The sequence below is a fragment of the Bubalus kerabau genome, chromosome 1 (genome assembly GCF_029407905.1).
Source record: "Bubalus kerabau isolate K-KA32 ecotype Philippines breed swamp buffalo chromosome 1, PCC_UOA_SB_1v2, whole genome shotgun sequence".
Classification (NCBI taxonomy): domain Eukaryota; kingdom Metazoa; phylum Chordata; class Mammalia; order Artiodactyla; family Bovidae; genus Bubalus; species Bubalus kerabau.
Genome location: NC_073624.1, coordinates 190,745,584 through 191,001,423, shown reverse-complemented (window position 1 = coordinate 191,001,423; position 255,840 = coordinate 190,745,584). Strand labels below are relative to the sequence as shown.

The following is a 255,840-nucleotide window of genomic DNA, read 5'->3' as shown; positions in this document are numbered from 1 at the left end:
TTGTCTCCCTCCAGCAGCCCTTGGTCCCAGGAACAGGAATCAGCTGCAGTTCTCTTACCATCTCCAGACCCCTGTGCCTGGAATGCATCCTAGTCAAACAGCTAATGTTTTTCTCCCAGTGGGATAGAACCGTCTAGTGGGAGATGGACGTGTCCTTTACTAGGGCATCCTCCTCCTCAACATTTACTCTGGGGCTTGCCTGGCTACCTTCTAGGCCTTGCATGCATGTGTGTTCAGTTCCTTCAGTCGTGTCCGACTCTTTGCAACCCTATGGACGGTAGCCCCCCCAGGCTTCTGTGTCCATGGGAGTCTCCAGGCAAGAATACTGGAGTGGGTTGCCATGCCCTTCTTCAGGGGATCCTCCTGGTCCAGGGATCGAATCCACGTCTCCTGATTCTTCTGCAATGCAGGCAGATTCTTTACCCATTGAACCACCAGGGAAGCCTTAGGGGAGCACTATCATCTGTTGGAGGACTATGAGGTCTCTGCTCTGAACTCTAACTCTATTCCCTAAGTCTGGGGAGGATCCCTCACTGTGTAGGTGCCAGCAGTGACTGTGTTCCAGGGTCTGAGAAAAGTGAGCCACTTCTTACCTCTGATTAATAGAAATACAGGTTTTAATGGACATCAGGATGGAAAGGCAGCATGAATTTCCTGAAGCTTAGAAAAGGCTCTGTGGGGCAAATATCAGCACCAGGCTAAAAGGTACTCCACACACAACCAGACATCTGTTATCATTATCCTTATCAACATCAGCATTTGAAAGATGAGCCAAGAGGATGACCATGGGTCACCCGGGAGCCAGGGGAGCTGAGAAACTAACATCAGCATAGCTGGCCTGCTCCCTCTCCCACTTAACGGATTTAGAAACTGTCTCAAAGGAAGCAGAAGAAGGGAGGGAAGCCTAGCTCCCTGGCTATGTGTCATACTTCCTCCTGCCCAGAGCCTGGGGCAGCCCCGAGTTGTCCTGGTGGAGGCCCTGGCTCCTACCCAGGCCTCTTGCGCCAGCAGGGCTGGATAAGGGTGGTGCCATTTCATGTGCTGGGAGTGGTGGCCAAGGAAACAGCAACTGTTGCTAGAGCCACAGTTGTTTCGAGTCAGAAACTACATGATAACTCATAGTTCCATCCATCCCCCTCACACCCAGGAAGGTCTCCCTGACTGACCCCCATGACTCTGAGGTCCCTTTTCCTACCAAGATCTCTCCAGGGCAGTTGCTATCAGCCCTCCCAAGTTTTCAAGTGAAACAAAAGCTCTAGCCAGAGGCAGGGCTGTGCCCAGCCTAGATTCACAGAAGACCTGTGACTCAGACCCTAACATCTCTCACAGGTACAATCCCTGGAAATGCACACCAGCCAGTTTTGGAACCCAGGAAGAAACCACAGGAAGCTGCAAGAGTCTCAGGCCATTCCCTGGGCTACATTTGCCCAGAAGGCTCCTGCGCCTTTGATGCTTTGGTCTGCTTAGGGGCAGTGATGCGTCCCTAAGCAGACCAAACTGTCCTTTGGGCTCCAGACCAAACAAAAACACTAGGCATGGCTGTGGGCCTGGGTCCTGTAGTTATCATGAACCCCTGTGGAGCTTAGGGGGTAGGAACCCCTGTAGGAAGGAGCTTCTTTCCTTAAAGAAAGCAAATAGAACAGACCCATGACGGTGAGAAAGACACAGCCTGAAGATCCTGATGGTAAGAGATGGACAGACACTAAGTCCCTGGTACTGACAGATTCAGCCAAAGCTTGGAAGGAATATATGGAAAGACCAGCTGGAGACAGTGGCAGTGACAGACTGACAGACATGGAGACAGATGGACAGACAGACTTAGGGTCCCAGCAGAGACAAAGACAGAGCTGCTGCTGCGGTCAGGGTGAGAGGTGGCAGTTTTGTCCTGCGCTCAGCCTTAGAGGCTCTTGGAGTTTCTTTCCCAGCACTGCAATCAGAGACTTCGAGGGGCTTTTTCCAGGGCCACAACTCCCCCTTCCGCATGATCCTCAGGAAGGGAGCAGGTTGCGGCTCTTACTATCCCTGGAGCTGTGACTGAGCAGGACCCTATGAGGCCTTCACAGAATAACCTCCCACCCATGTCCTCTGCCTGCCTTTTGTCCATAGAAAAACTTTAGTCAAAGAATAAGTTTAACCAGAGAAGTGAGAAAATACAGAAAGAAAGGGAAATAGGAAAATAGTCAAGCAAGACAAAATAATACTTTAGATGTTAAGTAAGGGCTTCCCCGGTGGCTCAGTGGTAGAGAATCCGCCTGCAATGCAGCAGCTGCAGGAGATGCGAGTTCGATCCCTAGGTCAAGAAGATCCCTGGAGGAGGTCATGGCAGCCCACTCCAGTATTCTTGCCTGGAGAATCCCATGGACAGAGGAGCCTGGCAGGCTACAGTCCACAGTGTCACAAAGAGTCGGACCCAACTGAAGTCACTTAGTGTGCACACACACACACAGTCATTAAACAAAGTCAAGGACCTTTTAGTTCTTTCCTAAGAATTAGAGATAATATTCTGAGCCATGTCCTTTGAGCTGTTTTGTAGATAATTCCACCAGCTGGAAGAAGTTAATTGATGCTGCCCACAAGCACGTAGACTGCAGACCAGTTGGAAACAGAAGGTTGATGATCCTGACTCCCGATTACCTCACTACCAACCAATCAGTGTCCACAAGCTGGTTGAAACCCACTCTTTGGACACTCTTAAGATTAGTCGCTACCCACTCCAGAGCACGGCACACAGTTTTGATAGGAAAAGGAGTACATCAAGGCTGTATATTGTCACCCTGCTTATTTAACTTATATCAGAGTACATCATGAGAAATGCTAGGCTGGAAGAAGCACAAGCTGGAATCAAGACTGCCAGGAGAAATATCAATAACCTCAGATACACAGATGATACCACCCTTATGGCAGAGAGTGAAGAGGAACTAAAAAGCCTCTTGATGAAAGTGAAAATGGAGAGTGAAAAAGTTGGCTTAAAGCTCAATATTCAGAAAACTAAGATCATAGCATCTGGTCCCATCACTTTATGGGAAATAGATGAGGAAACAGTGTCAGACTTTTTTGTAGGGGAGGGGGGGAGGCCTCCAAAATCACTGCAGATGGTGGTTGCAGCCATGAAATTAAAAGAAGCTTACTCCTTGGAAGGAAAGTTACGATCAACCTAGATAGCATATTAAAAAGCAGAGACATTACTTTGCCAACAAAGGTCCATCTAGTCAAGGCTATGATTTTTCCAGTAGTCATGTATGGATGTGAAAGTTGGACTGTGAAGAAAGCTGAGCGCCAAAGAATTGATACTTTTTGAACTGCGGTGTTGGAGAAGACTCTTGAGAGTCCCTTGGACTGCAAGGAGATCCAACCAATCCATTCTAAAGAAGATCAGTCCTGGGTGTTCTTTGGAAGGACTGATGCTAAAGCTGAAACACCAATACTTTGGCCACCTCATGCGAAGAGTTGACTCATTGGAAAAGACTCTGATGCTGGGAGGGATTGAGGGCAGGAGGAGAAGGGGACGACAGAGGATGAGATGGTTGGATGGCATCACCGACTCGATGGACAACAGTTTGGGTGAACTCTGGGAGTTGGTGATGGACAGGGAGGCCTGGCGTGCTGTGATTCATTGGGTCACAAAAAGTCGGACACGACTGAGAAGCTGAACTGAACTGAACAGAAGATTAGTCACTACCCACTCCAGGGCAGGGCACACAGTTTTGAGGGCATTAACCTGTTGTGGCCCACTCTGCCTGGCAAAGCAAGAAAATTATTCTTTTCTACTTCACCCAAAACTCTGTCTCCACATTTCTATTCAGCACTGGTGAACAGAGGGCAAGTTTTCAGCAACAGAGCCAGACTCAAGAATTAATTCATATCCCTGACACCACTGCTGCTTCCAAACCTTATGGGGTGGGAACAGCTCCCCCACATCTCTCCTGAGGTCTTAGGAGCCACTGTGAGCCCAGACTCTGTGGGTATAATGGACAGTACCAGGTAGAGGCTGTAGTCTAGTGCTCTCGTGGTTATCAGATAATACTTTGCTCCAACTGGCCACCTTCTTTCTTCACCTCTATGACCTCCAGGGCCCAGAGATCTGAGGAGCTAAAAGGTTCTGGCCAAAGAGAGAAACCCCAGGCCAGACAAAGATGGGAAGACTAGCTGCTTTCACAAGTAGAGACACTGAGACTGACCTGGACACACTCAGCTCTGTGTCTGTCGAGTCCAAGAATCCCTGACAAGGGGTAAGACTTTCCTACTTTGAAGGTACCTTTGTGTTGAAACCATGACCAGGTTGCCTGCCTCAGGCTGTGAGACAGAGATTAGCATGAAGGACTATTTGTGGAAGAGAAGAAAATGGGAGGGAAGGGAGCAGGATTGAACTGAGGGAGAAGCTGGATTCAATGCAGTCACAACAAAACCCTCAGCTGACCCAAAGGAGATGATCCTTCAGAGTTTTCCTAACTTAGGGGGTGGAAGCCAAGCCTTATTCCTTGATGTAGGCTGTCCCTTGGAGGACACACAACTCCATGCATAGCAATGCTTTTCAGCCAAGGAAATCCCCAAAGAGGGGAGATTCCTGCAAAGAGTTGCCTTCCAGCAGCACTCCTAAGCTAGGGGAATAAGCCCTTGACCCTTGAAGGGTGTTTTGGGCAGCACACCATCATGTCCACCACAATCCACCCCTTGAGCTGTTTAGATCCTCTTCTTCATATAACCACTTCCCACATGTTCTGGGAGCAGCTCCTCCAGGATTCTAATGCTGTATGTACGGTTACATGTTTAACAACTGGCTCTTAAAAATTAGCAATGGGCTATCTCAAGCCAGGCTGAGTGACCTCCGGCACATCGATGATTCTGATGTGCTTCTCTTCTTGGAGGAAGCTTAGTAGAGGAAGGTTAGTGAGATGAACTACAGCCCCTGCTGTTGTAGTCGATCTCAGAGCCACCCAGGACTCATCTTTTCTTCTGTCTATTTTAGATCCCCTTAGTTAGCATTGGGCTTCCTCGGTGGCTCAGTGGTAAAGAATCCGCCTGCAGTGCAGGAGACGCAGGTTTGATCCCTGGGTTGGGAAGATCCTCCAGAGAAGGGTATGGCAACCCACTCCAGTATTCTTGCCTGGAGAATCCCATGGACAGAACAGCCTGGCAGGCAACAGTCCATGGGGTCCCAAAGAGTCAGACACAACTGAGCATGCATACATGCACAGTTAGCATTGAGAACACTGAGTATATACTCATCTTGGTGGCTTCCCTGGTGGCATAACCCAGTCCCTTATCACAGAGGGATCTAATTCCTGATCTGATTTGATTTTAGCCTGGGGATGCTGCACTTGTCTCTTTTACTGTCAAAACTGGGGGTAGGAATACCAGAGAGGCACTCAAGTGGATCCCGTTGTGTAGTACTATGAAGCAGTACTCTTTCCTCCGCCTGATGATCAGGCTTTGGTACTCTTGACCAGAGTAGTTCTTTTCTGCTGGTCCCTGGACACAAGGAGGTCAAAATTCCCTGGCAACAGCTTTGGCTTACAGTTTAATGGGACACTCGCTTGTGGTCTCAGGTGGAAGTGTCCCTTTCTAAGGACCAGGATTTCTAAACCCACAGAGTCAAGAGTTGCAGGGATGGGAAGCATAAATTTCCCAAGTGGGTCACTCAGTTCAGTCGCTCAGTAGTGTCTAACTCTTTGCAACCCCATGGACTGCAGCACACCAGGATTCCCTGTGCATCACCAACTCCAGGACCTTGCTCAAACTCATTTCCATCGCGTTGGTGATGCCATCCAACCATCTCATCCTCTGTTATCCCCTTCTCCTCCTGCCTTCAATCTTTCCCAGTATCAGGGTCTTTTCCAGTAAGTCAGCTCTTCGCATCAGATGGCCAAAGTATTGAAGCTTCAGCATCAGCCCTCCAATGAATATTCAGGACTGATTTCCTTTAAGATTTACTGGTATGATCTCCTAGGAGTCCAAGGGACTCTCAGGAGTCTTCTCCAACACCACAGTTCAAAAGCATCAATTCTTCAGTAGGTGACGGTAAAAGGGGCTATTTCTACTTCTGTCTCTTGGTTCTCAGACCTTTGTATTACACCTACTGGAACATGGCTCCATATAAGGGTCTTTGACTTAGTGAGAACTGTGTTCTGGAGGACAGCTCTTTATCCTTGTAAAGTACCACTCCCAAGCTGGTGCTTCAATTATGCCTCCACCAAGCTGCTGCACAACATTTTATTGGGTCAGCAGCTCCTACATGGTACAGTATGATCAGTGAACCTTACAGTCATGAACCTTCTCCTTTGCCATAAAGTATATCTCTTGGTTTGAAATACTATATGAGATACCATGCTAGTGGGTCAAAAACTGAAAGCCCTTGGATAGTGATTTGACAGGCCCTGTAGATATGAAAGGCAAACCCATTCCTGGAATGTATATTTATTTTCGTCAAAAAGAATCACTTGCCCTTCCAGGGTTTTAGAGAGCTATGTAGTCAATTAGCAATCAAGTGGCCTGTTGATCTCCTTGATTCAGTATTGTATCTGGGCTTCCCTGATGGCTTACTGGTAAAGAATCCACCTGTAATGCAGGAGATTCGAATTTGATCCCTGGGTTGGGAAGGTCCCTTGGAGAAGGAAACAGCAACCCACTCCAGTATTCTTGCCTGGGAAATCCCATGAACAAAAGAACCTGGTGGACTACAGTCCATGGTCACAAAAAATCCGGACATGACTTAGTGAATAACTGACAACAACAAAAATAACAAATTGGATCTGGAGCTCGAAGTTGGTATGTGTTGCTGATAAGCTAGACATTTTATAGTGGCAATAGCTAGGTCAACCCCATGGTTAAGTAAGAGCTCATGGTATTGGGTTTATGCATAGCTTGCATCCCTGCCTCCATGGCTACTCCATTCATGTATCCACTGAGCTAGCACTGGGGTACAATAATGGAAGTGGGTTGATATTACCTGGAATAGTCAGTATGTATATCCGATCACTGTAGATCTTCCACTGTGGTATGCTTCCTAGCAGGCATTAACATGCAAAATGAAGCTCTCTATAGTTCACACCACTAACATCTCTCCTTGCATGCCTCTGTACTAGATTTCCTTGTCCCAGGTGTTCTAGTCTTTCTCATTCCAGGTTCCTGAGCAGCCAGTCAAGCCATTGACACTGCCTTTGTGTCCATATATGTTTTAAGTTCAGATAACTTTTCCACACAAAGCTAATGGCCAGTTTTACCACCTGAAGTTCTAGTCTGGATTTTTCATTATTATCTTTCAAGGTCAGTCCTCAGTGAAGCTGTAGTACAGTAACAAGCATTTTTGGCTTGACCCACATACTGATCTGACTTACTTGTAAACCAGATTTGGGCTTTTACCTCCTCCATCACTTGGCCCTGGGGGATCACCCATGTATCTCTAGGTGTAAGCTGGGGGAGAGGCTCTGGTGCCACAGAGGCAGATACATTAAGCCCTGGGTTAACTGTTTGTGCAGCTTTCTTGTGCCCTCCAATCCTGTTTATACTTGATACTAGTTCAGTTGATTCCCAGTGTACAACTTCCATCTCATGATGGGTTGTTGCTAAGCCTGCCTGGCTTTCTAAGTTGCTGCTGCTGCTGTTAAGTCGCTTCAGTCATGTCCGACTCTGTGCGACCCCATAGACAGCAGCCCACCAGGCTCCTCCATCCCCGGGATTCTCCAGGCAAGAATACTGGAGTGGGTTACCATTTCCTTCTCCAATGCATAAAAGTGAAAAGTGAAAGCGAAGTTGCTCAGTTGTGCCCAACTCTTAGCGACCCCATGGACTGCAGCCTACCAAGGCTCCTCCATCCATGGGATTTTCCAGGCAAGAGTACTGGAATGGGTTGCCATTGCCTTCTCCGGGCTTTCTAAGTTAGGCCCTCCAAATCCATCAGGGCTCAGCAGAATAACAGGAGTTGCTTTTCAAAAGGTATATAATTCTCCAAGGCAAATGATATGGCCTGTTTCAGAGCCATAGGGACACAATGTATTTTTCCCTCACTACTGATACCTTTAAGAAACACAGGATCTGATGATTCATATGTTCCAAATGGCAGGGCTACTTGTACTACAGCCTGAAAATGCTGTAGAGCCTTGGGACCCCACTCAAAAGTGGCAGGCTTCTATGCTACTGCCAGGTATATGGGTCAGAGCAATAGTTCCAGGTATGCAATAGGTTGCACCCATAACTCTAAGAGCCCTACCAAACATGGTGCTTCCTTCCTCATGGTGAGAAGTACAACATGTAGTCATTTGTCCTATACATTGGAGGAAATTTCCTGACATACTCTAGACCACTGAAAGAAAGTGAAAGTGAAAGTCACTCGCCCAGTCATGTCCGACTCTTTGTGACCCCATGGACTATACAGTCCATGGAATTCTCCTGGCCAGAATACTGGAGTGGATAACCTTTCCTTTCTCCAGGGGATCATCCCAACCTAGGGATTGAAGCCAGGTCTCCTGCATTGCAGGCAGATTCTTCACCAGCTTAGCCACAAGGGAAGCCCAAGAATACGGGAGTGGGTAGCCTATTCCTTCTCCAGCGGATCTTCTGGACCACTGGATCCCTAAAATTTTTACTAATGTGGCAGGTTCTGAATCTTCACAGGGGTTATCTTCTGGAGTATATGTCTTTTGTCATGGCCATCAATGTTTGTCTCTGCTTGACTACCTTGTCTGGTTGGCATACAATTATTGATAGAGTAGACCAGGGTGATGTTCTGCAGGATGTTCAGATCACTCAGACTTCTTAGGACTACGGTGTGACAGAGGGAAGGAGCGATAACCTAACCCTGGAAATTTAGAACGCTGTTTGTTCCAAGTAAATCCTAACTATTTCTGAATGAAGTAGAAAAGAATGGAGTCACCGTATCAGTGTCCACATACTATATGCCTGAGGCCATGTTAATCTACTGTAGCAAAGATAAAACATCTGGCAGGCACAGTGGCTGCCACTGTGGCTACTATTTGTTGAGCTGGTAGAAGCCCACTGACATCTTCTAGGGTCTGAGTTTTACTGGTAAATTAAAGAAGATACATGGAATTCCTTTAGATCTTTAATGGTGGCACTATTTCTGCCTTCACCTCTAGAATGTAATGCTGGATTTTTGTGATATTGTTTTTTATTTATTTTGATTTATTTTTAATACTATTTTGGCTGGAACAGAAGTTTTTAAGGCTTCCACTTGGCCTTCCTCACTATGACAGCTATTACCCTATTGGCCAAGGACCCAATATAGAAGATTATACTGGCCATGAAATATGTTTATCTGATATCATTGAGTGGGTCTGTGGACCTAGAGGGATTTCTATGAGCAGGATTCAGACCAAGAAGCTATTTATTATCTGAACTACATATGTCCCCAATTCTAACAAGAGGGTCTTGGTGCTATTTCAAGTCTCCAGGGAATAATTTCAACTCAAATTCTGTGTTTAATAGTCCTTGAAATGCTGGTCTATTCTCTTTCCCAGTATCTACAGTTATCCAAATAAATGGCCTTCCCAAAGGTTCCCTTGGGGAAGAGCTGGGGAAATCATTGTCATGTACACTTGCCATGGTACTAGGCGATCCTTCCTTCTAGAGATCTGGCTTTTTCTTCAATCAATGCATTCTGAATCTGAAAACTAGTTCTGATCTGGAAATTTGGCAAGGGACTTGTGATTGGGAGGACTAGGCTCATTATCCTTGATTGATTTCTTTTGATTGTACAAAATAAGCAGCATTGTTCTCAGTGAGTTCAGTTCTGTGACAATATCTCCTGCTATCAGTCCCGACCTATAAATGACAAACACTGTTTTACTTCTTAGTTATGCTGTTGCCCCTCTTTCCAGCATACTCCTTATCGTTTTGGTGTCTTTGGAGCCCTTCCAACCTTAGTATATTGACTCTGGCACACCCATTTCCTCCACACACTCTGTCACAGCAATTCTGGCATAGCTATCTTATTTTTCCATGCTTCTAGGAACCATTCTAATGGTTTACTTGCATATTCTCCTGGGGTTCATGCCACAGTTTTTTTTTTTAATTCTTTTTTTTCCTTTTTTTTTCCCTTTTATTTATTTATTTTTTAATTTTATTTTAACTTTACAATATTGTATTGGTTTTGCCATATATCAAAATGAATCCGCCACAGGTATACATGTGCTCCCCATCCTGAACCCTCCTCCCTCCTCCCTCCCCGTACCATCCCTCTGGGTCGTCCCAGTGCACCAGCCCCAGGCATCCAGTATTGTGCATCGAACCTGGACTGGCGACTCGTTTCATATATGATATTTTACATGTTCCAATGCCATTCTCCCAAATCTTCCCACCCTCTCCCTCTCCCACAGAGTCCAAAAGACTGTACTGTTGGGAGAATGGCATTGAAACATGTAAAATATCATGTATGAAATGAGTTGCCAGTCCAGGTTCGATGCACGATACTGGATGCTTGGGGCTGGTGCACTGGGACGACCCAGAGGGATGGAATGGGGAGGGAGGAGGGAGGAGGGTTCAGGATGGGGAGCACATGTATACCTGTGGCGGATTCATTTTGATAGTTGGCAAAACTAATACAGTTATGTAAAGTTTAAAAATAAAATAAAATTTAAAATTAAAAAAATAAAATAAAATAAAAATAAAAACAGTAGAGGAAAAAACAAAAAAACAAACAAACAAAAAAAACCAAAAGACTGTTCTATACATCAGTGTCTCTTTTCCTGTCTCATATACAGGGTTATTGTTACCATCTTTCTAAATTCCATATATATGAGTTAGTATACTATATTGGTGTTTTTCCTTCTGGCTTACTTCACTCTGTATAATAGGCTCCAGTTTCATCCACCTCATTAGAACTGATTCAAATGTATTCTTTTTAATGGCTGAGTAATACTCCATTGTGTATATGTACCATAGCTTTCTTATCCATTCATCTGCTGATGGACATCTAGGTTGCTTCCATGTCCTGGCTATTATAAACAGTGCTGCGATGAACATTGGGGTACACGTGTCTCTTTCCCTTCTGGTTTCCTCAGTGTGTATGCCCAGCAGTGGGATTGCTGGATCATAAGGCAGGTCTATTTCCAGTTTTTTAAGGAATCTCCACACTGTTTTTCATAGTGGCTGTACTAGTTTGCATTCCCACCAACAGTGTAAGAGGGTTCCCTTTTCTCCACACCCTCACAGTTTTTTAAATATTGCATTCCTTGGACAGTTCAGTTCAGTCGCTCAATGGTGCCTGGCTCCTTGCGACCCCATGGACTGCAGCATGCCAGGCTTCCCTGTCCATCACCAACTCCTGGAGCTTACTCAAACTCATGTCCATTGAGCCAGTGATGCTCTGCAACCACCTCATCCTCTGTCATCTCCTTCTCCTCCCGCCTTATTGGCCTGAGTACTGGAGCTTCAGCTTCAGCATCAGTCCTTCCAAGGAATATTCAGGACTGATTTCCTTTAGGATTGACTGGTTGGATCTCCTTGCAGTCCAAGGGACTGTCAAGAGTCTTCTCCAACACCACAGATCAAAAGCATCAATTCTTCAGTGCTCAGCTTTCTTTATAGTCGAACTCTCACATCCATATATGACTACTAGAAAAACCATAGCTTTGACTAGATGGACCTTTGTTAGCAAAGTAATGTCTCTGCGTTTTAATATGTTGTCTAGGTTGGTCATAGCTTTTCTTCCAAGGAGCAAGCATCTTTTAATTGCATGGCTGCAGTCACCCTTGGACAAGTCATTCCTTGGACAGTGATCTCAAATCAATAAACTTTTATCCAAATTTCTGTTTCATCCCCTGATTCAGAATCCAGTTTCATATATATTCTTCCAACTCCTGCTTGTTCTTACTGGTTAGCTCTTGTGTTTTATTTGAGTGTAGATCCTTTCCTCCTGGAGATCCAACTTATCTCTTGCCAGGTTACATTGTGATTTAACCCAAGTTACTGACCTAGTGGGTCAAGAGTGGGAGTGGGAATAGGTCCTGGGAGGATGAAAGAACAAGAACTGAAGGATAAAGGCCTCTGCACCATCTTTAGTTAGGCAAGAGTTAGGGTCCCTAATTCTTAATAGGGATGAATGTGCCACTTGTATAAGCCCAGAGGGTTCTAAGGAATCTGAGGAGTCAAGATTTTCAGATGCAATAGATGTCCTCATTCCACATATCAGGGTCCCCTTCTTTCCCACCCAGGGCTGTAACTTGGGCATGGGAGACCTGTCTTAGTTGGGAGTTTAACCTTCTTTGGAGCTTAGCTACTGACATTTTCCTTCTCTTTCACTAAAAGAGATGAGAGCTCGTTATATGTACCATGGGCGCCTAGGGCTTCCATACTTAGTTTTTTATCACCAATGAATTGCTCTAAGCTTTTCATTACCTTTTTGTGAGACTCAGTCAAGCTTAGCAATAGTTACCCAAACACTATTAGAGTAACTGATTCCCTCATATTTCTCAAATACCCAAACTGCACCAGCTAACGCAATCTCTTCCAATAGGAGCAGAAGTATTAACAACTGCACCACTACCTATTGCCTCACGCTAGAGGCTGTCTGTCAGCTGTGAAGGGGCGGGTCCTCACTAGCAGCCAGGTGGTGAGTGAGCCAGCTCCACAATTCCATCCAAGCGTCTCCTTTATTCCTTTTACCACTCCTCGAGCCAATATCATAGATCAGGTGCTGTGGGAAGCAGACTCTGAGTCAGAGATTAGCATGTAGAACCTTTACTTGGGATCAACATCTGCAGGAAAGAGAGGTCAGAAGGAGGATTAGACAGAGGGAGGATGAAATGCTATATAGTTTCAACAAAGGTTCCAGCTGAGCTCAGGGGTTCTCCAGGGGTTATCATTCAGAGTTTTCCCAAGATAGGGAAGGGAGCCCAAGCCTTTACACACTCACATTTATTAGTCACTAGATCTGCGGTATGACCTTATGCAAGGTAATTTTCTTTAGCAGAGGCAAGACCCAGAGGGCTGAGAGCTGAGGCAGTCATCTGGTAGCTCTTTTAGCAGCTGATGGAATAAACCCTCCATTCATAAATCAGTGTCTGGGTGTACATCACAACATCTACCACACCACTTTAAAAATGCCATGCACAAAATCAGCTCCTGGCAAATGGGTCAGAAGCCTGATGCCTACAAGTCACCCATTAAGATTCTCTTGCTTTAGCTTAAGTCTCTTTCCTATTGGGACACGGAAGCCCAGGAAATGGCCTCATGCCATTTCCTAGGCTCTAGTACCCAGCTTCTCAGGAGAAATGGCTTCAGGGTTAGGAGTGGCGGCATCATGAAGGCAGGGAAGACCAATAGGTCAGAAAATTTCCCTGTGGCTTCCCTGGTGGCTCAGTGGTAAAGAATCCACCTACCAATGCAGGAGACACGGGTTCGATCCCTGATCCAGGAAAGTCCCACACGCCATGAAGCAACCCAGTCTGTGTGCCACAACTACTGAGCCTGTGCTCTAGAGGAGGAGACACAACTACTGAGCCCACGAACCTAGAGCCCATGCTCCACAGCAAGAGAAGTCACGGCAATGAAAAGCCCGTGCACTGCAACTAGAGAATAGCCCCCACTTGCCGCAACTAGAGAAAAAGCCCACACAGCAGTGAAGATCCAGTACGGCCAAAAAATAAATAATTAAAAATAAAACCTTCCCTGATCCTGGAGAGCAGGTCAGTGCAGAGTGAAGCAGCATCTACTGGCAGGTCTTGGGGCAGCTGGGGTGGGGGATGATGGGGAATGAGGAGGGGATGTGAGTGGAAGAGGCTTCTGTAGTTCAGGCCCTTGGGGCTGGAACCTTTGGGCCAGTGGGATGTTGAGCAAGGTTCAGGTAAGAGCAGCCCTCTGCTTGTGGGTAATCCCAGCCTCCTTTCCCAAGCTTTCCCCAGAGCCTTGTTGGAGCAGGATGGACAGGAACTGTCCTCTGGTCCAGGTGCCAGCTCATGCCTGGGTTTCCCCAGGAGGCAGGTCCAACTGGTCCACCCGTCCATTCTGGCAGTTCTGAGCTCTTCTCAGGCAGAGCTATATCCAGCTGTTTTGAGGGCTTTCCAGTGAGCTATAGTGCTTCTATCCCATGGAGCCTACAGGGAAACCCCCAGCTCTGGCCCCCACCCCTTGACTAAGGCCTCCAGAATCTGGGCCAGAGGCTAGGGTGGGGCAAGCCACTGAGTCAGGACAGCGGTTTTCTGTCCACAGATTCCCCTACCACCTGCACCCCCAGAAGATGACCCTGTAGGAATGGGGAGCTGAAGTCCATACAGTCACTGGAATGAGTTACATCATTTCTTTAATGCTCACCACAATCATGTGAGACCATGACCCCACTCTTTCACATATGGCGTAACTGAAGCTGCTAGCAGAGAAATAATTTGTTCAGAGCTATAAAGCCACAGAGTGGCAAAGATAAGACTTGGACCCTAGTCTCTGAGACCCCTTGTAAGGTGCTCTTCCACTGCCCGCTCTGCCACTTGGCATAATCCAGCCAGGATAAGATACTGAGAAGGGATGGCAGATCTTGACTATGTGGCATCAGGATGCCAGCTGGACCTGGGCCCTCTAAGTGTCTCCCCCTTGCCTGCCTCAGGACCCTCTGTGTGAGCCTTCTGGCCCATCTAGCACCCCAGGCTCCCACTAATACCTCGTATCTCAGCCTTCCACAGCCTCACTCCTTGAGCCTTCAGGCCCCAGTGCCTACCGAGACCTTCCTCCCAGATGTCCCAAATTCTTCACAACCATCAGTGTGGTGGAACCATTTTACTAACAGAGAGACTAAAACACAGAGGAACCCAGGGAGCCAGGATAGTTGAAAGCACGTGGATCCAGCACATACCCTAGTGCAGGTCCCCAAGTGTCCATGAATGACAGATATGAAGGACAGCAGTCTTATGTCTCAGTCGCCTCAGTGAGGACAAGGGTGAGACACCTGGGGCAGCCCCAGCTCCAGGGCCTTCACAGGGGATCTCCTCCCCTTGTTCTCCACAGGAAGTGTGTGATGCTGGCCGGCCAGCCACAGAGGCCTGGGCATCCCCAGAGAGCAGCCTCATTTCTCTGCTCCCTGGCCCTCTCCCCACCTTTATCACACTGGCAGTCACGCTTCTTATCTCAGAGCCCAGCTTCCTGCTGCTTTTAAAGACACACATGGCCTACCACTGGCTGACTGCTACCTTGCTAAGAGGTCCTAGCCTCATCTCCCAGGGTCATAGCAGGTTTGTGCCTTGCTCATCACCAAGAAAGGCTCTCTCCTCTCCACTCAGTGCCCAGGTCACTCTAAGGACTACCGAACAGCCTAGGGACTGGAATGCAAGTTCTTTTGAAGGACAGATAAGTGGATGAATGGATTGATTCATTCATTCAACAAATAAATACTGACTGAAGCACCTATTTGCTGCATAGTCACTGTGCTGGGCACTGGGGACAAGTGGGAAATAAGAAGACAAGACTGTCCTCTCAATGCCTACATTCTAGCGGGGGAGACAGCAATAGACAAAAAGCATTCCCCAGACAATGTCAGAAGAGACAAGCAATGAAGATTAATAACACAGATGATGGTATGGAGTCTCTGGAGTGACTAATGGCAGCCTCTCTGAGGAGACATCTGGCTGAGACCTGACAAGAAGGAGCTAGATTTATACTTTTAAAGGATCACACAGGCTACTGTGCTGGCCAAAAGCATCGGAAAGGGGATCAGTGAGGAGATTGCCAGAGATGATCTGGACAGCAGGGGTATCAAGGGGGAAAAGGGGTCAGGAAAGGGGTCACAGGGAATAGGGAGCAGAAGATGGAGCATAGCTGGGAAACAGGGTGTGGTGCTCATCGGCCCGGCAGGTGGATACCACTTGCCTCAACTTTCCCACCCTCTGTTCCTCAACTGACCTGGCCTCTTGGAGGCCTCTGCTGAATGCCCCTGGACAGAGCTAGAGTATTCAGAAGAAGGTGGGGACAGACTGGGAGTGCACATGGGACCTGACCCAGTAGGCTCTGTCCTCACTCTCAGGGCATCCTAATTCTGGTCATATGAGAAATTGGGCTTGAAATGTAGTGAGTACTCTTCTTCCTGCTGTTCCAGTACTTCAAACCTCTGGAACTTTGAAGCGTGGATGCCACAGCTGCTGCCCATCAGTTGCCTGCCACTCAGCACTTGGGCCATGACCCAGGCTGACACCCAGAGAGCGATGCCCACTGAAGCTCTAGCAAGTTGGTCATCAGGCACCTAAGCTGGTATCCTTCCCACCTGGAGCAGCTTCTGATCTCCTGGTCATGGGAGAGCAGAGAAAAGTGTCAGACATAGGTGAGCAACACAGGGCCAGGGGAGGATGGCTGCCAGAGGAGGAACAGTCAGCGGTCGGCAGAGGCCTGTTGCTTGTACTGTTGCTCATTGCCAAGGGAAGGATATTTACTCAGCATCCAAGCCCCAAAGATCTCAAAGCAGGAGGGCTGAGGTGTTGAGACGAAAGGGGCAGAAACAAAGACAACTGCAGCATAAACAGCAACATCAGTCAGGTTTGAGGCAGAGGCCCCTTGAGGGCATTCAGTGTTGGGGTAAAAATAGTCATTGAAGTCACTCCCATCAGCATACCTCACTTTGGGGGGCAGTAGCGGCAGTGGCTGGGGGGAGATTGAGCATCTGTGATCTATCCAGTGATATTCTCCCTCACCAGTTTGGCACCCACCAATTTAGTGGGATGCCAAAGGTCAGAGAGTATGAGAATTGAGTCATCTTCAAGAAATGGACCACCCTGGACTCTAAGAATGAGACTTAGGGAAACTGTTAGATATGGGCTTCCAATCTAGAGCACCCCAAGGCTTCAAAGGCAGGTGCTCAAACACTCTGCTCTGCACTATTTGATAGCTTTCTTGAGAAACTACAGGGGAACTTAGCCTGTCCCTTTTTACTATTTTACAAGTCAAAGAGACCTGTATCTTAGGGATTCACTTGCAAATGCCCACAATGGCAGCTGCCCACAAACCAAATATCTAGAACTGAAAGAGAATAATATGGGATCACTGTTCTCATATATGCCAGTCCTATCAACGGCCCTCAAAGAGAACTTCTGGACGTGAAGATTTTGTTATTCTAAAGCTGTCAAAGATGTTCCCTATGTACCTGGAGTCCTCACACCATCAATCAGTGTAGAGTTGCTCATACCTTTCTGCCTGGAGCAAAGGCTCTCTCCAAGAATGTGCAGGTGAGTGAGAGCGAGCACAGCTCTGGGTCTTGGCAGTCACCAACCTCAGTGGAAGAGGGAAGTTTGGGTGCTTCTGGGGAACGTTCTCTTTCCCTAAGCTACCATCATCTCACGTGCCCTTCCTTGGCTGGTTCCACTGCATTCAGCAGGGGCAGGCTGTCCCTCAGATAAAACAGTGTCACCAGTGAAAACACCTCACGGGAAAGCCTATCCATCACATGGGCACCACATGAATCTTACTTGAACATTTCATAGACTTCTTAAAAATGACTCGACTGTCTTAACAATGATATACATTTATTGCTAAAAATCCAAACAAGTAAAGCAAAACAGCAACCCGTATCCAGAGATGGTTCTTTGGTTAGCATCCTTCATTCTTTCTTTCTCTATTCTTGACTCTATAAGTCTTATTGTACATGTTATAACTTTTTTGTTTTGTTCATTCAGCAACTGAAATGTGCCACATGCCAGCAGCTTTATTCAGGGACAAATGATTCAAAGAGTTAAGAGAAAGCTGTGACCTAATGTTATGTCAGCGAACTATCTTTTGATAATAAAAAGTATAACTCTGGAGAAACTCCTCCCTTAGTCTCTGTTTACTGTTATGAGGTCTTGCCTCTTGCTCGGCTGACATCTGCAGCGTGACTGATGTGGAAAGCATGAGCGCACAGATGAGAGGTGGCCTGGGCCCTGAGGTGCCACCGATGCAGAAACTCACCAACACGCCGGTGTGTCAACAACGCTAAGAAACCTTTGACAAATTGAAAAGACCCTGTAAGCAACAGTGAAAGTTTTTTAAGGTGTGAGAAAACCACTGGGGAGGAGACTGCTTTGGCATCTGACCGGCTCATTGTATCTACAGAAAACGAATTAGTCAAAATGACTTACAAGACCCCCAATTGCTCATGCTTCATCCACCTGTCTTAGAGAGGAAAAGAGAAAGTGACATTTACTGAGAGCTAGCTATGTGTGACAGCTAAGAACTTCCACACATTATCTTATTTAATCCTCACATATTATCTTATTTAATCATCATGAAGTGGATATCACGATCCCATTTTACATATTCAAAAGTGAACTCCTGATCTTCCGCTTCAAACCTGCCCTATTGTAGACTTCCTTATCTCAGGCAATGTCAAACCCTTCTTTCCAGCTGCTCAGGGCAAAATCCCTGGAGTCAACACTGCTCACTCTCATATTCACTTCTAATCCATTAGAAAACCCTGATGGTTTTTCTTTCAAATTATATATAATATAATATAATATATATAATAGGATATTATATAGGTGCATCTCTACTGCACCCATGATGGTTCAAGCTGGTTCATCTTCTACCTAAAATAAACCTCAGTGGATGCCTGGCTAATGTCCCTGCTTCTATCCGTGCTCTGCTTTATAGTCTAGTCTCAACTCAGCAGCCAGAGTGATCCTGTTACAATCTAGGTTAGATTATGGAACTCTTCTGTGTTTTATCAGAGCAAAAGCCAAAGTTCCCACAATGGCCTGCAAGGCCCAACGTCATCTGCCCCTTCATCTTTCCATTACCTCTCTGTCTTTTCCCCTCTGCCCCACCCCCTCACTGATGCTGCTCCAGGCCTGCCAGGCTCCCTTGCTGTTCCCGGAACACAGCAAGCTCAGGGCCTTCGCACTGGTTCTTTCCTCTGTCTGGAACAGCCAAACTTCTTCAACCACGTTCAAGTCTTTGCTCAGATATTCTTTTCTCGAAGAGATCTGCCTTGCCCACCCTATTTGAGACTGCAGTCCCTTCTATCAGCACTCCAAGCACCCCAAACCCCCCTTATCTTGCTCTATTTTTTTATCTGCAGCACTTATCACCTTCTAACATATTATCAAGCTTGTTGGTTGTTTTGTGTCTCCCATGCTATGATACACATTTCTGAAGGCAGGAATACTTCTGTTCCCTCTACTGATGACACTCAAGTTCCTAAACAAGTACCCAGTACACAGAAGACTCAAGCAATGAATGTTGAACGAATGAATAATGAACTGGGGCAAAATGAAGAGTTAGTACACTGTCTAAGACCTGCCAACTAATAGGTGGCTGAGTTAGGAGTTGCAGCCAGGTCCCATGGACTCTAAAACTCAGGCTATTTCTACCGAATGTCTCTTAGAAAGAAAGAGGCAAAGGATCCAAAAGCAAACTGACTATGGGACTTTTGCCTACAGGATAATCTGGGGACTCTTTAGGGATGGCTGCCCAATTCAGAGCCAGGCCCACCTCCAGCTGTACCTGTAACCTCACTTGGAGTCAGAGCACAGCGGCCAGCCTGAGCAGTGGCCCTGAGTCATCCCGAAAGGTATCAGTTGATTAAGGTGGAGCATGAGAAACACTGTGAAAAGGATGTCTGTGAAACGTTAGAGTAATGTCTGGGGCTGGCCCACCTATGTTATTCAAAAGAGTCACTTCCTTATGAACTTGGAGTCCTGTTTTTCTGAGGGCAGAGTGGCCACCTCTCTTCTACCCAACTGTCCTCTTGATTTGTTGTCTGTAGTTTGTACGTGAACCGCCATTTGCCTGACAAGCCTCTCGCTAAACCTGCCCTGGATGCCGCAGCTTGTTTGCTGCTTCCGCTTCCCATGTGAGGCAGGTCATCCTCCTCCTGAATTCTCTCCCTCAAGAAGATTGTCCACTCTTAAGAAGGCGGTCCAAAGCTTGGAGGCTAGATTATTTCTCATCTAATTACATCGGTATCAGGAGCATGGGCAAGGTAGGTGAGTGGGTTGTGTCACTTCATAAGCATAGAAAAGGGCCTTGGAGACTTGCAAATATCTGGGGCATTGGGCCAGTTTTTGGCCCCACCAGAATTGAGGCAGCATCCAAGACTTCAGAAAAAGAAGGGTACTTTCAAACAAGCAAGCAAACCAACAAACAAATTCCTGTTACCACATTAAGACTATTTTTGATAGAAACAAGACCAGGAAAAGATCAGTTCCTTCAGCTGCACCCCATTCTGCCTGCCTCAAAGGCAGCAACTCCTGCTTGCTTGTATTCCTGTCATGCCCTGACTGAGAGATCATCACAGAGGACAAGTTGGAGCCAGTTGTAAGCTCAGGGAGGAGAGGCCTGCCTAGAGGCCACTCCAGTCCTTTCCACTTAGGAAAATGCCACCAGTTGGCAATCCAGATGCATGACTATTCCATGGCTTTGGGGGCAAGGCTCAGGGGCTAGTTCTCAGCCCTCAGCCTAGCAGTGCTCTACCAACTCCAGGAGCAGAAATGCTCCTTAGAGGTACACAGTGGAGCCCAGGAGCTGTGATGAGACAACCCAGGAATTTAGAAGAAGAGGCTGAGTAGGTAAAACTCCCACAGAAGGGTAGCTGTGCCTAACTCAACCTCCCTGAATGAGGTCCACCCTGGGGAACCAACTGTAAACACCACACAGTCCCATCTTTCTAATAAGCAAGGAACTCTGAATACTGTATAGTTTCCTGAAAGTGCTTTATCAAAAACCTCAATTAATGTATTGTCTTAAGACCTTTTCTTTCCTTAAAATGAAAATGCCCCCAAAAGGTCATAGACTGGGCTCTCACAATTCCACAGAGCACATGGATCTTCCTTTCAGTGGATTTTCTGGGAGCTACTCTCTACCTATATACCTTCATTGAGATCATCAAGGGATTTCTTGCTCAAACTAAAAATTGCTCAAGAAGTTGTCTCTGAACAAGCTCCACAAACAAGGCAGGCACACAGAGAATTCTAACCTTAGTGCTCAGAGGACCCAGGGCTCCTGGCCTATTGCTGAGGTCTAACCTGAGGAGGCAGGACTGCCACATTGGAATGCCATCTCTGTCAGCCTGTCACAGAGGAGCAGGAGCCAGGAGCTGGGGGCAGGGATCACCTTGGTGACTAATAACCTAATCGTGGAAAATTACAACTTCCTGAGTTGGGTCTATCAGAGGTGGCCACAAAACTCTTTATGATGTGGCCAAAAATTCTTCCTTCCACCACAGCCCTCGAAAATAGGTCAAAGACACCTTCTATGGAACTCTCAAAGCAGGCCTTAGCTCATACACCATCAAACTATGTCAATATGCTGCAAACACTGGAGCTTTTGTGAGAATACTCCTATCATTTTTGGGTCTGAGCCTGGCCCTGGTTCTGAGCTGGTAATCGGTCTTTCTCCCCTTGATCCTCCTTAGGGGATTAAGTGGCTATGGAGGCCAAAGAGACGGTTTCCTGCTCTTTGCCCCCCAAAAGTCTGTCTACAGCCTCTCTGGGGCAGGAGAGTCTCCTTTTATGTATCAACCAAGACCTACAGGCCTGGTTTCACCTCTCATCTCCCAGGCTACACCTAACCCAAAAGCAGCGCAAGGGGTAGATTAGCCACTGGCAGAAACTTTAATCATCTTTCCTTCAGCTTCTGAGAGGTCCCAGGCTTGTGGCTGGGGCTCATGCCTGGCTGATACCTGGGTCAGACATGCAGAGCTCCCTCCCTGAATGTTGGACATCCCGTTGGCAGTATGGTGCAAGGGTCAGCATATAACCTGATGCCTGATGCTACCCATACTAACTCTGTAACCCTGGGCCATCTCCATTACCACAGCATATAACCTGATGGCTATATGAATGTTGGGCATCCCGTTGGCAGTATGGTGCAAGGGTCAGCATATAACCTGGCTCTGATGCCACCCACACTAACTGTGTAACCCTGGGCTATTTCCATCACCATAGTGAGGCCTGTCTTCCCTGAGAATGAGGGCACCATTCTCTGCCACAGGGGCTGCTGTGGAAGCCCTAGGGTACACAACAACAGATGAAAGTGGCTTTGCAGGTCCTTGTGGAGGCGAGCACAGGGCCCCTGTCTCCTATTTCTTGTGTTGAGGCCTTGGCAGAGATAAAAACCATTCAGCTCTGAGGGTGCCAAACAGTGGGGAATTTAGCTCTAAGAAGACAGGACTCTCTGAAAGCTCTGTGCCTATTTCTCTGCATTTGTGTCTATTGCTACTAGCAGGAGTCCCACCCTCCAGGGCCAAGCAGTGATGAAATCTCTAGGGTTTTGTGTCCTCTCTTCTAAGAGGCTCAAGAAAGGGCTGACCTGGAGAAAATGTCCCACCTAAATGCCTGCCACCCAAAATTTCACTTCTCTTGGCCGGAAAGCCTCATCTCACCACTGGCCCACACCTCAGCCCGGACGGAGGTAGATGGTCCTGTCCTGACAGGACCCTCAGAGCCTCCAGGCAGCCCTTACCAGGGATAAGAAGCCTAGAGTTGGCCTGGCCTAGAGCCAGCTGAGTCACAAGAGTCTGCCTTGAGTTCAAGGCCAAAAACAATGACTCAGGCAGGATGGAATCCAGGGAAAACCAGCCCTGGCTTTCCACCCAAGAGTGTTGACCAGCTGGGCATGAGCTCATGCAGTTAGACAATGACAATGACAGTGGGAAACTGCCAGCCCCTTGTATATGAGAAAGACTTGGGGGCTGAACCTTGAGCCTGAAACCACCCCTGAAACATTCTTTGAAAACCCCATATCATATCAACTCATCTAAAATTAGCTTTCAGCATCTAAATCACTTCCTGTTACGGAAACCACAGGTCTGATGCTTCAGTCATCACCCTGACAGCCTCTAGGGGGTGGGTGAAACAGGGGTGGTGAAACAGGGGTGCTGCACATAGAAAACTATGATAATCCAAAAGAGATACAGCAGTCAGGAGCCCCTCTCTCCATAATACAGAAATGACAGCTAAGCAGGACTTATGAGGCTACTGCTGCAGGAACCAGGACCATCATGAGCAGACACATGCAGCCAAGCACACATGTACATACCTCCCTGTGCCTTGTATACACAGGCCAGGGCCTTCACTGTTGCTACAGATAGACTAGCACATGCATAGCCCAAGCACGTCTCCGCCATGCCCCTTCTGAGCATGGGACTCTCCACCAAAGGAAGGTGGGTGTCTGGCCCGCTTTAAGCATCTGCAGCCTTGTTTCTTCTTGTCTTGTAGCCTTGGGTACTTTATGCCTAATAGGCTGCAAGCAAGACTGGCCTAGTGCTCAGGGCTTGGCCTTCATTCACTGCTTCAGCTAAGTCTTCGTATACTAGGACCACCAGGAAGCATTCTTAATAAGACCGAGGATTATACTAGAAATCTACAGCAATATATTTTAACAGTCAACCATCAGAAAAAATTCCACTGAAGTCAGGAATAAGACAACAATATCCAATACCCACGCTATTACACATACTGAAGTCCTAGTCAGTGCATTAAGATAAGAAAAACAGGTATGAGGATTAAAAAAAAAAATCCAATAAACTTATTTTAAGATAAATGATGATGACTGTTATCACTGTTTGCTTTATATTAAATGGTTTATGTATCTCGTTTAACTCACTTAATTCTAACAACCACCTTATGAGGTAGGTATTACTATAGCAGCCATTTTTATAGATGAGGAAACTAATAAAAATTCTGAGATACTTGTCTGGTAAACAGCAGAGCCAGAATTTAAACCCAGGAGCCAGTGTGACTTCAGATTCTGTACTCTTAATTGCTATTACTATATAACCTCTCGATGATGTCAGACTTCACACAGAAAACCCAGGAGCTGAACGATGTGGCCAGGTATAAATTCAGTAAGCAAAAAATTAGCAGCTTTCCCAAATATCACAAGTCAGTCCTCTTCCAATTAATCTATAAATTCTATCCAAACTATCCTAATCTATTAAAATCAAGACCCCCAGAGAACATCTATCTCCTCAATCCTGACTTATTGATTCTAAAACTCATAATGGAGAATATTGAAGATCATTCTGAAGACCTATGGTGGAAAATTTGCCATGTATAATTTCAAAGTATGTTATAAAGCAAGAGGAATTAAGACCGTGTGGTACTGGTACATAAATAAATAAACAAACCAGTAACTCAGAATGAAAAGTCCAGACAAAGCCCACATATTTAAGGGATTTATGGGGGCAAGATAAAGTTTAGATTCTGAGATGAGTGATAATACTGACTTGGACTCTTTTTAAGGTCAGTTTTATTTTGGGTTACTCCTAAAGTAGTTACTAATTAGGAACACGAAGGACATTAGTGCGATGAGGATACATGTGGGGTGGATGCATCCTCATTTCTTGCTTTCTTATAAATGAATCCCTCAAGTTCATGGTCTTGACAACCTGCAAAGACTGACATGTCTGCCAGATCAGAAGAGCACTCACTGCCTTTTGCAATCCCTCTTATGTACCAAAAACAGCTCACACTACCAAATGAAGCAATAATTCTGCTCTTCAGTAAGTCATACCACAGAGTCCTAATATGTATATTCTAGGTCTTGAAAATTCTTGTTGCTAGTTTTATGGGTAACCTATCCTTACCTAGCTATGGAGTCTTAGCGTTTTCTGGTTATGCATACTCTTTTGGTAAGCAAGCCTAAATCTACCACAAGTGCTCTTCCATGTAATTGTGAAACATATGGGGCTTCCCAGGTGGCATTAGTGGTAAAGAATTGACCTGCCAATGCAGGAGCTGCAGGAGACGTGGGTTCAATCCCTGGTCAGGAAGACACCGTGGAGTAGGAAATGGCAACCCACTCCAGTATTCTTGCTTGGAAAATTCTATGGACTGGGGAGCCTTGTGGGCTACAGTCAGTGGGGCTGCAGAGAGTTGGACATAACTAAACATGTGAAACACACTAATCTTTAAATGAAGAGTATTGAGATGATTGTGATTCAATGTTAGAAATACTTCTAGTTTTAAGTAAAACTTAACTCAAACTGGCTTAAATAATAAAGAAAAAGTAGTGGCTCAGAAGTACGCTAGATTTTGGAACAGGATTGGCCCAGTAGATCAATAACATCATCAAGAACCTCATTTCTCTTCTCTGTCTTCTACTTTATTTGTTCATCATAAGATTAGCTTCCCCTGTGGGAGTAAGATGATTGTCAGTAGCAACTGAGCCAACACTGAAAAGAAAACCTCTTTGTTAGAAGCTCATAGCAAACATTATTTCGTGTGTCTTAATCTCTAAAGGGTCATTTACCCACTTGGAACATTCGTACCCTGTAGCCAGGGTGGATGGGATGCATTGATTGGCTTAAGCTACTTTAAGGGGTTAAAGAGAAAGAAAGTAAGGTCGCTCAGTCATGTCCGACTCTTTGCGACCCCCATGGACTGTAGCCTATGAGGTTCCTCCATCCATGGAATTCTCCAGGCAAGAATACTGGAGAGGGTTGTTGTTTCCTTCTCCATTAAGGGGTGAGGGTGAGAGCAATTGCACATATACTACACATCTAGGAAATTCGGAATGCTGTTAGCAAGGGAGGAGGGAAGAAGGGGTACTGTGAAGACAATCAACAAAGCTTCTACAAAATTATCACTTAGTTGAAAAGATAAAGCTATTGATAGATTCCTCCTCATACCATTCATAAAATAAATTCAGAGATATTAAAGTCCTAAATATAAATAATAGACATAGGAGAATATATAGAAAAATACGTTTATGACCTGGAGGGAATAAGAATCCTTTTTAAATAAGATCACACAAAATATCAAGTCACTTTAAAAACTGATCATTTTACTCCATCAAAATCACACATTTTGGTATAGTAAAAGATACTGTAAAATGAAAGACAAGTGAAACAATGGGAGGAAGGATTTATAACATGTATAATAGACAAATCATTAATATCCAGAATATAAAGAGTATTAAAAAGTTAACAAGTAAAATCTAAACAACAGAAAAAGAGTATGAACCAACTAAAAAAACTAACAGAAGAAACAAAAATGTCCAATAAATATATAAAAGATGTTTAGCATCACTAAGGAACTTGAGAAATACAGTCAAATTCTGCACGTGACATTTGATAACATGAAGCCTATGATTTTAACAGGTTCTTGGCAGGTACGTGATGTTAGTGGCTTTTAGTGGATCTAACTTTTTTCTACGAACAAGCTGACAGATGTTACTAAATATGTGTGTGTGTACACACACACACACACACACACACATACACCCATGAGTCTGTAATTTATGCTTGCTTGTGAGCTTAATGAAGCATATGCAAGAATATTCATTGCATCCCATGTGTAATACTGAAATTTTAGAGACACATAAAATTTTCATCACCCAGAGGTGAATAAATAAACTGAGGTATGTTCATGCTAGATAATATCATACAGCAATTCCAAAATGCACTTGCTTTCTTTAAACCAACATAGAAAGATCTCTAACATATCACTGACTGATAACTGTAGAATGATAACATACAGTACATCATTTATGAAAAAGAAAGAGAAAGGAGGAAAGAAAAGAAGAAACCATAAAAGAATCCTATCTTTTTTTTTTTAACAGATACACAAGGTCAGTAAGTAAATATATTAAAAAAAGATCTGGAAGGATATACTGCTAGCTGAGAACTGTGGTTACTTGCAGGAACTGGGAGAGGGGATTAGGATCAGATGAGGCAATCAAAGAGCACTTTAGCTTTACAATTTTATAATCATCAGGATGAACTTTCTTGCTGTTTTTACAGGAAGATAATATTCTCACTTGTAAGATGTTACAAGAAGAGAACGTATTCATGCATCACTTGGGTAATTAAAAGATAAAACTATTCTTTATTAAATCATGAGGAGTTGGGCAAGCAAAGGCTAAAATTTGGAGCCTTATTCTTCTGCAGGAGCTCTGCGGTCCATGACTGACTAGACTCCAGATGTCTCTGCTTACCTGTCATGTACCTGCTCAGGCCTCACTGCCACGTTCATGGACCTCCCTGGCCCCTGAAGGGGGGCATGGGCCAGCTCTCTCCTGCAGCACAACTGCATGTCCCTAAATAGGGAATGGGGCGGGGGAGGCATAAAGTCCTGGATAGATAAAGGTTCCTCTTATGAAAGAAGTTCAAAAACAGAAAGGAGGGAAGGCCATGGAAGGTCCAGCCCTGGCAGGCAAATACTAGCATTCAGATCATGTGTGCCACTTCCCATGTGCTCACCTCACATCCCAAGGATTTTTGCCCAGATTTTGAGAGACTGTTTCCCTCAACTCACCTTGAGTCCAGGGCAGTGGCTAAAACAGGGGCAACAGAAGGAACAGAAAAGAAAAAAAAAAAAAAAAGGTCTAGGACAGCATCAGGGTAAGAAAAAGGCATGAGGAGAAAGTCAAAATAGTAAAGGACCTGGGAAAGGGCCAAGGGCAGGAGCAGGGTTATGCATCAGGAGGACGTTCTACTCACATCCATGGACAGTGGCAGATGAAACCACTACCTACATCTTTCTCCAACATGGAGAAAAATGTCTTTTACCCACAGGGGTAGTAATCCTAATTCCCACTTTGGTTAACCAAGTAAGAGAGGAAAGAGCCTTCCTACCAGGTCAGGGCAAAGAAAGTCATTGTTTTCACTGGAGAGGTACAAATGGAGCTCAATGCAGATGGCAGAGCCCTCCCAAGGCATGGTCCAAAGGCCTGGGTCAAGATAACTAGAGGGGCTGATGCCACGTGTGCAGGAAATGGAATCCTGGGGGTGGTGCGGTAAAGAAAAAAAACCCTCTGGTTTTAGCAGATCCACTCCTAAGGTTACTCAAAAAGTTCAGACCAAAGCATCGCCCTCACTCTACAAACCATCCACCCACTCCCCAGTGACTTCAGAGAAGAATTGTGGGAACTAAAGTGCTCCATCCCAGGAAAAAGGGCTTCCTTTGAGGTTAAGGTGTGAAATGACAAAGACTGCAGCATCCAAGAAGGCCTTCCCAATGCTGAGACTCCTGGTCTCGACCTCCAGAGCCTCGGTAGAGCCTAAGAAGGTGAGTACTTTATCAGGCTCTTAAAAGGAATGAATATGGAACGCTTCTATTACATCCTTTTAAAGTCAAGTGACCTGACATTAAAGAAGAGAGGTTCAAAAAGTGGGCTTATTTTTTCTTTATGACAGGACCAAAGGGGCACAAAGCGAAAGGACTTCATTGTATAATAACATGAGGTATTAACTATATTGTGGTTAAGAAAAATTATGGAGCAATTTGGAAAATGCTTCTCTTTTTTCTGATGGGTTTAGAATATCCAGTCTGTGAGAATTAACAAGCAATTTTGTCTATGTGTGTGTGTGTGTGTGTGTGTGTGTGTCTAATAGTTATCAGATGTCCCTGTAGACAACTAGAATAACAAAGAAGTAGGTACATCTGCTGCACATAGTGGCAACGAAGAACTTCAACCTGCCTTGGAGTACCTACATCTACCCGGACAGTCCTGTTGGTATTTTTCTATATTTTTCAAGACCAGCATTCCAGTAGAACTTTCTGTGATGATGAGAATTATCTATCTGCACTGTCTAGTACAGAAGCCAGAAACCATATGTGGCTATCAAACACCTGAAATATGGTTAAGACAATTGTGAATTTTTATATTATTTAATTTTAATTGATTAGCTATATTTAATTAAATAGCCACATATGGCTAGTAGCTATTGTACTGGACAGCACAGTTCTAGGTTGACTCTGTCCTGTTTGAGGCAGAGTCTGCCAAGGGGTATAAGATGCACCATGAAAAAAAAAAAAAAAAAAAAGATGCACCATGGAGGGTACAGAAGACACTGTGAAACACACGAGAAACAAAGCACTGGTGATGGATAAAGCTCAGAGCAAGTGCCATGACAGCACAGAACAGCTGTGGTACCTCAGATCTTCTCAAGCATCTGCTGCTCACAACAAAACAAAAAACAAAACCCTTGGCCAAGTGACATTTTCAGAAAAACCCTAGAAAAGGGCATATATTAGTGAAATGGAGAGATGTGGAACAGGTATAACAAAATTAGTAGAAGAGTGTAATCCTAATGATGATGAAATCTTCATCTTCATTCCTGTTAGTGAGAAGCCCACTTTGGCAAGCAGCCAAGGAAGCACCAGGCTGGACACAGTGTTGGGACTGGACTTCCCTATCATCCATAGGCAGTGACTCAGGAGGCAGAGCTATGGGTTGAGAAATGCCTCAACTTTCCAAATATTAGACTGTATGGTCTCCTGGGCTTTTATGCAAGGTAGCTCTTCAGATAATGAAAACCATCCCCAAGGCATGGAGTAACAATAACTACCTTCTATTTTTTAATTTCTTTTCCTAAGGCCAATTTTCATAAGCCATATGACAAGACAGTGATATTCACTTTGCATGCTCCCAGGTCAGAGTTCAGGATGCAGAACTTCCCTTTGGAGAACTCAAACATTTCTGGCATAGTACCAGAGTATCTGGCATACTACTCAGGGCCCAGACTCCAGTAGCCACCAGCAAGTAAGGAGTGTGGTACTGCCATGTTATTATTTCAGAAATGGTAGGAATCAGAAGTCATTCCAGGGAATATCCCAGGAGACTGATGCAGGTTGGAGAAAGAGAAGACACAGAGAGGAGGCAGATGAGGTGAAAGGAGGAAAAATACAAGAGGAGACATCTTACATTCTGTTCATCCCACACCAGTGGAAAACTATGAGTGGAGCTTCCTCAAGCAGTTCTAACCACAGTTCTTTTTTCCTGGCTGAGCGGCCTCTAACACCTTCCAGCCGTCACAAGGTAAAGGATAAAATCCTACGCTTAGTAACCAAGGCTCACGAACCATGTCTTGTATGTTCCAGATGAACTGATCCTTTTACTTCTCCCACACACATCATGTTGATTAGGGCCTCTACACCATCTTTATATCAGCTACTCCCACAAGCTAGTTCACTCTAACCACATCCTTCCTTTTTCCTACCACTTTACAAGCCAGCTAATATTGTCCCCTTCTGGAACACTTATCCAACTAATCAGTTCAAAAGGAGCTCTCCCTCCTTTTTAGCACACCTAGATTTACTGATAAATTTATTCCTTTGTTTGTAACTCTTCAAATGGGTAATAATTTCTACCAGATAGAGCCCACTACAGGAACAGGATTATCATCTCTGAATTTCCTACAGCACCCAGCACAGAGCCAGGTGTAAATCAATCACTTAGGGTGCTTTGGTTCATTTCAACAAACATTCTGAGTATTAACTCTGTGCCAGGAGCCATTCTAGATGTTTCTGCCAGAGTCAATATAGATAATGGACAGGCAGTAATACATTTATCTCATCTTCACATACAGCTAAACCAATTCTCAATTCCTCTGATTCTTCAAGGCTAGACAGTTTTCCTTTGACAAGAAAGACCATTCCCCATATCAGACCTGACTATTCCCTTTACCATAACTTCACTCTCCGTAATGCTCTTATTCATGTCAGTAGCCTGAAAGCACTAAAGGAGGACAGACACAATCTACAGCAAAGTCATCTCAATTCCTACTATTGGGCAAATCAGGTATCAATCCGGTCTCCCTCCATAATGAAAAGCAAACAAATAAAGAAAAATGTGAGACAAACAAAAGATTTAGCAGTTCAAAAAAAGTGACCCAACTTGCATAATTTTTCCAACAGATTCCAAAAGGACATTATAGCAATAGAAACAATAATCGAAAAAAATATGGTAAGAAAAAAATGTGATTATGGAATTGCAGATTTTTTAATCCCAATGGAAGCAGTAAATAGAAAAACTAGGTACTACAGAAAACAGAATCAGCATATTAGTAAACAAACTTAAAAAGGAATTCTGAGAAATTCAAGGGAAAACATATGAAGAAGAAAATTATGGCATTTGAAAGAACTCCAGATAAGGTACTGCTGCTGCTGCTAAGTCGCTTCAGTCGTGTCCGACTCTGTGCGACCCCACAGATGGCAGCCCACCAGGCTCCCCCGTCCCTGGGATTCTCCAGACAAGAACACTGGAGTGGGTTGCCATTTCCTTCTCCAATGCATGAAAGTGAAAAGTGAAAGTGAAGTCACTCAGTCGTGTCCGACTCTCAGCGACCCCATGGACTGCAGCCTACCAGGCTCCTCTGTCCATGGGATTTTCCAGGCAAGAGTACTGGAGTGGGGTGCCATAAGGTAAGTGAGTACAAAAAGAAATTTTAGAAGGAGAGAACTGATTAGATGAAGACCTAAAGAAATAGCTGAAGTAAATCTCCCTGAGATGTACAGGGTTACAGGTGCCAGGGATAAAACAGAAAAGAGTTCACACAAGGTACCCACTCTCACGGAGTTCCACAAATAAATGATTAGAAATATTTCAGATGCTAGTAAATGCTTTAAAGAAAAAAAAAAATGAAGCGCTATAATAGAGTAACTTGGTGACAGAACTACTGACTGACATAAACTGACATAAACCTAACTACTTTAGGTTTAGGGAGAATTCTCTGAGGTGACAAATACATTTAGTCTTGAAGGAAAAGAGGGCAATAGTCATGATACAAAGCCTTCTAGGTAGAGAAACTACTTTGTGCAAAAACCCTTAAGTAAAGGCACAGCATGATTTAGGAAAAGAAATAAAGCCAGTATGGCTAGAGCGTAGGAAGCAAAGGGGAGAGTGTGGTGAGATGAGGCTGGAGAAGTAGGCGGGGGTAGATTACATAACAAAAGCATGGGAAGAAGTGTAAGTGTGAGAGAACTCACAGGAGAGCTTTCAGCTAGAAAATTATTACTCTGGCTGCTGACTGGAGAATGGATTGTAATAAGGTAAAAGTAGAAGAAGGAGACTGATGGGAAACCTATGTCAATAGTCTAGGGAAGGGAGGACAGTAAATATGTACTTGAGTTTTCAATGGATATAGAAAACAGATTAAAAATAAAGAGATGGGCAAAAATACAAGAAACAAGAAATTAGAAGTTATCATAGAAAAAAAAAAAAAAACCCAACTGAATTAAATCAGAGGGTTACCTTGCTTGATATTCCAAAACAAAGACATTCATAAGTATTTCTGGGCTGAAAATAGCTTACAAAATTATAACTAAAATAACCAGGGAGAAAGAAAGGTATTTTTAAAAAGTGTAAAGCTACTACTATAATGGACACCTTAACATATGTTTTTCAATCTTAGATCAAGCAGACAAAGATACAGAGAATTTGTCTATTATTAATAATTAATAAACCTGGCTTCACAGAGATTAAACACATATCCTATAAATTCTGAATATACATTCTGGTCCAAAAATCGTAAGAATGACAGTGACTTTTTAAAAGTCTCTATCTAGATAACTGTATATCAGTGCTTTCTTCAGTAGCACACATACTAAAATTGGAATGATATAGAGAAGACTAGCATGGCCCCTGCATAAGGATGACTTGCAAATTTGTGAAGCGTTCTGTATTTTTGGGGGTGACCTAGAGGGGTGGGATAGGGGTGGGTGGGAGGTTCAAGAGAGAGGGGATATATGTATACATACAACTGATTTGGGCTTCCCTGGTAGCTCAGATGGTAAAGAATCTGCCTGCAATGCAGGAGACCTGGGTTTGATCTCTGGGTTGGGAAGATCCCCTGGAGAAGGGAGTGGCAACCCACTCCAGTATTCTTGCCTGGAGAATCCCATGGAGAGAGGAGCCTGGTGGACTACAGTGCATGGGGTAGCAAAGAGTCAGAAACAACTGAGCAACTAAGCACAACAACACAGCTGATTCACTTCACTGTACAGCAGAAAGTAACACAACACTGTAAAGCAATTATACACCAGTAAAAAACAGGTATGTTAAAAAATAACTGTAAGTCAAAGAGGGAATCAAAATTGCTAGTAAATGAAAGGCAACATCAATTATCATGCTACATATTAAACATATATGAAATGGATTAGATAAAAAAAAGTTCTCAAAACACAAAGAATTCTAGGATGTAGAAAGCTGGGAAGAGTATTGCTCACACCCTAACACAACAGCAATAGCCGGATAAACCATAAAATGGTAACTTTTACTGGACCCATCAGAGAACTGAGGTCACAGAGCAATCAAAGAGCTAAAATCTAAGGAAACTCAGGTGCCAACACTTAAGAGGTGGAACATGAGCACATGTTTACCTGTGACAGAACACAAAAGAATCAAACACTGGGCGCCACAGAAGAAGGTAAGAAGAATTCACACACAACTTTTCAATGAATTGCTAAAGGCAAAGTATGGGCTACATGAGAGTATGGGACTCCTGGGAGTCATGGATACGAGGGAAATTCACACCTCTCCTGCTCACAGGAGAGACTATTTCTGTCCCTGGGGCTTTCTCAATGATCCTGACCCTCCTCTCCATGACATTCAAAACTCTTCCTTGTATCTTTGGTGGGTCTTGGGCAGGAGATACTATAATGAACCTCTCACAATGGTAGAACACTTCTAAAGATTTGGGGCCAGATCATTTCCTGACCTCCCATATGGCAACAGAGTTTGCAAACTCTCTAATTGAGGCTGGACCAGGACAACACAGGATTCCCATTGGTTTCCACCACTAGACTAGTACCAGACACATGAGCACATGTTTTTCACCAAGCCTAGTACCAGACAACAGAAGATTACTGCTAGGGAAGGGGCAAGAGTGCATCAAGAAAATCCTGAGGTACAAGTACACTGGGAAGTCTCAAAGCTGCAAGTGAAGCAGGAATACTTAAAAAAAAAAAAAAACTTCTGGAAACTTAGCCTCTTCCTAAGCAAAATGTTTTGAAGCTGAAGGTACACTGAAGGCAAAATATAGCAATTAAAAATGATCTCAAACTCAAATACTAAGTAAATTGACTCAGATCTCCACACTAATGGCTTAGGAAAAAAAGAAATGTGCATACTTCCAGGAAAAGAAAATCATATTTACATAATGGTATTACATACTATCCCAATTCCCAAGAAGGGCAGTACTTTAGTACATTCAGTACATTACAACATTCAAACCACCGGACAAGTGCACTCATCTCCCATGTTAGTATAAGGTTATGCTCAAAATCGTCCAAGCTAGGCTTCAGCATTACATGAACAAAGAACTTTCAGATGTTCAAGCTGGGTTTAGAAAAGGCAGAGGAACCAGAGATCAAATTGCCAACATTCGCTGGATCATAGAGAAAGCAAGGGAATTCCAGAAAAACACCCACTTCTGCTTCAATGACTACACTAAAGTCTTTGACTGTGTGGATCATAACAAACTGTGGAAAACTCTTGGAGAGATGGATATACCAGGCCATCTTACTCGTCTCCTGAAAAACCTGTATGTGGGTCAGAACAGTTAGAACCCTTATGGAAAAACTGACTGGTTCAGGATTGAGAAAGGAGTACAACAAAGTTGTTTATTGTCACCCTGTTTATTTAACCTATACTCAGAGCACATCATGTGAAATGCCAGACTGTATGAGTTGCAAGCTAGGATCAAGATTGCTGGGAGAAATATCAACAACCTCAGATATGCAGGTGATATCACTCTAATGGCAGAAAGTGAAGAGGAACTAAAGAGGCTCTTGATGAGGGTGAAGGAGGAGAGTGAAAAAGTCAGCTTAAAACTCAATATTAAAAAAAACTAAGATCATGGCATTTGGTCCCACCATTTTATGCCTAATAGAAGGGGAAAGGGTGGAGGCAGAGGACAGATTTCCTCTTCCAGCTCTAAAATCACTGTGTATGGTGACTGCAGTCATGAAATTAGAAGACGATTTCTTCTTGGCTGGAAAGCTATGACAAACCTAGACAATGTGTTAAAAAGCAAAGATATCACTTTGCTGACAAAGGCTGGTTTAGTCAAGGCTATGGTCTTTCCAGTAGTCATGTATGGATGTGAGACCTGGACAATAAAGAGGGCAGAGTGCCAAAGAGTTGATGCTTTTTAACTGTGGTGCTGGAGAAGACTCTTGAGAGTCCCTTGGAAGGCAAGGAGATCGAACCAGTCCATCTTAAAGGAAATCAGCCCTGAATATTCATTGGAAGGACTGATGCTGAAGCTGAAACGCCAATACTTTGGCCACATGATGTGAAGAACTGACTCACTGGAAAAGACCCTGATTCTGGGGAAGACTGAAGGCAGAAGGAGAAGAAGGCGACAGAGGATGAGATGGTTGGATGACATCACTGATTCAATGGACATGAACTTGGGCAAACTTCAGGAGATGATGAAGGACAGACAGGGAAGCCTGGGGTGCTGCAGTCCATGGGAACGCAAAGAGTTGGACATGACTTGGTGACTCAACAACAAATTACACACTATATTACATACAAGTATGCAATAAAAATTATGAGACACATTAAAAAAAAAAAAAAAAACAAGAAAATAAAGCACTGTTAACAGACAAAGCAATTATCTGAAACAGAATCACGAAAAACCAGATATTAGAATGAACTGACAATTTAAATGTAAGGTAAATCAGTTAAAGTCTTGAGTAAAAAAAATGGATGGCATATATGAACAGATACGGAATTCCAGAAGAAATATAAAAATCATAAGAAAGAAGCAAATGGAAATTCTAGAAATAAAAAATACAATAAGAGAGGTGAAGAATGCCTTTGACAGACACATTATAGACTCAATACAGCCAAGAAAGAATCAAGCAACCCAGAGACAGAGTAATAGAAATTACTCAAATGTAAACACAAAGAGAAAAAGGGTGTAAAAAACCAGAACAGAGTATTCAGGAGCTGTGAAAAAATACCAAGTGGTCTAATATATATGTAATTAGAATCTCAGAAGGATGAAATATAATTAAAGGGAAAAAGAGAAACATTTAAAGATAAGTTTGCCAAGAATTTTCAGAAAACAATGAAAAATATAAACTAGAGAAACAAGAAACTCAGAAATCACAAACAGGATAAATACTACCCCCAAAAAAATCACACTTAGACACATCATTCAAACTGCTAAAAAACAGACAAAAAGATAAAAATCTTGAAGGCAGTGAGACAAAAAAAAATTACACACAGAGAAACAAAGATTAAAAATTATAGCAGACATATTCATAAACTATGTAATACAGAAAACAATGGAGTGAGATCTTTAGTGTTGAAAGTAAAAAAAGCTGTCAACCAGGACTCAACAGCTGATCAAACAACCTTTTAAACTGAAGGAAAAAAAAAACCTTCTGGAAAACAGACTTTATTTTTTTTGAGTAGTTTTAGGTTCACAGCAAAACTGACCAGAAAGTACAGAGTTCTTAGACATTCTCTGCCCTTACACATGCACAAACTCTCTCACTACTAACATATTGTACCTCAGTGGTGCAAATTTTTTTACATTGCAATTTTTTACACATGCAAAAATTGATGAGCCTAAACTGATATACATTATTATCACCTGAAGTCCACAATTTACATTATGGTTGACTCTTGGTGTTATGGGCTTCCCTGGTGCCTCAGTGGTGAGCAATTTGCCTACGAATGCAGGGGACGCAGGTTCTTTCCCTGGGACAGGAAGATTCTCTGGAAAAAGAAATGGCAACCCACTCCAGTATTCTTGCCTGGGAAACCCCATGGACAGAGGAGCCTGGTGGGCTACAGTCCATGCGGTCACAAAGAGTCGGAAAAGACTCAACAACAACTTGGTGTTGTACATTCCATGGGTTTGGACAAATATAATGACATGCATTCACGATTACAGTATCATATTAAATGGATCACTACCCTAGAAACCCTCTGTGCTCTGCCTATTCATCCCTCCTTCACCCATTCCCTAGCAACTACTGATCTTCTGTCTTCATAAGTTTTGATTTTCCCTGAATTCTATGTAGTTGCAGTCATATGTTATATAGCCTTTTCAAATTGGCTTCTTTCAGTTAGCAATACACATTTAAGGTGCCATTATGTCTTTCATGACTTGATAGCTCACTTCTTTTTGGTCCTAAGTAATAGCCCATGGTCTGGATGCACCATAGTTTATCAATTCATCTACTAAAGGACATCTTGGTTCCTTCCAAATTTTGGCAATTATGAATTAAGTTGTTATAAATGTTTATGTGCATGTTTTTGTGTGAATGTAAGGTTTAACTTATTTGGGTAAATATCAAGGAGTTGTGATTGCTGGGTGATACAGTAAGACTGTCTATTTTTTAAGAAACTGCTGAACTGTCTCCCAATGTGGCTGTAAAGTCATTACTGATGTAGTTAAGATTAATATCTACTATATTTGTTACTGCTTTCCATTTGTTGCCCTTGTTCTTTTTTCCTGATTTTTGTCTTCCCCTCTTTTCCACTTTCTGCAGTTTTACTTGAGCATTGTATATAATTCCATTTTCTCTTCTTTCTCAGAATATCAATTAAATTATTGTTCAATCACTAAGTCATGTCTGACTTTTTGTGACCCCATGAATTGCAGCATACCAGGCTTCCCTGTCCTTCACTATCTCCCCGAGTTTGCTCAAACTCAGGCCCATTGAGTCACAGTTGATGCCATCCAACCATCTCAACCTCTGTTGTCCCCTTCTCCTCCTGCCCTCAATCTTTCCCAGCATCAGGGTCTTTTCCAATGAATCGGCTCTTCCCATTAGGTAGCCAAAGTATTGGAGCTTTTGCATCACTCCTTCCAGTGAATATTCAGGGTTGATTTCCTTAAGGACTGACTGGTTTGATCTCCTTGCTGTCCAAGGGATTCTCAAGAGTCTTCTCCAGCACCACAGTTTGAAGGCATCAATTCTCTGGTGCCCTGCCTTTATGGTCCAACTTTCACATCCATACATGACTACTAGAAAAGCCATGGCTTTGACTTTACCGACCTTTGTCCGCAAAGTGATGTCTCTGCTTTTTGATATACTGTCTAGGTTCATCATTTGGTTGAGCATTAGGATTTTCCCTTTATTTTTTTTTAAATTTTATTATTATTTTTTAAATTGCTTTACAATGTTGTGTTAGTTTTTTCCATACAACAATATGAATCAGTCATCACTATATATGTATCCCCTCCTTCTTAAGCCTCTCTCCCTTGCCCTCAACTCACCCCTCTAGGTCATCACAGAGCGCTAGCCTGGGCTCCCTGTTTTATATAGCAACTTTCCAATAGCTGTCTATTTTATGCATTATCATTTATGTATGTTCCCTAGATAGCATATTCAAAAGCAGAGACATTACTTTACCAACAAAAGTCCATCTAGTCAAGGCTATGGTTTTTCCTGTGGTCATATATGGATGTGAGAGTTGGACTGTGAAGAAGGCTGAGCACCAAAGAATTGATGCTTTTGAACTGTGGTGTTGGAGAAGACTCTTGAGAGTCCCTTGGACTGCAAGGAGATCCAATCAGTCCATTCTGAAGGAGATCAGCCCTGGGATTTCTTTGGAAGGAATGATGCTAAAGCTGAAACTCCAGTACTTTGGCCACCTCATGCAAAGAGTTGACTCATTGGAAAAGACTCTGATGCTGGGAGGGATTGGGGGCAGGAAGAGAAGGGGACGACAGAGGATGAGATGGCTGGATGGCATCACCGACTCGATGGAAGTGAGTCTGAGTGAACTCCGGGAGTTGGTGATGGACAGGGAGGCCTGGCGTGCTGCGATTCATGGGGTCGCAAAGAGTCGGACACGACTGAGCGACTGATCTGAGATAATCATATGGTTTTTATCTTTCAATTTGTTAATATGGTGTATCACATTGATTGATTTGGGAATACTGAAGAATCTTTGCATCCCTGGAATAAAGCCCACTTGGTCATTATGTATGACCTTTTTAATATGTTGTTGGATTCTGTTTGCTAGAATTTTGTTGAGGATATTTGCATCTATGTTCATCAGTGATATTGGCCTGTAGTTTTCTTTTTTGTGGCATCTTTGTCTGGTTTTGGTATTAGGGTGATGGTGGCCTCATAGAATGAGTTTGGGAGTTTACCCTCCTCTGCAATTTCCTGGAAGGATTTGAGTAGGATAGGTGTTAGCTCATCTCTAAATTTTTGGTAGAATTCACCTGTGAAGCCATCTGGTCCTGGGCTTCTGCTTGTTGGAATTTTTATTACAATTTTTATTTCTGTGCTTGTGATTGGTCTGTTCAGTTTTTCTGTTTCTTCCTGGTTCAGTTTTGGAAGGTTATACTTTTCTAAGAAATTTTCCATTTCTTCCAAGTTGTCCATTTTATTGGCATATAATTGCTCATAGTGGTCTCTTACAATCTTTTATATTTCTGTGTCTGTTGTGATTTCTCCATTTTCATTTCTAATTTTATTGACTTGATTCTTCTCCCTCTTTTCTTGATGAGTCTGGCTTACAGCTTGTCTAATTTATCTTCTCAAAGAACCAGCTTTTAGTTTTGTTCATCTTTGCTATAGTCTCCTTCATTTGTTTTACATTTATTTCTGTGATTTTTATGACTTATTTCCTCTTACTGTTATTCTATTCTTCCTTTTCTAGTTGCTTTAGGTGTAAAGTTAGGTTGTTTATTTGATGTTTCTCTTGTTTCTTGAGGTAGGCTTGTATTGCTATGAACCTCCCTCTTAGCACTGCTTTTATTGAATCCCATAGGTTCTAGGTTGTTGTGTTTTCATTTTTATTTGTTTCTATGCCTATTTTTACTTCCTTTTTGGTTTCTTCTGTGATCTGTTGGTTATTCAGAAGTATGTTGTTTAGCCTCCATATGTTTGTGTTTTTAATAGGTTTTTTCCCATATTTGATATCTAGTCTTACCACATTGTGATCAGAAAAGATACTTGAACTGATTTCAATTTTTAAAAATTTTCCAAGGCTAGATTTATGGCCCAAGATGTGATCTATCCTGGAGAATATTCCGTGTGCACTTGAGAAAAAGGTGAAATCCATTGTTTTGGGGTGAAATACCCTGTAGATATCAATTAGGTCTAACTGGTCCACTGTATTATTTAAAGCTTCTATTTCCTTGCTAATTTTCTGCTTGGTTGACATATCCACAGGTGGGAGTCTGGTATTAAAGTCCCCCATTATCATTATGTTAATTTCCCCTTTCATACTTGTTATCATTTGCCTTACTCATTGAGGTGCTCCTGTGTTGAGTGCATATATATTTATAATTGCTATCTCTTCTTCTTGAATTGATCCTTTGATCATTATGTACCATCCTTCTTTGTCTCTTCTTATGGCCTTTATTGCAAAGTCTATTTGATTTCCAAATTTGCTGGCATATTGAGTGCAGCACTTTCACAGCATCATCTTTCAGGATTTGAAATAGCTCAACTGGAATTCCATCACCTCCACTAGCTTTCTTCGTAGTGATGCTTTCTAAGGCCCACTTGACTTCACATTCCAGGATGTCTGGCTCTAGGTGAGTGATCACACCATCGTGATTATCTGAGTCATGAAGATCTTTTTTGTACAGTTCTTCTGTGTATTCTTGCCACCACTTCTTAATATCTTCTGCTTCTGTTAGGTCCATAACTATCACACAATTGCACTCATCTCACACGCTAGTAAAGTAATGCTCAAAATTCTCCAAGCCAGGCTTCAGCAATACGTGAACCGTGAACTTCCAGATGTTCAAGCTGGTTTTAGAAAAAGCAGAGGAGTCGGAGATCAAATTGCCAACATCTGTTGGATGATCAAAAAAGCAAGAGAGTTCCAGAAAAACATCTATTTCTGCTTTATTGACTATGCCAAAGTCTTTGACTGTGTGGATCACAATAAACTGTGGAAAATTCTGAAAGAGATGGGAATACCAGACCACCTGACCTGCCTCTTGAGAAACCTATATACAGGTCAGGAGGCAACAGTTAGAACTGGACATGGAACAACAGACTGGTTCCAAATATGAAAAGGAGTAGGTCAAGGCTGTATATTGTCACCTTGATTATTTAACTTATATGCAGAGTACATCATGAGAAATGCTGGACTGGAAGAAACACAAGCTGGAATCAAGATTGCTGGGAGAAATATCAATAACCTCAGATATGCAGATGACACCACCCTTATGGCAGAAAGTGAAGAGGAACTAAAAAGCCTCTTGATGAAAGTGAAAAGAGGAGCATTAAAAAGTTGGCTTACTCCTTGGAAGGAAAGTTATGATCAACCTAGATAGCATATTAAAAAGCAGAGATATTACATTGCCAACAAAGGTTTGTCTAGTCAAGGCTATGGTTTTTCCAGTGGTCATGTATGGATGTGAGTGTTGGACTGTGAAGAAGGCTGAGCTCCAAAAAATTGATGCTTTTGAACTGTGGTGTTGGAGAAGACTCTTGAGAGTCCCTTGGACTGCAAGGAGATCCAACCAGTCCATCCTAAAGGAGACCAGTCCTGGGTGTTCATTGGAAGGACTGATGCTGAGGCTGAAACTCCAATACTTTGGCCTCGTCATGCGAAGAGTTGACTCACTGGAAAAGACTCTGATGCTGGGAGGAATTGGGGGCAGGAGGAGAAGGGGACGACAGAGGATGAGATGGCTGGATGGCATCACCGACTTGATGCACATGAGTTTGGGTGAACTCCAGGAGTTGGTGATAGACAGGGAGGCCTGGCGTGCTGTGATTCATGGGGTCGCAAAGAGTCGGACACGACTGAGCGACTGAACTGAACTGAATGATCCTGTTACCATTTACTTCATTGTTTTGGGTTCATTTTTATAAACCATTTCTGTGTTTCCTGTCAGATAAGATCTTTTAGCATCTGTTGAAGAGCTGGTTTGGTGGTGCTGAAAAATCTAAGTTTTTGCTTGTCTGAAAAGCTTTTAATTTCTCCTTCATATCTGAATGTGATCCTTGCTGGGTAGAGTAATCTTGATTATAGGTTTTTCTCTTTCATCACTTTAAGTATGTCCTGCTATTCCCTTCTGGCCTGAAGAGTTTCTATTGAAAGATCAGCTGTTATCCTTATGGGGATCCCCTTGTGTGTTATTTGTTGCTTTTCCCCTGCTGTTTTTAATATTTGCTTTTTGTGCTTCATTTTTGTTAGTTTGATCAATATGTATCTTGGGGCATTTCGCCTTGGGTTTATCCTGTTTGGGACTCTCTGGGTTTCTTGGGCTTGGTGGCTATTTCCTTCCCCATCTTAGGGAAGTTTTCAACTATTATCTCTTCAAGTATTTTCTAATGCCCTTTCTGTCTTCTTCTTCTGAGACACCTATGATTTGAATATTGGGGCATTTAACATTGTCTCAGAGGTCTCTGAGGTTGTCCTCATTTCTTTTAATTATTTTTTTCTTTTTCCTCTCTGCTTCATTTACTTCAATAACTTTTTAAAAATGGTTCATATGAAAAAATCTTCTAAAAAGAGTCTTATTAAGTTTTTTTGCATGATACAGCCAAAGCAGTGCTTACAAGGGAATGTTTGTCATTAAATGCTTGCATTAGAGTAGAAGAGAAGTTTCCCAATCTAGTATCATATAAGAAACTAGTAGCCAGTCCAGGTTCAATGCAGGATACAGAATGCTTAGGGCTGGGGCACTGGGATAACCCAGAGGAATGGTACGGGGAGGGAGGTGGAGTGGGGGGGGTTCAGGATGGGGAACACGTGTACACCCGTGGCAGATTCATGTTGATGTATGGCAAAACCAATACAATATAGTAAAGTAATTAGCCTCCAACTAAAATAAATAAATTTTTAAAAAAAGAGTGTGGAAAAAGGGTAAACTAAATGCAAGCAAGCAAAGGGAAGGAAAATATTTGGTAAGGGCAGAAATCAATGAAACTAGAAACAACAGAGAAAACCCATGAAATTAAAAGTTAATTCTTAAAAATATCAATAAAACACAAACTTAGACTGATACTGAAAACAAGAAGACACAAATTACCTATATCAAGGAAGAAAGAAGTGAGGTCATTATAGACCATTCTGTGTGCATGCCTGCATGTTGTTTCAGTCATGTCTGACTCTTTGTGACCCTATGAATTGTAATCCGCCAGGCTCCTCTGTCCATGGGATTCTCCAGGCAAGAATATTGGACTGGGTTGCCGTGCCTTCCTCTCGCAGATTTTCCCTACCCAGGGATAAAATCTGCGTCTCTTGTGTCTCCTGCATTGGCAGGTGGATTCTTTACATGTAGGTATTTGAAAGCTTTCAGTGTTGCAATGTCTGACACGTGAATTTTAAAAAGGATGAAAAAGTAGTTTGGGTATTTGGAAGTCTCTTTCTAGAACATTACAAATACTGAAGTTTGGTGTGGAATGATATTTGAAAAAACAGCCTTAGAGATACCTGCTATAAACGGTCTTTTTGGAAAACTGCTGTTTGCTAATAAAGAAATCAGGATTGACCAGCAGTTGTTTCCTTCTTTCTGGATGTTACCTGTGTCTCAGTCCAAAGTGGGAATCAGAGATCCCTGGCTGACTTATGTGGGGATGGGAACTCAGTCCAACCCCACATGAGTGCCACCTGGGAAGCCCCATAGACCACTCTGGTATCAATAAATTCAACTTGGATGAAGAGGAAAAATTTCTTGAAGGACATAAACTATCAAAAGCTCATGCAAGAAGAAAGTAACATCCTGAATAATCCTATACTTATTAAACTATATTCCAACATAGAAAATCCTGGGCACAAATGACTTCATTGGTGGATTCTACCAAACATTTAAGGAAGAAATACTAGCAATTCTACACAAACTCTTCTGGAAAAAAGAATAGGAGGGAACACTTTGCAATTTATTTTATGAGGTCATAATTATGCTGATAACAAAACCAGAGGAAAACATTACAGGAAAAGAAAACTACAGACCAACATTCCCCATGAACTTAAGACACAAAAATTTACAATAAAATATCAGCAAATAGAATCCATCAATATATCAAATGGACAACATCATGACTAAGCAGGGTTTATCCCAGGAATGTAAAGTGAGTTCAACATCTAAAACTCATTTAATGTAATTTATGACATCATTGGAAGGACTGATGCTAAAGCTGAAACTCCAATACTTTGGCCACCTCATGCGAAGAGTTGACTCACTGGAAAAGACTCTGATGCTAGGAGGGATTGGGGGCAGGAGGAGAAGGGGACGACAGAGGATGAGATGGCTGGATGGCATCACTGACTCGATGGACATGAGTTTGAGTAAACTCCGGGAGTTGGTGATGGACAGGGAGGCCTGGCGTGCTGCGATTCATGGGGTCTCAAAGAGTTGGACACGACTGAGTGAACTGAACTGAACTATGACATCAACAGACTACAGAAGAAAAATGTCATGTGACTGATTACATCAGTAGTTAAAGAAAAAGCATTTAACAGATTCAATCTCCATTCATAACACTGTCAGCAAACTAGGAAGAGAAAGAACTATTCATAATCTGACAAAAATCAGTTGAAAAAAACTTTTAAATATTTAATGATTAAAAACTGAATGCTTCTCCCTAAGACTGAAAGTAAGACAGAGATTTTCCTTCACCATTCCTATTCATTATCCTATTCTAGGTCATAGCAAGTACAATAAGATAAGAAAGTGAATTAAAAGTTTTATAGATTGGAAATGAAAAAATAAAACTGTCTCTATTTGTAGACTTGCTTGTCTACATAAAAAACTCTGAGGAAATTTTAACATAGCTACTAGAATCAACTAATAGCTAACCAAGGTCATAGGATAAAAAGTCAAAATTAAAAATTAACTGTATTTCTATATATTATCAAGGAACAACCAGAAATTAAAGTTCAAATAAGGGTACCATTTATAGCAGCACAAAAGATTATTTAGACATAAATGTAATAAAATATGTAAAGGTTTTATATTCTCAAAACTACAACAGTCGAAAAACCTGATAACAAAATATCAAAGATCATCTACATAATGTGTTATAGACCTGTGTTCATAGACCATGTTCATACATTACAAGGCTCAATATTGTTTGACTACACCAAAGCCTTTGACTGTGTGGATCACAACAAACGGTGCAAAATTCTTAACAAGATGGGAATACCAGATCACCTTACCTGCCTCCTGAGAAATCTGTATGCAGGTCAAGAAGCAACAGTTAGAACTGGACACGGAACAATAGGCTGGTTCCAAATTGGGAAAGGAGTACGTCAAGGCTGTTTATTGTCACCCTGCTTATTTAACTTTTATGCAGAATACATCATGCGAAATGCCAGGCCGAATGAAGCACAAGCTGGAATCAAGACTGCCAGGAGAAATATCAATAACCTCAGATACACAGATGACACCACCCTTATGGCAGAAAGCGAAGAACTAAAGAGCCTACTGAGCCTCTTGATGAAAGTGAAAGAGGAGAGTGAAAAAGCTGGCTTAGATACACAGATGACACCACCCTTATGGCAGAAAGCGAAGAACTAAAGAGCCTACTGAGCCTCTTGATGAAAGTGAAAGAGGAGAGTGAAAAAGCTGGCTTAAAACGCAATATTCAAAAAACAAAGATCATGGCATCCGGTCCCATCACTTCATGGCAAATAGTTGGGGAAACAATGGAACCAGTGAGAGACTTTAATTTTGGGGGCTCCAAAATCACTACAGATGGAGACTGTAGCAATGAAATTAAAAGACGCTTGCTCCTTTGAAGAAAAGCTATGACCAATCTAGACAGCATATTAAAAAGCAGAGACATTACTTTGCCAACAAAAGTCCGTCTAGTCAAAACTATGGTTTTTGCAGTATTCATGTATGGATGTGAGAGTTGGACTATAAAGAAAGCTGAGTGCGGAATAATTGATGCTTTTGATCTGTGGTGTTGGAGAAGACTCTTGAGAGTCCTTTGGACTGCAAGGAGATCAAACCAGTCAATCCTAAAGGAAATCAGTCCTAAATGTTCACTGGAAGTACTGATGCTAAGGCTGAAACTCCAATACTTTGGCCACCTGATGCAAAGAACTGACTCACTGCAAAAGACCCTGATGCTGGGAAAGATTGAAGGCAGGAAGAGAAGGGGACAACAAAGGATGAAATGGTTGGATGGCATCACTGACTCAACAGATATGAATTTGAGCAAGCTCCGGAAGTTGGTGATGGACAGGGAAGTCTGGTGTGCTGCAATCCATGGCGTCACAAAGAGCTGGACATGACTGAGTGACTGAACTGAATGGATGTTAATTCTCCCTCAATTGACCTAAAGATTCAATGCAACCCCAATCAAAATCCAAGCACAGACAAAAATTAGTTGTATTTCTATACATTAGCAATGAAAATCTGAAACAAAATTAAGGAAACAATGCCATTAGAAAACAGAATAAAAAAGAATAAAATACTAAGGAATAAATTTAATCACAGTAGTGCACGATTTATACACTGAAAACTACAAAACATTGCTGCAAGAAATTAAAGAAGACTTAAATAAGCTGAAAGACATCCTCTGTTCATGGACTGGAACACAATATTATTAGGAAGGCAGTACTTTCCAAAGTAATCCACAAATTCAGTTCAGCCCCAATCAAAATCCCAATGGCCTTTTTTGCATAAACTTAACAGCTGATCCTAAAATTCATATAGAATTTCAAGGTAACAGCCAAAACAATATTCAAAATTAGTTGAAGAACTCACATTTATCGATTTCAAAACTTATTACATAGCTACTTACCATTAAAGCAGTGTAAAACCAGCCTAAGAATAGGGATAATTATTCCATATCAATGGACTAGAACTGAGGGTCCAGAAATGAATTGATTTTTGACAACAGTGTGAAGGCAATTAAATGCAGAAAGAACACATAGTACTAGGATAATTAGATATCCACATGCAAAAGAAAGAACCCTTACCTTACATACAAAACCAACTCAAGATAAATCCAAAAACCTAAACGTAAGAGCTAAAACTGTAAAACTCTAAGAAGAAAACATTGAAGTAAGTCTTCACAGCCCTGGGTAGGTATGACACCTAAAGCACAAGCAACCAAAGAAAAAATCAGATAAAATGGACTTCATCAAACTTTAAAAGCATTTGGCTTCAAAGGATACCATCAAGAAAGAAAAGATAACCCACAGAATGGGAGAAAGCAAATCATATTATCTGATTGGGTCTAGTATACAGGATATATATAGAAGTCTTACAACTAAACAATAAAAAGACAAACAACACAACTAAAAAATGGGGAAAGGATTTGAATAGACATATCTCCAAGCAATATACAAATTGCTAATAAACACGAGAAGATGTTCAACACCATTATCCCTTATTGAAATACAAATCAAAACCACAATGAGATACCACTTCACAACCACTAGGAAGGCTGTATACTTTGTAAATAGGAAAATAACAAGTGTCTGCAAGAATGTGGAGAAACTGGAGTGTAAAATGGTCCAGCTATTATTATAAAAAATAGTTTGGTGTTCCCAAAAGAGTTAAACACAGACTTACCATATGACTCAGCAATTCCACACCTGGGTATATAATCAAAGAACTGAAAACACATGATTAAACAAAACTCTGCAAACAAATATTCATAACATCACTATTAACAATAATAAAAAAGGTGAGGAACAACCCAAGTGTCCATCAACTCATGAATGGATAACCTTGAATAGCCAAAGCAATTCTGAGAAAGAAAAATGGAACCAGAGAAATCAGGCTCCCTGACTTTAGACTATACAACAAAACTAGAACACTGCAGGGGGAGGCAGTCCTAAGATGGCGGAGGAATAGGATGGGGAGACCACTTTCTCCCCCACAAATTCATCAAAAGAACATTTGAATGCTGAGTAAATTCCACAAAACAACTTCTGAATGCTGGCGGAGGACATCAGGCACCAGAAAAGCAGCCCATTGTCTTCAAAAGGAGGTCGGAAAAAATATAAAAGATAAAGAGACAAAAGAGGTAGGGATGGAGATCTGTCCAGGGAAGGGAGTCTTACAAAAGAGAGAAGTTTCCAAACACCAGGAAACACTCTCACTGGCGAGTCTGTGGCGAGCCTTGGAACCTCAGAGGACAACATAACCGGGAGGAAAAATAAACAAATAATTAAAACCCACAAATTACATGCCCAACGGTAACTCCCAGCAGAGAAGCAGCACAGACGCTCGCATCTGCCACTAGCAAGTGGGAGCTGGGCAGGGAGGCGCAGGCTGCCCTGCTTAGAGTAAGGACCTGGCCTGAATGCCCCAAGGGCAACCTGAGGGAACTAACTTTGAGATAGCAAACCAGACTGTGGGATAGCTATCCTGGGAAAGGCCTTAACCTAAGACACTGCCAGGCCTGCTCACGGAACAAAGGACTGAGCAGAGCTAGCTGGCTCTGGACCGGCCCATCCCCCGCCAGAGACAGGCAGGCGAGGGCAGCCAGAGCCAGAAGGGGGCAATCGCAGCCCCAGAGAGGCATCATCTACCAAAATGCAAGCAGGCTTCATTGCTAACCGAGATTTCTTTGGATTCTGGATGGTTGACATCTGCCGGGAGGGTCGCAGCCAGAGATCAGCTCCCCAGAAGAGACACAAGGCACACCTGAGAAGATGTGCCGATTGTACACCCAGAAAACTGAGCGGCATGGACAGGGGAGGCGTAAGTCGCAGTGACTGCACTCCCCAGGCACCTGGTCACCTGAGCTGCTCGGACCTGAGAAGGGCACAAAATGCAGGCCCAACCGAGTCTGCACCTTTGTGGAGTACCCCAGTACCTGAACCTGAGCGGCTTAGACCTGGGAAGTGTATACAACCCAGGGCCAGCCTCAGACAGTTCCCAGCAGAGCAACCTAGAGCCTAAGCAGTAATCAAAACAGTATGGTACTGGCATGAAAACAGAAATACTGATCAATGGAACAACAGAAAATCCAGAGATAAACTGATGCACTTATGGTCAATTAATGTATGACAAAGGAGGCAAGGCTATAACAATGGAGAAAAGACAATCTCCTCAGCAAGTGATGCTGGGAAAACTGGACAGCTACATGTAAAAGCATGAAGTTAGAACATTCTCTAACACTGTATACAAACATAAAATCAAAATGGATCAAGGACCTGAATTTAAGACAAGATGGTACAAAACTCAAGAGGTATTATATAGACAGGACACTCTTTGACATAAATCATAGAAAGATCTTTTTGATCCACTAGAGTAATGAAAATAAAAACAAAAATAAAAAAATAGGACTTAATTGAAATCAAAAGCCTTTTCACAGCAAAGGAAATCATAAACAGAATGAAAAGACAACCCACAGAATGGGAGAAAATATTTGCAAACAAAGCAATTGACAATATTGCTCCGAAATATACAAACAGCTCATGTAGCTGAATAGCAAAAATAAATAAATAAATAAATAAATAAGCCATCAAAAAATGAGCAGAGGACTTAAAGAGACATTTCCCCAAAGAATACATACAGATGGTGGAGAACCACTTGAAAAGGTGCTCAACATCACTAATTATTAGAGAAACACAAATGAAAAACTACAAAAAGGTGTCCCTTCATGTTGGTCAGAATGGCCATCATCTAAAAGTCTACAAACAATACATGTTGAGGACAGTGTGGAAAAAGGAAACCCTCCAAGGTTGTTGGAGGAAACATGAATTGGTATAACCGCTATGGAGAACAGTATGGAGGTTCCTTAAACAACTGAAAAGAGAGCTACCATATGATCCAGCAGTCCCACTCCTGGGCATGTATTTGGAGAAAACCATAATTTTCAAAGATACATGGACCTCAAATTTCACTGCAGCAATATTTACAGCAGCCAGGGCATGAAGCAATCCAAATTTCTGCTGAAAGAGGAATGGATAAAGAAGATGTGTGTGTGTGTGTGTGTATGTGTGATGGAATACTACCCAGCCATAAAAAAGAGTGAAATAATGCCATTTGCAGCAATACGGATGAACCTAGAGACTGCCATACTAAGTGAAAGAAATCAGAGAAGACAAGTATCATATGATGTCCCTTATATATGGAATCTAAAGAAATGGTACAAATGAACCTACTTATAAAACAGAAATACAGTCACAGATATAGAAAACTAAGTCAATTCCTAGGCAGGTTGATAAGAAGTCTGGATTTTCCAAGGAGGAGAGGTCGGTCTGCGCCTCTCAAGGAGGAGATAGGGGTCTGGAATTTTCAAGGAGGAGGAAAGGACAAATATCTTTTTTCTTTTCCTCTGCATTCCTTACTCTTCAGTTCAGTCGCTCAGTCGTGTCCGACTCTTTGCGACCCCATGAATCGCAGCATGCCAGGCCTCCCTGTCCATCACCAACTCCCAGAGTTCACTCAGACTCACGTCCATCGAGTCAGTGATGCCATCCAGCCATCTCATCCTCTGTCGTCTCCTTCTCCTCCTGCCCCCAATCCCTCCCAGCATCAGAGTCTTTTCCAATGAGTCAACTCTTTGCATGAGGTGGCCAAAGTACTGGAGTTTCAGCTTTAGCATCAATCATTCCAAAAAAATCCCAGGGCTGATCTTCAGAATGGACTGGTTGGATCTCCTTGCAGTCCAAGGGACTCTCAAGAGTCTTCTCCAACACCACAGTTCAAAAGCATCAATTCTTTGGCGCTCAGCCTTCTTCACAGTTCAACTCTCACATCCATACATGACCACTGGAAAAACCATAGCCTTGACTAGACGGACCTTTGTTGGCAAAGTAATGTCTCTGCTTTTGAATATGCTATCTAGGTTGGACATAACTTTCCTTCCAAGGAGTAAGCATCTTTTAATTTCATGGCTGCAATCACCATCTGCAGTGATTTTGGAGCCCAAAAAAATAAAGTCTGACACTGTTTCCACTGTTTCCCATCTATTTCGTCACGTAAAACATTTTTTTTTTCTTTAAGCCCAGAACTGATGATTACACCACAAAACAATTCAGTTTAAACTCTGTACTAGGATTATATAACAACAATGTATCCTGCTTGAGAACAGTTTCTCCTTCCTGAAAACCTTCTGACTAATCCTGTTATTTTGGAATGTATATTATGGGAGTGAGTCTGGTAAGATCTTTCTGTTGTTAAGTTCTAATCCTGTTATCTTGAAATGTAAATTGTGGGAGTCAGTTTAGTTCAGTTGCACAGTCCTGTCTTTGCAACCCCATGGACTGCAGCATGCCAGGCTTCCCTGTCCATCACCAACTCCCGGAGCTTACTCAAACTCATGTCCATTGAGTTGGTGATACCATCCAACCATCTCATCCTCTGTTGTCCCCTTCTCCTCTTGCCTTCAACCAATTAAAAAAGTGTATAGCTCCCTTGCTAAGACTAGCGAGTGGGGCACTCTATGCCCTCTTCTGATGTCTATGTCAGAAGCTTCCTCTGTCCCTTTTCACTGTAATAAAACTTCTGCCACACAAGAGCCCTGAGTGGTCAAGCCTGGTCTCTGGGCCTGAAGCTAAATCTTTGGAGATCACGAATCCGAAGTCATTTACTGTAAGTTTTCAAAGTGAACTTACAGTTATCAAAGGGAGAAGAAGGGGAGGGATAAATTGGAAGATTGTGACTGAAATACAATCTACTATGTATAAAATAGATAACTAATAATAACCTACAATATAGCTCAGAGAACTCTACTTAATACTCTGTAATGAGAGGAACAAAGTCAAAGAATGTTCAAACTATTGTACAATTGCTCTCATTTCACATGCTAACAAGGTAATGCCCAAAACTCTTCAAGCTAGGCTTCAGCAGTATGTGAACCAAGAACTTCCATATATACAAGATGGATTTAGAAAAGGCAGAGAAACCAGAGAGCACCAACATCTGTTCAATCATACAGAAAGCAAGGGAATTCCAGAAAAACATCTACTTTTGGTTCATTGACTATGCTAAAGATTTTGACTGTGGATAATAACAAACTACAGAAAATTCTTAAAGAGATGGGACTACCAGGCCACCGGTAAGGTCTCAGGTCTCCTGATAAACTTGTATGAAAGTCAAGAAGCAACAGTTAGAACCGTATGTGGAACAATAGACTGGTTCAAAATTGGGGAAGGAGCACATCAAGGCTGTATATTGTCACCTGACTTTTTTAACTTCTGTGCAGAGTATATCATGTGAAATGCCAGCCTGGATGACTCATAAGCTGGAGTCAAAATTGCCAGAAGAAATATCAACAACCTCAGATATGCAGATGATACCACTCTAATGGCGGAAATCGAAGAGGAACTAAAGAGCCTCTTGATGCGGTTGAAAGAAGGGAGTGAAAATGCTGGCTTAAAGCTCAATGTTCAAAAAACAAAGATTAAACACACACACACACACACACACACACACACAAAGATCATGGTATCCAGTCCTATCACTTCATGGCAAATAGATGGGGGAAAAGTGGAAACGGTGACAGATTTTATTTTCTTGGACTCCAAAATCACTGTGGATGGTGAGTGCAGCCATGAAATGAAAAGATGCTTGCTCCTTGGGAGAAAAGCTATGACAAACATAGACAATGTATTATTAAAGGGCAGAGACATCACTTTGCCAACAAAGGTCCAATAGTCATGTGTAGATATGAGAGTTGGACCATAAAGAAGGCAGAGTGCTGAAGAATTGATTCTTTCGAATTGTAGTGCTGGAGAAGACTCTTGAGAATCCCTTGGACTGCAAGAAGATCAAACCAGTCAATCCTTAAGGAAATCAACCCTGAATATTCAGTGGAAGGACTGATGCTAAAAGCTGAAGCTCCAATACTTTGGATACCTGATGCAAAGAGCTGACTCACTAGAAAAGACCCTGATGCTGGGAAAGACTGAAGGCAGGAGAAGTGGGTGACAGAGGATGAGATGGCTGGATGGCATAATCGACACAATGGACATGAATCTGAGTAAACTCCAGGAGATAGTGAAGGACAGGGAAGCCTGGCGTGCTGCAGTCCATGGGGTCGCCAAAAGCCAGATATGACTTAGAGACTGAACAATAACAATGACCTATATGGAAACAGAATCTAAAAAAAAGTGTGTGTGTGTGTGTGTGTATATATATATATATATATATATAATAAAGCATAACATATAATAAAACATATGTATAATAAATATGTATATGCTATACATATAATGTATAGTATATGTATAATAAAACATGTATATGTTTTTACAACAGAAACTAATACAACATTGTAAATCAACTATACTACAATTAAAAGTATTCTTTAAAAAGAAATTAACAAGACTTTAGAATCCTACAAATTTGGAAACTAAGAAATATTCTAAATAATCTATTGGTTAAAGAACAAATCACATGAAAATAAAAATATCTTGGACTGCGTAATAATAATACAACATACTAAAATTTGAATGATATTGCTTAAAGCCTGCAGCTAAAGCCAGAGACTAATGTATCAATTAGTTTAGTGCTTAGGGTAGAAAAGTTTTCTGTTTTGCTGGACTGCCTCTTTTCCATTCCTAAGGCTGGTGGAAGCAGGCTTTTCTTTGGGCCTTTTTTGTTTGCATCTACTCACATTTCCAGGTTGCCAGCTTCTGAGATGAATGAGGTAAAAATAAAACCCAGGGAACTCACTGTAGTTTCATTCCTTCCCCGCTAGCCTGCCTTCTTCTCTCCACCATTCAGAGCATTGTTATGTTTGTTTTAAATATAAAATCCAGGGTTTTAGCTGGACTTACTAACAGAGAAAAGTATTTCTATTTTATCTTTCTAGAAACAGAAGTCTCTCACAAGAGACTTTTAAGGCACTGACTTATATTGTCCTTTTTCTTAACTTGGGTGGTGGTCACCTTATTACTCTTTAAGCTATATGATTTATGCATGCGTCTATGTATATATTTCACAATTTAAAGTAAACATATTATAACAGCATCACAATTCTCACAATTCTCTGTGAAGCAAGAAGAAACTATCTCTTCCACTTTGCAGCAGGGAAACTCATGCTTGGAAAACACAGAGAATGCTGAATCCAGGTCAAGAACCCAAGCCTAGGGCTCTTAACCACTAAGGCATTCACTGCTCAAACTTCTGAGTTTGGCTTCTACAAAGATGATGCTTAAGAAATGCTGAACTTCGTAAAATATTTCCACTCTTAAAAACACACCAAAAACAAAGCTTTTTATAGACACTTTATTTTTTGGTTAAAGGTGCAGCCAAAAAATACAGAAATGTGATATAATCAAATGTGTAAACAAGGTATCAGAACCTGGATTCATGAAAATATATGACAAAGACATCACTAGAGACTAGAAAGTTTCACTATTGCAGGCTGACCCCTGCCCCTGGTACACAGAAAGCACAGACTAACCAGAGAAGCCACCCGATCAGCATGAATCCAGTTTACTCAGGACCTGCTCCAGCCTGCCTTCCCTCTGCTCCACAAATTCACTTCTCCAAGTTCTCACCTGACTGGGGTTGGAACAAAGAAAGGTGTCCATCACACTGTATTTAAAGATGTGGGTTTAGAGTTTGGAAGTGAAAAGGCAGAAAAGGATATCATTCAACTTCTGTTGGTCCACAGGGCCTCAAGAACTCCTGTCCTCGCTCACGGAACCATCTACTGGAAACTGAACGGAAAAGAGTGTTATAGTCCTGGCTGTTCACTCAGCAGCCAAAATCAATAACCTCTTTAACCCAAATCTTGTGGTAGGTGCAGGAAGCATACACAAATAAGACAAGTTTCATGAGGTAGGACCATATATTGTTATCAACTTCTCTTTTAGAACTGCCTTTGCATCCCTAGGTTTTGGGTCATCATGTTGTTGTTTTAATTTGTTTCTAGGTGCTTTTTATTGCCTTTTTGACTTCTTTAGTGATCTCCTGTTTATATAGTAGCATATTGTTTGGCCTTAATGTGTTTGTTTTTTTACAATCTTCTTTTTTCCCCTGTAAATGATATCTAATCTCACAGCATTGTGGTTGGAAAAGATGCTTGATAAGATTTCAATTTTCTTGAATTTCTAAGGTTTTATCTGTGCCCCAAGATATGATCTACCCTGAAGAATGTTTCATGTGAACTTGAGAATAAAGTGTATCCTGCTTTGAAATGGAATGTCCTATGAATATCAACTAAGCCTATCTGGTCTAATATGTCATTTAATGCTGTGTTTCCTTAGTACCATATGATAATCTCCACAGATTCAGAAAAACCCATTTATGATGAAAACTCTCCAGAAAGTAGGTATAGAGGGATGCTACCTCAACATAATAAAGGCCATACATGGCCAACCCATGCAAACATTCTCAATGGTGAAAAACTGAAAGCATTTCCTCTAAGATGAGGAACAAGACAAGGGTGTCCACTCCTGCCACTATTACTCAACATAGTTCTATCCTAGCCATGGCAATCAGAGAAGAAAGAAAAATACGAGAATCAAAGCTGGAAAAGAAATAAAACTTTCAGTGTTTGCAGATGACACAATACTACACAGAGAAAATCCTAAAGATGCCACCAGAAAACTACTAGAGCTAATCAATGAATCTAGTAAAGTCATCAGATCAGATGAGATCAGTCGCTCAGTCGTGTCCAACTCTTTGTGACCCCATGAATCGCAGCACGCCAGGCCTCCCTGTCCATCACCAACTCCCGGAGTTCACTGAGACTCACTTCCATCGTGTCGGTGATGGCATCCAGCCATCTCATCCTCTGTCGACCCCTTCTCCTCCTGCCCCCAATCCCTCCCAGCATCAGAGTCTTTTCCAATGAGTCAACTCTTCGCATGAGGTGCCCAAAGTACTGGAGTTTCAGCTTTAGCATCATTCCTTCCAAAGAAATCCCAGGGCTGATCTTCAGAATGGACTGGTTGGATCTCCTTGCAGTCCAAGAGACTCTTCAAGAGTCTTCTCCAACACCACAGTTCAAAAGCATCAATTCTTTGGCGCTCAGCCTTCTTCACAGTCCAACTCTCACATCCATACATGACCACTGGAAAAACCATAGCCTTGACTAGACGGACCTTTGTTGGCAAAGTAATGTCTCTGCTTTTGAATATGCTATCTAGGTTGGTCATAACTTTCCTTCCAAGGAGTAAGCGTCTTTTAATTTCATGGCTGCAGTCACCATCTGTAGTGATTTTGGAGCCCAGAAAAAATAAAGTCTGACACTGTTTCCACTGTTTCCCCATCTATTTCCCATGAAGTGGTGGGACCGGATGCCATGATCTTCATTTTCTGAATATTGAGCTTTAAGCCAACTTTTTCACTCTCCACTTTCACTTTCATCAAGAGGCTTTTGAGTTCCTCTTCACTTTCTGCCATAAGGGTGGTGTCATCTGCATATCTGAGGTTATTGATATTTCTCCCAGCAATCTTGATTCCAGCTTGTGTTTCTTCCAGTCCAGCATTTCTCATGATGTACTCTGCATATAAGTTAAATAAACAGGGTGACAATATACAGCCTTGACGAACTCCTTTTACTATTTGGAACCAGTCTGTTGTTCCATGTCCAGTTCTAACTGTTGCTTCCTGACCTGCATACAAATTTCTCAAGAGGCAGATCAGGTGTTCTGGTATTCCCATCTCTTTCAGAATTTTCCACAGTTTATTGTGATCCACGTAGTCAAAGGCTTTGGCATAGTCAATAAAGCAGAAATAGATGTTTTTCTGGAACTCTCTTGCTTTGTTGATGATCCAGCGGATGTTGGCAATTTGATCTCTGGTTCCTCTGCATTTTCTAAAACCAGCTTAAACATCAGGAAGTTCACGGTTCACATATTGCTGAAGCCTGGCTTGGAGAATTTTGAGCATTACTTTACTAGCCTGTGAGATGAGTGCAATTGTGCGGTAGCCTCCCGCCTTCGCGCCAAAGCGCAGGCGGCTGCGACGGGTGCGCCAAGCGCATCCGAGAGGAGCCACCCCACATCCGAGGTCAGGGGCAGAAGCCGGGAGGACCCCATGCCCGAAGGGTGGCGGCCAAGAGGAGGTACCCCACGTCCGAGGTCAGGGGCAGCGGCCGAGAGTACCAGACTGCGACAGCGCAGGAACGGCCGAGTGGAGCTACCCCGCGTCCGAGGTTGGGGGGGTGCGGGGGGTGGGGGGTTGGGGGAGGGTGGCGGCCGAGAGGAGATACCCAGCATCCGAGGTCAGGGGCGGCAACCAGGAGGAGATACCCCATGCCCCAAGCCCGAGGCCAGGGGCGGTGGCCGGGAGGACCAACCCCACGTCCAAGGAGCCGTGGCTGCACGGGCGCAGGAGGGCCTAGAGGAGCTATCCCACGTTGAAGGTCAGGAAGGGCGGCGGTAAGGAGATACCCCTCGTCCAAGGTAAGGAGCAATGGCTACACTTTGCTGGAGCAGCGGTGAAGAGATACCCCACGCCCAAGGTAAGAGAAACCCAAGTAAGATGGTAGGTGTTGCAAGAGGGCATCAGAGGGCAAACACACTGAAACCATACTCACAGAAAACTAATCAATCTAATCACACTAGGACCACAGCCTTGTCTAACTCAGTGAAACTAAGCCATGCCCGTGGGGCAACCCAAGACGGGCGGGTCATGGTGGAGAGATCTGACAGAATGTGGTCCACTGGAGAAGGGAATGGCAAACCACTTCAGTATTCTTGCCTTGAGAACCCCCTGAACAGTATGAAAAGGCAAAATGATAGGATACTGAAAGAGAAACTCCCCAGGTCAGTAGGTGCCCAATATGCTACTGGAGATCAGTGGAGAAATAACTCCAGAAAGAATGAAGGGATGGAGCCAAAGCAAAAAGAATACCCAACTGTGGATGTGACTGGTGATAGAAGCAAGGTCAGATGCTGTAAAGAGCAATATTGCATAGGAACCTGGAATGTCAGGTCCATGAATCAAGGCAAATTGGAAGTGGTCAAACAAGAGATGGCAAGAGTGAATGTCGACATTCTAGGAATCAGCGAACTGAAATGGACTGGAATGGGTGAATTTAACTCAGATGACCATTATATCTACTACTGCGGGCAGGAATCCCTCAGGAGAAATGGAGTGGCCATCATGGTCAACAAAAGAGTCCGAAATGCAGTAAAGTCATAGGATACAACATTAATACATCAAAATCTCTTGCATTCCTATATACTAATAACAAAGTATCAGAAAGAGAAATTAAGGAAATAATCCCATTTACCATTGATCATTGCAACAAAAAGAATAAAATACATAGGGATAAACCTACCCAGGAAGAAGGCAATGGCACCCCACTCCAGTACTCTTGCCTGGCAATTACCATGGACGGAGGAGCCTGGTGCACTGCAGTCCATGGGGTCGCTAGGAGTAGGACACGACTGAGCGACTTCACTTGCACTTTTCACTTTGATCCACTGGAGAAGGAAATGGCAACCCACTCCAGTGTTCTTGCCTGGAGAATCCCAGGGACGAGGGAGCCTGGTGGGCTGTGGTCTCTGGGGTCGCACAGAGTCAGACACAACTGACGTGACTTAGCAGCAAACCTACCCAAGGAGACAAAAGACCTATATGCAGAAAACTGTAAGAATGATGAAAGAAATCATTGATGAAATGATTTAGAGTTTAGATTTAGAAACTCTTAGTTTCTAAGTTTAGTTTAGATTTGGAGTTTCCATTAGGTGGTTCCATGAGTGAGGACAGGAGTTCTTGAGGCCCTGTGGACCAACAGAAGATGAATGACATCCTTTTCTGCCTTTTCACTTCCAAACTCTAATCATTTCTTTCATTGATGAATGAAATCAAACAGATGGAGAGATATATCATGTTCTTAGACTGGAAGAATCAATACTGTGAAAATGATTATATAATCCAAAGCAATCTACAGATTCATTGTTCAGTTCAGTTCAGTCACTCAGTCATGTCTGACTCTGCAACCATATGGACTGCAGCATGCCAGGCTTCCCTGTACATCACCAACTCCTGGAGCTTACTCAAACTCATGTCTGTAGAGTTGGCGATGCCATCCAACCATCTCATCCTCTGTCTTCCCTTTCTCCTCCCGCATTCCATCTTTCCCAGCATCAGGGTCTTTACATAAGTCAGTTCTTCACATCAAGTGTCAAAAGTACTGGAGTTTCAGCTTCAGCATCAGTCCTTCCAATGAATACCCAGGACTGATTTCCTTTAGGATGGACTGGTTGGATCTCCTTGCAGTCCAAGGGACTCGCAAGAGTCTTCTCCAACACCACAGATCACAAGCATGAATTCTTCAGCGCTCAGCTTTCTTTATAGTCCAACTCTCACATCCATACATGACTATTGGAAAAACCATGGCTTTGACTAGACAGACTTTTGTTGGCAAAGTAATGTCTGTGCTTTTTAATATGCTGTATAGGCAGGTCATAGCTTTTCTTCAAAGGAGCAAGCGTCTTTTAATTTCATTGCTGCAGTCATCATCTGCAATGATTTTGGAGCCCCCCAAAATAAAGTTTTTCACTGTTTCCATTGTTTCCCCATCTATTTGCCATGAAGTGATGGCACTGGGTGCCATGATCTTAGTTTTCTGAATGTTCAGTTTTAAGCCAACTTTTTCTCTCTCCTCTTTCACCTTCATCAAGAGGCTCTTTAGTTCTTCTTCGCTTTCTGCCTAAGGGTGGTGTCATCTGCATATCTGAGATTATTGATATTTCTCCCAATAACCTTGATTCCAGCTTGTGCTTCATTCAGCCCAGCATTTCACATGATGTACTCTGCATATAAGTTAAATAAGCAGGGTGACAATATACAGCCTTGATGTACTCCTTTCCTGATTTAGAACCAGTCTGTTGTTCCATGTCTAGTTCTTACTGTTGCTTACAGTTTTCTCAGGAGGCAGGGCAGGTGGTCTGGTATTCTCATCTTTTGAGGAATTTTGCAGTTTCTTGTGATCCACACAGTCAAAGGCTCTGGCATAGTCAATAAAGCAGAAGTAGATGTTTTTCTGGAACTTTCTTGCTTTTTCAATGATCCAGCAGATGTTTGCAACTTGATCTCTGGTTCCTCTGCCTTTTCTAAATTCAGCTTGAATACTGGAAGTTCATGGTTCACTATGGAGAAGAATATGGACTAAACATAGAACTACCACATGACCCAGCAATCCCATTGCTGGGCATACACCCTGAGAAAACCATAATTCAAAAAGACAGATTTACAACAGCCAGGACATGCAAGCAACCTAACCACCCACTGACAGATGAATGGATAAAGATGTGGTACATATATACAATGGGATATTACTCAGCCATAAATAATTTAAATTGGATCATTTGCAGTGACGTGAATGGACCTAGAGTCTGTCATACAGAATGAAGTAAGTCAGAAAGAGAACCTGTCTGTCTTTTGTCAGACCCAGATCTAATGTGGTACCAATTCTCTGATTAAATGAGACCTCACTCTACTGTGCTACTCAATTAATAGGTTCTCTGTTATAAATTCAAGCACTAGGTTCTCTGTGATCAAACCTCTCAAACTTTACGTATCTATTTACAAATTGCTTCCATTATCCCAAATTATTTAAAGGTAAATGTAGTATTTATGTTTGCTACTATATCAAATCTTTATTAACTGTTGAAAGAATAATAATATAAATTACTTTTTTTAGGGCAAAGGCTTTGGGAAGCTCCAAATCAGGGTCTGATTCTCAAGCCTTTCACTAACCTGCAATGAAACCTCTGTGACCTCAGATACATTATATAACTTTTTGACCTTCAGCTTCTATATCTGTCCTAAAGAGTTGTGAGTTTGAAATAACAGACTGTAATATGCCTAGCACATCACCAAATCCATACTGAAAAGCTCAACTCTTTCGTGCCACAGTGAACATGTTAACACTAAGCTAAGCAGGTTAATAAAGATTACTAAAAATAGTGCCATATCTCTAAGGTTATCTTCTGTTTGTTTCCAGGACCACACAGATTGACAGGACGGCACCAACACATAACAGAGTCCTTAATAGCTGATTCCATGCTTAATGCAGGAAATATTTAAGATAAATGTGGGACATCTTGTTATACCAGATAACAAAGGAAGATATCAAAGGCAAGGTTTTCTGTATCTGTATTTCGTTTTACATGAAATTAAATTTCAAAAAGTAAAATGAACAAGAGACTTCTACTCCTAGCTATGATGGAATAGCTTATGGTAGAATAACTTTCATGTCAAAAATAACCATGAAAACTGGATAAATCTCTTAAAACTCTGAAGATATCAACAGACTGCTGAAGCAAAAAGGGCTTAAGCATCAGATCCTGGGGAAGGATGAATCTCAGGTGGGTGAGCCAAAAGACTGATCTCTTTTATCCTCTGACCATTTACTGACCATTTACATGCATCTAGGCATGCAGTAAGAGACTGAGGACTCAGATAGAGGACTCAGCAACAGGCAACTGCTAAAAGACAGAGAAACCAGCAGAGATCATAGTGGTCTCAAAGGGCACTAAAAGATAAAAATTAGACTGTAGTTTTTTAGAATACTGACTAGGAGGGAGGGGTGTGGAACTTAGTCAATCACTCACCCTGTTTACCCATTAGGACATTTTCTAGATTCTGAAGCTGTGCACAGTGGAAGATGAAGAAGCTAATCATAGAACCTCTGGAAAAAAATGGACTTGGGGGGGCAGTGTCAGATACTGAGTATACAAGGATTAGAACTGTAGAACTGCCACTGAGACAGATCCAGGGAACACTCTTGGCAGAGAAGTTGCAACTCTATTATTTTTCAGATTCCCTTACTAGCTGGCTTCCTGTTAGGTTCTGATGGTGGAAGGCACTAGAAGAAGATTGTATGGCATCAGATAGGTAACAGTTGCCCTAGAATCAGTGACTTTTTGCATGACAATTGGCTTTACAATTAAGCCATTGAGATTTAGGGATTATTTTACTATTCTAGCATAAACCTAGTCTATCCTAATAAAATATGCAAAAAGAATCTCTGTACTTCATACCAGATACAAAAATAAAACCTAGGTGAATTAAAGATACAGATGAAAAAAATGACTATAATGCTTTTAGAAAAGAATATAAGAAATATCTTTATGATTTTGGGATACAGAAGAACTTCGTAAACAAGACATACAAAGTGTAAATCAAAAAGGAAAAGCCTGATAAACTTGAAACAGAAATTAAGAACTTCTGTTCAAGAAAAGACAGAACTAGGAGTAAAAAGACAAACTAGAAAAAGATATTTCAAAACATGTAACCAACAAAGAGCTTGTGTCCATATTATATTAAAGACTTCTATGAATTAGTAAGAAAAAGACCTGAATACACAAATATGAAATCCAAAGGCTAAAAAAAAGCACACAAGAAAGTGTTCAACGCCATTAATAATCATGTTCAGTTCAGTTCAGTTCAGTTGCTCAGTCGTGTCGGACTCTTTGCCACCCCATGAATGGCAGCACGCCAGGCCTCCCTGTCCATCACCAACTCCCGGAGTTTACTCAAACTCACATCCATCGAGTCGGTGATGCCATCCAGCCATCTCATCCTCTGTCGTCCCCTTTTCCTCCTGCCCCCAATCCCTCCCAGCATCAGAGTCTTTTCCAATGAGTCAACTCTTTGCATGAGGTGGCCAAAGTACTGAAGTTTCAGCTTTAGCATCAAAGATGCTTCCAAAGTCCTTCCAAAGAACACCCAGGACTAATCTCCTTCAGAATGGACTGGTTGGATCTCCTTGCAGTCCAAGGGACTCTCAAGAGTCTTCTCCAACACCACAGTTCAAAAGCATCAATTCTTCGGCGCTCAGCTTTCTTCACAGTCCAACTCTCACATCCATACACGACCACAGGAAAAACCATAGCCTTGACTAGACGGACCTTTGTTGGCAAAGTAATGTCTCTGCTTTTCAATATGCTATCTAGGTTGGTCATAACTTTTCTTCCAAGGAGTAAGCGTCTTTTAATTTCATGGCTGCAATCACCATCTGCAGTGATTTTGGAGCCCAAAAAAATAAAGTCTCCCACCGTTTCCACTGTTTCCCCATCTATTTCCCATGAAGTGATGGGACCAGATGCCATGATCTTCGTTTTCTGAATGTTGAGCTTTAAGCCAACTTTTTCACTCTCCTCTTTCACTTTCATCAAGAAGCTCTTTAGTTCTTCTTCACTTTCTGCCATAAGGGTGGTGTCATCTGCATATCTGAGGCTATTGATATTTCTCCCGGCAATCTTAATTCCAGCCTGTGCTTTTTCCAGCCCAGCGTTTCTCATGATGTACTCTGCATATAAGTTAAATAAGCAGGGTGACAATAAACAGCCTTGACGTACTCCTTTTCCCTTTTGGAACCAGTCTGTTGTTCCATGTCCACTTCTAACTGTTGCTTCCTGACCTGCATATAGGTTTCTCAAGAGGCAGATAGGTAGTCTGGTATTCCCATCTCTTTCAGGATTTTCCACAGTTTATTGTGATCCACACAGTCAAAGGCTTTGGCATAGTCAATAAAGCAGAAATAGATGTTTTTCTGGAACTCTCTTGCGTTTTCCATGATCCAGCGGATGTTGGCAATTTGATCTCTGGTTCCTCTGCCTTTTCTAAAACCAGCTTGAACATCTGGAAGTTCACAGTTCACATATTGCTGAAGCCTGGCTTGGAGAATTTTGAGCATTACTTTACTAGCCTGTGAGATGAGTGCAATTGTGCGGTAGTTTGAGCATTCTTTGGCATTGCCTTTCTTTGGGACTGGAATGAAAACTGACCTTTTCCAGTCCTGTGGCCACTGCTGAGTTTTCCACATTTGCTGGCATATTGAATGCGGCACTTTCACAGTATCATCTTTCAGGATTTGAAATAGCTCAACTGGAATTCCATCACCTCCACTAGCTTTCTTCGTAGTGATGCTTTCTAAGGCCCACTTGACTTCACATTCCAGGATGTCTGGCTCTAGGTGAGTGATCATACCATCGTGATTATCTTGGTCATGAAGATCTTTTTTGTACAGTTCTGTGTATTCTTGCCACCTCTTCTTAATACCTTCTGCTTCTGTTAGGTCCATACCATTTCTGTCCTTTATCAAGCCCATCTTTGCATGAAATGTCCCCTTGGTATCTCTAATTTTCTTGAAGAGATCTCTAGTCTTCCTCATTCTGTTGTTTTCCTCTATGCGCTGCGACTGGCACACAAGCGTGGGTGGCGCTGCGACGGCGCACAAGCACGGCTGAGAGGAGCCACCCCACGTCCGAGGTCAGGGGTGGCAGCCAGAAGGAGCTACCCCCTGCCCAAGGTCAAGGCTGGCGGCAGAGAGGGCCTAGAGGAACTACTCCACGTTCAAGGTCAGGAGGGGCAGCGGTGAGGAGATACCCCTTGTCCAAGGTAAGGCGCAGTGGCTGCACCTTGCTGGAGCAGCCATGAAGAGATACCCCACATCCAAGGTAAGAGAAACCCAAGAAAGACGGTAGGTGTTGCAAGAGGCATCAGAGGGCAGACACACTGAAACCATAATCACAGAAAACCAGTCAATCTAATCACACGAGGACCACAGCCTTGTCTAACTCAATGAAACTAAGCCATGCCCTGTCAGGCCACCCAAGATGGGCAGGTCATGGTGGAGAGATCTGACAGAATGTGGTCCACTGGAGAAGGGAATGGCAAACCACTTCAGTATTCTTGCCTTGAGAACCCCCTGAACAGTATGAAAAGGCAAAATGATAGGATACTGAAAGAGGAACTCCCCAGGTCAGTAGGTGCCCAATATGCTACTGGACATCAGTAGAGAAATAACTCCAAAAAGAATGAAGGGATGGAGCCAAAGCTATAATCATGTTAACATAGATAATACTATACATATAATAAACTAGCTAAAATCCAAGTATATGACAAGACCAGATATTGGAGAAAGTTTGGATAACAGCTCTTACTCCTAGTAGCAATGTGCTCAACCACTCTATAATATATTATACTAGTAAAGTTGAAGACTCATCTACTGAGATTCAGCATTTCCACTTCTAGATATATATTCTACAGAAATGTGTTTATTTGTACCAGAAATCATGTATAAAAATGCAATGACAGCCTTATTCATTAAAGACTGAAACCTGCCTAAATGTCTATCAACAGTGTATCAGTATATTATATAGTATCCTATGATAGATGCTAACAAAAGTGAACTATAAAAATTAACATAAATTACAGCTGCACAACATGAATGAATCCTACAAATAACTATCAAATAAAATAACCCAAACACCTCCCAAGATATACTCTTGATTTCACTACAAAAAGTTCAATATCAGGGAAAGCAAAATAACTACTATTTATGTAGGCATACAGACCTTGATAGTAAAACTACAAACAAAAGCAAAGGCATGACTACCACAGATCACTAGGCAGTGGTTACCACCGAGGTACTGAGGGCAGGTCAGAGATGGGATCAGAGAGGCTCACAGGGGCTCCTGAGGTATAAGTTTGAAAATAATCTCTTCTCTAACCCAGATGGTGACATGGGTGCTCATGCTCACTTTCATAGTCTTTAAACTGTACATCTATGTATCACAAACAATTCTGGGTATATATTTCAAATTTTTAAAGTAAGAAATTTCAAATTATAACAGCATTACAACCATGGGCATACATGATCTCTATGTTCTCTGAGATGCAAGGAGATTGACTCACTCACTTCCCAGAAAGGACATTGATGCTTAGAGGAAAAATAAGTGGGAAACCTTGTCTAGAACCTAACATCAGAGTTTGCCTCTCAAGTATTCATTATCCAGATTCTCTCTGAACAGAGAGGATGCATAGGAAATGGTAAACTTGGTAAAAGCTCCACATCTTAAAATATATATAGTCTAAATAAAGCTCTTCAAGGCTTCTGGCAGGGAGGGACATTTTATTTTTTGGTCAAAGCCACAGTAATAGAAATTTCATAAAAACAAGCATGTAAACAAGATATTAGAACTTTGGTTCACTGAAACATCTCACATCTAAAACATCTGAAGTACAAAAGTAACTTGCTATGTGCCAGACCACCTGACTCTGCTCCAACCCTACCTGAGCAGCCAGAGATAGCACAGGCTGGCCAGAGAGGCTGGGACCAAGGTCACCCAGGACATTCCCCAGTCCACTCTTTACTCCACACAAATATTCATGCCTCCAAAGACCTGCCTGATGGGACTGGAACATGAGGAGGGTCTGCCACATTGAATCTGAAGACAACATGGGTTGTGGGGCCAGGAAGGCAAAGGGCAGAAAAGGATGACAGTCAACTTCTGTTGATTCACACGGCCTCAAGAATTCCTGCCCTCATTTATAGAACCACTTACTGGAGAATGGACAGAAATAAATAGATTAGTCCAGCAGCCAAAATGAATGATGCCTTCATGATGACTCCTACACTGGGCCTGGGAGTCAGAAATGAGTAAGACTTGGTTTTGGGCATCAAGTTGCTTATGAACTGGTGAGGGAAAGATATAACTGTATAAAAGTCTGTCAGTAGCACAAGACATATGTGTGTAGGCTGCTACAGAAATAGAGCTAAAGAGCATCTAACCATGTTCAGGAAGAGGAAACCCTAGAGCTGGGACAGAAAGCTGAATAGGAATTACTCAGGGAATAAAATGGACAGAGCAAGTGGTTCCTTATACCAAGGGGGGTCTGGGAAGTGGAAACAGGATGAGAAAGAGAGCAGGCATGATCCATGCTGGTGTGTGTCAAGGACCCCAACAAGCTTGATATTGCTGGGATGTGGAGGGTGGAAATTGAGAGAGAGGAGATGAAGCTGGAGGTTAAGACTGTGGAAGGCCTAGACGCCAACCTCAGGGGCTCTGGCAAGTGGACCAATCTTAGGAAGCACAGTTGGTGTTAGCATAGTCTATTACTTAAAGCTGTGCCTTAAAGGCTCATGAATCATGATTTCATTTCTCAATATAGATGCATTCATAATGAATTCTAAAAATTGATTTTAATGCATTAATGAAGTCATAATACTTTAAAATATAATTTATAATACTTAATATTTAAAGCAATACATATACGTTTTTGGAAAAGTCAAACTGTTCCACAAGAATTACAGTGTTACACAGCAATCTCCTTATCTACTTATCCCTTCTCACCACCAATTCCCACTTCCAGAGGACATTCAACTCCTTTAGCTGTTTCTTCTGATATTTATCTTTAGTTTTCTAAATAACATACTTGCAGTGCTATTTCTTTCAATTTTAGATCTTATATGTTGATAAGTCTACCATGGAAGATGGAGATTTGGAAGTTTTTTACACTACTCTTCAAATACCAATTTCACACTCCTAATCTCCCAATACAGTTAAATTACAAGTTGAGTTAAATTTAGTGTTCACATTATTATGTCATTTATGTAAATACTGCTCATACCTAAGCCATCTAATAAATAAAACAGGTGATTCTTGAACCACACAGGTCCATTTATATGTGGATTTTTTTAAAACAGTTTAAATACTATAGTACTATACAACCCCACAGTCAGTTGAATCCACTAATGTAGAATCACAGATATGAAGGAATCATGTACACAGAGGACCAACTATAAATTATATGCAGATTTCAAACTGTGCTGAGGGTCAGTACTCCTAATCCCCACTTTCTTCAATGCTCAACTATACTTCTATTTCCTTTCTTGTACAACTTTTTCTTTTTCCTGAGGTCAGCAATTGTCTCATTTTCTTTTTAATTTGCTTAATTTTCCATGAACCTATCATTACTTATCCCCATAATTCTCTAAGAGGGCTATAAATTCTTCTCTTTGTGATCACTTCCTGTCACAACCTGCTTCGAGCCTCTCCACTGCTCACCACAGCTGCTTCCAGAACAAAGCTCAAATTTCAGCCTCCATGGTTTGGTCCCAGTCTTGACCTTCATCTCTTGACCCCTGTGCTAAGGCCTCTTTTCATGCAAGAGACAAAGGCAGCCTGTCTCCACACCTACAATGCTGCTTTTAGCCTGAGCCTTGATCCATATGGGCTTTGCTTGCTTGAGACCCCTTTCCCCATCTCTGATTCCAGTTCTCCCTGACTGCAATCTCAGAACCCTTGCCAGAGCCCATTCCTCTTGACAGCCATATTCAAGAAGTCTCCACAAGCTTCCCATAGTATTCTGAGAATGTTCAAGGGAAACTCAAATCAATTGTTTTAATATTCTCAACAAACTAAGTGGGTAGAGAGCTACATGCTGAAAGAAGGCTCTAAAGTAGTTAGTGTAGAAAATTCTATACAAGGAAATTGTCTTGCCTTCATAAGAACATGGCAGCTGTTCATTCCCAGCACAGAGTCTAAGATTGACCACCAAAACCTAGTATGAGGTCACAATGGCTAACCTCACATCTTGTATCACTCACCCCACTTGCAGCCCACAAGCACAGGACAGGCAGCATGTTTTGTTAGGTGGTTGCCTTTCCCACTCCGCAGAAGGTTATACCAGAATATGGCTGTCCCCTGGAAAGAGAGGGCTTATCAGAACATATACTGTTGCTGGTTTTGAAGGAACAAATCAGAAACAGTCCTTGGAAGACACAAATTTTGAACCCCAAAAGAGATGCCACTTGTGGTAAGTACATGACTTATTTTTATTCAGAGAAAGTCGTCAGCTACCTATATAGCCACCACTCCAGTTTCACATGGTCTCTGGGACCTGACCATGGAGTACTTCTGAAACTCCAATCTGAAAGGAAACACTCTCACCAAAGTATAAGGGCACAGAGCTCTAGGACTCCACGGGCATTATGCAGGCAGTACCCACCCCTTATGATGTGGTGAACATCTGGAAACCCACCCTTCCTTGAAGGATCTCCTATACCTTTTCCCAAAGTAGGGGCCAAAAGATTGTAGTCCAGGTAGAAAGTTAGTTCCTGACACCACCACAGTCACAGTAAAGCAAGCTAAGGAATGAAGCAGGGAAATGAACAAGTCCTGTGCCCTGAAGCAACCAGTGACCTACAAAGAACAGAAATTACCTTCTTGGGTGAAATCATAGCCCCCAGGTATGGGATGACAGTGGCACCACCAGCTTCTACATCACTCATCTGTGAAAACAAAGCATAGTAGTTGGCCCTTCTCACTCAAGGCTCTTAGACTCTATATCCTGCTTGATTTGGGAAGGATCCAGAACACAACAAGCTGTTCTTTTTTCCCTATCACCCATGGTCAGGTCTCAGTAAAGATCAAATTGGGCAAACATTTCTGGTACTGTTCTCTTTCGAGAAAGGGGAACTGTTTCATAGAGCAACAAGTTTGTTTCTGTTAACACTTTCTGTGTGGGTCTTTTACCCAGTCCTGACTCCTCTATTTCTTGAACTACTCAACCAGTCAAAGGTACTCATTCTTTTCTCTGCAAGAATTCATAAGCACCTGCTACACAGTAAAAAAAAATTTTCCAACTCTGGAACAGTGATTAAAAAAAAAAATAGGTGTATACATTCCCAGCCTCACAGTTGGAGCTCCCAGTTATGTACTGTGGTTCTCAACTTTGCTTCTGCCTGACACATCCCAATGAGTCAACTCTTCCCATGAGGTGGCCAAAGTACTGGAGTTTCAGCTTCAGCATCAGTCCTTCCAATGAACACCCAGGACTGATCTCCTTTAGGATGGACTGGTTGGATCTCCTTGCAGTCCAAGGGACTCTAAAGAGTCTTCTCCAACACCACAGTTCAAAAGCATCAATTCTTCAGCGCTCAGCTTTCTTCACAGTCCAACTCTCACATCCATACATGACCACTGGAAAAACCATAGCCTTGACTAGATGGACCTTTGTTGGCAAAGTGATATCTCTGCTTTTCAATATACTATCTAGGTTGGTCATAATTTCCCTTCCAAGGAGTGTGTTTTAATTTTATGGCTGCAATCACCATCTGCAGTGATTTTGGAGCCCAAAAAAATAAAGTCTGACACTGTTTCCACTGTTTCCCCATCTATTTCCCATGAAGTGATGGGACCAGATGCTATGATCTTAGTTTTCTGAATGTTGAACTTTAAGGCCACTTTTTCACTCTCCTCTTTCACTTTCATCAAGAGGCTTTTTAGTTCCTTTTCACTTTCTGCCATAAGGGTGGTGTCATCTGCATATCTGAGGTTATTGATATTTCTCCCGGCAATCTTGATTCTAGCTTGTGCTTCTTCCAGCCCAGCGTTTCTCATGATGTACTCTGCATATAAGTTAAATAAACAGGGTGACAATATACAGCCTTGACGTACTCCTTTTCCTTTTTGGAACCAGTCTGTTGTTCCATGTCCATTTCTAACTGTTGCTTCCTGACCTGCATATAGGTTTCTCAAGAGGCAGGTCAGGTGGTCTGGTATTCCCATCTTTCAGGATTGTCCACAGTTTATTGCGATCCACACAGTCAAAGGCTTTGGCATAGTCAGTAAAGCAGAAATAGATGTTTTTCTGGAACAAGGGATTGGGGGCAGGAAGAGAAGGGGATGACAGAGGATGAGATGACTGGATGGCATCACCGACTCGATGGACATGAGTTTGAGTGAACTCCAGGAGTTGGTGATGGACAGGGAGGCCTGGTGTGCTGTGATTTATGGGGTCGCAAAGAGTCGGACACGACCGAGCGACTGAACTGAACTGACACATCCCATCGGTCAAGAAGGGCTGACTACAGTAGCCATTCACTTGGAAGGGGTCATGAGAGAAAGATGAGGCCAGAGATCAATATTGGGAGTCTCTGATGTCTATCAGTCACGTCTACTGGTGTCTGATCTCGAAAGGAGTCAGTGGCAGAGTTCAAGTGGAACATACTTAAACCAGAGCTCACTCCATACTTCTCAGCCAGCTAATCCAGCCCTTTACTTATTTAAAATGGAAGCACAGTTGTGAAAAGTCACTCAGTTGTGTCCAACTCTTTGTGACCTCATGGATTATACAGTGCATGGACTTCTCCAGGCCAGAATACTAGAGTGGGTAGCCTTTTCCTTCTCTAGGGGATCTTCCCAACCCAGGGAAAGAACCCAGGTCTCCCACCTTGCAGGCGGATTCTTTACCAGCTGAGCCACAAGGTTGTATAATATTTAAGTTACAGGTGTTCAACAGAGTGATTCACCATTTTTAAAGGTTATACTCCATTTATCAGATCAGATCAGATCAGTCGCTCAGTCATGTCCGACCCTTTGCGACCCCATGAATCGCAGCACGCCAGGCCTCCCTGTCCATCACCAATTCCCGGAGTTCACTCAGACTCATATCCATCGAGTCAGTGATGCCATCCATCCATCTCATCCTCTGTCGTCCCCTTCTCCTCTTGCCCCCAATCCCTCCCAGCATCAGGGTCTTTGGCAGTGAGTCAACTCTTCGCATGAGGTGGCCAAAGTACTGGAGTTAAAGCTTTAGTATCATTCCTTCCAAAGAAATCCCAGGGCCGATCTCCTTCAGAATGGACTGGTTGGATCTCCTTGCAGTCCAAGGGACTCTCAAGAGTCTTCTCCAACACTACAGTTCAAAAGCATCAATATTTCGGCGCTCAGCCTTCTTCACAGTCATATTATAAAATGCTGGCTATATTCCATATGTTGTAACACTTATCCCTGTAGCTTATTATATACCTAATAGCTTGTACCTCTTAATCCCTTACCCCTTTTCCCCTCTTCCCTTCCCTTTCCCCACTGGTAATCACAAGTTTGCTCTCTATATCTCTAAGTTTGCTTCTTTTCTGTCACATTGACTAGCTTATTTTTTTAGATTCCATATGTAAGTGATATCATACAGTGTTTGTCTTTGTCTGACTTATTTCACTTAGCATACTGTCCTCCAAGTTCATCCATATTGCTACAAATGGCAAAATTCTGTTCTTTTTTGAGTCTGAGTAGTAGTTTATTGTACATATATACCACATCTTCTTTATCTGTTCATCTGTTTGGGAATTTAGGTTGCTTCCATACCTTGGCAATTGTAAATAATGTTTCTATAAACTATGAACCAGGGTGTATGTATCTTTTTGAATTAGCATTTTTGCTTTTTTCAGATATATACTCAAAAGTGGAATTGCTGAGTCACAAAGGAAATAAGTCATTAAAAAAATAATGATTTTCAGACATCTCCATTCTGTTTTCCTTTTATTTATTTATTTATTTTTTATTTTTAAACTTTACAAAATTGTATTAGTTTTGCCAAATATCAAAATGAATCCGCCTCAGGTATACATGTGTTCCCCATCCTGAACCCTCCTCCCTCCTCCCTTCCCATACCATCCCTCTGGGTGGTCCCAGTGCACCAGCCCCAAGCATCCAGTATCGTGCATTGAACCTGGACTGGCAACTCATTTCATACATGATATTTTACATGTTTCAATGCCATTCTCCCAAATCTTCCCACCCTCTCCCTCTCCCACAGAGTCCATAAGACTGTTCTATACATCAGTGTCTCTTTTGCTGTCTCGTACACAGGGTTATTGTTACCATCTTTCTAAATTCCATATATATGCGTTAGTATACTGTATTGGTGTTTTTCTTTCTGGCTTACTTCACTCTGTATAATAGGCTCCAGTTTCATCCACCTCATTAGAACTGATTCAAATGTATTCTTTTTAATGGCCGAGTAATACTCCATTGTGTATATGTACCACAGCTTTCTTATCCATTCATCTGCTGATGGACATCTAGGTTGCTTCCATGTCCTGGCTGTTATAAACAGTGCTGCGATGAACATTGGGGTACACGTGTCTCTTTCCCTTCTGGTTTCCTCAGTGTGTATGCCCAGCAGTGGGATTGCTGGATCATAAGGCAGTTCTATTTCCAGTTTTTTAAGGAATCTCCACACTGTTCTCCATAGTGGCTGTACTAGTTTGCATTCCCACCAACAGTGTAAGAGGGTTCCCTTTCCTCCACACCCTCTCCAGCATTTATTACTTGTAGACTTTTGGATTGCAGCCCTTCTGACTGGTGTGAAATGGTACCTCATAGTGGTTTTGATTTGCATTTTTCTGATAATGAGTGATGTTGAGCATCTTTTCATGTGTTTGTTAGCCATCTGTATGTCTTCTTTGGAGAAATGTCTGTTTAGTTCTTTGGCCCATTTTTTGATTGGGTCATTTATTTTTCTGGAGTTGAGCTGTAGGAGTTGCTTGTATATTCTTGAGATTAGTTGTTTGTCAGTTGCTTCATTTGCTATTATCTTCTCCCATTCTGAAGGCTGTCTTTTCACCTTGCTAATAGTTTCCTTTGATGTGCAGAAGCTTTTAAGTTTAATTAGGTCCCATTTGTTTATTTTTGTTTTTATTTCCAATATTTCTGGGAGGTGGGTCATAGAGGATCCTGCTGTGATGTATGTCAGAAAGTGTTTTGCCTATGTTCTCCTCTAGGAGTTTTATAGTTTCTGGTCTTACGTTGAGATCTTTAATCCATTTTGAGTTTATTTTTGTGTATGGTGTTAGAAAGTGTTCTAGTTTCATTCTTTTACAAGTGGTTGACCAGATTTCCCAGCACCACTTGTTAAAGAGATTGTCTTTAATCCATTGTATATTCTTGCCTCCTTTGTCAAAGATAAGGTGTCCATATGTGTGTGGATTTATCTCTGGGCTTTCTATTTTGTTCCATTGATCTATATTCCTGTCTTTGTGCCAGTACCATACTGTCTTGATAACTGCGGCTTTGTAGTAGAGCCTGAAGTTAGGTAGGTTGATTCCTCCAGTTCCATTCTTCTTTCTCAAGATCGCCAAAGGCTGTGAAAAGAGACAAAGAAGGTCACTACATAATGATCAAAGGATCAATCCAAGAAGAAGATATAACAATTATAAATATATATGCACCCAACACGGGAGCACCGCAGTATGTAAGACAAATGCTAACAAGTATGAAAGGAGAAATTAACAATAACACAATAATAGTGGGAGACTTTAATACCCCACTCACACCTATGGATAGCTCAACTAAACAGAAAATTAACAAGGAAATACAAACTTTAAACGATACAATAGACCAGTTAGACCTAACTGATATCTATAGGACATTTCATCCCAAAACAATGAATTTCACCTTTTTCTCAAGTGCACATGGAACCTTCTCCAGGATAGATCACATCCTGGGCCATAAAGCTAGCCTTGGTAAATTCAAAAAAATTGAAATCATTCCAAGCATCTTTTCTGACCACAATGCAGTAAGATTAGATCTCAATTACAGGAGAAAAACTATTAAAAATTCCAACATATGGAGGCTGAACAACATGCTGCTGAATAACCAACAAATCACAGAAGAAATCAAAAAAGAAATCAAAATTTGCATAGAAACGAATGAAAATGAAAACACAACAACCCAAAACCTATGGGACACTGTAAAAGTAGCCCTAAGGGGAAAGTTCATAGCAATACAGGCATACCTCAAGAAACAAGAAAAAAGTCAAATAAATAACCTAACTCTACACCTAAAGCAACTAATAAAAGGAAGAAATGAAGAACCCCAGGGTTAGTAGAAGGAAAAAAATCTTAAAAATTAGGGCAGAAATAAATGCAAAAGAAACAAAAGAGACCACAGCAAAAATCAACAAAGCCAAAAGCTGGTTCTTTGAAAGGATAAATAAAACTGACAAACCATTAGCCAGACTCATCAAGAAACAAAGGGAGAAAAATCAAATCAATAAAATCAGAAATGAAAATGGAGAGATCACAACAAACAACACAGAAATACAAAGGATCATAAGAGACTACTATCAACAATTATATGCCAATAAAATGGACAATGTGGAAGAAATGGACAAATTCTTAGAAAAGTACAACTTTCCAAAACTGGACCAGGAAGAAATAGAAAATCTTAACAGACCCATCACAAGCACGGAAATTGAAACTGTAATCAAAAATCTTCCAGCAAACAAAAGCCCAGGTCCAGATGGCTTCACAGCTGAATTCTACCAAAAATTTAGAGAAGAGCTAACACCTATCCTGCTCAAACTCTTCCAGAAAATTGCAGAGGAAGGTAAACTTCCAAACTCATTCTATGAGCCCACCATCACCCTAATACCAAAACCTGACAAAGATCCCACAAAAAAAGAAAACTACAGGCCAATATCACTGATGAACATAGATGCAAAAATCCTTAACAAAATTCTAGCAATCAGAATCCAACAACACATTAAAAAGATCATACACCATGACCAAGTGGGCTTTATCCCAGGGATGCAAGGATTCTTCAGTATCCGCAAATCAATCAATGTAATACACCACATTAACAAATTGAAAAATAAAAACCATATGATTATCTCAATAGATGCAGAGAAAGCCTTTGACAAAATTCAACATCCATTTATGATAAAAACTCTCCAGAAAGCAGGAATAGAAGGAACATACCTCAACATAATAAAAACTATATATGACAAACCCACAGCAAACATTATCCTCAATGGTGAAAAATTGAAAGCATTTCCTCTAAAGTCAGGAACAAGACAAGGGTGCCCACTTGCACCATTACTATTCAACATAGTTTTGGAAGTTTTGGCCACAGCAATCAGAGCAGAAAAAGAAATAAAAGGAATCCAAATTGGAAAAGAAGAAGTAAAGCTCTCACTATTTGCAGATGACATGATCCTCTACATAGAAAACCCTAAAGACTCCACCAGAAAATTACTAGAACTAATCAATGACTATAGTAAAGTTGCAGGATATAAAATCAACACACAGAAATCCCTTGCATTCCTATACACTAATAATGAGAAAACAGAAAGAGAAATTAAGGAAACAATTCCATTCACCATTGCAACGGAAAGAATAAAATACTTAGGAATATATTTACCTAAAGAAACTAAAGACCTATATATAGAAAACTATAAAACACTGGTGAAAGAAACTAAAGAGGACACTAATAGATGGAGAAATATACCATGTTCATGGATTGGAAGAATCAATATAGTGAAAATGAGTATACTGCCCAAAGCAATTTATAGATTCAATGCAATCCCTATCAAGCTACCAACAGTATTCTTCACAGAGCTAGAACAAATAATTTCACAATTTGTATGGAAATACAAAAAACCTTGAATATCCATTCTGTTTTCCATAGTGGCTGCAACAATTTATATTCATACCAACAGCAGGAGGTTCCCTTTTCTCCATATCCTTGCCAACATGTGCTATTTGTGTTCTTATTGATGATGGCTGTTCTAACAGGTGTGAGATACTATCTCACTGTGGTTTTGTTTTGCATTTCCCTGAGGATTAGTCACACTGAGCATTTTTTCACGTGCCTGCTAGCCATCTTCATTTCCTCTTTGGAAAAATGTCTATTCAGTTCTTCTGCCCACTTTAAAAATATAGAACAGTCTTATGGACTCTGTGGGAGAGGGAGAGGGTGGGAAGATTTGGGAGAATGGCATTGAAACATGTAAAATATCATGTATGAAATGAGTTGCCAGTCCAGGTTCGATGCACGATACTGGATGCTTGGGGCTGGTGCACTGGGACGACCCAGAGGGATGGAATGGGGAGGGAGGAGGGAGGAGGGTTCAGGATGGGGAACACATGTAAACCTGTGGCGGATTCATTTTGATATTTGGCAAATCTAATACAGTTATGTAAAGTTTAAAAATAAAATAAAATTAAAAAAAAAAATTTATTTAAACTGGAGGCTAATTACTTTTCAATAATGTGGTGGTTTTTGCCATACATGGACATGAATCAGCCACAGGTGTATGTGTGTCCCCCATCCCGAACCCCTCCTCTCACCTCCCTTCTCATTCCATCCCTCTGGGTTGTGCCAGTGCACCAGCTTTGAGTGCCCTGTTTCATGTATCGAATGTGGACTGGTCATCTATTTCACATATGGTAATATACAGATTCCAATGCTATTCTCTCAAATCATCCCACCCTTGCCTTCTCCCACAGAATCCAAAAAGTCTTTTATATATATCTGTGTCTCTTTTGCTGTCTAGTGTATAGGGTTGTCATTACCGTCTTTCTTAATTCCATATATATGTGTTAATATATTGTATTGGTGTTCTTCTTTCTGACTTATTTCATTCTGTATAATAGGCTCCAGTTTCATCTACCTTATTAGAACTGATTCAAATGTGTTATTTTTAATAGCTGAGTCATATTCCATTGTGTATATGTACCACAGCTTTCTTATCCATTTGTCTGCCGATGGACATCTAGGTTGCTTCCATGTCCTGGCTATTGTAAACAGTGCTGTGATGAACATTGCAGTACACATGTCTCTTTCAATTCTGGTTTCCTTGGTGTGTATGCCCAACAGTGGGATTGCCGGGTCGTATGGCAGTTCTATTTCCAGTTTTTTAAGGAATCTCCACACTGTTCTCCATAGTGGCTGTACTAGTTTGCATTCACACCAACAGTGAAAGAGGCTTCCCCTTTCTCCACACCCTCTCCAGCATTCACTGTTTGTAGACTTTTTGATAGCAGCCATTCTGACTGGTGTGAGATGGTACTTCATTGTGGTTTTGATTTGCATTTCTCTGATAATGAGTGATACTGAGCATCTTGTCATGTGTTTGTTAGCCACCTGTATGTCTTCTTTGGAGAAATGTCTGTTGAGTCCTTTGGCACATTTTTTGATTGGCTCATTTACTTTTCTGGTATTGAGCTGCATGAGCTGCTTGTATATTTTTGAGATTTCAGTTGCTTCATTTGTTATTATCTTCTCCCATTCTGAAGGCTGTCTTTTCACCTTTCTTATAGTTTCCTTCGTTGTGCAAAAGCTTTTAATTATGTCCCACTGGTTTATTTTTGCTTTTAGTTCCATTACTCTGGGAGGTGGGTCATAGAGGATCCTGCTGTGATTTATGTCAGAGAGTGTTCTGCCTATGTTTTCCTCTAGGAGTTTTATAGTTTCTGGTCTTACATTTAGATCTTTAATCCATTTTGACTTTATGTTTGTGTATAGTGTTAGAAAGTGTTCTAATTTCATTCTTTTACAGGTGGTTGACCAGTTTTCCCAGCACCACTTGTTAAAGAGATTTTTTCTCCATTGTACATTTTTGCCTCCTTTGTCAAAGATAAGGTGTCCACAGGTGTGTGAATTTATCTCTGGGCTTTCTATTTTGTTCCACTGACCTATATTTCTGTCTTTCTGCCAGTACCATACTGTCTTGATGACCACAGCTTCGTAGTATAGTCTGAAGTCAGGCAGGTTGATTCCTCCAGTTCCATTCTTCTTTCTCAAGATTTCTTTGGCTATTCGAGGTTTTTGTATTTCCATACAAATTGTGAAATTATTTGTACTCAGTTCTGTGGAAAATGCCATTGGTAGCTAGATAGGGATTGCATTGAATCTATAGATTGCTTTGGGTAGTATACTCATTTTCACTATATTGATTCTTCCGATTCATGAACATGGTATATTTTTCCATCTATTTGTGTCATCTTTGATTTCTTTCATCAGTGTTTTATAGTTTTCTATATATAGGTCTTTTGTTTCTTTACCATTTATTCCTAAGTATTTTATTCTTTTCATCACAATGGTGAATGAGATTGTTTCCTAAATTTCTCTGTTTTCTCATTGTTAGTGTATAGCAATGCAAGGGATTTATGTGTGTTAATTTTATATCCTGCAACTTTACCACATTCATTGATTAGCTCTAGTAATTTTCTGGTGGTGTCTTTAGGGTTTTCTATGTACAGGATCATGTCATCTGCAAATAGTGATAGTTTTATGTCTTCTTTCCCAGTCTGGATTCTTTTTATTTCTTTTTCTTCTCTGATGGCTGTGGCTAAAACTTCCAAAACCATGTTGAATAGCAATGGTGAGAGTAGGCACCTTTGTCTTGTTCCTTTAGGGGAAATGCTTTCATTTTTCACCATTGAGGATAATGTTTGCTGTGGGTTTATCATATATGGCTTCTATTATGTTGAGGTATATTCCTTCTGTGCCTGCTTTCCAGTGAGTTTTCATAAGTGGGTGTTGAATTTTGTCAAAGGCTTTCTCTGCATCTATTGAGATAATCACATGGTTTTTATCCTTTGTTAATGTGGTGTATCACAATGACTGGTTTGCAAATATTGAAGAATCCTTGCATCTCTGGAATAAAGCCCACTTGGTCATGATGTATGATCTCTTTAATATGTTGTTGGATTCTGTTTGCTAGAATTTTGTTGAGGATTTTTGCATCTATGTTCATCAGTAATATTGGCCTGTAGTTTTCTTTTTTTGTGGTATCTTTGTCTGTGGCATTTTTGGTATTAGGGTGATGGTGGCCTCATAGAATGAGTTTGGGAATTTACCTTCCTCTGCAATTTTCTGGAAGGGTTTGAGTGGGATAGGTGTCAGCTCTTCTCTAAATTTTTGGTAAAATTTACCTGTGATGCTATCTGAACCTAGGCTTTTGTTTGTTGGAAGATTTTTGATTATAGTTTCAATTTCCATGCTTGTGATAGGTCTGTTAAGATTTTTTATTTCTTCCTGGTTCATTTTTGGAAGTTATACTTAAGAATTAGCCCATTTCTTCCAAGTTGTCCATTTTATTGACATAAAATAGTTCCTGATAGTAGTCTCTTATGAGCCTTTTTACTTCTGTGTTGTCTGTTGTGATTTCTCCAGTTTCATTTCCAATTTTGTTGATTTGATTCTTCTCCCTCTTTTTCTTGCTGAGTCTGGGTAATAGTTTGTCTATTTATCTTCTCAAAGAACCAGCTTTTAGTTTAGTTGATTTTTGCTATAGTCTCCTTTGTTTCTTTTTCATTTATTTCTGCTCTAATTTTAATGATTTCTTTCCTTCTACAAACTCTGAGTTTCTTCATTTCTTCTTTGTCTAGTTGCTTTAAGTGTAAAATTAAGGTTATTTATGTGATTTTGCTGTTGTTTCTTGAGGTAAGCTTGTATTGCTATGAACCTTCCCCTTAGCACTACTTTTACTGAATCCCATAGGTTTTGGGTTGTCATGTTTTCATTTTCATTTGTTGCTATGCCTGTTTTGATTTCCTTTTTTATTTCTTCCATTATTTGTTTTTTATTCAGAAGCATGTTGTTTAACCTCCATATGTTTATATTTTTAATAGCTTTTTTTCCCTGTAATTGACATCTGATCTTACTGCATTGTGGTCAGAAAAGATGCTTGGAATGATTTCAACTTTTTTGAATTTATCTAGGCTAGATTTATGGCCCAGGATGTGATCTATCCTGGAGAATGTTCCATGTGCACTTGAGAAAAAGGTGAAATTCATTGTTTGGGGGTGAAATATCCTATAAATATCAATTAGGTCTAACTGGTCCACTCTATCATTTAAAGTTTTGTGTTTCCTTGCTAATTATCTGTTTGGTTGATCTATCCATAGGTGTGAGTGGGGCATTAAAGTCTCCCACTATTATTATGTTACTGTTAATTTCTCCTTTCATACTTGTTAGCATTTGCCTTATGTACTGAGGCGCTCCTGTGGGGGTGTGTGTGTATATATATATATATATATATATATATATATATATTTGTTATATCTTCTTCTTGGATTGATCCTTTCATCATTATGTAGTGTCCTTCTTTGTCTCTTTCACGGTCTTTACTTCAAAGTCTATTTTATTTGCTATGAGTATTGCTACTCCTGCTTTTTTTTGGTCTCCATTTGCAAGAAATATCTTTTTCCAGCCCTTCACTTTCAGTCTGTATGTGTCCCTTGGTTTGAGGTGGGTCTCTTGTAGACAGCATATATAGAGGTCTTGTTTTTGTATCGATTCAGCCAGTCTTTGTCTATTGGTTGGGGCATTTAACCCATTTACATTTAAGGTAATTATTGACAAGTATGATTCCGTTGCCATTTTCTTTGTTGTTTTGGGTTCAAGTTTATAAACCTTTTGTGTTTCCTGTCTAAAGAAGACCCTTTAGCATTTGTTGAAGAGCTGGTCTGGTGATGCTGAATTCTCTCAGGTTTTGTGTGTAAAGCTTTTGATTTCTCCTTCATATTTGAATGAGATCCTTGCTGGATATAGTAATCTGGGTTGTAGGTTTTTCTCTTTCATCACTTTAAGTATGTCTTGCCATTCCCCTCTGGCCTGAACAGTTTCTATTGAAAGATCAGCTGTTATCCTTATGGGAATCCTCTTGTGTGTTATTTGTTGCTTTCCCCTTGCTGCTTTTAATATTTCCTCTTTGTGTCTGATCTTCATTAATTTGACTAATGTGTGTCTTGGGGTGTTTTGCCTTGGGTTTATCCTGTTTGGGACTCTCTGGATTTCTGGAACCTGGGTGGCTATTTCCTTCCCCATTTTAGGGAAGATTTCAAATATTATCTCAAGTATTTTCTCATGCCCTTTCATCTTCTTCTGGGACTCCTATGATTTGAATGTTGGGGTGCTTAACATTGTCCCAGAGGTCTCTGAGGTTGTCCTCATTTAATTCTTTTTTTTTTTCTGCTTCATATATTTCCACCATTCTATCTTCCCCCTCACTTATCCTATCTTCTGCCTCAGTTATTCTACTATTGTTTCTCTCCAGACTGTTTTTTATCTCATTTATTGCATTATTCATTATTGATTAACTCTTCTTTATTTCTTCTAGGTCCTTGTTAAACATTTCTTGCGTCTTCTTAATCCTTGTCTCTAGTCTATTTATCTGTAACTCCATTTTGTTTTCAAGATTTTGAAACATCTATACTATCATTATTCTAAATTCTTTGTCAGGTAGACTCCCTATCTCCTCCTCTTTGGTTTGGTGGGCATTTATCATGTTCTTTTACCTGCTGAGTATTTCTTTGCCTTTACATTTTGTTTAGATTGCTGTGTTTGGGGTGCCCTTTCTGTAGGCTGGAAGTTCGTGGTTCCTCTTTATTGTGGAGCCTGCTCCCTGTGGGTGGGGTTGGATTAGTGGCTTGTCAAGGTTTCCTGGTTAGGGGAGCTGGCATCTGTGTTCTGGTGGGTGAAGCTGGATCTCTTCTCTCTGAAGTGCAATGAAGTGTCCAGTAATGAGTTTTTCGGTATCTATGGGTTTGGCATGGCTTTGGGCAGCCTGTCTTTTAATGCTCAGGGCTGTGTTCCTGCTTTGCTGGAGAATTAGCATGGTGTATGTCTTGCTCTGGAACTTGTTGGCTCTTGAGTTGAGCTTGGTTTCATTGTAGATATGGAGGCTTTTGGGTGAGCTTTTGTCTATTAATGTTCCCTAGAATCAGGAGTTCTCTGATGTTCTCAAGTTCTGGAGTTAAGCCTCCTGCCTCTGGCTTTCAGTCTTATTCTTACAGTAGCCTCAAGACTTCTCCCTCCATACAGCACAGTGAAAAACATCTAGGTTAATGGTGAAACAATTCTCCAAAGTGAGGGACACCCGGAGAGGTTCACAGAGTTACATGGAGGAGGAGGAGGAGGGAGATAGAGGTGACCAGGAGGAGAAGAGGGGGAGTCAAAAGGGGAGACACCAGTCTAGCCAGTAATCAGTTCCCTAAGTGTTCCCTAAGTGTTCTTCACAGCCTGAAACACCCAGACAGATTCAGAGTTAAATAGAGAAGAGAAAGGGGAAGGGAGGAGATAGAGGTGACCTGGTGGAGAAAAGGGAGCATCAGAAGGGGAGAGAGAAATCAAGCCAGTAATCACACCCCTAAGTGAAAATGGATACTGAAGATTAGATTCTTAAAGGTACAAAGTTGATAACAAATACCAAAAAGTAAAGATTAAAAATCTAGAGTAGAGGTTAGATGCTCAAAAAAAAATTAAAAATACAAAATCTAAAAAATATATACATGAAATTTGCTTTAAAAATAGGGTCTTTTTTTGCAAGGTAATAGTAGGTTATAAAAATGAAAATTAAAGGAGCAATAAAGAACTTAAATTTCAAAAAACTTTAGTAGTGATAATAGTAAAAATATATCTAGGAATTCCTCTGGAGCGGTTGTGGGCAGTGTAGCATCAGTTCAGTTTCAGGTAGTTCCTTGTTCCAGCTTGTACTTATTCACAAGGTCTGTAAGCCCCCTCCAATGCTTAGTCAATGTTAACTACAGGGTTTTAATCTGTTGCACCTGTCACTTCCAAAGCGTTTCCCTCTTCCTTGTTTATTTTGGCTTCGTCTTCTTTCAGGTCTCTTCAGTGTCTAATCTCTACCCTGATACAAGAAGGCAAAGGTGGTCACTTATTTAGGCTCACTTGTTCAGTTGTGTTGTGGGGATTGAGGGACACTGCAAACAAATATCACTGGTGTGTGTGGGGAGTGCTCGCAATATATGGACCACACTGGGTTTGCCCCAGCTCAAGGTGGTGTTTGCTTAACGGGTCTACACTGCTCAGGCTCCAGGGTGCTCTGCAGGAGCACTGTCCAAAGCGGGCCCTGCATTTTGTGCACTTCCCTAGTCTAAACTGCTCAGGTTCTTGGGTACCCCACAAGGGCACAGACTCTGTTCGGTTTGTGTTTTGTACCTTTCCCAGGTCCAAGCAGCTCAGGCAACCAGGTGCTTGGTGAGCACACTGTTCCAGGAGGGCCATGTGTCTTAATGACCTCCCCGGTCTCAGCCGCTCATTTTCCCCGGTGTGCCATGTCTCCTCTGGAAAGCTGATCTCAGGCTCCGACCCTCCTGGCAGATGTCAACTGTTTAGGATCCCAGGAAGACATGGTTAGCAACTGGGAGCCTGCTCACAGTTTGGTGGAGGATGCCAGTCTCAGGTCGAGATTGCAACAATCCCTTGCCTTTCAGCTCCGGCTGTCACTTGCCTGCCTCTCTGCCTCTGGTGGGGAGTGGATCCTATACGCAGTCAACAAGCTCTCCCTTGGTATTCACTCAATCCTTTGTTCTGTGAGCAGGCCAGGCTGTGCGTTAGCCTTTCACAGGGAAGTTCTTTTTCTCTCTCTCTGGCAGTCCCACAGCTTGGGCTGCTGTCTCATGTTAGCTCCCTCAAATTGTCCTCAGGGCATTCAGGCCCAGTCCTTACCCTAAGCACCGATTATGCAGCCCATGCCTCCCTGTCCGGCCCCCCCATCCTCGCTGGTGGCAGAAGTGTGTGTCTGGGCTACTTCTCCACTGGTAGTTGTGGTTAGGCATGTATTCTGTGGGGTTTTTTCTTCTCCTGGCTATGTTGCCCTCTGAGATTCCAAAACTCCCCATAGACACACCTGTGAGAGGGTCTCCTACTGTTTGGAAACTTCTCTTTCACGACTCTCTCCCCAGGATGGGTTTCCATCCCTAACTCTGTTGTCTCTCTTTTTGTCTTTTATATTTTGTCCTACCTCCTTTCAAAGAGAATGGGCTGCCTTTCTGGGTGCCTGGTGTTCTCTGCCAGCTTCAGAAGTTGTTTTGTGGAAGTTGCTCAGCATTCAAGTGATCTTTTGATGAATTTGTCTGGGAGAAAGTGGTCTCCCTGTCCTATTCCTCCATTATCTTGGGACCGCTCCTTCTGCCCACTTTTTAATCAAGATTTTTTAAATGTTGAGTTGTATGAACTGCTTATATATGAATATGAATCTCTTATCACTAATATCATTTGCAAATATTTTCCCCTGCTCAGTAGGTCATCTTCTTGTTTTGTTGACAGAGTTTCCTTTGTTGTGCAAAAGCTTTTGTCCCATTTGTTTAGTTTTGCTTTTATTTCCTTTACTTTAGGAGACGGATTCAAACAAATACTGCTGTAATTTACGTCAGCGTGTTCTGACTGTATTTTCCTCTAGGAGTTTTATATATCTAGACTTTAAAAAAAATGTTTTATTTATTTGGCTGTGCCAGGTCTTATTTGTGGCACTCAGGATCATCCATCTTCACTGTGGCACCGTGGGATCTTCTAGTCGTGGCATGCAGATCTTTGGTTGTGACATGTGAACTCTCAGTTGCAGCAAGTGGAAAATAGTTTCCTGACCAAGGATTGAACTGAGGCCCACTGCATTGGGAGCTCAGAGTCTTAGTCACTGAGACACCAGGGAAGTCCCCTACATACCCAGTTCTACATTTAGTTCTTTAATCCATTTTGATATTTTTTTTGTACATCCCTTAAGAGATATCACTGGCTACTCAGTCCCCATGGACTTACCATTATCAGAATTCACATAAAATCCATGGGTTGCTGTATCACCTGGACTCTAGCTGGTAAAGCCCTGCTGCTATCCCTTTCTTGTTACCAATATCTTTGAACTACAACTCATCTCTGCAGCCTCAAGGATAGGCCTCTAGCTTTCTTCCAACTGCCCCTTCCCTTGGGGTCCATGTTCTATACAGACTACTTGGCCCAGGTTTCCCCTTCTCTGAGGCTTACAGCAGGAAACAACACCATGAGCGTCACTGGGCCATACTTTATCTGCAACTGCCCAGGAGGAGCAGATCCAACCCTGCCTTCCAAGGACTCCTTGAAAAGAAATTTTTGACACATATCAACCTGTGTTCTTTTGCCCCTTGCAATCTAATATTTTTCCCTTTCTCTGCCTCCTTTCAGCCAATCAGCCCAGGGCTCACACTGTAAAGCCTATGAGGCAGGTGAGCCACCCAGATGCTTCTTTCTGGATTGAGGTATTCATTTCTGAAGCTGTCAGGAGTGTTGCTTGCTGATAACTCACAAGTATGTCCCTCTCTAGATACTACCCTCATCTGAGAAGAACTGCCTCACCTATGTTACAAGCTCCCTACGGACAGTCTTCTTCAATGCTGGGCTGAAGCCAGAGTAGGAAGGTCTAGGCATCTTGCCTCAATTTAGGGCAATTATAAGGGGTCTTCCAAGTTCCAGACCTTCTCAGAGGATTGACTCAGGTCTGTTTTGCAGCTGAATCATAGTTCATCTTACTGCACTGCCCAACCCTGTTTCCCACAATTTCTAATATTATTCTTGAATGCAGATCTCCAGTTCAGAGTCTGTATTTAGAACTGACCTAAAAACTTAGTAAACTGAGTGGTTCTAATACATAGATTCTAGGAAGTAGATGGGGAAACAGTGGAAACAGTGTCAGACTTTATTTTTGGGGGCTCCAAAATCACTGCAGATGGTGACTGCAGTCATGAAATTAAAAGACGCTTACTCTTTGGAAGGAAAGTTATGACCAACCTAGATAGCATATTGAAAAGCAGAGACATTACTTTGCCAACAAAGGTCCATCTAGTCAAGGCTATGGTTTTTCCAATGGTCATGTATGGATGCAAGAGTTGGACTGTGAAGAAAGCTGAGCGGCAAAGAATTGATGCTTTTGAACTGTGGTGTTGGAGAAGACTCTTTCGAGTCCTTTGGACTGCAAGGAGATCCAACCAGTCCATCCTAAAGGAGATTGGTCCTGGGTGTTCACTGGAAGGAATGATGCTACAGCTGAAACTCCAGTACTTTGGCTACCTCATGTGAAGAGTTGACTCATTGGAAAAGACCCTGATGTTGGGAGGGATTGGGGGCAGGAGGAGAAGGGGACAACAGAGGATGAGATGGCTGGATGGCATCACCGACTCAATGGACAAGAGTTTGAGTGAACTCCAGGAGTTGGTGATGGACAGGGAGGCCTGTTGTGCTGTGATTCATGGGGTCGCAAAGAGTCGGACACGACTGAGCGACTGAACTGAACTGAAGATAAGATTTTGGCAGTCAGTTACCTGCTTGGTGGCTAGCAATGAGGACCCTATCATTGGTGGGAGATGTAATATTAATAGTCCCTGGAATGGTGTAGTTGTATATTTGTTCAAACCTTCAGTAACGGTAAATTGGGATAGGATATTAGTGGAAAAGAACACACTGGTGGTGCAATATCTCAGGCGACTAAAAGATACAGGGGTATGGTATACAAATTAAGGTTCCCCTAAAGATGTAGAAAAAAAAAACATATAGTTATCAGAGCATAAACTTACAGCTATCAGAAGGTAAATCAGTGCAGGCAGGAATCAATTAGGAATTTGGTATTAACAGATACACACGACTATGTATAAATATCTTGCAATAATCTATAATGGGAAAGTTTGAAAAAATATACTATATATATAAATAACTGAATTACTTCGGTGTACATGAAAAACATTATAGTGTAAAACACTATAAATCAAGTATACTACAATTTTAAAAAATCTGAACTAGAAACCACACACATGAAAAAAGAAGTGGAAGACATGCATACTGATAACTACAAAGCACTACTGAGGGAAATTAAAAAAGACCTAAATAAATAGAAAAACACCCTTCATGTTATTGAACTGGAAGACTATATTGCCTAATGGCAGTACTATCCCAACAATTTATAGGCTCAATGAAATCTCTATCAAAATTCCAACTCCCTTGTTCATATAAATGAAAAAAACCTATCCTGAAGTTCCTGTGGAAATGCAAGGGACCCAGAATAGCAAAAATCCTGGAAAAGAAAAATAAAGTTGAAGTACACATTCATTGATTTCAAAACTTACACTAAGGAAAGAACAATCTTTTCAACAAATGGTGCTGGGACAAATGGATATCTAAGTGCAAGAGAATGAAGTTGAACCCACAGCTCACACCACATGCAAAAATTAACTTGGAAAGTTCCCCAGTGGTTAAGATTCCTGGCTTTCACTGCTGTGGCCTAGGTTCAATCCCTGGTAGAGGAATTGAGATCCTACAAGCTGCATGGCACAGCCAAAAAAAAAAGTTGACTCAAAATGTATCAAACTTAAATACAACAGCCAGAATTATAAAACTATTCAACATAGTTTTGGAAGTTTTGGCCACAGCAATCAGAGCAGAAAAAGAAATAAAAGGAATCCAAATTGGAAAAGAAGAAGTAAAGCTCTCACTATTTGCAGATGACATGATCCTCTACATAGAAAACCCTAAAGACTCCACCAGAAAATTACTAGAACTAATCAATGACTATAGTAAAGTTGCAGGATATAAAATCAACACACAGAAATCCCTTGCATTCCTATACACTAATAATGAGAAAACAGAAAGAGAAATTAAGGAAACAATTCCATTCACCATTGCAACGGAAAGAATAAAATACTTAGGAATATATCTACCTAAAGAAACTAAAGACCTATATATAGAAAACTATAAAACACTGGTGAAAGAAATCAAAGAGGACACTAACAGATGGAGAAATATACCATGTTCATGGATTGGAAGAATCAATATAGTGAAAATGAGTATACTGCCCAAAGCAATTTATAGATTCAATGCAATCCCTATCAAGCTACCAACAGTATTCTTCACAGAGCTAGAACAAATAATTTCACAATTTGTATGGAAATACAAAAAACCTCGAATAGCCAAAGCGATCTTGAGAAAGAAGAATGGAACTGGAGGAATCAATCTACCTGACTTCAGGCTCTACTACAAAGCCGCAGTTATCAAGACAGTATGGTACTGGCACAAAGACAGGAATATAGATCAATGGAACAAAATAGAAAGCCCAGAGATAAATCCACACACATATGGACACCTTATCTTTGACAAAGGAGGCAAGAATATACAATGGATTAAAGACAATCTCTTTAACAAGTGGTGCTGGGAAATCTGGTCAACCACTTGTAAAAGAATGAAACTAGAACACTTTCTAACACCATACACAAAAATAAACTCAAAATGGATTAAAGATCTCAACGTAAGACCAGAAACTATAAAACTCCTAGAGGAGAACATAGGCAAAACACTTTCTGACATACATCACAGCAGGATCCTCTATGACCCACCTCCCAGAAATATTGGAAATAAAAACAAAAATAAACAAATGGGACCTAATTAAACTTAAAAGCTTCTGCACATCAAAGGAAACTATTAGCAAAGTGAAAAGACAGCCTTCAGAATGGGAGAAGATAATAGCAAATGAAGCAACTGACAAACAACTAATCTCAAGAATATACAAGCAACTCCTACAGCTCAACTCCAGAAAAATAAATGACCCAATCAAAAAATGGGCCAAAGAACTAAACAGACATTTCTCCAAAGAAGACATACAGATGGCTAACAAACACATGAAAAGATGCTCAACATCACTCATTATCAGAAAAATGCAAATCAAAACCACTATGAGGTACCATTTCACACCAGTCAGAAGGGCTGCAATCCAAAAGTCTACAAGTAATAAATGCTGGAGAGGGTGTGGAGGAAAGGGAACCCTCTTACACTGTTGGTGGGAATGCAAACTAGTACAGCCACTATGGAGAACAGTGTGGAGATTCCTTAAAAAACTGGAAATAGAACTGCCTTATGATCCAGCAATCCCACTGCTGGGCATACACACTGAGGAAACCAGAAGGGAAAGAGACACGTGAACCCCAGTGTTCATCACAGCACTGTTTATAACAGCCAGGACATGGAAGCAACCTAGATGTCCATCAGCAGATGAATGGATAAGAAAGCTGTGGTACATATACACAATGGAGTATTACTCGGCCATTAAAAAGAATACATTTGAATCAGTTCTAATGAAGTGGATGAAACTGGAGCCTATTATACAGAGTGAAATAAGCCAGAAAGAAAAACACCAATACAGTATACTAACGCATATATATGGAATTTAGAAAGATGGTAACAATAACCCTGTGTACAAGACAGCAAAAGAGACACTGATGTATAGAACAGTCTTATGGACTCTGTGGGAGAGGGAGAGGGTGGGAAGATTTGGGAGAATGGCATTGAAACATGTAAAATATCATGTATGAAACGAAAAAATAAATAAATAAATAAATAAAACTCTTAAGAGAAAATACAGGTATAATTTTTGTGACCTTGGATCAAGCAATGGTTTCTTAGGTGCGACATATAAAGTATAAGTAACCAAAGGGAAAAGAACAGATTAACTGGACTTCGTTAAATTTAAAAACTTTTGTGCATCAAAGGACACCATCAAGGAAAGTCACAGAATGGGAGAAATATTTTCAAGTTATGTATCTGATAAAGTTCTAGTATCCTGGATATAGAAAAGAATACATGAAACTCAATAAAAAGACAACCTAATTTTAAAAGGGACAATGGATTTAAATATATCTCCAATGAAGATAAAGAACTGCCCAATAGTATAGAACAGTATTTTGGACTCTGTAGGAGAGAGAGAGGGTGGAATGATTTGGGAGAATGGCATTGAAACATGTATAATATCATATAAGAAATGAATCGCCAGTCCAGCTTCGATGCAGGATACAGGATGCTTGGGGCTGGTGCACTGGGGTGACCCAGAGGGATGGTACGGGGAGGGAGGAGGGAGGGGGTTCAGTATAGGAAACACGTGTACACCCATGGCAGATTCATGTTGATGTATGGCAAAAGAATACAATATTGTAAAGTAATTAGCCTCCAATTAAAATACATAAATTTAAATTTAAAAAAAATTTTAAGAAAAGAACTGGCCAATAAAAACATTAAAAGATGATCAGTATCATTAGGCATTATGCAATGCAAATATAAGCCAAAAGAAGATAACATATCACTCACCATAGGATGGCTATAAGAATAAAAAGCAGAAAAAAATAATAAGTGTTGACAAGGGTGTGAGGAAATGGCAACGGTCATACATTGGTGGTGGGAAAGTAAAACGGTGCTGTCACTGTAGGAAGCAGTGTAACAGTTTCTATAAAAGTTAAACACAGAGTTACCATATGACCCAGTAATTCTACTCCTAGGATAACAAAGAGAATTTAAAATATCTGTTCACACGAAAATCTGTACATAAATCTTCTTAGTAGCATAATTCACAATAGTCAAAAAGTCAAATCTCAAATGGTCATCAACTGATGGATAAACAAAATGTGGCATATCCATACGATGGCATATTATTTAGCTCTAAAAAAGTATTGAAATACATGCTACAACATGGATGAACCTTGAAAATACTAAGTGAAAGAAAACAGACACAAAAGCCTGCATGTTATATGATTTTGTTTGTATGAAATGTTCAGAATAAATAAATCCACACAGGCAGAAAACAGATTAATGCTTGCCAGGGACTGAGAAGGGAAAAAGAAGGGGAGAATGTGAATTACTGTTAAAAGGACACAGGATTTGTTTTGGGGGTGATGGAAACATCCTGGAATTATATTAATGATTGTTACATCACCATGTTGTGCAATACACTAAAAATCATTGAATACTTAAAAGGGTGAAATTTATGGTATATAAATTACATCTCAATAAAAAATTTTAAGAGGATAGATCTACCCCATTTACGAACATGGTAGAAAGGTCTCAGCCTTGTAAAACCAGGTACATATCCCTCAGGATCTACTTTCATTTCTCCTTCTGGTCACTACACCAATAACTGAAATCAAGTTACAGCATAACCTAACTAAAGAAGTAGTGGGCCTAATAAGGGGAAAACACACTGTATACTGAAGAAGCTAAAGAACCGAGTCAACATATTCCATCAGGATCTAATTACTGGGTCTGGATTCTAAGGGATGTTGGTGGGAGGTGGGGATGGGGCCTGTCACATGTAAAACTGGCACAGGTCTATGTTTATTTTTACCATGCATCACATCTCTTTTCGCACAATGTGAAGCACTCACAGCTGTAATCATTTGGATGATTTCCAAAACACCACATTTCAGCACCATTTCTAATAGCAATATATTTTCAGTTTGCACCCACATTTTGAGCTAACTCATTCACGACTGGAAGACTATACTGCTAACACGGCAATACCACCCAAATAATCTACCGGTTCAGTACAATTCCTATAAAAATCCCAACTCCCTTGTTCACATGAATGGAAAGTCTACCATAAAGTTCCTGTTGCTGGGCCGGCCCCATCTTATGACATGGTAGATATGACAGACAAGAACCCAATAGGCAGCTTTGTTGCATAATCACTTCATATTTCAAGCTTAAACACTCAATTTCTACCACAAATACTCCATTTCTAACCTTCCTGCTACAGTACCCACTTAAAGTTAGCCAACTTTCTGTTTTAGCTGTGAACAGGCAGAAGCAGATTACGGGATAAGCTGCTCTGGACCAACTACTGGATATTTAAAGACTTCACAAATGTGGTAGGATCCTGAATTTTCACAATCTTTAATAGTTATGATCAAATGGCCAACTGGTCCTATCACAGTCTACCACCCAAAAAAATAGTAGCCTGACACAGTAGAGATCTCTTCAAGATTCCAGTAAGGTGTAAGCTTGAACATTCTAATTATATTCTGCAAAGACAAGGTCATCTTTCAGGATGCATTCTATATGCAGAATACATGGGTCTGGGAACCCTGGGATGAAAACTGGAATGGCTCCACTTCATGCCACTCAAGAGTGATTCACCTGGAGAATTTCTGTTTCCTATCTCTACAATTTTTAGGCTCTACTGATCTAGAGCTACCATTACCAAATAAGGTAGAAATTAGCCATGTATATCTGTTCAAATTTAAAAATGTAATTAAATTAAAAATTAAGTTCTTTAGTTGCACTAGTCATATTTCAAGTGCTCAATAGCCACATGAGACAGTGGCTACCATAATAAATAGCACAAACACTATACATTTCCATTACTGTAGAATGTTCTATTGGACAGCACTACTCTATAGGACCTGATCACCAGAATAGAAAGCTTCTACAGGGGATACAGAGAATCCTAATGAAATTTAAGCTATGGCTATGGCACTGTCCCTTTAAGCACTTCATGCCAAGAGACCAGGAAGAAATGAAAGGAGTCACTTTTCTGACAGGTCACTGACCCTGTGATCATCAAGAGGAAATAGTGCTGGGACTTCCCTGGCAGTCCAGTGGTTAAGACTCCACACTTATTCAGGGGGTATGGATTCTATCCCTGGTTGGGGCACTAAGAGTCCACATGGGGTGTGGTGTAGCCTAAACATTTTTTTTTTTTAAAGAAGGTAAGTGTTGCTGTTACAGAATGGAAATAAGGAAAAATATGGTGCTCAGGTGATCCACTGGAGGGTTTCTTGGACTTGTGGAATTTTAATAGTAAAGGGACAAGTGTATCATTCATGCCCTCAAAACATAATGGTAAACAAGGCTCAGACATCTCAGGATGAGGGTTTGGGTCAGACTAACTGGTGTGCCACCCATTACAGCAGAGGTACAAGCCTGACACAGGAATGAAGAGCACCTTCATATTTCCTGTGTAGTAACATGACAATGACTCAAGGTCCACACGAGCGTGCTCCCAATGCCTTGTTACTATGTGAGTCTCTGGAAAACTGAACACCTGCCATTATCCAAGGGCTGGGAGACCAGGATTGTCTGAAAATGTCAGGAAATGGTGGCTGAAATTGAAAGAGCTACTTTCAAAATATTTCTTTGTGCTAAGTTTTTCTCTGTCTCAGACCTTTGCACTTGTTACACTCATCTTTCAGAACATTCACACAGCTGGCTCATTATTACCCCGATGTAATTTCCTTAAAACAGATTTTCCCTAATCAACAAAATCTTCCAACATAGATTATTTTTCTTAATACCACTATAATTAATTCCTTTATAAGACTTCTAAAATATGCATTCATTTTATTATTAGATTTTTAATTTTTCATATTTATTGTTAAATTACACCATTGGAATTTAATCTTCACAAGCGTGGACACTTTCGTGATTCTATTCACTGCAACATTCTCAGCACCTACTAATAATCAATGCCTAGTACACTGTAGGTTCCAATGTGTGTGTGCTAAGTCGCTTCAGTCATTTCTGACTCTTTGTGACCCTATGGACCGTTAGCCCGACAGACTCCTCTGTCCATAGGATTCTCCAGGCAAGAATACTGATGTGGGTTGCCATGCCCTCCTCAAGGGGATCTTCCTGACCCAGAGATCGAACCCACATCTCCTCTGGCTCCTGCATTGCAGGCAGATTCTTTACCACTGAGCCACCAGGGGAGCTCGCAGGTGCTAATACATATTTTCTTTCTTTTTTGCCAATAAATATTTTCTAATTGACTGTTGCAGAGGCTAATAAAAGTGGATTAAAAATTGGGACAAGTTATTTCAATACCTTTAACTAACCAATAAATCAATGCGGACAAAAAAACCTAAAGGTAACAACTTGCCAATTATACGCAGCTAGTTTCTAGCAGATTCAGCATCAGAACTTTTCAAGATTGCCGGGAGAAATATCAATAACCTGATGACACCACCCTTATGGCAGAATGAAAAGGAACTGGAAAGCCTCTTGATGAAAGTGAAAGTGGAGAGTGAAAAAGTTGGCTTAAAGTTCAACATTCAGAAAACTAAGATCATGGCATCTGGTCCCATCACTTCATAGGAAATAGATGGGGAAACAGTGGAAACAATGTCAGACTTTATTTTTGGGGGCTCCAAAATCACTGCAGGTGGTGACTGCAGCCATGAAATTAAAAGACACTTACTCCTTGGAAGGTAAGTTATGATCAACCTAGATAGCATATTGAAAAGCAGAGACATTACTTTGCCAACAAAGGTCCGTCTAGTCAAGGCTATGGTTTTTCCAGTGGTCATGTATGGATATGAGAGTTGGACTGTGAAGAAAGCTGAGCGCCAAAGAATTGATGCTTTTGAACTGTGGTGTTGGAGAAGACTCTTGAGAGTCCCTTGGACTGCAAGGAGATCCAACCAGTCCATCCCTAAAGGAGATCAGTCCTGGGTGTTGTTCATTGGAAGGACTGATGCTGAGGCTGAAACTCCAATACTTTGGCCACTTCATGCAAAGAGTTGACTCACTGGAAAAAACTCTGATGCTGGGAGGGATTGGGGGCAGGAGAAGAAGGGGACGACAGAGGATGAGATGGCTGGATGGCATCACCGACTCGATGGACATGAGTTTGGGTGAACTCCAGAAGTTGGTGATAGACAGGGAGGCCTGGCGTGCTGCAATTCATGGGGTTGCAAAGAGTCGGACACGACTGAGTGACTGAACTTAACTGAAAAGGCCCTCCCCTTTCCACTGAATCATCTATATAAAAGTAAATAATAAATACTGCAGCTGTTCCAAGAATGTGGCAAGCAGCATATACGTAAGGCAAAGAAAGTGAACTATAATTAGTGCTGATGTGCTCAGTCGTGGCCGACTCTTTGTGACCCCATGGACTGTAGCCCGCCAGGTTCCTCTGTCCATGGAATTTTCCAGGCAAGAATACTGGAGTGGGTTGCCATTTCCTTCTCCAGGAACTATAATTAGTATCAACTTTAAATACCATACCTGCCATCTCTTGTCTATTTAACTATGAGAGAAGCAAACGGAATAACTCCCGAATATCTGTGGCAGTAACAAAGACTGGGAGAGCTAGGAATATAGTTAATTCACAAGAGAACTCAAATTACATTTCTTTACCACCTTCTCTTCTAAATCCTTGACCAATGTTTCTTAACATACCATAAAAGCATTGCTCCAATGTTCATGCTGGAGAAAAGATGTGGGGTAACTGTTCCAAATAATCTGTACCTAGAATATTAGGCCTAAAATGCCTTACACTAATTTTGTAATTAATGATTTTTCTTATTTTATCTTGGTGAAAACAGGAAATTTACACATTGTGACTACTGCCCATTGGGACTAAAGTACACCACTCATATCCATTTTCTAAGTTATAATCACTCAATGAAACAAATAAAACAAGTCATATTCAAAAAATTCCTGAAAGAATATTCTTTGTCCAAATTAAGCTTTTTTTCTTATTAATAATTATGATTAAAAGAACAGGAAGGATCTTTATGTTGTACCAACCTCAAATTGGGTATTTGAGGTTGGTACAACAGAATTTCAATACTGACAATCATTTCCTTCCAAAAGGAATGAATAAGAATAAGAGAGAAACCTTTCCCCCTGGAAGCAGTCACTGTTGTTGTTGTTCAGTCGCTAAGACATGTCTGACTCATGGTGACCCTATGGACTGCAGCACACCAGGTTCCCCTCTCCTTCTCCGTCTCCCAGAATTTGCTCATATTCATGTCCATTGAGTCAGTGATGCTAGCTAACTTCCCATTCTCTACCACCCTTCTCTCCTCTTGCCCTCAATCTTTTCCAGAATCAGAGTCTTTTCCAATGACTTGATTCTTCACATCAGGTGGCCAAAGTATCGGAGCTTCAGCTTTAGCATCAGCCCTTTCAATGAATATTCAGGGTAGATTTCCTTTAGTAGTCATGAGTGATGAGCAAAAGTCTCTGGGATGTCCCTCACAAAAGTGAGATCTAAATCTGCTATAACTTGGGAACAATTTTTGGAAATTTTAAAAGCAGTGTGATAATACCAAAGTATTATTTGACATAATTTGGGTAGAGAAGGAAAGATAGTAGAAAAATGTCTGTTATACGCCTCTAGGCATATTGACAGAGAAGGCAATGGCAACCTACTCCACTACTCTTGCCTGGAAAATCCCATGGACGGAGGAGCCTGGTAGGCTGCAGTCCATGGGGTCACGAAGAGTCGGACACGACTGAGCGACTTCACTTTCACTTTTCACTTTCATGCACTGGAGAAGGAAATGGCAACCCACTCCAGTGTTCTTGCCTGGAGAATCCCAGGGATGGGGGAGGCTGGTGGGCTGCCGTCTATGGGGTGGCACAGAGTCAGACACAACTGAAGTGACTTAGCAGCAGGAATCCTGAGGGTTTTTTCCTCTCATTGTTTATTTTAAAATTAGCTTAAAAAATTAAACAATTACTTAAAGAAAATGAAAAAATTAGCCCTAGTCCAGAGGAGGAAATCACACCTGATTGTCAAAACAAATGGTTCCTGATCTTCACCCCTCAATGAAGAGACCGACAATGTTAAGGAATAACCAAATGACTCCCCCAGGGGATTCTGCAACTCTTCCCTTTCCCTCTTTCCCCCTCTACTTTTAATCACTAAGTGATAGTAGTTCCCTTACGAGGTTGATCATTAGAATCTATTGCCGTGTTTTAAAAAATACACATTTCTGTATCGAAGTCCTTAATGTTTTGTTCAGTGGTGATGCTTCCAGCTCATGCTTAGTGTGTCTAGGGGACAAGTCCATAATGACCATACTTACATAGTTCATGAATGTGGCCACGCGATTCCCCATCACAATAAATTCCAAAGGGTCACTGTCAAAGTCCTGTGAAATTTATGTAAAAGTGAATATACAGGTCTTAAGCTTAACTAGTTAAGAAAAGAAGCATGAACAATAGTTGTTTTCCCAACCATTATGAGAATGAGAAACTCATCTTAGCCAAATGGAGGTCACCCTGCTCCTCAAGGATGGATATGAACATATAGGCAGGTGAGATTGGAATCCAGACAGAAAGGGTGGATTTAGGAACTAAGTGTTACATTCAAAGAACAAACCACCAACCCACTTATTTTTGCATGGTGGAGACAGAAAACTCAACAAAGGAAGTGGGTCGGAAAAGATGACTAAGAAGGAATGCATGCCACTCTAGAAAACATTTGATCCTAGAACTGGATAAGTCAGGAACATTTCAGAGTGGAATCACAAAGAGGTCTTATCCATCTATAGGAACAGATTGGCTTTTGCTTTCAAGATCTGTATCATTTCCTCAGTAAAAGCTATTCCCACAACATCAAGAATATGGTTTCACAGATTCCTGTAACCAGTGGGTCAGTCTTGACTGTAGAGACAGCTACTTTCAGACTATATTCTGGCAGCAGTGAGAGAGGGACATTCTAGGGACACCTTCTTAGGAAGGAACAGTTTTAAAGGAACAATCTTAGCTTACACCTAAGCTCTCCCAGGAAGTCTTTTCTGAACATTTAGGCTGCATGCCTGTTCACTGGGTCTCAGGACACTGTGCACATACCTTCTTTATAGCACTTACTCAGTAACTTAGAAAGTAACTATTCACATGCATGACTCACAAAACAACATGCCTCTGTTTAAAAATGGGAATTTTTTTTTTTTTTGCCTTCCTATCCCTAGATCCTAGGAGAGTAACCAGGATATCAAAAGTGCTGAAGAAACATTTGGTGTTTTGTTTGCTGATTCAGCTTGTCATTCCCAGAGTACAAATACCAATCTTCTACAGTTGTCTGGTTCAGCCACACTAGGGGCTTATGCAAGGCTGAAGTATTGGAACTCAAAGCAATAGACTCAAGTGCTCCTCCTATCAACAGAGGAATGAGGTCTGCCTGAAGAGACCAAGGAACCTTCTAGCACAAGAGAGGGGACACAGGTAGGTAGTTCTCTCTCCATCACTTTCTACCCCAAGAATTCATCTCAAGTCCAGGTGCCTAGTGGAGGCAGCACCACACTAGAAGACAATAAAATCTGTTTTCTCTTCTGTCTAATTTTAAGACAGTCCCCAAAGATTTATCCTTGGGAATTTAGAGGACCTTGAGGTAGAAGCCAAATGTTCCATGTGAGTTGCTACCTTCTCCTGCCACTTGAAACACAGCCCAAAGGAACGATGTTTTGCTCTTACCAAAAAATAATCCACATGAGGTTCATAGTATCCTCCAATGCCATAATCAGCAACCTGGCAGTAAAAAAAAAAACCATGGTTAGCTAGTGGGAAACCTCCAAGCCAGCTCAAGAACTCTGCATTCCCAAGCCTGCTCCTAAATGAAGACTGAAGAGCAGTTTACCTAGCACCTGCATCTGGACCAGGAAACTAAGGATCAGACAAAATATGGAATTTACCTAAGGTGATACAAACAGAAAGTCACAAAGCTTGAATTCTTACCCAGGCTTTTTGATTATGAGGTCCATGCTCTTAAACCCTCCACCATTTGTGCCCAGATAAAAAAACAACCAACAATCAGGCTGGGTAAGTTTCTGTGAGAAAGGGCATAGATGTGGGGCTCCCAACATTTCAAGACCCATGTCCTCAGCCTGGAGAATGGAAAGCTTCAGGGCAGAGGAAACTACGGCTCAACTGCATGATTAGAAAGGCCAAGAAAGGGGGACAGGACAGGACACAGATTCCACACTCAGGTTGACTCAGATACCTCATACCTGGAGAAATTCGGCTGTTTCATCTGACAGCCCAGTGATGAGCCGAATCCTGTGATTCACTTGGCCAATCACAGGGTCTTCTTCTTCTGTTAGAAATACACTGGATGGAAAAAATCAGGTAAAAGACAGGGGCATGGGGCAACGAGAAAAGGGGATCAATGAAAAGAGAGTCAGGAGAAAAAGATGGGGTAGAAAAGGAGGTGGAGGGGACGAAGGGGTTGGAGATCATCCCTCTCACCTCAGGACGCTGTCACAGCTGTCACTTCCAGCTCAGAAATGCCATAGGGTGATGTTTAGAATCCCCACAATGTCAGCATTCACAGGACCCTTTTAACTCATCCCTTCCAACCTTCTGATCTCTTAACAATTATACTGGGACAATACTGAGAGGGTAAACTGGCCAAGTTTAGACAGTCAGTAAGAGCAGAGGTAGGACTACAACTCAAGTCATCAAGACTTTAGTCCTGTGCTTTTTTGGTGAGACAACAAGATCTCCCAAAATTTTAAGTAAAACTCAAAACTGATCAAACCATGATAAAAATTTAAACAAATAATTTAAGTTAGAAAAAAATCATTCTTGGGTCCATGAACAAACACAAACCACATGTATAAACATATGTGCATAGTTCTCAGTCATGTCCAATTCTTTGCAACCCCATGGACTGTAGCCTGCCAGGCTCCCCTGTCCATGGGATTTGCCAGGCAAGAATACTGAATTGGGTTGCTGTTTCTTTCTCCAAGGGATCTTCCTGACACAGGGACCAAAGCCAGGTCTCCTGCATTGCAAGCAGATTCTTCACCATCTGTGCCACAAGGGAAACCGCATACACATATGCACACTTACAAGCCCACATGGAGGCATTAACACAGTCACAGCTAAGGACAGTGTGAGAGACAAACAGTAAACAAAAGGAGAGACATGAATTGAACACCCAGGTCAGAGAAATCTCACATATATGAGTAGGGTGATTGGGAGAGATGCCAAACCACACCATGCCCAGATTACCTTTGGCTGATTCTTTGTCTGGATGCCTGGGGAGAACCTGAAGTGAGGCTAAAAACTCTGGATCGTTTCATCTAGGAAATAAAATCTGAGAATGAATTTAGTCTCACTTCACCTCTACCTGCTTATGTCCAAAGACTCTAGACATAGAACTATCATTCATTAATTAATTCATTTATTATTTTTAAAACTTATTATGAGCTATTTTAAAGCATACAGAGAACTATGAGGAATAATACAGCAGATCCATAGGTACCCTACTCAGGCCTACCAATTCTTGGCATTGGTCAGAAGATGCAGAGACTACCTACCTACACAATACCTATATAAAAGACTTTCTCTCTTTTTTCACTAATAAGATAATTCTGATTTTATTTAAGATGTGCCCAGAAAAAAAGATTATATCTTCTCATCTCACTTGTATTCTGTGCACATGTGCTAAGTTGCCTCCGTTGTGTCCATCTCTGTGCGACCCTATGGACCATAGCTTGCCAGGCTCCTCTGTCCATGGGATTCTCCAGGCAAGAATACTGGAGTGGATTGCCATGCCCTCCTCCAGATCTTCCTGACCCAGGGATTAAATCCAGGTCTCTTATGCCTCCTGCAAAGAATCACTACCCCAAAATTATTAGTGCTTATTTACCCTGGAACATATTTTTATATATTTATTATTACTGTATTAAAATTGAATATAAACAGTATTTTTCTATGTATTTTATATAAATTGTATCATACTTTGCCAACAAAGGTTTGTCTAGTCAAGGCTATGGTTTTTCCTGTGGTCATGTATGGATGTGAGAGTTGGACTATGAAGAAGGCGGAGTGCCGAAGAATTGATGCTTTTGAACTGTGGTGTTGGAGAAGACTCTTGAGAGTCCCTTGGACTTCAAGGAGATCCAACCAGTCCATTCTCAAGGAGATCAGCCCTGGGATTTCTTTGGAAGGAATGATGCTAAAGCTGAAACTCCAGTACTTTGGCCACCTCATGCAAAGAGTTGACTCATTGGAAAAGACTCTGATGCTGGGAGGGATTGGGGGCAAGAGGAGAAGGGGACGACAGAGGATGAGATGGCTGGATGGCATCACTGACTCAATGGACGTGAGTCCCAGTGAACTCTGGGAGTTGGTGATGGGCAGGGAGGCCTGGCGTGCTGCGATTCATGGGGTCGCAAAGAGTCGGACACGAATGAGTGACTGATCTGATCTGAAACATAATCTTCTATAACATGCTTTTTAACTTAGTGTTTGTTTCCTGAGAGATCAAAAATGAGAAACAGTTTGTATTTTTTTTTTTTAATTTACTCATTTCCACTCCAGCTAAGTCATGGGTTGTATGCATAGTTCATGAATTATTCATTTCCCTTTGATGAACATTCAGATTTATAAAAACCTTTATATTACATCTCCCTGTTCACATGTACAAGTGTTTCACTAGAGTAATGGTCTGTATACCCCTAAAGTATGCAAATTTTAGCAGAAATACACAGGAAATGATTTTCAGATACTCAAGTGCTATATATACACTTAAACAGCTTTGCTATTTCTCTCTCTTTTTAAAAAATATTTACTCATTCATTTAGTTGCAATGTGCAAGACCTAGTTCTGTGACCAGGGACTGAACGCAGGTCCCCTGCAGGTCTTAGTTACTGGACCCATCAAGGAAGTCCCTCAATTTTTCCTTTCAAATAGTCCTTCCCTTCACTATTCAAAAGAAAGGTCTAGTGTTCATGCACATAAAATTTTATGACGGTGTATACTTTCCAAGTGTAAGAACTAGGGCATCAAAAAAAGGAATAACATGAAATACAGCTTCAGTGAAGCCTCCTCTAGGTTAACGAAGACACTTATTAATTCACAGTACAGTTTCCTGTATCTAACATATCTGGTTAACTGTATAGTATTTAGAAATGGGGGTATTTTTGGCCCTTGTTGGGATGCTCTGAATAAAAACGTTTGTAAAGCAGGACACTATAACTGATAAAAATTTTAGTTTCATAATTTGGCCTCTTCTATTCCTTGATTATTTTCAAAGAAGGCTTTCAAATAGTCTTGTGGGATGAAATAAGGGTCTAGTGAGGGTCTAGTAAAGGTCTAGTAAAGGTCAAGTGAGTAGTGAGAATGAATATTTATCTGAAAAGTGGTGGCAATTCTTTTCCACTATTCTTAACATTCATCCCTAGTATATGTCACTTATTATAAAGAAGAGGAAATTCAAACACCTAAAAAAGTCCAAAGTCTAAGTTGGTAACATTGATTATTTTAATAGTAAAAGGCTGTCAACAATTATATTCTTCTAAATGCAATTCCTTCCACATAGCTTCCAAAAATCACCAATAAGGAAACAAAACAAAATCACCCATCACCTAGGCCTACAATGTAACTTGGAAACAGATACTACAAATTTCAATTTTCTTGTTAATGGGAAAATAAACAGCAGATGTCAGCAAAGTGATCCAAAGACATCTAAGCAAAGAATCCAAGGCAGCAGAAAGAATGAAAAGTGCAGTATGGTCTTAATGACGGTGAAACAAATATTAATGGTAAACATCATACATCATATAAAGTATGGTCTTCTTTCCAGAGGGAGAGGTCATACTCTGAATAGGGAAATACTGAGAGAAAACTGTGAAACTTAGTGGATCAAAGGACCGCCTTTTGGATATTTTAAACACAAGAGCTTAGAAACTGTACTGAATCACAGGAAAGGCACTATTACTGGGGTAAAGGGAGTCTCAGAGAGTGAGATGGCTCTCACAGGTTTGGTGGTGATGAGAAGTGGCTAAAAGTAAGGGAACCATTAAAATTATAAATTAAGAAATAATCTAGAGTAGACAGACCAAAAATAATACCATTAATTAAACTGAATGCATTTCACTGTAGAAACAGAAGAGGAAACATGTAACATGAGATCAATGGTCCAGGAAAATACAAGAAAAATAAACATGAACAAGAAAAATAAAAAAGAACTCAATACCCATACAAGTTACTGTCAAAAAACATAAAATGAAAATAAAAACTCTTCAGGAGTTGAAAACACAAAATCACCCAGCCCTAGCCAAGAAACAGAAGAAAATTATAACAAAATACTGTAACATTAAATATAATTAAGCATCTGTAACTATGAAAGAAAATTACAATTCATAAATTGAAAAGCTCAAATGGATATAGACAACAAAAGAATATATGAATTAGAAATTGATCATATTCAAAAAAGCTACAGAGAAAAAATAAAACAATATTTTGGCCACCTGATGCAAAGAGCCAACTCACTGGAAAAGACCCTGATACTGGGAAAGACTGAGGGCAGGAGGAGAACAGGGCAACAGAGGATGAGACTGTTGGATGGCATTACCAACTCAATGGACATAAGTCTGAGCAAACTCTGAGAGACAGTGAAGGACAGGGAAGCCTGGCGTGCTGTAGTTCATGGGGTGGCAAAGAGTTGGACACGACTAAGCGACTGAACAACAACAACATACTCTTAACAAACTGACCATTACCCAAGTAACTATAAACTCTGGAAAAAATATGAAAAATAATTACCGGAAGGCACTGCAGACTAAACAAAAGCAGGCAGATTATGAATGGCAGTCAATCCTTAAAAGGCAAGAATGGTACAGGGTGATTTCCTATTTTTTAAACAGCTGTTAGACTTGGATGGCCATAGGTGACACAGAACAGGACAGCTAAAATTCAGGTGGGAAGATTTGGGAGAATGGCATTGAAACATGTAAAATATCATGTATGAAATGAAAAAAAAAAATAAATAAATAAAATTCTGAGAGAAAACCCAAAGTTTTTCTAACCTGAAACACATTACATCAGTGCTTAGAAGTAGACTGTCACAATGTGAGTGGTGGTGGTTTAGTAGCTAAGTTGTGTCCGACTCTTTGCAACCCCATGAATTGTAAATCATCAGGCTCCTCTGTCCATGGGATTTCCCAAGCGAGAATACTGGAGTGGGTTGCTGAGAGAAAGAGAGGAACTTTCAAATACTATGCATAAGCTCCGCCCGACTCTCTCCCAGATCGCCAAACAAAGCATATGTAGGTGAGACTGCAAGCATCCCAGCCAAGAATAAGAACTGAACTGCACAGAAAAGCTTGCAGTTTGTGTCAAACCAAGTTAACTTCCTGTATTAAAAACAGAAACAAGCTGTCCATTCCAAGACGGTGACACAGGATGCTCCTGAACTCCCCTTCTCCCATGGACACACCAAAAAAATCTATAGCTACATATAGAAAATTTTTCTCTGAAGGAAATCCAGAGGATGAGTGACAACTATGCATCAGGTGAACAAGAAAAACTCCACTTCAAAAATGAAAAGAGAAGGGGAAATCCCTGGTGGTCCAGTGGTTATTACTCTGCACTTCCATCATAGGGCGTACAGGTTCAATTTCTGGTCACGGAACTAAGATTCTGCAAGCTGCATGGTGTAGCCAAAAGATAAATAAATAAGCAAAAAATTTAAAACTAGTAAAAGAGAACAAAATCACAGACAGAAAAACTAATGGTTATCAGTGGGAGAGTGAAGGGGGGGCAAAATAGGGGTAGGGGATTAAGAAGTATTCACCAGAAACAGGTATATTTGTATACTTTAAAAGCTGCTGCCAGAGGGTCCAGCTTACAATCAGCCCGCACCCAGGGGCTGACTGATATCCTTTCCTTTGGACACTAACAGCTCTTGGTACACCTTCAAATGCTAGAAGCCACTAAGAACAAATAAGGCTGCTTAGACAATCACAAACATTCAAGAAAAAAACAAGAGCTAGGTCATGGTTTAATGACAAGGTTCATCTCCTACACAAGACTGAAGTGTAGGAAGTGACCAAATACCTTTAAACTGCTGATGGAAAAAACTGAAAACCAAGAATACTCTACCCAGAAAGGTTGTTTTTCAAATTTTAATAAGAAATAGAGAGTTATCCACACAACCAAAAGATGAAGGAAAACACAACCAATATACCAGTATTACAAGAAATGTTAAAGGGAATTCCTTAAGCTGAAATGAAAGGGCACTAAGTAACAAGAAAACATTTGAAGTATAAATCTCACTGGTAAAGGTAAATATATAGTTAAATTCAAATAATCTAATGCTGTAATAGTGGTGGGTTAATCACTGATAAATCTAGTGTAAAGGTTAAAACACAAAGGTAGTAAACTATAATTATAATACTGTGTCAAAGTATTCACAAGATAAAAAGATGTAGATTTTGACATCAAAAAGAGAAATAATGGGTAGGGGAGAGTTAAAATATAGAGCTTTAAAATGCATTCAAACTTAAGCTGTTATTAAAACAGACTGTTATAAACACAAGATGGAGTTTATGTAAGCCTCATGGTAACCACAAAGCAAAATCTATTTTAAGTACACAAAAAAACAAACAAACAAACAAAAACCTAGGCATACCACTACTTTAAAAAATCAAAAAGAGTGTAAGAGAAGAATAAAGGAATTCAAAAACAGCCAGAAAACAATTATCAAATGACAGTAAGTCCATCCTATTGATAATTACTTTATATGTAAATGGACTAAATTCTCCAATGAAAAGACATGCCATGGATGAATGGATAAAAAAACAAGACCCAGAAATATGCTGCCTATGACAGACTCACTTCAACTTTATGGAAATACACTGACTAAAAGTGAATGGATATAAAAATACAGTCTATACAATGGAAACCAAAAGAAAGCTGAAAGAGGTATACTTATTCTAGATAAAACAGACTTTAAGACAAAGACTATATAATAGGAGACAAAAAGGTCATTGTATTATACAATGATAAAGTGGTCAGCCTAGTAAGAGGACATACCATTTGAAAATACTTATGCACCCAACACCAGGGCTTCCCTGGTGGCTAAGATAGTAAAGAATCTGCCTGCAATGCAGGAGACCCAGGCTTGATCCCTGGGTAGGGAAGATCCCCTAGAGAAGGAAATGGCAACCCACTGCAATATTCTTGACTGGAGAATCCCACAGACAGAGGAGCCTAGCAGGCTACAGTTCATGGGGTCACAAAGAGTCAGATACGACTCAGTGACTATCACATCTCCATGCACCCAACACAGGAGCATCAAAACATATAAAGATTTAAAGGGAACTACTGATAACAATACAATAGTAATAGTAATTGTTGTTCAATCGCTAAGTTGTGTCCAACTCTCGGCAAACCTGTGGGCTGCAGCACTCCAGACTCCCCTGTCCTTCACTATCTCCTGGAGTTTGCTCAAATTCATGTCCATTGAGTTGGCAATGCCATCCAACAATCCCATCCTCTGTCGCCCCCTTATCCTCTTGCCCTCAATCTTTCCCAGCATTACGGTCTTTTCCAATGAGTTGGCTCTTTGCATTAAGTGGCCAAAGTATTGGAGCTTCAGCTTTCACATCAGTCCTTCCAACAAATATTCAGGGTTGATTTCCTTTAGGATTGACTGGTTTGATCTCCTTGCAGTCCAAGGGACTCTCAAGAGCCTTCTCTAGATTTAAAAGCATCAATTCTTTGGTGCTCAGCCCTCTTTACGGTCCAACTCTCACATCTGTACATTATCACTGGAAAAACCATAGCTTTGACTACAAGGACCTTTGTGGGTAAAGTGACATCTCTTCTTTTTAATATACTGTCTATGTTGGTCATAGCTTTTCTTCCAAGGAGCAAGTTTTTAATTTCATGGCTGCAGTCACCATCCGCAGTGATTTTGGAGCCCAAGAAAAGAAAATCTGCCACAGCTTCAACTTTTTTCCCTTTCCATTTGCTATGAGGTGATGCGACCGGATACCATGATCTTAGTTTTTTTAATGCTGAGTTTTAAGCCAGCTTTTTCACTCTCTTCTTTCACCCTCATCAAGAGATTCTTTAGTTCCTCTTTACTTTCTGCCATTACAGTGATATCATCTGAATATCTGAGGTTGTTGACATTTCTCCCAGAAGTCTTGATTTTAGCTTGTGAGTCATTCAGCCTGGCATTTCACATGATATACTCTGCACAGAAGTTAAATAGAGTGACAATATACAGCCTTGTCATACTCCTTTCCTAATTGTGAACCAGTACATTGTTCCATGTCTGGTTCTAACTGATGCTTACTGACCTGCATAGAGGTTTCTGAGGAAACAGGTAAGGTGGTCTGGTATTCCCATCTCTTTAAGAATTTCTGTAGTGATCCATAGTTTCTGGATCATTGGAAGGACTGTATCCATAGTTTCTTGGGCTTCCTTGATAGCTCAGTTGGTAAAGAATCCGCCTGCAATGCAGGAGACCCTGGTTCAATTCCTGGGTTGGGAAGATCTCCTGGAGAAGGGATAGGCTACCCACTCTAGTATTCTTGGGCTTCCCTTGTGGCTCAACTGGTAAAGAATATGCCTGCAATGTGGGAGACCTGGGTTCGATCCCTGGGTTGGGAAGATCCCCTGGAGAAGGGAAAGCCTACCTACTTCAGTATTCTGGCCTGGAGAATTCCATAGACTGCATAGTCCATGGGGTTGCAAGAGTCAGACACGACTGAGTGACTTTCATAGTTTCTAGTGATCCATACAGTCGAAGGCTTCAGCACAGTCAATGAAGCAGATGTTCTTCTTGAATTCCCTAGTTTTCTCTATGATACAAAAAATGTTGGCAATTTGATTTCTGGTTCCTCTGTCTTTTCTAAACCCAGCTTGCACATCTAGAAACTCTCAGTTCACATAGGCTTTTGAGCATAATCTTACTAGCATGTGAAATAAGCACAAGTATCTGGTAGTTTGAACATTCTTTGGCACTACCCTTTTTGGGGATTAGAATGAAAGTGTGATGCTGTAGAAAACAATGATGCATAGGAACCTAAATCAAGGTAAATTGGACCTGGTTGAGTAGGAGATAGCAAGAGTGAACATAAACATCTTAGGAATCAGTGAACTAAAATGAACAGAAATGGGTGAGTTTAATTCAGACAACTATTAATATCTACTACTATGGGCAAGAATCCTTTAGAGGAAATGAAGTAGTCCTCATTGACAAAAAGAGAGTCTGAAATGCAATACTTGGGTGCCATCACAAAAACAAGAGAATGATATCAGTTTGTTTCCAAAGCAAACCGTTCAACAATAGTAGTAGGAGACTTCAATACTCTGCTTTCATCATGGGTAGAATACACAGACAGAATCAGTAAGGAAACATTGAACTTACGTTACACATTACACCAGAGGGATTTAACAGAACATTTTTAGGCCATTTCATTTAAAAGCAGCAGGATATACATTCTCCTCCAGTACTCTTGCCTGGAAAATCCCATGGACGAGGAGCCTGGTGTGCTGCAGTCCATGTGGTCTCTAGGAGTCGGACACGACTGAGCGACTTCACTTTCACTTTTCACTTTCATGCACTGGAGAAGGAAATGGCAACCCACTCCAGTGTTCTTGCCTGGAGAATCCCAGGGACAGGGGAGCCTGGTGGGCTGCCGTCTATGGGGTTGCACAGAGTCAGACATGACTGACGCGACTTAGCAGCAGCAGCAGCAAGCATATATGGAACATTCTCCAGTATACAACATATGTGATTCCCTGGTGGCTCAGAGGGTAAAGTGTCTGCCTGCAATGCAGGAGACCTGGGTTCGATCCCTGGGTCAGGAAGATCCCCTGGAGAAGGAAATGGCAACCCACTCCAGTACTCTTGCCTGGAAAATCCCATGGACAGAGAAGCCTGGTAGACTACAGTCCATGGGATTGCAAAGAGTCGGACACAACTGAGCGACTTCACTTCACTATGCCACAAAACAACTCTTGATAAAGTTAAGAGGACTAAAATCATATCAAGCATCTTTTCCAATAACAATATTATGAAACTAAAAACTAATAGCAAGAAGAAAGCTGGAAAATTCACATATATGGGCAGACTAATAAGCAACACACTGTTGACTAACCAATGGGTCAAAGAAGAAGTCAATCAAGAAGATACTGAGAGAAATAAAATGAAAATATAACATACAAAACTTACGGGATACAGCAAAAGCAGTTCTAATAAGAAAGCTCATAGCAATAAATGACTGAATTAAGAAACAAGAGAGAACTCAAAATAACCTCATTATACACCTCAAGGAACTATAAAAAGAAGACCAAATGAAGCCCAAAGTCAGTAGAAGGGAAAAAATAACAAAGCACGGAGCAAAAACAAATGAAACACAGACTAAAAAGACAATAGAAAGGGTCAATAAAACTAAGAGCTTTAAAAAAAAAATGTAGACAAGACAGACAAACATGTAGATAGATTCACCAAGAAAAAAAGAAGACTCAAAATTAGAAAAGAAAGAGGAGGTGTTACAACTGATACTACAGAAATACAAAGGTCCTTGAGAAATTATGTTGAACAAGAACAAATTGGGACAACCTTGAAGAAATGGTAAATCCCTAGAAACATACAACCTACCAAGAATGAATCATGAAGAAACAGAAAATCTGAATAGATCAATTACTAGTAAGAAGACTGAATCAATTATTTGAAAATTACCAACAAAAAGTTCAGGACCACAGGGCTTCACTGGTAAATTTGACTAAATATTAAAGAAATACTAATAACAATTCTTCTCAAACTCTCTCAAAATTTTCAGAGGGAATACTTCCAAACTTATTTTACTCTCCCAGCATTACACTGATACCAAACACCTATAAGAAAAGAAAAATTTACACCAATATCCTTGATGAACAAAGATGTAAAAATCCTCAACAATCTATCAGCAAAATAAATTATACAATACATTAGAAGGATCACACACCATGATCAAGTGGGATTTAACCCTGGAATGCAAGGATGGATAAATACTTGGAAATTAATCAATGTGAATCACATTAACAAAACTAATGGAAAAGTCATATGATCATTTCAATAGATATAGAAAAACCATCTGATGAAATTCAACATCCATTCATGATCAAAAAAATCTCAACAAATACAGAGGAAATGTGCTCCAACATTAAAAAGGCCATATATGCCAAGTCCACAACTAACAGCATACTCAACAGTGAAAATGTCAAAGATCTTCCCTAATCAGGAACAAGACAAGGATGCCCACACTCATCATTTTTATTCAATACAGCACTAGAAGTTCTAGACAGAGCAATTAGGCAAGAAGAAAAGAAAGGCAGTTGGAAAGGAAGAAGTAAAACTACTCTATTTGCAGATACCATGATCTTTTTTTTCACCGAAGTACAGTTAATTTTTGGGCTTCCCTTGTGGCTCAGCTGGTAAAGAATCTGCCTGCAATGTGGGAGACCTGGGTTCAATCCCTAGGTTGGGAAGATCCCTGGAGAAGGGAAAGGCTACCCACTCCAGTATTCTGGCCTAGAGAATTCCACAGACTGTATGGTCCATGGGGTCACAAAGAGTCGGACACAACTGAGCGACTTTCACTTTTGGGCTTCCCTTTTGGCTCAGCTGGTAAAGAATCCGTCTTCAGTGTGGGAGACTTGGGTTCAATACCTGGGTTGGGAAGATCCCCTGGAGAAGGGAAAGACTGCCTACTCCAGTATTCTGGCCTGGAGAATTCCATAGACATAGTCCACGGGGTTGCAAAGAGTCGGACATGACTGAGCAACTTTCACATAGCTAATTTACAATGCTGTGTTGGTTTCTGGTGTATAGTAAAGTGAATCAGTTATATATATATATATATATATATATATATATATATATATTTTCAGTTATATATGTATACATATATTTTGTCTTTTTCATATTTTTTTCCATTATAGTTTAATATAAGATATTCAATATAGGTCCCTGTGCTATACAGTAGAACCTTTTTGTTTATCTATTTCATATACAGTAATTTCTATCTGCTAATTCCAAGCTCCTAATTTATTCCTCTTCCAGTCCCTTTTCAGTTCAGTTCAGTTCAGTCGCTCACTCGTGTCCGACTCTTTGCGACCCCATGAATCACAGCACGCCAGGCCTCCCTGTCCATCACCAACTCCCGGAGTTCACCCAGACTCATGTCCATCGAGTCAGTGATGCCATCCAGCCATCTCATCCTCTGTCATCCCCTTCTCCTCCTGCCCCCAATCCCTCCCAACATCAGAGTCTTTTCCAATGAGTCAACACTTCACATGAGGTGGCCAAAGTACTGGAGTTTCAGCTTAAGCATCATTCCTTCCAAAGAAATCCCAGGGCTGATCTCCTTGAGAATGGACTGGTTGGATCTCCTTGAAGTCCAAGGGACTCGCAAGAGTCTTCTCCAACACCACAGTTCAAAAGCATCAATTCTTCAGTGCTCAGCCTTCTTCACAGTCCAACTCTCACATCCATACATGACCGCTGGAAAAACCATAGCCTTGACTAGATGGACCTTTGTTGGCCAAGTAATGTCTCTGCTTTTCAATATGCTATCTAGGTTGGTCATAACTTTTCTTCCAAGGAGTAAGCGTCTTTTAATTTCATGGCTGCAGTCACCATCTGCAGTGATTTTGGAGCCCCCAAAAATAAAGTCTGACACTGTTTCCACTGTTTCCCCATCTATTTCCCATGAAGTGGTGGGACCAAATGCCATGATCTTAGCTTTCTGAATGTTGAGCTTTAAGCCAACTTTTTCACTCTCCACTTTCACTTTCATCAAGAGGCTTTTGAGTTCCTCTTCACTTTCTGCCATAAGGGTAGTGTCATCTGCACATCTGAGGTTATTGATATTTCTCCTGGCAATCTTGATTCCAGCTTGTGTTTCTTCCAGTCCAGCGTTTCTCATGATGTACTCTGCATATAAGTTAAATAAGCAGGGTGACACTATACAGCCTTGATGTACTCCTTTTCCTATTTGGAACCAGTCTGTTGTTCCATGTCCACTTCTAACTGTTGCTTCCTGACCTGCATACAGATTTCTCAAGAGGCAGGTCAGGTGGTCTGGTATTCCTATCTCTTTCAGAATTTTCCACAGTTTATTGTGATCCACACAATCAAAGGCTTTGGCATAGTCAATAAAGCAGAAATAGATGTTTTTCTGGAACTCTCTTGCTTTTTCCATGATCCAGCGGATGTTGGCAATTTATCTCTGGTTCCTCTGCCTTTTCTAAAACCAGCTTGAACATCTGGAAGTTCACGGTTCACATATTGCTGAAGCCTGGCTTGGAGAATTTTGAGCATTACTTCACTAGCGTGTGAGATGAGTGCAATTGTGCAGTAGTTTGAGCATTCTTTTGCATTGCCTTTCTTTGGGACTGGAATGAAAACTGACCTTTTCCAGTCCTGTGGCCACTGCTGAGTTTTCCAAATTTGCTGGCATATTGAGTGCAGCACCTTCACAGCATCATCTTTCAGGATTTGAAATAGCTCAACTGGAATTCCATCACCTCCACTAGCTTTGTTCGTAGTGATGCTTTCTAAGGCCCACTTGACTTCACATTCCAAGATGTCTGGCTCTAGGTCAGTGATCACACCATAAATTTGTTTTCTCTGTTTCTGTTTTATAAATAAGCTCATTTGTATCATACTTTAGATGCTACATATAAGACACATTATATGATACTGTCTTTGTATAACTTCATGTAGTATGATAATCTCTAGACCCATTCATGTTGTTGCAAATAGCATTATTTTATTCTTTTTTATGGCTGAGTAGGATTCTACTGTGTGTGTGTGTGTGTGTGTACACACAAACTACCTATTCTTTATCCATTATCTGCCAATGAACATTTAGGCTGTTTTATTTCTTGGGTTTTGTAAATAGTGCTGATATGAACACTGGGGTGCATGTACCTTTTTGAATTAGAACTTCATCTTTTCTGTATATATCTGAAGAAGTGGAATTAATAGATCATCATCTATTTTTAGCTTTTTAAGGAACCTCCATATTGTTCTCCATAGTGGCTGTAGCAATTATATCCCCACAGTGTAGGAGGGTTCCTTTTTCTCCACATTCTCTCCAGTCTATTTATAGACTTTTTGATGATGGCCATTCTGATGGGTGTGAAGTGATACCTCACTGTAGTCTTGATTTGCATTTCTCTAATAATTAGCGATATTGAACATCTTTTAATGTGCCTGTTGGCCATCTGTATGCCTTCTTTGGAAAAATGTCTGTTCAGGTCTTCTGCCCATGTTTTGGATTGGTTTGTCTGTTTTTTGCTGCCATTTTTTGAGCTTTATGAGCTGTTTGTATATCTTAGAAATTAATCCCTTGCCAGTCACATCATTTGTAAATATTTTTTCTCCTGATCTTTAGACTGTCTTTTTGTTTTGCCTCCACTTTGTTCTTTTTCTTTAAGATTGCTTTGGCAGTAGATGCCATGATTTTATATAGAAAGCTCTAAAAACTCCACCCAAAACTGTGAACTAATAAAAAGTGCAGTAGTTGCAGGATAAAAAAACCAATATACAACAATAAATTGTATTTCTATTTACTAATTACAAACTATCAGAAAGAGAAATTAGGAAAACAATCCCATTTCCAACTGCATCAAAAAGGAAAAAATACATAAGAATAAATTTAACCAAGAAAATGGAAGAAGTATATGCTGTAAACTACACAATGAGAGAACTGAAGAAAACACAAATAAATGGAAAGATATTCCAAGCTCATGAACTGGAAGAAGTAATATTGTTAAAATTGTTCATATTACCAAAAGCAATCTACAAATTCAATGCAATTTCTATCAAAGTATCAAAGGCACTTTTCACATAAATAGAACCAAAAATCCTAAAATTTGCATGGAACCACAAAAGACTCCGAATAGGCAAAACAATCTTGAGAAAAAAGAACAAAACCGAAGGCATCATGCTTCCTGATTTCAAACAATATTATAAACATATAGTCACAAAACAGTATGGTATTGGCCTAAAAACAGACCCAAAGATCAATGGAACAGAAGAGAGAGAGCAGAAATAAACCTATGCAGATGTGGTCAATTAATTCACAACAAAGGAACCAAGAATATACAATGGAAAAAGGATAACCTCTTCAATAAATGGTACCGGGAAAACTGGACAGCCACATGCAAAAGAATGAAACTGGACGATTATCTCAAGCCATATAAAAAATCAACTCAAAGTGGATTTAGACCTGAATGTAAGACCCAAAACCATAAAACTCATAGAAGAAAACAAAGGGTAAACAAAAACACTGATCTTGGCAATGATTTTTTTGTATTTGACACCAAAAATGAAAGCAAGAAAAGAAAAAATTAGTGATTGGGACTATATCAAACTAAAAAGTTCCTGTACAGCAAAAGAAACCGTCACAAAATGAAAAGGCAACCTATGGAATGGGCGAAAGTATTTGGAAATCATGTTTCTGAGAAGGGGATAATATCCAAATCATATAAAGAACTACTACAATTTAACAGATACAAACAATCCAATTAAAAAATGAGAAACGGATCTGAACAGACATTTTCCCAAAGACGATATAAAAATGAATAGACAAAAATGATATAAAAATAAACAGACATTTTTCCAAAGATGATTTAAACATATGAAAAGGTGATGGTGATGGTTTAGTCGCTAAGTAATGTCCAACTCTTGTAACCCCATGGACTGTAGCCCGACAGACTCCTTTGCCCATGGAATTTTCCAGGCAAGAATACTGGAGTGGAATGCCATCTCCTTCTCCAGGGTGTCTTCCTGACCCAGAGATCGAACCTGGGTCTCCTGCACTTCAGGTGGATTCTTTACTAACTGAGCCACTAGGGAGGTCATGAAAAGGTGCTCCATGTCATTAGTCACTATGAAAATGTAAACCAAAACCACAGTGAAATACCACCTCACATCTGCTACAATGGCTAAAAGACAAGAAGTAAATATTGGTGAGTATGTAGAAACCTGTACACTGTTGGTAAGAATGTAAATTGGTGCAACCACTGTGGAAAATAATACAGAAATTCCTCAAAAATTTAAACATAGAACTACAATATGATCCTATAATGATACCTCTGCATACTTATCCAGCAGAAAAGAAATCACAATCTTGAAAATGTATCTGCAGCCCCATGTTCACTGCAGCATTATTTACCATAAGCAAGACAAGGAAACAATGTAAATGCCCATCAACAGAGGAACAGATAAATAAAATGGGGTATTGCCAGATTTCTAATTTAAAAAAATAGATATGCAACAAGGGTTTACTGTATAGTACAGGAAACTATACTCAGTATCTTACAATACCTATAATGGAAAATAACTTCAAAAATAATATGTGTGTATATGTACAACTGAATCACACAAAAAAAGAATTCTACTTTTTGAAATTTAGTAATGTTTATCTTTTTGCTAGTTTTTCTAAATGTCCTATGGACATCTAATAACAAGTGAGATCAAAAATTTTAAATATTTTTGTGTAGGATATAAGATTAATAAAATTAATATAAACAGAAATTATTGTATTTAAATTACTAATGACATCATTCAAGATGCTCCTATTTTCTGCACTTGATAAAACATTCTTCAGTTCAGTTCAGTTCCTCAGTCATGTCCGACTCTTTGCGACCCCATGCACTGCTGCACAGAAGCCTTCCCTGTCCATCACCAACTCCCAGAGTCTACCCAAACTCATGTCCATTGAGTCAATGATGCCATCCAACCACCTCATCCTCTGTTGTCCCCTTCTTCTCCCACCTTCAATCCTTCCCAGCATCAGGGTCTTTTCATACGAGTCAGTTCTTTAGCATCAGGTGGCCAAAGTATTGGAGTTTCAGCTTCAGCATCAGTCCTTCCAATGAATACTCAGGACAGATTTCCTTTAGGATGGACTGGTTGGATCTGCTTGAAGTCCAAGGGACTCTCAAGAGCCTTCTCCAACACCACAGTTCAAAAGCATCAACTCTTCAGCGCTCAGCTTTATAGTCCAACTCTCACATCTATACATGACTACTGGAAAAAACCTTAGCTTTGTCTAGACGGACCTTTGTTGGCAAAGTAATGTCTCTGCTTTTTAATATGCTGTCTAGGTTGGTCATAGCTTTTCTTCCAAGGAGCAAGCATTTTTTAATTTCATGGCTGCAGTCACCATTTGCACTGATTTTGGAGCCCAAAATAATTTTAGAGAAATGTTAATGTCTTACTATGATTATATATTTTTTCTTTTCCCTTATATGTTTTATGATTTTTGCTTATGTATCTTTCTTTGTTGTTAGGTGTCTATGGCAGAAAGTGAAGAGGAACTCAAAAGCCTCTTGATGAAAGTGAAAGTGGAGAGTGAAAAAGTTGGCTTAAAGTTCAACATTCAGAAAATGAAGATCATGGCATCTGGTCCCATCACTTCATGGGAAATAGATGGGGAAACAGTGGAAACAGTGTCAGCCTTTATTTTGGGGGGCTCCAAAATCACTGCAGATGGTGATTGCAGCCATGAAATTAAAAGACGCTTACTCCTTGGAAGAAAAGTTATGACCAACCTAGATAACATATTGAAAAGCAGAGACATTACTTGGCCAACAAAGGTCCATCTAGTCAAGGCTATGGTTTTTCCAGCGGTCATGTATGGATGTGAGAGTTGGACTGTGAAGAAGGCTGAGCACTGAAGAATTGATGCTTTTGAACTGTGGTGTTGGAGAAGACTCTTGAGAGTCCCTTGGACTGCAAGGAGATCCAACCAGTCCATTCTCAAGGAGATCAGCCCTGGGATTTCTTTGGAAGGAATGATGCTAAGGCTGAAACTCCAGTACTTTGGCCACCTCATGCAAAGAGTTGACTCATTGGAAAAGACTCTGATGCTGGGAGGGATTGGGGGCAGGAGGAGAAGGGGACGACAGAAGATGAGATGGCTGGATGGCATCACTGACTCGATGGATGTTGAGTGTGAGTGAACTCCGGGAGTTGGTGATGGACAGGGAGGCCTGGCGTGCTGCGATTCATGGGGTCGCAAAGAGTCGGACATGACTGACGGACTGAACTGAACTGAACTGAATGATTTACAATGTGTATCTTCTTTGTGAATAGTACCTTTTATCATTAAAAATATTCATCTTTGCTTCATCTAAAATACATAAATTTAATTTAAAAAGGAGAAAAAAGAAAATGTGATATTCATATATACAATGAAATATTATCCAGCCATAAAAAAGAAGGAAGTATTGCCTTCTCAAAAATATGGATAGATCTTAAGGGCATTATGCTAAATTAAATAAAAACAAATGCCGTATGATCTGATCTCACTTACATGTGGACTCTATAAACAAAACAAAAACTCAGCAACAAAACTGAACTTGAACAAAATACAGATTGACAACTGCCAGAAGTGAAGATTAGGGGTGAGCGAAGGTGCTCAAAAGGCACAAACTTCCATTTATAAGATAAATAAATCCTGAGGATGTAAGTAACAACAGTGTATTGTATATTTAAAAGCTGCTAAGAGAATAAATCTTTAAAGTTCTCATCACCAAAAAAAAAAAAATTGTAACTAAGGTGATAATGTTAACTAAAGTTATTGAGGTAATCATTTAGTAATACACACATATATTAAATCATTGCTATACAGCTTAACACTAATACAATGTTATATGTCAATTATATCTCAATGAAACAACAACATTCTTAAAGGACTATAATAGAATCTAGAGTTCCAACATCATTATATTTGCAGAAGCCAGGATATAATAAAAAAAATTACTTGATATATTAAGAACCAGGAACATGTGACCTATTCTCTAGAGAAAAGTCAGAAACAAAACCAACTCAAAGATGGAACAGATGTTGGAATTAGCAGATAAAGATTTCTAAGCTGTTATTATACTCAAGGATGGAAAGAAAAATAATACTTGCAATTAATGAGAAGTAGAGAAATCTCAGTCAGTAAGAGTAAAGAAACTATTGAAAATTTTAGGACTTCCCTGGTGGTCCCAGTGGTTAAGAATCCGCCTGCCAATACAGGGGACACCAGTTTGATCCCTGGTTCGGGAAGATTCCACATGCTACAGGGCAACTAAGCCAGTGCACCACAACTACTACAGCCCGCATGCCTAGAGCCTGTGCTCTACAGCAAGAGAAGCCACTGCAATGAGAAGCCTGTGCACCACAGTGAAGAGCAGCCCCCACTCCCCACAGCTAGAGATGTCCACGCACAGCAACAAAGACCTAGCGCAGCCAAAAATAAAAAAATTTAAAAATAAAAGTAATAGTAAATTTGAAGGAAAGATAAAAAAGTTTAACGAAAGAGAATCTATTGAAAATTTTAGAACTGAGAATTCCCTGGTGGTTCATGGTTAGGACTCTGTGCTCTTACTGCTAAGGGCCCAGGTTTGATCCCTGGCTAAGGAACTAAGATTCTGCATGCTCCGTGGCATAGCCAAAAAGAGAGAAAATTTTAGAACTGGAAAATATGATATCTGAATTTAAAATTTCACTAGATGCACTTAACATGGAAATGGAGATGACAAAGGCAGAACCACTAAGGTTGGAGGTATATCAACAGATACTATCCAATATGTAGAAAAGAGAAAATATCCAAATAAAATATTGACAAGACCTCCTGCTTATATAAAGATTATAACCCTATAAGAATACAAAAAGAAAGAACAAGAATATCCTTTCTAACTACCAAAGGACAACCAATAACTATGATAAACTAATGAAACTGTTTTTGAAAGAAAAACTGCCTTCACTGAGCTTGTCATCTATTATCTAGAATATGAAGAAATAATTCTTTCCCAGATGACAGCAAAAACCGAAAACAAAAAACATACCAGAGATATGAATAACTAAGGATGAATAGGTGATAAATTTTATTCCTGAGGACCTCTAAAGCTGACACACGGTTTCATGGAAAGAGCAGAAAAGATTTCCTTTGTTTGGTCACAAGTAATATGGCTTTCGTGAGTTAAATATTTGCAGTCTGCTGCATATTTCATTTATGTAACCAACTTTTAAAAGTCACATATAATTAAAACAAAACTTTACAGATAAATAAAAATTTTAAACAGGTTTAAAAAAGGATCTCCTGGAGACACTAAATTAAAAGATAATATATACTGATACACTTCTCTTCGAAAAGGTCTTGGAGGACCAGATTATAAAGAATTCTGCTGAAACAGTCATTAAAAACTAACAAATATATACAAGAGGAAAACTATCAAAACTTTGAAGACAGATATCAAAGCAGAACAAAATAAACAGTGATTCCATATTCATGGATAAGAAGACTTAATACTGTCAAGATGTCAGTTCATCCTAAATGAATCCATAGATTCAATACAATCCTAATCAAAATTCTAACAAGTCATTTTGTGGATATCTACAAAATGATCCTAAAGTTTTTATGGAAAGACAAAAGACCCAGCATAGACAATACAATATTAAAGGAGAAGAACAAAGTTGGAGGATTGATACTACTTGACTCCAAAGCTACTACAAAGCTACAGTAATCAAGACAATGTGGTATTAGTAAAAGAACAATCAATCAACGGAAAAGAACAGTGAGCCTAGAAACAGACCTCCATAAAAATAATCGACTCATATTTGACAAAGGAGCAAAAGCAATACAATGGAGCAAAAAGAGTCTCTCAAAAAATGGTGATGGAACAAATGGACATACATATGCAAAAAATATAAATCTAGACCTTACACTCTTCACTCAATATAACTCAAAATGGATCACAGACCTAAATGTAAAACACAAAGTATAAAACTGGAAGACAACATGGGAGAAAATCCTGGTAACCCTGGGTATGGTAATGTCCTTTAAAATAGAACAACAAAGACATGATCCATGAAAGAAATGATTGATAAGGTGGACTTCATTAAAATTAAAAACTCTGCTCCAAGAAAGACAATACAAAGAGAATGAGAAAATGAGTCGCATACTGGGAGAAAATATTTGCAAAAGAGACATTTAAAAGGGACTTATCTAAAATATATATAATGAATTCATAAATACAACTATAAGAAAACAAAAACTCAATTAAAATATGGACCAAAGCCCTTAACAGACCCCTCAGCAAAGAGATATACAGATGGCAAGTAAGCATAAGAACATATGTCCCACATCATATGTTATCAGGGAACTGTGAATTAAAACAATGAGATATTAATACTGTCACATATTAGAATGACCAAAATCCAAGACACTGACATCAAATGCTGACAAGGATATGAAACAATAGGACTCTCATCTACTGTTAAAACAAATGCAAAATAATACAGATACTTGGAAAGACAGTGTGGCTATTTCTTACAAAACTAAACTTACTCTTTACACAAACCAGCAATCACATTCTTTGGTATTTACCCAAAGGAGTTGAAAAGGTAATGTTCACACAAAAATCTGTACATGGATGTTTACAGTATCTTTATTCATAACTGCCAAAATATGGAAGAAACCAAGATGTCCTTTAGAAGGTGAACAGATGAATAAACTGTAACACATTCAGACAACAAAATATTATTCAGCACTAAAATGAAATAAGCTATGAAACCATGAAAAACAAGAAGGAACCTCAAATGGATATTAGTAAATAAAAGAAACCGATCTGAGATGGCTACATACTGTATATTCCAACTATATAACACTTGAGAAAAAGCAAAACTATGGAAACAATAAAATATCAGTGGCTGCTGTGAAGAGTGGGGGCAAAGATGCACAGTCAGAACACAGGGAATTTTTAGGACAGTGAAATTCTCTGTATTAGATTATAATAATGGATATAGGTCATGAGACATTTGTCCAAACCTATAAAGTACAACATCAAGACTGAACCCTTCACCCATAGGTAAACTAAGGAATTTGGGGGGATTATGATATGTCAATCAATATAGGTTAATCCTTAATGAAAATGTACAATTCTGGCGAGTGATGTTGATAATGAGGGAGGCTATGTATGTGTCAGGGCAAGGGGTGTACAAGGAATCATTTTCCCTCTCAATTTTATTGTAAACTTAAAACTACTCTTAAAAAATTAAATCTTTAAAAAAAAAAAAAGGGCAATCTGCTATCATCTTTTCCCTTAAATGTCCCCAAATGACGACAGCAAGGCAAGTCCAAGGAGGGAACAGAGGGAAATGTGCTCAGCACCAAATGAGAACTTACTTTGGGTTTTGCAATCTCCTTGATCTTCCTGATTTCCTCGTCAGACATGACATCGTAGAACCTGACAATGTGTGGGCTGTCCCATTCATCCTCCTCTTTGAAGGGGGCGATGACCAGCTGGGGCGTCCTGTTGCCATAATGTAACCTACAGAAAAGCCTCTTCCGCCTCTGTGGTGTCTGGGAAGCACAGAGCAACAAGTCTATGTACCAGGCTCCTCAGTCTGCCAGGCACCAGCCTCACTCCTTAGGCCCATCTCCTCCCTTTTCCCTCAGAAAGGAAAAAAAGCATAATGGAACACAAATCATTCAATATCTTCTCTGTCAGAAATATCCTTACTCACATTTACAAGCCCTTAAAGGGAAGTCACTCTTATACTGGACTTAAAACACAGTAACAATTCACCTTAAATGGGTTTGGAAAAAAAGAGTCTTTTTCTTCTATCCAACTTCCCATAATGTCCAGGGGTGATCAGCTCAATTCTGTGATTGAACCCTTTAATGGTCTGTTCTCTGTGGCCTTCCTACTCATGCTATGACCCATGGATCAGCATCAGTTGGGAGATGGTTAGAAATACAGAATCTCAGGTTCTAACTCAGTATTACTGAATTAGAATCTGCATTTTAACAACATCCCAGGTGATTCCCATGCACCTTAGATTTTGAGACACTAACAAAGTCCAAGATCTACCCATGAGCCTTCTGGCCCTCCATGAGCCTGCCTATATTAAAATTCTGAATATTATAGCTTCTTTTCTCAAATATTATGCTCTATTAATATAAAAAATGTTTGCTATTTCCAAAACATAGGATACTTTTTCTCACTGTACACTTGTTCATGGTATAGTCTCAGCCTAAAACTTCTTTTATTACATTGTTCACCTGGTAATCTAGTTTAGGAGTCCTTTACCTGTGAACCTTACCACTTTTTGTCCTAGAGTTAATAACCTTTTGTTGTATGTTGCTACCAAATCTTGCACATACCACTACTGTACTAAAACTACTTATTTATATTTAAAATTTTCCTTTAATACACTACATAGTTCTGTAACAGGGCCATACATTATTCATTTTTGCTTAATTTCTTCCACATGCATGTAATAAAAAATAATATTCATAATAGTCTTAATGCCTAACATCTAATTAGCCATCAATTAAAATAAGTGTTTGATATAATTATAAGACTGAAAAAGACCCAGTGGTGCACTCAAGGGGCAGGTTCAAGAACTAAAATATCTTCCCAACTAAATCTGGCCTTCCAAAGTTGAAAGTCCCCAGTATTCATACGGCCAGGTGATCTAAAGGTCTCCAAGTACCCTAAGCACCCCTTATAACCCCAATGACTCCCTTTCCCATCTTACGAGTTTGATACCCTCTCCGTGGCAGAGGCTTTCATAGCTCTCGAGGGTTTGCTTATAATCAAGAGTATCCTGAGGAGAACTGTTCAGTGTCTCCTGCTTGGTCTCTGATTCTTCATTCCCAAGGTTTCCTGCCCTTTCTTCCTCCAACAACTTCACAAAGTACGGCAGATTCAACTGGGATTGTTTATGAGAGGAGTCTGGACAAAGGAAAGCAAATAGTTAATAATCAGGGAGATCATTCGGAGAAGCTCTGCAATTCTTCTACTTTAAATGACGCTGATAAATCAGTATGGAATTTGAACACTGTCCAGAATTAGAATAAAGAGAGAAATAAAAACAGAAAATCCACCCCACTATGCCTCACTCACCAGTTCCAAGGGACCTAGTACAGAAAGGCAACCAGCAGTCCTGCCTCACACTCACAACTCAGTTTTATGCTGCGCACATCTGCTTCCTAGTGCATTTTCATTACAATGTTATATATCATGTGCTGTTATATATATATATATATATATATATATATACAGTTAGAATGTAGACTAGAGTTCCAGATAACTTCCACAAGCATCATCATCTCATGGGCCCTCACAATATCCAAGAAAGAAGGATTTTGGTCCCCATTCCTCAGGTAAGAATACCAAGACACAGAATAAACAAGGAACCTGGGTCAAGATTACATAGAAAAAAATAAGCACATCAGAACTAGAACCCAGATGTCTAATTCTGTGGCTCTTACCAAAAATACTCAAAAAAAATTTACAAGGCTTATCTCACATAACAGTCATGAAGGACACTCCCGTGTTAGCCAGTCAATGAAAGAGTTCTGGCAATAAAGTCAACAAAAGAAAGATTTTACGAACCTGAGTCAGGGCAGCACAGTCTAGAGTGTGAAATCTTACCAAGCTTATTAATATAAATCAGGTGTGGTATGATGATATAAATGCCCTTTTCAAAAGAAAACAAATTACAGTCAAATTAGATATAGCCCTTTGGTCATCCTAGAGTAATTATGAATCCAGAATTGAAATATTTTTCACTAAGCTCTTACAGTGCTGTGATCAGTTATCGCGTTATTTTCTACAATCTATTGACTTTATCTGTTAACATATCTAATTTCCCACTACCATCCCCAAACTACCTTAAGATATTCTGGGAATAGGCCACACATATTTAAGTCTTTTGCCCAGTACAGCATGTAGCATATAACAGACCTCTGTAAGTTTGCTGAATTTAGTAACACTAAAATGACTCTGCAATATCCCCATCTGTTTGTGGTCTTTATGCCAAGACATCTCCCTGAAAACAAAGGGAATATACCACCTGTCAAGGAGCTCCTTCCACTTTTTGGCAATTATCTTGAGTTTTTCTTCAAACAGAACCCAAGAGTATCTGGCTGCATATTCTTCTCATATGATCTAGGGCTAAATCTAAGGGCCACAGAGAACAAAAATAATCAATTCCTCTAATTCTTCAGTTAATCTTTTCTTCTTCTAATAATTCCAATTATTTGTTAAGATTCTGACACTAATTCTAATTTGTGAATTTTCTGACATGACCAAGCAATTCTCTGACAGCTGCTGGGTGTTCTACTATTTAACTCAATTCTGGCACTATCCATCTAAAGATAGGGTCAGATCCCATAGGCTAAGGGTTCAGTCCCACAACACGGTCTCCTACCCCTACCTCTACTTCAGTGGCCAACTGCTGTTCAATTGCTGAGTCATGTCTGACTCTTTGCAACCCCACAGACAGTAGCATTTCAAGCTTTCCTGCCCTTCACTATCTCCTAGAGTTTGCTCAAACTCATGTCCATTGAGTCGGTGATGCCATCCAACAATCTCATCCTCTGTTGCCCCCTTCTCCTCCTGCCCTTAATCTTTTCCCAACATCAGTGTCTTTTCCAATGAGTCGGCTCTTCACATCAGATGGCCAAAGTATTGGAGTTTCAGTTTTAGCATCAGTCCTTCCAATGAATATTCAAGGTTGATTTCCTTTAGGATTGACTGGTTTGAACTTCTTGCAGTCCAAGGAACTCTAAAGAGTCTTCTCCAGCACCACCATTCAAAAGCATCAATTCTTTGGCGCTCAGCCCTCTTTATGGTCCAACTTTCACATCTGTACATGACTACTGGAAAAACCACAGTTTTGACTATACAGACCTTTGTCAGCAAAGTGATGTCTCTGCTTTTTAATACACTGTCTAGGTTTGTCACAGCTTTTCTTCCAAGGAGCTTTCCAAGTGTTTTAATTTCATGGCTGCAGTCACTGTCCGCAGTGATTCTGGAGACCCAAAATATAAAATCTGTCATTGTTTCCACTTTTCCCCCATCTATTTGCCATGAAGTAATGTTCTCTTGGTATCTACAATTCTAGTCTTTCTCATTCTATTGTTTTCCTCTATTTCTTTGCATTGTTCACTTAAGGCAGCTTTCTTACCTCTCCCTGCTATTCTCCGGAACTCTGCACTTAGTTGGATATATCTTTCCTTTCTCCTTTGCCTTTCACTTCTCTTCTTTTCTCAGCTATTTGTAAAGGCTCTTCAATCACTTTACCTTCTTGAGCGTTTCTTCTTCTTTGAGATAGTTCCAGTCACTACCTCCTGTACAATGTTATAAACCTCCATCCATAGTTCTTCAGGCACTCTTTCTACCAGATCTAATCCCCTGAATCTATTCATTACCTCCACTGATGGTGCTTCTGACTACTGGCTGTGGACTGGAGGTTCCAATGACCCTCTCCATGCGTTTGCTTAATTTGTTAGAGTAGCCCAAAGAACTCAGAGAAACATGTTACCAAGTAGATTACCAATTTACAACTTACGAACAGATAAAAGATATGCATAAGGCAAAGTATGTGGCAAGGGGTGTAGAACTTCCATGCTCTTTGGTCTTGCCACTCTCTCAGCATCTCCACATGTTCACCAGTCTGCAAGCTCCCTGTGCCCTGTCCTTTGGGTTGTTATGGAGGTGTCATTATATAGGCAGGTTTAATTAAATCATTGGCTACTGTTGATCAATTTAACCTCTAGTCCCTCTCCTCTTTCCTGGAGGTCAGAAAAGTTTCAACTTTCAAATCACAGGGCTTGTTCCCCTGGCAAGCAGCTCTCATCTTTAGGTTACCTGAAAGTTTTCCAAAAGTCACCTCATTAACATAACAAAGACATCTTTATGCCTCTCATCACTTAGGAAATTTGATTTTTGGAGCTTTGTGCCAGGAATAGGGAGAAACCCAAATACATAGTACTTATTATAAGTTACAATAACATATTCACTCAATACAGATCAAATTAAGTGTTTAGCACTGCTGCTGCATCACTTCAGTCGTGTCCGACTCTGTGCGACCCCATAGACGGCAGCCCACCAGGCTTCCCGTCCCTGGGATTCTCCAGGCAAGAACACTGGAGTGGATTGCCATTTCCTTCTCCATTGCATGAAAGTGAAAAGTGAAAGTGAAGTCGCTCAGTCATGTCCGACTCTAGCGACCCCATGGACTGCAGCCTACCAGGCTCCTCCATCCATGGGATTTTCTAGGCAAAATTACTGGAGTGGGGTGCCATTGCCTTCTCCGTTTAGCACTATCCTTGAGTATGAAAATGCAAAACTGGAAAAAAAAAAAAGAAAAATATTATTTCTAAAGTCTTTGCTTTAGAAATAAAATTTGCTTGTCATTGGTAAACAAAGGATATTGTAGCCATCAAGACATTACATTATAACCACCCAAAAGATGAGCCCTGAGGGAACCCAGGATAGAAACAGATTACCTGCCATTTAGGAATCATCAGATTGCACCTATCCCTGAGGGTGCAGCTTGGGGGAAGTCATGATGAGAAAACACAGGATACTGGCCCCATATAGCCGAGGTTCATATCAAGGAATGATTTCAGTGAGCTCAGACTCTTGCATCTTCCAATATTCAGAAAAGTGCTAAAATCCTTAACTTGAGATACCTGGTTTTCTTTGCTTAACAATAATCTTTTGATGTTTCAACTACTTGACCTTTGTTTTGCTGACTTAAAAATGCACCAACGTGAGAGTTGTGAGTTAAGTTTTATTTGGGGCAAAATGAGGACTATAGTCTGGGAGACAGCATTTCAGATAGCTCTGAGAAACTGCTCCAAAGAGGTAGAGGGAAGGTCAGCATATATGTGATTTGGGAGCAGACATCATCATGAAGAAATGTGGTGCTTTTCTAGACATGAGAAGATGCAACAATTGAGCTCACAGAATCAGTTCCTGAAAATATATAACTATTTGAAGACCTGTTCTGCCAATTTTTTCAGAGCACGGAATGCCTCTTTCCTGAACTCCCTTCAGCAGATATTGAAGGCCAGCAGCTGCAGCAGCATGTGTGATTTAATCCTTGTAGAGGTAGACAGGAAGTGTACATGGCAAGTGCCAACTGGTAGTTAACAGTTGCAAAAACTCCTGTATACCCTGGCTCCCCCTTCTCCTCCTCATAACAGTTTTCTCAGCACTATCTGAGATGCTGTCTCCCAGACTTGAAGTCACAATAATGTATGCCCAATAAAACTCTCAATTTTTAGGTTGTGCATTTAAAACAATTTTTTTTATCTATTTGGCTGCAATAGGTCTTAATTTAAGTATGCGGTATCTTCAATCTTCACATAGACAGGCAGGATCTTTAGATGTGGCATGTGGGATCTAGTTCCTTCATCAGGGATCGAACCCAGGCCCCCAGAATTGGGAGTTTGGAATCTTAGCCACTGTATTATCACAAGGAAGTCCTTTAGGTTGTGCCTTTTTTTTTTTTCTGTTGACAGCTTATTGGGGAAAACAATTTAATAAAGGCAATACAGATGTAAATGAACTATTAAAACATAATAAACTTCTATGGTGAAGGGAATTACAGGCTACTATGGAACTTGTAGAAGGGAAGAGGAGAATGTCAGAACAGATTTATCAGAACAGAGACTGCCTCAGTTGTGAGCCCTCTTACTTAAAGATTGATTATGCCTGAGAAAGAAAATACTGACTGCTGTATCCGTAAACAAAGGATGCTGCAGTCATCAGTGATTGTAGTCACCATGGACGGTGAGCCCTGAGGGAGTTCACAATGGAAACAAGGAATACCGACCATCAGCAACCATTAGACTGCAGCCACCCTCAATGCTATAGCCTGAAGAAACTCGGCATGAGGAAACATGGGATATTGGCCTAGATAACTGATGTGCTTATCAAAGGAATGATTTCAGTGGGCCCAGACTCCCATTTCTCCATTCACAGCAATGCACCAAAATCCTTAACTTAAAGTATATAGTTTTCTTTTATTAACAAGAGCTTCTTGGGAATTTCCTGGCAGTCCAATGGTTAGGACATGGTGCTTTCACAACTGAGGGTTGGGGTTTGATCTCTGGTTGTGGAACTATGATCCCACAAGCCATGTGGTGCAGTCAAAAAAAAAAAAAAAAAAAACCCAAAACAGTAAATTATACATGCTGTTGTTGCAAAAATTCCCATATATCCTGGCTTCTCCTCCTTCCTTTTTGGTACAGTTTTCTCAGCATTTATCTGAGAGGCTGTCTCCCAGGCTTGAAGTTCTAAGTTCAGTTCAGTTCAGTTCAGTTGCTCAGTCGTGTCTGACTCTCTGTGACCCCATGAACCGCAGCACACCAGGCCTCCTTGTCCATCACCAACTCCTGGAGTCCACCCAAATCCATGTCCATCAAGTTGGTGATGCCATCCAACCATCTCATCCTCTGTTGTCCCCTTCTCCTCCTGCCCTCAATCTTTCCCAGCATCAGGGTCTTTTCAAATGAGTCAGCACTTTGCATCAGGTGGCCAAAGTATTGGAGTTTCAGCGTCAACATCAGTCCTTCCAATGAACACCCAGGACTGATCTCCTTTAGGATGGACTGGTCGGATCTCTTTGCAGTCCAAGAGACTCTCAAGAGTCTTCTCCAACACCACGTTACTCTGAACTTTCAGGTTTTTTGTTTCTTTCCAGTTGACATGTCCCAGTAGAATTCTTTGTTTTACCTCTTATAACTTACCTCCATCAAATTTATATGCCTATATTTTAAATACAAATATTTATCAAAAGCTTAATTTAAAAAAATGGAACCATCTATTCCCCCACACCTCCTTTCCAGTCACATGTCTCAAAAGTGGCCACTTTCTTCAGTTGTTCCCTTTCACATTTTATTGCTAAATTTATGCTTCAGAAAATGATTAGTTTATCATAAGACCTAAGTTATCATAGAGGGACTGGAAAAACAAGAAGTTTCTATAGCAATGATGTCTTCAAGAAGACAATGCATTAACTGATTATGACCATACCAAAACACATAGACATTTTCACTGTTACATAGATCTCCTTAGTGAATTTCCACTACCATATGAAGGCTAACTAGTTGTTCATCAACCTAGTTCATGCTCCTGGAAACAGAGAAACTTTGTATTTTCCAAGCCTCCCTTGAAATGAGATGGAGGCCAAGATAGCTCTGACAAGAGAATGTGGACAGAAGTGATGGATGCCACTTATAGGCCTGGCCTATTACATGTATCACGAAATCCTTCACACAGCTAGCATGAAGGGACTCCAAAACAGCAGAGTCATTCTGGAGTAGAAAAAAAAAAATCTAAATTTCTTTTTTGGGGGTGGCCATGCCACACAACTTGTGGGATCTTAGTTCCCCCACCAGGCATTGAACTCAGGCCCCCTGCAGTGGAAGTGCAGCATTCTAACCACTAGACTGCCAGGAAATTCACTAGAAAAAAAATCTATATTCTTGAGTCAACATTTAGAAAAGCCACCAAACCTGCAGGAGGACTCTGCGTGGATGAAAAGTAAAATTTCATACCTTTCTTGTCTTAAAGATTTGGGAATTTATTTGTTACCATAGTGTAGTCTTCCCTGACTAACACAACTGAGTCACAAGAACTCTATGGAATATTCTACCTAAGGCGAGGGGAGGTGGGTCAGTTGGTAAGTGGGATGAAAGAGCAGCTCAACACAGAGCAAACGACTTGCTTTCCTAGCTCCCAAGGGTATTACCAAGAGAAAGCAGCTGATGGGTGAAGTCCACTGCCCTGTACAGGTCCCCAAGCTGGAAGCTGATATCACTGAGATGGTTCAGGACTTGAACCTTGGAGACAGTGCTATACTCCCCTGCATTCAGTTGCTTTAGCACTTGCTGCATCCAAAGCATTGAATGGTGAAGGTCACTGATGCTGAGGGCTGTCTGGCCCAGCCTGAAGCAATCACCAACACTCAAGGTAGAACGATACTTGGTTCCTAGAAGTAAGAACAATGATATTCCTGATAAAGGACACAAAGGATGATCACTGAGGTCAATAAAGAGATCATTCACCCACTCTATTCCCACTATCCAAATACAACCAGTCTTAAGTTGTTTCCCTTCATATTTTATCTCTGAGTACATGCTTCAGAAAATAATCAGATTATTTTTATAACTATGTTTGGTTAAGATAAGGGGTTTACCCCATAGAAGACACTGAAATGAGTTCCCACGGACCACCTTATTAGTAGGAACATACTTTATTTTTTAAAACATAAGGCAGTATGGGGAGAATAACCATGAATCAAGACATCTAGGCAGGTTCTAATTCAAGATAATATAAGAATGAGACACTGATAAAAGCTATATTTGATGAAGCAGGTGTAGACTTTAAAAAATACTTACAATCTAGAAGTTGAGAGTTATGTTTTATTCAAATTTTTAGGACTTAAAGCCTGGGAGGCAGCACTTCAAGTAACCCCGAGAGAATCCCTCCAAGGAGGAGAGAAAGGGGAGCCAGGTTATATAGCAGTTTTGCAACAGGGCAGGTAACATGCATGTCAAAAAAAATTACTGTTAATTAAAGGAAAAATAGGTATCTCGAGTTAAGGAATTTAGCACTTTTCTATGTATGGGAAGATGCAAGAGTCTGGGCTCACTGAAATCATTCCTTTGATATGCACCTCACTTATCTAAGACCAGTATCCTATGTTTTCAAATCCTGAGTCTCCTCAGGTCTCACTGGCTCATGTTGGAGGGCTGCAATCACTGATGACTGTGACATCTTTGTTTACTGATATGGTAGGAAATACGCCATTTCTCACAAAGTTTTGAAAGTCATCTGCCTATTATACCAAATCCACCCAGGCATAACTGTTCAATTTCTCTTCTACTTCCTAAAATCAGATTCCAGTTTCCTAGAACATGAAGTCTTTCTGGTTTTTATCTCCTAAATTCCCATGAAAGGTCCAGAGTTCTCAGAACACCTCACAGCCACATGAGGTGGCTAAAAAGCAAAAAGTAGTTTCTTCCTCTGTATTTCTCAAGTCCTACAGGAAAAAAATTGCAAGTTCTAAAGACAAGAAAAGCAGCTCTAAAGCAAATGTTCACAAAGGGAACCCATGCATGTTGCTTACCTGGCAGGACTCCCCTGGAAAGAGCCGTCAGATCCAGTCTGTATGTGCGCTGAAGAAGCAGCAGAGCCTTAGCAGCCCCAATTACATCCTCCTCTGTAGGGAAAAACCTGTGCAATGATGTGAGCCTGGAAGTAAACACTTCCACACACCAGAGAGGCAGAAAGTTAAAGGAGAAAGAAAAAAAGATCACATGAAATTACTGATAAAAGGAAATGATCCAGTAAAGAACAGACTGCAACTTGTGGGTTCGGTTCCTGTCAGGAAGATCCCCTGGAGAAGGAAATGGCAGCTCACTCCAGTATTCTTGCCTGGGAAATTCCATGGACAGAGGAGCCTAGTGGGCGACAGTCCATGGGGCTGCGAAAGAGTCAGATACGACTTAGTGACTAAACAACAAAGAACAGACCCGAGCATACTATCAGACCTCAATACTTTACACAAAATTGAAGTCATCTGGAAATAGTGGGAATGGGGGTGCTGGGGCAATGACTTTCTAAAACTATCCTCCAACACAGTAACTACTGGCTACATGTGGTTATGAAACTGTAAATTTATTAAAATTAAATAAAATTTAAAATTCAGCCCCTCAATCATACTAATTAAATTACATTTCAAATGCTCAATAGCCAGATATGGCTAATAACTACCATGCTGGATAGTGCAGATACAGAACACTTCCATCATGAACAGTTTTACTGCACATGCAGTGCTCAGTTTCTAAGTCATATTTGACTCTTTGTGACCTCCTGGATGTAGCCCGTCAGGCTCCTCTGTCCATGAGATTTCCCAGACAAGAATACTGGAGTGAGTTGCCATTTCCTTCTCTAGGGGAACCTTCCTGACCCAGGAATCAAACACGCACTTCCTGCATTGGTAGGCAAATTCTTTACCACTGAGCCACAGAAATGCTCTAAAATAAATCCTAGAATTGAAAACAACAGATAAAATTAATAAATCATTGGTAGTGCTGCAAGGTAGCTTATTAATGCAAATGAAAATTGTTTCTAGAGGAACTCACTTTCAAGCAGATTTCAAAGAATAATTTCCACAAAAATAAGTCCAAGGAAAGCAAATATTAATAGCTCTCAGGAGGAAAAAAAAAAAGCAGAAACAATCCAAAAAATTTAAAAATTCAGATGTTAGAATTATATGACATATAATATGAAAGAATATATTTAATATATCTGAAGAAATGGAATGCTGCTAAGTCCTTCAGTCGTTTCCGACTCTGTGACCCCATAGACAGCAGCCCACCAGGCTCCCCCGTCCCTGGGATTCTCCAGGCAAGAACACTGGAGTGGGTTGCCATTGCCTTCTCCAATGCATGAAAGTGAAAAGTGAAAGTGAAGTCGCTCAGTCGTGTCTGACTCTTAGCGACCCCAAGGACTGCAGCCTACCAGGCTCCTCCATCCATGGGATTTTCCAGGCAAGAGTACTGGAGTGGGGTGCCATTGCCTTCTCCGGAAGAAATGGAATAGGGACTTGAAATACGATAAAACTGCAAGAAGGTGACAAACACTATCCAAACTGAAATACATAAAAACTGAATTAAAAGTTCAATAGATTTGGGACTTCTGGGTTTGGCCATGATAAAGTAGCTTACAGTGAAGTAACTTTCCCACAAAAAGCAAATATAAAATATGAACAGAATCAATAAAACAATTATTTGAAGGCATTGGATAGCAATTAATGTAAACTGACTTGGAGGCTATACTCGTTAAAAGAAGGAAGATACTAGAGGTAAGCTCTGCACTCAACCTAAATTTTCCAAAAGCCATTTAACTGTATACTTGAAATAAATGAATTTTATGGTATGCAAATAGCTCCTCAACAAAGCTGTTTTAAAAAGTCAGAGTGTTGTTCTATAAGGAATTGAGTGTCCCCATGAAAAAGACCAGATACACTGGCATTTTGATGTTTCCTAGAGTAAGATTAGCACCCTCCCCAACAGCTAACCCAAATTCTACCAATATAAACATTCTGCTTACATTTTCAGTATTTTCTGAGGTTTTAAGTTTTCTCCTTCAACTTAGCCTCTCTGATACCAACCCTCTCTGATATGAACAAATGATTTTTAAAAAATTCACCAAGTATATAATGAAACCCTCCAACATGAGAATCCATGATAATACAAAAATGCACAAAAAGGGTTCCTGGATAAACATAATAACGGGAACAGACAAAACTTTCCTTAAAACTGATAAATAACACTTAAGAGATATTTAAGTTGATAGACAATACATCGAAAACACAAATGCAAAACATTCTGTAAAAAGAACAACAATCATAAAAATAAAAAAGATTTTAGAAGTTCAAAATGACCGTCAAAAAATTAAATTCAAAGTACAATTGCCAGTTCTAGGAAGTATAAAAAACAGGCAAAGAAATGAAAAATATGAGAAAAACAGGATCAATGCAGGAGATCCCCCATCCAAGTAATGTAAGCTCCAGAAAGAAAGAAGAGAGAAAATACAAGAAATTATGAGAAATACAATTTTCCAGAACTAAAGAAAAACACAATCTCTTGTATTGAATGCACTCACCAAGTGACAATCTGAGAAAATGAAACTAACAAACAAAATTCTCCCAAAGTACCATTGTGAAATCTTAGCCCGAGGATAAAGATAAGACCTTGCAAGAGAGGGGAAAAAAACAGGTATTCTACAAAGAAGGGAGAATCAGACTGGTATCAGTCTGTCCCTTAGTTACAGTGGACACTAGAACAACAAAAGTTTTGAGGAAAAATTCCTTCAATTTTTGGCATGCTTGAAATAGGGCTAAAAAATGAATAAATTCTATTTGGAACAGGAAAATAAATGTTTTCGGAAAGATATTTTTAAAGAAACTCATAATAACTCATTTTACTAGACTTAGAAAATCAAAATAATAATATTCTGACTTCTGCTTCTGCCCACAAATATTAAATGCTACAAGACTGTTCTCTCTCACCATAAGCATCTAGAAAACTGGACAAAATAAATCAAATTGGACAAAAAGCAGAGCAGGACTAATCCTTAAGAACAGTAAAAGAGACAATGAGAACCCTATGGTAGCCCCATATTTCTTCCTGGAGACAAATTCTTAACATCACTGTTGGGGATGCCAAGGCAGTAAGAAACTGCAGAACAGAGTATCAAAGAAGAGGGAAACATACACACACACACACACACACACACACACACACACACACACACAAAAGGTCCTGAAATCTAAAAATGGGTCTCCTCTATTCTTTGGCTATAATACTTTTCTATACTTGCATTAGGCAAAAATCCAAAAAACTAGACAAAGAAATACTGTAGAGGAAAAATAATAATCAAGAATTTTAAATCTAAACAATTCTCATCATTTATACAAGGCAGGAAATCATTTGACTTCCCACTATCAAAATGGGGAAACTATGCTCAATATACAGAGCACTCACTAGAAATCCCACCAAAAATGGGTCTTGCAGGAGGAATTAATCCACAGAATACAGACCACTCTAGATTCACCTTAACAAAAATTAAAAGCAAGCTTCAAAGGGATAAAACTGACCTGTATTTAAATGCTTGCTAGAATAAAAACACTCTATAAAGAATATCACAAAATTCAAGGTAAAATTCATAATCCTGGCACTCAGTAAAAAACTACCAGACCTGTTCAGACAGGAAGTGGACCAGGCACAACCTTTAGAAGAATAAATGACACAAACTGATTAGAGCCAAAAAGGTCCAAGTCCACATCCACTAGATCTTGAGCCTCAGTACACACCTCATTATGATAACACATCAACAAGCTAAATGACATACCCATAGGCGCCATGACAGTTCCAAGGCCAACTATAAAAGTCAAAAAGTGGGTGGTGGTCCAAATCCTGAAAATGCCCATCCCCTGCCACAAAAAAACTACAGGCCAATATCACTGATGAACATAGATGCAAAAATCCTTAACAAAATTCTAGCAAACAGAACCCAACAACATATTAAAAAGATCATACATCATGACCAAGTGGGCTTTATCCCAAGGATGCAAGGATTCTTTAATATCCACAAATCAATCAATGTGATACACCACATTAACAAATTGAAAGATAAAAACCATATGATTATCTCAATAGATACAGAGAAAGCCTTTGACAAAATTCAACATCCATTTTGATAAAAAAAAAAAAAACCTCCAGAAAGCAGGCATAGAAGGAACATACCTCAACATAATAAAAGCCATATATGACAAATCCACAGCAAACATTATCCTCGATGGAGAAAAATTGAAAGCATTTCCCCTGAAGTCAGGAACAAGACAAGGGTGCCCACTGTCACCACTACTATTCAACATAGTTTAGGAAGTTTTAGCCACAGCAATCAGAGAAAAAAAGAAATAAAAGGAATTCAGATTGGAAAAGAAGAAGTCAAACTCTCACTGTTTGCAGATGACATGATCCTCTACACAGAAAACCCTAAAGACTCCACCAGAAAATTACTAGAGCTAATCAATGAATATAGTAAAGTTGCAGGATATAAAATCAACACACAGAAATGCCTTGCATTCCTATACACTAACAATGAGAAAACAGAAAGAGAAATTAAGGAAACAATTTCATTCACCATTGCAACGAAAAGAATAAAACACTTAGGAATAAATCTACCTAAAGAAACAAAAGACATATATATAGAAAACTATAAAACACTGATGAAAGAAATCAAAGATGACACAAATAGATGGAAAAATATACCATGTTCACGGATCAGAAGAATCAATATAGTGAAAATGAGTATACTACCCAAAGCAATCTGTAGATTCAATGCAATCCCTATCAAGCTACCAATGGTATTTTTTAGAGAACTAGAACAAATAATTTCACAATTTGTATGGAAATACAAAAAACCTCGAATAGCCAAAGCAAACTTGAGAAAGAAGAATGGACCTGGAGGAATCAACCTGCCTGACTTCAGGCTCTACTACAAAGCTACAGTCATCAAGACAGTATGGTACTGGCACAAAGGCAGAAATATAGATCAATGGAACAAAATAAAAAGCCTAAAGATAAATTCGTACACCTTTGGACACCTTATCTTTGACAAAGGAGGCAAAAATATACAATGGAGAAAAGACAAACTCTCTAACAAGCGGTGCTGGGAAAACTGGTCAACCACTTGTAAAAGAATGAAACTAGAACACTTTCTAACACCATACACAAAAATAAACTCAAGATGGATTAAAGATCTAAACGTAAGACCAGAAACTATAAAACTCCTAGAGGAAAACATAGGCAAAACACTCTCTGACATAAATCACAGCAGGATCCTCTATGACCCACCTCCCAGAGTAATGGAAATAAAAGCAAAAATAAACAAATGGGACCTAATTAAACTTACAAGCTTTTGCACAACAAAGGAAACCATACACAAGGTGAAAAGACAGCCTTCAGAATGGGAGAAAATAATAGCAAATGAAGCAACTGACAAAGAATTAATCTCGGGGTACTCTTTCTGCCCCCTTCTGATGCCTATGTCAGAAGCTTTCTCTATCTCCTTTATACTTTAATAAAACTTTATTACACAAAAGCTCTGAGCGATCAAGCCTTGTCTCTGGCCCCGGATTGAATTCTTCTCCTCTGGGGGCCAAGAATCCCGGTGTCTTCGCGTGATTCAACAACAACCTTTCATCTTGGGGGCTCATCCAGGATCCTTCAGGACAAGATGGGAGCTAACAATTCCAGCCTCACTCCTTTAAACTGTATCCTGAAAAACTGGGATAGATTTGATCCCCAGGGCTTAAAGAAGACACACCTGGTCTTCCTATGTGATACTGCATGGCCACAGTATCCATTGGAGGATGGTGAACGGTGGCCAGTTGGAGGGTCTTTTAAGTATAATAACTGTTCTACAATTAGACCGGGTCTATAAGGAACAAGGGAAATGGGTAGAAGTAGCATATGTGTTGCCCTTTTTCTCTCTGCGAAATATGCCAGACTTATGTCCTAAGGGTATAGATTTCGGTGTGAAACCTTCAGCTCCCTCTTGTCCTCTTACTTTGCCCCTGTACCTGGGACTCCAAACAGATTCACACTGCCCACATGGAGGTCCAAACAACTCCTGTCTCAGTACGACCTCAGACTACTCTGGCTTCAGTAGAAACTCAGACCATCGAAGTAAGAGATGAGATGGAGGACAGGAGACAAAGAGAAGAGGAAAAACAGGTTTCTCCAATCTATCCCTGGGATCATATGCGCAGAGCAGCCAGAGAGACTGAGGAACAGCCACCCAAGCTGTTGCCTCTTTATGAAACAACCACCGGGAGCAATAATCAGTTTGTGAGAGTTAATAAGCCTTTTTCTTATCAAGAAATACAAAGAATCAAGGAGGATCTGGGAGACTATTTAGAGGACCCAGAAAAATATATTAGAGCTTTTAAAGGTGTTACTCTGCTTTATGACCTCACTTGGAAGGATGTGATGTATATCTTGGGACAAACGCTGACTCCCGAGTCAAAGACTCAAGTTTTGGGAAAAGCGGTTGCTTATGGAGATGAATGGCTTGGTAATGAATCAATAGGGAAGAGGGAGAATGAGATAGCGGCCCTTGCCACTGGGAATCAGGCGGTCCCAACTATAGAACCAGAATGGGACTACAACACAGCTAAAGGAAGATGGGATCAGAGTCATTTTGTTAGATGTATTCTTGAAGGACTTAGGCAGGTGCGTTCTAAGCCTTTTAAACTAAGGCAAATTGGCAGACATAGAACAGGAGGAGAAGGAAGCTCCTGGTAAATTCCTAGATAGACTGAGAGAAGGCCTTTGCAGATTCACTGAGATTGATCCCGAAAGTGAAGAGGGAAAAGTGATTTTAAAGGATAGATTTCTCACTCAGTCAGCTCCAGATATCCGCCGTAAGCTATTAAAACAGGCATATGGACCAAATCAGCCTTTAGACTCTGTTACAACTGGCTCAGACAGTCTATTATGGTAGGGAATATAAGGAAAAGAAAGGCAAAAAAAGACAAAGGAAAAGGCGGAAGCCTTAGCCATGGCTATGAAAAAGTTCTTAAACAGCCTGAGAAAAATGCACAGAGGGGCCCAGGTGAAAAGGGATGGGCTTGCTATTACTGTGGAAAGGAGGGACACCTCAAGCAGGATTGCCCTCAGGCATCTAAGCCACCCCCGACTCTATGTCCGGTCTGCAAAGGACCACACTGGAAGAGAGACTGCCCCCAGAGGTGTAGGTCTCCGGGTCGGACTCTCAAAACAATCAAGACTGAAGGTGCTTCTCAAGACAATCAAGACTGAACGTGCCCGGGGATCCCCACACAGGCTCCCGTCCTAATTACACCTGAGGAACCCCGGGTATTAATAATTGTGGGGGGCCTATCTGTCGATTTGGAGAAGGAAATGGCAACCCACTCCAGTGTTCTTGCCTGGAGAATCCCAGGGACGGGGGAGCCTGGTGGGCTGTCGTCTCTGGGGTCGCACAGAGTCGGACACGACCGAAGCGACTTAGCAGCAGCAGCAGCAATCCGTCGATTTCCTTTTAGATACTGGGGCAACTTTGTGCTTACTGAAGCCCCTGGCCCACTTTCTTCCCAATCCGCTTCCATAATGGGACTGTCTGGACGAGCCAAAAGGTATTATTTCAGTTATTCTTTATCTTGCAACTGGGATTCTGTGCTGTTTTCATGTGCTGTTTCTGATCGTGCCAGAATCTCCCTCACCCCTTTTGGGAAGGGATATACTTAGCAAGGTCCATGCTTCTGTTTTCATGAATATGGAGCCCTTCCTTTCTCTCCCTTTAGTTGAACAAAGTGTAAATCCTAGAGTATGGGCTGATGGAAAATCTGTGGGCCGAGCACAAAATGCTATTCCTATAGTTGTTAAGCTCAAAGACCCACATGTATTTCCACATAAGAAGCAGTATCCACTGAAACCTGAAGTTAAGGAAGGGTTAAAACCCATCATCGAAAATTTAAAGGAGCAGGGACTATTAATTCCCTGTAACAGTCCTCACAACACTCCTATTTTGGGTATAAAGGAATCAAATGGTAAATGGAGACTAGCTCAAGATTTACGAATAATAAGTGAGGCTGTAGTTCCTTTACACCCCGTGGTGCCTAATCCTTATACTCTATTGTCTGAAATTCCTGAACGGGCCAAATATTTCTCAGTAATTGATTTAAAGGATGCCTTTTATTCAGTGCCTCTGGCAGAAGGAAGTCAATTTCTATTTGCCTTTGAAGACCCTACACAGCCAGCTTCTCAGTTAACCTGGACAGTTTTGCCTCAGGGATTTCATGACAGTCCTCACTTATTCAGACGAAGTTTGTCACGGGATCTACAAAACTTTAATAGCTCTGAAGCAGTGGTGTTACAATACATAGATGATATTTTGCTCTGTGCTGAGACAGAGGAAGCTTGTTCGCGAGCCTCAGAAGATTTCTTAAACTTTCTGGCAGACTGTGGTTACAAGGCATCAAGAGAAAAGGCTCAGCTTTGTCAACAATCGGTTAGATATCTGGGCCTAATCCTATCAGAAGGGACTAGGGCCCTAGGCCCTGAGAGAATTAAACCTATACTAAATCATCCCTATGACTTTAAGACAATTGAGAGGATTTTTGGGAATCACAGGTTACTGTCTCATTCGGATTCCAGGTTACAGGGAACTTGCCCGGCCTTTATATAAACTTATAGCTGAAACTCAGCAGGCCCAAACCGACAAACTGGTTTGGTCTCCAGAAACTCAAAAGGCTTTTAAGTTTCTTCAGACTGCTCTCCTGCAAGCTCCAGCTCTGAGCTTGCCCACAGGGTCAGGATTTAATTTGTCACTGAAAGAAAAGGTGTGGCATTGGGAGTTTTGACACAACCCCGAGGGCCTCACCAGCAAACTATTGCTTATGTAAGCAGAGAATTAGATGTAGTTTCATGTGGGTGGCCCCACTGCCTAAGAGTAATTGGGGCAGCGGCTTTATTAGCACCTGAAGCTTTAAAAATAATTAATGGACGAAACCGTATTGACTTCTCATGATGTGAGTGGAATATTAAATTCTAAGGTTAATATTTGGATGACAGACAGTAGGCTTCTTAAGTATCAGTCATTGTTGTTAGAAGGACCAGTAACTAAGCTTAAAGTTTGTGGAAATTTAAATCTTGCCACTTTCCTTCCTGAGAAGGAAAATGAAACACCTGATCACAATTGTTCTCAATTCCTAACTTTAAACTATGCAGCTCGGGAGGATCTAAAGGATACCCCATTAGACAATCCTGACATGGAAATATTTACAGATGGCAGTTCTTTTGTTCGGGATGGAAAGCGTAAAGCAGGTTACGCTGTGGTGACTGCTGAACACGTTTTGGAAGCAAACTCTCTCCCCCAGGGAACCAGTGCTAAGTTAGCGGAGCTTGTGGCTCTGACACGAGCTTTAGAGTTAAGCAAAGGGGAGCTGATGGGCCTGATAATCTATGTGAGTCTTCTTCTGCTGACTCCAAAAATCCTGAGTCTGCCGTTTGATCCTCAAGACAATGCCTTCCTGTCCTGGGCTCACTCCTACGCTGCATTCCACAATCGGTCTAACTGCTGGGTCTGGGGAGCACTCCCCTCTTCATCAGTGGAAGGCTTCCCGTGGTGGACATCTCCACTTCAAGGAAAAGACTTTCTCCAAGTCTGTGAGTACCTTTGACGACAATCACATGTGATGTCTCTTATTCATCTGATGACATCTACCAACCCTAAAATGGACTGGTGCAGCACTTTGCACTTTAACTATGGACATGATGTGACTTTTAATTTTTATTCTGAATGTTGTGTTTTTGCTGTTTGCTCCCTGCATCTGTAAGTGTATAACTGGATTCGTTTCTAGCTGCATGAAAACTTTTAAGTTACAAATGGTTGCTCAAACTCCTGCTACTGTTGCAGCTTCCTTCAACTACTATTTAGGGCCCCTGGATCAGATATCCTCAATATGAGGATAGGAGAATATGTTGCCTCACCAATTTAGGGACAATGCCCCTTGTCAACTCGGAAGCAGTTATGGAAAGAGAACGATGCCCCTTTCCCCTAGGCAACATAATTCTCCTAAAAGAAAAGAGGGGAATGAGAGAGTCATTTCCTAAGCAGGTTGATAAGGAGTCTAGGGGTCCCCAAGGAGAGAGGAGTCTGGAATTCTCAAGGAGGAAGAAAGGACAAACTTTTTTTCTTTCTCCACATTCCTTAGGATTATATAACAATAATGTATCCTGACTAAGGCCAGTCTCTGGATTAAACCTTCTGTTATCTTAAAATGTAAATTATGGGAGTAGACCTGGTCTTTACAAGGATGTATCCTGCCTGAGGACAGTGTTATCTTAAAATGTAAATTATGGGAGTAGGTCTGATGAGGTCTTTACAACCTCCAGACATTCTTTGGATTATATAACTTCATTGTTAACACTAGCGAGCGGGTACTCTTTCTGCCCCCTTCTGATGCCTATGTCAGAAGCTTTCTCTATCTCCTTTATACTCTAATAAAACTTTATTACACACACACACAAAAAAAAGAATTAATCTCAAAAATATACAAGCAGCTTCTGCAGCTCAATTCCAGAAAAATAAATGACCCAATCAAAAAGTGGGCTGAAGAACTAAACAGACGTTTCTCCAAAGAAGACATACAGATGGCTAACAAACAAATGCAAAGATGCTCAACATCACTCATTATCAGAGAAATGCAAATCAAAACCACAATGAGGTACCATCTCATGCCTGTCAGAATGGCTGCGATCCAAAAGTCTACAAACAATGAATGCTGGAAAGGATGTGGAGAAAAGGGAAGCATCTTACACTGTAGGTGGGAATGCAAACTAGTACAGCCACTATGGAGAACAGTGTGGAGATTACTTAAAAAACTGGAAACAGAACTGCCCTATGACCCAGCAATCCCACTGCTGGGCATACACACCGAGGAAACCAGAACTGAAAGAGACATGTGTACCCCAATGTTCATCGCAGCACTGTTTATGATAGCCAGGACATGGAAGCAACCTAGATGTCCATCAGTAGACGAATGAATAAGAAAGCTGTGGTACATATACACAATGGAATATTACTCAGCCATTAAAAAGAATGCATTTGGATCAGTTCTAATGAGGTTGATGAAACTGGAGCCTTAAGTCAGAAAGAAAAACACCAATACAGTATACTAACACATATATATGGAATTTAGAAAGATGGTAACAATGACCCTATATGCGAGACAGCAAAAAAGACACAGATATAAAGAACAGTCTTTTGGAATCTGTGGGAAAAGGCAAGGGTGGGATGATTTGAGAGAATAGCATTGAAACACGTATATTATCAAATGTGAAACAGATTGCCAGTCCAGGTTCAATACATGATCAGGGTGCTCAGGGGTGGTGCACTGGGAAGACCCTGGGTGGGATGGGGAGGAAGGTGGGAGGGGTATTCAGGATGGGGAACACATGTACACCCATGGCTGATTCATGTCAATGTATGGCAAAACCCACTATAATAATGTAATTAGCCTCTAATTAAAATTAATTAATTAATTTAATTTAAAAAAATAAAATAAAAACTAAAAAAAAAAAATTCCCATCCCTTCCCCAAAATAGCTAAAATATTCCTCCCACTCATTAGCCAATGAAATTACCTACCTATCCCTATAAAAACTGACAACCCCATACCCTGGTGCCTCTCTCACCTTCTGAGATGGCCCATACTCTATTTATGAAGTGTATATATCCCTGAATAAACCTTTCACTTTACTATGCTCACTCTTGAATTCTTTCCTGAGCTAAAGCAAGAACCTACACTTGATGTATTTAATCCATTTTATCTGCACCATTGGTTTATTAGCTGTCATTTTAAAAAAAAGTTGTAATGGTTGCTATGGAGTTCGCAATATGCATATTTAACTTACTGTGAAAGACATTATATATTATTATGTCTCCTTCTAAATGTAAATACTTTATAACACTATGCCTCCATTTTCTGAGAGCTGGGACATGACTATCCTCTCTGGCCCCATTTCTTTCCTATAACAATGTGAGGAGATCAGGAAAATATAAACCATAATCAGGAAAAAATCAATCAACAGAAAAGGACCCAACAATGATAGATTATAAACTACTAAACAAAAACTTTTAGATAGTTATTATAAATATTATGAATAAGCACAAAGATATAAAGAAAAACTTGAACATTATGAGAAACAAATATTATTTAAAAAGAACTAAGCAGGGACTTCCCTAATGGACTGTTGTTCAGTCGCTCAGTCGTGACCAAGTCTTTGTGACCCCATGGATTGCAGCATACCAGGCTTCCCTATCCTTCACTATCTTCCCAAGTTTGCTCAAACTTATGTCCATTGAGTCGACCATCCAGCCATCTTATCCTCTGTCGGCCCCTTATTCTCCTGCCCTGAATCTTTCCCAGCATCAGGGCAGTCTGTCGTTTAATTGGTGAACTTTTTCTTCTAAGCTAAAGGCTTTATTTCCTTTTTGAATAGTCATTATTTAATTCGCTGTGTGAGGTCTTAGCTGCATGATGGGGGAACTTTTTGCACTGCACAGATCTCTCATTGCAGTGCACACACTCTCTAGGTTGTGGTGCTTGGACTCAGTAGCTCTGCAGCATGTGGCATTTTAATCCCATGACCAGGGACTGAACCCAGTCCTCTGCATTGCAAGACAAATTCTTGAGCACTAGACCACCAGGGAAGTCCCTAATTGGAGAATTTTGACCATTCACATTTAAAGTAATTATTAATATAGTTGAATTCAGTTCAGTTCAGTTGCTCAGTCATGTCCAACTCTTCATGACCCCATGGACCACAAAGCATGCTAGGCCTCCCTGTCCATCACCAACTCCTGGAATTTACTCAAACTCATCTCCACTGAGTCGGTGGTGCCATCCAACCATCTTATCCTCTGTCATCCCCTTCTCCTCCTGCCTTAAATCTTTCCCAGCATCAGGGTTTTTTCAAATGAATCAGCTCTTCACATCAGGTGACTAAAGTATTGGAGCTTCAGCATCAGTCCTTCCAATAAACACTCAGGACGGATTTTCTTTAGGATGGATTGGTTGGATCTCCTTGTTTTCCAAGGGACTCTGAAAAGTCTTCTCCAACAACACAGTTCAAAAGCATCAATTCTTCAGCGCTCAGCTTTCTTTATAGTCCAACTGTCACATCCATACATGACTACTGGAAAAACCATTGCTTTGATGAGACGGACTTTGTTGGCAAAGTAATGTCTCTGCTTTTTAATATGCTGTCTAGGTAGGTCATAGCTTTTCTTCAAAGGAGCAAGCGTCTTTCAATTTCATGGCTGCAGTCACCATCTGCAGTGATTTTGGAGCCCAAAAAGTCTGCCACTGTTTCCCCATTTGCCATAAAGTGATGGAACCAGATGCCATGATCTTAGTTTTCTGAACACTGAGCTTTAAGCCAACTTTTTCACTCTCCTCCTTCACTTTCATCAAGAGACTCTTTAGTTTTTCTTCACTTTCTGCCATAAGGGTGGTGTCATCTGCATATCTGAGGTTATTGATACTTCTCCCAGCAATCTTGATTCCAGCTTGTGCTTCTTCCAGCCCAGCGTTTCTCATGATATACTCTGCATAGAAGTTAAATAAGCAGGGTGACAATATACAGCCTTGATGTACCCCTTTTCCTATTTGGAACCAGTCTGTTGTTTTATGTCCAGTTCTAACTGTTGCTTCCTAACCTGCATACAGATTTCTCAAGAGGCAGGTCAGGTGGTCTGGTATTCCCATCTCTTTCAGAATTTATATTAAAAAAGTAAAATAAAATACATAGACTTCTCTCTCAAAAAAAAAAAAAAAAAAGAATTTTCCAGTTTACTGTGACCCACACAGTCAAAGGCTTTGGCATAGTCAATAAACCAGAAAGAGATGTTTTTCTGGAACTCTCTTGCTTTGCTGATGATCCAGTGGACGTTGGCAACTTGATCTCTGGTTCCTCTGCCTTTTCTAAAACCAGCTTGAACATCTGGAAGTTCACGGTTCACGTATTGTTGAAGCCTGGCTTGGAGAATTTTGAGCATTACTTTACTAGAGTGTGAGATGAGTGCAATTGTGTGGTAGTTTGAGCATTCTTTGGCATTGCTTTTCTTAGGGATTGAAATGAAAATTGACCTTTTCCAGTCCTGTGGCCACTGCTGAGTTGTCCATATTTGCTGGCTGGCATATTGAGTGCAGCACTTTCACAGCATCATCTTTCAGGATTTGAAATAGCTCAACTGGAATTCCACCACCTCCACTAGCTTTGCTCGTAGTGATGCTTTCTAAGGCCCACTTGACTTCACATTCTAGGATGTATGGCTCTAGCTGAGTGATTATCTGATTCACCATCACCATTGTGATTATCTGGGTTGTGAAGATCTTTTTGTACAGTTCTGTGTATTCTTGTCACCTCTTCTTAATATCTTCTGCTTCTGTGAGGCCCATACAATTTCTGTCCTTTATTGAGCCCATTTTTGCATGAAATGTTCCCCTGGTATCTTTAATTTTCTTGAAGAGATCTCTAGTCTTTCCCATTCTGTTGTTTTCCTCTATTTCTTTGCATTGATCACAGAGAAAGGCTTTCTTATCTCTCCTTGCTATTCTTTGGAACTCTGCATTCAAATGGATATATCTTGCCTTTTCTCCTTTGCTTTTCACTTCTCTTCTTTTCACAGCTATTTTTAAGGCCTCCTCAGACAGCCATTTTGCTTTTTTGCATTTATTTTTCTTGGGGATGGTCTTGATCCCTGTCTCCTGTACAATGTCACAAACCTCCATCCATTGTTCATCAGGCACTGTATCAGACCTAGGCCCTTAAATCTATTTCCCACTTCCACTGTATAATTGTAAGGGATCTGATAGCTAGATTAAGATGTATCATATTTGTTATTCTACTCATTGCCCTTGTTCTTTGTTTCTTTGTCCTCTACTCTTTCTTCCTTCTCTGGTTTTAATTAAGAATTTTATATCATTTTGTATTCCATAATTAGAATATCAACTTCTTAAAAACTTACAGTAGTTGCCCTAGAGTTTTCAATATGTTTACTTGTATATTAACACTGTACTGTTTCTTGGGTATTGCATATATCTTGTAACAGAGTATTCTCAATTTTTCCTCCAATTCCTTATAATACTGTTCTCATTCATTTGATTTGTGTTAACTATAATCATTTAATATATTTTTTCCATTATTATTGAACTAATATCTTCCTTATCATTTACTGAACTCTTCCTTTATATACAGACCCAAGTTTCTGACACATACCATTTTACTTCTCTCTGAACAACTCCTTTTAATATTTCCTCCAAGGTAGGTCTACTAGCAACAAATTTCCTCAATTTTTATCTGAGAAAGTCTTTATTTTACTTCCCTTTGGAAGGTTAATTTCACTCAATACAGCATTATAGGTCAATGGGGTTTTTTCCAACACTTTAAATATTTCACCACTATCTGCTTGCTTGCATGACTCTGAACAAAGGCCTGATATAACTCTCATTCTTGTTCTTGAACAAGTAAAATAGTTTTTCCTTATGTTTTCCTTTAAATTTTTTTTCTTTTTCTTTGATTTTGTGCAGTTTGGTGTAGACTTTCGGGTATTTTTCCTGCATCGTGTACTCTGACTTGTTGGATCTGTGGTTTGGTGTTTGTCACTAATTTTGGAAAATTCTAAGCCATGCTTACCTTAAATATTTCTTCTATTCCTTTCTCTCTTTTCCTTTTGGTATTTCCATTATACATATGATACCTCTTTTGTAATTTTCTCATAATTTTTGGATATCCTGTTCTAACATTATTTTTCTTTTCTTTTCAGCCTAAGAAGTTTCTGTTAACATATCTTCAAGTCACTGTTTCTTTCCTCATTCCTGTCCAGCTGATAAGCCCATCAAAGGTAGTCTTCATTTTTGTTACAGAAGTTTTTAAATTCTAATATTTCCTTTATTAAAATTAATTTTTATTGGAGTATAGCTGATTTACAATGTTGTGCTAGTTTCTGCTATACAGCAAAGTGAATCAACTATACATATACATATATCCACTATTTTCAAAATTTTATCAACCATATAGAGTATTGAGCAGAGTTCCTGTGCTATTCAGTAGGTTCTTATTAGTTATCTACTTTAAATATAGTAGTGTATATATGTCAATCCCAATCTCCAAATTTATCTCCTCCTCTCCCTATTAAATCTTAGAGTTTCCATCTCTCTGCTTACATTACTCATCTGTTCCTTCATGTTGTCCACTTTCCCATTAGAGCCCTTAGCATAAAGGAAAAACTGGGGACTAAGATGTCCAGAGAGCTTTGAAAAGCTCTGACACAATTTCAGGACTCTAGAATGTCACTCACATGTACAGTGCACTGTACATTCCTAGGAAAGACCTAAGAAGGCCCTAATCTTTCATTTCCCTCTGTCCTTGAGTCTCTGTACCAGCAGGATATGAAAGATAAGGCACAGTTGTAAACTCTCTGCCTGAGTATTGAAAGTATGCCCTGATATCCACACAGAGTCCCTCAGCAAAAGCTGAGAAACTTTTGTGGCAAGTTAACTAAGAAAATCTTTGTTCAAAAATTAGCTGACCAACTAACAGAGACTTAAGAGGCTACACAAAGAACATATACAGTACAGAACAGAATTACAGTGTATAAGTCATTAAACAAACAGGATCAACAACAACAAAACCTGGGAGTAAGATGAAGGGGAATCTGATTTCCAGAGTTCCCATGTTATATTACTAAAATGTCCAGTTTTCATACCTCAAAAATACAAGACATGCAAAGAAACTGGAAAGTACAGTTTTTATACAGAAGAAAAGCAACCTGGAAACCCATAAATTGGATTTACTAAGTAAGACTTTAAATCAACTATTATAAATATTTTCCAAGAATTAAGGACAATTATGTCTAAAAAATATTAAAGAATAATCATGATGTCTCATCAAAGAGAGAATACTATAAAGAGAGTAAAGTATAAGAAAGAACCAAATAGAAATTCTGGGCTTGAAAAACACAAGAAATGTAACACAAAATTTACTAGAAGGGCTCACCAACAGATGTGAACTGGCAGGTAGGTCAAATGAGGGTACTTAGTGTGAGGAACAAAGAGGAAAAAAGAATGAAACAAAGCAGAGCCTGGAGTGATATCAGGGAATACAGCAGGGTAAGAATAGCCAAGAATCTCTCTCTATGTAACTAGACAATAATTGCAGTGTCAAAAAATGTCTAAACTAACTGTTATGGAACTCCAGAGTACACTTGAAAGTTTGCAGCTTCTAAGGGAATGCTTGGCTGGTAAACTGCAGTTGATATCATTTGATTTCAGAACTCAATAGAACTCCAACTATTCATCCCTATGTCAGGTGGCTCCTGTAGTATCTCTGAACTGCTGCTGCTGCTCCTAAGTCGCTTCAGTTGTGTCCGACTCTGCGCGACCCCAGAGACTGCAGCCCACCAGGCTCCGCCATCCCTGGGATTCTCCAGGCAAGAACACTGGAGTGGGTTGCCATTTCCTTCTCCAATGCATGAAAGGGAAAAGTGAAAGTGAAGTCGCTCAGTCGTGTCCAACTCCCAGCGACCCCATGGACTGCAGCCTACCAGGCTCCTCCGTCCATAGGATTTTCCAGGCAAGAGTACTGGAGTGGGGTGCCATTGCCTTCTCCAATCTCTGAACTACACCTGTATAAATTTTATGCCAGTGTATTTTGGTTCAGCCGCTCAGTCGTGTCCAACTCTTTGTGACCCCATGAACCACAGCATACCAGGCCTCCTTGTCCATCACCAACTCCCAGAGTCCACCCAAACCCATGTCCACTGAGTCAGTGATGCCATCCAACCATCTCATCCTCTGTCGTCCCCTTCTCTTCCTGCCCTCAATCTTTCCCAGCATCAGGGTCTTTTCAAATGAGTCAGCTCTTCGCATCAGGTGGCCAAAGTATTGGAGTTTCTGCTTCAACATCAATCCTTCCAATGAACACCCAGGACTGATCTCCTTTAGAATGGACTGGTTGGATCTCCTTGCAGTCCAAGGGACTCTCAAGAGTCTTCTCCAACACCACAGTTCAAAAGCATCAACTCTTCGGCGCTCAGCTGTCTTCACAGTCCAACTCTCACATCCATACATGACCACTGGAAAAACCATAACCTTGACTAGACGGACCTTTGTTGAAAAAGTAATGCCTCTGCTTTTCAATATGCTGTCTAGGTTGGTCATAACTTTCCTTCCAAGGAGTAAGCGTATTTAAGGAGGGAAAAAAAGCCTGTAAACATACAGACATGATGGTTACTTCTATCGGGTAGGTTAGAGGTGGATTTCGCATCTTTATTACAAGAGTCATGCTGATTGCCAACTCTGCTGTTATGTTGATAGTCTTCTAGTTTCCCATGAAAATAACTCTGTTATTTTCAACCCCCTCCACATAGAAAAATGCTTCAAGGAAAGCTAGGGGCATCTACTGATCATGCACTAACTAGTCTAAGTTAATCACAAAAGTCCTGTTCCCCTTGTTAGTGATCTGCCTCAGCAAGGGCACCTAATGCAATTTAAGCTAATGAGACATGAGTTTAGTGGGAGACATCAGAAAATATTTCTTCAGTGTTATATTAATAAATAAAAGTAAGAAATAGCTCTTTAGCCAGTTATTGTGCTGTCTCTAAATATGATACCTAAAACTATTAGATATTTGAATCAGAGAAAGCTAAACTGAGGAGAAGCAGATACATTACTAGCAGAAGAGATGAAAAGAATCTGAGTTCATAACATGGTTGAGGCTCTCAATCAAGCAGCCCTAAAACTGCCTGATCTTTGCAGGATTTCTTTTTATATGCAATATTACATTTTCCTCATTGTTGAAGCTATTATTGTCTGCCAAAAGTATCTCTAATTAAATTTTTTTTATAATCTTAATTTTGTTTATAATGCTAATGTATGATTTTGACATCCCTACTTAGAAGCATAATGCTATGCTAAGTCACTTCAGTCGTGTCCGACTCTGTGCGACCCCAGAGACGGCAGCCCACCAGGCTTCCCCGTCCCTGGGATTCTCCAGGCAAGAACACTGGAGTGGGTTGCCATTTCCTTCTCCAATGCATGAAAGTGAAAAGTGAAAGTGAAGTCGTGTCCGACCCTCAGTGACCCCATGGACTGCAGCCTACCAGGTTCCTCCATCCATGGGATTTTCCAGGCAAGAGTACTGGAGTGGGGTGCCACTGCCTTCTCTGAGAAGCATAATACATAACTCAAATTTAACTGCCAATCTTTGCCCTCAAACATGCTCCACCCACTCACTTCCCCATGTCAGTTAACTCTATTCTTCTAACTCTTAAGGCTAAATCCCAGATTTGCTCTCATGTTCTTTCTTTCCTTCTCTACTCCATCATGAAATAACAATGGTTCTACCTTCAAAATTACACTAGAGGATAACATCGTCTCACTAACTCTGTCATGACCACTCTGGTCCAAGCTACCACATTTTCTGTTAAGATTTTTTCCAATAACTTTCCCAACAGAGAAATCTATTCCCAATATAGATCTAGAGAGATCCTTTCCAAATAAGAGCAGAAGGATGTGGAGAAAAGGGAACCCAACTGCACTGTTGGTAGGAATGTAAACTGGTATAGCCAGTACAGAGAACAGTATGGAGATTCCTTAACAAACTAGGAATAAAACTACCATATGACCTAGCATACTAGGCATATAGCATACTAGGCAAATACCTGGGAAAACCACAATTCAAAAAGACACATGCACCCCAATGTTCACTGCAGCACTATTTACAATAGCCAGGACATGGAAGCAACCTAGATGTTCATTAACCTATGAATGGATAAATAAGTTGTGCATATACACAATGGAATATTACTCAGCCATTAAAAGGAACCATTTGAGTAGTAATAGTGAGGTGGATGAACCTAGAGCCTGTTATACAGAGTGAATTAAGTCAGAAAGAGAAAAACAAATATATTAACACATATATATGGAATCTAGAAAGATGGTACTGATTAACTTATTTGCAGGGCAGCGATAGGATTAACTTATTTGCAGGGCAGCGACAGAGACACAAAAGCAGAGAACAGTCTCACAGATACAGCAGGGTAAGGAGAGGGTAGGACAAACTGAGGATAGTAGCATTTACATATATTATACACACACACACAAACACACACACCCTATCAAGTGTAAAACAGATAAAGAGCAGGAAACTGCTTGCAACACAGGAAGCCCAGGCTGGTACTCTGTGACAACTTAAGAGGGTGGAATATGGGGCAGGTCAGGGGGGAGGCTACAGAGGAAGATGATATATATATATAATTATGACTGATTTACACTGATATATGGCAGAGACCACCACAACACTGTAAAGCAATTATCATCCAGTAAAAAAAAAAAATTAAGAGCAAACCATGCTACTCCTTGGGCTTCCCAGGTGGTTCAGTGGGTAAAGAAGCTGCCTGCAATGCAAGAGACACCAGAGACATGGGTTCAATTCCTGGGTTGCAAAGATCCCCTGGAGGAGGGCACAGCAACCCACTCCAGTAGTCTTGCCTGGAGAATCCCACGGACAGAGGAGCCTGGAAGGCTATATAGTCCATAGGTCGCAGAGTCGGACACGACTGAAACAACTTAGCGTGCATACACATGCTACTCCTCTGATCAAAATCTTTCCCAAACTGCCAGTATCACTCAGTAAAAATTAGCCTCCATGGTTCACAAGGTCCTACATAATCTGGCCCTTCATTGTCTTGCTGACCTCTTCTACTACTCTCCCTCTTGCTCACTCTGTCTTCCTCATTCTGGCTTTCCACTACTTCTAAACCCACCAAACTCCTCCTTTAGGACCTTCACTATAGATGTTGCTATTTGGCTATCTTCCTCACATCACTGTATGGCTTAAATATCACTTCCCTGATGAGGATTATATTGACCATCCTATTTCAGTTCAGTCCAGTCGCTCAGTCATGTCCATCCGACTCTTCGCAACCCCATGAACAGCAGCACACCAGGCCTCCCTGTCCATCACCAACTCCCAGAGTCCACCCAAACTCATGTCCATTGAGTTAGTGATGCCATCCATCTCATCCTCTGTCGTCCCCTTCTCCTGCCTTCAATTTTTCCCAGCTCAGGGTCTTTTCAAATGAGTCAGCTCTTCGCATCAGGTGGCCAAAGTATTGGAGTTTCAGCTTCAACATCAATCCTTCCAATGAACACCCAGGACTGATCTCCTTTAGGATGGACCGGTTGGACCTCCTTGCAGTCCAAAGGACTCTCAAGAGTCTTCTCCAACACCACAATTCAAAAGCATCAATTCTTCGACGCTCAGCTTTCCTCACAGTCCAACTCTCACATCCATACATGTCTACTGGAAAAACCACACCACTGACTAGACAGACGGACCTTTGTTGGCAAAGTAATGTCTCTGCTTTTTAATATGCTGTCTAGGTTGGTCATAACTTTCCTACCAAGGAGTAAGCATCTTTTAATTTCCTGGCTGCAATCAACATCTTCAGTGATTTTGGAGCCCCAAAAAATAAAATCAGCCACTGTTTCCCCATCTATTTGCCACGAAGTGATGGGACCAGATGCCATGATCTCAGTTTTCTGAATGTTGAGCTTTAGGCCAACTTTTTCACTCTCCTCTTTCACTTTCATCAAGAGGCTCTTTAGTTCTTCTTTACTTTCTTCCATAGGGGTTATGTCATCTGCATATCTGATTTAGTAGCACAAATAGTCCCTGCTTCTGAAAGTCCAGATCCCCTTTACCCGGCTCTACTTTTCTTTTTTCCCATGATTTTTGACACTTTCTACAATATAATTTACTTATATGCTAAGTTTTTGGTCTCCCCACACTACTCGGGCTAGAATTATTTTTTTCTTTGGTGGTGGTGGGGGTTTTTTTGTGTTTTTTTTTTTCCTTTATGTATGTGCTGGGTCTCCATTGCTGTGCATGGGCTTTCTCAAGTTGCCGTAAGCAGGGGCTACTCTCTAGTCACATAGTATAGGCTTCTCATTGTGGTGGCTTCTCTTACTAAACAGCACAGGCTCTAGGCAAGGGGGCTTCAGTATTTGCGTGTTGCGGGCTTAGTGTCCCCGCTGCGTGTGGAAACTTTCTGGATCAGGGATCGAACCTGTGTCCCCTGCATTGGCAGGCAGATTCCCAACCAGTAAACCACCAAGGAAGTCCTGTTTGCTGGTTTTTTACTGCTGTAGTCTAGCTCCAAAAATAATGTTTGGCACATGATAATTACTCACTAAATATTTGTTACATGTTACATGAATAAATGGAGGAGAGGTGATGAAATCACTGTCATCATTCCAAAAATACCTCTCAATCTTATCTGAGAAACAAGAAACTTAAGATATCCAGGAAACTATTCATGTATCTTAATAAATCAGACAGCTGAGTATATAGTTAAGGAAGAGTGCTGTGAACTGGCCTTCCAGGGTATAATCAGAACCCTAGAGAAGCAATAAGCAGACATAGAGTCCAGAAGCGGGTGTGGTCATCAGCAGCTTAGCTGAAGAGGTGAGCATTCTTAATGGAGCAACCATCTCCTTCTCCTCCAATCTCAAGAACCCTGGATTCACACCCCAACTATCCAGGTATCATCCATGATACCAGGGGTAATATATCAAACAGGTGACAATAGGTAAAGTCCAAAACAGGACAGGGCAAAATGAGCAATTTCAAAGTAAGCATGTGAAATGTCAAATCCATACTTTTTGAGCATGAACCCTCAAGGGCTGGCTAGTAAGGACAGCCTGCTAGAGTCTCATCAAGTCCTTTGATCAGCTAAGATTTTAAATGAACCCTAACAATGGATAAGAGGAAAAATAAATGAAATGGAAACTTTCCAAGAGGAAACTATATCATTTCAAAATAGAGAATGAGGAAAAACTAAAGAGATTAGACTAACTAAAGCAGAGGGTTGGTATAAGCAAAGGAATTTAAAGCTCCAAGTAGCTAGGGGACACATAGAGAAGGGACACAGGCTCCAATGCACTGACCCATGAACTCTTCCTTCACTGCTCTCACTAGCAGAGATAAGAAGGGCTGAAAGAAGAATGTGGGAACCAAAGCAACAATGGTTTTATCTTTTGGGGGCAGTATTAAACTTCAGAATTAATGTCTTTAATAATCATAGGTCTACTCATGTCTTCAGTTTGGGTAATTTATATTTTTCTAAGATACTACTTCATTTTAACTTTTCAAAATTATTAGCATACAGTTGTTCATAATCTTAAAATTAATATTAATTAAAAGTTTAAATTGTGCTAAAATACTTACAAAATTTACCATCTTAACCATTTAAAAATTTTTTAATCTACTTATTTATTTTTGGCTGCACTGGGTCTTTGTTGCTTTTGCTTGGGCTTTCTCTAGTTGCAGCAAGCGGGGGGTTACTCTTTGTTGGGTGCACAGTCTTCTCATTGTAGTGGCTTCTCTTGTTGCAGAGCACAGGTTCTAAGCACAAGGGCTTTGACAGCTGCAGCACGCAGGCTCAGTAGGTGTGCACGCGCTTAGTTCCTCCATGGCATTTGGGATCTTCCCGGACCAGGGACCAAGTCCCCTGTGCTGGCAGGCAGATTCATATCCACTGCACAACCAGGGAAGTCCACCATCTTAACCATTTTCAAGTGTACAGTTCATCAGTGTTAAATATATTCACACTGCTGCACAACCAATGTCAAGAACTTCTACATCTTGCAAAACTTAAAACTCTTTATCCACTAACCAACAACTCATTTTACTCTTTCCCTGCAGTCCCCTCAACCATCATTCCACTTTCTGCTTCCGTGAATTTGACTACTGTAAAAATACCTAATATAAATGGAATCATACAGTATTAGTCTTTTTATGATTGGCTCAGTTCACTTAGCACAATATTCTTAAGGTTCATCCATGCTGCAGGATGTACCAGAATTTCCTTCTTCTTCAAGGCAGAATAAAATTCCATCGTATGTCTATACCAAACTGTGTTTATTCATTCACCTGTAGATAGACATTTGGCTTCCTTCCACTTTTTGACTACTGTGAATAGTATTACTATAAACACAGATATAAGTCCTGGAGACTCTGCCTCCAATTCTTCTGGGTATACCAGAAGTGGAATTACTAGACCATATGCTAATTCTATTTAAAATTTTTTGATGCATCATCATACTGTTTTCCATAGGGACAGCATCATTTTGCATTCCCAACAACAGTGCACAAGGATTCCAATTTCTTCACATTCTTGCCTATATTTGTTATTTTCTGGCTTTGTTTTTTTATAGTACCCATCCTAATAGATGTGACGTGGTATCTCACTGTGGTTTTGATTCAGTTCAGTTCAGTTCAGTTCAGTCGCTCAGTCGTGTCCAACTCTTTGCAACCCCATGAATCACAACACCCCAGGCCTCCCTGTCCATCACCAATTCCCGGAGTTCACTCAAACTCACGTCTATCAAGACAGTAATGCCATCCAGCCATCTCATCCTGTCATCCCCTCCTCCTCCTGCCCCCAATTCCTCCCAGCATCAGAGTCTTTTCCAATGAGTCAACTCTTTGCATGAGGTGGCCAAAGTACTGGAGTTTCAGCTTCAGCATCATTTCTTCCAAAGAAATCCCAGGGCTGGTTTTGATTAGCATTTCCTTAATGACTAGTAATGCTGGGCACATCTTCAGATGTGAGTTGGCCATTTGAGTATCTTTTTTGCAGAAATGTCTATTCAACTCCTTTACCCATTTTTTAATCCCGTGACTCACACTATGCATTTATTTTTAACCTCACTGTATGTAGAGCTATGTCCCAGTTTTTACTTCTAATATTGTTTTCCTTTCTTTTTTTCTTGACCATCCCAGTCAGAGGACTGATTATCTTGCTAACATTTCCAAATATTACCAACTTCCAGTTTTGATGATTCTCTAAACTGCATCTTTTATTTTTCTGACTTCATTAATTTCTACTTTATCTGAATGGTTTCCTTTCTTCTGCTTTCTTGGGGTTTTCCCTGTCAAATTTCCAACTCTTTGACTGGCTCACTGTAGAAACAGAAAACTGTAAACCCTATAGTGGCTAACTCAATTTGTGTCAGTTCAGTCACTCAGTCACGTCCGACTCTTTGCAACCCCAATAATCGCAGCACGCCAGGCCTCCCTGTCCATCACCAACTCCTGGAGTTTACCCAAACTCATGTCCATTGAGTTGGTGATGCCATCGAACCATCTCATCCTCTGTTGTCCCCTTCTTCTCCCGTCTTCAATCTTTCCCAGCATCAGGGCCTTTTCCAATGAGTCAGCTCTTCGCATCAGGTGACCAAAGTACTGGAGCTTCAGCTTCAGCATCAGACCTTCCAAGATTGATCTCCTTTAGGATGGATTGGTTGGATGTCCTTGCAGTCCAAGGGACTCTCAAGAGTCTTCTCCAACACCACAGTTCAAAAGCATCAATTCTTCAGCACTCAGCTTTCTTTATAGTCCAACTCTCACATCCATACATGATTATTGGAAAAACTATAGCCTTGACTAGACGGACCTTTGTTGGCAAAGTAATGTCTCTGCTTCTTAATATGCTATCTAGGTTGGTCATAACTTCCTGCCAAGGAGTTAAGAATCTTTTAATTTCATGGTTGCAGTCACCATCTGCAGTGATTTTGGAGCCCAAAAAAATAAAGTCTCTCACCATTTCCACTGTTTCCCCATCTATTTGCCATGAAGTGATGGGACCGGATGCCATGATCTTAGCTTTCTGAATGTCGAGCTTTAAGCCAACTTTTTCACTCTCCTCTTTCACTTTCATCAAGAGGCTCTTTAGCTCTTCTTCACTTTCTGCCATAAGGGTGGTGTCATCTGCATATCTGAGGTTATTGATATTTCTCCAGGCAATCTTGATTCCAGCTTGTGTTTCTTCCAGCCCAGCATTTCTCATGATGTACTCTGCATATAAGTTAAATAAGCAGGGTGATAATATACAGCCTTGACGTACTCCTTTCCTGATTTGGAACCCGTCTGTTGTTCCATGTCCAGTTCTAACTGTTGCTTCCTGACCTGCATACAGATTTCTCAAGAGGCAGGTCAGGTGGTCTGGTATTCCCATCTCTTTCAGAATTTTCCACAGTTTATTGTGATCCACACAGTCAAAGGCTTTGGCATAGTCAATAAAGCAGAAATAGATGTTTTTCTGGAATTCTCTTGCTTTGTCGATGATCCAGTGGATGTTGGCAATTTGATCTCTGGTTCCTCTGCCTTTTCTAAAACCAGCTTGAACATCTGGAAGTTCATGGTTCACCTATTGCTGAAGTCTGACTTGGAGAATTTTGAGCATTACTTTACTAGCGTGTGAGATGAGTGCAATTGTGCGGTAGTTTGAGCATTCTTTGGCATTGCCTTTCTTTGGGACTGGAATGAAAACTGACCTTTTCCAGTCCTGTGGCCACTGCTGAGTTTTCCATATTTGTGTAGGAAAGTTTAAATGGAATCAGAGGTTGGCAACCTACAGTTCTGAACAAACTTTGAAAGCACAGCAGAGCTCTTAAAGGTATTCTGAAAATATAAGTCATGTTACAATCACAACTAGTTTGATCAACAATGGAAAGGTTTACCAAATCTTTAATGTCTATTCTTACAAAATTTAACTTACATGTATACTTATCGTTTATCTTGTCATTACATATTGAAAGGTTTGTTTCAGTAATTCCAAAGTATGTTTAATTTATAACTTTGGGACTATAACATTTATTTCAAAATACTTTCTTTTAAAGATGACTAAAAAGTGGTATTCACTGTTTAGTGGGAGAGGGCGCAAAACAAAGAACTTCACTTCCAAAAATATGAAACTGAAAAAAAAAAATGCTTTAAGAGGTTTCACAACCAAAAAAAAAAGAAAAAGAAAAAGAATTGCTATAGAAAGGGTATATGCTCATTAAAGATGTAAACTATAATTGTCAGACATTGGTTAGCTTCCTGATAATCAAGGCAGTATGTTTTCATATGCTAATCAACAAAACTATCTGAAAGAATTATAAAGATTCTCTTAACATTCAAAACATAGATGAGACTTTCATCCTTGTAAAACCAGTTTTACAATTAAAAAATAAAATGACTGCAGTCTGAACCTTAAAATACAATGCAGTATTTTCATTTACTTTCATAAAACTTAACCGTATTAATTTCAGCCTTTCTCCCTGTGGAATTTAGGCTATAAATATCCCTCCAAGACAATATAGATGCATCCTTCAAGATTTGATACATTTTTATTAGTCATTCCACTCTAAATGTTTTCTAATTTCTATGATGGTATCATTACTGATTCATTACATATATATATATATACATACACACACACACATATAAACACACACATATATATCTTTTTAAACATGAACTTTTAAAAGTTATTTTTGTTGCTTTCTAATTTCATGGAATGGTGATTGGAAAACAGTCTGTCGATACATATTCTTAAAGGTGAAGTATGACCTAGTGTGTATGGAGTTTTTTTTATGTTCTATGTGCAGCTGAAATGAGCAAGCAAGGTTCTACACGCACTCAGTATACCAAGCTTTTTGATTGTGCTATTCAAATCATCTACTACTTGAATGTGTTTTAATTTGCTTGATCTATCAATGACTGTGTGCATATGTTAAAATTTATCTCACAATAATTATGGCTTTACAATTCTCCAAAGTTTATACTTTAGTACTTGTATGACATATTATAATACACCCAAACAAATTTAGTATCCCTAATACCATTTTTTGCCTTAAAGATCATTTTGTCTGGTATCAACTTGCCATACTGGTTTTAATAACTGCCTGGAGGACTTCCCTGGTGGTCCAGTGGTTCTGACAATGCAGGAGATAATCACTGGTCCGGGAGGATTCCACATGCCAAGAGCAACTACGACCGTGTGCTGCAACTACTGAGCCCACGCTCTAGAGTCCGAGTTGCAACTAGTGAGCTCACACGCCACAATTACTGAAGCCTGTATGCCCTAGAGTCTGTGCTCTGCAATAAGAGAAGGAACTGCAGTAAGAAACCTGTGTACCACAACTAGAGAAAGCTCACGCACAGCAACAAATACCCAGCACGGCCAAAAATAAATAAATAAATACAAATTTAAAAACAATTGCCTGGAGTATATTTTACAATTCTTTTACTATTTAACCTTTCTGTATTCTTTGGTTTTCTGTCTCTTTTGTAAACATGATATAGCTAAATTTTTTTCAGAATATGAGAATGTATCAGTTAAACTGCAGCAAACTTCAGGCTTGTTTACCTTATTCTAGTTTTCTTTTTTTATAGCACTTGTTAATATTTTAACATACTATATAACATACTTATCCAGTATATTGTATTGCTTCTTTTCCTCAGCTAGAATGTTAGTTTCTGAGAATGGGAATTTTTGTCTATTTTACTCACTTATGTCCCAAGTGTTTACAATACAGCCTGGCATAAAGTTTTATGCACTCTATGAATATCTGATAAGTAAGTGATTATTTCTCTTTTAACTTCTAAGTTTAATGCGCTTTCATTTCTTGTGATTACTATTATATTCAGATTCATTTCTACAATATTATTTTTAATGCATATTAAAAACAGTACAGCATCTAAGTAAAAAAAGGTAAATTTGTGAAAAATAATGGCTTTTTCTTGCTTGCCAAGCAGTTCTATCCTGACCAGGAAATTCAAGACTCAATGGAATCTTTCATTGAAATGTTATTTTGTCAACATATTTGCCTTGATGAAGTAAACAGGATCTCTCATTCACTATAATTGGGAATCTTTTATCTTATATGTAAACCTGAGTGAACTCACTTTTTAAAATAACAGCTTTATTGATATATAATTTACATACCAGAAAATTAATCCTTTAATGTGTATGACTAAGTAGTTTTTAGTATATTCACAGAATTGTACATTACCATGAACTGCAGAACATGTTCATCTCCCCATAAAGAAATGCTATACCCATTAGAAGTCACTCCTCACTCTCCTTTCTTCTGCCCAGCCCTGCTGCTGCTACTGCTGCTAAGTTGCTTCAGTCATGTCTGACTCTGTGCGACCCCATGGATGGCAGCCCACCAGGCTCCCCTATCCCTGGGATTCTCCAGGCAAGAATGCTGGAGCGGGTTGCCATTTCCTTTTCTAATGCATGAAAGTGAAAAGTGAAAGTGAAGTCTCTCAGTCATGTCCTATTCTTAGTGACCCCATGGACTGCAGTCCACCAGGCTCCTCCGTCCAGGGGATTTGCCAGGCAAGAGTACTGGAGCGGGTTGCCATTGCCTCCTCCATTGCCCAGCCCTAGGCAACCATTAATTTGATATCTGTCTCTATGTATTTGCCTAGTCTAAACATTTCATATAAATCCAATCATATAGTATGTGGCCTTTTATGTCTGGTTGACTTCTCCAGGCAAATCTCTGGGATATCTATTCTTCGTTTAGCTGGCCTAGTCTGCTCTGTATCTTTTGTGGAACACACCACTGAATCAAAGAGAACTCACTACAGGAAATGAAAAAACAGAAAAGGAACACTGAAGTAATATAATGATAGTAACTGCAGAAGCAACTCCTACCCCTACAACTAGGGGAACAAGGAAAAAGGTTTAAGGAGGACTTTGGTTTAAACCCAGGGACCATGCAGAACTATAACACTGACTTCTGAAGAAGACAATGCTGTCTGACTAATTCTGGAGCTGGAGAGGGAGGCTCCAAAGGTCTGGGACTCAAGCCTTTGAAGTAAGAGCACTGACTTGATGAAACTGCCATCAATGAACACAAACTATGACTACGTCTAGAAGACTGAGAAAAAAAACAGGGAACACCTATTAATGCTGAAGTTTACAACTACTGATGGATTGACATTCATGGAATGGCAAGCAAAACAGGAAAAGTACAGGTCACTTCTTCCTGTTGCATTTCATTCTACTTTTAGTGCCCTCCAGTTGGCAGAAACTGACAGGAAGCCAACTAATAAAAGAGAAATGAAGTTTGCCAACTCCCATCTCCAAGACCAAAGCAGAATATATTAATAGAAGGGTAAGTCTGAATCCAAGATGTCTCTTGGGTAGCTTAATAACTGGTACATGTTATTTAACCCATCCAGGGAGCCTTCAATTTCAAGAACTGCTTTTAACTTTTAGAACATATATTTGGTTCTTTTCAAATCTGCATGGTCTTCTGATGAATTCTGTTGCTTTCTTATGTTTTCTATTTCATTTTAAATATCTTATGCCTCTATTATCTCAAGTTCTTGGGTGTCTAAATTCAATTTTGTTTTCTATTACTTCTGCTGACACAGTGAATAGGTTTTGAAATTTAGAATTGTGAACTCAGCAGCAAGGCCTATGTGAAAGTGAAAGTGTTAGTCACTCAGTCATGTCTAACTCTTTATGACTCCATGGATTGTAGCCCTCCAGGCTCCTCTGTCCATGGAATTCTCCAAGCAAGAATACTGGAGTGGGTAGCCATTTTCTTCTCCAGGGGAATCTTCCTGACCCAGGGATTGAACCTAGGTCTGCCACATTGCTGGGATTCCCTGGCAGCTCAGATGGTAAAGAATCTGTCTGCAGTGCAGGAGACTCAAGTTCAATTCCAGGGTTGGGAAGATCCTCTACAGAAGGGATAGGCTACCCACTCCAGTATTCTTGGGCTTCCATGGTGGCTCAGCTGGTAAAGAATACACCTGCAATGAGGAAGACCTGGGTTTGATCCCTGGGTTGGGAAGATTCCCTGGAGAAGGGAACAGCTACCCACTCCAATATTCTTGCCTGGAGAATTCCGTGGACTGTATAGTCCATGAGGTTGCAAAGAGTTAGATACAACTGAGTGACTTTCATTTTCACTTTCTCCCACATTGCAGGCAGATTATTTGGGAAAGCACTAGGGCTTATGTGGCCTGGATTTAAAGGGTGTCCCTTCAAAGAAGATTTGCATTTATTTCTGTTAGGCATGCTAGAGGACCATATTCATGTGAATTTCTACACCTGGAGAATAAGGGCAAGATCCTAGACTGTGGGAATAATGAATTATCTTTACCTTTTCATCATAGACAGTTTGGCTTCAGCCAAAACAATGTATTCTTTCAGAGCCTGGACCAGTTCTTCTTCCACAGAAATCAACCTAGCCATGCGCCCTACAAGGGGATAGAAGAAAGGGCCCATCAGAGCTGGACGAGTGGTTTCCCAGCGTGCTTCACTGGGACAAAAGCTCCAATGAAAATTGGGTCCCCTGAGCCAGAAGAGAGAAGCTCCTTCTGGATCACTCAGTTGAGGAGCTTAAGGAGATCTGATGGTCACACTGTTCTAGCCTTTGGCTCCAAGACAGAAAGACACTTCCAGAGGGATGTTCAACACTTGATCCATACAGTGAACTCTGTCATCAGGGAAGGGCCTTTATCTCATCCTTTCACCATACAGCTAATCTTATCATGTGGGGCATGGAAATCCTGGAGGATAAAACCACTTCAATACATAGGAATGAACTCTGAAGTTTCAGGTGAGGAAGAAAAGAGGAGACTGGATTCTCAAGTCATATAATGTACACCACCTATAATCATTATGCATGTATGCTCAAACATGGATGACTCTGTGCAACCCCATGGACTGCTGCCTGCCAGCCTCTTCTGTCCATGAAATTTTCCAGGCAAGAATACTGAGGGTTGCCATTCCCTACTCCAGGGGATCTTTCTGACCCAGGGATCAAACCTGCGTCTCCTGCATTAGCAGGCATGTTCCTCACCACCGCACCACCTGGGAAACAATCACTAATGTGGAATCACTTTTGTGACACTCCACAAAAAGTACCTGAGCATTCCTAAAGGTTCTGAGAATATCTAGACCTCACAGAAAGGGTACACACCACAAACACGTTTCCCAGAAAAAATCTTTGGGCAATGTGCAGTCAGCTCCTTGCCGCTGCTGCTGCTGCTGCTGCTAAGTCACTTCAGTCATGTCCGACTCTGTGCGACCCCATGGATGGCAGCCCACCAGGCTCCCCCATCCCTGGGATTCTCCAGGCAAGAACACTGGAGTGGGTTGCCATTTCCTTCTCCGATGCATGAAGGTGAAAAGTGAAAGTGAAGTCGCTCAGTCATGTCCAACTCTTAGCGACCCCATGAGTGCAGCGCACCAGGCTTCTCCATCCATGGGATTTTCCAGGCAAGAGTACTGGAGTGGGTTGCCATTTTCTTCTCCAGGTCAGTTCCTTAATGGCCTCTAAAACAAAAAGTGTTAATTTCTGGAAATTCCTTTCTCACTGTCCCCTAGTCACAGGTAAAAACACGTGGATGAGACTTTTCCACCCTGATAGAGAATAAGTCGGCCAACCTGATGCTGGGAACTAAGACTCATTTGCATAGAATACAACCTTCCCTGGTGCATACCAGCAGATGTGAAGATCTCAGCCCGTGTGTAGCCCAGAAAACCAAACGAGGCCATCACTAGCACAGACATTTGGAGTTTCAAGATTCCAGAAGCCAGCAACTGTAAGGCAGGCAGTAACATTAATTGGACCACTACAGTTAGAAAAAAGACTGACTAATGTGAGGAGATTAATACAAATGAATGCACATATGCAAACACACACAACACAAGCCATAGTAACTGACTTATACTGTGAAAGTTTAAAGGAAACTGTCTGATGATATGCTCTTCAGGAAACCAAGCACTAGAGGGGAGCAACCAGTTGAAAGTGAAAGCGAAGTCACTCAGTCGTGTCCGACTCTGTGCGACCCCATACACGGCAGCCCACCAGGCTCCCCCATCCCTGGGATTCTCCAGGCAAGAACACTGGAGTGGCTTGACATTTCCTTCTCCAAAGCATGAAAGTGAAAAGTGAAAGTGAAGACGCTCAGTTGTGTCCAACTCTTTGAGACCCCATGGACTGCAGCCTACCAGGCTCCTCCATCCATGGGATTTCCCAGGCAAGAGTGCTGGAGTGGGGTGCCATTGCCTTCTCCGCAACCAGTTGGGAAGTAACCAAATGTAGGTCAAGCAGTTTTTTAACACCAGGATGATCCATATAAGCTGGTTGCTGGGAACCTAAAGTGAAGCATGCTATGATACTCGAAACTAAACAGTTCACTCTAGAAACAAAATGATCAAAGCTGAGTACACAATTCATTAAAAAGCCAAGTCCAATCCGTTAGCTGGTAAAATCTATAGTCTTCAGAAATGGTGAAAGTGAAGTTGCTCAGTCATGTCTGACTTTGCAACTCCATGGACTGTAGGCTACCAGGCTCCCCCGTCCTCCATGGGATTTTCCAGGCAAGAATACTGGAGTGGGTTGCCATTTCCTTCTCCAGGAGCTCTTCCCGAACCAGGGATTGAACCTGGGTCTCCAGCATTATAGGCAGATACTTTACCATCTGAGCCACCAGGGAAGTCCAGACATTCAGAAATGGTACAGCTCAGTAAGAAAAATATGCTAGAACAGGCAAGGCATAATTCTAGACTTCACAGATTACTCTGCTGTCTTTATTTAAATTTGGTCCTCAAGGTCAAAAGAAGGAGAGCATGTCCTGGAAAGTTTCCGATTTAACTGGGAAAATAAGCAAAAACATATGTGAGTACATAATAAGAAAGTTGAACATTCAGACTCAGGAAACACAGATCAATTATTCACTTTTCAAAGGACAAATTTCTTCATCAACAAAATGCTATAACTGGATATCATGATTTTTAAGGGCACCTCTAAGTTTCAAAGAGAGTCTATGATATTTCTAAAATTCACCTCAAAGAAGAAATACAATATAGGTATATCCTGTGGTAACTATGGAGTAAGAGAGTTTATCCATTTACTAGCTGTGATGTTTTGGACGAGATAATTTACCTTTCTAAGTTCTGTTTTTCACTCTGCATGTGGTTAGTGTAATGAGGATTAAATAACAGATTTAATGTGACTGGCACACAGCCATCATTTCAATAAAGAAAACTACAGTCATTATTTGTTTCGTAAACATAAAAAGTGTCTGTTTTTATGTTGCTGTTAGCCTAAATTCCGCCTTTGGTCTACTTCTCCCTCTCTAACCTTTTAATAATAGTAGCTGGCACTTGTTGAGTGATTACCACTCTTCTACATACCACCATGTGTTGCTGCTGTTGTCTGACTCTTTGCGACCCCATGGACTGCAGCACGCCAGGCTTCCCTGTCCTTCACCAACTCCCAGAGCTTGTTCAAACTCATGTCCATCAAGTCGGTGATGCCATCCAACAATCTCATCCTCTGTCACCCCCTCATCCTCCTGCCTTCAATCTTTCCCAGGGTCAGGTCTTTTCCAATGAGTTGGCACTTTGCATTAGGTGACCAAAGTATTGGAGCTTCAGCTTCAGCATCAGTCATTTCGATGAGTATTCAGGGTTGATTTCCTCTGCATATAAGTTAAATAAGTAGGGTGACAATATACAGCCTTGACATACTCTTTTCCCAATTTCAAACCAAACCATTGTTCCATGTCCAGTTCTAACTGTTGCTTCTTGACCTGCATACAGGTTAATCAGGAGGAAAGTAAGGTGGTCTGGTACTCCCAACTCTTGAAGAATTTTGCAGTTTGCTGTGATCCACACAGTCAAAGGCTTTAGTGTAGTAAATGAAACAGATTTTTTTCTGGAATTTCTTGCTTTTTCTGTGACTCAACAGATGTTGGAAATTTGATCTCTAGTTTTTCTGCCTTTTCTAAATCTAGCTTGTACATCTGGAAGTTCACAGTTCACATACTATTGAAGCCTAGCTTGAAGGATTTTGAGAATTATCTTGCTAGCATGTGAAATGAGTGCAACTGTATGGCAATTTGAACATTCTTTAGCATTGCTCTTCTCTGAAATTGGAATGAAAACTGACTTTTTCCTATTCCCTTAGACTGTTTTATTTTTCTTCACAAAAGAAGATAATCAGAAATAACTGTTGCTCCTGTCTTGTAAAAATCTAAGTGAACTCATGCTCAGAGCTTTTGATGAGAACAGAAACTGTGCAACTTCTCAAAACAGACAAAAGGTCAATAGAGAGGGGAAAAAGACAAAAGTCTAGTTAAGAGAACTGAATACTACACTTACATGCAGCACCCCTAAGAAAGAATAAGGCCTCAGAAATGATGGTTCTATGGTACACCAAAAAGAGTACTAGGATTCTCAGTCACAGATTCCTGAATCTAAGTGTGGCACAGAAACAGAAAATTGTCATTGTTTAAACGCCAAAGAATGCTCAAACTATCACACAATTGCACTCATCTCACACACTAGTAAAGTAATGCTCAAAATTCTCCAAGCCAGGCTTCAGCAATATGTGAATCATGAACTTCCAGATGTTCAAGCTGGTTTTAGAAAAGGCAGAGGAACCAGAGATCAAATTGCCAACATCCGCTGGATCATCGACAAAGCAAGAGAGTTCCAGAAAAACATCTATTTCTGCTTTATTGACTATGCCAAAGCCTTTGACTGTGTGGATCACAGTAAACTGTGGAAAATTCTGAAAGAGATGGGAATACCAGACCACCTGACCTGCCTCTTGACAAACCTATATGCAGGTCAGGAAGCAACAGTTAGAACTGGACATGTAACAACAGACTGGTTCCAAATAGGAAAAGGAGTACATCAAGGCTGTTTATTGTCACCCTGCTTATTTAACTTCTATGCAGAGTACATCATGAGAAACGCTGGGCTAGAAGGAGCACAAGCTGGAATCAAGATTGCCGGGAGAAATATCAATAACCTCAGATATGCAGATGACACCACCCTTATGGCAGAAAGTGAAGAGGAACTAAAAAGCCTCTTGATGAAAAGTGAAAGAGGAGAGTGAAAAAGTTGGCTTAAAGTTCAACATTCAGAAAATGAAGATCATGGCATCTGGTCCCATCACTTCATGGCAAATAGATGGGGAAACGGTGGAAACAGTGTCAGACTTTATTTTTGGGGGCTCCAAAATCACTGCAGATGGTGATTGCAGCCATGAAATTAAAAGACGCTTACTCCTTGGAAGAAAAGTTATGACCAACCTAGATAACATATTAAAAAGCAGAGACATTACTTTGCCAACAAAGGTCCGTCTAGTCAAAGCAATGGTTTTTCCAGTGGTCATGTATGGATGTAAGAGTTGGACTGTGAAGAAAGCTGAGTGCCGAAGAATCGATGCTTTTGAACTGTGGTGTTGGAGAAGACTCTTGAGAGTCCCTTGGACTGCAAGGAGATCCGACCAGTCCATTTAAAGGAGATTAGTCCTGGGTGTTCACTGGAAAGACTGATGCTGAGGCTGAAAACTCCAGTACTTTGGCCACCTCATGCGAAGAGTTGACTCATTGGAAAAGACTCTGATGCTGGGAGGGATTGGGGGCAGGAGGAGAAGGGGACGACAGAGGATGAGATGGCTGGATGGCAACACTGACTCGATGGACATGAGTTTGAGTGAACTCCAGGACATGGTGATAGACAGGGAGGCCTGGCGCGCTCCAATTCATGGGGTCGCAAAGAGTCGGAGATGACTGAGTGACTGGACTGAACTGAAGGAAACACTGTGAAAGTCAGCAAACATCCATATACTATTAGCAATGACAAGGACAAAGTCAAAGTTAGAAGGCTTCCTTCTATCTTCTGTGGATCTTGTTGGGCTGCTACACTTTTATGGAAACTTTGCAAAAAGAAAGAGCTCCCCATAGTGACTGACAGTAAGTTTCTCACCAGCACAGCAGTAAAGAAACTCTATCATATTTAATTTAAATTAATGACCTCCTCTTTTCTTCAGGAAAGCAGGAGACAAAACTCCTCCATGAAAGATGTCCTCTATATACCAGGATGAAAGCAACTCTCTAATTCCCAGAGACTGGGAATAGAGGCCAAGAGAAATCTGTACAAATAGATCTTGTTAAAATAACTCTTAACTTCCTTTAGTCTCCCCATATACTTCATTCACTTTTTCATACCTTCTATTCTTTGTTCAACCTAGTATATAAGAACTTGGGCCTATCCATTTTGGGATCTTCATTTTCCTATGGGGACCCTCAAGTACATTTAAAATTCTGTATGTTTTTCTCCTGTTAATCAGTTTTATATTAATTTGATTTTCAGGCCCAGAGGCCCCAAGAGAGCAGATATAAAGTTTTGTTTTTCTTACACTATTAACCAACTCAATCTGGTATCTACAGATACTACAGGAGACCCCGGTTTGATTCCTAGGTCAGGAAGATCCCCTGGAGAAGGGATAGGTTACCCACTCCAATATTCTTGGGCTTCCCTTGTGGCTCAGCTGGTAATGAATCTGCCTGCAGTATGGGAGACCTGAGTTCGATCCCTGGGTTGGGAAGATCCCCCTGGAGAAGGGAAGCCCAGGTGACAGGGTATAAAATCAATATATCAAAATCAATTGTATTTTTCTATATTAACAATGGCATATACTACAATATTGTAATTAGCCTCCAGTTAAAATAAATTAATGTTAAAAATGGCATAACAAAATGGAATTAAGAAAATGATTCCATTAACAATAGCATCAAAAAGAATACACTATATAGAATCAAATTTAACAAAAGTATAAGACTTATACACTGAAAACTACAACTGCTGAGAGACATTTTTAAAACTCTATATATGAAAAAGACATTCCTTGTTTGTGGACTGGAAGGCTTAATATTAAGCTGGTACTACTTCCCAAATTGATTCAAAGATTCAATAAAATCTCTATTGAAATCTCAGCTGGCATTTTTGCAGAAATTGACAAGCTGATTCTAAAATTCATATGGAAACACAAGGGACCCAGAGTCAACCCAGATAAACCAGAGGAGGCAATAATAAAGCAAAAAGCATTTATTTGGTATTAAAGAATTGCAATAGGGGACAGACTGGGTAGCAACTGAGTGTCCCATTAGGCAGTAACTGGAGATTTTAAAGGCAGAGAAAGGAGTTCTCATTACAAAGTATTGTAACTGGAGTTGGAGGCAGAAGTTAGTCTTGGCTAAATATGATTGAGTGCTAACACTAACACTAGAAGGAAGTAAAAGTTCAGGTAGTCTTCCAGAGTCCTTGAAATATGTATGGTTTGGCCTACTACAAAAGTTCAGTTCCACCTGGTGAGGACATAGGTAAGGTCCACTTCCTAAAATGACCTCCTTCCTCCATTAAACAATTACTTAACATAAGTTACTCCAGAATAACCAAAATTTTGAAAATTTTGGAGAAATCTTGAAAAGAATGAAGTTGAAGGACTTACATTGCCTGAAGGACCAGGGACGTCTTCCCTAAAGGACATCTATGCTTAGCTCCCTGAAATAAATGGGCAGACCACTCATTTCCCTTTCAGTAACCTGAGGTCAGACTCATGAATCCATCCTCATCGACATCGATCCCCAAAATATACTTCAAGAAGAACATCTAACCAGGAGTAAGAGGCTGTCTTTATGAGGTGATGCTATAATTTCATCTAGAACTTTACAGTTCTTAGAACTCTCCCCCTTGAGCTTACCAATTAGAAAAACTAAATCATGTTTAGTTCTTTTTTAAAAAAATAATTTCTCTCAATTGTTTTATCTAAACAATAGACTACTTGTTGTAACAACACAGTTATGGAATTGATATGTGATCCAACTTTTATAGTGAAGGAAATAAATGCACAGCATCATTAAGTTAACTTGCCTAAGTCACACAGATAACTAATGGACTCAGGTTATCTTACTGTCTAACCAGGATATGAAGCACTTTAAAAGTGACTAATCATGTTCTAAGTATTAACTAGCACTGATAGAGCATCCAGTAAATTCTATAAGGCAGATAAGACAAGATCTTTCCTACTATTTGAAGAACCCAGTGCTCTAAACACTTAAGTGATATGTCCATGTATAGATACTTGTTGACAATTTACTGGTGGCTGTCTTTAAACTTGGAATACAACGTAAGGGAACAGAGAAGGCTTAACTAATTTTTACACAGACCATGATTTACAGAAATATTTTTCTCTTCACAGATTATATTTCACAGTGAAACTGAACAACTAAACTCACTTAAACTAAAAGTAGTTTCTGATTGTTATTTTACTATTGCTGAATGATCTTAGGAAGAAACCTTGGTATTTCTCTCCCAAAAAACAAAAAAGTCACCATTAAGAGAGAGAGAAAGGAAGAGCCACTAAAACAGGAGAATATTTTTATAGCATAACTACCAACAAAAGAAGGAAGGAAATGACAACCCACTCCAGTATCCTTGTCTGGAAAATCTCATGGACAGAGGTGGGCTGCAGTCCATGGAGTTGCAAAGATTCGGGCACGACTGAGTGACTAATACTAACTACTAACTAACTACTACTACCAATAAAAAGCCTGTATCCAGAATACATAAAGAATTCCCACAAATGAGTAAAAAACTCAATAGTAAGTGTGCTAGAGACTCAAAAAGAACTCATAACAGAAAATACCCATGTGGCCAACAGAAATATGAAAGGTATTCAGTATCATGCACAATCAGAGAAACACAAAATACAACTATAGGATACAACTACCATCAGAAAGTCTGAAATTTAAGAGTCTGTTAAATACAAAATATCATTAAGAACTGCAGTGCAATGGGAACTCTTACACATAGCTGGTGAAGTGAAAATACAACTATTCTGATAAAGTAACATAATCTAATAAATTTCAATAATCCAGTAATTCCACTCTCATGAAATAAATAGTAATTTCACTCCCATGAACTGAATAGACATATGTGTACCATAAGCAAGTACAATAAACAAGTCCCTCTAAAAACAGAAGGACTTCCCTGGAAGTCCAGTGGTTAAGACTCTGCATGTCCACTGCAGGGCATGCAGGTTTGATCCCCAGTCAGGGAACAAGGATCCCACTTGCCAAAGAGGGCAGTCAAAACAAAAAAAGAAACAAATAAAAAACCCAAAACTTAAAAACAGAGCTGCTATATGATCCAGCAATCCCACTATTAGGCATATATCCAGAAAAAAACATTAATTCAAAAAGATACATGCACCCAAATATTCATAACAGCATTACTGTCAACAACCAAAAACAGAAGCAATCCACTGACAGAGGAATGGATAAAGAAAATGTGAGATATATATGCACGTCATGTGCGCGTGCGCACACACACACACAAACATGGAATATTACTCAGCCATAAAAAAAATGAAGTAATGCTATTTAAAGCAACATGGACAGACCTAGAGATTATCATATTAAGTGAGGCAAGTCAAAAACAAATATCATATAATATCACATATATGTGGAATCTAAACAATGATACAAATGAACTTATTTACAAAACAGAAACAGACTCAGAGATACAGAAAACAAACCTATGGTTACCAATGGGGAAAGGCTGTGGGGGGATAAATTAGGAGTTTGGGATTCATATATACTACTATATATAAAATAGATTACCAACAAGAATCTACTGTACAGCACAGGAAGCTCTACTCAGTAGTCTTTAATAACCTATGTGGAAAAAGAATTTGAAAAAGAATGCATAGATGTACAACTGAATCACTCTGCTGCACACTTGAAACTAACACAACACTATACATCAACTATATTCCAACATAAAATAAAAATCAAATTAAAATTTCAAAAAGAACGTCCTTTAAAAAAAAATATTCACACCAGAGTTTACTGTATTCCCAAAGTGGAAGAAACTCAAATGTCTATCAAAACTACAACACATAAAGAAACCATGGTATACCAGTTTCTATCCAATTAAGTACCATGGAGTACTTAAAAGGAATGAACTATACAAACTACAGAAGACACAAAAATAACATTGATATATCTTAAAAACAAAGCACTTAATAAAATAAACTAGACCAAATAGAATACATAGTGTATAAGTTCATGAATATAAACTTTAAAATTATATTGCTAAATTATAAAATTGAACTATCTCACAAAACCAATACATTTAAAAATATAGTTCTATATATTAAGAACAGAAAAATCTTCAAGATATACTATTAACAAAAGTAAACTGTAGAACAATGTTTAATATGATTTTATTTATGTAAAACAGATAACTTAGGGACTTTCCTGGTAGTCTAGAAGCTAAGCATTTGGGCTTCCCATGCAAGGGGCCCAAGTTCAATCTTTGGTCAGAGAACTAGATCCTACATGCCCCAACTAAGAGTTTGCATGCTACAGCTAAAGATTTCACACACTGCAACTAAAAGATCCCACAGACTGTGACAAAGACCCCAAGTACTGCAACTAAGACCCAGTGCAGCCAAATAAAAAAATTCTTTTAAGATAACTTATTTGCATGATATATATCTGAGACATTGTTCAATAAAACTTACTGCAATAATGAAAATTTCTAAAATCTACCGTTTAATTCAGTAGGTAAGTAGCTGTTGAACACATGAAATGTAGTTAATACAACTGAGGAACTGAATTTTTAGTTTAATTTGAATTATTTTCAATTTAATAATTGTGGCTAGTGTCTACAGTTTGGACAGTGCCTATGCTCACTCAGTAGTGTCCGACTCTTTGCAGCCCCTTGGACTGTAGCCGGCCAGGTTCCTCTGTTCCTGGGGCTTTTCGCTAGGCTCCTCTGTTTAAGGGATTTTTAAGACAAGAATACTGGAGTGAGTTGCCATTTCCTTCTCTGGGGTCTTCATCCCAACCCAGGGATTGTACCCACATCTCCTAATGCTCCTGCATTGTAGGTGGTTCCTTACCTGTGGAGCCATTGGGGAAGCCCCACTGTTTTAAATTTTAAAAATTAATTTAAATTAATATTAAAAAGCAGAGACATTACTTTGTCAACAAAGGTCCCTCTAGTTAAGGCTATGGTTCTTCCAGTAGTCATGTATGGATGTGAGAGCTGGACTATAAGGAAAGCTGAGCACCAAAGAATTGATGCTTTTGAACTATGTTGGAGAAGACTCTTGAGAGTCCCTTGGACTGCAAGGAGATCCAACCAGTCCATCCTAAAGAAGATCAATCTTGAGTGTTCACTGGAAGGACTGATGCTGAAGCTTCCAAGCTGAAACTCCAATACTTTGGCCACCTGATGCGAGGAGCTGACTCATTGGAAAAGGCCCTGATGCTCGGAAAGATTTAGGGCAGGAGGAGAAGGGGACGACAGAGGATGAGATAGTTGGATGGCATCACCGACTCAAAAGACATGAGTTTGGGTAAACTCTAGGAGCTGGTGATGGACAGGGAGGCCTTGGGTGCTCTGGTTCATGGGGTTGCAAAGAGTCGGACACGCCTGAGCAACTGAACTGAACTCTGTTTTGCCTAAATTGTTAGCAGTAATGTACACGATCTTTATATAATTAATAAATGTAAAAACTAAGGCTCTTTTTCTCATGGGTAAAATGAGAAGTACATACCTCAACTCCAAGATTACTATTACTACTAAGAACAAAATGGAAACAAATCATCAATTTCCTGGTGCATTAAGAAAAAAAACAATGGGGAAAAAAAGTTCACATTAGTTATAATTAATAGTGGAGAGAAGCTGGAATCTGGGATCACACAGGAGTTTGTAGCTCGGAGAAATGATCAGTTACGTTTGCCATTCACAAAGACTGGCAAAACAAAAACAGGAACCACTTAAGGAAAGTATAATGAATCCAGTTTGGGATATATTAACATGGAAGAACCTGTGGGCATTGTAAGCAGAGCTATAGCTGCTAGCCAGAGAGTAATAAAAGCTGGAATTAAAGATTTAAGAGTTGTCAATACATAGGCAGTATTTGGAAATCATAATGCTTCAGGAAAGCAAAATGGCTACAAAGCAATTCTGAGCCACAACTGAGAATTGACAAAGAAGGACCAGGGGAGTCAAAAAGACAGAAGAAAAACCAGTAGACAATTGGTTTGGCCTCTCATGGAAGAGAAGGTTTTGTTTATAAGTGGCTAATGGCTTTTTGGCCTCGGCTCTCGGTGGGGATGTTCGTTTGCTAGAGATTCGGATGGCTCGGGTCGTCCCGCAGCCAGCCCTCTGAGGGCCCGGGCACCGCGCAGGACCCTGCGGCCTGCCTGAGTCTTGGGAGGCTGCTGCCGCAACTAGGCCAGGCAAAATGCTCCCAGCACCTGAACGCGTGGAGGGCAGCGGCCTGCTTTGGCCTCCGCCACGTTGTTGAGAACTCAGGAGGCCCCAGGCGGCCCCGAGTCCGTTTTTCCATGCCAGGAGACGGGGCGATGGGGGCGGGGGCTTTTGACTTCATCGACTGTGTGTCAGGGAATTTCTAATGAGGGGATTTTGTGCGTGTGAAAGGGAAAGGCTTCACCGTGTAACAGCACGTATGCAGACCATGTCGTGGTGTGAAATCAAGTCAACGCGAGAGTGCCATTTCAGGTGTAGATCTTGATAACTATGTCACGGTGCGGAATTTGGCAGAAATGAGTATCACCATCCGTGCAGGTGAAAGATGGACGCTGGAAGCATAGACTGCTGCCAACTGAATACTTAACTATCTGGAAGTGTGAAGATGACCTAAGGCTGTCCTTGGTGAGGAATTTGACAACTTGATCTTCAGGAGCTGCTTAGAGTATTTAAAATTTCCAGGATTGCTTAAAAAAAGAAGTGCTTTTGGACAGCCCATAAATGTACATATAAAACAGTGGGACTGTAAATAAAATAATGTGCTTCTTGGAAAAAAAATAAATAAATAAGTGGCTAATGTTCCTTTAGGTTTCATTTCTATTAAGAAACAAAGCAAAACAAAACACAGTGTACACTGGGACTTCCCTGGAGGTCCAGTGGTTGAGGTGTCACCCTGCCAAAGCAGGGGCCCAGGTTTAATGCCTGGTCAGGGAACTAAGATTCTGCATGTGTTGAGCAGCATGGCCAAAAACAAGAACAGAAGAAACAACTAGATCTAAATCAGAAGTGTGGTCAATCTCAAAGCAGCCCTCACTGACCACCAAGGGAGTAACTCTGGAACTGAGAAATCACTGATCACTTACCCTACAAACCATCAAAGAAGGAAGGTTCTGATAAAACAACAAACTTGAACCCTCACTCAGGTCTATCATTCTTGCCTCCTTACTCACGGCTTTTACCAAGCACCTGGCTTCAGACCTGTTCTGAAGAGAAGAGCAGGCTACACTCTCACTCATAAGCACTTTCTGAAAGGTCTACATCAGACCCTGATCTCTGACCAGGCTAAGGTAGATCTCATGTGGACTGTGATACACAAAATCTACATGGTTAATCGGAAATCCTCTTCTCTGGATTCCAGGCTTATCATTCTTGATTCTACTTCTAAAGACCAAGTTTCTGTCAGTAAGTCTGGTGATGGATTGATTTGAGTTACTTGTCAACGGAGACTGGAATACAATGCATTCTCACAGAAAAGCTGTAAATCTGATGCGTATCTATGAAAACACACTTTTTCATTTTATCCTTTGAGGAAATCCTAACTCAAAATCTGAATTGTTGAACTGCAGCAGGTCTGGGAAACTTAGAAACCATAGGCAAAAATTAGTGTGCACCTTTTAAGGGAGAAAGTCCTTAATTTTGTAAGATTCACAAGAGGGTCTGTCACTCCAAAGGTTAATAGCCACAATAACTTTTTTTTTCCTACCTCAGGCCCTATTTATGATCATTCATTGAATAATTTGTGACACCCATTCCAGAGTTATATGTAAGTTCCAAGTAGATATGTTCACTAGGAAGCTGGACCTAAGAGTCTAGAACAAAACTCAAGACAGAGATGTGAGTGAAGTTTAAGAAATCATAAGCACATAAATGATTGTTACAGCATTGAGAGTAAGAAAGAGCCTTCCTTTTAAAGTATAGTACTGTGAAAAGGAAACATGGACATACACAGGAGAAATGTGAGCCAACGAAGAAAAGTTAGCAAGAGAGTCTGGGAAAGAAAGAAAAATCAATAACCATGAAGTTATTTTTCCTTCATTGGATGAGAAAAAGTCAAAAGTGTCTACTACCGAGTAAGACCACTAGGAGGAACCTTAACACCTCACCAGACTATTTCAGGGAATTAGTTATGGCAGATTTACCATGTCAAAAAATAAAGAATGGGAGGTGAGAGGACAGTAAATATTGGATAAAGTTTTAAGTAGCTTGCCAGTGAAATCAAGACAGACACGAGGACAGCTGTGGGCCCATCAAGGGGTTTGGTCCTGACTTCAACGAGGCCTGTGCTGGGCTGTGCTTAGTCGCTAGGGGCTGCAAATTCATGAAGCAAGGCTAAGAAAAAGGCTGTCTTTTCAAAGAGAGCATTATCAGTAACAAGAGACCACCTAGTGGGTTGCTAGTATTATAAAACCACTTTCAGAAACACACCGAAAAAGTCCTTTAAAATACTCAACTTCGGGTTTGCCAAATACCCGTGACCTTCCACTTACTCTCTTAACCCCCAAACATTTCACGCAGAAAAAAAGTTTTCCCCGAGTTTAGAGAAATAAAAAATCTTCACAACATTTTAAAAACTTGTTCAAAGTGGCCTCAGCCTTGGAAATGACGTCCTAGACAGCGCTGGACGCTCCCCGACCCTCCCTCAGGGCGCCACCTCCACGCCACCTGTGCTGTGAGCGCTTCCTCACGGGGACACAGTGCCTCAGGCACACGCACCAAGCCGGCCCTTGCTCGGTCAGGGCTGGCCTGAACGGAGAGGCGGGCTAGAAGCCCTAACAACAGCGGCTACGGAGACTACATAACCCTCAACGCCGGCAGCACCAACGCTCACCTCCTCAACTGCGGAACAAGCACCTCAGGATCAATGCCTTTCCAGAAACCTCTGGCCCCACCCTTTCCGCAAAAGCCCCGCCCCTTCCCTAAGACTACCCACAGGACCCGCCCCATCCGGGTACTTAGCTTGAGGGAAGACTCGCTGGTAGAAAAGCGAATAGAGACGTGGGAAAATAAATTTCCTTCCCTCAGGGGACTTCCGTTCAAGTTGAGTCAAAACCTAATACACAAATAAGAATGTCATGTTACGGTGGCGGTGTGTGCTAGGAAGAAAGCAGAGCAGGGGGCGGGAATGAGGATGCAGATATTCAAGGAAGTTTTGAAAGGCCAGTATGATGAGGTGTCTAAGATGGGGCTTGGTCAGACTGAACGGAATGAGGATAGAAACTCTCTGACCACGCTGGGGAGGAACTTTTCAGGCAGAGGGACCAGCAAGCACAAACACCTGAGTAGGCCAGTGTGCTGGAGCGAAGGCTGCGGGGAGGGTTGTGGGAACCGAAAGGTGTTCTCAGTCTTCCCCAGCCGAAGGATTGAACATGCCCACAGGCCGCTCAGCGAGACTCGAAGCCACGCGACTCTCCCTGGGAGCCCCCGTCACCTCTGCATAACCAGCGGCCAGGGTGTGGAGACGGCCTTAGTGGGCCCAGGAGCAGGCAGGCAGCTTTCTCCCCCGTGTGAAATAACGATGTTTAGGTTTGGAAGATAATATACAGGATGCCCAGCTAAATTTGAAGTTCACATGGGCAACGAATAATTTTGTAGTATCTCTAGTGCAAAATTATTGGTTGTTCATCTGAAATTAAAGTTTAACTGGGCGCCATGTATTTTTGTTTGTTAAATTTGGCAACTCTAATTTAGAGTTCAGATGCTAGGTTTGAAAACAAGACCTGTGGTATGCCGAGCCATATTAGAGACTGAGGCAGAAGAAATCCTGTGCAGCTAATATAGTTTTTGTGTATTTTTTGTTAGTGTTACAAAGGTAGTAAAATTAGTTGAAAATATTGCAAAATTGAAAAGATTGGTGTATTAAAATTAACATTTTTAAGTTTAAATATTTTATTTATACCAAAAATGAAAATTAATATGTTCTATTTTCCTGGTTTAAATGGAAGCAAACTCTTCAGTAAAAATTTCAAAACTGAAACTCTTGATCAACTTTCTTGACCAAGTGCAATCTTAAATTAGCTTCAGTTTACTGATTATTCTTTTGTAGGATGCCACTGTGACTCCTATTTAGAACAAAATTCCCTAGACCACGTTCAAGTTTGGATAAGATTATACTAAGAAAATACGTGAATCAGTTTCAGATGATTCAACACAATGCCGATTTTATATTACAAGTCATTGCTATTGTATGTGGCTTAAAATTACTTCAGGTGAAACTGCCACAGGATTTGAGTTATCAGACATAACAGATGTATTCACAGAAAATAACTTTGCTTCAGTAAAAATTCAAAATATCTGAAGACACTTCACTTGCTAAGTCCATATCTAGGATATCTATAATCTCTTTAAATTTCTATTTGATAAACACTTTTCCTATAATAATTAATAGACTCATCCAATAATGTGTACATTTCCAATCTCTTTGTTTTCAAATTCAGGAAGTATATTCATCTCTCTTCATAAGTTTAACATTAGTCAGACATACTTTCAGTTACTTGCTCTCATTTGTTATAAGCAAAATATGCAATCTTTTAAAAACTTTTTCTCAGTTCAAAACATCATCCCAAACAGGTAAATTGCAAAAAAATGTGTAATGTATTTGCACCACAATGCAGTGTTTTAGCATGTTGTCTGAGCATGTTGTATTTAGGTTTCAGGATGTTGTATTTTGTCAATTGATGTTGTATCTTTTAACATTTAACAAACATCTTTAATTTGTGCGTAGTGCCATGATTGAATTTGATCTTAATGCCCCTCAGGATTAGTATTTGTGTTTAATGTAGTTTTTAGATGGGCTTCCCAGATAGCTCAGCGGTAAACAATCTGCCTGCCAATGCAGGAGACACAGGTTAGATCCCTGGGTCAGGAAGATCCCCTAGAGGAGGAAATGGCAACCTGACCCAGTATCCTTACCTGGAAAATCCCATGGACAGAGGAGCCTGGCAGGCTACAGTCCATGGAGTCTACAGACAAAGAGTCAGGAATGATCATAATTTTGTAACTGCTCAATGAATTTTATGTATCTGTCAATATATCTGTATCTTCTGTACAGTACTAGAAAGATATTTGAAGTCATTGAAAGTAGTCTTTTTGAACGTTAAATTATGAGCTGAGAAAGGCAAAAATTTGGCATAATCATTTTGAGGGAAAATAATAGCTTGTGTACCCTGCAATATTGGTTCCATTAACATAACCCTGGCCTCAAAGATTTTTTATTAAGAATTTCATAAGATAGGTCATATTCCCTAATCTCTTCAATAAAATCAAAATTTCTATTGTTATAACATTCTTAATGAAAACATACTTAATAATCTGACACACTTGCTTATAATGGGCTACATCTGGTATAGAGAGTAAGGAAAAGAATTTTATTTTATTCCAAATAGTGTTCCAAATCTAATATGATTTCCTAGCAGCATTATGTATCGCCCAAAATTCATAAATTTAAATCTTGACCCTTAGTACCTTGAAATACAACTGTATTTGGAATTATGGTCTTAAAGAGATATTTAATATAAAATTAGGTCATATGGGTGGGCCCTAACCCAATATAACTGGTGTCCTTATAAGAGGAGACTTGGACACAGACAACACATCCAGGGGTGACCATGTAAGAAAGTGGCCATTTGGAAGCCAAGGAGCAAGGCCTCAGAAGAAACCAAACTTCCTGAAACCTCGATCTTGGACTTCTAGCCTCCAGGAACTGTGAGAAAATAAGTTTGTTTCAAACCATCCAGTCTGTGATATTTTGACAGCCCTAGCAAACTAATACATGTTATAAATTTGTTCTGAATTTTATTAGACAAATAAGGCACAGATTCCTTTTTATTATAGCTATATCAACATTATAATGACTATAAGTTCAATTAAATTAAGCTATATACATAGTTTTTGGTTTTTCAGCTTTTAAATTCAACTTATCCTGGATATTAAAACAAGCATCCAAAGTATAAATGACAGAAGTTGGGAGGGCATGTGAAAGTTAATTTTATATGTTAACTAGGCTAGACTGTGGTGACCACTTGCTTGGTCAGACACTAGATCTTCAGCTCACATAGTAAAATATCAGACATGTTACCTTAAGCTTACAAAATAAAAAGGATGTTTGTGTTACCAGGCAAAGAAAGGGCTATAAAAAAAAAAATTAACAAGTGACAAAAGGGAGAGGGAAGATGTAATAGAGGATAGTGAACAAAGCTAGATGATCATCTCTTAAATTTCTAAAATGGAAAAATCAAGAGATATCTTTGTAAATATATGATTATAGTCAGAAAAATTAGACAATTGAAAAAGGTTCCCTTAAGAATAGGGAATAGAGGAGGAGAGAATAGAGTAGGAAAGCATTATTCATGGTAAACTCTTCTGTTTCTTATTTTTAAAGCCATGTGCATGTATTCTAAACTGAGGTTAGCAGACAAAAAAAAACTCCTACTTATTTTTCAAGACCCAGATCTAACAATGTGGTGCCAACTCCTGATTAAATGAGACCTCATTCTCCTGTGCTACTCAAGCACTAGGTTCTCTGTTACCAAGCCTCTCAAACTTTACACATCTATTTATGATCCTGGAGAAGGATGAATCTCAGGTAGGTGAGCCAAAAGTCTGGTTTCTTTTATTCTTTGATTATTTACTGATTCTACACATGAGATAAGAGACTGGGAAACCAGATAAAGAACCCAAGTAACAGGTAACTGCTAAGAGAGAAACCAGCAGAGATCTTGGTGGTCTCAAAGGGCACTGAAGGACAAAAAATTAGATTGTAATTTTTTAGAATACTTAACAGGAGGGAGGAATACAGAACTCAGTCAGCCACTCACCCTGTTTACCCATTAGGACATTTAGTAAATTCTGAAGCCATGCACAATGGAAAATTAAGAAGCTAAGCAGAAAACCTCTGGGGAAAAAAATGGATTTGAGGAGCAGTGTCTAAATACTGAAGATACAAGGATTAGAATTATAGAACTGCCAGTGAGAGAAATCCAGAGAACACTCTAGGCAGAGAAGTTGCAACTCTATTATTTCTCCGATTCCCTTACTCACTGGCTTTCTGTTAGGTTCTGATAGTGGAAGCCACTAGGGGGAGATTGTATGGCAGTCGATAAATAACAATTGCCCTAGAACCAGTGATTTTTTGCATGAGAGATGGTTTCATTAAGCCACTAAGATTTAGGGGTTATTTTATTACACTACCACAAGCTTAGTCTATCCTAATAAAATACATAAAAAAGAATCTCTTTAAGTAGATTCTTGCACCTCATACCATATACAAAAATAAAACCTAGGTGTATTATATTAAAGATATAAATGTAAAAGACATAACTATAATGCTTTTAGAAAAGAATACAAGAAATATCTTCGTGATCTTGGGATATAGAAGAATTTTTTAAACAAGGCATAAAAGCATAAATCTAAAAGGAAAATCCTGATAAATTTGACACAGAAATTAAGAACTTTTGTTTAACAAAAGAACTAGGAATGAAAAGACAAAGTAGAAAAAAGATATTTGCAAAGCATCTAACCGACAAAAAGCTTATGTCCATAGTATGTTAAAAATTCCAATGAATTAGTAAGAAAAAGATTTGAATAGACAAAACCTAACTCCGGGAGTTGGTGATGGACAGGGAAGCCTGGCGTGCTGCGATTCATGGGGTCGCAAAGAGTCGGACACGACTGAGCGACTGAACTGAACTGAACTGAAAGACTAATAAACATATAAAAAGGTGTTCAATGTCATTAATAATCATGTTAAGATAGAGAAAACTATATAATAAGCTAGCTAAAATGCAAAAGTGTGACAGTATCAGATATTGGAGAGGACTGGGATAACAAGAACTTTTACTTACACCTGGTGGCAGTGTGCATAACCACTCTGGAATACATTATATGTAAGGTTGAAGACCCACCTACTGAGAGTCAGCATTTCCACTTCTAGGTATATATTCTAAAAAATGTGTTTATTTGCACTAGAAATCACATATAAAAATCCAACAGCAGCCTTATTAATAAAAGACTGAAACCAATTCAAATATCTATCAAGAGTATATTAGTATATTATGATACTGTCCTATGATAGATGCTAATAAAACTGAACTACACAAATTAACATAAACTACAGCCTCACAGCAACATGAATGAATCCTACAAACAACTATCAAATAAAAGAAGCCAAACACCCCCTAAAATATACTCTTGCTTCCACTACAAAAAAGTTCAAAATCAAGGAAAACAAAATAACTACTATTTATTTAGGGATATAGACCTGGATAGTAAAACTACAAAGAAGCAAAGGCCTGACTACCACAGATCACTTGACAGTGGTTACCACCGAGGTACTGGGGGCAGGTCAGAGATGTGATCAGAGGGGCTCACAGGGGCCCCTGAGGTACAAGCCTGAAAATAATCTCTTCTCTAACCCAGGTGATGGTGACATGGGTCTTCATGCTCTCCTTCATAGTCTTTAAAGTGTACATCTATGTATCACAACCAACTCTGTGTGTATGTCTCAAAATTTTAAAGTAAGAAATTTCAAATTATAATAGCATCACAACCATGGATATACATGGTCTCTATGTTCTCTGAGATGCAAGGAGACTGTCTCTCTCACTTTCCAGAAAAAACACTGAAGCTTAGAGGAAAAATAAGTGTTGAAACCTGGTCTGGAACATCAGAGTTTGCCTCTCAGGTATTCATTATCCAGATTCATTATCCAAATGGTGACCTTGGTAAAAGCTCCCCATCTTAAAAAAAAAAAAAAATACTCCAAATACAGCTCTTTAAGGCTTCTGGCAGGGATGTTTTATTTTTGGTTAAAGCCACATTAATAGAAATTCCATAAAAACAAGCATGTAAACAAGGAATCAGAACTTTGGTTCACTGAAACATCTCACACCTAAAGCATCTGAGGTACAAAAGCACCTTGCTAGGTGCAGACCACCTGACTCTGCTCCAACCCTACCCGAGCGGCCAGAGATAGCATGGGCTGGCCAGAGAGGCTGGGGCCCACGTCGTCCAGGACCTTCCCTAGTCCACTCTCTACTCCACACAAAACATTCACGCCTCCAGAGACCCGCCTGATGGGACTGGAACATAGACAGGAGTCTGTCACATTGAACTTGAAGACAACACGGACTGTGGGGCCAGGAAGGCGAAGGGCAGAAAATGATGTCAGTCAACTTCTGTCGATCCACACGGCCTCAAGAATTCCTGTCCTCGTTCATGGAACCACTTATTGGAGACTGTGAACAAACAGAAAGTATGTTACATTCCTCTTGGTTAATTTAGCAGCCAAAATTAAAGATTCCTTCATGATGACTCCTACACTAGGCCTGGGAATCAGACATGAGTAAGACTTGGTTTCAGTCATCAAGTTGCTTATGAGCTGGTAAGGAAAACAGATAATTGTACAAAAGTCTGTCAGTGACACGATATATGTGCGTAGGTTGCCACAGAAACAGAGCTAAAGAGCGTTTAACCATGTGGGGGAAGAGGAAACCCTAGGGCTGGGACAGAAAGCTGAACAGGAGTTATCCAGGGAAGGAAATGGACAGAGCAGGTGGTTCCTATACCAAAGAGGGTCTGGGAAGTGGGAACAGGATAAGAAAGAGAGCAAGGCATGATCCACGCTGGTGTGTGTGTCAGGGACCCCAACAAGCTTGGCACTGCTGGAATGTGGTGGGTGGGCAGTGAGATGCAAGAGACGAGGAAGCCTGTCAGGACTGTGGCAGGCCTGGAGTCGACCTCAGGGAGCCTGTCAGGACTGTGGCAGGCCTCAGTCGACTGAGGAAGCCTGTCAGGACAGTGGCAGGCCTCAGTCGACCGAGGAAGCCTGTCAGGACCGTGGCAGGCCTCAGTCGACCTCAGGGACCCTATCAGGACCGTGGCAGGCCTCGTCAACCTCAGGGAGCCTGTCAGGACCGTGACAGGCCTCAGTCGACCTCAGGGAGCCTGTCAGGACCGTGGCAGGCCTCAGTCGACCTCAGAGAGCCTGTCAGGACCGTGGCAGGCCTCGTCAACCTCAGGGAGCCTGTCAGGACCGTGGCAGGCCTCAGTCGACCTCAGGGAGCCTGTCAGGACCGTGGCAGGCCTCGTCAACCTCAGGGAGCCTGTCAGGACCATGGCAGGCCTCAGTCGACCTCAGAGAGCCTGTCAGGACCGTGGCAGGCCTCGTCAACCTCAGGGAGCCTGTCAGGACCGTGACAGGCCTCAGTCGACCTCAGGGAGCCTGTCAGGACCGTGGCAGGCCTCGTCAACCTCAGGGAGCCTGTCAGGACCGTGGCAGGCCTCAGTCGACCTCAGGGAGCCTGTCAGGACCGTGGCAGGCCTCAGTCGACCTCAGGGAGCCTGTCAGGACCGTGGCAGGCCTCAGTCGACCTCAAGGGCTCTGGGCAGCAGGTCGATCCTGTGTGTTGTGGGCAGCAGGGAAGCAGAGCTGGTGCTAGCACCATCACCTGAAGTTGTGTCTTAAACATTCACAAACCACGCTTTTTATTTCATAGACTCATAATGAATTGAGAAAACTGCTTTTAATGTGCAAATGAGGTCACTGCACTTTTAAAATACACTTTGTGATAATTAAATAATACATGTACTTAGCTTAAAAAATCAAATTGTTTTACAAGGCTTATAATGATAAATAGCAATCTCCTACCTATCCCTTCCCACCACCAATCCCCACTTCCACTGAACATTTAACTCCTTTGTCTCTTCTGATATTTATCCTCATTTTTCTAAATAACATACTTATAATGTTATTTCTTGACTTTCAACTTTAGATCTTATATGTTGATAGTCTACCATGAACGATGGGAGCTTTGGAATTTTTTACACCACTCTTAAAATACATATTTCCCCTTCCTATCTCCCAATATAGTTATATTACAAGTTCTAGTTAAACTAATATTCAGTATTTACATTATTATGTCATGTAAATATTACTCACACTTGAGCTACCTAATAGATTATACAGCTGACCCCTGAACAACACATTTGAACTGGGCAAGTCCAGTTATATACATGGGTTTTTTTAAAGATTTATCACTTTATTTTTAAAATTAAATCTATCTTTTGCTGCACTGGGTCTTCACTGCTGTGCGTGGGCTTTCTCTAGTGGTGGCAAGGTGGGTGCTAGCCTCTAGTTGTGGTGTGTGGGCTTCTCAGTGCAGTGGCTTCTCTTGTTGAGGAGCACAGACTCTAGGTACATGGGCTTTAGGAGCTGCATGTGGAATCTTCCTGGACCAGGGATCAAACCTGTGTCCCCTGCATGGCAGCCAGACTCTGAACCACTGGACCACCAGGGAAGTCCTAGTTTTTTCAATAGTAAATACTACAGTACTACATGATCCACAATTGTATGAATTTGTAAAGGTAGAACCGTGGATATGGAGGAACCGCATATATAGAGAGCCAACTATAAATTACACATGGATTTTCAACTGTGTAGAGGGTCAGCACCCCTACCTAACCTTGCTTTATTCAAGGATCAACTGTATTTCCTTTCTGGTACAACTTTTTTCCTTTTTCTTATTTTCTTTCTCATTTGCTTAATTTTCTGTGAACCTATCACTATTTATCCCCATAACTCTCCAAGAGGTCTATAAATTCATCTCTTTGTGATCACTTCCTGTCACATCCTGCTTCAAGCCTCTCCATGACTCACCACAGCTGCTTCCAAAACAAAGCTCAACTTTCAGCCTCCACAGTTTGATTTCAGCCTCAAGCCTCATCTCTCAGTCTCTGTGCCACAAGCCTCCCCTTGTGCAAGAGACAAAGGCAGCTGGTCCCCACACCTATGACATTGGTTTTAACCTGAGCCTTGTTCCATGTGGGCTTTGCTTGCCTGAGACACCTTTTCCTCTTTCTGTTTCCACTTCTCCCCACTGTGACCCCAGAACCCTTGCCAGAGCCCACTCTTCTGGGGGCCATCCTGGACCTAGGATGCCTGTATAGCTAGTCTTCCTTGGGGCTTCCTCAGCTCTCTAGGCACCTCTGAAAGTGTTCCCAACCAAATGTCTTAGCATATAACCAGCTGAGTGGACAGCTAACATGGCTGCGTGGGACTCCTGGTTATCAAGGAAACACAAAACCCCAAAATCTCCAAAAGGGAGAAGGTTTTGACTCTGTGAAAATTCAGCAGCAAGTATCTCTCAGTTCAGAGTCTCAGGCTGACCACCAGAGCCCAGAGGCTACCACCACAACTTAAGCCACTCACCCCACTTGCAGCCCACAAGCACAGGGCAGGCAGCATGTCTTGTTCGATAGTCACCTTCCCCACTCCGTAAGAGGTTGTACCAGAATACAGCTGTGCCCTGGAAAGAGAAAGCCTGTCATACAACACCCTTAGATACTGGGCTCAAGGATCTGATGCTGAGTACTACAGAGCCCTCTCTGAGCAGAAACACTCTCTCTCTCCTGTGTTCAGGGGCACAGGACTCTGGGACTCCAGCGTAGAGAAGTTCCCCTAAAAGCTCCTACCCTTCATGGTGGGGTAGATACTGAGAATCCCACCTGGCCCTCAAGGAATTTCCCTCTCCATTCCATCTCCCAAGGTGAAAGCCTAGACCACAGGTCAGGGTTCAGGAAAGGGCTAAGCTCCCTCAAAGTGATAGTCAAGCAAGCCAGGGAACTGGACTAGGAGACAGGAATGAGGTCTGGGCCCTGCACTTCAACTTTTGACCCCCCAAGAACCAGAACTTACCTTCTTAGGCCAAATTGCAGCTCCCAGATCAGGAAAGACGGTGGCACCACCAGCTTCTACATCACTCATCTGGGAATACAAAACACAGAGCTTGGCCCCTCTACTCAATACTCTCAGAGCAACTGAGCCACAAAGGACATGATGAAGCATGTGGATTGTCCTTCTCTGAGCACCAGTAGCTCCACCACCAGCCCTCTGGCCAGAAAGGCTCTTCCCACACCCTGCCCTTCCCTAAACCCTGCTTAATCTGAGTGGTTCATTAGGACAGTCCACGCCATGGAGAGAGGTAGGCCTAAGAAGACCCATACCCTGGCTGTCCTCGAATGGGGAAAATCTGAGTCTGTGCTGGGAAAATGCCTGGCTGACCCCCATGCCCTTTATCCTCGTCCAAGCTGGCCCTCGCCTACCCAGTGTGCCTTGTGAGCTGCCCTGTGGCTTCTAGTACCATTGGTGGTCCCAACTCTGCACTGTTTTTCTGGCTTGGGTAACCTGCAGCTCTAGTCAGACTCTCACCTTCCCACAACAGCCACCCTCCCAGGGCCAGCTAGGGTACTCTGTCTCCAAAGGGCCTGCATCTCCCGCAGTAAAACCTCAAACTAAATGGAACACAATTTCCATAGCAGCAAGGCTGCACTCATGCCCACAGAGCTCAGCTCATGCCCAAAGCACTACCTCTTTCTCATCTGGCTCTCTTAATTCAAGTTTTTTGCCTGTAAGGTAATAAAACGTGGAGCTAAAATATTTCCACAGGACACATACCAGACAGACTGAAGGGCACCCAACAGACGAATGGTAAATGTGGAAAATGACAACCCCTGATGGCTTCCCACCAGAGTGAGGATCAAATCCAGGCTCTTTTCTAAAACCTGAAGGCCCTGGAAGTCTCACCAGCCTCTCCCTTTAGCCACCCCAGATTAACACACTATCTCTGAGACACACCACCCTTTTTTCTCTTTTTCCAACATCCCAAGTTCCTTCCCTTTTCCAGGCCTCCACACAGTCTCCTCTCTACCAGAAATCATGTTCTACCAACAAATTTCCACTCAACCTTTAAGTCTCAACTGACATGTTACTTCTCAAGGGAGGCTTTCTCAGAACCTCCACTCTGCATTACTTCTTCAAAGCACTTATCACTATGGTAACCAAACAATTACCTCTCCTATGTCTAAAGTCTTTCATATTAGACCATAAGCCCATGAGAAACCACACATGTCCTGCTCACCAGCATGTTCACAGCAGTCCCCAGCACATAATAACCACACAGTGAAACTTAAACAAGACACCAAAGGGGAAAATGGACACAGGCTTCTGTCTTTAAGTTACTTCTATGCCTCTTTAGGGCTACCTCTTTCAGCCAAAGGGAGAGGAACCTGTTCCTCATGTGAGAGGTAAACCTAACCCTGGCTGGAGTACAGGCAGCAGGTGGGAGGCAGGCAGGCCACTGAGCTTCGGGGAAATGAAGGCCGCTTCATCTAAGAGCATTTCCAGGCCACCTCCTCACTCTGACACTAAGCAGAGACCTCTCCAGGACACCCATCCCCAAAGTCCAGACTAGCACTGGGCCCATCAAAAAGGAGCCAGGGATGTAAATCACAGGAGTTGGGAGAAGCATACAAATGGAAACATGGGGCAACACTCTACTCCAGCGAAGAACGGTGCTGAGGGCCAGGAGGACCCAGCCACTGAGCAACAGCTGGTGGTACCGGCTCTGATGGGAACATATTTAAGAGAGCACTCTGGACCCAGGCTCCCCTTAAGCCCACACGCTGCAGGCGTCATACTTACGTAGTTTAAGAACGTGGCCACACGATTCCCCGTCCCTAAACGCTTGAAAGCATCTTGCTCATGTTTCTATAAAATTAAGTGAAAGCACACAGGTGGGCCTGTACCCAATACTTACATAGTTAAGAAACGTCGCTAACCTATTCCCCTCCGTTTTGAGGCCGCTGTCAAAAGGTCGCTGCAATAGACAACAACTTTCACCCAAGTTTGCAACTGACTTCCCCCGCCACCCACAGGACTGGGGCCAAAAAGGTTGAGGGAAGGTACTAAGCAGGGGTTCCATACATAGGCCTGGACCAGGGGCCAAAGTTGCAAGGGAAATCCTGGCTGGGCATGGAGGAGAAGGGGCAGGAAAGAGTTCACAGAGACCTAGTGATGTCCTCTGCTTCAGAGTCAGGGCAAAGAATGGCAGGGTTGGGTCGGGGGACCACTCCCAATATCACAGGGGAAACAGCCGGGCTGCACTTGGCTCTGGACTTGGGCTTCTCCAGTAATAAAGAGTGGGCCCTGGTGAGGCAAGGGGGCTAAGGTGAAGGCTACAGCCTTCTCAAATCAGCTAGAGCAGGGCCTTTGAAAAAACCTGAGCGGGGTCTTACCCTGGAGAAGTCAAAATGTGGCTCGTACTGTCCTCCCATTCCATAATTAGCAACCTGGTAGGAAATAACAGCATTGGACTTTGTCAGCAGCACGAACCACCCTGAAGCAGCCCATCTCCCAGGTAACAACCAGAACCCCAAGGAGCAGCCTCTCTGAGGAGGGTAGCTATGCCCTGCCAGTTTGGGCAGAACAAATGCTGCAAACAGGTCTATAGTTGTGTCCAAGAGGAAGGGTGCAGCACAAATGTGGTTTCCAAGAAAGGACATGATGGCAAGCTGCAGATGGCCACCGTGGAGAAGCTCCAGCCCTTGAGGGACACATGAATGGCAGCAGAGGGAGCCCTCCTTCAGGCAGGCCATGATTATTTGCAAGATAATGAAGCGGTAATCCAGAAGAATGCCAACAATAAATTCAGAACTGGTTTGGGTGCGGGGTTTCTTTTTAGTACTAGTTTGGGAGCTACTCAGTGCCTGGCCATGCTCCTGCCACCTCTGTCACCAGGCCCCAGAAACTCATCTTGGTCAGGCTGAATAGGACAAACAAATCCCACCCCATCTCATAGTGGTCCACTGCACGGAATACTTCTGCACCCAAGTGCAGCAGCAGGGCCTGGGCGGCTGGCTGCAGGGGTCCCAAAACTGCTGCTACCTCAGTGCTCCCAAGTGGAGCCTGAACCCAGACCAGGGCCTGAGCCACCTCAGGTATCACTAATTGGATCAGAAGTCATAAACACCTTTGTGAACAGTTTACCAGCACAATATAAGTTCTAAGTCACAATGGTTATTTTAGCTTCAGTAGTTAGATGAGAGACGAAGTTCAAGATGAAATGCTCAGCCATTAAGAAGAATACATTTGAATCAGTTCTAATGAGGTGGATGAAACTGGAGCCTATTATACAGAGTGAAGTAAGTCAGAAAGAAAAACACCAATACAGTATACTAACGCATATATATGGAATTTAGAAAGATGGTAACAATAACCCTGTGTACGAGACAGCAAAAGAGACACTGATGTATAGAACAGTCTTATGGACTCTGTTGGAGAGGGAGAGGGTGGGGAGATTTGGGAGAATGGTATTGAAACATGTATAATATCATGTATGAAACGAGTTGCCAGACCAGGTTCGATGCACGATACTGGATGCTTGGGGCTGGTGCACTGGGACGACCCAGAGGGATGGTATGGGGAGGGAGGAGGGAGGAGGGTTCAGGATGGGGAACACATGTATACCTGTGGCGGATTCATTTTGATATTTGGCAAAACTAACACAATTTTGTAAAATTTAAAAATAAAATAAAATTAAAAAAAATAAAATAAAATAAAATTTAAAATAAAATCTAAAAAAAAAAAAGAAGTAAAGGAAGGCATGATCATATCACAAATAGAGAATATTAAAAAAATAGAAATTGAAAAAAAAATAAAAATAAACTGACTAAGAAAAAAAAAAAGATGAAATGCATAATCTGACATGAAAGCTGATGTACCAAATGGTACCACCAATGTCTATCTGGGAACACTTGGCTACTGTGTCTTAATGAAACCATAAACACTTTGAAGATTCAACTATTAGTCCTCAGAAAATTGGTTTCATATAAACTTTGTGGTGATTCTACGAGTCAGGAAAGAGATGCTGCAAAACTAGCAATAATGGCCATCTATTAACAGGATGGAGGGAGAGGGAGGATGGACTCTACAAGAGAGAAAATCCTCCTTTTGGAGTATAAAACAGTATTTTTTGAATGTGATGAAACGCAGATTTGGGGCAGAATGATTTTTTTCAATGTCCATAAAAATAAAAACATTGATAAGGAGAATCGGAATCAGTGGAAGAAAACATCCTGTCACACGGTGCTTCGGCCGTCAAGTGTCCCACACCAAAAATACTATCAACAGTGCGAGGAGGCCCAGTTCAGCAGGTGACCCTGAGACTGACGATGCATGTAAGGAGAGAAGTGCTAGAGAAGCTGATGAAGTGATATCACAAATGATTTTTCTTTGGATCCACTATAGCCAAGAACTTGAAGAAAACTTTAAACATGACTGTGATCAGTTTTCCAGTGCATTCAGGAGAGTTCACTTGCTGCTTGTTGCTGGAGGTGCAAGGTATGACTGCATTTTCCAACACTCCCACTTGCTGGATGGAGGGCTTAAACTTTCACTACCTGGGGATAATGAAAGAAGCTGCATTGTTACGGATGGCTCATCTTTTAGCAGTTTTGAGAATCATGGTGATTCTCACATTTGATCATAGTGTTCAGGCTACTGTACCTGTAGTATTTAATACCATCCCCAAATAGTACAAGTGCCATGGGAACTTCTGGATGTGCAGCCATCAGAACCACCATCTGGGCAACTCCAGGCCCCAGACTCATACCTCACATAACAAGAAGCTGTACATCAAAACTGATTCCTGAGAGGAGGTATTCATTTGTCACAAAAGTATTAAGGGTCAGTCCTTTGAAAGATGTGGGTATTTAAAATACTGAGGTCAGAGTGAAGGGGGAAAAAGAGTTAGAAATCACTTTTTCGGTGAGACTGAGACATCAGCAGAGTCTTCAACCTTCAGGAATTCTGGCAATGCAGGATCTCTTCCACTCTCAGACAGGCCCTCATCCAATTCAAAAGAAAGCCTCGATCACCCTTTCTTCCAAATGATCTAAAGCAAACACATCAACTACAGGTGAGGGTGTCAACAGACAGCAGAAGAACCAGTTCCTTTCCAGAAGCCTGTAATGCCCCCATGCGGACCCTGGTGGGAAGGCTCTTGCTGGTGCCTAGGCATGTATCACACTATGTGGAATGAACACTAGGAGACAGGTTCTGAAACCTAGTTTCCTATCCCCCGTCCGTGTAGGATCAAAGCTTTGAACAACACCGGCTGGCAAAGAAAATGCCAAGACAGCTCCTAGAGAATGAAAGCAAACAACAGTGGTCTTCCGGAAGACCCTGACCATAAAAGGCCATATGCTGGGAGCTGCAGCATTCAAAGCCCACTTATCAACTGAGTCACAGCATTACAAGAGGTCAGTTAAGAGGAAGCCAGACCAAGGACAAAGCTGCGTCTTCTGCGGTTGCATGTGAGATAGGGTACAGCCTGGCATACACAGTCATCCAGGAGAGCAACAGGGGTACAGGCCTTGTACACTCTTTTCAGCCACTTGGTCCAGGGTATGGAGTCAGCAACCAAATGGAACATCATCCTCAGTAAGGGCCATGATGGTCCTAACACTGGCTCATTTGCAGGAAGCAATGGCAGATGTCTTAACAGCAACACAAAACCTGTTCCAGGAAGGTATGAATCACAACTACACCAACAGGAATGCACTTGGGGCATGGAGACCCTTTCGCTCTTGAAAGGGGTGTGCTCTCTCACGTAACAGGGGAGTGGGAGATGTGGCAGAAGTCCTCTCTTGATGCGCTTGTCTGCAGATCTTACCTAAAAATTAGACTTTCAAACTCAACACTAAGCTCAGTGGAACTGAAAAAATTACATAAAATGTTCACAAGACTGTAAGATAATCAGCATGCTTTAAAAAAAAAAAAAAAAAAAAAAAAAACTCTGGTAGACTTCACACAAATCCATAAAGACAACCTTCAAAATTGGTTTTGGTTGCTGACCCAGCTATGTAGTGGGGAATAAGTGCTGATTTGCTTGGATGTGTCCAGGCAAAAGTTCAGAGAATATTTTCCAAGTGATCTCAGTTCAATATTCTACTGAGAGCTATGGTTGATCAGTTAAAGTGTGAGATCCTTAAATACACAGAACCTCTGGCCAAACAGATCCAAGAGACTCAAGAAAAATGCCAGTGAAACTTTTCTGGCAGTGTCTCAGGGCATCACTTTACAGCAGAATTCAGAATCTGGGATGTTCAGAAGGGAGCATGCCCAGTGCTGATTTTAATGCAATAGAACAGAAGACATATTAGTAGGAGCTCTGCCCATAATGTTCAGTACGGTGCTGCCGTGTGTCTTCACCTCTGAAATAAAAAGCAGGAAGCCAGGGTCCCACAGAATTACTTAAAATGGAGTATTTCATCTTCACCATCCAACCAATCTAGGCCTCTCCCTGCTAAAGTATTATAGAACATTTTACCTCCAAGTGGACTTGACTAAGACTCAAAACCATACCTCTGAATATATTCACAGCTCTTAGAGGTGTCCCTGGAACAATTCAGGATGTCAGCTTCTGTAGTTAAGATGACGTAAATGGGCCCGCCACACCCACCAACAATCCCTAGCACCTAGTGTGATACTTGGGCACAGAGAAGATATTCAGGTGACATTTGTGAACACTAACTGTTGAATGCCAGTGGGCATACTTAATTCTGGCTTCCCAATAGGAGGCCACTCCGTACTCGTGGCATCCTGTAGTCATACAGTTACCCTAGGCCCAGCCCTGAGCACCCTGGGAGATGATCTAGCTAGAAACACTCCCTTCCCAACTCCAGGGTCCCAGGAACAAGCCATACCTGCAACAATTCTGCAGTCTTCACTGTTAGCCCTGTGATGTGCTGCATCCGCAGATTCACCCGAGCCACAACGGGGTCATCGTCCTCCTCCAGCCAGGAGCTACACCGAAACAAGAGGGAGAGAAAAACACGGCAAAGCAGGCTTCGATGAGGTCCTCCACTCTCCCCAGCCTCAGGGCCGGCGCTGAAGGCAGCACAGAGTGAAAGCTCCCCGTAGGCAGGTGCGGGCGCCAGCAGGGAGGACACCCACCCAAGCCACCGCCCTCAGTAGGAACTGGGAGGCCCCGGAGTTGGGGCGTGAGCAGCCATCCCTCCTCCACCATCACCTCTGCTAACCTTTTGGAAACTCTGTAGCTGGCAACAGTGAGCACGCCTGTCTTGGGATCACGAACAGTGGCTCGTGCAAGCTGGAGGGCAGGAAGAAAGGGCACACTTATCATTCTTTGCCTTGAGTGTTTTCCTGGAGAGACTGGGACCTGATCTGCCAATCAGACCAGGAAGGGAAGGAGCTCTGCAGGTAGTGGCTCTAGCCAAGGCCCCTTGATCCTGCAAGCCAGGCCAGGGCAGTGGTCTCCAAATTCCTGTTCTGCTGTCAGAGCCTGGCCCCTGCCCGCCCCTGGCTCCCAGGTCCATGCTGTCTGCAGAATTATACCTATGGAGTCTGTTTAGTCTATTCACCCATCTGCATAGACAGCCCCTTTCTCCCCAGGCCCACACACCACACCTGCCCACGCCTGGCCGCTCCCACCATATTCAGACTGTGCTGCCGTCCCTGAGTCTCCGTCTTGCGTGCTCCCCTCAACACGGTCAAGTCCACTGTCCTTCTGAACCTCAGCAACCTCCTCTGCCCAGAAACCTACCCAAACACTCTCCTACTGCACAGCCTCTGCTGGCCTCCTACTGCACAAGGAACAAAAACAGAAAGCACAGTTTTCACTCCCTTGGGAGCTTTGCAAAGTCAGAAGATAGAGTCAGGAAAGCAGTCTACAAGCAGCAATAAGTGAAGGGCTGCTGGAAGCCACCCACCTCTACATGCTCACTCATAATAACACGTACACACCTCACCTATCTCATATCCCCTAGTTTCCACAGACTGGTGCAGTGATACTCTCAGGAAGGGCCTGCTGCCTGGGGCCAGCCCCCCATGCTCCAGCTGTGGACTGTCTTAACTAGTGCTTCATCATGTGCCCAGCACAATGCCAGGCGACCAAGACATGGCCGCTATCCTCATACAACTCAGTCAGGTGGGAAGGCGGAAAACCAGCTGAGTGGTCACAGCACAGCATGTAGAAGCCGGGAAGGGGGACGCTCAGTGTCTGGGGGAGTGCAGTCGACAGGGTCAAGACTGGTTTCCTAAAGGGGGTGATGGCGGAACCACCTAGCTGAGATTTGAACGGTAAGCAGGAGCTAGCCAGGCAGGAGAAGATTACAGGAACAGGGCAGGAACAGCAACGCAGGGACCCAGAGGTCAAAATGGATGTGGCATATGACTGTGGATTAGAAGTGAGAGGGAAGAAATGAGAACAGGCTGAGGAGGCAAGAGGGGGTTGAGCTGGATGTCACCTGTGACCAGTGAGAAGCAGGGGAGGGACACCACAGCCTGAGTGTAACAAGGATCACTGTGGATACATCATCGAGGGTTGACTAAGGAGGGGTCAGAGCAGGAACAAGGAGGCCAGTGAGGATGTCAAAGAGAGGTCAGGGCAAGAGGTGGCAGAAGGGATGGAGGGGGTGGATGGACCAGAAGGCTGGCCAAGTGGACAGGTGCTGCTGCAGCACATTCAGGTAAGACCCGCTGCACCCAGAACGGAGGGCTTCCCCGAGATCCCACCCCTGTTCTTCCCTGATGACAGCCGCAGCTGTGGCTAGATCCCATCCAAACAAGCGAACCACAGCACTGGCCTGACGCCCACAGGGAGGCTCTGGGCAGCTGTGCGCGGCTCCCAGGGACAGACAGAGCTATTCTGAACGCAGGCCAGAGACCTGCAGGCAGCTGCCAGGCATTCCCCACAGGCTAAGTTAAGCTCATGGGCCCCACTTCAAAGCCAGGATAGCATCTGTCCCTCACAGGCTCCGGAAAGGAGAGGTCTGCCTGTAATAGCCAACATGTTTGGCCCTTCACGGGGCTTCTATTCAAAGACTAGCTTCCCAGCCACTCTCCTCCTCAGCCACACCCATGTGCACACACGCACCCAGCATGAGCACATCCACACCGAGCAATGTTTCTGCCTTGGACAGAGGGACAGGGAGCAATCTCTCAGGAGGGTCTGGCACCACAGTGCCTCCTTCACCTGACAGCCAAGAAAGCAGTTTTCTCTCCCGCAGGAATTTGGAGCTGGTCCAGGGAATGGAAGAGAGTGGGGGTCTGTGGTCCCCATTCTCCACACACTCTGGCTAGACCCTCCCTCAGCAATATCAGTGACACTAACAACTGGCTCTGAGCCCTGGAGGTCCTAGTACCTTAAAGCAAGGTTGTTCCAAGATGCAGTCCAGGGCCCAGGATGGGAACCTATCTTAGGTCTCTCCAGGAGTCCTGGCCTCCTGGCCTCGACAGTTCTCTTAGAAGCAGAGCAATAGAGGATCTCCAGCTAACTCCTCGCTCCTGATCACCAGTGACAGGAGAAGGGTGGGGACATGGCAGCAAGCAGTTCTCTTTGAAAGATGTCAAATGGGAGAAAACCTTTTATGAACTAGAAATAGAAGAATAATTTTGTAATATGATGACATATATACAAAACCAACAGCCAACTTGCACACTTACCAGTGAAATACCAACCGCATTTCTAGGAAATTCAGGAACAAGACAAAGATTCCTATTATAAAAACGCTCTAGAAGCTCTGGACAATTCAACAAGACAACAGAAACAGAACTATAATGACTAGAAAAGAGAAAACAAAATTTTTCTAATTTGCAGGTGCTAGTACTATATGGCGGAGAAGGCCCTGGCACCCCACTCCAGTACTCTTGCCTGCAAACTCCCATGGACAGAGGAGCCTGGTGGGCAGCAGTCCATGGGGTCGCTAAGAGTCAGACACGACTGAGCGACTTCACTTTCATTTTTCACTTTCATGCAATGGAGAAGGAAATGGCAATCCACTCCAGTGTTCTTGCCTGGAGAATCCCAGGGATGGGGGAGCCTGGTGGGCTGCCGTCTATGGGGTCGCACAGAGTCGGACATGACTGAAGTGACTTAGCAGCAGTAGCAGCAGCAGTACTATATGGACAACCTAAGATAATTAGCTTAAAACCAAAAGAATAAGAAATGAGTTCAACCACTAGCTGTGATCTGCACCGGGTCTAATTCCTTGTGGGTAAAATGAAGATGATGACGGAGCCTGCTGAGCAGACACAGCAGTTAACACATGTTAAGGACTTAGAATAGGGCCTGCCACACTTCAGAACTCAGTACACATTAGCTATTATGATGAAATATATTTTTACAATCAACAGTTTAGCTTATGATGGTATGCTAATTTAATAACGTAACCAGTAAAATCATAATGGTGAAAGAGACAAAGTGAAGTTACAATAACAATAATAATAACAACAACAACAAACAACAAACTGCCTAGGAATAAATTAACAAGAGAAGCGCCGGGCTTACGTGAAGAAAATATTTAAAGGTGTGAATAAACAGAGAGACCCAGCATGCTACTAGATGAGAAGACAGTCCTGCAGACACTCACGCTCCTCCAAGTCAATCACTTCTTCGCAGCCCTCATCAGGAGCCCCACGGGACCCAGCCTGGCAGTACCCCACGGCATACTTCCTAAACACTCACCCACACGCCAGCCACCAACCTGCCCAGGGTGCCCTTATTTCCCACCCTTGTCTGTCCACATTGGTTCCCCCCGTGGACCATGACTTCTCAAGGTCAAATCGAGTCTGCAGTACCTTAGTACCCAACAGTGGACTCATGCAAGCCATCAGCAGAGGCCACCTGGGTGAGCAGCCACACTGCCCATGGCACCTGGACTAAGCGGCCTGAGAAGGAATGGCGGAGACACCTACTTTGGGTTTCGCAATCTCCTTGATCCTCTCGATTTCCTCGTCAGACATGACGTCGTAGTACCTGACGATGTGCGGGCTGTCCCACTCATCCTCCTCTTTGAAGGGGGCGATGAGCAACTGCGGCACCCTGTTGCCATGGTGATACCTACAGAAGAGCCTCTTCTGCCTTCGGGGGGTCTGGGGAACACAGAACAACAGGCCCTGAACCGAGTGAGTCCTAACCCTCAGTCCCAGACTAGCTGGCTGCAGACACTGGTCTCAAACCCCATGTCCAGCAGTCGCTCCCTCCCACCTCACCAGACAAGAAAACAAAAGCCCCTCAGTTTGGCTGGCATGAAATGATACGCCACAAATCATGCAGAAGTTCTCCTCTCCCAAGAATTCCTCATTTGACAAGCCCTGTGGCAGGGTGTAATTCCTGACCCTTCTCACAGAGACGTGAGTAGGTGAGGAGGGCTGGGGCAGGGGAGACGTCTTTCTAGACAGAAGAGCCAGCGGGAGCAAGCAGACACGGGCACGGAGAAGGCCAACAGACTGACTCACATCTGAGCCTCTGTGAGGAAGCACCGGGGTCCCAGGGCTGTCCAAGGCCAGTGATACCTCATACCAAGCTCTAGCAACTGTCTTGTCTTTGCTAGAGATCATGACTTCCGTTGGGGCCCAAGGCACATCAAGTCCCACGGGTTTTCTTAGAACAGTGAGTCAAGCAGAAGCTAGCCTCTTGGGATGGGGAGGGGTGCTCAGCAACAACTCAGAGGACTGAAGCTCTGCCTGGGACCTCAGGGAAGACAAGTCTCCTACCCTGTACCTCGGAGAACATCCACATGTCAGCCTCAGCAGATACGACCAAGAACTGAGAAAACCACCTAGAGACAGAGTAACATCTTCCTCACATCTGTCTATCCAGAGCTGAAATCTAGGTCCACTGCCTGGGCCCTGACCCAGCCACATGTCTCACCAGTTTGACACCCTCCCCACGACAGAGGCTCTCGTAGACATCCCTCTCGGGCAGGTAGTCCACAGGCCTCTCGTATATGCCTTGCTGGGATGCGAGCTCAGCTTCTGTGTGATTCGATAACATTTTTTCTCTTTCTTCTTCCAACAACCGTTCAAAGTAGTGCAGATTCCCTCCAGCTCGTTCATGGCTCGGGTCTACAAAAGGAAAGAACATGAAGGAAAAGGAAACCACAAACATCTGTTAGGTCATTTAGAGAAATTATTCTGTAAGCGGTTTTCTCTCCCAGCAGCTCACTTGCACGCAGCATTCTGGCTTCCACAGCACCTAAGCGGAGTTTGCTGGTCATAGAGGAAAACCCAACAGAGGTTCTCTCCACTCTGGTCAGAGATGAGAAAGGAGCAACAAAGTGGGGGTGGAGGGGATGCCGCGTCACTGATGCAGATCTCCTCTCAGACTTCCCTGGAAATCCTGAGGACACGGGTCCAGAGAAGCAGTCCAGAGTTCTGCCTCCTCCTCCCAACTTGGCTGTGTGCTAGCTTCATCCGTGCCCTAGAGTCCATCTGCTCTGTTACTGGTAAGCGCATCACGCCCTGGCCACAGCGAGAAGGCAGGCTGAAACACCAGCAAGAACAGCCACATGACACTCCCACAGCTTTGTCCCATGGGCCTCACAACACAAAGGAGTGAGCCAGGTAGGATTACTGAGCCACCCCTCAGATGAGGAAACTGAAGCCCAAAGATGTGAGGAAATTAACGTGAGGTTATTCAGAGGAGGAATCTAGGTGACCCGACTCCCTGTCCAAGGCTCTTACTAACATGACAGAGTCTACAAAGCTCTCTTCCCACATCCGTCTAACAGACATCCACACTAGCTGGCCTCAGACGCAGGACCCATGAAAAGCAGCAGCAAAAGGAAGTCTTTGCTGGCCACTGAAATCCCAAACTATGATATCCCAAATATTAATAAGAAGAGGAACAAATAGGTTCTTGAGACACAGTGCTTTGATCTCCTTCAGTCTAACATCACAAGACACTTAAATGCCCAAAGCTTTGGCAAGTCCATCAGTTAGAGCTCAGGCCTCTAATAACAGGTCAGGTCACGTCACTGCAGCATCCCTGAAATACAGCTTGCCTCTAGAGTTATTGTGGATTTAATAAAGGCTCCACCCTACAGAACAGCAGATATACTGCAACCCTGGATTCCCATTTATAAAAGGAACAGAAATCTATGTACAGGCCTGAGTGTATTCATCAGTGACTGGGCAAGGGTTAAGGCCAGAACAGAGGTAGGTAAAGAGCAAGCTGGCAGCTAGCCTGGGCCTGAAAGCAGCAAAGAATTGGTCACCAGCTAGGCAACTGGTCAGACTGGCTTGGTCCCTGACAGCAGCCACCCCTGCCACCTCCCACCTGCACCTGACCTTCCCCCATAGGCTCCTTACCAAGGGAGAGCAGGCGGCGGGTGAGCTCCACGGCACGGTGCAGGTCACCCAACTGGAAGACGGCGTAGCTCAGATAGTCCAGCACCTGGGCCTTGGATGTGGTGGCCTCCTCCCCAGCATCGAGCTGCTTTAGCACCTGTTCCATCCACAACACCGTGTGGTAATAGTCACCTTCGTTGTAGGCCGAGCGGCCCATCCCAAAGCAGTCATCCACACTCAGCATGGCCTGGTACTTGGTTCCTGCAGCCGGAGAGGCATGTAGTCAGGCTCCAAGGGCCTCTGGCTTAGGGAGAGAGATTTCCCCCACTGCGGGAGCCTGGGCCCCTGGGAGGTGGGGGCATCACCCCAGCAGAGGCCCACTAGGATTTCAGACCACACACCTCCTAGGGCCATGAGTACAGAAAGCACAGCCATGTTGGCCCTGCCTCTGGCTGGGGTGCACAGCCTGTCTCCTATCCTCAGACTCCCCTCTTTCTAAGGGGGAAGGGGCCTTTATTATGGAGGAGCCCAGGATGCCCAAGAAGTAGTGTTCAGGGGAGTATAAAGGTCCTGCGTGCTGCACAGGAGATGTGTGCAAGGTAGCTGCCCATTTGAGACTGGAAGTTTAGAAAAAATAACTTGAATATAAAAAACAGAACGGAGGTGGCAGGTAAAGCCATGGATGAAGATAAATGCTTCCAGAAATAAGTGTCAGGAAAGAGAGACACAGTAGTTGAGGCCAGGGCCCCAGAGGCCACCTGTACAGAAACGGTGGAGTGAATAACACTGAGAAGCACCTAAGCGGTAGAAGAAACGGAACAGGAGTGGTGCGACAGATGCCAAGGGAGGTCAAGAAATAAGACTGCAATGCCAGATTTGACCACTAGGCGGTGGGGCCCTTCAAAGTCAAAGTGTTAGTCACTCAGTCCTGTCCCACTCTTTGTAACTCCATCAACTATAGCTGCCAGGCTCCTCTGTCCACGGAATTCTCCAGGCAAGAATATTGGAGTGGGTAGCCATTCCCTTCTGCAGGGGGGTTTTCCAACCCAGGGATTGAACCCAGGTCTCTCACACTGCAGGCAGATTCTTTACTGTCTGAGCCACCAGGGTGGGGCACTTGGTAAAGGTCGATTCAGCAGGTCCTCTAACCATAGGTCATCTGCTGTTAGTTCATGCTGGAAGTGAACATGAAGAGAGTTTCAAGTCAAGAAGGAGATGTGGTGTATAAGCTATGGGGAGATGCAGGGTTTAAGCTGTGACCCTCCTGGAAAGCAAAGGAACTTCCCTACAAAACCATTAACGGCAACCCAGGCATGGCTGACAATGGAGAGTTGCCTCAGAGTGGGCTCTTTCTGCCTGATATCCAAGATGTCCAGAATGAAACCCCTGCTGCCATGGGTTGGCTTCAGGGGCTGCTCACCAGGATGGCTCAAGAACAGACAATGTAGGACAGGATAGGAAAACGGGGGAAATAAACACCAGACAGAATTAGTGGGAAGACCATAGATGGGAGAAGGGAGGCATCCTTGAGTCCTTGCTCACTCTCCATGAACCTCCACAGATCGCTGGCTCTGTGGGTGCAGGAACTCAACACTGATGGAGGCAGCATAACAGGTGAGTGGGCTGGACAGAGCAGGGCCTGTGTGGGCCTACCTACAGCACCCAACAGCTGTGTGACTACGGGCAAGTTACTTAGCCTCTCTGATTCTTAGTCTGTTACCTCTAAAAAGAGATAATGCCATCAATTTTAGAGGACTTGTGCCAAGAATTCAAAAAGATGATGTCACATGAAAATGTCTCCTATGATTCCTTTGAGTGTAATAAGCAATAACTATTACCATATGTCTCACAGATACCAAGAATGTCAAGAATGACTCCCAAACACTCAGTATCTTTCCCAGAAACCAGTGTGAAAGTCTGCTCTCTGGAGAGTGCTCTCGGGAGAATACCAGTTGAGCTGAATGCTGAAGGGCCATAAAGGTAAACCTGCAGAGTTTGTGGGATGAACAAACAAGCCAAGCAGTGATGAAGCTTAGTACAATGGGCAAGGAGGCCAGGGAGATGGTACCACGCAGGACTGCAAAGACCACATGTTAAGAGGAATTTGGATTTAGCCCTAAAAGTAAAGCACTGTGAACAGGCTTCCCTGGAGAAGGTGCTTAGGGAGACACCAGGTAGGAACAGCACCCTGGGGAACAACTCCCATCCACCCCTCACTGCCCCTCCAGGATACACATGGGGCTGTTACCAAATGTGAAGGGTCAATGCCTGGCTGTGGCTCCCTCTTCCCACCAACCATTCTCATAGCTATAGGGTAAACGGACCCTGCAGGTGCCCCAAGCCACCTTCTCTCTCTGGCCTCCTGGCCTTGATCCAAAATCTTATTGAGTGAGGATTAAGGAGATATCCCCAATCTTCCTGTTGGCTCACTGGGCTTCCCAGTGCCAAGGCTCCAGGTTCTGACTAGCCAACAACACAGTTCCTCCCCCTCCCCTACACACCGTGATTCCCTCTGCTGTGCCTCCTACAGGGTCCCCACGGGTGAGGGAGCCTCCAAGATCTACCCGAGTCTAACTGAATCCCTGGGTTTATTGCCCTTTAATAGCCACCAAACCCCTACACGTCTTCTTATAAACATACTGAGGCAGCCAGTTGAATTGAAACAGGGCCTGTAAAACAAATGAGAGAGAGAGGTGCCAAAAGAGAAACAGCTGAGATCAGTGTCCCAGAATTCAAAGGAGGGGAGAATATCAGGAAGAATCAGGCAATTAATATGCTGAACACTAGTGAAGAGCTAAAGAACATTCGGCCTGAAACCCGTCTGCTGGCTTTACCATCCAAGTGGCCCCTGGTGATCTTGCAGGGGCAGGAGGAGGCCAGACTTTGTGTGTTCAGGAGGACACAGGAACCAAGGAAACAGGAAAAGAGTGTAGATGACTATCCAGCTGCCTAACCAGGAGGGAGAAGAGATCGATCAGCAGCAGAGACTCAAACAGGCCTGGGATCCTGAAGCAGGGGTATGTAAGATGAGCAAGAACAGAGGTTTCCAAGATGAGCTCAGGGGGAAGAGTCCAGAGAGGTGGACACAGAAAAAAAGGGGCAGAGACTGTAACTGAGGGTACACAGGCTATGGGACAACAAGTTCCAAGATCGGTCCTGGGCAAGAGGACCCTGGAAGGTGGGAACTGAAGTGGGTCTGGATACAGACCTGAGTGGTACTCTGGAGACACAGGCCAAGGAGGTCCTGACCAGCAGCCTTGGCCTTCCCTGAGCTGAGAGAGGGGAGGCCTGGGCTAGAGGGAGGTGGGTGGAGAGGGGCTGAGGGGAGGCAGCTGTCATAGACTAGGGGACTGGCACCAACTGGAAACAAAGAGAGAACCATTGCCAGAGGTGACGGTGCCCCGAGGGTAGAGACGAGTCAGCAGTGGCTCCAGCCCTGTCCAGACACCATAGTAGACACACGCGCTGGACAGCCTTTGTCTGGAGTGGTGAGTTACCTGGAAGTTCCCCTTTGGAAATCGTATCTGGGTCCAGTTTGTATGTGTCCTGAAGTCTCATCAAGGCCTTGGCGGCTCCTGTTTCATCTTCATCGGTGGGGAAGAACTGTCGCTGCACTGACAGGTTTGCAATAAAATCTTCCAAAGGAGAGAGTGAGGACAAACGGTTACCTCCATCCACGGACAGAATTTCACCTGGAACTAGACAGGCACCCAGAGGAGGGTCCCTGGCTACTGCACTTCCCTGCCCCTCCTCATGAGGGCCATTTCCCCTTTCTCCAGGAAGCCCTTCCTAGTGGCTCCAGTTCAGGGAGACCTCTCCTTTATTACTCCTCACTGTACCAACTGCCTGTGCTGCTCATCTGAACTGAACAGAACGGCTCCCTCAGACCAATTAACATGTGGGAGTCTGAGAGTCTTGGATCCAAAGCACTCGGACAGACCCGATGGAGACAGAAGGGACAGAGAGGGTAACTGACTGGGACACAGGAAAGGACTAACAGAGGACTTGCTGACCACTCAGCAGAAAACAAATCACACAGTAAACCTCGATCTAGGATTATTAGGCTGGCCAGGTAATCACAGATTCCTGGCCCACATCTCAGATGGAGGAGCCCAAGGGACAGAAGAGAGCCCAGCTGGCCACTCATTACTGACCACTGGTCCTAATCATCCAGAAAGGTAATGACGACAGTCCTGGAGGTGCATGGCACTCTCCCCTCACCAAGATTAGGGATTAGAGGATCATCTGAGCAGACCAAGTACTGAGATGGGCCGCACATGCCCTGCTGTGCGTGATTCCCCTGCCATACCACACCGACCGGCTCTGCTTACTAGGGTAACTCCTGCCACTCCAACTCACATTGAGCTCAGGGCATGAGCTCCCTGACTGTGGTGCTCAAGACCACAGCCCAGAATCTGGGAGAGCCCTAACCACAGAGGCAACCAAGGAAGCTATTCTGTGACTCCAAGATCCGGCTGTAAAGCAAGATATACATCTCCTGCAATCTCAGGACTCCAAGCGGGGGCCAGGCTCTCCCATGCTGATTTAGGGGCTTCAACTGTGCTCTGGAGCTGAGAATTGGAAGGGGAACTCCAAGGCCATTTCTTTTCCAGCCTCTTCTTCCCACAGCACCCACAACCTCAGGCACAAACATCCACTTCTAGCCATGCCTGAGGACCCAGGAGCCAAGATGCTGCAACCCTGTCTCCTTCATGGCTGCATGGTCAGGGACACTAAGGGCTTACAATCCAGAGAGGAAAAAAATGCTTTCCAGAAAAAGCCACATTGTTAGTGTTATCTCCCTGCCTTCCCACTCCACATTTCAGGGGCAAGAACTCTGAAAGAAAGAGGTAAAAACAACCTACTGCTCTGTGGGGCTGTCCTATCTCCCTCTGGATAATTATAAGGTTTTCCAAAGGAACCAGATGTTGATGGTGGGGGCTGGGTATAGAGAACAAGACTGGAGAGCAGGAGATCATCTGGGCGGGCTCATTCTCCTGCGGTGCAGGCAGAATGGCCAGTTATGAGCTACAGGCCCAGGCTGGGAGGCAGGGTCTGGGAAAGACAGCCACGGCTTCTGGAGGCAGTGAGCTCACCGGGCACAGCTCCAGCCTGGCTGAGTCCACCAATCCCTCCCTAGAGGCCACTCTGCTCCCAGCCAAGCCAAGCCCAGCCCAGTCTGGCCACATGGGCTAAAACGCCTCGGCTTGAGAGACAACGAATCTGAAGTTAATCAGCACTTCCAACTCAGGGAGGAGAGGCAGTGAGTCCAGGGGGGCTGGGCCCAAGGCTGGAAGGCCCACCTCCAGGCCTGCCCCACCATCTGCTGCTGAGAGGAAAGTATTAGAACACAGAAAGTACTATCACAGTAAAAGCACTAAGCAGAGTTGAAGTTTTAAAAGAAAAGTTCATACTCTGACCTGCAAATCCCACTTATGGGAATTGATCATAAGAAAATAATCAGAGGTGGGCACAAAGATAGGGGTAACATTGCTGATAACTTGGGAACAATTCCATGTCCACTGACAACCATTTTTATTTTTACACTACATCAGTGTGACATATTACTGCTGCTGCTGCTGCTAAGTCGCTCAGTCGTGTCCGACTCTGTGCGACCCCATAGACGGCAGCCCACCAGGCTCCCCCGCCCCTGGGATTCTCCAGGCAAGAACACTGGAGTGGGTTACCATTTCCTTCTCCAATGCATGAAAGTGAAAAGTGAAAGTGAAGTCGCTCAGTCGTGTCCGACTCTTAGCGACCCCATGGACTGCAGCCTACCAGGCTCCTCCGTCCATGGGATTTTCCAGGCAAGAGTACTGGAGTGGGTTGACGTATTACTGAGCCAGACATTAAAATCATGTGGCAGAAGAACATTTAAAAAACATACACAGCAGCTGAAAAATTCAGGAAAACAGTGTAAGCTATGTCACAAATCTGCCAATGGATATGTCTTCTTTCTAAAAGATATGAATGGGAATGAATTTAGAGGAGGCCCACAGCCCCACCACTTAGCCCACTTAACCTTTATTAATTCGTTTGGTCCCTCAAACATTCCCTGGTACCGTTCCATCTTATACATGTGTAAAAAAGACTAGAATTTTAATAGTGATTATAATCAGGCAATTGGATTAAAAACTGTAATTTTCTTATATGATTGTTTTTGTTTTCCAACTTATCTAGAAAAATGTATTACTAAAGCATAATTTTAAAAAAGTCACTAACTCCCACCCCAAAAGGGACACCAAAAACACTAGAAAAAGGCAAGAACTGATTTTTTTTTTTTGCCATGCTGTGTGACATGCAGGATCTTAGCTCCGTGACCAGATATCAAACCCATGCCCCCCTGCAGCAGAAGCACAGAATCCTAACCACTGGACCACCAGGGAATTTCCAAGAACTGATTATTATTAATATCACAACTGAAAGCAAGGACAGCCAATTGCCAGGTCCCCACAGAGTTAAGAGCCACGGGACTGGCAGCTGCTGTTCACACACTGCACGTGCTCACCAACATTCCGAACCAGGACAGGCGCAGACCCACACGCCGCAGGCCAAGCCCAGGGACACACCAGCTCATGCAACCACCTGCTCACAGTTCCTCACCTGCGGCCGAGTTCTGCAGGACAAGGTCCTCCAGCGCGGGCCAGTCTGTGTTTAGCCGCTTCACCAGTTTATAGGCATTCACAGGGTGGGCCAGGTAGCCCTCAGGGTCAGCAGCCGACTTGCTGGTCAGGGCTTCCATTTTGTCAGCCCAGCTGTGGAACCACAGAAAAAGGTAGACTAAGACACCCATTCACATGGATCTTGACCTATGGTAATTTCCCTGGTGAGATTCAGGGGATCTCTATCTAGAAAGGAAAAAGCAGTGATCCTCAGCCCACATATTTAGCTACTCTAGGGGACTTGCATGAAGTAAACTCCAGGCCAGGCCCATACTGCCCCCTCAAGGGCTTCCCCTTATGGGCACCCTGGCTGGGTTTCTGGGGAGGGGAGCAGGGCTCCTGCCACCCCGCCACCCTGGCTCGGAGTGGCTGTGGGGACTTAGGACATCAGACACCTCTTAATCTTGGAGAGCTTGGCTTCCTCCACTAGGATGTACTCCTTCAGGGACTGCACCAGGTCCTTCTCTGCATAAATCAGGTCTGTCATGTGTCCTGCGAGGGAGAGAGAAAAGGGCCAGTAAGAAGTGGATGAGGGACATCCAGCTCCCAACCTTGAGGCAAAACACATCAGCACAGAGGCGAGCTGAGCCAGGAGCATGTCAGCTCTCTTGGGGTCATGGGACCTAGGGTTAAAGGAGGCCAAGGCACTCATGTGGTCCTGGTCCCCAGCTTTAGGAAGAGAGAGGCAGAGGCTCCAGGTGGATGGTAAGTGCACGGAGGACACCTTAAGGAAGAAACCCCGCATCTCACTCTCCCACTGTCACCCAGCTGGGTCATGCTCCTGGGACAAGGATGTCCTGGGGGCTTCTCTGCTCAGAACCATTCTCTAGTCCAGGAGAAAGTTGGACAGAAACGCCAGGCAGCCCAGGAGCAGCCTGCACTTTCCAGGGTGGAGGCCCCGCTGAGACGGCCACCTACCAGGAAGGACATCCAGGTCATCAGGGGTCAGAGGCGGAAACAGCAGCTCTGCAAGCCTGACTCTCCCCAGATCTGGTCAAAACCAGTGGATGAGGCCACCCCACCCTGAAGGAGAACAGGCCTCAGGCAGTGCCATCCCCTGACACTTGAGCCAAGGATTGCCCAGGCAGACGACAGTCCTGTTGGCACATACCAATAGAAGTGAAGAATTCAGCCTGCACGCAACCCAGGACACCAAACCAGGCCACCAGCCACGTGGACTCCCAGGGTTTCATGGTCACAGAGGGCAGTGTCTGCAAGGCATTCAGTGACAGTCATTAGATCAACAATGGCAAAAAAGCAACTTAGTAGAGGACACATCACATGTGCACATATACATAGACATTCAAACATGCCAAACTCTGACCCAGCACACAGAAGTTAAGGAAGATATTCAGGATCACCAGTGGAAAGACACCAGGGTGAAGAACCAGGGATGTGCACTTAATTCTGTCCCCCGCTCTGGGAGGCTGAGTGCCCATGGGAGAGACTCTGCCCTCTCAACTGACGATAACCACTGTCAACATGCGAAGGCTAAATGGGGAGGAGGGACAGTCACGCCTGGTTCTAAGGGTCTGTAAGTTAAAGATTCTGACCCAGACCTCTTCTGTTTGTCTTTCCTTCCAACACAAGTGCCAGGACAGTGCCTGGTGCTGAGGATCCCGATGTAACACACCACCCACGGGCAGAAAAAGAACAGGGCACAATATGCCCCGGGGGGTCCACACCCAAAACAAGGTGTGCAGCAGATGGTCAGCCAGAAAAGAAATCAAACTGCTCCCTGCTGGTCTGCACCTGGCCATCGTGAGAGCAGGCTGGGCAGACACTGCTCTTCCTGTAGCGAGGCTGCTCGGCAGACACTGTCCTCACGGAGAATCACCATTCGCAAATATTTACTATGCCAGGCACTGAGCTAGGCGCTTGGGATACAAAAATGAATCAGCCACACAGGGCCAAAACCTTAGACTGGGCTGGGCTGCTGACATAAGTAAGAGGCTGTCTTCCCATCAGCCTAGAAATAGCCAGACGCAGCTCCGAAGGCAGAAGGCACACCATGGGGCGAGCCCACTGGCAGTGGACCCAAGTACACAAAGTAAACTTCAGACATCATCTCCCAGCTTGGCCACGCGGCCCGGAGCACGCAGGAGGAACATCCACCTGAACGCCAGTTCTGCCAGTCCCTCCTCTTCCTGCTCTACTTCAGCCAAGCCCCACTGGAAATTTACTGAGAGAAAACAAGGAAAATAAAGAACATACAAAGGCCTTCCCTCCAAACTTCAAGCCTTATCTGACAGAATTCTAAGGCTGAGCTGACTAATGCCAGCTCATCAGTTTTTTGCCTGCGATGGCTGATTGGACACACAGTCACACCCATCATTCCTCACTTCACCCTTCCAGGAGAAATTCCAATCCACTGTGGCTCCCGGTTAGGCTCAGAGAAACCCAACCACAACCCTCAACCTGAGACGGGTTCCTGTGTGAGGAAGATGCGGGCTTCCCTGGTGGCTCAGCTTGTAAAGAATCCGCCTGCAATGCAGGAGACCTGGGTTCTATCCCTGGGTTGGGAAGGTCCCCTTGAGAAGGGAAAGGCTATCCCTTCCAGTATTCTGGCCAGGAGAATTCCATGGACTTTATAGTCCATGGGGACGCAAAGAGCCGGACACAACTGAGCAACTTTCACATGAGGAAGGGGAGAGAATAAGCGAGTGCCCCCCTTTACCCCCTGCCAAATATATGCAGAGCTGACATCGTGCCCATCGGTGCCCTAGGTGTTAGGGGCCCAGAGATACACAGGACAAGACTATTCAGCCCAGAACCTGCTGCAGGGTAGGGAAGATGAACTAAGAGGTCCACTATAAAGTTAGGGCAGTAGAGGAAAGCAAGTCCCTGAGAAGAGGTGACAGGGCCCAGGCCAGCCCCAAGGGAGAGCCCAGATCCTCCTTTTTCTAGTCACAGATCTGCTCCCAGACCTCAGCACCCTGCATCCACCCCCAGGATTCTAGAAGGCCTTTCTTCTTGCTTACATAAGACCCTTTCTCAGGGAATGGGGTCTGCTCCTTGTACTTCAAGAGGCTTCATCAGCTTAAGAGAGCACCTTCTGTACACATGTAGGGAAGGAACAGTAAAAACCCAGAGCCAGGAGGCTGCGTCTGAAGACAATTCAGCCAACTGCCTGTCAGGCTGGGGTGATGGGAGAATAGTGCCCAGGCAGGAGGCCAGACTACACACGGCTGGAAGTTGGGGGGCAAGGGTCACCATTTGTCCTCTGTTCCATCACCAGTTGCAGTGGCATGCCTCCTCAGAGATCAGATAACAAACTTAGGGAAGGGAGAAACCTCACTTTTTCTTTCAAATTGGTGATATTGGCCATGGTTCATGCTTTATAGCACTCAGGAAAAAACAGCCAGGTTCCTTCATTACATGAATACCAGCTGTCATTTCTCTGGAATGTGCTATCTGGCTTAGACTGAGACTATCCATGAATCCCAATCTGGAGGCAGAGCCCAAAGAATCACAGATGGGTTTCTGGGTGACCAAGGGCTTACAAAGTCCTCTTCTGATGGAGAAGGGGGCTGACGACCCTGCTGGCCCAGACAGCTAGGCACTCCCACGCAGCCCCCAGACCACTCAACCTAAACTGCCACCCCATCCCATTTCTCCTGAACACTAATTTTTATTAGGTGTGCAAAAGGTCATCTAATCAGGGTCAGGTTGGGAGGCGGCAGCCTCCAAGAAGGACTGCAGGTCCCAGTGTGGGAAAAACCAACCAGCTGCATATCCCCCCTCCCATCACATACCTATAGCAGAGCTTGCTGACGACAGAGTAAGTGGGGCCTGTATGCCTGCCAGTGCTGCCAGAAGCTCTCCAGGAACCAACCCTCAGAAATCCACGCTGAATAGGCCTAGAAATGGGCAACACTGAGCCCCCTTTCATGAAAATAAAGTAGCACCAAGCCTGAACAGAAAACCCATACTGAGTTTTATGTAAGCTGCATCCTGAGTTTTGAGCAAATTCTGGTCTGTATCTGGCACCCAACGAAAAGGAAAACCTCACTACAGATTTGTTCGTGCCAGGAAACTGTAACATCAGAAGATGTTACATTTCTTCCATACAATGGATGGTTATGGTTTGTGTAGGAATGGATACTGTATGCTTTTTAACACCAAGAGAGAGCAACGCATCTTGTTAAGTGAGAAAAATAGGCTCCCAAACAATATATACGCTATGCTTTCATTTTTATAAGGAATAAATTTTATATATGGAAATTTACATACCTGCATATATATGTAAGCAGAGAGTCATAAATCTAGTTGTTATCTTGGTTAAATAATTCTATTTTTCTCTTAATGTTTATTTGTATTTCCTAATCTTTCCACAAGAAGTTCTATGGGAAATTTGAAATATACTTTATATAATATCTAAAATGAGAAGAAAATAAAGCAAGCCCTCTCCAATGGAATCCAAAGAGACCGAGCAGCCTGAGTTGGGACCCCCACAGGGAGGTCCTTCAAAGCTTGCCAACACCCCAGTGACAATAATTCGCCCACCAGGCAACCGGCACTATTTCTAAGCACAGGGCGGTTCCAAGACATACAATCACAGGCCCCAGCAAGCCGGCTCTTTGGAGAGGATGTTCACAACGGGGCCAAACAGCCATGAAAAGATGTTTCCAACTGCAAACCAGCAGCGTCCTTAGCTTCTCCCCTTACCTCATCAGGCAGGAACCTATGCCAAACTCCCAGCTGCAACCCAAATGCAACAGCTTGAGTTTTAACAATGTATTTAACAGCCTAGAGACAGAACATGGGTTTGCCAAGAACAAACAGGTCTCGTTTGGCTCCAAACAAGAGGATGCCTGCCTTCTGCGAAGGGGCAAGATCTGCCTGAACAGGGCTCCCTCCAGTGGCCTCGCCTCCTGGTAGTGAGGCCAACTCTGCACGGCACAGCCAAGAGGACCTGCGTGCTCAACCGAGCAAGAGTTGACAGAGGCTCCAGAGGCCCTACCACTTATGCACATGGACGGCCACTGAGGCCCATAAGCTGCTCTCCCTGGCACCCCAGGGGAGGGATGAGAGGTGCCCAACTCTCCTCACCTGATGTCATGCCTCAACTATCACCCTGATCTGAGTCACCCCTAAGTCCTTCTTACAGCCATACTGGCCCCTGCCTGCAGTGGTCTCCCATCTTTATGGCCTCCCTTCCACCTCTGCTCTACAAAGTAGCCAGCACAGCTTAATGTATCCCCTCGTTTGGTCTCTCTCTCCCTAAGAACCCTCCAAAGGCTCTCCACTATTCTCAGAATAAAGTCCAAATTCCTTAGCACTTTTTGACTCTGCATGACCTGGCCCTACTGCCCTCTCCAGCCCCATCTCATGACTCCAGATTTCATAACTTCAACAACCACATCACATGAAAAACAGTCTCCTTCACTGAGAACCTAAATAAGCCTAGATGTTCCCGCATATCTCTCCTTATGCAGCTGTCCCTGAGGATCCACAAGGGATTGGTTCCGGGAGACCCCACAGACACCAGCATCCACGGATGTTCAAGTCCCTTATACACTAGGCATTGTACAGTCAGCATCGATGGGTGTCACGTCTGCAGATAGGAAGGGATGACCGTCGTTTCTCTATCCAGCACCTGGACATGCTGACTTGTACTACCCACGTGGGTACCCTCAAAACCACAAGGCTCCTGCTTCAGTAACTAGACAAAGAAGCAGACAAGGCTGTACAAATCAACATGCAAAAGCCAGCTGGGTTTTCGATCAGAGTCTTGGCAAAGACTCGGCAGTCTAGGCAAGACTAACTTATAAGGAACTACGGGAAAGAAGAAGACCTCCACACTGCTATACTGGATGCATCTACAGGACCACCTTGTACTCTCTTGGCCTCACCTGCCTCCTGGGCCACTTGCTCTACCTCAGACCCAGTGAAGGACACTGCGCAGGCTCCAAATCTCAGACACTTCCTGCAACTTCTAAACTCCAGTGAAGTGCCTTGCTGGCCTCTCTGGGGACTGCTAGAGGGCCTGGGAGTGCAAATGAGGACTGAGCAGGGTTGCAGGGGGTGGGCGGAAATAATTCCTCCTTGGGCAACTGTGACCAATGAAAAACAGAAACAAGAGGACATCAGCAGATAAAGCCCCTCTCCAGGCCTCCACTGAGAAGCAGCATAGCTCACCCAGAGATGCCCTACACAGCTGAACAACTAGAGCACCTCTATGCAGACTGGCCAGCTTGCTACACCACCACCTTGGATATGCTCCCCTTCCTTCTCAGCTGCACTTTTCTTTTCCTTTACACTTGCTACTCTGCAACTGTACTTTCTAACAAAGCATCAAGCACTTAAGATCTGTTTTCTGGAAACTAGGCTAAGCTAACCACTATTCATGTTTCCAAAAATCTTTCACTTCTACCATCTAATCCTCACCAACACCTTGTAAACTAGACAGATTTTCATCCCCATTTCAGATAGAGATATGTAAAATACATAACTGAAGCTGCTCAACTCACATGCTACAGCAAATCAATGGCAGAGCTCAGACTCAAAGCCAAAACATATATTCCACTACTTATTGCTGCCTTCAATCCTACTCAGTAACATCTGTTACCATATAGCATCCTAAGGACTTCCCAAAAGGAGGAGCCACACTTTGGCCTAGCAGAACAGGCTTGCCCAAGTCAAAGACTTTATTGTGATTCACAAAGCAGCCTTACGATACCCATGGCTGGATCCCAGCAGAAGGCAGACAGCAACATGGGCTCAGAAAGACAAAAAGCATGGTGCCTCCAGTTCAAGTGAGCAGTCACTCCTGCCCAGACATCACAGCACTCACAGGTGACCAAGAGGCCCAGCTCAGGACAAGACAACACAGTCGAGCAGGCAGGCACACCAACCCTGGAGCCAGATAGTCCCAGAGTTAAAGCTCAGCTCCACAATCACTTCCGGGTTTCAGAACCTTAGACAAGTTACAGTCGAAGGAGTTACAGTTCCAAGTTACAGTCTTGGAGCCTCAGTTTTCCCATCTATTTAACAGTGATAACATCTCATAGGGCTGTTCTGAAGACTGAATGTGATGACATGTCAGCGGGCAGCCTAGCACCAGGCACAACTTCCACCAGTCATCAGCACCAAGGATACTAGAGGGATGGCAACAGACCTGAAGCAGCTGACCCCTGGAGGGAAAGCAGGTCCAGTCTATGAGACAGTGAAGATGAGAACGAAACAGAAATCGGAGAACCTGCACGTCCCGAGAGTGTCAAAAGAGATTCAGGAGAGGGTGGAGTCAGGCCTAAAGCAGCACACCAACCATCGGGAAGTTAACTTTGAAAACTGGCCAATCGCTGGCTCTCTCACCAAGGAAGGAAAGTTCTCTGGGAAAAAACAGGTGACCGGATCTATACTCTGGAATCTCACCTATTTCTATGTCTCTGGCCTGCACACTCTGAGTTCCTACAAATACCAGGTCTCAGGATCTTGGCCACACCCTGGGCCCTCAAGAGTGCCAGGTACAGAGCAGGGTATATTCTAGCAAACACTTCCTGAAACGTCCAGAGCAGATGTTGGTCTGTGATCAGAGTCACATCCAGTGAGCTGGAGAATTCACTGCTGCTGCTGCTGCTAAGTCGCTTCAGTCGTGTCCGACTCTGTGCGACCTCATAGACGGCAGCCCACCAGGCTCCCCCATCCCTGGGATTCTCCAGGCAAGAATACTGGAGTGGGTTGCCATTTCCTTCTCCAATGCATGAAAGTGAAAAGTGAAAGTGAAGAATTCACTACCCAAACATTTATAACCCTCTGCCCTGCAATGACACCACTCACATAGTTTCTCCTAGATCTCCAAGAAGTCTAATCCAGACTTTTCAGCCCCCTCTGCTCCTTCTGAGAATAAAAACGATATCCCTCATTCCACATCCACAGCTCAAACCCAGCGACCACAGGGGCCACCAGCCCTCTCTGCTCAAGAACAGACTCATGTCCACCCTGGTGCACTTCAAAAGTCCAAAAAAATTGCTAGATTTTTTGAAGTTTAATTCTCACTCCAGCACCCTGTCTGGGCTTGCACGTGCCTGCATCACAGCATTTCCTGCCAACCTCCATCTGCATAAAATTAAACTTTAGACAGATCCCAGGAGCCAGGGACACACCCAACAGCCCAACGCACACCATGGCCAGCGTGGCCACACACTGGCCAAGGTCTTAACATCCAGTCTCAGGCCCTCCCAAGGATGTGGGAGGGCAGAGTCAAAAAGGGAGATTCTCTCAGGAAATGAGCAGACCCCAGATTTGCTACCCTACTCATTCCTCAGGGCTGTACCCATGCAGTCGCTCCTCATGAACGCTCACACTCTGAGCTCCTCCCTGGCATGTGACCAGCTGCCAGCATGAAGCAGCAATTTCAGAGAGATTATGAGTTACCCATGGGCAAGAATTATACCACCATCATCGTCTCCTCTCCCTCCTCCCTCATTCCAGCCCCAGGCACACTTTACGCAAAAGCCCAGTACACAGGAGATACTCCAGGAATGAACAGAGATCGGCCAGACTAAAGCAGTGACAAAGTAGGCACTCTCCAGGGTACACCGTTTCAGAGCACTAGCCAGGATAGAAGGGCCTATCACAAGCCACAGACAATGCTCAGTTGCCACCATGTCTGCCTGCAGATCTCTCAGAGAACTAGGGTGGCCCAGTATGACAGCATCTCTGGGATGAGGCCCCCAGCCAACTCACCCCATCTTTGCTACGTGGCTTCCTTGGCTGGGCCACACAGTGGACAGAGTTGGCCGTCTACAAATGAGGCTCAAGAATAAAATGATACAAAGCCCAAATATCCTATGAGTAGGGAGAAGTGAACAGAGAGGCTGGACCTGGAAGCCCAGAACAAAGTGAGAAACTGCACCCTGGAAGCTTCAGAGACTCTCTGAGCACAAGCCAAAGGAAACCACGGTTCATTTAACAGAGAATTAAATCATGGAATCTGCTATCCCAGATATGACATGGGCAGCAGCTTTCAAAACTGTTCTCTAAATTCTTAGGGGGACAGTGGATCTCTGCAGAATCAGGAACATCTGAGAATGCCCTAAGTTGCAAAAGCAATGTTCCCCAACTCTTGATCTCAGGGCCAGGATCTCCTCCAAAAGGGCTGAGGTTGTTGAGCTTCAGATGGTTTACATCAGGCAGCACAAGCCTCAGTTATCACTCTACAGCAGAAGACACCAGCCTCAGCCTTGGGAGGGACTTTGATATTCTTCTCCATCTGAAAGGTGTCAATTAGAAAACAGAGACCAGGGGCCTCTGCCCTGGAAAAGGAAACTCCGCATCCACATTCATGCTGCAAGGGTTCACTGAGCACCCTCCACATACAGGACACAATACCAGGCACTGTCTTCTCATTTAAGCTCTCTGGACAGGGTCTGTAGGCAGCTATCGACTAAAGCGTCCCTCCCCCCATTTCCTTGCTTCTTATAGAGTGCCCAGGTCAGCTTCCATTCACACAGGCTATTCCTCTGTCTGGGTTACCCTTTACTCAACCTTCATCTGACCACTCCAGATCATGGGTCACCTCCTCCAGGAAGTCCTCTGGCCTGAAGCATCCTGTCCTCTACCAAGTACCCACAGTCCAGTGCTCCCTCTGAGCACAGCACTCACCACACTGACCGGGGCCTGGCCTTTCCTGGTCTCCAGTCCGCGTGCCCCACTAGGCCAGCAACTCCTTGCAGTTTCTGATTAACACCGAAGGTGTTCGTTTCTTGAATTAGTTAACTAGTTACAAGTCTCCGCGGCTGCTGAGGCAAAACTGGAGAGAAGAAAAAAAAAAAAAAAACTTTATCATCCAATAGCCTGTCTTAATGGGAACCAAACAGGGCCAAGGCTACAGACTCCCAAGTATCTGGATGGAGGAAGGTGGACCTAACACCAAGCGGCCCCTAGAGGCCTGCCCGGAGCCCCTGCCTCCTCCAAGCTCCGGGTGCCCTGGGGCCGGGCCGCCCCTTCCCGGGAGCCTGACCCTCGGGGCGGCCACTCTCCCCACCCGGTCCGACCGCCCCGAAGGGACCGGCAGGAAAGGCGCCGCTGACCTCACCGCCCTTATCTCGGGGAGGGGACTCGGCGGCGGGACAGGAACCCATGCGGGTGCAGAAACAGGGCGGAGGGCGCGGGGCTGCGGCCCGGACGGCGCGACCCCCGGACCCCAGCTGCCGGCCCCGCGCGGGCAGAAGGTTCGGCCCAGTGACCCCGGCCGGTACCCGAGCCCCGCGGAGGACCAGGCTGCCAGGCAGGCGGGACGCTCACCCGGACACGCGCCGCTCCCGGCGTTTCCAGAACCTCCCGCGGCGGCGCCGGGCCCGCTCGGCACCTCCTCCTGGGCGGCTCCGCCTCCCGCCGCTGCCCGGCTCCGCCCGCTTGAGCCGCCGCCACGTCCCTACCTCCCTCTCCCCCCGGGTTCCCTACCTCCCGCCCACCCCCAACCCCGCTCCCACCAGCAGCCCCCGCGCGTCCCAGGCCCCCGGTTCCGCGCCCCGACAGCCTCAGCCAGGGGGCGCCACCGCCGGCGACCCCCGGGAAGGCCCGGGCCGCCCGGCCGCGCGGGAGCGGGGAGCGGGGAGCCGGGAGCGGGCCCGGGACGCGGCGGGGGCCGGCCGCCCGCGCCCTTCATGCGGCCGGCCGCTCGCCGCACGTACGCGGCGCCCGCCTCCCCTCGGCGCTCCCTTGTGGGACTCTGCCCGCCCTCCTCCCCCGCCCCCTGGGCGGCTAGAGAGGCGCGCACGACCGGAGATTAGTGCGGTGGGGGGAGCATCCCTGGATGCTGGCCGACTCCCCCTGGCCCCAGCTCAGGCCCGTTTCCTCGGTGGTCCTGCTGGATATACCGCTCCTACCCTCGCCTCCCCATCATCATCACCATCAGGTGACGGGGGCTGGGGTAACCCGGCCCTGGAACTGGATTATCAGGGGTTATCAGGGAAGGGGACAGTGGAGAAGGACCTGAAAAAGATCTGGGATCCACCCCCAGGACCAGGTTCCCAAAGGGATTCAGGCTGTCCCCAGCTCCTGGATCCGGCACTCCTGGTGATGAAATGTGTGGCTGAATAGGTTGATGAGAAGGGAGACCATCGAAGACTGGTCAAAGCGGGGGGTGGGCAGGGGGGCACATTGGAGTCAACCTTTGTTTTTCCCGAGCCCTTATATACAATACGGGCCAAAAATAGTGGACGCCACTTTCAGCCAATCCAGTCTGGGAGGGAGTGAAGGCAGGGATGCTGCAAATCTCGGCCTGAGCTAGCGGAGGCCCTGGCCACAGAGCAGGTTCCCACGCCTGTTCTGTGAACCTTTCTGCTCATGAATGAGGGGAAACACTGTCTGAGAATCTCATCAGGGAGCTAGCCCGGAATGGGAGGTGCCCAGCCTCCGCCCAGACCAGTGTGGGGATATTCCCTGTGGCACACCATCCAGGCTGGCAGCCCAGACCTGGGGAAGGCCTGAGCACACACAGAAATACACACAACACATAAAACACGGAGTGAACCACTGTTCTGGCCTTCCTCAGCCACCAGCTGATCTCCCCAGAGCTCAACTAAAACCAAACAGAGAGACTTTCCTGCCTCTACTATACCCTGTTATACCACGGGGAGCCTCCCTCTGTTTGCCCAGATCCTCCCATCCTCTCCCCCTTCTCAGGAGCTTGCTGGATGGATCATCCCTTCTCTATCTTGAATGTTCAACCTCCTCCTCTCAAATGGCTCCACCCCTTGACCTATAAATATTGACAGGCCTTAGGACCTCCTTAGTGGTCCAGTGGCTAAGACTCCGTGCTCCCAAAGCAGGGGGCCCAGGTTCAATCTCTGGTCAGGGAACTAGATCCTGTGTGCTACAACTAAGACCCAGTGTAGCCAAATAAATAAATAAATATTAAAAAAAAAAATTTAAGACCTCTACTGTGGAAACCGGAGAAGGCAATGGCACCCCATTCCAGTACTGTTGCCTGGAAAATCCCATGGACAGAGGACCTGGTAGGCTGCAGTCCATGGGGTCACTAAGAGTCGGGCACCACTGAGCGACTTCACTTTCACTTTTCACTTTCATGCATTGGAGAAGGAAATGGCAACCCACTCCTGTGTTCTTGCCTGGAGAATCCCAGGGCCAGAGGAACCTGATGGGCTGCCATCTATGGGGTCGCACAGAGTCGGACACGACTGAAGAGACTTAGCAGCAACTGTGGAAACAGTAAAGGGCTTCCCTTGTGGCTCAGCTGGTAAAGAATCTGCCTGCAATGTGGGAGACCAGGGTTCGATACTTGGGTTGGGAAGATCCCCTAGAGAAGGAAAGGCTACCCACTCCAGTCTTCTTGCCTAGAGAATTCCATGAACTGTATAGTCCATGGGGTCGCAAAGAGTCGGACACAACTGAGCGACTTTCACTTGCACTATGGAAACAAAACCACATTAGACGTCACCAGCTACTGCAGTATCTCTCTCCTTCTCGACCACAGCAAAATTCTCTGAAAGAGCAATCTGTCCTCACTTTTCTCCCAAACCTCAGAACCCTGCAGTGGGCCTTCTGTCCTCCTCGCAGGACCAAACAAACTCTCTGTAACCTCCAAGTCTAAATTCAACAGCCCACTCTCCGGTCCTCGTGGGACAAAGCCCCCAGCACCACCTGACACCCCAGCAGCCTTTGGTCACTGCCTCCCGGAAACACTCTCGTCCCACACCGTCCTCTCTGGCCAAGTCTGCCCATTTTTGCCCCCACCTCATCCCCCTCCCTCCCTATTAATCTAGGGGTTCCCTAGAGTTCAGGCCTAGGCACTCTACTTCCCTATTCTCTTACTAGAACTTCTTCCTACACACAGATGAAGCACATTTGTCTCTCTACCCTTGCCCCTGACTCCTGAACTCCAGACTGGCTGCACAGTCTACATCTCTGCTGAGTGTCCACAGGTTCCTCAGGCAAAGCATGCCCAACGTGGAGTTCATGCTCTCTCCCCTTCTCCTGCTCCATGCCTCTGGTACTCCCTGCCTCACTGGGGAACCCACCCCCACCCCCACCCCTAGTTACCTCACTGGAAATCTGGGAATCACCCTCAGCACTTCCCTCTTCCCTAGCCCAGGCTGTGTCCTTCCATATCCCACATCTGTTCAATTCTACCACCTAAATCTCTTTCTAATCCACTCATTTTTCTCCATCCTCTTTCCTTTTTTTAATATACGACCATTGGATGCCATCCTTTAATAACTTGGCACAGGCATCTAAATATCAAAGAGATGTGTACTTAAAAAAAAAAAGCAAAACGTGAGAGTTGCGAATTAGGTTTTATCTGGGGCAAAATGAGTCCTGCAGCCCGGGTCTCCACCCTCTCGCCCTTGAATGACTGCAGCAGTTTCCCAGCTGACCGCCCCCTCCATCGCTTCCTCCCATCTCTCTTCCATACAGTGACCTCCTCAGAATGCAGCTCTGAACCCATCACTTTCAGCTTAGTAAACTGCATTGTTCTCAGGAAAAAAGTCCTCAAAGTGACCCACAAAGCCGCGAATGGTTTGGCCTCTGCTCACTTCTCCACCCGCACTGACCTTCCCCTCCAGGCCCTCTAACTGGCCATTTCCCCTCCCCATTCCACTCCCAGGCCTTTGCACATTCTTTTCTTTCTCTCTAGTAAAATGTCCCTCCTCCCCAATTAAATCCTTCAGATCCTCCCAGAAGGAATTTCCTCGCTTCCCTGACCAGGTCAAAACCTCCTATAACAGCCTTTCATGCCCTACATGCTTTGTAACACTTGCAGCAGTTTCTATAGTTGAATGATTGTTTAGTTTAATGTCTGTTCCCCCTGCCCTGCCCACCACTACACACACACACACACACACACACACACACACACACACGCTGGCCTGGGGTCTCCAGGACTACATAAACAATGTGTGTTTTTGTCAATCATCACATCTTCAGCAGATAACACAAAACTGGGAGTCAATAAATATTTCATGACTACATGAAGGGATGGGTGTCTCTTTAAAGCCTTGTTCCATAAAACTGTAGCCAAAAGGCTGACCGAGGCCCCAACAGAGCCTCAGCGTCCTGGGCCCCACTCGTTCCTAAGTGTCTGCTTCTACTCCTCCTCTGTCTCGTAGAAGGGTACTTACTGTTGGACTTTGGACTCACCTGGGTAATCAGGATGATCTGACTGTCATGTCTGCATCCTTCACCACTTTGCCTTCCTAGGGATGGGGCCTGCTTCTGGCCTGTTTATCACTGTGTCTCCAGGTCCAGCACAGAGCCTAGAACCCAGAACCTAGACAGAGAGTGGGAAAGAAAAATACAGGAGTGAATAAATGGACATGTCCCACTAATGTGGCCTCCACAGGCTTCACTAAGTACACCCATTTTGGGTCACAATAAATCAAGAATCACTTTGAGCAGCCATGTCACACCCCCTTCCTCCCAAATCTGCTGTGTAAATAAAGCCACATCTCCCTTCTGGTAATGGCTCTATCCTATTCATTTGTGCATTCACTCCACAAACATTTGATGGGCACCAGCTGAGGCCCTGGCTAAGGGTTCAGGGACCATGAACATCAAAGGGGCTCTGTCTAGTGGGGAAAACTGGTGGGTGAACAGACGCCCACCTAGTCCCAGTCTTAGAGACCCTTCTTGGGCTCAAGATCAGGTGACTGCCAACTTTGACCCCAGCCTGGTTTCATTTGGGGCATCACCAAATGAAACCCTTCCCCCACGCTGTCCCTAAGTGGTAACCCTGGCCAATGGCTCCTCAAAGCAGGCTAGACATGTCTACCCACCACCCCCACCCCAGAGAAGGACCTGGCATCTCTCCAGAAAGAGATGACAAAAATATCTGTGCTAGACAGATAGGTAACTGGATGAATGGGAGGGCAAGTGTGATGCAGGCTTTTGCTCTAAACCCAGGGGGTCCCCATCCCCTGAGCCAAGGACCCATACCGGTCCACACAGCAGAAGGGCGAGTAGTGAAGCTTCATCTGTATTTACAGCCACTCCCCATCGCTCACGTTACCGCCTGACCTCTGTGTCCTGTTAGATTCTCATAGAAGCACGAACCCTACCAAGAACTGTGCATGTGAGGGATCTAGGTTGTGCGCTCCTTAGAAGAATCTAATGCCTTATGATTCTGCATTGTGGTTAGTTGTATAATTATTTCATTATATATCATAATGTAATAATAATAGAAATAAAGTGCACAATAAATATAATGTGCTTGAATCATCCCAAAAACATTGCCCTCCCTCATCCATGGAAAAGTTGTCTTCCACAAAACTGGTCCCTGGTGCCAAAAATGCTGAGGACCCCTGCTCTAAAAGGCAGGGGTCTGAAGAGGCATCCTGAGCCTGCCCTGCTCCTGCCTTTCCCCACTCACCTGTGATCCCTGACCTGGGAAGCAGGAGGTCTCCCAGACTGGAAACTACCACAATAGCTGGAAACCTAGCCAGGGTTTATGAGCGCCTGGTCCCTCCATGGAATTCCCCAGAGCAGGGTTCCTGAGATCAGTGCCGCAGAGGGTATTGTGCATGTTGACACACATCTGCACCCTTCAACACAGTCAGCACGCACCTGGACTTTGGGTCCAACCCTCCTCTCCAGGTTCCTCCCTTTAGGAACCAAGAAAAGACTGGATATAGCTTGACTCAAGGCCAGGGAGAGAGGGCAAAAAGTGCGGCTTGAGTGGGGCCACCTAGTGGTGGCCTTGCGTGCATGCCAAGTGGCTTCAGTCGTGTCTGACTCTGTGACCCTATGGATTGTATAGCCCACCAGGCTCCTCTGTCCATGGGATTCTCCAGGCAAGAATACTGGAGTGGGTTGCCATGCCCTCCTTCAGGGGATCTTCCTGACCCAGGGATCAGACCCACATCTCATATGTCTCCTGCATGGGCAGACAGGTTATTTACCTTTAGCACCACCTGGGAAGCCCAGTGGTGGCCCTACTGCTTCAGAAATAGGGCCTCGCAGGTAGTCTGGTCTTACAGCCTGGTGTAGGACCCTGGGGTAGATACAGAGAATCTGGCAGAATCCCCAGGAGCCTGTGGTGCCAGCCCTGGACAGGGCCAAGTGGGTCCCCCCAGAGCATCCACTTGGTGCATGCAAAAATGAGACAGACCCGGTGGAATGGCTACAAGTCCCCTCCTAGCTGCCTCTTCCAAGGACCCTTGCAACTCAAGACAGCAATGCAAGCACAAGCTGGGCTGTCATTACAGGGTGGAGAAAGGCATCCAGGGCCTTGCGAACTATAATTACCCAGCAGGTCCAGGGCAGGCCCTCAGGGTGGAGACAATGGGCTTAGACTTGGTCTTCCCTCCTCACCACACTCGTCCCACTTCCATCTTGAGCAAGAAGCTTCTGGGCTGGTGCCAGTACCCAGAGGGCCAGGAGTTAGCTAGGTGCAGTGCTTAGAAATCCTGATATTATAAATATGTTTTTTAAATTATTGTTATTACAACACAGAGCCCCATCCTACTCCCACTGTCATCCTGTCTCTCCTCCCCCAGCCTTGGGCTGGGGGAGGGATTAGGGATGAGTGAGGATGAGGTGAGAGTGGGGATAGTTCTCGAACATCTGACTTAGCTACTGTTTAAAAGGCTGAACATTCAGTGGTTTTACTATTTTTTTTTTTCAGTCCTTGTCAAAATATCAGGAAGCCAGTAGAGCAGAGGGCACAGGAGAAACAAGAGGTGAGACTGCAGTGTCCTCGGGACAGAGCACCCTTGACTTTGTGGGCCCCCAAAATGGGTTTGGATATGATGCTGAGGGCAGGGGGCAGCCACCTCAGGGTGAAAGCTAGGGAGGAGCAGGATCCCATTTGGGATGTAGGGAGAGCATCCTGTCTGCCTGCTGTCGGGAGGAAGAGAAGGGGGAGCAGAGCCTGGGAGTGACTGGGGATGGGGGTGGTGTAGGGTCTACATGACAGCTGATGCTGATCTCAAGTAGGGAATGACAATGCATAGAGAAAGAAGCTGGCAGATTTAAGAATTAATAAGGAGGTAGACCAGGAAGCCTATGTTCATTCATTTATTCAGCAAATATTTATTGAAAGTTCTGTTCCCCATTCTGTGCTCCTTCTTCAGGTTGAGGCCCTAATTCACACCCAGAACAAGGTCTTTTCATCCTTGGCTCCCCTGACCCTGCCACCCCAAAGTAGGTCTTGCTAAAAGAAAACAATGGCAGCCCTCAGAAAACACGAGAACGGGGAGAGGGTTGGTTACCCCTAGAGACCACAGCAGCTCCCTTGAGAGTTTCAGACTGACATGGAATCCTTAATCACAGCGTCTGGTTTCCTCCATCATGAGGCTCCTTCCACAAACCACCCAGTTAATCATGGCCTTGGCACTAACTAACATCACCCTTCCTCACCCTGTGCTTCATTCCCCGCCACCCTCCTATTTTTAAGTGAACGCACTTCTGCTCTAGTGATGCATGTTTCTAAAGCACCTCATATCCTGTCCAGAATGAGATGGATATCCATCCACGAGTGACCCTAGCCCAGTCAAGTTGTGCAAAGTCTGTACTGCACAAGCAAGCCTGGGGCTCCATTCCCGTCACAGACATTGTAGATTTGATTATTTATGACAATGTACCAGTAGATAGAAATAAAACGAATTGCAAATGGGGTATTCTTTGCTGATTTGTACAAAACAGTTGTATGATTTGGTATGTCTGCTTCCATACAATCACAGGATCCTGAGTCACCCTTGTGGATGAGGCCTTTAGGAGTCCAACCCCTCCTGTGGGCTCTCTCCAGCCCTCAGCCACCCGGCCTGTATCAGCTGTGGTTGTGGCTCTGACTCTCCCTCAGCCCCTTGAGGAGACGCAGTCATCTGATCTTGCTGGTGAGCCCCGTCCTCTGTCCAAGGAACGCTGCTCCAGACTCTGACCCTCCACAGGGAGGCCAAGGCATTCATTCCTCTGGAGGCCCTCACTACTCCACATCACATCAAACTTACTCCAGCACACTCACATCTCATACAAGCACATTTTGTACTTACCCAGTAAAAACATGGCTGAGTCTCAGTTAACTAGTTTCCATGACATAATGTTATAGTTACTAACATTTCATATTCACAATTTTATTTTTTGTAGTTTTCTACATTTTTCCCTGTATCCATCATTTGCATGAACCTGTGAGAAGCTTGACTGACCTGGCCACAGCCTTTGGTGGGAGGATCCTTACCCACTGGACACGCAGGCACATGCACACAGGCACATAGAGGTGTGCACGGGTGCACAAGCTTGTGGGACTTGGCCTCTCACACGAGAAGGAGGAGATTCTGTGCTCTGTACCTTGGCTGTGCCCTTAACCTTGATTCTGTCTCACAACTTAATGTTAACATTGAACCAGAATCTGACTTTATGCTTAACCCTGAACCAGTCAGTTGATGCTTGGAATCAGAAAGATGTCCGCTTCTATCACCCGCAGGAATCACACCTCCAAGGCGAGCAGAGATAGTTTGGACAGGGTATCTCCCTGGCTGAAGAGTGAAGGTAGAGACGTGGCTATCGTGCAGTGTCTGGCCATCAGACACGATCATGTGTCAATAGTCTCAGGAGCAAGCTTTATTCTCTCATTCCAACAGTCACCAAATACATCTAGGCGAGGCTGACCCGTTACCTTCATCAAGACCTGGAATTTTTTTTTCTTTACTTCATCCCAGAACAGGAGCAGTTATCTGTGTCCCTGGGCTGACATGCAATGGGGCCTCAAATCTCTTTGGAAGAATTCTGCTGCTCTGGTCTTGCCCCAACAGCTCCAGCTGCAAAAATGAGGATGGCCAGCAGAGGGCGCATGGAACCCACCATGGGCAACCCAGTTAAAGGAGCAGTCCCAGTTTTGCTCAAAAAGCCCCTCAGTTCTTGATCTTGGGCTCTATTCCTACAACCTGCCAAGGTTTAACGGGAGCCCTTGCCTAGAACTGCATAAACAGGAGCAACCATAAACATGGGCAGATAGAGATGTTTTCCAGGCCATATGGAATACCTCCAATGCTGGGACCTCTAGTAGTGGGAAAGGCAGATAGAGTACCATGGGTGACCAAGGCCCTTCACAGCCAATTAAGTTGACTTGCAGCCTGCGGGGAGCCTCAGGCCATAGGATACAGTAGGCCTAAAGAAAACCCAAGGGCCAGTAGCTCAGTGAAGTTAGGTAAGGAGATCGGGAGGCCGCTGATAGGACTCTGAGTGTGCCTAGAATATCATGGCTCCTATTGAGGTGATTCCTTGAAGAGAGGGGCCACAGGAGAAGGGACGGGCCGTCCTCTTTTGGGTTCCCCTGATGCTCCAAGTGCTTCTCTGATAGGGCCGCTAAGGGATGGAGCACTCTCTCCGTTCCAGGGAGTGGAACCTAACACTTCACAGACATCATCTGAGGAGGACACTTCTGCTTGCTCCTTCAGACCCTTGTCTGTCTCTCTCCTCCTGCTTCATGCTCCTGACTGCCAACCTACATGATGACACAGCAGATGCTCCTGCCCTATGACTTTTGGCTGGATTCAATCTATGGGGAGCACCAAGCCAGGAGGAAGACATGGACTTTGGGAAAGCTGCCTGCAGCCTACACTTGAGGGTCCAGCTCAGTGACCTACCTAGTTTCGGGACTGCCCTGGCTATACTGAGGGGCAGCCAGGCCTATCTGCTTTCTTTCACAATAGGATCACTCAGCCTAAGGCTAATTCAGAAGCCTTCTACACCCTCACTTACTTTCAGTAGGTCAATAAATAATTGCTGACACATTCTCTGTGCCAAGTCCTAGGTGCCCAGGGACACAGACACAGAGCTGAGGTGAATCTGACAACAGCCTTTGACAGAGCTAATGGGGTTCTTTTTTGGCGGGGGAGGAGGCAACGACACAGACAAGGAAATTGATGACGAGTCACAGGGGCTGAGGGAACCTGCAGAAGGGTATCTCACCTCCTAGTGGTCAGTTGAGGGAGTGGGGTTTGGGCCTCTGAAAAGTCAGCCAGGGGGAGTAATGGAGGTCTGGGAGACAGAAGGTGCAAAGGCTGGGGTGGGGGAATTCCCTGGCGGTTTGGGTAGACTCTGGCAGTTGGTGATGGACAGGGAGGCCTGGCGTGCTGCGCTTCACGGAGTCACAAAGAGTCGGACACGACTGAGCGACTGAACTGAACTGAACTGAACCAGTGGTTAGGACTCCATACTCTCACTGCTGAGAGGCCAGGTTCAGCCCTGGTTGGGGAACTAAGATCCCACAAGCCATGCTGTGTGGCCAAAAATAAAAAAATAAAAAGGCTGGGGGAGGGGGATGACTAATTCACATGGAAGCCTGTGCTGGCCAGGCAGGGCCTCCTTCTGCCCACTGGAAAGCTGCTTGAACTTCAGAGACTCCTGCCAGCAGGCGTGGAATGGCATGTGCAGCCAGGGCCACTTTAAACTTTTATTTAAAAACGTATTAAGATATAATCAGGTGGCACTACGTAAGAGATGTGGGTTTGATCCCTAGATTGGGAAGATCCCCTGGAGTAGGAAATGGCAACCCACTCCAGGATTCTTGCCTGAATCAGACACAACTGAGTGCACACACACACACACACAAACACACACACACAATCAACAAAAAGAAAACTGCTTAATATATAGCCCAATGTGTTTCAAATACATGTAAATTAATATTACCTTCACTTAGATCAAGATATAGACTATTTCCATAATGTCTTGTAACCTGATGATAGTCAATAAACCTTCCCAAAGTTGACTACTATTCTTTCTTCTTTGATTATTTTTTTCAGATTTTGAATTTTATAAAAGTGAACTTATACAGTATATACTTTTATGTCTGCTTCTTAAATTCAACATTATGGTTGTGGTAGTGCCCCATCTTGCTGTTTTTGGTAGTATATCATTCTATTTCATTGCTGTAGGTATTCCATTATTTGAATATATCATAATTTATCCATTCTATTGTTGGCAAACATTTGAACTGTTTCCAGTTTTTAGTTATTTTAAATAAAACTGCTTTGTATATATTTGCACATGTACATTCTTATTTCCTAGTGGAAATAAACATTCATTTATGTAGAATATAAACCCAGAAGTGGAATCGCTAGGTCATAGGATATACACATATTTAGCTATAGTAGTTACTTCCAACCATTTTTCTAGATGGTTGTACAAAATTACTCTCCCAGCAGCAGTGTATGAAAGTTACAAATACATGTAGTTCTTTCAGTTGTTCCACACAACAATGTGGGAAATCTTCAGGGGAAAAGCCAGGGTAAATGTGAAACTCACTACACATTATTCCCTTTTCTCAGGGAATAATCCTTCAGTTCTTACTTGCATTAGTTGTTCTCCAATGTCCTCAAAGAGTTGTCCTTTATATTTTGTCCAAGTTTCTTAATTGTTTTTGGCAGGAGTATTATTCTGATACTACCTGCCACCATGGCCAGAACTGGAAGTTTTATTCGGTTCAATTCTGACACCGGATTAGAAAATACTGGAAAGGGATAGGCCCCACTGGCCCAGCTGTTTTCAGCTCCAGCTTAGAGTCTCAGACACCTGTGGCATCACATCCACATTCTGAATTAAGGCTCCCTATTTTCCTTTCTTCTTTTAAAATTTTATTAGATTCCAACCATGGGTGAGTAACTGGTAATAAACTAACTTCTCCACTGTAAACAAATACAGAGCTAGATAAAACATTTACAGTAACTGATTACAGGCATTGGACATCAAACAACCTTCATTCTTGAGAGAAAGGAAACACAAGAGGTGAATTCCACTTTCACTAAAGTTCTTTGCCTAGGGCATTTTCCAAAATAAGGCAGAAGTAAGTGGAGCCCAAACAGAGCAAAGTAGATGAGTAAAGGAAATAGAGATCAGAGATAGAGGATACTGAGGTGGCTGAACTTGTGGGGCAGGGTATTAAAGAGTAAGGAGGGAGCTGCATGGAGAAGGAGCTCTAGAAATCTGCCCAGATACACTCTTGAGGCTTTGTCTAAGTTGCACAGTTGCAGAGAAAGACTCTTTCAAGCCTGATGGATAAAAAAACTCTGAGTCTGTGAACTAAACGGAGGTTCCAGAGTTCACACAGGGCTGAGACCTGATCTGGCCAGAGTGGAAAGACCTCGCTGAAAACCTTGAACATTTAATTAAAACCTTAGAAAGTCCATACCTTAGGAATAGGGCCACTCTAGCTATATAGACATTCAGAAAACAAAGATCATGGCATCTGGTCCCATCACTTCATGGGAAATAGATGGGGAAACGGTGGAAACAGTGTCAGACTTTATTTTTTGGGACTCCAAAATCACTGCAGATGGTGACTGCAGCCATGAAATCAAAAGACGCTTACTCCCTGGAAGGAAAGTTATGACCAACCTAGATAGCATATTGAAAAGCAGAGACATTACGTTGCCAACAAAGGTCCGTCTAGTCAAGGCTATGGTTTTTCCTGTGGTCATGTATGGATGTGAGAGTTGGACTGTGAAGAAAGCTGAGTGCTGAAGAATTCATGCTTTTGAACTGTGGTGTTGGAGAAGACTCTTGAGAGTCCCTTGGACTTCAAGGAGATCCAACCAGTCCATTCTGAAGGAGATCAGCCCTGGGATTTCTTTGGAAGGAATGATGCTAAAGCTGAAACTCCAGTACTTTGGCCACCTCATGCATAGAGTTGACTCATTGGAAAAGACTCTGATGCTGGGAGGGATTGGGGGCAGGAGGAGAAGGGGACGACAGAGGATGAGATGGCTGGATGGCATCACCGACTTGATGGATGTGAGTCTGAGTGAACTCCAGGAGTTGGTGATGGACAGGGAGGCCTGGCGTGCTGTGATTCATGGGGTCGCAAAGAGTCAGACAGGACTGAGCGACTGAATTGAACTGAACTGAGCCATATAGATCTGTGGTGTTGGAGAAGACTCTTGAGAGTCCCTTAGGCTGCAAAGAGATCCAACCAGTCTATCCTGAAGGAAATCAGTCCTGAATACTCATTGGAAGGACTGATGCTGAAGCTGAAACTCCAATACTTTGGCCACCTGATGCGAAGAACTGACTCATTTAAAAAGACCCTGAGGCTGGGAAAGATTGAAGATGGGAGAAGGGGACAACAGAGGATGAGCTTGTTGTATGGCATCACTGACTCAATGGATATGAATTTGAGTAAGCTCCAGGACTTGGTGATGGATAGAGAAGCCTGGCGTGCTGCAGTCCATGAGGTCACAAAGAGTTGAACACGACTGAGCAACTGAACTGAACTGAGCCACACAGAATACATTACTTTACACCTGCCCTAACAAAACCTCAATAAGATCAAATTAAGCCTCTAGTAGATTTACTGCCCAATGAAATAAACTCAACACTCCATAAAGAAGAGCATAATCCAGACTCAACAATGTACTGTCCACAGTTCCCAACACACAATCAAATATTACCAGACATATGAAGACACAGGAAAATATGATATATAGCCAGGAGAATAGAAACAGATTCAGAGATAACACAGATACTGGAAATAGCAAATAAGGACTTTAAAACACCAATTATAAATATGTTCAAGAATTTTTCAGTGATAAGATGGACATAATAAATGAACAGATATGCCATCTCCGCAGAGAAATGGAAACTGTAAAAAAGAACTAAATGGAAATTCTAGAACTGAAAAACATAATCTATAAAATGAAAGTTTTACCAGGTAGTCGTTAAGAGTAGACTGGGCTCTGCAGAAGAAAAGTTCAATAAACTTGAAATCGAGTCAATAGAAACCATTTAAATGCAAACACAGAAAGAAAATGGACTGAAAAAAAAGTGAACAGAGCTTCAGGGAAATGACCTGGAAACAATATCAGGGAGACTATTATGCATAAAATTAGAGCCCCAGAAAGAAAGGAAAGACATTATGGTGAAACTTTAAATAAAATAGTGACTAAAATTCTAAATTTTATTTTAAAAATTATTAACTCATCATCCCCAAAAGCTTAGGATTATAAAACCTCAACCAGGGTAAATACAAAGGAAACCACATCCAGGCACATCATAATCAAATCTCTTAAAACCAAAGAAAACATCTTAAAAACAATGAAAGGCACAAACACGTTACATTAAGAGGAACAATGATAAGAATGAACACTTATCAATCATCAGAAGTCATGTAAGCCAGAAAACATGAAAACATAAAAAATATATAGCATATTAAATATGCTATTAAAAATCAACCAAGAATTCTATATCCAGAAAAACTATCTCTATAAAAGAAATGAGAAATAAAAATATTTTGAATTTTTAAAAAAGCTGAGAGAATTTATCACCAGTGAACCTGCATTACCAGAAATGTTCAAGGAAGTTCTTAACTCTGAGGAGAAATGATACCTGATGGAAACTTGGCTCTAAACAAAAGAACAAAGGTCTGTAATAAGCAGATATAAAATATATTTTCTTGTTTCCTAAACAATTTAAGAGACAACTGAGTATTTAAAGCAAAAATAACAACCCTTTATTATGGAGTTCGTCATGTTTGTAGCAGTAAATGTACAACAACTCAACAGAAAGGAAGGGAGGGCCAAATGGAAGTATGTTATTGTAAGGTTTTTATATAAAAAGAAAAGTTTATCCTTTTCCTCTTTTCTTTATTTTTCATTTTATTACCTTCCTCTTCTAGTTATAAATACAATACAAATTTATTTACATAAAATTAAAACCCGGACAAAACACGTAACCTAGAAAATGTAAATGTTTCAAAGCACTATCACCAGCAGTAGATATCAGTAGTTGTGACTTAATAGTTTTAAAAGGTATTAAAAATCTGAACACATATATGAATATACCTTATTCTGCTCCATCTGACTAGATCCCTCTACTAGTTATGTGAGTTTTTCAATAGATTCTCCTGGATTTTATGAAGATACAACTATGATAACATCCGCCAGCAATGACCCTCTGACTCTTTCCATTACTTACTTCTTTTACTAATCCATTATTTCTTTTTTTTCCCACCTTACAGTCCCAGTAAGGACCTCCAAGCAGCACTTCACGGCAGTAGTGAAAGGGACATTGTTTGGCTAATGTCCATTGTTTGGATGGTAATGGGAACTGTAGAGTTGGAGTCCAATATTGGCTCTTGGTTTCCAGTATATGACTTTTAGGGCTTCCCCAGTGGCTCAGTGGTAAAGAATCACCAGCAATGTGTTAGAAGCAGGTTTACTCTCTGGGTTGGGAAGATGCTCTGAAGGGGGAAGAGGCAACACACACCAGTATTCTTGCCTGGAAAATCCGATGGACAGAGGAACCTGGTGGGCTACAGTCCATGGAGTGGCAGAGTCAGACACGACTGAGCACACACGCACACGTATGTTATTTAAAAAGTTAATGTTTCCTCCTCTTCACGATTTTCCAACTTTTTACTGTGAATAGCTGGTGAGTTTTATCAAATGTCTTTTGGGCTGATCACAATGTTCCTTTTTTCTTTTTAATCTATTAATCAATGGATTTTATAATGTTAAATCAAGTTTACAATCCTAGAAAATCACCAAGTCGGTAACTATTTTAACATACTATGGAAATCACTTTGCTGTATTCACAAATTAGATGGATCCGCGATTTTCTTTGCAGGGGGCTGCCTTGGTGTTAGCATAATAAATAGATCTTAACAATAATTGTGGGAACTCTGGCTCAGGAACACCACAGTTCTCAGAGGGAGAATGCTTGTGTTCCTTGGCTGGGCCAACAATGCTGCATGCTTGAACGCCCAATGTCACAGCTCTTTGTGGTCAGCTTGTTTAATCCTAGACACAGCTACTTCTCAAGGCCTGCTGGTTCCAGAGTTGTGGGCAGAGTCCATTCCAACACTCAGTGCATGTCTAGTTCCAGATCTGCCATTTTCCCTTCCTATTCCCTGAGATGAGACAGTTCTTGCTTAACTCTCAGCACGTAGAAAGCTCATTATACATTCTCTTTGAGCAATCCTGGCTTCCCGAGTGGGAGAGGCACCCCTCTACACCCCCTCAACCCTGCCTCTCCTGTTCCTTAGGCAATCCTACCTTCCTGCAAATAAGATGATCTCACAGGCAGCAAACAATCTGATCAGGTGTTCTCTCAGCAGGGGCCATATCACATGTACACTCTTTGTAGGGGGTGGGAACAAGAGATATGGGCTGTGAAGAACTCAGACCCCAACACTGAGGACTCTGCCCACGTCCCACTGCTGGGACTGCACAGGGTCTGCACAGCTATGGGCCTAGCCTTGGGAGGAAAAGTAAGTGGGAAAGGATTTTTGAAGATTCCTGGGAGCCAAAAATATAGCCACCCAGGACATGAGGCTGACTCGTGAATGGGCTCCTCCTGCAGCCCATTCACCCCATGGGCCTGGAGTAGCCTGAAGCCAGCTTCACCCATCCAGGCCTGTATATGGCTTTTTCTGCTCTAATCCCCATGGCCCCCTGCACCTGGGTTCCCACACCCTGGGGCCAGCTGGCAGCCGCTGCACTCTAGGGGCACAGCTCTGCTCCACTCTCCTAGCAACACAGACGGCCAGGCTCACACCAGGTGGTCACAGCTGGGGTGTCCCAAAGCCAGGCCCGGAGGTGAAGTCAGCCTGAACAGTCCATGCCAGCCTGTGACTCAGTCGCTAGAGGCACCACAGGCACCAGTTGGCAGTGCTGGGCACCACCAGGCAGGGCATTTCACCAAGACAAATCAGAGACCAAAGTTGCTGGTGCTGTAGAGGGGTGGGTGGCCCTTAGAGACAGAGGATGCAGCTGGGACGACAGGCTGGAAACAGGGCCATGTTTGCTGGAATCTTGGGGAAGTCTTTGAGGCCTCCACCAATCTCATCGTGGTCTCCAAGACTCTTGGGTAGTAGGAGACAGAGGCTAAATCTATACCAGTAAGAAAGGTATGAGGGGTAGGGGCTGCTAAGATTCATCTTGAGGAGAAGGACTAGGAAGTCTGGAATTTAATCTTTGAAGTTATCTCCAAATGAGGCTATACATTTTACATGTGTGTTACAAGCATTCAGTCATTCAATACTCAGGCCTAAAATAGTGCCTGACTCATAGGAGGCTCTCAAAATATTTGTTGAATAAATGACCAAAGCATAAATATCATAAACCATGATTCTTGAAACACAATTTTCAGGGACTTCCCTGGTGGTTCAGTGGTCAGCCTGCCAATGCAGAGGACACAGGTTCAATCCCTGGTCCGGGATCTAAGACCCCACATGCCAAGGGGCAACTAAGCCTGTGCACCACAACCACTGAGTCCATGCACCTAGAGCCTGTGCTTCGCAACACGCGAAACCACCGCAATGAGAAGCCTGTGCACCACAAGAAAGAGTAGCCCCCGCTTGCGTCAATTACAGAAAGCGAGCACACAGCGATGAAGAGCCCACGCACCACAGTGAAGACCCAGTGCAACCAAATAAATTAAAAAATCCTTACAACAAACACTGTTCTCACATTTTTTCCATATTTATTTCACTGAAAGCCTAGAAATATGGAAGTGGCCTGGCCTTCTCTCTGAGTGGCCCGAGTGTCAGCTCTAATGGTCAGAAGAGGAGGAAAGTCTTCAGCGAGGAGAACAGAGTGTCCTGGCCAGGTCACTGCCAAACGTGAGTGTCTGTGGATGTGTGGCCCGGGGCAGAGCACAGAGCTAAGCTGTGCCAGGACTCCAGGCCCAGGGAGCGAGTCCCAAGCTGACAGAGAAGCAGTGGCATGTGTCTCAGGAGCCTCAGTAATTAGATTCCAGGGCCGCCTCCCACGCTTGTTCCTCTTTGTCATCCTTGCACTTTCAGTAGTCTGACCTGCCCTTGACAGCCATGTCTCTCCCCCAGAGCTGCAGAAGGATGGATCCTGAACCCCTGCTTATGCTAGAGTATGGTGATGGTCACGCCAAGGCCAAGAGCATCTAGGGAACAGAACGGACCATCCAGTTGTTCCCTGATCCCTCTGCTGTTCTGCCTGGAGAAGCTGATTTGTAAAAGAAGGCACCTTCTCTGCTCAGGGACCCAGTGTGGCTGGCTGATAGAAGCCTTCAACTTTCACGGGAAGCTGGTGAGAACCCCAGCATTGATTGGGCCTCTATTTGGGGGCTACAGGTAGCAGCACTGAGGCATTTGGTGCTAGGAGAGGCTGGGTGATTCTAGGGCAAGCCGACTGTACCCTCTGGGCTGAGGAAGAAGCAGGAGAGAGAGTAAGCTTGGGGGTGTCTTTGAGGCAGGGGCTGAGACCACAGGGCCTTTGTAAGCTGCTTTCTTGAAGAAAGCACTCAGTCACATGGGCCTCACTCCCACCTCCAATAACCTGTTCTGTCACTTCCCTACTTGGGCTGGGCTACCCCTGGCTCTCCCACCTGTCTGCTGCCTCCCTCCATTCCTCCCAACACTCTCCACTCCCAGGCCTCAGGGCCAGAGCCTCCTTGGGCCCAGCTGGGTAAACCTGCCCCTACCCTGCTGCCGGCAGTCCCTTTGTTGGGTCCCAGAGCAGATGGGTTTTCTCTGTAAAAACAGAGACAAAGCAGGTCCGACAGGGGTGCTATTGGGGACTGCAGGCATGATCAGGACATGTCTAGACTCTGATGCAAGGGACATGGCATAAGTCACCAATGCAGGGTCTAAACCCCTGATTGAGTGCATAGAAAATATGTGAGCTTGGGGTGAACCCTCACTCTTCCCAAGGCTCAGTTTCCTGATGAGAATTGGTTCTGCTTTCGTGTCTGCCCTGGAATCTGGCTCAAGGCCAGTAACTAGGCTCCGATTGTCAGAATTGGCTTTGTCCCTGTTTGGATCTTCAGAGGCTGGTTTTCTGTAGAGCCTCTAGCCTCTCAGCCCCCAGGGGGATTGCGCCAGGGTGGGGAGTCCCCACATCTCCAAGCCTACTTAATCAGGTCTAGGCTAAACACACAGCATGCATTCAAAAAGTTTGTTGAGGGATCAAATGGCACAAAACTAAAGCTGGGAAACTCCCTCTGTCACAGGCACACCCTCCCCTGAGTTCTGCTGCACCAAACACAGCTCACAGGCCAGCTTTGTTGCCTCCTTGACTAGTCCTGTCATCCCAGGATATGTGGGGCATTGCCTTTAGTTCACTTCAAAAGCTACACCACTTCAGACCTTCTTTCCAGATGTTACCTGGTGCCCATGCCCCTGGCTGTCTCCTCCCCTTTGCTGCTGCTGCTGCTGCTAAGTCGCTTCAGTCGTGTCCGACTCTGTGCGACCCCATAGACAGCAGCCCACCAGGCTCCCCTGTCCCTGGGATTCTCCAGGCAAGAACACTGGAGTGGGTTGCCATTTCCTTCTCCAACGATGCATGAAAGTGAAAAGTGAAAGTGAAGTCTCTCAGTCATGTCCGACTCTTAGCGATCCCATGGACTGCAGCCTACCAGGCTCCTTCATCCATGGGATTCTCCAGACAAGAGTATGGGAGTGGCCCCTCAAATATTGCTAAGGCCTGCCTTGCTCCCTATCACTATAGGGCCAAGCTCTGGCCCTGCAGAAGGCCCCCACAGCCCCTCCCCATCCAGCCCTGCCCCAGACTGCTGTTCTTTCCACCCTGCACACTCACAGGTTCCTAGTCTTGATCAACAGACTGCTTAGTGAACAGACCCAAAGAAGGCCGGAGGCCATGGGACCTGGAGTCGGGCCACATAGGCTACACTGAAACGGGAGTTTCTCAGGTTCTTCTTTGTGTACCCTCTGGCTCCTGGAGTGGCCAGAACTGTGGAGTGGGCATCCCGTGAAGACGAAGTGCCCCTATCAAGACTCAGATCTCCTTGGAATCCAGGCTATTGAATGACAGGAGAGGGCTGGGCCTTGAAAGAAGGCTGTATTGGCCTGAATAGAGCAGACTGTATCTAGAGATCTGTGACCCCAGGGCCAGGACAGGGCAGGTTAGGGTCTTGGCTCTCTGGTCAGCCCCTGGCACTTCACAGGAAGGTATCCTCAAGGGCTGCTTCATCAGTTTCACTACACACCCCACTTGGGGCTGCTTCCAACTCTGGGCGGTCCCCTGGGTTGGCCTCAACTTCAGCTGGAGATTGTTCCTGTTTCGGCCCTTCCCTCAACCCCCACCCTAGGCTGAGTCCCAAGGGCATCTCCCAAGGGCATCTGTTCCTGCTAGAGCCTGCCAGTCCATTGAGGAAAAAGAATTGTAGTTTCTCCTGACCTTGGACAGATCTGGCCTCATACAGCAGGCCTGGGCATAGTGCCCTGAGCTACTTGAGGCTCCCCTGAAGGACAGGGCCCCTGAGCATGCCTCCAAGACGACAGGAACAGAAGAGCACAAGTCTCTGCTTCCTGGATCCCCTCATGCCCTGCCTCTCTCTGGGCCATGGCTGAGGGATGAGCTGTAATAATAATTCCTGTAACAACAATAATATTGTTACTAAGGAATGTTTTTGAACACCCTCTCTGTGGCAGGCTCTCTGTGGCTGCTTGGGGAAACATAAATAAATAAGATAAACACAGTCTTTGTCCCTATAGATCTCTCTACCACAGCCCTGGGCAGGCATGGGCCCTGGCATATGGAAAAGCACTCAATATGTTTTTGTTGAATGAATAAAGAATGCATGAAGTGAGCAGTCTGGTTGTACTGAGCAGCAGAGATGCCTGGTGGGGTGTGCAATGAATAAGTGAAGGCCACCAGGGCAGAGGTGAGGCATGACCCAGCTGCCATCATCCCCACCTTGGAGAGGGCTCCCAGACCCTGTAAACTGCCCTGTGACCTGGTGCTTCAGCATAATAGGGATTCAGCAGTACAGCAATCCCCCAGGGAATAAGAGCAACAAGCCTGAAAAGGAAATTCTGAGAGTTTCCTGCAGGGCGCACTGGGGATGGACTGAAGCAGCTTGCCTAACTCACTGTCCAGAAGCAGGGCATCTCAGCAGTGAGCCTACAGTGTGACTCCTAAGAAGGTCTGCCTCCAATCTCCAGGAATACAGCCTTGCCCAGGCCTGTGTCCTGTGGGAGGGTGCTGTCCAAAGCGGGCCTCTGATGTCCCCTCAAGTCAGGGGTGCCATCAAGGACCCACTGTGGAGGATGAATGCCATGGACCCTGGAACTACCCCAGAAACTGCTCAATGAAATGGAAAAGTTTATACCTCTGATTTTGGAAGAGCCACTCCCCACCACACCCCTGTCTTCGACCCTAGGGGAGAAGCCTTCAGAGATGGATTACCCAGCCCAGAGCCTGAAGGGCTAGGAAAGACATACTCAAGCGGACCACCCCTGGACAGGGGTGATATACTTCCCCCAAAGGAAGTAAAGAGGAAGGCGGTGAAGGAATTTCAGGATGGGGGTGGTGGTCGGGAGTCCTGGGGGTGTGTAAGCTGGGAGAAGTCTGAGGAAGAGTTTCAGGAATCCACTATGGGATCCCTTGGGCAGGAACTTCCTCAGCCTCCTGAGGTCCCGCCTCCCCACAGCAAAGATCTGCACCATTTACATTCACCATGGCTCTTGGAGTGCCGATGAGGCGTCTGATCACCCAGTCATGCAGTGCACTTAGTTCTCAGACAGTCAGTGACAGTGTCAGCTGCTCCCAATCTCCACATCATTCAGTGGGGTCCAAGTCCTAGGGATCCTCTGGCCTAAGGGCCCCTGAGAGACCATCCAGCCACTGACTCTTTACTAGCCCTTCTGCTTGGTTGGTCCCTGTTGGACACAAGTCTGTACAGAGTTGAGCAGAAACCTCCTTGCCCACAGAATTGAAAGTCCGATGACTGGCACTCTCTGGTTATGTCCCCCCAACCCATACATTCCCATATATATCCTCCAACACACATACACACACCACTGCCACACACACTACTCATGTTTCTCTGCCACCTGAACAGACAGCAAACAGCACCCCTTCTCCCAGAGAGGCATCCACGTTCCACCTTGAAGAGCACACCCACTTCCTTGGACTACCCTAAGTACGTGCCTCTCAAGTGTCCTCTTTCTTGAGGTGTTATAGATCCGACAGATCCGTCTTACCCCATAACCTGTTAGCCTCCCAAGGGCAGCGTTCTTAACAGAAGTTGGACAAGAGGGCACACAGAGTTATCAAGAATGGCTAAATGAGGGGCCTCCTCAGGGTCTGGAACAGCACACAGTGCTTCCCTGATGTAGCCAGTCCGAAGTGTCCATGGTGGCCTAAGAGTGGTCAGTGGGGCCCTTACCAGGCCATAGCTCCTGCAAATGTGGCACCCTGAAGGACAATGGTTGAGAGAGAAGACCAGGAAGGTCCCAAGTGAAGGGCTGCCCCAGATTCCACTCCGCTCAGGTACTTCACACCCCTGCAATGTGGCACAGCCACAACTCTAGCCACACTAGTTGCTCCTTTCCTAGGTAGGTAGCTTTCCAAAACTCCTTACAAGGGAGGATGAAAAAGGGCCATGAATGCAGGAAGAAAGCCCGGGAGGATAGGGCAGCCGGAGAAGGCCTGAGTGTCCTGGGGAAGCAGTGACACTTGTAAGGATAAGACAGAGCACCCAAGAGAGCCTTCCTGACCTCCCCAGACGAGGTCGGGTACTTTTTTGTCCCCCCTCCCATACTCGGCACTGCCCGCTGTCAACCTGAGTCTGTGACACTAGCCCAGGTCTGCTCAGGGGCAGGGCTCCCCATCAGTGCTCGCGGTTCAGAGGACTCCTCGCAGAGGTGGGGCCCAGAACTGCCTGCCAGGACCCTGACGAAGCAGGGCGAGGCCCCATCCCCCATCTGGGCAGCCCCTGCCCCGCATCTTTCCCCGGGCTGGGGCGCCGCCCCTCAGAAGCAACTTCAAAGGACCCGGCTTGAGCTTCCGCAGCCGCAGAGCTGAGGCTCGGGCAGGATCTCGGACGTTGGAGCCTTCAGGGTCCGGGGTCTTGAGAACCTGGTGGGGGTGCCGGGCTGCAGGCAGTCGGGGCTGAGGAGCGGGTCCTCAGAGCCCCCCGAAGTGGGAGGGTCGGGTCAGCCGCGGGGCCAATCCCGGCGCGCAGGGAGCGGGGGCGGGGGCCGGGAGGAGGGGGGGTGAGGGGGCGGGCGGGCCGGGGGCGGGGCGCGGCGTCCAGGCGGCGGCGGGGACGGCGGCGGCTCCTCAGTGTCCGGCTCAAACTCCGGCTGCGGCTCCGGCTGCGGCTCCGGCTCGCGATGCCCCACTCGGTGACCCTGCGCGGCCCTTCACCCTGGGGCTTCCGCCTGGTGGGCGGCCGGGACTTCAGCGTACCCCTCACCATCTCGCGGGTGAGTCCAGCGACCACAGGGCGGCGGGGTGGTCCTGAATCTTGAGACCCAGCCCTTGAGGTCCACTCGGGACCCGGATCCCCGACGTCCTGGAGGCTCGGCGGCCAAGCGTTGGCCTCGGTGACCCACAGGCTGTAGAGGCGGCTTCCAGGCTGGGCAGCGCCGCCCCAACCCCCTCCCCCTCTCCCTGGGCCTGCCTGCCCTGCCCTCGGAGGACCCCTCCAAAGAGTTCACAAAGCAGCCTCCCTGCTGGCCTCATTTGGGGGGACTCAACCGCAAGCCATGGAAGGGCCAAAGTCATAGGCCAGGGATTGGGACTGGTCAACAGAGGCCCAGAAATGCTGCTTACATTTGAACCCCTCCTGAAGATTTGGGGCAAAATGACTGAGAAACCCCTTCCCTATCAAGGGTCCCTGCCAGCAGAGCTGTGTGACCCCAGAGAGGTCTGGGGTTCTCTCTGAAACTGAAGAAAGAAAGAGCCAGCCAGTTCCCCTCTCTGGTTTTGGTCAGTCTCTCATTCATGACCTCAGTTGTCCTAAGGGGAAGTGACCAGGAATTTCTGGCTTCCAGGGGAAGGGGAAGCCTGTCTGTGCAGTTGTGAGACCCCCACAAGACTCACAAGGCCAGGGGTCAGGATAACCTCAGCCCAGTTCCTCAAGTTTCCATGGCCATGCACTGCCCCAGGCTTAGGACAGCGGAGGAAGTGGAGGGGGCACAGCCCCGGGTGGTGGGTAATCCAAGGGGAACAGGGGAGCAGAGGGGAGGACTCGGGCCCTGTTAGGGGGCACCCAAACTGGGAAAGACGGGATCCTGGCCCAACCTTGGGGTCCCGTATTTGAAGGGCCAGAAGAGAAGACCCAGACTCTGCCCCTAGGAGTCCCAGTGTAGGGGACCAAAGAAGACAGAACCCTGCCCTTGGAGGCTCCCAGTACGAAGGGAAGAAAGGCAGGGACCTGGGGCCATCCCCTGACCCCACACAGGCTACTTTGGCCTTCGAGACCCTGTGTCACGGGAACTGAGAACACCTTCCCCCACCCTTCCGCCACTTCTTGCCATGGGGGCTGGACCAAGCTGGCTGGGCTTTCCGAGATGTCTTTCTAGTTCTTGGGAGGGGTTGGGCACCTGGTGGAGCATGGCATCATGGAATACTGTTTCTGGGGGCCAGGGTGACAGGCAGGCCCAGCTGTCCTGGGAGGATTCCCACATCTGCCCTCACCCCACGGCCACTAGGTCTCTGGGGCTGAGTGAGGTGGGCCTTCGGCGCATCCGGGAGCCTTTCATCTCCCACTTTCCCGAGAGAGCCCTGCGGGGTGTGGGGGTGTGTGTGTGTGAGGGGGCGGGAACACATCTGTGTCTGCCTGTGAACGTCATGCTGTGTGTCCACCCACCGAGGCAGGCTCGTGGGGGCGCTAGGCAGGCCAGCCGGCCAGGCACCCTGGGTGTGAGGCCGCTGACAGGCTCAGTGGCAGTGGCTGACGGCCGTAGGCGGCAGGGAGCAGAGACATCTGTTGCCCACGCGGCTGCCTGCCCGCCGAGGAAAGGCCTCCACACGTCACAGCGGCAGCAGCAGCGGCCTTGTTTGGAGCCGATCAGGATGCAGGCCGCTGGCAGGCAGACAGGCTGAAAAGAGTTTGCCGGGAAGAACCCCTTCTTTGTCCCCCAAAGTCACACAGCAGCAGCTCAGGCCTGAGGAGCCAGGATGGCTAAGCCTGGATTTGGGTGGGATCTGGGGAGATTTACAGGGCTGAGGAGGCACAGGCCACGGCTTGCCCAGCAGGTACCTCAAGGGTAATTCTACAGACACTGATGATATGTGGGAGTGTCCTCACCAGGGGGGTTCAAAACCCAACCCCTCCCACGCTCATGGGGCTTCCCCCACCCAATGGAGGCAGCCACACTCAGACAGAGAGGAGGCTGGCTGCCTGACAGAGCCGGGACTATGCAACCTCAGCCCACAAAGCCTCGGGGAGCCCCCCAAGAAAAACACTGTCCAGGGCTCCTTCCTTGCAAACTATAGTGACTGCTGCCTTGGCATCCTAATGGGTGTTGCTACTACCAGGTCCCTAGATGCCCCAAACAAATACCACCAACTGTATGCCCAACTCCCTGGAGGGGCTTTTTGCCTCTAGACCAGGTAGAGTGACACAGGGGCTTTAAAAGTAGCTGCTATAGGTGAGACCGCTGGTTCATGCCCCAGTCTCTCAGCTGACCTCCCTGCTCCTCTGTCTCTTCCCTTTATCTGTCTATCCTGCATTCAGCATCCAGAAAAATCAGCCTGCATTCAACTCTGTCCTGTGATTTCCCTGTTTAGAATCCTCCCTTTTCCCCAACTGCCCGGGAGAGATGCCAGCTTCTCTCCTGGGCCTACAAGGCCCGCAGGTCTGGTTCCTGCGTTTTTTCTGATTTTGTCTCTTCCATTCTCTCCTCACCAATGATATTTTGGCCACAGAAGCCTGCGTTTACTCTCACTCCAAGATGAGCCATTATACTTGCTGATCCTTCTACTCAGAACACCTCTCTGTTTTGTAGAAATGCACACTGTGGTTAAGAGCAAAGGATTTGGAATCGGTTGGCCTGGGTTGAAATCCTAACTCTGCCGGTTATCAGCTGAGTGTCCTGTGCTTCTCTGGGCTTTGGTTTCCTCATCTAGGAAATAGGCTTGCCTTGAGGACTAGTGAAACAATGCATGTAAAGGCAATTGGGAGAGTCACGGTTTCCTGGCCTTGTGCCCTCTCTGACCAGAACTCCCAAGCTAGCAGCGCTGGCAGAGCCCCAGCCACCCCTGCTTTCGAGAACTTCCTCCACCCACAGGGGCCTGAATGCACCCCTTGTACTGGCTGAGTCATCCTGCCACTAGCCACCCCCTGAGGAAGAAGACTCCTCTCCAAAATGGGGAATGGGGCAAAGTACCCCATACCCCAAACCTCTCTTTCTTCATCTGTAAATGAGGATGAGAACAGCCTCTGTCTCATTAGGTGGTTGAGAGGTTGCCATGAGCTGGTTATGGCTAAAGCACTGAGCCCAGGCCATGCCACAGAGCAGGTATCCATGAAGGAGAGGGGCCTGGCAGGGCCCTGACGGGGGAGGGTGGGATGGTGCCAAGCAGGTGCCTCCCCTGGGAAGACAGACTTATCTTGGTGCCAGTGTCCAACAAGGGAATATTAATGGTGGCTGAGGGTATCATGCTCTAGAAGAATATTCCTTGAGGCAGCCTGTTTCAGGGCAGGTCAGCTTGGCAGTGCCCACACCAGAACTCCAGCCAAGGAGCTGCCAGCTCCTCAGCTTTGTCTACTCACTACAGCAAACTGGCTAAGCGGAGCCTGGCCAGGCTTCCAGGAGCTCCCGCCCCGTAGGAACAGTGTCACTGACAGCTCTTGAGCCATAGCTTGACACTAGCAAAGAGGCTGGGAAGAATGAGGGCTCCTAAAATCTCTCTCCATAGGCTGTGCAGGGACCAGAAACAGGGTAAAGGATGTCCTATTGCCTGAATTCCCCCCAGGCTGCTTACTCAGGCATCCCATGAGTCTATCCCCAGCCTCATGTGACTCATGTCAAGGGATCAGCATTGAAGGAGGCTCCAGTGTGGACGCTGCTGACCCTCTGGGGTCCACAGTGGCACCAGGGTGGCCTCAGTGCCTGTCCTCCAGAGGAAAGGGAGCTATGATCCAGGAATGCAGGCTGGCAGCTGGAAGTAGATGGCCCCCAACTTGCCTGGGGAAGTGACAACACAGAATGAGGTGCTAACACTGTTAGGGGAGCTAAGTGGTAAAGGGGGCACACAGGGTACAGTGGGGCCCCAGATGAGAGGCTCCAAGGGGAAATGCCTCTGTGGAGAGCCTAAGACCTGAAGGATGACGAGGTAACTAGGGTTTAGGGGCTCAAAGGAGTGTGTTCCGGGTAGAGGTAACAGCAGCTGCAGAAGTGTGGCGGTAAGAGAGAGCTCTCTGCTGCCTGTGAGTAATTCACGTGGTCTGGATAGAGTGTGGGTAGGTAGAGGTAAATATGGAGGGATGGGGATGAGAAGAAACAAGGTCACTAAGGGTTTGAGTGTCAGGTCAAGGGACTTACTATGTGGTCTGGCTGGATGGGGCAATGTAAGCTATGTGTCCATGTTTTGTATTAACTATCTATTTGAGAGCACTTATCCCTGTGTGTCCCCTGCATGTCCATGGGCATATATGCAGGCTGCAAGAGTGACATCGTACTTGTTCCAGCCCAGAGGAGTCTCCTGTCTTATGCCATCATATCCTACCAGACCTCCGTGAGCTGGAGTTGGGGCCTTTAGAGCAGAGGCTCCAGCCAGGCCATGAGGGAACTCAGTCAGTCTTATGGTATGCCCACCACAGGTCACACTGGCAGAAGGGCCGTACTGGCATGGTTCTGGGGTCAGCAGGGGTCTGCAGCAGAGCCTGCAGCAAGGCCATGTAATGACCAATGCCCAGCCATCTGGCTTGTCCATCCACAGGTCCATGCTGGTAGCAAGGCTGCCCTGGCTGCCCTGTGCCCTGGAGACCTGATCCAGGCCATCAATGGTGAGAGTACAGAGCTCATGACACACCTGGAAGCCCAGAACCGCATCAAGGGCTGCCGTGACCACCTCACACTGTCCGTGAGCAGGTACGCACAGGGCAGACTGAGCCAGAACGATGGGGGTGAGTTAGGGGAGGGTGCATTCTGGGTCACCAGCACCCCGGGTGAGCAGGGCCTCACACAGCCTTTCTGCTTCTGTTCCCTGGCACCCCAGGCCTGAGGAGCAGCGCTCTCACAGGGGGTTGGCAGGCACTGTTTGGAGATGTGGGTGGCTTAAGAAAGGAAGAAGCCCCCATTTAATCTGTTGCTGGAACTATGTTGGGGTCTTATGGCAGGGAGTAGACAACCCCAAATCAGGGCTGAAATAAGACCTGGGGTAGCCTCACGCTGGAGGTGTTGGTGGTGTTGATATCTGTCCTTTCCCCACCCATGAGTAACCAGCTTAATGAGCAGTTCAAAAAATTTAATCGACCAACACCTTGTTTAACCGTCAAACCGATTTGATACGGTAAAATCTAATATAGGCTCCACTTTACATGTGAGACAACTGAGATTCAGAAAGTTTGGAGGGTGCTTCAAGTCACACAGTGGAGCAATGGGGAAGCACGATCTGACTGACCTCAGGGCTCTCTCACTCTCACCAAAGACGCCACTCCCTCTGCTTGACTGCTGACCCGTCAAGCCTTGCTGAGGCTGATGGCAGTTGGCTGGGTCCTGCCTCAGCGGGATCTCCCTCCCCCTGTCTTCCCTGGATCCAGAGAAGTCAGACGTAATTACTCAGCTCTGCCACGTTCCCTGTTAACAGGGACTTTCCACGACCCCCTGTGGATGTATGTAGGCGAATCCTCCCCAAACCACAACGTGGCCAACCAGGCCTTAGAGCCGGTGGGGCAGAGGGTAATCCATTGGCTCAGAGCTGTTAAATATGGTGGGAAGGCTTCTGAAGTAGCCCCATTTGAGTCTGGCCCTGCTCTGGGCTGAAGTCAGGACCTCTGACTCTTCTCCGGGCTGAGTGGGCCCAGCTGCAAGTCCAGGGCCTGGTACACTCCACCTGGCTCGCAGTGAGGAGGCCCTGGCCCAGGAGTTCAGCAGAGCTGGCCCTCTTCCAGACTCTGAGGGCTCTTAGGTACACGAGATGACCTCCATGAGCCTGCATTTCCTTCTCCATTAAGCACAATCACATTCATCACCCTCTCTGAGACGGGGGTACAGGCTGGCTGGGGGAAACATCAGCACTGCTCTGCCCACGAGCCACCCAACTTGGCTGGGTTCCTGGGCCCTGACTCACCTCTGGCCTTGACTCTGCTTGGCTGTATAAAGGAAGCCCTGGTAGTAGTGGGGCGAGGGGCAGGGGAGGCTCACAGGGGGCTGATTCAGGAGGTCCACAGAGGGAATAATGTCAGGGGAGGGTGGCAGGATGGGGGCAGGGTGGAGGTCCCCCTTCCTTCCTTCCTTCCCTGGTCATTTGTTCCAAGCCAGGCATGGATGGAGCCAGGGGTCCCCTGACCTGTTCCACTCTGGGTGTTTCAGCTCCTAGATGCTGCTGGACATGGAGCCGGGGAGAGCACATTCTCTCTTATCACGGATTCTGGGCTCCAGCCCCAGCTCTGCACTTGAGAACTGTTCTATTCTCCAGCTGGTGACTTAGTATCAGAGCCCTTAGCTTCCTCAACTTCAAAACGGAGGATCTGGGATTGAGTGATCATGACATACAAGGTCTGCTCAGTCAGGATGAAAAGCTGGGGTCCTTTCCCCCAGCCCCCTATCCCTAATTCTCACGCATGCAGATTCTGGGGGATCAAGACAAGGACCACCTTGACTTTCTGGGCCAGCATCTCTTGTCCTGGGGACTGTCTCACCTACAAGGCCCCCGATCCCGCTCTGTCCTGCCTGTTGTGCCAGCACTTATGCCTGAGGCCCTGACGTGGGCCTGGCGAACTGGCTGGAGGGAGCTTCTGTGTGGAGCTCTGCCCAGGCCATCCTCCCTACCTACTCTCTTGTGTACAGAGAGCTCTAATCGTCCACAGACTAATTCCAATTCATCACAGGATGAAAAGAGAAGTAAAGGCCCAACTTCCCCGCTATGCTTACTTTTGTCTGGAACTCAGTCAGATATCCAGCAGTCCAAGCTAACCCACAATGTCTGGGTACGTTCTGTAGGTTCAGGACCTTCCTGGCATCAGCTCCAACCCCAGGGCCTCTGGTCAGATCCCTGTCACCTATTAGATGTGACACAAGATGGATTTGCACAGCCTACCCTTTGGGGGACTTAAAGATGGCAGATAGAGCTACCTGCCCAGCCTAAAGTATGGAGATCTGGGGGTGGAATTTGACATACAAATAAGCCTTTCATTCCAATCTGATGCCTTGGGCTACTCTCTTGGCTCTGGGTACTTTGTACCCTGTGATCCTTAGACCTCAAGTTTGTACCTCTCTTCTGGGCAGGACTTCAAGGAAGTATAAGGCCAAAGAGCCACACGAGATGTCCTAGGTTTATCCTGGCAGAGTTCTGAGTATGTCCAGGCCATAGTTAGAGCTGTGAGCTAGGGCAGTAACTTGGGAGCTTGACTGAGGGTGCTGGAGCCAGATGCCAGTGGGGGTGGGACAGCAGAGCCTTGATGCCACAGGCCTCTGAAAAGCTGTGGAGGAGAGAGGTAGCCTGCAGGGGACCAAGGAATGGGCAGTGGTGGGCAAGAGCACAGGGACTGTGGACTACAGGTGTGGTCAGATCGTTAAAATCCTCTTCTGAGTGGAGGGAGAGGGGCAGGGTTGAGCTGCTAGCCCAGTGGTGAGACTCCTGAGAAGTCCCAGGAGGCCCTGTGGGGTGGAGTTGGGACATTATTCCCCTTCAGTGTAACCAGCCTCACTCACACTCACCTGCCAGTCCAGGGTCCACACACCCTCCTGGCCTGCCTTCTCACAGGACTAGTTGGTGGCAGGACTGGGCCCCAGGCTTGTAGCCTCTCGGCCCCGCCTGCCCCACTGATGGCAGGTTTATGATGTTTTTCTCCCTCCTGAGTGGTGTTTGGCTTTTGGTTTCTATGGCGAAGCAGGAATTTCCTAATGGCCTGTTTCCCATCTGGGCTGGGCAGACATTGGTGATGACTCTGCCGGCGGCTACAGGAGGGGAGGTGCACCCCACAGAGCCTCCATCTCACCTCCCCCCACAGTCCCCGGGTGCCTGACCCGCAGGCCTGGGCAGAGCTGTGGATGGAAGAGAAATGAGCAGTGGGCTCCCAGCTGATCAGTGTGTGAGGCCTGGCTTGCCCCACCCCGCCATGAGCTTGGCCCTCTTTGTGTGGAGCTTCCGTAAGCGACAGAGAGGGTGGAAAAGTGGGGAAGCTGCAGGGCTTCCTTCCTAGGAACCAGACCAGAGTGGGAAGGAGCAGCTGGTGGAGAAGGGACACACAGCCTACCCCAGGATCCTGAGCTGTGTCTCCTTGCCGTAACGGCTGCCATTCTGGCGCAGGGGAAAGTGCTGGGGTGGTATCCTTATCCATGCAGAGTAACGAGCCTGGTCCAGGGTGGCCCTGGGCCCAGACCCCAACCCTTCTTGGTCCTCGTCCCAGGCATAGTGGGCTAATAAGCAGAGATTTGTGACCATCCTAATTTCTGCCACAGGCCTGAAGGCAGGAGCTGGCCCAATACCCCAGAGGACAACAAGGCTCAGGCACACAGGATCCACATCGACTCCGAGGCCCAGGTTTGTACATATACCACTTGGCCTGGCCTGGCCTGGCCTGGCTCAGAGCAAGCCCAGGGCAGAGAGCCTGGGCCTCACCCACAGGTTTAACTGCGATGTCCTCACCGTAGTTCTCAGGTGCCCACGCCAGAGACTGAAGCAGAAGGCTTCTTTGAGCCCTGTCCATGCCCCTTCAGGTGCTCCCCAGGTGATGGGTATCTGCAGTGGGCTCTGCCTGTACCCCAGGCAGTCCTGGATTCTGAGACAATAGTGCCTGTGATGGGCAGAGACTGGGCCAGGCTTTGGCTCAGGGCTACCACCTACCCAGCTGGGTTTCACTCTGTTGCCCAGTGACGCCAGATCAGGAGGAAGTCACCAGGCTTGGGGGCAGGGTGGGGGACAACCACAGGCTGTGGAGTGACCACAGGCTATGGGGTACTCTTCTGTCTCATCCTAACCTTGGGCACCTACCTGGCCAGAGCCAACCTTAGAATATAAGGCACTGCCTGCCTATCCAAGACTGAAGTTTTCTCCTGGCCATTCTGCAGTTGCATCTAGCAGACCTCAGGCTGCAGGCCTGTCTGCTCATTTACCTTTCTGTGTATGACGAGAGTCACAGCTATGGTGCTGTCCTCAAGGAGTGTAAGGTGGGGCCAGGCTGCTTTAGGGCCTCATTTTGCCATGGGCCTGAGGAGTAGCCCAGGTGGCAAGGCTGAGGTATCCAGAGTGAACTTAACATCGCTGGGGCCACAGTTTAAACAAGGTGGAGACTCGACTGGTCTGTGATGGATCCAGAACTTGGGACCTAGCATGTGGGACTGTCTGTCTCTCCATGGCGGCTTTGCTGTATGTACCAGAGGGAAGGATTTGCTGTGGCCTCGCCCTCACCATCTATCCCAGTCCCCATCTTTCTCTGATGTTTGTTCCCAACCTTGCTTTTACCGGCATCCCTTAGGCGAGATATATACCATATGCAGGAAGTGCCCATTCTGGAAGGGGAGAAGCACCTAGCAGTTCCGGGATGGCAGAAGCCAGGGGTCAAAAGAGTCCAGAGAGGTATAAAACCCAATCAAGGGATCAGAGAGGACTGGAGGAGGGCATATCCAAGCCATGACCTGAGGGTCTGGGAAGAATAAGGCAAGCAAAGGGGCTTGGAGAGAAGTGTGCCACATACAAAGTGAAGCACATACAGAGGCCCAGAGGTGAGATTGTGCACCAGAGGTTCAGAGAAAAGTCCCAGGGGTGGCTGGGGGCAGAGGGGAGGGCTGAGGGCTCTCAGTTTCCTCTGCCCCGGACCTCAGCTGTTCTTGCAGAGATCTGTGGCCACACCTGTGTCTCAGGAGCTTGCTCCTGGTAGTCCCATGGACCCATGGGGACAAGGGGTGGGAGACACAGATAAATCAGCCAGGCCTGATATGGGGCTGACCAATGGGGACAGTGTGGTGCAGGCCCCCAGCTCATGTGTGAGCCCGGCACTCATGTGTAAGTGTCAGGCTTTGCAATGTGAAGCTCAGGTCTGCTGAGTCCTCAGGGAGAGGCTCTGGGCCAGGGGGGCTGGGGTCTGGAGGGCAGTTGCCCCTGCCCCCACACTTCCCCTCACTGACCTCCTCAAGGGCCAGACTGCTGTTGGCTCAGGCTGGAAGCAGAGGGATTTTCCAGGAGCAGCAGGGCAACCCCTTAGCTGCTGCCCCCATTTTGTACTTAAAAGGTCATGAGCTCTGTGGGTGGTGACAGAAACATCCCCACCCAGCCCCTGCCCGGTCGTGTCCTCAGTAACACAGACACAGGGCCCATTGTCCCTAGACTGCTTCCACCCTCTGCCTGCAGGGGGGATGGGGGTGGGCCCAGCTGGAGCCATCCCAGGAGGGGAAAACCACAGCTGGCCCTCAGACCAGCACAAGGTACCCTGGCACTCACCAACTGGGGTTTCAGGCCCTCCTTCCATATAGGGTCATAGAAGACTTCTCTCAGGCCTCACATGGGAACACAGCCCAGAGTGAAGGAAGGATGGTGATCAGGAAAGGTTTCCCAGACAGGGTGGCATTTGAGCTGAGAACCAGGTGATGGTTTAAGGCAAGCCAGGTGCAGCAGGCAGTGCAGGACTCAGCCTGTCCTCTCCAGACAAGCAGAGAGCCGAAGCTCGGCCTCTGGGAGGTACCACCCACTCACCTGGATTTAGTGCCCACCTCTGTCCCAGTTGGGTGTCCCAGATTCTGACCACAGGCACGTGGGAGCTGATGAGCAAGCCCATGGTTACCCCCATGCTGTGGAGTGACACATCGAGGCTTCAACAACTAAATCAGCAGCTGGCAGGGACTCCGGCCCCGACAGCACACGGGCACATCATGGAGAGGGGAAGTTCAGGAGTTGGGGCTCAGGAATGCTCATGACAGCCATTCATCCAATGATGGATGCATGCCAGGCACTACGCTCAGCGCTTTATATGCAAAGGTCTCATTTTATACCCACCAGGAACTTATGATATAGAAACCATCGTGCTCCCCTTTCACAGGTGAGGAAACTCAGGTTCACAGAGGTGATATAACTGGCTCAGTGAGTGAGTGAGAAAGTTGGGACTCAAACCAACACTGAGGTCATCACGTGTGTCTTAACCGCTGAGAGGCTGCTGCATGGGTGGCCATGGGAGGGGCAGGGGCTCTGATGACCCTGCAGTAAACCCTCACACCCTGCTGGGCAGGGGTAAGTGGAGGGCCTTCTTTCTCTAGGTCCTTCCAGCCCCGCATCCTGTTGAAGCCTCCTTTGTATGGGGCCCAGCCCTGCCCCCACAGTCCATGGCCCATCTGGTCCCCATTAGAAGCCAGGCCAGCCCCGGCCTGCCTGCCCTGCAGACACACGTGGGAGAGTGCTTGGGTTTCTCAGGGGCTTTTCTTGGACCCAGTGGGGTAAAGGTTTTTCTGCTGCTGTTTCCTCATTGATGGGGGCCCACCTGGGCAGCGAGAGACCCTCTCCTTTGTCTTCTAGGGTGGGAGAAGCTGGGACTCCAACCCTACCCAGTCACTCAGCTGCTACTTCACCCATTCCTCATGCTCCTGCCCAGCTCAGAGCCTGTAGAAAGCAGCAGCTTGGGCAAAGCCCTGCAGGCTCAACTGTGCCTCAGCTGGAGGCTGCCCGAGTCCTAGGCTTGCTCTTTCCCCCGGTGGTAGGCCGCCTCTCCTCCCACCTGACAGCCCTGTTCACACTGTAGAATGGAGGAACAATTTATATGTCTCCTCCCAGACTGGGGCTGAGGACACCTTCATGGCCTGGGCTCTTGGGCCCTACCCTAAAGTCAGGGTGCTCTGGCCACCAACTGTGTCCCTGTCAATGGATAGGGACATGGTCATTCCCAGCATGACCAGCTCTGGTTCCAAGTACACATAACTCTGTGTGATTAGGTGTATGTAGGTGGACTGGCTGATCCATGTATGTTGCCTTCCTGCATGGGTATGTCTGTAAAGGTATTGTGAGAGTGTGCATGCCTGTTGTCCTACTGCTGAGGACAGGCCTGTGTGCCCACAAACTAGAGGCAACACAGCCCTGAGCACTGCAGGGACAAAGGTCCCCAGTCCCCATTCAGACCCGCACCTGCAAAGAAACTTCCCTCTTCTCTTGGGTTGAGGAGGCATATTCAGGGCATCCCTCCCCTAGATGACTCTGTCATGGGCATCAGGCTGGCTGTGGGGTCGTGGGATGGGGAGCTTTGAGCCCTGGCCTGCTTTCTGCCCCTCATCTGCTCCATCTATGGAAGGCCACCCATTTTTTGCCTGGGAAGCAGGAAGTGGGGGTGAAAATACAGGTCTAGAGGGGGCTGACCTCACAATGGTACCTTTTCTTAAAGAAAAAAAATTTATTTATTTGGCTGCACTGGGTCTTAGCTGCAGCATGAGGGATCTTTGAGCTTTGTTATCATTGCTTGCTGGATTTTTAGTTGCAGCAATCAAACCCTTGGTTGTGGTATGTGGGGTAACGTTCCCTGACCAGGGATCAAATCTGGGCCCCCTGCATTGGGACCCCAGAGTCTTAGCCACTGGACCACCAGGGAAGTACCACAATGGTACCTTTAAACCTCCTGCTCCTGCCAAAGGGTCCTGGGACACAATGATCGATGACCCTTCCTGGCTGTAGAACAGGAGTTCCTGTTTTGCATTCCCAGCCATGGGCCCATCTAGTACCCAGCACGGTTCTGACAGGTAAAAAATACCTGGCACCAGGACCACCTTCGCAAGGAAGCCACACACTCTGCAACAGACACGCTGGCCTTAAAAGGCTTCTTGGGATGGTCCTGCCCAAACACCACTCACATGGGCACTGGGAGTCAGAACCACCACAGGGCTCATGAGCCAAGGTTGAGTCTCAAGGATTCAGGGCTTTTGTGTCTGACTTTCCATAAGCATTTCTCATTTCTTCAGGGGTTGAACCAGGCCCAAGGCTCAGCCTTTCCTCCACAGACCCGTTCCCTGACTAGACACCATAGCCCAGAGATGCCTGAGCAAGAGTAGCCACCCAACACCCAAGAAGGCTTGGCGTAGCAGGGCATAGGTGGGTGTACCACAGAGGGTCTCCCAGTGCCTCCGTTTTCTCTCTCTCCTAGGATGTCAGTCCACTGACAAGCAGGCGGCCCTCAGCCACCGGCCTTGGGCCAGAAGACGGCAGGCCAGGCTTGGGATCTCCTTACGGGCAGTCACCTCGCCTCCCAGTCCCTCACAATGGCAGCAACAGTGAGGCTACTTTACTGGCCCAGATGGGTGCCCTGCACGTGTCTCCACCCCACAGGTAGTACAGAGGCAGGACCTTTGATGCCCTACCCAGTTCCTATCTTAATTCCTGATCCCTCAAATCTCACACCAGGTCCCATCTTGACCCTTAACCTTGGGTCTCAGCTGGTTGCATTCTAACTCATGAAACCTCACCAGAACCCTGAACTGGCAGGGGGAAGGCTAATACTGCAACCCTGTCCCTTCGTGCATCTCTTTCGTCCAGCACTGACCCAGCCAGAGGCCTTCCGAGGAATCGCGACTGCGGAGTCGACCTGGGCTCAGAGGTGTACAGGATGCTTCGGGAGCCAGCCGAGCCTGCAGCTGCGGAGCCCAAGCAGTCAGGCTCCTTCCGCTATTTACAGGGCATGCTGGAGGCCGGCGAGGGCGGTAGGACTCTTTTCTTTACCTCACCTGCCTTTCCACTCCTTGAAGTAGCAAACTCCGCCCTCCGAACCTGTCCCATCCGCGCTTTCGCGACCCCAAGTCTTGCTTCCCAGCCATTAGCCCCTCCCACGTGTCCCGCGTGACTGAGCGACTGAACAACAACGCGTGTTCTCTGCGCCTCCTCACACCCCTCGCTGCACCGGGGCTTTCTGATTACCACTCCACTTGTATCGCAGCTCCTCCTTTCACGCCCTTCCAACCCCCTCCCAATCTCTGTAAGGGTGGCTCCGGAAGTAGGGCGCAGCCCCGCACTCCGCAGAAGTGAAGTTTTCCGCTTTTTCTGACCTCCGCAATGGGCTCTTGCAAATCGCTCTCTGTCTTTCAGGGGAACGGCCTGGGCCTGGCGGTCCCCGGAACCTCAAGCCCACGGCCAGCAAGCTAGGCGCTCCGCTGAGTGGCCTGCAGGGGCTGCCCGAATGCACGCGCTGCGGCCACGGCATCGTGTGAGTACCTCCCCTGCCTTCCCCACCTGCCCCCAGGGTCCTCCGTCGGAGGCCCTGAGTAAGGCTGTGCTTTACGGAGCTGTCAGCCCCTGACGCCGTCCTCTCCGATCACCCACTAGGGGCACTATCGTCAAGGCGCGGGACAAACTCTACCACCCCGAGTGCTTCATGTGCAGCGACTGCGGCCTGAACCTCAAACAGCGCGGTTACTTCTTTCTGGACGAGCGGCTGTACTGCGAGAGCCACGCCAAGGCGCGCGTCAAGCCTCCCGAGGGCTACGACGTGGTGGCGGTGTACCCTAATGCCAAGGTGGAACTCGTCTGAGCCGCTCCCAGAACGTCGCATCCCCGCCTCTGCTTCTTTTAACGTCCCCGAGCGGTCCGTGTAAATATGTGTTTGCGCCCTGGCTCTCTAATAAACTTCCTCCGCTCCCCCTGCGCTGTATCGGTGCCCTGGCCTGCCTCCTTCCAACACAGGCTCTGGCTCCAGAGTGCTGCACTGGTTCAGATGCCAAGCATTTTCTCAGGCACTGGGTATAACGGTGAGCAAGATACATACTGTGCTGTCTGGCTCAGATGGCAGAGAATCTGCCTGCAATGCAGGAGACCTGGGTTCGATCCCTGGGTTGGGAAGATCCCCTGGAGAAGGAAATGGCAACCCACTCCAGTACAGTTGCCTAGAGAATCCCATGGACAGAGGAGGCTGGCGGGCTGCAGTCCATGGGGTAGCAAAGAGTCGGACGTCACTAAGCACCTTAGTATACCTGTCCTTAAGGAAGCCACAGCCTGGGTGGATGGCAGACATGAATCACAGGCGCAAGTCTATTAATAGGGAGGGGAGGTCTGAGGTGCTTAATAAGGGGACATCACTCCAAAGGGTTTGATCTGGATGGAGTCAAGGAAGGTGTCAGCTGGGAACTAAGGGATGAGGGAGGGAAGAGCTCTTCAAGGTGAGGAACTGTGTGTGCAAAGGAATGTTAAAAGCGAGCACAGGCAGGAAAAGCCCCGTGTGGGCACCACCAGGAGCGCGGGCGGCCCCTAGCAGCCGCAGAAGGGACTACACCGCGGGGATATGCCGGGAGATCACCGGTTTGGCTGCGGGCGGTATCTGCCTCCCGGCCAGCTCAGCATTCTCTCTTCCGGGTCTGCACCCGACCCCCGCGCCACCACCCCCCGGCCCCGTCGCTGTATTAGTTCCTTTCTTTCTCCTTCCCCCGCCCCTCTGCCCACAAGAGGGCGCGCGGAGTGAGTGAATGAGTGAATAAGCGTGTGCGTATGTGTGTATGAGAGAGGAAGATTTTAGAAAAGAACACTCGCCTCCAAAGTCGAGAGTAAACGCCACTCTTCCTCGGAGGCCCGGCGGTGACAGCGTGGTAGGGCGGCCCTGAGCCTTTCCCTGCTCCGTTGCACAGTCCGGTACAGACTCGCACTTTTAAAAAATATGAGTGGTAGCAGAGTTGATGAATCCTGGCTATTCACACACGATAATGACGCGTCCTGGACTCCGGGTCACGTGGGTTAACCCTCTTGTTAAGTTACTCAGGACAGGAAGCAGCGTTGTTTATTTAGTGAGCCCCGAGTAGTGTACGTTTGTGCTGTTTTCAATTTTGTACTATCACAAACCAACCACAAAAGACTGCTATCAGTTCACACTCTCACCATCAGCATACGACAGTACTCATTTCCTCATGCTCCTGCCAACTCGGGGTATTATCAGGTTTTTGTTTTTATTTTTGCCAATCTGATAATAAAATGAGATATGTAGTTGCTTTAATTTGCATTTTTCTAATTACCCCTGGTGGTTCAGATGGTAAAGCCTCTGTCTACAATGCGGGAGACCTGGGTTTGATCCCTGGGTCAGGAAGATTCCCTGGAGAAGGAAATGGCAACCCACTCCAGTACTCTTGCCTAGAAAATCCCATGGACAGAGGAGCCTGGTGCAGGCTACTGTCCATGGGGCTGCAAAGAGTCGGACACAACTGAGCGACTTCACTTTCTTCTGATTACCAGGGATGAGCATTCATTCAACAAATATTTGTTGTGTTTGCTAGTGAGTGCTGAGTGAACAGGAAACAGAATGGTCTTCTCCTTCCAAGAATTCCTCTAAACCCTTCACTCATTTTTCCGAAGTTTAACTGCTTAATGATAGATAAGAACTTTTTATATTTTTGCAAGAATCATTGTTACTGGACTCTATTCCACTGAACTGTTTTCTTGTTATTGAGACAGTATCATATTGATTTAATTATTACTTTTTAAAGAGGTTAACGTGCCAATCTCTCCTCCTTGTTCTTCATTTACAAACATGTCAAGATTATTCTCGTACATTTCCATTTGTCCAGCAATTTAGACTCAATATGAGGTTCTGGAAAACAAACCTCTCTGAACTGTGACTGGGGTTGCCCTGAATCTACAGACTCAGGTAAGAACTGGCTACAGTCCTTTCCTCCCAGAGAAATCTGTGATCTCTGCTTATTCTGCATTTTTTCAGGTTGATGAAATAAAAATTCAGATCTTAAGGCAAGACCAAAAAAAAAGTAAAATATAGAACTTTCTCTGCCCTTTGGCCTCCTCCACAGGTGGTTAAACAGACCTCCACACTGGCAGAAATGCCTGCTCAACCATAAAGATCAGTTTTTCTCCAGGTACCAGCCATGTAATTCCTTAGAAAGTAACATTCCTTTCTCAACCTTCTAAGGGTTCATGCTGACCCACCACCACTTGCCTTGTGTGTGCAAACATATTTGAGGAACTTTATATGCAATGCCAATATATAATTTCCCTTAAAAATAGCGACCAGTGCAGAATAGACTGGTCAGACCGCCTGGGTAAATACTGTGCCACAACCTAAAAGACATTCTTAGCTTAAATACTTAACTTATGAGCTTATTAAGTTACTAGATATATGTCTTATATTCTGCTTATTTTACCTGATTATTGTTTCTTGCATTATTAAACATGTGACTGAGCCTCAGATAAAATCAATGATGATTAGGCAACTTGAAATGACTGACCAAATATATAGTTCCATAAGATTCATGATAATGCTAGTGTAACTAGATATGTGAAGAAGCGACAAGAGGAAACAACTTCCTGGACCAAAACAGGCTAGTGAGATATGCAGTCCAAAGGCTTTGGGTTACTGTTAATAGGGCCTAGTCCAGTAATAGCACACTGAATGGCCCATCAGTGAAATCTCCGACTGACCTGGGAATGAACATTCCTAGTGCCGTGAGACAAATTGGTCATGAAATGTACCCCCTGCCCCAAAACCTTGGTTGAAATTAAGACCAAAAGGGATTGTAAAATCAAAAATGTTGCCATTCTACAAAAATGAAGTCAGTAGCCACTGCAGTCACTGACTTAAAACAGACCCTGAAAAGAAGGGGAAGATCAGGATGAGGCAAGGCACTCTGTGTTTTGGAAAAAGTGGCAGAAAAGGCCTTCAGATTTCAGGAGAAAATTTTTATGAACTTGGATTCTTGCATCTTCCCATACTAAGAAAAAGCACTAAAACCATTAACTAAGATGTCTGCTGCTCATGACTAGCAGCAACCTTCTCCTGAGATGTGAGCTGGATTGCTAGTATCCCCTTAACGAAAATCACACGTATACTGACCTCCCCACCTTTCCTTGTCGAACGGTCCTCATAGTGCTCTCAGACTGTCTGTTGGGGATAAACCTCAGTTTAACTCAAATAAAATCTTTCA

General features: G+C 43.6%; 3 protein-coding genes and 2 non-coding genes across 18 annotated transcripts; 2 read left to right on the top strand and 3 right to left on the bottom strand.

Annotated features, from left to right (window-relative positions):
• Positions 1–12,602: 12,602 nt before the first annotated feature.
• LOC129628556 (prolyl 4-hydroxylase subunit alpha-2-like) lies at positions 12,603–175,502 on the bottom strand. 6 transcript variants are annotated; one of them, XM_055548028.1, is made up of 12 exons: positions 175,408–175,502; positions 129,812–129,949; positions 128,432–128,671; positions 121,418–121,614; positions 120,060–120,236; positions 99,094–99,164; positions 98,088–98,187; positions 97,555–97,608; positions 96,165–96,230; positions 68,421–68,489; positions 67,806–67,902; positions 12,603–12,710 (listed from the first exon to the last, which is right to left on the bottom strand). In XM_055548028.1, exons 3-12 carry the CDS (start codon positions 128,583–128,585, stop codon positions 12,694–12,696), a joined length of 1,002 nt encoding a protein of 333 aa, XP_055404003.1. In that variant the 5' UTR covers positions 128,586–128,671; positions 129,812–129,949; positions 175,408–175,502; the 3' UTR covers positions 12,603–12,693. The 6 variants fall into 6 exon arrangements, 5 of the variants coding, with proteins under 5 accessions (XP_055404003.1, XP_055403998.1, XP_055404010.1 ...); XM_055548023.1 differs by lacking the exon at positions 12,603–12,710 and adding an exon at positions 53,775–54,162; XR_008702831.1 differs by lacking the exon at positions 12,603–12,710 and adding an exon at positions 73,030–73,124 and having other exon boundaries at positions 67,855–67,902.
• Positions 32,207–32,313, top strand: LOC129642488 (U6 spliceosomal RNA). The gene has a single exon (XR_008709759.1). It is a non-coding gene; the product is annotated as a U6 spliceosomal RNA (small nuclear RNA).
• On the bottom strand, positions 163,079–163,150 carry TRNAY-AUA (transfer RNA tyrosine (anticodon AUA)). Its single transcript has one exon. It is a non-coding gene; the product is annotated as a tRNA-Tyr (tRNA).
• Positions 175,503–181,347: 5,845 nt separating the features above from the next.
• Positions 181,348–219,296, bottom strand: P4HA2 (prolyl 4-hydroxylase subunit alpha 2). Of its 8 annotated transcripts, none has more exons than XM_055547945.1 (16): positions 219,276–219,296; positions 214,776–214,923; positions 206,278–206,377; positions 205,562–205,658; positions 205,108–205,259; positions 202,002–202,139; positions 198,526–198,765; positions 197,087–197,280; positions 196,129–196,305; positions 192,453–192,523; positions 192,117–192,216; positions 187,647–187,700; positions 187,054–187,119; positions 185,269–185,337; positions 184,783–184,879; positions 181,348–181,810 (listed from the first exon to the last, which is right to left on the bottom strand). In XM_055547945.1, exons 3-16 carry the CDS (start codon positions 206,357–206,359, stop codon positions 181,740–181,742), a joined length of 1,608 nt encoding a protein of 535 aa, XP_055403920.1. In that variant the 5' UTR covers positions 206,360–206,377; positions 214,776–214,923; positions 219,276–219,296; the 3' UTR covers positions 181,348–181,739. The 8 variants fall into 8 exon arrangements, with proteins under 8 accessions (XP_055403920.1, XP_055403935.1, XP_055403907.1 ...); XM_055547960.1 differs by lacking the exons at positions 187,054–187,119; positions 219,276–219,296 and adding exons at positions 187,169–187,228; positions 215,418–215,572; XM_055547932.1 differs by lacking the exon at positions 219,276–219,296 and adding an exon at positions 215,418–215,572.
• Positions 219,297–238,095: 18,799 nt separating this feature from the next.
• PDLIM4 (PDZ and LIM domain 4) lies at positions 238,096–252,575 on the top strand. 2 transcript variants are annotated; one of them, XM_055547998.1, is made up of 7 exons: positions 238,103–238,275; positions 242,741–242,892; positions 246,427–246,508; positions 251,079–251,260; positions 251,468–251,631; positions 252,014–252,131; positions 252,251–252,575. In XM_055547998.1, exons 1-7 carry the CDS (start codon positions 238,183–238,185, stop codon positions 252,453–252,455), a joined length of 996 nt encoding a protein of 331 aa, XP_055403973.1. In that variant the 5' UTR covers positions 238,103–238,182; the 3' UTR covers positions 252,456–252,575. The 2 variants fall into 2 exon arrangements, with proteins under 2 accessions (XP_055403979.1, XP_055403973.1); XM_055548004.1 differs by lacking the exon at positions 252,014–252,131 and having other exon boundaries at positions 238,096–238,275; positions 252,251–252,457.
• Positions 252,576–255,840: the final 3,265 nt, after the last annotated feature.

Excerpts from the sequence above, each read along its gene's own strand:
- LOC129628556 (XM_055548017.1), bottom strand. The coding sequence starts at position 128,585 with ATGCTTTGGATGCAGCAAGTGCTAAAGCAACTGAATGCAGGGGAGTAT. Across the intron at positions 98,188-99,093 it reads AGACAAAGAATCAGCCAAAG|TGTATTTCTAACAGAAGAAG; the intron begins GTAATCTGGGCA and ends TTTTCCATCCAG. Across the intron at positions 96,231-97,554 it reads CTCATGTGGATTATTTTTTG|GACTTTGACAGTGACCCTTT; the intron begins GTAAGAGCAAAA and ends TAAATTTCACAG.
- P4HA2 (XM_055547985.1), bottom strand. The coding sequence starts at position 206,359 with ATGAAACCCTGGGAGTCCACGTGGCTGGTGGCCTGGTTTGGTGTCCTG. Across the intron at positions 187,229-187,646 it reads CACATTTTGACTTCTCCAGG|CGACCTTTTGACAGCGGCCT; the intron begins GTAAGACCCCGC and ends TGTCTATTGCAG. Across the intron at positions 181,811-184,782 it reads GCTTGTGGGCTGCAAGTGGG|TCTCCAATAAGTGGTTCCAT; the intron begins GTGAGTGGCTTA and ends GTTTGTTCACAG.
- PDLIM4 (XM_055547998.1), top strand. The coding sequence starts at position 238,183 with ATGCCCCACTCGGTGACCCTGCGCGGCCCTTCACCCTGGGGCTTCCGC. Across the intron at positions 238,276-242,740 it reads TACCCCTCACCATCTCGCGG|GTCCATGCTGGTAGCAAGGC; the intron begins GTGAGTCCAGCG and ends GTCCATCCACAG. Across the intron at positions 251,632-252,013 it reads GCTGGAGGCCGGCGAGGGCG|GGGAACGGCCTGGGCCTGGC; the intron begins GTAGGACTCTTT and ends TCTGTCTTTCAG.